Genomic DNA, 288,358 nt, shown 5'->3' with positions numbered 1-288,358 from the left:
CTCGTTAGCAAAGTAACTGATACACTGGCAAATTAATTCACTCCTTGAGGCACAGGAGTCTCTGGCCGGAAAACCCTGTGTTGGCAGTTCCGTCACCTGGTGCTTTGCAGAGGCTGAGCTGGGACAGTGCTGCTGGGGTGAGGCTTCTGAACACACAGGGCACCAGTTCTTGCCTTTTTGCAGCCAGTGCTGTGCACTATGGCACTAGAGGCTGGGGTACAGGATCCGAGGGAGTCGTACGGAACAGTGCCAGCAGCGTGTGTCGGGTGGATCCCTCCCCACCCACGACACCTAATAAGCCTTGAGCTGTTTCCCAACAGCCCACTAATTTTTGTTACAGGAGAGGATGGGAGTAACATAAAGGAATCAATTGCAGGGGAAGGAGTTCCTCAGGATCATACCAGGAGCTGCCTGGGCCACAGATTCGGCCTTGTCTGTATTTCCAGTCCAGATATGCCTGCCCCTCCCTCCCTCTCTCCCTGCTCCCCCCACTTCTTTATGCCCTTTTGCATCTTTCCCCAGATTTGCATCGTTCCTTGTGTCCAAAAATGCCGACCGGGCAGCTGTACTTGCAGCCAGATCCCTTTCACATAATTCTTCCTCCAGAGCAGGGCAAACCTCAAGTCTCACTCCCCACCTCTGCCTGACCAGGCTTTTTAGTGAAGCTTTTAGTCCTAAGTGCTCTTTGACTCCCTTTGTAGCATTGATATTTGGATACAGAGATTGATGGCCTTCTGAATTATTAATGCTAGGGAAGGATCCATTCCCAGAACCAGACTGTAGGAAACAAAAACAAAAAAACCAAAACAAAAACAAAAAAACAAAACAAAAAACCCACCCAGCTTTTCACAAAGAAACTGGTTCTGGGACTGGATTCCCCTCACTGCTAGACCATTATGTACACCTTACAGTGATCTGAGATTGATTCAGAATCCCATATTTTCCAGTGTCTCGGCTGGCATTCCTCCCCACAATCTCTGGTCTCAACTGAGCACAGTTTATGCAGTCAGATTAATTCATAAAAAGGCAGCCGAGTGTGCTTTGGCTTGGGAGAAGGAAGTGGTGCATTTGGGCATCATTTCTTCCTAGCTATTTTATTCAAGCCCAGCTGTTCAAAGGGCAGCACAGTGGCGAAGGACTTGAAGTCCAACCCCCAAGAGGCTCTGCTTCCCTGCCCTCACACTCCATAGTTCCTCAATATTTTGGTTGCTTTAGAGATCCATCTGAAGGTTTGTATTATTTAAATCTTGCAGCAAAACATAAAGGCCTGGGCCTGCCCTCCCCTACAGAACGGCAGAGAATGCTAAGGGAAACAAGGAGGTGGACCTAGTGGTGTGCCTGAGTTGAATACAGAAACGCGGTTTCTTCTAGATGCTGTGAGCAGAATGGCAGTCATGTTTACACTACCCAACTTTGTTTTAAACCCACAACAAGCCTGCATCAGGCTATATGGATTCAAATCCAACTCCCATTCTCTTCCTTGGTGAGAATTGTTGCCTGTTGGCCCCCCAGTTTGCCAAATGCTAAGTAGTTCTTCCTGAGAATAGGAATTTCCCATCTGTTTGATGAATGACCTGAATAATTCAGAAGCCCTTCTTTGATGGGTTAAGTACTGCTAGTTAACCTCCTGCCAGGAGACACTTTCGCTGTTGGTCCTTTTGCTAATCCTGTTACTTGTGCCAGTAAGTGAATTCCTGAAGGATATTCATTTTGGGTCAAATGCATTTGAAAATTAAATATGAGCAGGCTGGTCCTATGACCCCTGGCAAGATGGCCACCATTTCAGTACAGCATACACCAGCACAGAGTAGACAGGATCCTATGCACAGGCAGTAGCACAATGTCAGTACAATTACAAAGTCACAACAACATGCAAGACCGTAATGCCCACAAATTCTTCCTCTGGTGTTGCATCCAGATAAGCGCCCCCCCACCCCCAGCACACCACAGCCTATCATGGCACTGTCAAGGTAATGGTGCCACAGTGTCACCAGCCGCTGCTCCGGATTACAGTGTTGCCCAGGTAATCATTCAGTATCCCTACCAGTCACATCACTGGTCAGAGTGGAATACATCATGGTGCAGTCAGAGGAGGCACTGCGGATCAAAATGCGTTTCTGGTCTGGCTCAATTTAGGGCAGCTTTCCTATGTTCAGATAGTATTGTCCAGGCTAACATGAAACTTACATACGCCTGAATCAGAGATGGGGACCATATTCCAGTGGAAGTAGCACCAGGGGACTACTAGGGGCAACAAAGGATCAAAATGAGAAGACATGACCACTGCATAAGGAAGCAGCCCTGACCTGAGGCTGTGCATGGATGCTTTACTCAGTAAGCTGGGACAAGAAAAGAAAAGCGTATCTCCCTACAACAATCTCCAGGATTCTCTGATAAAGAGCCTCATCATTCTTGATGGCTTTAATGGCTTTTCACAGCTGCACAAAGACCTTTCTCTTTTGTCAAGCTTTTAATTTGTAATGTTATTGGTTTTGCTGCTTCTCATTGGTCTATTGCATTCGTTGTTATCGGCTGTTGTTTTTTGCTGAGTTTGGTCTGTTTTTTTGTGGTTTATCTGCTGTTTGGACTCTTGTGTACACAGGTGGTTTTATCAGGTATCCAATTATAGTGTTAATTTGATGTTTTAATATATGTATTCCATTATTATTATTATTATTATTATTATTATTATTATTAGTCATCTTGTGCATTCTTTCAGTGGAAAGTCAAGATATAATTTTTTCTAATAAAATAAGGAATTAATGCTTTGTATTCTATTGAAGTCCCCCCCCGCCCCATATTACTCCTTTGGGACACTCCTTTCTGCCTTCTTTGGTTTAATGGTGTGGCGCTCTTTGGCCTTCCTGCAGCTCAAAGAGCAAAAGCAGCACAGGTTTCTTCTCAAGCCAGAGTAACCACATCTGGTGTGATTCTAGGGCCTACCTTCCTGGCCTTTAAACAGTAGGTGGGCTTGTATGGTAGCAAATACTGTAGACTGAAGGATGTGTTCTCAGTCAGTTTTCCTCACATTAACTCATTATTATTTATTATTTATTCAATTTCTATACCACCCTTCCAAAAATGGCTCAGGGTGGTTTACACAGAGAAATAATACATAAATAAGATGGATCCCTGTCCCCAAAGAGCTCACAATCTAAAAAGAAACACAAGATAGACACCAGCAACAGTCCCTGGAGGTACTGTGTTGGGGGGTGGATAGGGCCTGTTACTCTCCCCCTGCTAAATAAAGAGAATCACCACATTAAAAGGTGCCTCTTTGCCACGTTAGCAGGAGCTTGCCAAGTTAGTCTGAGGGAAGGAGAGGGCCTTCCCTAGATTAGTCCTGGTCCTGTGACAGGAAGACATTGAAGTCATGGAAAAGGCAAAGAAACAAGTTGAGGAACCAAAGACAGGTAACAGAGAACAAGCAGGTTCCTACTACACCAGCCAGATCTGGTGGCTGCCCAAGACTAGTTGCAACCATGTGGTTGGATTGGAGGCAAGAAAAAGGTTTCTGAGTGTTTTCTTCTAAACCTAGTTGGATTCCCAGCTTTTTTTTCTGGAAAGGCTCCTTTGCCTTTTATTTGTTTGTCGCATTTATATACTCCCCTGTATAAAATCTCGGTGTGATTTACAATCCAATCAAACAACAACCAAAACCTAAAAATCATATAAACAGATTAAAATTACCATAAATAAAATTTTAAAACTTTAAAACATCATAAACTAAACATGTGTTTTCAAAAGTTGTTTAAAAATAATCAGAGATGGGGAGATTCTGATTTCTGTCTGGCTACATGTCCCTGTCTCCTCTTCTCAGCCTATCTGGACTGGCCTCAGAGCAGGGACAGGGGGTGGGTTGAGCGTCACCCTTTGCCTCCTCTGTCTGAGGCTGCTTGTTCCTTGTGTCTGCCCCTCTCCGGGAGCCTCAGACACTCTCCACTAGCCTCATACTCATCCCTGGCCGGCTCCTTATATGCCTCCTCACAGACTGTGCATCACCCACCCCCAATTAAGGGCCAACGCCCCTCTTTATTACCTTAAATTGATTACCCCTTACAGTTGTTGCCCAAGCCTCTCCCCCTTCTCCTTCCTCAGACCCCCTCCCTTCGGGAGGCATGCTACTGATGTTATCCTTCCATGCCTCCCCTTCGGTCTTATGAGGGCTCTGTTCCTCCTCCACTGGAGCTGAGTCTTTCCTTCGTCTCTCCCGGCTGCTACCTGTCCCTGTCGCCTTGGGTCCTCTCACCACTCCATCCTCGGAGGTGAGGACAGCCGGCCTCGCCGTACAATTTCATTTTGGAGTGTGTTCCAGAGCCTCAGGGCAACCCTAGAGAAGGTCCAGGTTTGAGTTGCCACCAGGCTTGAGTTGCCACCAAGCAAGCCGGTAGCAATTGCCTGATTATCTTAATAGGCGGCGGGGTTCATGAAGAAGAAGGCACTCTCTTAAATTCCCTGGGCCATTAAATACCCAAGCTATTCAGGGCTTTATAGGTAATAACCAGCACTTTGTGTTTTGCCCGGAAACTAATTGGCAGCCAGTGTAGTTCTTTTAAAATAGGAGTAATGTGGTCTCTATAGGTGGCCCTGGAGACCAACCTGACTGCCGCATTCTGCAACAGTTGCAGTTTTTGAATGATGTACAAAGGAAGCCCAACATAGAGTGCATTGCTGTAGTCAAGTCTGGATGTTACCAGCAAATGCACCACTTTGTTTAAGCTTTTTTGTCTCAAGAAATGGACATAGCTGGCCAAATCTGATAAAAAGCACTTCTCACCACTGCCTCAAACTGATATATCAGGTAGAACTTTGGGTCCAGAACTACTCCCAAGCAATGTACCTGATCTTTCATGGGGAGTCTAACTCTATCCAGAACAGGCTGATCTAAACCACTTTCTAAGTTCCCACCTCCCACAACAAGTACCCCAGTCTTGTTTGGATTCAATTTACATTTGTTTTCTCTCATCCAGTCCATTACTGATTCCAAACAAGCATTTAGAGAAGTTAAGTTGACGAAGTTGATATGGAGAAATAGATCTGGGTGTCATCAGCATATTGATAGCAGCCTGCACCAGATCTCCTGATGATCCCTCCCAGTGATTTCATGTTGATATTACAAAGCACTGGAGATAGAATGGAGCCCTGTAGAACCCTGTAGCTCTTGCTTTGAAGAGCAAAAATCTGCAAGTGACACCATCTGGATTCTACCTCAGAGGTAGGACTGGAACCACTGCAAAGCAGTGCCTCCCACCCCCCAGCCCCCTCAGGTAGTCCAGAAGGATAAAATGGTTGATGGCATGGAAAGCCGCTGAGAGATCCAAGAGGACCAACATGGTCTCACTCCCCCAGTCAATTCCTAGTTGGAGATCATCCAGCAGGCCAACCAAGGCAGTCTTCACCTTATAGCCTGCCCAAAAGCCAGTTTGAAATGGGTCCAGATAATCTGCTTCTTCCAAGTCTGACTGGAGTTGAGAGCCACCACCCACTCAATCACCTTGCGTGAGTATGGAAGATTGGAGACAGGCTTGTAATTGCCTAGCACTGAGGGATCCAATGCAGTTTCCCCCCCAAAACTGATCTAACAATTGCCTCCTTGAGAAAAGGAGGCATCCTTCCCCCTCTCAGAGAGGCATTGGTGATACTAACAAGACCCTCTCCAATAAATTTCCTGCTAGATTGTGTAAGCCATGTAGGGCAGGGGTCAAGAGAATAGGTGGTAAGGCAAACTTCTCCAAGCAGCTTGTCCATGCACTCGGGAGTCACAAACTGGAACTGATACAACCTATCCATAGAAGAGGAGTTGCTGGACACCTTCCTAATAGACTCTGCAATAATTGTGGAATCCAGTTCAGCTCGAATCCAAGAGATTTTATCAGCAAAAACTCGTTAAAGGTGTCAGAGCAAGTCACTGATGGCTCTAAATTCTGATTCAAGGGAGGAGGGGAAACGAACTTGTCCCCTCACAACCCTGGACAACTCTGCTGGACACGAGCTTGCAGATGTGTGCAGAAAGGAACTGCTTCTTTGCTGCATGCATTGCCTGAGCACAGATCTTCAAATGTGCTCTGTGCTGTAATCTATCAGGTTCGAGTCGAGTCTTTTCCCACCTACCTTCTAACTGCCTGCCTTGCCGCTTCAACCCCAGTAGTTCTTCTGTATACCAAGGGGCTAATTTAGAAGTGAGTTGGGAGAGACACTTAGGAACAATCGTATATACCACCCTAATAATGAAGAATAGTTCATTATTCCAAATCTGAACCAGTGCATTAACAGGATCGCTGGTGGAACCACCAATAAAAGCCTCCAAGGCTTCTTGGAATCCTATTGGATCCAATAACCTCCTAATAGGTCCTTCATGCCTGCAGAGCTGGGTTGTGGTTAAGTCCAACCTTAACCAGGTTTTGGTCCATCCATGACAATGGGGAAATCACAGGCATCCCCACCCATGGAACGCCACCCTGATCAGAGCAGAAGACTAAATCGAGAGTGTGACCAGCAATGTGTGTCAGTCCTGAGACCACTTGGGACAGGCCCATAGTTGTCATGGCCGCTACAAACTCCTGAGCTGCTCCTGACAAAGTGGTCCCAGAGTGAACATTGAAGTTCTCAGCCACCATCAACCTGGGTGACTCCAGTGCCAACTCTGCAACCAAGTCCATCAGCTCAGTTAGGGAGTCTGATGGGCAGTGGGGTGAATGGTACACCAACAGACGTCTCAATCTGTCCCTGATCTCCAGACTTAGGTACACGCATTCAATATAGGCTAATTTCTGACAGGGATCCTGGTAAGGGAGATGGTATTATTATGGACCACAGCCACTCCACCTCTCCACCCACATCCTCTCACTTGCTCCACAACAGAGTACCCTGGCAGGAGAAGCTGGAATCAGACTGTACCATTAGCTTCCCCCAACCGGGTCTCTGTGATACATACCAGGTCGGCTCCATCATCCACGATCAAGTCATGGATGATTTATGTTTTATTGAACCAATGTGGCATGACAAAGAAGCAAAGTGAGGTTCTGTAGTTGGTTGGTACTGCTCTCCGAGGTCAAAGAGCAGGCAGGATTTCTGGAAGATATAACAGCTATTACATTTCTGATCTCCCATTCCCTGTAACAGTCTGCTGCCCTGCCAATGCCACATATCCTTCTGTTCTCCACCACCACTGGAATAGCCACCTCAGGGGCACCGAACACCACTCCCATCTTTTAAGGACAAATTACATTAAAAAGGCAACCCTTTCCCTCATCGCTACATCTGCTGAAATGAGAAAAGGGGGGAAGCAACCTTAAGAACCTGTGCTATGCCTCTCTGGAAGAGGACACAGGGAGATCTTTGATGGGAATAAGGCTGCCCCTATTTATAATAGGGTTCCTTGTTTTTAATGCAGCTTAACCAACACAAACAAGTGAAGGAACCTTTTCCATCTCTGTAGCCCCGTGGTGGGACAGCAGAAACTCTTGAATTCTTGCCAGCTGCAGGAATTCAAACCTATAGTCAAACAAATCAGTCTCAGTATGGAAGGCTCTGCACAGTTAATGACACAGATAAGAGTTCTGGAACTGGCTTGTTGGACATAGGGTACGATTCATGCTTTGGCTGCAGTGCTGGCTCAATACCGTTCACCACTTCAGGCAAACAGCAACAAGCCACACTGCCCCTGTTGCTGGTCCAACCCCTGCGTGGGAACCAGTGCCGACGACACCTCCAGTCCCCTCTCTGGCCACGCCTCTCCTTCACATTTCCAGGTGCCACCCTCCATCTTCATCACCAGCTTTAGTGGCCGGGGCATGCCCTGCAGGAGGCAGCATGATGTGGCTGCCTGGCCTCTCCGTTGCTGCTGTGCTGCTAAGCCAGCAACAGAAGCTTTCTCCTGCTGCCTCTCCTTCCCTCCAGCACCCAACTAAAATTGACAAAATTTGCTGCTGGAGGGAAGGGGAGACAGTGGGGGAGAGACAGAGATCTGCTGCTGCTGCTGCTGCTTGTGCTGCTGCTGGATTAGCAGCACGGTGATGATGGAGAGGCGAGGCAGCCATCATTTCTGAAAGCACACTCCACACTGCCTTCCATGGGGTGTGCTGTGCAAACGTCAGTGCAGGCAGAACACGCCAGCCACTCAGACTGGTGCCGAAGAAGTAGGTGACACCTGGGCATGTGAGACAGGAGGTGGGGCCAGCAAGGGAGTGGGCGACATCAACACTGGCTCTCACCTGGGGGGGGGACTATTGGCAGGGGCAGGGTGGCTCATAGTTTGCCTGAACAGCTGTCAGATGCATGCTCAGGAGCAGGGGAGAAGGAGGTGAAGTGGAGGGAGGCATTGGAGGTGTATTCTGCCTCCTCCAAATGTGCGGTCTGAGGCAATTGCCTCATTTTGCCTCATGTGGGGAGCTGCCCTATTTGAGTATGGAATGTCTTGGGTTCAATTCCCAGACAAACCTATGCTCTGGAGAAAGAGCTGGTCACACCTTTGGAGAGGGACTGTAGCTCAGTGGTAGTGCAGTGGTTGATACTGGTCCCAGTGTAAGCCCTGGTATTGCCAGGCTGGGCTGGAGAAGACCACAGCCTGGAACCCCGGAGAGTCACTGCGAGTCAGTGTGAACAGTACTGGACCAGAGGTCTGACTCAGGAAAAAAGCTGCTGTATATGTTTATGTTCACAGATCATTTTGCCTCGCAAACACAGCCTCTTCCCGAATATGGGACTAGGCTTCTGGTCCAAGAACGAGGTCCTGGAGCAGGAAGGGACTGCTATTGAAAATGCCAAAGAAAAGGTCGCAGTGAGAATGGCTTGGCTGGAGGGAGTTTATGAAGAGGTGCCTAGTTGTTACTTCAGCTGAAGTGCAAACGGAGTCTGGAATGCAAGTTCCCCCTCCCCACTTGGAGACGTGGAGTGCTCAACTGATTGAACGTGAGATTGCCCTTCCCTTTGAAATGTTCCTTTCATTCTGCCCCTCATTACAGAGAATTCCATGGGATAAAGGACACCCAGTCCTGGTAACTATGGCAACAGCAAGAGGATATGCTGACAAGAAAGGGAGACTTGTCACCCTCGGGAAACAGGCGCAGCGGCCTCGGTCAGGGGAGTCATGCCGTAGTCGTGCGGTGTGAGCAGGTACTGACCCAGTCAGGTGGAGTCTCCAAGCCACAGCCCCCCTGTGTCGCAAAGGTGTTAAAGGCCACCCATTGATTGCTACCTGCTGCAAGTCTATTGGGCTCTTCTGTGTGGTGTGGTAAAGGGACATGGTGTCTGACTCATCCAGAAAGGGGGTCTTAGGGAGCCCTGGAGAGGTGCAGGGTCTGGGTATGCCAAGTCTGGGCAAGAAGGCACCTTTGTGCACTAGGGGTGTAGCAAGGATGAAGTGGGCCCTGGGAGTGACAGGAAGTGAAGATGGGCTCTTGGCCATCCCCTGCCTCCTCCTCCTCTTCTCGACGCCCCCACCATATCTTTGCTGCAAAAGAGCTATATGGACATGGTAAAAAACAAAACCTTCTCAGTATGCCCTTTCTCTTGCTCCTATGCAAATAATATCACACACATGCTCTAAACTCCAGTCAGGAGCCAGCAGGTTACATAAGAACCTAAGAAGAGCCCTGCTGGATCAGGCCCAAGGCCCATCTAGTCCAGCATCCTATTTCACACAGTGGCCCACCAGATGCCTCTGGAAGCCTACAGGCAGGAGTTGAGGGCATGCCCTCTCTCCTGCTGTTACTCCCCCGCTACTGGTACCCAGAGGCATCCTGTCTTTGAGCCTGGAGGTGGCCTATAGCCACCTTACCAATGACTCAGGGAGGTGAGAGGGGAGAATGAAGAGCAGGCCACTTCCCAGCTAGTGGGCCCCCCTCCCTCATGGGCCCAGTACATTTGTCCTTTCTTGTTCAATTATAGTGACACCCCTGCTGTGCAGGGCTCTCTCCTGTGCTGCAGTTTGGCCTCCCTCCTGCTCCCTTTCGAGTAGGGTTGCCTCACTTTGATTGGCCTCACTGCCATGCCTTTAACAGCATTTTCCCACACAGAGACTGAGCAGGGGAACTGAGATACAGTGAGAGTGGGAAAGCTTCACATGTTGAATTCCTGCATTTCAGAGAGCTTTAAAGGCACAGGAGTGGGACTAGTTTTAAAAAACGGTAGCAACTCTAATATTGACTCAACTTGACTTTAGTTTCGGGCAACTGGATGCAAAGGAGGACAAGCACCATTAACCACTTTGTAAATTAATTTTTTAAAAGCAGTAACTGAATATGATGTTAGGAATGAAGAGTTGGGTAAAAAAAAAAAGGGAGGTTTGGCTTGTACTGCTTTCCTCATCACTACACGAGAAGCTGCACTTACCAGAATTCCTTCTTTTAAATAGCTCTCAAAAGTACAGGAGCCAGGAGTCCTGTCCTTCTTCATATGTGATCAGCCTGCCTCAGGCAGGAGTTGCCCTCTCACTTTCCCCAACCCCCACTCCCACCCCTTTGGCATTAGTGAAGTGCTAGGGATTTCCCACCATCAGCCATTCTCCTGTTGGCCCTTTTGCAGTGCTGCCCTTTGATCCCAGTAGTGGGGGATTTTCTGCTCTCCGCCCTGATTGTCTGGGTCCATCTGAGAGCTTTGCTTACTTATGCAGTCGCTAGAGGTGTGGCTCTGGCCTTTCCCCAATGCTGTCCATGGTGCCTCTTTTCTGGCTGTCTTGAGAAGGCTTCCGTCTTCACCCCCAGACACAGTGGCCAATAGTCAGGAATTGTAGGAGTTGTAGTCCAACATCTGCTGGAGGGCCAAAGTTGGGCAGCCCTTTTTTAGGCCTGTTGTACTGGTGCATGCAGGATCCTCCCCACTGAATAGTACAGATTGGCTTGTTCTCTGTGAATTTGTTACAAGGACCTTTAGGCTCTGGCTAATGGGAAGTGGAGTACTAGGAAATGCGAGGGAACAGGGAATGCACAGATGCGATTAATGCCCAGCAGAGAGGCCAGCATTGATTTTGCATCTCTTTTCCCCCTCATAGAGTGGATTTTTAAAAAGTGTATATGAAGTCATGGTTATAGGACTGGGAGTATGAATCCTGAGGCTGTTCAAATCTGCGCTGGTGGGACTGGACTAGCTTTGCGACTCGAAGGACCATTTCAGCTGTGACTATTCCACTGCATGTAGATTATACAGGAAAACACACAAGACACAGATATATGATTTTGTCTGAAGTGCTGTGAAAGTGTTTTCTTCTGCTATAAGGACACAGGCTGGAAAGACAGTGCATGCCAGCTTCCTAGCTTTCCATCAGGGGAAAAAACCCCACTTGTGCCATACTTCAAATATGATACATTCTGGAGAAGTAGCTACATGGTCTGTGGAAGCAAAATCTGCAGACTCCTGTGACACCTCAAAGGCTAACCATGTGATTGTGGCACAATCGTTGGTGGCCTAGAGCCCACTTTGTCAGATAGGAGTTTTTCCATGTGGAAATTTTCCCCATTATTCCCCACCCCCACCCACTCTGTGAAGCAGCTCTCACTAGCCTTCAATTTCAACTTCTCATAGGATTCTGCTGCAGGACAGAAGCTGCCTTGCTGACAGGCAATGTCTCCAGTGGATGTAATTAAAGCTGGCTCAGTCTAGGGAAGGCGCCATGGGCCAGCTGCCTGCAATGAAGGGTGCGAAGTAATGCTGTGACTTATGGAGACAAAGCATATCCCCCAGACACAGGCATCTATCTCACGGAAGTCCAGTGCCTGCAATGCCCATGGCTTGCTGCCATCTGGCCATAAGCCCTTGGAGGTCTGCAGTGGAACGGAGTTGGGGTAGGCAGCCCTCTAAGATGGTCCTGGAATCTCCAGGTGACTATTGAAAACAATCCTGCAATGGCAAGACACTATAGAAAAGATTGGGAGGGGTGGGACCTATCTAGGAACAGCTTCCTTCAGAGCTGGCAAGGCAGGGCAGAGTTTGGGAGGGAGGGAGGGATAACACAAGGATCAGCCATGCCTTTGCCCCAGGCAGCCAGTCTCCTGCCCTAAGAGTGCACTGAGGTGTGGCATAGAAAGGCTGGGGAGTCCTGGAATCTTTTTTGTTGCACAAAATACTAGATCAAAGACATTGCACCACCACCGCTGGGATGGGGCAATAGTTCAGAGGCAGAGCATCTGCCTTGGTGTCCCCAGGTAGGGCTGGGGGAAACATCTGCCTGAAACTTGGAATGCCACTGCCAGTCAGTAGAGACAACACTGGGATAGATGAATCAAGGGTCTGATTCAGGAAAAGGCAGATTCTGATGTTTCTAATTAGCACATGCAGAAGAGCTCTGTGGTACCCCAAACGTTTTCTCTAGCACAAAGCCCTTAGGGACTACAGACAGCAACCAATGTGTAGGCTGAGTTCACTTATGAACACAGCTCCCTTCCAAAGTCTGGCAAAATGTGATTGCTTCATCATAATCTTGTGTTTGGGTTGTGGGGAGGTTGCACCCCCCACCTGCCACTCCCAGCAAACTGCAATAATGTCACTGGGAAGATGTTATATTTATGAGTTAGTGTGTCTTTCGTACTTGCAGGTGTTGTGAGGCATGTACTTTTGTAAATGCTATGGGCACTGATTGCACAGTGCCTGTGATGTTGTTCACAACAAATTTGAGGGCTAAGACATCCCTGCTGTATTACATCAGAGTAGGAATACGCCTATAGCCCTTTAAATGAAGGCAAAAAAGGTGTACATGAGCAAGACTACCTCTTGAAGCAGTGCTGTATTATTCAGTGAACCTTTTCCTTTTTAACCTTTTTAATGTAATTCATCGAAGGCTGTGCGTTTCCCACTCTTCAGTGCTGCAGTGCATATCTAATTTAAACAAAAGTGGAGAACACTTTGGAGGACACTTATGAGGATTTCCAGATCTCCCTCCACCATTAAATTGGAATTGGATATTATGCTACTGGATTGCAGCTCACACGAGTTAAGGGACAATTCCCAGATTTTCTCTTAACCTGGAAAAGCCCTAATGCTGCAACTTCCAAGGAACTTGCAAGTAAACATGCAAAAGCCTGGGTCATGAGTGAGTGAGCTTGGATTGCAGTATGCAAGATGATTAGGAGATTCTTACCCCCAAACCATTGTTTTGGATAAGGGTACTTGAAGAGATAGAGCAAGTAGAGGTGACAAGGAACTGACATTTTGAAAAGCATAACATCATTCTGAAAGTCTTGAGATCTGACAGGCTACATGTGCATTTCTGGTTTTGAAGTTCCATTAGACCTTTGTATACACAACCACTCCCCTTGAAAGATAAGGGTTGCCAAATGAACAGGGTAGTGTGTGTGTGTGTGTGTGTGTGTGTGTGTGTGTGTGTGTGTGTGTAGCTTTGTGCCTTGAACTCCAGTTTGATTTTCAAAAACCGGCAAATAAAGCTTTTAATCGCATGAAGATAAATACTGCAGCTTGCAGGTCAAGCTGCTGTTACAGGCACAGGAGCAGAGGCCAGCAATATAAGTGGCAACTCTACTGAAGGTGTCTTAGTGCCAGGCAAGTGATTTATTTATTTATTTATTTATTTACACCCACCACCACCACCCCACCTTTCTACCATCACATAACTCAAGGTGGCTTACATGGGGCTCCCCAGACAATGACCAGCCCTCTCCTATTTAGCTTCTGCCCTGGCAGAGATGTATCACTCCCCAGACATGGCTGCAATTGCTATCCACCCCAACCCCCCACCCCAGCACTGCTGCTAGCTGGGCTGTGGGAAGGATTGTTCTTCTTCCTGCCTGTTCCTTTCCCTTGCCCTGCCTCTGAGCAGACTCTTCAGAGAGGTGAGTTGCCGCACAGGGGCTGTGGTGTCAGCCTACATTACACTGGCTATTAGTACTTCCTGACCCAGCAGGCTGGCACGCAGAGAGACCAATGAGGGAAAGTGGCAGATTTATAGATAGATTTCGCTCTACGAGAAATATCAGGGCAGTAAAATCTGTGCATGAGCTCCCAGGGTAGCTCTGGAAGGAGCCTGCAGCACCAGCCGCTCAATTGCAGCTTTTCCTGCAGTCAGAGGGAAGACAGTAATTGTAGCAGTGAATTGTTCTATCTCCAGCCAGCCAAGACTAACTCCGGCAAGGCAAAGCAGGCGGAGGGGCAGCATCCAGCAGGAGCGCTCACTACAGTGGGGTGTCTGTTTGGCAGGGGGTCTGTCGCGAATGAAGGCTTCAGTCCTAAACTTGCGGAGTAAGGAGTAAATCCCTTTGAACTTGGCAAGACTTACTCTCGAGTAAACGTGGTTCGCTTGCACTGCTAGATGAATTGCTTTGCAGGGAGGAAGCAGCAGCCTTCTGGTTACGCCAACCATGCCACCGTTTCTCTGGAGTCAGCCTTTATCGGCGTGGCCCTGTGTCTCCTTCCTGGAGACCCACTGGAGCTGCACAGCTGAGAATCTGGGCCCTTGCAAAGAATGAGACATTTCCCTCCGTTAAAGAGCTATGCAGGGGAACAAGATCATTTTGGTACAATAGGGGATCAGGCAGGGCATAGCAAAGTTGGGGGGGGGGCTGGGACAAAAAGGGGTCCCTGTCTCCCACTTCTGTCCCATGAAGGGGAGAGCAAACAGCAAGCTGCCCCCCAGCCAGCAGGCCTCCCTCCCTCAGGGGCCCAGGGGCATTTGTTCCCCACCCCTTATAGCAAGACTGCTCAACTTTGGCCCTCCTGCCGATGTTGACCGACAACTCCCAGAATCCCTGGCTATTGGCCACTGTGGCTGGGGATTATGGGAGTTATAGTCCAAAAACAGCTGGGGGCCCTAGGTTGAGCAGGCCTGCCTTATAGCTATGCCCCTGTGGGAATGCATAGCCTCCCCCCGCCTCCCCCCCTTTTCCTTTCCTTTTTTTTTTTTTTTTGCTGACCCCATGGCTAGCTGCCACCTTTTTATCAGGCTCTGCCCTTCTGCCCTGAACTGCAGTCTGAGACAAAGAGATATAGGAGGTGAAGCTTTTCTTACTATATGGATATGCATGGTGAGAAAAGTTTCATCAGCTACATTTTAGGTTGTTGGGCTGCTGGTAAAAGCAAAGGAACGGGGCCAATGAGAAAACTGGCAATCCAAGTCTCAGTGGATTGCCAAGACAGACAAGAAGCACTTTACAAATACATCATTGCCTGCTGTGGCCCAAGAAGGTGGTGTCTGCTAGACCCAGAGGCTACTACAGCCTCATGGTGAAATGCCCACTAAAATACCTTTTACCCAAGTAAAGATGGAGCCATAGGCCTTGCACCTCCACAACTCACCATAAGAACAATGCTAGCAGCACCCCACTGGCTATGGACACAGTGATAAATCCTGAGAGCTGATCATGAATCATACAGTCATGTTCTAAGATCCCAATATAAATGGCTATAAATTCAGTTCCTTAGTTAGCTGATACTGGGAGACCCAAGAATTCATCCCTATGTACTCATTCTCTAGGACAGGACTGCACATCTTTGGCCCTCCAGCAGTTATTGGACTACAGCTCCCATCATCCCCAGCCACCATGGCCAATAGGGATGATGGAAGTTGTAGTCCATCAGCAGCTGGAAGGCTGAAGTTGTGCAGCCCTGCTCTAGGACATGGATAAGGAATGATAGACCTTGCTTTCACTTCTTTCGTAATTCATTAGCGGAATACAAAAAATATTCAGGAAAATGAATTGAGAGTGGGTGGGTTAGCCAATGTGGGACTCTGTGGGCAAGAGATCTTCAGTACCCCCACAAAGGGACAAGATACCCATCCTGCTCTCACCAAGAAGATTCTGCTCTCTGGCGGTGTTCCCTGTAAGAGGGAATCCCAGATGTTGTTGACTACCATTCCCAGAATTCCTAGCTGCAGTGGGCTTTGGCTGAGACTGCTGAGAGTTGTAGTCAAGAACATCCGGGATTTTCTGTTAGTGGGAACCCTGCTCTCTGGGTTCTTTAATACACATTCCTCTATGGTTTCCCATATGCAGTACTGGGAGAACAGCAGAGAGGATGTTTGGATTAGGGAGCATTGCTGGGACACAGCTTTGCAAGTTCTTCCAATTTTCATGGGCTCTGGGAAGTGCCTGACCTTCCTGGGAGTTGATGCCAGCCATGGTGGATGATCCTGCATACTGAGGTGGGAAATGGATGGATATTCTATAAAAGCAGTGTTAGCAGCAGGGAAAGGTAATATTTGGTTGGCATGCAAGGTCCCTGAGCTCAGACAGGAGTAACAGTGATAGCACATTCAAAATAATGTGGTTCCCTCAGACCCTCAGGGATCAGAAATAATATCCTGTTACAAACCAAGTTGCCAACATATTTCTTCTGAGCCATCAACACATGCACGACAAGCAGAAATTTAGCAGGTGGCTACTCTCCAGCAGCAGATGTGGAAGTAGACATATCTCACCTGCTAAATTCCTATCTGTTAAACAGCTGTAAAAGACCCAGCAAGAAACCCTGACTGGGGGAAAAGGTTGGGCAACCCTAAAGGTGTGTTCTTAAACAGAGTGGTGCCTATAGACAACAGAGTTGTGCTCCAGCCAGGAAGACCTACTGGCGTTCTCTGCTGTGTTAGATTGCCTCATACTTCTGTGTGGCCTCACTGGACTGTCATACTCTGGATTTGGAGGATGGAAGCAGGGAGGGCTTCGTTTTCCATCGCAGGCCTTAATGTCAATGACTAATAGCCTCTCCAGCACAGCCTCTGTCAGCACAAGACACTCTTGGGCAGCTGCTAAGGGCCCAGTACTTTGGTGGGGACCCCCCTGCTAACACCTGCCCTCCTGGCTCCCTGGGGAGGACTGGGCCCATTCAGCAGCCACCAGCTGAGTGGGCCCTGAGTGGACACTAGCAGACATGGGAAGGAGAGCTAGTCTTGTGGTAGCAAGCACGACATGTTCCTTTAGCTAAGCAGGATCCACCCAGGTTGCATTTGAATGGGAGACTTGATGTGAGAGCCCTGTAAGGGATGGAGCTGTTCTGGGAAGAGCATATAGGTTCCAAGTTCCCTCCCTGGCATCTTCAAGCTAGGACTGAGAGAGATTCCTACCTGCAACCTTGGAGAAGTTACTTTAGAGTATTGTAAACAATACTGAGTGAGATGGACCAATGGTCTGACTCAGTATATGGCAGCTTCCTATGTTCCTATGGATTCCTTCCCTTCAGGTGGGCTAGCAGCAGCAGCAACAACAACAGAGGGATGGGGTGGCCACCCCTCAGCTGGAGAAGAGCATCTGCACACTTGCATGCAGAAGGCTCCAAGTTCCCTCCCTGGTATCTCCAACATAGGGCTGAGAGAGACTCCTGCCTGCAGCCTTGGAGATGCCAGTGCCAGTCTGTTTAGACAATACTGAGCTAAGTGGACCAATGGTCTGACTCGGTATTAGGGATGGTCATGGAACCAGTTGGCCCGGTTCGGTTCGAGTCTGGACCAGACTAGAACCCAACTGGGCCAGTTCAGTCTGGCACCCCCTCAAACCCCTTGTCATGGTCCGGGGTGGGGTGGGGTGGGGTTGCAGACCATTTTAGTTTTAAAAAACACTTTATTCCCCCTAGGGGAGTACCTGGAGGTGGCAGCAGGGGGTTCTGCGGAGGTTCCCCCTCCCCCACTGGCCTTCCTCATGCCCCCCTCGGCCAGTTTGGCCGCTCTTTCGCTGGTTTTCAGCCTTCACCCAGCAGCAATTATGGAGGTCGTGCGCCTGCACACTTGGCCTCTCACAGAGGCCAAGTACGCAGGCGCGCGGTCTCCATAATGGCCACAGAGGGTGGTTTGGTTCGACCCCGAACTGTCGAACAGAACCAGTTCAACATCGAACCAGTTTGATGCCGAACCTGTTTGCACACACCCTACTTAGTATATGGCAGCTTCCCGTGTCCCTAACATGTTAGCTGGCCATTGCTGCCCACTGTGTCTTTTGTCTCCACATTACTGAGTTCACCACAGTGAGGGAAGAGTGGCCCACTCAGCTAGGAGGGGTCCCACTAAAGGTCTCTTTGCTGAGGCCCCTGCAGACCCTTCAGACCCCTGCTCTCCAGCATGCAATCGACTCTGGAGTTGGGGCGCTCCTACCTGTGTCCAGTCCAGCACCAAAGCTGAGGAGTATGGTTGCATGATGCAACTCAATCCTTACTTGAAAATAAGGATTCCCACTGAGTTCAGCTGGATTTAAAGGTAAAGTGTGCTGTCAAGTCAGTGTCGGCTCCTGGCGCCCACAGAGCCCTGTGGTTGTCTTTGGTAGAATACAGGAGGGGTTTACCGTTGCCTCCTCCCACGCAGTATGAGATGATGCCTTTCAGCATCTTCCTATATCGCTGCTGCCCGACATAGGTACCAGCGGGGATTCAGACCGGCAACCTCATGCTTGATAGGCAAGTCATTTCCCGTCCCCTCAAGTAAATATACATAGGATTGCACTACAGCAACCCTTTGGGCTGATTCATCTATGACACTAATGATACAATTATCAGTCCATCTGAGCAATTTGAGCAAAGCCTATTGTAATGGATCCTTCCATTCTATAATCTGGGGGTGAAGAAGAGGTCATGACGCAAAGGTGCTTTTGCCGCATCTCTGTATTTACCATTGGATTTTTTATTTTTTATTTGCTGGCAGCTGTCCTCTGTATTGTGAAAACAGAGCCACAGAGTGCTATGGGGAGTTGTGTGTGTGTGTGTGTGTGTGTGTGTGTGTGTGTACAGGGTGAAGGGAGTGCATGTCTGTGTCAAGCAATGAATGTAAACCACTTTGACAGCGAGGTTAGTAATGATGCCTTTCTCATCCCTCATTCAGTTACCATGGAATGTTATCACAGACATCAATTTGTGGAAACCTGCGTCAGTTTCCTGAGCTGGTTGTGGAAGCGGTGCACGTGCCAAGCCCCCTGGTGTGTGTGTGTGTGTGTGTGTGAGAGAGAGAGAGTGTGTGTGTGTGATATTTTCCACCTCCTGGCAGCCTCTGCTTTGACTGCCCTGCAAGGGTGACCCTGGCAAGGTAAGCCTCCCATGCATGCAAGCCTCCAGCAGTGAGATAGGTGGGTAGGAGTGTGTGTGGCAGCTAATTCCCGCCTGCATGGCTGTGTTTATCCTCTCATCCTGCCCCCTGAGGGGAGAAGAGCAGGCAATAATTAGCACAAATTAGAGATGAATGAAAGCAGGTGGTGGTGGGGAGGCAGCCCATAGCCGCTATAGGAAGGCCTGGGGAGCAGCAGCAGCAGCAGCAGCAATTCATATGACCAGCTGAAGGGATGGGCAGGACTTATCTAGGGTTGCTTGCCTCCCTGGCTTCCCCAGCCAGGATTTTTGTTTAGCGATGGGAATCTCTTGATTTGCATATATTTAAATAAATCAGCTTTCAGAATTACTCTGGTCCTTTTTTGTTCCAATGAGGCGACAAGCCTTGGTGTGTGCAGCTCTGACCTTTGGCATATAGTATTGTGCCGTCTTCCTGTCCCTTGCCCTGCCACAATGCTTGGTCCTCCTGTGGGCCTTGGAGATGAGCCAGCTGTAACCATCTTCCCAGACCCTGCAGTCTCAGGTGCCTGTGGTGTGAGCAGAGCTCCTGCCTGTGCGTGTTTTAGCAAGTGCACTCACGTGCCTTTGGAAGGAAGAGCAGGGCTGCTGTGTCGGGGGCACCATTCCATTTTCAGTTCAAACAAGTGTGACCAAATATTCAAGAGTTACTGAAGGATATGGGCAAGACAGATCCCAGCACCGTGGGGATGTAGGGAGCGATCTATGCAGTGCTTGAATGACAGAGAGGAAGGGAAGGAGGGACCTGCAATGAAATCCATAAGCCTCACTCAGTTGTAGCATCGGACGCCTCTATATAGCAGCAGCTGGGAGGGGGGATTAAAAAGGGGGAGGGGAGGGGACCCTCTGACCACCTTGTAACTGGAACACCATCAAGCTACAGGCAAGACGAGTGTGGCCACCTTTTCCTGGACAAGACTTGTCTTAAACCTTTAACCGATTCTGCCTCCCAATTCACACACTGGACACGAACCTTATCATGGTATGTCCTGTTCCCATCAACCCTCCCCCTCCCTCCCCTGCTGTAGCAAAGAGGCCTCTAGCTGTGCTGCACACCTGAGGAGGGACAGGGGAGATGACAGGACCGGGGAGGGAGCAGGAGGGAAGAGCCAGGACTTTCTCTTCTGCTGCTGCATCAGAAGTGTTGAAGGTGTGTGTGTCCAGGCTGTGAGGTGGCAGCCCTGGGACCCCCAACCCAGAAGTGAGGAACTCGTTGTAGTTGCTCTGTTGCAAGGGAAAGGCACTCTGCACATGCTCAAATGCATACACTCCTTTTTAGTATTGCTTCATATGTTCCAGGGCTACATTCCTGCATTTGGAAAATGGGTTCTGGGGTGTGTGTGTGTGTGTGTGTGTGTGTGTGTGTGTGTAGCAAGACTAATGTTATGCATGCACATTAGCATGAGCCCATTTGCAGGCAGGCTGCAGTCCCAGCACAACTGCCTGTTTGGGCTGCTACACTTCGGACACATGGAGAAGCCCGTGTGCAGGGCTGCACAGTGCCTTGTGCTGCTGGGTTTAACTCTGTGTCACCGCGGTGCTGCATCTTCCTCTGTTGCCTGGTTACCTAATTCCCCAGCTCTGCAGAGCTGCTTGAGCTGAGATGCTGCTGCCGATAGGAGTGTCTCGTGTGACTCCCCTGTAATGTCTAATTGGAATGGAGATGGATGGTTTGCATTAGCGCAGAGACGCCTTGGACCAGGCAGCACTGAAATGGAGCTGCCTCTTGGCTGGGATTAGGCAGCTACGCAGCCAAAAAGACGAAGTGAGGGCAGACCCTGGGTCATGGAGAGAATTGGGGGTGGGGAGCGGGAAGAGGGCTTAGTGGGGGAAATGGTGGGATTTCTCCTTCAAGCCACTCTAGTCCAATCGCAAGCTACCTTTGCCCCACCTGTGTGTCTGGGTCATGGCTTTGGCTCTGTGACAAAAGGTTACTTGCCAAACAGCAAGAACCACTGGTGACTTGATGAGCGGCCCCACACCATCAGCATGCTGAGAAAGAAGGGATCAAGGGGCGATTGCCTGTCTGCAAAGTGATGGGGGGGGGGGAGGAGATTGCGGGGAAAGCTTTAGCACAGACCAGGATCTTCCGGGATTTGTTTCCTATTACCTACTTTGGGACACGACTCCCTTGTGCCCTCATTCGTGTTACAGTAAAGCAGGTGCAACAGTTCTTCAGGCTGCTCTCTCTATTTATGGGCAAGGGGTGTCTGGTGTGTGAGCTCATGGGTGTCAGCTGCTCATATTATACTGCTCCGGAAGCCAAATTCAGAGGAAGCTGCCTTATTCTAAGTCAGGCCATTGGTCCATCTAGCGCAGAATTACACAGACTGGCAGAGGCTCTACAAGGTTTCGGGAGGCATCTTTTGCAGCCCTAACTGGGGGTGCCAGGGATTGAACCTGGGACCTTCTGCCTGCAAAGCAGATGCTCTGCCACTGGGCTACAACCGTATCTGTATTGCCCTCTGTGCTCTCTTGCTCACTCACTCTCATATTCTACTGCTTTGGTGAGAATTCCCCCTCCCTCCCCCTCACTCAGTCCCCCTCTTTTCCTCCCCCCTCGGTCTCCCTCCCCCTCTCTCCCTCCCTCTCTCAATCTCTCCCCCTCTCTCCCCAGTGCAGCACAGTGATTTATCTTGTAGGTGCAAAGACCCAGGTTCAGATCACCACTTGGCTACTGAGCTGCTCAATGGGTGCTCTTGGGCAAGTCACCCCTTTCCTGTCTAATTTCGGGGTCGTTGTGAAGCTGCAGTCCTATGTGTGCTTACTCCCATGTACGTCCCAGTGAACCTGGTGTCCCTCAGAAGCCGATGGGGGCTTCCTTAATAAGATTACTAATGGTGAACTACCTTGCTTGGAAGACAGCTTATCTACCATTACTGATCTCCCCCTGCAGTACTGGCGGTGTACCATAGAGCACTCTCGGTTGATGTAGGGCAGCTGTGGAGCTGAGCAGGCCGGGCCAAGTGGCTTTCATCAGCTGAGCGTGTGCTTAGAATCTGCCCCAGAATCCTCTGCCGCAGTGCTCCATTGCAGATGGGCAGGAATTCCTTGGTAGACAAGTTGATGTGGAAAAGGTTCCCCGAAGATAGAAAGTTTGGAAACTGCTGGCATGCAGACAAGTGAAAGCAATTTTAAATCTCCGCTTGAAATGAATCAGTATATGCATATGAGCAATGGGCCTCCCATTCCTCCTCTGGGAAGAGACAAGCCTCCTGCAAGCTGTGTCAAAATCCAGAGGGTGCTGTAGTACTCTACCCCTTCAGCTCTGGCCTAGACCTTTGCAGACTCTGAAGCAAGGGCACCACCTTCTGGTCCACCTGTACAACAGCAGCTTGAGATTTTTGGGTGGTGGTTTGTGCAGCCATGGCTACTTTGGAACATATAGGAACATAGGAAGCTGCCATATACTGAGTCAGACCATTGGTCTATCTAGCTCAGTATTGTTTTCACAGACTGGCAGCAGATTCTCCAAGGTTGCAGGTAGGAAATCTCTCTCAACCCGATCTTGGAGAAGCCAGGGAGGGAACTTAAAACGTTCTGCTCTTTCCAGAGCAACTCCATCCCCTGAGGGGAATATCTTACGGTGTCACACATCAAGTCTCCCATTCATATGCAACCAGGGCAGACCCTGCTTAGCTAAGGAGGACAAGTCATGCTTGCTACCACAAGACCAGCTGTCCTTTCCGAAGGTTGCAGGCAGGAATCTCTCCCAGCCCTATCTTGGAGATGCCAGAGAGGGAACTTGGAACCTTCTGTTCTTCCCAGAGCGGCTCCATCCCGAGGGGAATATCTCACAGTGCTCACATTTCTAGTCTCCCATTCATATGCAACCAGGGCAGACCCTGCTTAGCTAAGCGGACAAGTCATGCTTGCTTCCACAAGACCAGCTATGAAGAGCTACCTTGTACCAAGTCAGACCATTGATGCATCTACACCAGTATTGTTTACTCTGTCAGCCACTCTCCAGGGTTTCAGACAGAGGCCTTGCCCAGCCCTACCTAGATGCCAGGGATCGAATATGGCATCTTCTGCCTGTGAAGCAGATGCTCTTCCACTGTGCTACAGCCTCACCTCCTAGCTATTTAAGTCATTGTGTTGGTTACTACCTCCAATATCACCACCATGGCAGTGGGCAAGAATGAACCTACAAGAAATTCCATGACCTACAAGAAATTCCATGACTTCAAGAATTAAAGCAGGAAAAATGGCTGAGCATGGCTACTGTCGCCTCCGCGTTTGACTGGCAGAGGCAACTGCAAGCACATGCTTAATTCAGGGGTCCCAATTCAGCTCCAGTTGCACAACTACTATGCAACTATTTCACAAGCCTCATCCAATCAGTTCAGTGAAGCCCTAGATCAGTGGTTCCCAACCGGGGTCCTTCCAGATGTTGCTGAACTACAACTCCAGCACCCCAATAAATTGTAGCTGGGGATGATGGTGTTGTTGTTCAGCAACACCTGGAGGAATCCTGGTTGGGAACCACTGCCCTAGATTAACATCACGGAATGAATACAGATGTGCATTCTGATACACATCTCCAGCCATGTTGGCTGTGCACAGACAATTGACTAGTAGGGTCCCTAGATTTTTGCTCTGATTAACTCCAGGTTCTGCAACCAGAAAATCTAAAGTCTGGGATCAGAATACTTCATACAAATTAACACACAGGCAATCTGCAAAATCTGGAGTTTGATAGCACCTGAAAATGTATGATGATCTTTTGAATGAGTTCCGTGGACATTTCCCAAGATGATGGTGTGGAAAGCAGGAGATCAATGCAGCTCTGACTGCTGCTGTGTACATGTACGAGCAAGAATGATGTGGGCTAACAAGCCTTAGGAAAGAATAGGAAGACATGCAGAATAGACAGACTTCCTTCCTTCCTGGCAGCACCATACATCTTTTTTCTTTCTTTTCTAGTTTAACGGGTCTTGACCAGATACTGGTACCTTCAAGCTTTTCTCCCTACTCATGAAGACTAGAAACTTAGCTTTTGTTTTGAAGTGAAGCTGAAATCCTCACAGTTCTAGTATTGCCACCAATCTGTGCTTGGCATATAGAATCTGTACTACACAATCATGCTGTTCCACAGTCCGCTCCATATAAGTCCACACATTACATTTTTAGGTGTACACTTATGTAGACCAGCTTTGGTATACGCCTAACAATGTAAATTGTGGATGCAACAAGCACGTGCCCTCAAAGTACATTTATCAGGGATTTGTGATTGGTTGCTGCTCCTCGTAGAATGAATGCTTGGTGGCAAACCTGGATTTGGCGCTGCCTAATGTGTGAGAGGGCCTGAAATGTTGCAAAGGATAAAGGGGTGGCTGGCTCTTTCCAGGAGCAACTTTTGCTCCTTCTCTTATCAGCGCAGCACATAGTATATCAAGCTGTTCGGCATGGCTGTTGGTTATGTGGGAGAGAAAACAGCCCAGGACTCTTTATCCTGCGCATGGTCATCTTTCTCATCAGGTAGCTGCTGCCCTTGCTGTCCAGGCAGGACCCTTCTGGGAGCAACTCTCTGATTGGCCCCTAACCACTCAGCCAGCATGTAACTGCACTTGCCTGCGCCAGGCTCAGCCCTTCTAATGAGCAATGTTTAGCTTCTGCTTCTCCCAGGGAAAACACTAATTATGCATCTATAAATAAAATATGGGCTGCTGCGGCTGCTGTAGCCACATGTGGGGTGCATGCCAGGCAACTCTACAGAGGCAAATGATTGCGCTGCTCCACCCAGCCCACGTGCAGTTCCATGGGGCTGGAAGCGGCCCTCCAGGGATGGAGCCAATTGCCAAGCAATTTAGGAGCGAGCATAACGGCTCCAGAACCGTTGGGGAGATGCCGCTGAGTCAGGAATAACACTAAACTGAGCCGATTGCCCAGGCTGCTAAGATGGGTTGAGATGCGCAGGGCAGGAGGCGAGAGGACCCTTCTGCCTCCCAATCCACTTGGCTCTGCAATCTGGCCCCTTCTGTTGCCCCACCAGAACTGTGGGCATGATCTTTCAACTAGATCACTTTTAGTCACTTTTTTGTGGCATGAATTCAACAGTACTCAGCCAGGAGTTGCTCAATAGGGCCTGCACCGGGGGGGGGGCTACCCCAAAATCAAGAGGGGAATTGAATTCTCTGAGGAATGGCCCTCGCTGTCATGTAGGGAGGGGAGAGGCTGAAGCTGTGCTCTTCCTAACTGTATCTACAGTGCCTCAGCCACTCTTTAAGGTGCATTCTGTTGCCCAGCTTTCCCCCATAATGCTGGCCATGCGTGGATCTTTCCCTTTTGTGGAGGGACTTGTGTTAAGGGTTGCCAGCTTTTGTACTGGCCCAACTCTGGGGCCTGACAGCAGCCTGACACACAGAGAGATCTGGCAGATCAAAGCTTTTTTTCTGGCATGGAGATACAAGCAGTGAGATGGTGAAAGCTTCGTTTCTGCATCTCATAAGGGACGTAGCTATGCTTCAGTGAAAGGGTTCAAAGAACAGGGGCCCCCAGCTCCTGAGGGCCCTCCAGCTCCACCCCTCCCTATTTTCTTCATTCTCTCCCTCACTCTGGGGGGAGGCCACCAGAGAGAGGGATGAACCCAGGCCCCCTCTCCCCTAGCTATGCCCCTGCATCTCATGTTGCTATTAAAGGCCCATGAGCATGACCAGTGGGGAAAGGTGACAACCTTAGGGTGTGCCCTTAAGTCCCAGCCCTTCAATGCAGCTCATTCTTTCCAACACCCCCCCCCCCCTTGCTGTGCTCCAGCCTTCAGTAGCTACAACGCAACTGGGAGCTGTCATGGAGTTTTATGTGTCCAAATGGATAACAAATGTAGCCAAGGACAGAAAGGTGACTTAAAGGTTAAGGGGGACGTTTTCCTCCCCATGCTCCATGTTAGTTGTATCTATGCATCTTGCTGCCTGCCTGCCTGCCTGCCTAGCTAGCCGTCCTGCTTCTTCTGTTCTTCTCGGCCAGATACCAGCAGCCCCTTGACCTTGCACCCCTGGGCCCATCTGGCACTGCTGGGGGTGCTGTGGCTGGCTGTTTATCATGTGCCTGTTCCCCATCACAAGTGCTGGTAATTAGATCATAATTGTAATATTTGCATATTCATAACAGCTGAAATTAATCACATTTGCATAATAGTAATGAAAGGGGCTTCATTAATTACCAGCATTTCCTGGAGTCTGTGCATATAAATGGTTGTACTGAGCTCTCCATTATGGGTGCAGAATGACAGTGTTTGCTGTTCCGAAGGGCGAGTTGCTGGCTGCTGCATTGCCTAGGCTCTGAGTTGCCCCTTAGCATATCACACTATGAGGATAGCAATGGCATGTTTAAAGGGAAAACATAGCCTTATCCCCATGTTGCACAGATACTATAATGAGTATGTAGATATATGCAAAATGTAATGAGGCCAATGCCTAATTTTAGACTTGCTTAAAACAAACACAGATTACCTAGTGATGACCCTAAATGTGAGAAGGTTCAGAGTACTGTGGATGTCTGTGTCTATACAGTCCCCAGACAAGAGAACTAAAACTGCCTGTTTGGCTGTCTGTGTCTCTTTGGGCCTTTCTAGACACAATAATTAGTGGTGGGTGAATCTTCAGCTCAGAATTGCACAATGTAGAATGTTCTCTCCCCTTCCCCCCACAAATCCAATTCTGACTCTGTTTCAGATCCTGTTGAGCCTCCAGTGATAATGTTGGGTGGGGCCCCATGCCAGTAGCACTGGAAAAGCTACCATTCCCAATGGTCCTTGCATCTGACATGTAGTCATCACGGCATGATAATAGGCATCGGTGGTGGTGGCGGTGATGGTGAGAGATGACCCTCCATCTTTTGCTCCTGCCAGAGCCACAAGCAAAGTAGGGGACTGGAATGGCAATTAGACAGAGGAGTAAGTGGGTAAGTAGGTGAACAGGAATGATAGAGGGAGGCAGAACTAAAGAATGTTTGGATTGTAACATTGGCTTGAGTTGGAGGTAAGCAATATGAACCGGCCACCTAATGGTGCAGTGGGGAAGTAACTTGCCTAAGGAGCAAGAGGTTACTGGTTCAAATCCCTGCTGGTGTGTTTCCCAGACTATGGGAAACACCTATATCGGGCAGCAGCGATATAGGAAGGTGCTGAAAGGCATCATCTCCTACTGCACGAGAGATGGCAATGGTAAACCCCTCCTGCATTCTACCAATGAAGACCACATGGCTCTGTGGTCGCCAGGAGTCAACACTGACTTGACGGCACAACTTTACGCTAGTATGAACCTGCTCTTTGGCCTCAGAGCTGTGCTCAGTTAAAGACTGGCAGCATGATTACAACGGCTTTGCCAGAGGGATCTCATAGCTGTCACGCAACAGACAAAGTTGCCCTGGAACTGCCCCATTCTGAGAGCATTGCCATTTCCCAGTCGTGAAATTGTGAGCTGCTGAACAACAGCACTTCTTGCCCTAGTAAGTGTGAAGAGGGGTGTTGTACTAGTGTCATGAGCTTTTATTGATGTGTGACATTTCTGCAGAAGCCCCTCCCTGCCTGTCTACATAATTTTGTATCTCTTACCATTTCAAAAACTCCCCTTTTCTACATAGGTAAGAATGATTTTTCTTTCCTTTGTGTACTCCTTCCATCCAGTGCTCATGCATGTGTCTTTGGGGTAGAGTTGCCATGCCCCCCGAAATTCTGGGTTTCACCCAGATCTTAAGCATCTCACCCAGATTGCTTACCCCACCCAGATTTGACTGAATTTCAGCTTTCAAGCTAAGCTCTAGCCCTTGTAGAAGTGGAGTTATGGAGCAAAACATGCATTCACTATTCTGCGCAAAAATTATTTTCAAGCCAGTTTACATAATATGCAAATTAGGCACCCAGCTTTGGAAAGCCAGAATATGACAACCCTAGGGGGGAAATGTACAAGTGAAAGGCTAGCTCTTTCCCCGTCTGTAAGGACAAGGATATTGCATGAGTGAAATGCTAGCTAATAAAGGTAATATACTCAGAGGAAATGACTTTTGATCTGGAAAGGCCTTTTCTTGGCATGGGGTATATACCCTTTCTGATGTGGAAAGCAGCAGGAAACACCTTCTCAGGTAAAGCACAATGACTATAGGAGCTTGCATCTCAAGGTCGCACGATAAGAACTCTGGAACAGCATCCTCTGCATCTCAGACCTGAGTGAGCCCCTCTTGCTTTTTATCTAAACATCAGAAAAGCTAACTTCAAGATTTCCTAAGCTGCAAATAGCTCATTTTCACTGGCTGTGCCTTAGTTTCTTCTCCAGCAAAGTATACCTTCTGAGTCCAGGACCTTTGGAAAGCTCCCAGGAATATTAGAGAGTTCTTTGCTCTGAGAAACCAAGGTGCTGGAGAGTAATTAGGTTGCCTCAAATTCAGCACCCCAGGAGGCCAACAGCACTTACAAGCCCAATTATAGGACCTTTCTACCCAATTGTGTTTTTTTTTCATGCAATAAATGAGAAATTGTAACTCGTTTATAGCTGTGCAGGATAAATGCTGTTGCTTTCAGTAGCACTTTCTGCTATAGGGACAGTGCATTTTCTGAACATTTCAAATTGCAATATTTTAGTACCTAGGAAAATGTAATACATCTCCCAGATACAGCTATTATCATTGTTATTGCAATTGCCGTGTGCCAATCATATGCCTCCGGGCCTTGAGGTGTTGTGCACATTTTTTAAAAGGTTGCACACACTGGAATCCCAGTATAACCAAAAGTCAGAGAAGCAATGCTGAGTTATACGGTGGGCTGGCAGAATAGGGTGCACGGAGGTGCCTGGAGATGCAGTCTCCCATACCAGGAAAATGAGCAAGGGGTGGTAGTATCAGGCCTAGTTCTTGTCCTGTGGAAACTAGGCTTTGTCCTGCTCCTCCTTCATATTGCACCCTGGAAATCCACAGGCCCAGCTTCCTGTTCCACCCACACCCCTTCTTATTCATATCATTGGTATTTGGTAAACCAGATTTCAAGGCCTGGTGGAATGATTTCTAGAGAACCCAAAATGGCTGCCTTCCCTAACTGACCTGAACATGACATAGGCTAGCTAGCATGCTTCCTGCTGCCAAAATGGCTTCCAATGGCTTCCCCCCATAGAAGTAATGATCAAGGAACATGGGTGGTGAATGACACTGTGATTTGTAGATGGAGCTATCCATACAAGGTCATTGCATCAGCTTTGCATCAAACCCACCTCTCACTCAAGATAGGGACATATGGGAACATAGGAAGCTGCCATATACTGGGTCAGACCATTGGTCTATCTAGCTCAGTATTATCTACACAGACTGGCAGCAGCTTCTCCAAGGTTGCAGGCAGGACTCTCTCTCAGCTAGAGTTGCTATGCTCCCTGAAATTCCGGGTTTCACCCAGATGTTAAGTATCTCACCCAGATTGCTTAGCCCACCCAGATTTGCCCGAATTTCAGCTTTCATTCTTTTCTTTTTTTAAAGCTAAGCTCTAGCCCTTGTAGAAGCAGAGTTATGGAGCAAAACGTGCAGTGACTATTCTGCTCAAAAATTATTTTCAAGCCAATTTATATAATATGCAAATTAGGCACCCGGATTTGGAAAGCCAGACTATGGCATCCCTACTCTCAGCCCTATCCTGGAGATGCCAGGGAGGGAACTTGAAACCTAGATGTTCTTCCCAGAGTGGCTCCATCCATCTTACATTGTTCACACATGTAGTCTCCCATTCATATGCAACCAGGGCAGACCCTGCTTCGCTAAGATGACAAGTCATGCTTGCTACCACAAGACCACCTCTCCTCCTAGATGCTAATCCTAGCCATGGGAGCATATGAGACCCTAGGGAAGCTAATTCTCTTTTCATTTACTGGACACGCATACACACACACACACACACACACACACACACACACACACGGTATTTAATTACATGTATATCCCACCCTTTGAGCCATTATAGAATGCAAGATGGCATACATGGGGTTCCCAGACAGTCTCCGATCCAGGAATCTATACAGATTCAGACCTGTATAGCTTCAGCAAAGTTGCTGCAAAGTTGCCATGCTCTGGAACGAAAAAGCTTTGCTAGAACAAAATGCTGCGGATAGCAACAGATTCTTGCCAGTCAGATGGCCCAGTTCAGTGCTGTGGGGCAGTCACTTCTTCCTGGTACCTAGGCCTAGACAGACAAGACAATAAGAAAAAGGATTTGCTACCAACTCCCCGAAGTATAAGGGAAGCTATCTGAGTGGCAATCCCATGACACATGTAGAGTGGGCTCCAGAAAGAAGCAGAACAATTTCCCCAGCTCAGTCTTTCTTTTCCAAAGATTAAAGAGGCCTTTGAAAAAGAAAAATTCTCCAGCGATCAGGGGAGGCAGGGATTGGTGCTGAACAGGATGCAAGAAAGCCATGGAGAGCGGAGGAGCTCCGTTCCCTCTTCCCTTTAGTGCTGGTGTGAATGGCTGGTTGCCTCCATACTGGGAACTAGCTGGGTCTCCCAAGGCAAAGCTAAAAACAGTGCTGCCCAGAAAGCATGTGGCAGCAGCCTGGGTGCTGCAGGCTGCTGGTGCAAACAGATGGTCTCCTACAGCCGGCATCCATGTTCCCACTGAGTCTTCCCTAGGGGAGCCAGAGTGACTGTCTTGCTCTCCCCGCAGTGCTTGCATTGCCGGTAGGGCCCTCGCTCCCAGAACAGAAGGACAATGAGAGAAACATTTCAACAAGGCAGACTGCTCTGGAATGGTGCTGCCTGGGCCGGGGTGGGGGTGGAGATTAGTGGGACGTGTCCTTAAAGTACAGGACATTAGGAAAGTAACCGCACACAATGCCAGGCATCACCCACCGCAAACCCGGGCAAAGGGGTCCTGCTCAACCAGAGCTGGGGCATGGTGTGTTAGGCAAGGGAGGGTGGACTCAGGACTCCGGTGAGCCTCCTTTGTCTCTTGGAAGGGTGGGCTCTGAAGAGTTTAGCAGACAGATGGAAGCAAGGATTTGGGTGCAGCAGCAGCAGCAGCAGCAGCAGCAGATACTCTGTGTACCTCTCATTGTAGGCTCTACAACAGCCAACTGGTGCCACTGGGGCTCTCCAATCCTCAGTTGTCCATATCAATAGCGAGCCTCTGGTTCCTGGTTCCTTCTTATCCCCTGGGGTCATTACTAACTCCTTCTTATCCCTGCTCTGAGTAAATCAGCGAGAGAGGCAGATTATGGCAGCTAAAGACTCTAAATGAGATGCTAATTGCTCTGGTAGTGACAGCAAAGTCCTGATGCTACAGATAAGGTAGTAGTGCCTCTGCTTCTGGAATTCCCATGACAGAGCTGGCAGTTTTCTGAGGCAGCAGAGCCAGAAAGAGGAGAGAGCAGGGCTGGTGGGCTTTACCTGGCCATGGGCGTCTGGTGGGGGGGGGGCAAAGGGGGAATGTCCCTCCTGGATTAATGGCCAGATTAGTATGGAGCAGCAGGTTTTATTTTATTTATACTTGCTCCCCACCCCCCAGTTGCAGGTGCCCATGTACCTAGCACTGGGAGAAAGCAAAGAGAGAGGAAGAGAGCAGTGGAGTGGGGAGGGCTTAGATATCAAAAGCAGCTGCCGCAGAGGATCAGGCTTTGGGATTAGGAAGTCTCAGTTTGCCACCCATAACCAAATCTGAGAGTATCCTAATAAGGCAGCCCTAGGGAGTAGGAGTCACCTTAAGTGGTGCAACAGGGAAATGCTTGATGAACAAGCAGAAGGTTGCCGGTTTGAATCCCCGCTGCTACTATATAGAGCAGCAGTGATATAGGAAGATGCTGAAAGGCATCATCTCATACTGCGCAGGAGGAGGCAATGGTAAACCCCTCCTGTATTCTACCAAAAGAAAACCACAGGGCTCTGTGGGCACCAGGAGTTGGAATCAACTTGACAGCACACTTTACTAGGGAGTCAGAGGAATAATTCCCTTGCAGAAGTGACACTCCTCATTCCCTCAGCAGCAGAAAACCCAAATGCCTTTAGTAGTCAGCAGCAGAGGTTGAGAAGGGATGAATAATCCAATATGTCTCCCTCCCGCCTAGTGATTTCAATAACTACCACTCCTTTCTGCTTCATTGCTCATTGTTAACAACCTCCATGTCCATGGACTGATCAAGTTATTCCTAGAAGTTCTTAATTACGCTTGTTTCTTGCAGGGGCTGATATCACAGAGAGGCTGTTGTCAGCCTTTGAGGCTCCTAGCCTGGCCTGAACAGGAACTCGGTTTAGGGTTCTCATTTTGCCAAAAACGACCGTTTCCCCAGCTTTTTTTAGATGAATCAGACCTGCTGGCAAACCTATGAGCAGTGGAGGTGCTCTGGGGTAGCAGCAGCTGGGGAAGCATTTGTAAGATCTCCTGGTCCCCAAAGTGAACTGTCCTTTGGGGCAGAGGACACACAGGTGCTGCCCCCACATGCACTCTGACTCCTGCTATCTTCTACCTCACTGTGAGCCAGGACTGCCCTCTCCTGTTCAGTTGTGGGAATGCAGGCTTTCTTCCCACAGCCCAAATAATGAGGGAAATGTAGAGGGAAAGGACCGTGGGAAACAGACCTAAGTTGCCCTGGCCATCTCAGGACTCTGCAGCTGATGGAATGTATGGTGTCAGTCCATATGAACAAGTTCTGAACCACTGTGGACCCAACCATTGACTCAGCTGGGTTGGCACAGGACACACAAATACTACATGTGCCTCTAGACCTGGTTGCATGGACTGGGATGCAGGCACTTACTTGACTACAGCTCCATATTCTTCAGTCTCCCTTTCTGCACCATTGGTTCTGATGGATCCAGATAAGAATTGGTGAAATTTGTTGTCTCCAAACACAATACTTAGCATTTTGTGTAGTGTGTTGAGGAGTGTTCAGTATGCTATGCACACATTCTGTCGATAACCCTTACAGCATTACTGCAACCTTGCAAGTAGGTTGGTATTGTTATTTTCAGATTGTAGATCGAGAGATAGTAGCTTGCCAAAGGCTACTTGGTGAGCTCATGGCGGAGGTGAGATTTTGAACAGGTCAGCTGGTCCTGTCAATGCTCAGCTATGCTGGACAGTGGTATAATCAGCAATAACTTGTCCTTTTAATTTCATTGGGACATTAATGAGTAATTTCCCTCCTCTGTTGTGTCTGTGTAACATATCTGCAATCCTATGCATCCCCAGCAGCAAAGTAGAAAGCAGAGCAATTGCAGCAGAAGCCAGGGTTGCATAGCAACACTGACAGCCACTCCCGCAGAGTGAGCCCCTAGCAACTCCATGGCCACTTCTCAATTATGATGGCACTTGCTGATGATGCCCCCCTTCCATCCCATTAGCCATGCATGGAAGGCATCACTCAATACGTGGCGAAGGCTGGAATGCCATGAGGACATCATGGAACTCATCTCATACCTTTTCCTACACCCACTGCATAAGCAGGATGCTAGGAAGAGCCCACTGTGCCTTCCCCCATGGACCACTGGCTGGGAGAACAGCAACAGACATGTGGTGGAGTCACAAGCTCCAGGACTCCCCTTGGATAGAGCCTTGAATCTCTTGGCAGCCCAAGCACAGCCAGCAGTAACCTGCAAACATTTTGTCATGGACAGTCAAGGCCAGGCAGGGAAGGAGGGAGTGCCATTCCAGCCACAACAGCTAGGCCATGCCATAGGCCAGTAGTGAAGAGGCCCAGGTCTAGAACCCACTGGAGAAAGACCCCACAGGAGAAAGACCAGAGTCCTATCTCGGTACCAAGGATCTCACAGAGATAAAAGTGAAGATCAAGGCACACAGCAAAGCGATTCCTTGGGTCTGTGAGCAGGAAAAGCATTTTGTAAAGGAGATCGGAAAGGAGCCACTACTAGAGTGCTGTGCTCTTATTCCAACAGCACACTCACAGAAGGGAATGCTGCAAGCTACCTGGTAGCTCAGTGAGAAAGAGCAACGCAAAATGAAACAGGAGATGTGTGTTTGAGTCACACTCCTGAAATATGTGAAAATGGCCTCTGCAAGGAGAAGCCCACCTTTGGGTACTACGCTGGCAATAATTATTTTAGATGCAGGGGACAGGGTGGGGAGGAGGCAACAGCAGAACTAAAACCCAGAAATCCTGCTGCACAAAGCCAGACTGTCAGCGCACAGCCATAGATAGAAGAGAGGATGGAAAGAGGGTTAAGGCAGGGGTTCTCAAATGTGGGTCCCCAGATGTTATTGGTCTACAACGCATACCTGATGGGAATTGCAGTCCCACAACAGCTGGGGACCCAAGTCTGAGAACCCCTGGGCAAGGGGAGATGCGATATGCTCCAGCTATCCCATTTACTTAAGAGCAATCCCTGTCTTTACTACCTGTCCCTGTTAAGTCACTATCCTTATTTTGGCCTTTCAAAACAGTTTTACTTTTGTTTTGTTAAAATGTCACAGCTATATGTTAACAAAGCAAAAACTAGAGTTGTAGTTCTTCAGCATTCTAGAACATCTCTGGAAGTTAAATTTTGGAGTGGAGTGAGTGGGTGGGTGATGCATCTTCTTTCTAGTATGCAAACATATAAATTTATGTGCACAAATATTAAAGCATAATGCGCTCAAGCAGCACGAAGCCTGCCATTTCCTGTGCCGATAAGGTTCACTGAGAACAGATTGTAGGACAATTATGTTTTTCTAAGTATCTTTAACCAACCACAGCTCCCCTCCATTTTGAATTAAAAACCATTCAAGTCAAGCTCCTGCAGAGTACATGCATAGAGCAGCTGGTGTAGAGGATTCAGTAATGTGTACGGTACAAGGGGTGGAGCTCAGGCAGTGATTCTTGGCATAATCTTATAAACATGTCCCTATTTTTCATCTGTGCCATATTAGAAGGCATGAGGTGGAGGCAGTGCCAGCCCTGACATTAGGCAGGGTGAGGCAGGCTGCCTCAGTGGGCATGTTCTGGCATATTTTTAGAATATCACTAAAGGGTAACAAATGGTCAATAATTTAGTTTAAGAGCCCCTGGTGGCGCAGTGGTAAAACTGCCGCCCTATAACCAGAAGGTTACAAGTTCAATCCTGACCAGGGGCTCAAGGTTGACTCAGCCTTCCATCCTTCTGAGGTCGGTAAAATGAGTACCCAGAATGTTGGGGGCAATATGCTAAAATCATTGTAAACCGCTTAGAGAGCTCCGGCTATAGAGCGGTATATAAATGTAAGTGCTATTGCTATTGCTATTGCTATTGCTATATTTGTACCACCATCAAGGGAGCTGTTTGCAAAAGTTTGGAAGAGGGGAGATGACACTCACTGAGGCACTTCGTGTGGGGAGAGCGGGCTTAGCCTGCTTTCCCCGCACACGAGCAGTTGCTCATTGCTGGGCGGCTGGATCAGCCACCCAGACAAGCAGCTGCTCCGGTCAGTTGCTCCCCTGCCCGGCTGCAGCTCCATCGGGAGCTCCAGGGATTGGGGGAAGGGGAGTGCCGCCATGCGCTGCCCAGCCCCCCCCGAACCCCAGGAAAGGCACCGTGTGAGTGCACGGTGCCTTCCTGGGGTCCCCCCTCCCCTCCCCCACCCCAAGTGTGCCAGCCATTGACACATGAGCAGAAGAACAAGGTGAACAGAGCTCAAGAGGAGAGGTTGTCAGGTGGGCTAGCCACCGTGGAACGACCAGGCTCGCTTGTGAGCCCGCTGGTTCCGACGTTCACTGAAACCCGGGCTGGTTTCCCCTAGCCTGGTTTTCAGTGATCGTCAGAATAGCTTCACTGCCTATTGTACTGACAGGGCCTTAGGGTTAATGGTATCAGTGCTGGATTTTATCTGCAATTTTGCTCATACCATCCCATATTTTTGACATGCTTGAAAAGCACCATCCCCCATTATGTTCCTTTGTCAGCCTTGCAACCTGCAGCTCATGGTTTATTGTTTTAAAAATTATTTAGTTTAATTGTATGTGGGATCAATTAATTTGCCCACCGGGGGGGGGGGGGGGGGCTTTCAACCCTTCCCTGAAACTACACCTCATAGCAGCTGCCACCCCCACACACTATACCATAAGGAGATATGGTTTTTGGACTGGGATGATTGCAGCTCACCATCAGCCTCAGATAATGGTGAGGGATGAGGATAATTGCTCAAAAGCTGGTTGCAAAGAGTCTGTGACTGGATATGTGATGCTAGAATAGGAACTAGAATATGTACCTGGAACCATTTATAGCATGTTGGCAAGCAGGGATATACATTCAGAAACATCGTGTAAGCACAGGAAAGCCGGGAGATAATTCAGTGCTCTCCCTTGGGATTCCTACTGCTTGCAAGAGCTCCCATGGAGCAAGCCATGTGTCTCTTGATTGTAAACTAGGAGGTTCCTATTAATTTGTTGCTGTGTTCATCCCCTGGAGACGCCAGCAATTGACTTCATGAAACTGCCACTTCCTGTGATCAATCTCTACTGTTCTTGACCGACTGCCTGCCTTTTTGCCTGGCATGTGATGCTTTCTGCAGCTTTAGCAAGCCTGGCTGAAAAGCTGCTGAGCGAAGACGCTGAACTCATGTTACTCCCTAAATAGATGGATGAGATAGAGCTTTACATGCTCCTTTCCAATTTCATACGCTTGCTTGCAATTGTTGCCTAATCTCAGTTTAATTTGCCAAAGGCTCAGGTTGCATTAACTCAGTGCATCACGAACCTGTAGGGCTTGCTGACACATGGGCCTTGTAAAGGCCAAAATGCTGTAAAAGGTTTGGGCAGGGTAAGGATAGCAGTGAATATTCACCATTGTAACAACTCAGTGTCCAAAAATTGTTAGTAAACACAAAACACTGTAAAAATCTCTGAATCCTAGCCCTTGTGCCTCTTTAGTTATAGATGAGCCTCTGTGTTGGGTGTTTTGTATTGTATGTATTTGTATGCAGACTTCTTACTCTATCTAAATTTGATGGGATGTTCTCTAATCCTTAGGGTATTAATACTAGGGATGTGCACAGAACCATTTGGTGCTTCATTCTAGGAGTGCCAAACCAGTTCTGTGAACCAGCGTTTGAGCCAGTTTGGAGGGCGTGGGGTTTCTTTAAGGGGCAGGGGAGGTGCTGCCTACCTGCCAGCCCTTACCCTGAGCCATTTTTGGAAGGGCGTTATAGAAATCAAATCAATCACTCACTTTCTCCCCACCGGTGCTTTTATGAAAAACAGGCACACAGGACTGCAGCGTCCCTCCCTGCGCCCCAGTCAGTGTCTCCATGGAAGCATCCGTTGCTTCCGTGGCGACACTGACCGGGGCGCAGGGAAGGATGCTGCAGTTCCGCCCTCCCACTTTTTATGAGAGTGCCCGTGGGGGGAAGGCGGTGGAGCGGGGGCTGGCAGGTAGGCAGCACCTCCTCTGCCCCTTAAAGAAACACCCCTGCCCTCCCAGGAGTGCATGGAACCAGTTCCATGCACATCCCCAGATAACACTATAACGGAGTGGAAACTGATCTTTTGATGTTCTGTTTCTGAATAAGTGTAAGAGTTAAGGGCCAAAATTAAACATTCCGTACATCTGTGTGTAATGTTACTCAAACAGCCTCTTTTAAATAGGAAAACGCCTTCTGGAGGAGCAACTGATTTTCCAGTCTTTTTTGCCCCTCTAGAAGTGGCTTGTTTAAAAGGGCCACTGGGATGATGTTGTATGTGTGTGTGTAATGTCTAGTTTGGCTGTGAGGACACTTTTCCTCACTGAAATTATAACTAGGAATTCTTGCTTCTTATCTCTGCACCACTTCCACAAGGGAAGAGAAAAACATTGAAGAGAAACACATATGAATCAATTGTTTCCACTTTTGAAAAACAGTTCTAGTGCTCATAGTTGTGAAGAAGGTCTGAAAGTACATACGCTGGCTTAGATACCATGCAGCCCTGCACTCTTCCATTAGTGAGGTGCATGTGCTGGCTCCTTGAGTGTGGAAAGCCCATTGATGCTTCTTGCAAAAGAACAGCGCCTACATCCCTCTTCAGAACCACACTGTAGGATGCTTCTCCCATAATTTGCAGTGGTGGGAGCATCTTACAGCAATAATGCCTTTCTTAAGAGCCACAGAGACTCTGTGCATTTGCAAGCAGCATTGGTGAGCTCTCCACATTCATGGAGTCAGCGTGCGTGCCTTGCAGATGGGTGGGTCTCCGCAGTATCTAAGTCACTGACATTATTTATGCTGGTTTGGCACCTGCAAGTGACTCCTTTCTGGTCAGAGCTCTTCCTCTTACCAATGTGGTGTTGTTGCTTAACCCATTCGTTGATCCAGTCCAGCTTTTGAATGGGGCTTTAGTTACTGCCTGCATTAGAGGCAGGGCTAACTAACAGCCGGCAGCAAGAGCACTAAAAAGCAATCTCCACTTCACTTGCCTCTCCGTAAATAATATCTATTTCATTAAACTATTAATATTCCTGATTCCACTCCACTGCCTTGTCCTTGCACACCACGACTCTTTCTCTTTGATTCTACAACCAACGACTAGTAAGTCTGAGGAGCTGCACTGACTTGAGTTTTAATGGCTAAAACACCATTGGCCATGGTAGTACGGTATATGTTTCTGCTGCTTTAAGAATAACTCCCAGAAGACCTCTGAGACTTGTTAAATCACATGGCTGCAACTTGAGAGGGAGCTTAGTGCAAGCCGATCCTGGCTGAGGCCTGTTGTTTAATGTTGTCTAGGGATGTGCACGAACCAGTTCAGCGGTCCTTTTGCAGACCACCGAACCGGTTCAAAGGTCTGGCGGTTCAGCCAGTTCGGCGGGAGTGGGTGGGTAACCTTTAAGGATCAGGGTGGGTGCTTCCCTCCCACTGCCGCATTTCCCCCCCTGGCACTGTCTTTAAAATCACTGGTGTGGGTCAACAGCATACTTCCTTGCTGCCCCAGTCAGCGTCAAACCAGAAGTGCCTGTTGCGTGTTGGGCACTTCCGGTTTGACGCTGACCGGGACAGCAAGGAGGTTTGCTGTCACCCCATGCCTGCGATTTTAAAGACAGTGCCAGCAGAGGAAACGTGGGGGGGGGGGAGTACCCTCCCTGATCCTTAAAGTTAACCCTCCCAGGCCAAATTGGCCATCTGCCGGTTTGTGCACACCCCTAATGTTTTCTAGCTTGTGTTGCATCTCAGTTAGTAAATACAGTTGTTAAGTAATCTTCTCGTCTCCACTACTGTTTCCTGGCCTAAAGGAATGATACAGATAATTTAGTATAATCTTATTCTATTCACGTGTACCTGTTTAACTTTCTATTTATATGAATAAAGTAATTACAAAATAATAACAATCAGTACAGCAGAAAGTGTTGGTTACACACCAGTCTGTCACTTACTAAAAGCAGGAGGGCATATTAAATCCTCCCAGCCCAAGTTATACTATCATGGCAAACAAACCTCCATGGTCTCATCCATCTGATGACTATATCCATCTGCTCCCAAAGTCCTTTGGCAACCATGTGGAAACATCAGAACCAACAGGAGAGAGGGCTATAGTGTTGTCAGGTGACATGAAACCTGGATACCTGCTCCAGGTATCCAGGGCTTGTTGCAACCTTTTGCCATAGCCCTGGGCAGCCAATCAGCTGGTGACTTCTACTCTCCACATGTGAGAAGATAATCCAGAATTACTTGAGTTCTCAAAAAAGACCAAGCTGAAGGAGAAAATGAGGCCTGGAGGAAAGCGGTGATGAGGGGAACAATCTATATGATGACTAATTATTGTGAATTATTGTTTCTTTTTTAACAAGACAGTGGTTTCATGGGAAGCCAGAGGTCTTTGGGGCCCCTTTAAAGATACCTAATGAGCTCTCTCTGCCCTGGTGTGTACACTAGCTCCCTGACTTCTGATGAGTTCATTACATCCACAGAGAATGCGCCCTTTCTCTTGTCCTAGAGGAACATGAACCAAAATGAATGGAACCTCTTGGGTACTCCTGGCAGCTTCTTAGAGCAAGAACAGAGATGCCTGAATCCTGTCTTCCAAATGTCTGATTTTGCTTCTCTCCAGGTTGCCTGGGGCAAGATTCCCTTCTACAATCTGGAAACAGACCATACGATAATATAGGTAAAGGTAGTGTGTGCCATCAAGTTGATTTTGACTCCTGGCACCCACAGAGCCCGGTACTTGTCTTTGGTAGAATACAGGATGGGTTTACCATTGCCTCCTCCTGCGCAGTATGAGATGATGCCTTTCAGTATCTTCCTATATTGCTACTGCCCGATATAGCACCAAGCAGGCATTCGAACCAGCAACCTTCTGCTTGTTAGTCAAGCATTTCCCCACTGTGCCACTTAAGGTGACTACCATAATATAGTCCTTGATTTATTGGCAAAAAAGCAGCCTGTTCTTATGTACAGCCAGAGACCAAACTGCGTGGGAATGAAGTGGGAGGTAATTAGTTATGTGCATGTGCACTTTAATATTTGCAAGGTCACCAAGGCCCTGCTATTCAAAGGCGATGCTAAAAATCATATAATTTTTTTTAACCCACACACCCTTTTTACTCACTTATGCAGATGAGTTTCTCCACTGTTATGGCTTGTGGTGCAGCGTGTCTGGAGAATTTCTTTGCAACCAGCTGAGCTAATGAGCACCCTTCACAACATTCATATATTGCTTTAGAGCTGTTAAGAAACTCTTAGAGAGTTCAACTTTAATTTAATGAATGAATTCTTCAAGTCAGGAGATGCTCGATAATATTGCCAGCTTTGCCTACTCAGAGCTTCTCCTGTTTATGCACACACATGATGATGCTGGCTCATCTTGAATTGAAGAGAATTGCAAATATTGGCAGTATTAGCCAAACAATCTTTCTTATGGAGCACTGCCTGAAAAGTCCTCTTCCCACACATGCTGAAACGGTATCATGCTCTTCCAATCACAGTTTGAAAAGATGGAAGGTTTGCAAGAGGGAGTCAAAAGACCATCTGCCCCAGATGGTTTGCAAGAGGAAGTCAAAAGACCATCTTATGGCTTTCCCACCCTGTTTTCTACAGCCAATAAGAATCAGTAACGCTTTCAGTTGGAGTGAAAGCCCCAGGTGAAATCTGTGTAACCCAGAGGCGCTCTCTGCTCATTCTCTTTTCATTGGAACATTAGGGTCAACAGCCTTTTCTGAATAAAAGGCAAATTTGCATATATTTAAAAAGGTGCTCTCAAGTACTTCTCATTTTACACATTAAGCTACTTAAAAAAAAAAAAAGGCAGCCTGCAATGCTAATAAAATAAAAGTTCACCGAAGCAGCCAAATGTGAAACATTGCTGTCAGGAGACCTACATCATAAACTACAGATGATAGTCATTTTTAAATTACAAATGTGGTTTAGAAGTTTATCTTTCCAGAGTCACTTAGAGAAAAAAAGAAAACTTGAAAGCAGAGCTGAAAGCATTATTCCATTAATTGGTGTGATTAATTAAATGCATTAACCACAGTTTAAACATGTGGATTTTCAAAATCAAATATTAATTGGAACTATCCCCTTTGAAAGAGTTCCATTGCTGGCAGCATTGTTTTAAACCATCTCTGCATACTTCCTGATTCAAGAAATGTGTCTAAGGTGATTTTCCATAAAGCAAAATATTTGTCTGTGATGTTTATTGAGAACAACTGTTCTGTACATTAAATACCCTCAAAATGTAATTTATATTGATATATGTTTATTTATAATGGAATTATAATAAGTTGATCAAATGGGGCCACTAGCATAGGATACAGGCAAACACCTGAGTTAGGCTCTTTGCTGATGTTATGCTATAGATTATGACAGATATGGATTTGAAAATGTCCAGGAACATAAAGAATAGAGAAATCATGTAGCATTGACAGCACTGGAGGCAAAGGACATCCTCTGAGAGGATGTGGGGGAAAGTGGGAGAATGTGGGGAGAATGGCCCATTCACAGACAGGCAAGGCATTTGCCATCTGCTCACATATACAGGGTTGGCATCAGAGGCTGGCATCATCAGGCAGCTGCTGGATCAGGGCCCTCAAAAGAGCCCACTGTCAATAGACCGCCTCTGTCTATGAGGCTGAAGTGGCTTTTTGATCTGTCTGTACTGTCTGTAGCAGTGACCCTGCTTCATCGCATCCCTTGGTCCAGGAGTCCTGGGATGAATGGGCTGTGGGCAAGCGGCCTAAGCAGCATCCACAGCCAGGAGACTCCAGATGACGCACCTCCTCACTTGAGCTGATGAGCCTCTGTCTGACTCACCTTCAGCTACAAATGTGGATTTCCTGCCATTGGCTGACATTCTGCACAAGGGAATGCAGGCAGCGGGAGCACCGCCTGTGTCCCCGAGCACATGTAAGCACCACCAGTGGGGGCTGCCGTGCAGGACAGCAGCACTCCATCCTAAGGGCTCTGTGAAGGCAGCTGCCTGAGGCCACATCCACTGGAAATAATGGGCATTGTGTGGCACAAGTGCAATGACGGAGCACTTACGGTGAAGTGCTGCTGCCCTGCAGTGCAGCCCCCACTGGTGGTGTTACACCTGCGCAAGGGCACAGGTGGTGCTCCAGCTGTCTGCATTTCTTTGTGCAGGATGCCAGCCATTATTCCCAGAATCTTTCAGCCTTATCCTGTGCAGGATTAGACGTGCCTAAACCCTTTGATTTCAATCCACTTCACTCTACATCTGTTGGTTGGATTAGTCTAATGCTCATGGACATGGTTTTCCTGAGTCCCATCATTTTCTAGGCATGTTAAATTTCAGCACTTATATTGCCAAGAAAAGCTTTACTGCAGAAGGTAGACCACAATGTTAGCAAGGGAGGAATGCCAGATGAGTTGTCAGGCCTAGGTACCAGATGGTAATGGATCAGAGCCCCCAATTGGCTGTTTTAAGCCATACTATGCTAGAGCACAAGACATAATTTAAATGGGGGGCGGGGCGGGGGATGGACAGCAAAGCAACCAGTGGAGGAACAGAGTGGGAAGCACGGTGACTGCATCATGGGTCGGTACCTGGGGCATTAGGGTCACAGGCTCTACAGGTGAGGACCTAACCATGTATGGCTCCTTCATCAGAAACTATTCCTCCTGTTATCAGCCAAGTTCTTGATGCATTGGAGAGGCTACATTTTGAAATCACCACTCAGACTTGGGCTGCAATCCTAAACATAATTACTTGAAGCTGGAAGTAAATTGAAATTAATGAGACTTGCTTCCAAATAAACATGGTTAGGAAATGCTGTATGTGTGTTTTCCAGGCCCAGTGCTCATCTGTGTCTGCCAAGGATTGATGTAAGTCCTACAAATCAGGAAGAAAGAGTTCATGGCTTGCAATATTACTGGATGGATTGGAGATCTGCCTTTGACATTTCTGTCTGGCATTAGCTGGCACAGACTCTTGCACTGTTGTTCATGTTGTTCAGTAATCAGGTACCCCATTCCATTCCACGGTGCCAGCTGGCAACATAACGAAGCTTGAGGACAAGCGTGGAAGTCTGAGGACGGGTAGAAATCAGCTCCTTACAAAAAGGCACAGGGTGGTGGAACTCCCAGTGTTTCCAACTCACTCACGAGATTGCTCGCCAAATAACCCATTCACAGACAGGCAAGGCATTTGCTCACATACACAGGGTTGGCATCAGAGGCTGGCCTCATCAGGCAGCTGTCGAGGGATCAGGGCCCTCAAAAGAGCCCACTGTCGATAGACCAGCTCTGTGCCCATAGCCTTGGTGTGGTGATAGCACAGCCACTCTTGACCAAGAAACCTGTACCATTGTCACCTTCTCTCTCCCATCCTACCAAGGTAACCCAACCCCCATCATGAACCTTGGGGGTCTATCCAAATAGAAGGGAGTCCACTGAGAGCAGTGTGCCAAAGACCTCTTGAAACCTGGTGTCGGCTCTCTGCACATATATGCAACCACATGCACAGAGACAAAGGATGGGGCACCAGCAGAGATACAGGACTGGAGTGATAAATGCTTAGGAAGCAACTTTAAACGGAATAGTTTGATTACTCTGAGGCTAGAACACAAAGCCATGCTGTGCGCTTGAACAGTACAGGCCTTTTCCTCTCACTGTATTTATTTTATACTGTATCTATTCAATAGACACAGTATTTTCTCATTATAAGTTTGGTTTACTGTCATGCTGTCCGTACCTAATTCAGACTGGGTTTTCATCATTTTCAGATGATTGGTAAAAAGCTATTTGTTTTGTCAAGCCTTTAGCTTTTGAGTTCTATTGGACCTACCTAGTTGCTCTGTGTGTGTGTGTGTGTGTGTATGTTTGTGTGTTTTTAGTTTTTAGACTTGTTTTATGGCTACTGAATGGTACCATTAAAAAAAAAAATTGGCAAGAGATGATACCAGACCTCTTATAAAAAGTGGTTTGCTCATTTGGCTTGTTAACATAGTAGAAACTCTTTTTGAAGTTAACATAGAAAGAATATATGTATATTCGGCCCTCAGATGGTGCATACGGTACAGTCCAACAGAGAATTTGAACAATCCTAAATAGACTCTTCTCTAGCAGATTTTTACTTATCCTGCCCAATTCCAACACAATTCAGAGACCGTGGGCAAGCTATCACCATACTGTACATCTAGGCAATTGTAAATGGATATATAAGCAGGCGTGGTTATACTCAGCACTCAAATCAATTAATCGAGTATATGTTGTGTTAGATTGCTTGGAGGGGAGATTTCTTTATCTACCACAGCTATAGCAGAAGTGCACAGGTAAGGGGAGAACTGCTAATTAATATTTATTTATTTATTTATTTATTTTATTAGAAACATTTAATATACTGCCCGCTCTGAAGACTCCGGGCGGTGCACAAAAACATGCCAAACAAGGCAACATTAAAATTTACATTCTAAATTAAAAACTAAAGTAACTAACAAAACACACAGAGAGACACACACACATAAATAAGTAAACTACAGGGCAAAAGCCTGGTGAAAAAGAAAAGTCTTCAATAGAGATTTGAAGATCAGTGAGGAAGGGGCTAAACGAATCTGAAGGGGAAGAGAGTTCCAAAGAAGTGGGGCAGCAACTGAAAATGCCCTTTCACAGGTCCTAGAACCACCTCTAGGAAATCAGGAACTGACAAAAGGGCCATCTGAAATGATCTAACCGGACGGGATGTGACTGGATGGGAGAAGCGGGTCTGTAGGTAGACAGGCACCAAGCCCCGCAAGGCTTTGAAGGTCAAAACCAGGACCTTAAATTGAACTCAGAAGTGAATAGGCAACCAGTGCAATGACTGCAGGAGAGGTGTTACCCCGTCATATTTTCTGGCACCCACAAGTAGGTGAGCCGCTGCATTCTGGATCAGTTGTAGTTTTCCGATTGTCCTCGAAGGTAATCCTAGATAGAGAGCGTTACAATAATCTAAGCGGGAGATAACAAGGGCATGGTTCACTGTTCTTAATGCCTGCCGATCAAGGTAAGGGCGTAATTGGCAAATCAGATGAAGCCGGGCAAAAGCACTTCTGGCCACAGCCTCCACCTGCTGTTCAAGCAGGAGGCACAAGTCCAAAAGGACCCCCAAATCATGAACAAGCTCCTTTGGGGGCAGCGACACCCCATCTAAAACTAGGTTCACATCCAGCTGTTGGCCAGTACGAGGGCTGAATAAAAGTAGTTCAGTCTTAGTGGGATTCAGTCTGAGTTTGTTTTGGTTCATCCAGACCTTAACAGCTTCTAGGCATCGAGTAAGCACAGAAACAGCATCCCCAGAATGGTCTGGTATGGCAATATACAGCTGAGTATCATCAGCGTATTGATGAAATCTCACCCCCAAACTGGGAAATGACCTGACTCAGCAGCTTCATATAGATATTAAAAAGGACAGGGGCAAGCAGTGAACCCTGGGGAACTCCATAAAGGAATGGCCATGGGTCAGGGCACCTGTCCTCAATGCATACTGACTGGACATGCCCGCTAAGGTAAGAATGGAACCACTGTAAGACAGTGCCCCCGATACCCATCCCACACAGGTGGTCGAGAAGGATAGCATGATCAATAGTGTCAAAAGTTGCTGAGAGATCTAAAAGGACCAAGAGAGGGACGCTACCCTCGCCAAGGTCCCGAAGAAGGTCATCTACCAGAGCGACCAGTGCTGTCTCTGTGCTCTGCCGAAGTCTGAAACCCGACTGACAAGAATTAAGAAAGCTAATTCTTCCAAAACCCTCTCAAGCGGGGCACATACAACCCTCTCTAACACCTTCGCTAAAAAAGGGAGGTTGGAGATCGATCTCTACTTGTCAAGGACCTCAGGGGCCAGGGAGGGTTTCTGGAGATAATATTATCTGGAGACATAGAGTTAAAGTTCTAAATAAAGTAGTTTATTTAGGAAATCTATCAGGGAGATAGACAAGCCTACATGCTTAGCTAGCCACCTAATGGTGCAGCAGGGAAATGACTTGACTAGAAAGCCAGAGGTTGCCAGTTTGAATCCCTGCTGGTATGTTTCCCAGACTATGGGAAACACTCAGGTGATTCACCTCTCTCAGGTGAATTCAGATTCACCTGATTCAGGTGAATCAGATTCACCTCTCTCAGATTCACCTCTCTCAGGTGAAATAGTTTCCCAGACTATGGGAAACACCTATATCGGGCAGCAGTGATTTAGGAAGATGCTGAAAGGCATAATCTCATACTGTGTGGAAGGAGGCAATGGTAAACCCCTCCTGTATTCTACTAAGACAGACACAGGGCTCTGTGGTTGCCAGGAGTCAATACCGATTCAACAGCATACATTACATTACGTTCTTAGCTGCTAGCTGCACACAGGTGTTGGAGATGTAGTGCCAGTGCATTGACCTTTTGCACCAACTATCCTAATGACCACTAGGGGCATTGGGAGTAGAGGTAGTTAGGGATGTGCACGAAACCGGTTCCCTGCCCTCCCGGGAGAAGGGGGTTGCTTTAAGGCACGGGGAGGGTTCCTTACCTCCCCCACCAGTGCTGCTTTCAAAATCGCTGGCGCGGGGTGGCTGTAAACTCTTGCTGCCCCAGTCCGCTTTATTACCGGAACTGGCCAGCATGCATGTGCATATAAAGCCACCCCACACCAGTGATTTTGAAAGCAGCACCAGCAGGGGGGACGCAACGGGGGAGGTAAGGACACCCACTCCACGCCTTAAAGCAACTCCCTCCCCACCTCTGAACTGGCTCGAACATTGGTCTTTCAAACTGGTTTGGTGGTCTGTGAATAGACCCCTGTGCAGACCCCTAGAGGTAGTTAGTGGGGGTCTTCTTACCTTCCCTGCTTGCCTCAGCTCTGCGACCCCTGCTTTGACTCCTCATGTATTTCCTGTGGTGAGTCAGACCTCTTCCTTTCCTCCTAGAGAGAAGATGGAAACATCTCTCTCTCTCCCTACCTATTCATTATGTAGCTGATAGATAGGTTTAGGCCTTAGAATCTCAATGTACTTCACCAATAAATCAATTTAGTTCGGACTTTAGAGTGAATTCCATGCATGTTCCTTAAATAGCTGCAACAACTAAACTCCACACTCTGTAACTGGAGTGGTAGTTTCCTTGGCACTTTGCTAAATAATCACAAACCCCCAACAACAGGAAGTGGGGAAGGCGAGAAGATGGAAGTCTCTCTCAGGTGAAATAATGAAACCTGAGACTATAAGTCTAACAAAGGGGAGTCAGAGTAGAGAAAACAAAAGGAGGAATGCCCTTAATGGCTATCTCTACCCCTAATGACCCTAGTGATCAATAGGGTTGCTGGTGCTAAGAGTCAATGCCATCAGGAGCTGCATCTGCAACACATTGTAGCCTTTTCTATAGGATCTGCTTGCTCACTGGAGTTGCCAGGTGCAGACCCAGAGAGGGCTTTAAAAACTACATACAAGCAAAATGTCGGGAGGCAGGCAGTGAGAGCAGAGACAGAGAGGTGCTCCACACCTCCCAGTCTAGCTGAGCTTGGTCACAGCCTCATGCACATTCCCCATCTAGGCTTCCTGATGACACAACGGGATGCACGCTGACCACTGCCAAGGACCCTGGCCCTCACTGGCCATGTCAGGAGGAAGTGGACTGTGAGGAGAGGAAGGGGGATTTGTGGTTCTTGCGAGATTACCCCGGGAATCTAATTTGAGATCCCAGCTCTCGTGAGAGTTGTGAGGAGTGTGCCAGGCTATACAAGAGACAGAAGGCCAGTGATGAGGGGCCAGCAGCAGACAAGGGCTGGTGGGAAGAGCCAGAGCCCAGTGAGTCTGCCTGAGATTGCCAGGGATGAGGGAGAAAGGGGGAAGGTGAAGGAATCTCGCTTCTCCCTTAGAAGAACTCTGAGGCCATGGGGACAAGTGGGCTACAAATGGGGCTGCTGGATGCATCCTGAGGAGGAGGAGGAGGAGGAGTCGACAGGAGGTTTTCACTATTCACTGTGGATTCTCCAGTCACTGCAGTACTTTAATTCAGCACTTCTGCAGTGCAGTATTTGAATCTTGCTGGTCTACTCTTTAAGGGGAAGAGGAGATGACTGCATTTCTAGCTCCTCATCTCATGAAGCAAGTCTAAACTTTTAAGGAGTTTCGCATTGTTTGGGAATGAAAGGGAAGTCAGAATCCTGGGCACCAGCTTTACAAATTGGTTGTGGCATCGACATACTCATGTCTTGCTAATTACACCCTTGGTGCTCTTCTCCAGTACTCCCCATTTACCACCATTCATGGTCCGTCTTGAAATCCAGCTCCACTTTCTGTAATTTGCAACTGTCCATCACTGACCAAGATTTTTATTATTGCTGAGGAGTGGAGTCATGCTTGCTCTCATTGATTAATCAATAGCCTTAATTGAGTTGCAGCTCTTTAATGGATAGCCCACTGGTACTTGTTTTTTAATCCCCTTGCATGCATTGACCCAAGTCACTCACCTGCAGAAAACTGCTTATGCAGTGGAATAGGCCGCTGGGATCATGAAGGTCAGCTACTGACCGGAGCCAAAGTTTACAGGCAAAAAGCAAGCTTTGGACACAGTTTCTGGAAGATGACACTCATGTGTGTGTTAGGGGAGGAAGAAATACTTTGTGTAGGAGTGGGAGGTGGGAGGGATCATATGGAGCCATCCTAGCCATTACTTTCATTAATTAACATTACTTTTTACCCTGTGCCCCCCATGTATTGGTGCCCTAGGCCTACGTCTGCCTAGGAGATGGGCTGGCTCTGCTCATGGACAGGAATTTAGTTCATCACTGAAATGTATTGTAACCGCTGATAATACTGCTTTAAGGTCTAAGCTTATTGGGTAACTAGCTTAGGGAACCTTAATGGTTGGGTGCAGGGTGGCAGCTGCTGATGCTTCACACAATATTCGTTTCTTAGGTCACCACTGCTGCTCCTCAGTGCACTGGCCAACATCCAGAGTTTGAGTGGTGTATCAAAAACACTTTTGCTCGTGGATGGAGATTTTCAGCACCCCTCCTCTCTTTTTATCTTTCCTCTGCAGCCACGTGTGTCTCCAAAATATGTTCCTGAGGGTTGGGAAACTTTCAGGGACATACTTTTGGGAGGCATAAGCCATTGCACAGGAAGGGAGGATAACAAAAAATGGCCCTCCCCTGCATACATGAGCAGAAGCACAACCCTTAATCTGGTTGTCAGACCCTGTGTCATGCATGTCAGTTGATTTAGGAATAAATCAGTCTTTATCTGAAGTGACAAACACATATTTGCATTAGTATATAAACTTATTCAACACAAATGGAATTAGAGCTGTATCTCACGTTACACTTTCCAATATAAGTATCAAAACTCATGTCAAGAAGGGCAAGAACACACATACATGCACAGAATGCATGTATTTCCATTCTGGCATTTGATTGACTTTCTAATGTGCTTTTCAAAAGGGAAGTAGACATTTTGAGAGTACAATTTATTTTTCCTGATACAGATAGTAAATACTACTAATACAGGAAAATGTATAATGAGAGTTGGGCCATAACTACCTTTCATTCTGTCCAATGAAAAGTCCTATACAAATTAAAAGCTTGCATATTTGCAGAGCAACATACTTTTTAAAAGTATCAATTTATCCATTTTATGTCTGCATAGACATTTCATTTATAATAAAATATGCAGTGTCTAAGTGAAAAGAGCAAATGCTTTCTCCATTAATGAGCTCTCATTATGGACTAGCTCCCTAGGAAACTAATTAATACATCTCTTTGGATACATCTGGCCAACACCTGGCCCAAAATACCTTTTGTGGAAATGCAGATCTTTACAATCTGGTTCATGTTTTCAACTCCCCTTAACAGGACAGTCACCTTTGCAATGATAAAATACAGATTGCAAAGAGAAAGAGGGTCTGCTTCATTGTACCAGATATCACATATATCCCTGTGCTTGGCCATTTGTAGCAGTCGGCAAGATGGGAGCATTTTCTGAGGCTCAAGGGCCTGTAACGGACCCACTAAACCAGGGGTTCCCAAACTGGGAGCCTCCAGTTGTTGCTGATGGGAGTTGCAGTTCAGCAGCATCTGGAGGCTCCCAGTTTGGGAACCATTGCACTAAGCTAAGCAGTGATTGATCACTGAGTGCACTGTGTGATTGCCAGGAAGTTTAGGACTGATCAAAGGAAGTACTTTCCCCACACAGCACATAATTAATCTATGGCATTCTCTGCCACGGGGCGTGGTGATGGCCACCACCAACTTGGAAGGCTTTAAAAGGAGCTTGGACAAATTCATGGAGGTCAGGTCTATCAATGGCTACTAGTCTTGATGGCTATAGGCTAACTTCAGATTCAGAGAAAGGATGCCTCTAGATACCAGTTACAGGGGAGCAACAGCAGGGGAGGGGGCATGGCTTCATCTCCTGCTTGTGAGCTTCCCAGAGGCTTCAGTTGGGCCACTGAGGAGAAACAGGTTGTTGGACCTGATAGGCCTTGGGCATGACCCAGCAAGGCTCTTGTTGTGTTCTGACATGTTCATGGCAGAGGTAGTTCTTAGCCTTCCTAGGGCAAAATGGCGGGACGGGGGAGGAACAGACAAACTCCAAAAGGTATAGATAATATGCAATGTATTACATTCCCCCCACCCCCATTTGGGCCTAAACAGAACAAATAGCTGAAACAGATTTTATACAATCTGCACCCCTTCATCTCCTTTTGCTGTTTTGGGTGTCAGCTCATCCTTTTTTCCTTCCAACCTTCCTAAGTACCTGGAAAATCAATGCCAAATTATATCAAATTATATATGATGGTGGTCTCTCTCTCTCTCTCCCTCCCTCCCTCCTTCTCTCTCTCTCTCCTTTTAATTTTGGAATTGTTACAATACAAAAGACTACAGTTATCTGAATCAAGACTGTGGTGCAGGGAATGGGGAGGTGGGATATTAACTGTTTCCCCTGAGGCATTCCCCCACAAATTGCCCTCCCTCAGAAGCTGCTATTTTATTTGCCCCATTAGTAAAACATAAGAAAACAGCCATGTGGTGGAGCTAAGGAGGGAGATAACAGGATAGGAAATGGGGAGCTTTCCCCCTGTGATTATGCTGTTTTGTTCCTCTCCTGGTTTTCTTTTGTTTTTATGGCTGTGGAGTGTTGTTTGTTGCTTTTAGTGGTAGTGTTTGTTAATATCAGGTTGTATTGTGTTTTGTTTGTATGTTGGCTGCCTTGGAGAGGAATACTAGGTTACAAGTCTTTTCAGTCAGCCATTCAATCAAGGAGGCAGGCCAGAGAAGACAGTGGGCTGAGAAGCAGGAACCTGAGTGGAGAGAGACCAAGGAGGCAAAACACTGAAAGGACAGTTAGAAATACTGGGCAGATGGAGAAATTTTGCACTGGTCTTTGGGCAAGAGGGGCCCTCCGCATTGCTGGTGGGAAGGCTGGGTAAACAGGTGAGTCAGAAGTGGACCAGGAGGTCACTAACGGCATGGAAGAATGAGGGCTTGAATGTTGATTTGAAATCAAGAGCCTCATTTTGGTCCATGAGCAGCGCCAGAGTCACACCCCTAGGCAGTGGCTTAGGCCCCCAATTCTTGGGGGGGGGCACAGGCTGAACACAGGTGGTGCCCACCCAGCATGAAGAGCACCCTCTGCATGGTGGCTGAAGCAGACTGGTGGTGAGGAAGGAGATGATGCCTTTTAAAATCTGTAAGGTCTGGCCAAGGCACACACACAGTGGCCAAGTGAGGAGCGGGGCATGCCGTGGGCATGGACTCTGCTCAGAGTTGGGCAGCAGCGCAGGGTTGCAGCAGTAGTCTTCCAGTATAATCTCCCTCCTCACCGCCCCCTGCTGGAAACCAAATGTGAATTTGCACACACACCCTCCAGTTCAGCTAAAATTGTATTCTGTATATTAGAGAATATAATTTTAGCGATGTGACAGGAAGGACCAAAGTCATACTTCGCCTAGAGTGCCAAAAACCCTAAGGTCACTGGCACTTTCCTTGACATGAGTCTCTACTACACATCTCCCCAGAAAACACACACACACACACACACACACACACACACACACACACACACCTTATTTCATAAGCTAGATTCATGAACTGCAGAGCTGATAGTAGAGCCTGGCTTTTCAGCAGAGGCAGACCTATGAATTGTATTTGCACACCTCTTCAGACATAGGTGTGGCTTATGAGAGCACAGTTGCTTCTTTAAAAGCAATGCGAAAAGCAGTTGTTGACCCGAGAGGAAGTTGCTGTGAACACCCTGTGGAGTGGAGACACAGACCAGGAGGATTCCAGGGCTACTTTGTGGTCAGAGCTGGTCCCTGACAAAGTGGTCCTGGAAGTCTCTTGGCATCTGCTCTGTGAGATTTCCTCTGAACCAAGGAATCTCTGGCTCCTGCTGCTTTGAAGGCGATCTTTCTTCGTGATGGGGCCAGGGGGCAGGACTAATTGGAGTGCTGGCATTTACAGGCTGCTGCCTATTACTGCAGATAAAGCCTGGTGCCATGGATTAGCCGGCTGCCCTGGAGACCCAGTTGAGAGAGTTGCACTGTCCCCCACCTCCCTGCTTGGCTGTCATGGTGTAGCTGTAATGAGCTGGAGAAGAGTGAGCTGGGCTGCTTCCGTGCTCCTCACACTCCTCATCTCAGCTGGGCACGTCTGAGCAACAGCATCTCCAAGCACACAGTGGTATAATTAGTGCCAGGGGCAGCCAAGGTGGTCTAGCCCTACTAACGAGCTGCACCTCGGGCCCTTTCATTCTTTCTGGAGCCTGAGATCTGGGCACACATGGCAGGCTGGCTTGAATGGAAGTAGGGCTAGTTGCATGTTTGAAATTGTACTGACTGGCATGGTGAGGTGGGGGGACTAGAGCAGATGCTCCATACAGAAAGAAACATAGACTAGGACCGGAAAGGAGCTGAAGGCTATCTTTTCTAACATCCTACATTGAGACAGTCTTTTCCAAATGTTCATAACAGATGATACTATTATTGGCTGACATTCTACTCAGCAAGCTGCAGATCCAAGCAAGAAGTGAGTTTGCTGCTTTAGTGGCACTTTAATCTCTACTGGCACTGTTACCAAAAGCAGGGAGGCTTCATGCCTACTAAGGAGCATATTATTGCACTTCCACCAGTATTCCCATCCTTTCCAATGGGCATTCCGGTGGAAGTGGAATAATGCACTCCTTAGTAGGCAAGGTTCCATGTCTACTAAGGAGTGCATCATTGCACGTGGTAGCAGCACCTGTGGGGTTTAAAGCGCTGCGGAAACAATAAGTTTCACCAGGGCCGGATGGCATCCATCCAAGAGCCCTCAAAGAACTCAAATGTGAAAATGCCAACCTCCTTGCTAAAATATATAACTTATCCCTGCAATCGGGCTCTGTACCAGAGGACTGGAGAGTAGGAAATGTAACACCGGGATCCAGAGGCAATCTGGGAAATTACAGGCCGGTTAGCTTACTGTCCAGGCAAATTGATGGAAAGCATCCTCAAGGATAAAATTGTAAAACACATAGAAGAACAGGCCCTGCTGGGAGTGAACCAGTATGGCTTCCGCAAAGGGAACTCTTGCCTCACCAAACTTTTGGAGTTCTTTGAGAGTGTCAACAACAGGGGCGTAACAAGGCTGGAGTGGGCCCAGAGACAAAATTTTAAAACGGGCCCCTCGGTGATACACACACACAAACTTCACATGTGACTTGCCTCTGGGGGGCCCCTCGAGGCGTGGGGCCCCCCAGGCAGCCGCCTCCCCTTGCCTAATAGTAGTTATGCCCCTGGTCAACAACTGTGTGGATCAAGGTGATCCAGTTGACATACTATACCTGGACTTCCAAAAAGCTTTCGACAAAGTTCCTCATCAAATATTCCTGAGAAAACATAGCAGTCATGGGATAAGGGGACAAGTACATGTGTGGACTGGTAACTGGTTGAAGGATAGGAAAAAGAGGGTAGATATAAATGGAGAGTTTTCAAAATGGAGGGAAGTAAGAAGTGGGGTCCCCCAGGGATCTATACTAGGACTGGTGCTTTTAAATTTATTCATAAATGATCGAGAAGTAGGGGTAAGCAGTGAGGTGGCCAAATTTGCAGATGATACCAAACTCTTTCAGGTAGTGAAATCCAAAATGGATTGTGAGGAGCTCCAAAAGGATTTCTCCAAATTGGGTGAGTGGGCAACAAAATAGCAAATGCGGTTCAATGTTGGCAAGTGTAAATTGATGCACATTGGGACGAAAAATCCCAACTTCAAGTATACATTGATGGGATCTGAGCTGTCGGTGACAGACCAGGAGAGGGATCTTGGGGTCATGGTGGACAGCTTGTTGAAAGTGTTGACTCAATGTGCGGCAGCTGTGAAAAAGGCCAATTTCATGCAAGGGATCATTAGGGAAGGGGATTGAAAATAAAACTGCTAATATTATAATGCCCATATACAAAATGATGGTGTGGCCACACCTGGAGTACTGCATACAATTCTGGTCACCACACCTAAAAAAGGACATTGTAGAACTGGAAAGGGGCAGAAGAGGGAAACCAAGATGATCAAGGCCCTAGAGCACCTTTCTTATGAGGCAAGGCTACAACACCTGGGGCTATTTAGTTTAGAAAAAAGATGACAGTGGGGAGACATGATAAATGTCTATAAGAGGTCTATAAAATCATGCATGTGTGGAGAAAGTGGATAGAGAGAAATTCTTCTCCCTCTCCCATAACACTAGAATCAGGGGTTATTCCATGAAACTGCTTGCCAGGAAATTTAGGACCAACAAATGGAGGTACTTTTTTACCCAATGCATAATCAACTTGTGGAATTCTCTGCCACAGGATGTAGTGACAGCCAACAACCTGGATGGCTTTAAGAGGGGTTTGGATAACTTCATGGAGGAGAGGTCTATCAATGGCTACTAGTCTGAGGGCTATAAGCCACCTCCAGCCTCAAAGGCAGGATGCCTCTAAGTACCAGTTGCAGGGGAATAACAGCAGGAGGGAGGGCACGCCCTCAACTCCTGCCTGTAGGCTTCCAGGGGCATCTGGTGGGCCACTGTGTGAAACAGCTGGACTAGGTGGGCCTTGGGCCTGATCCAGCAAGGCTGTTCTTTTGTACTTATATTCTCTCTTGGTGCTTGGACTTGGATCTCTTGGATCAGTGACTTGCTGAATAGAATGTCAGCCTTTATTTATTTATAATATTTTCACCAAAAAAGTTCTCAGAGCAACTTACATGGCAAAAGAAAATGGTTCCTTGTCCCAAAAGAGCTCACAGTTTATACAGAAACACACCCGTAACAGCAACTGGGAAGATGCTATGCTTGGATGAATAGGGCCAGTTGCTATCCTCCTGCTAAGTAACAGAGTCACTGCTTTCAAAGGTGCCTCTTTATCCACTTAGCAGGGATATGCCCGTATAATGAAATCAGGCAGTCTGTGAAGGCTACGCAAGCTGAATTGGTTGTGGCATCAAAAGCTTCAACATGGAGGCAGGTGCCAATACTTTTCCATCTACCAACCTGGGAACAAACAACCAGGAAGTGACTTCATACTAGTGACTTACAGAAGGAACAAATTTTCATCTTCTCTGCTATGAAAGAGCTCTCTCTACTCCGGTTATATTTAGATTTTGTTTTTCATAGCCTTTGCCTTGTTTTGTTTCCTCTCTGGATTTCTGTATCTTTTCACAGTGTGCTGCCTCCGAATTGCTTGTCCTTCACCCAACAGCTCCCATTTGGCCTTTACCTCCCTTTAACTGCATTGTTTCATTTTGTACCACTGCATTTCATCTAGCATTCTCTCTTGCTGTTGCATTCCTCCTTGGAGTATATTTCAAGGGATACTTTCCTTTTACAACTTCTGAGATACTTCATTGGCAGTAAACTGACAAGCTTACAAGCTCTTTCTCAATATGAGAGGACAATAATTCTGCACAATAGCACAACCTCATGTGATGCTGAAAGCAACATACTAGTCGTACCAAATCAATCCAAACAATATATTCTAATCTCAGTAAGCTTTTATGTTTGTAACATAATTATACTGCAGTTATCCCATCACTGCAGGGGTTCTCATACAGTGTTATAATAAGCCTCCCTAAGTCAAGAAGGAAATTGTCTTAACCTCTCTGAGGGTAACACAAACAATGAACAGTTGATTATTTGTTTGTTGCTGCTTACTCAGCTTGGACCAAGAGGAAACAATGTCCGAAGAAAAGGAGGGCAGGTCCATGGAGTAGTTTAAGATCCCTATTTCCCCAACGGCACTGGAGAAACAGAAAGTGCATAGAAAACAGGATTGCCATATGGCAGCAGTTGGTACCTTAATTAGCCGATGGGGCTGCCTAGGGCCAATCACTGGGTTGACCGGTCATACCCTGTTACCTAAGCAAATGCTAGTCTGCATACAATATGTGCTACTGTTTTTGTGGAAATGGTGTCCACCTTTGTTACTCACACAAGGCCCTCTCCTTCTCTTTCATGATTGGTTGATATGCCAAACACCTCCATTTTGGCATAAGGTTAATGTTGAAGGGAGGAATTGAGTAAGAAGCAAGAGTGGCTGTTGGCAGCCATCCATGTGCCTCTCCCCACCTGTAAGGTAAAGTGTGCCATTGAGTCTTAGTCGACTCCTGGTGCCCACAGAGCCCTATGGTTGTCTTTGGTAGAATACAGGAGGGGTTTACCATTGCCATCTCCCATGCAGTATGAGATGATGCCTTTCAGCATCTTGCCTATATCACTGCTGCCTGATATAGATGTTTCCCAGACTATGGGAAACATACCAGCGGGGATTCAAACCAGCAACCTCTGGCTTGCTAGTCAAGTCATTTCCACCTGTAGTCTGCCATTTTTTGCTGGACAACTGAGAAATTAATTGATAATTGATATTTTCTGTGTTTCCTCTCCCTTTCCCTAGCAATAGACTGGCAAGCTGGGGGTGCAGACAGAAGGAAAGTTTGAGGAGCAGTTACTCACTCATATTTTTATGGGAGAGAGGAATGGCACTTTTGGGAGGGAGTAGAAACACATGGTTTGGGGATTTAAGATATGGGTTGTTAGGTTTGGCACAGGGGAGTTTAGTAAAATGAAGAGGGGGGTGCTTATGGAGGCATCTCCAGCACAGCATCCCTCCAGGGCTGTTGCTGGTGTCTATCTTATGTGTCTTTCTTTAGGAGTGTGAACCCTTTGGGGACAGGAAGACATTTTATTTATTTATATCTGCCTTAGGAAATTTTGTTGAAAAGCTGTATATAAATATTTGTTGTATTCGTAGCTGCATCCCTCCTGGCAAGAGCGGGGCTTTTAAGCCCAGCTGTTTCTGAGATGACTGTATTGGCAGAAGGCAAGCAAGAAGATTGCCAAGAGAGAAGGAAAGAAAAGTAAGGGTAGATAAATTGGTCTGTGAGTTATCTGGCAGTCATCCATGAGCTGAACTGAACTTGGAGGTTGCCAGTTGCCAACTACAGCTGTATAGACTCTGTATAGCAACAAAAAAAGAGGAGAGGCAACACGTGTGTGTGTGTGTGTGTGTGTGTGTGTGTGTGTGTGTGTGTGTGTGTGTTGTGTGAGCTACAGTATCTGCTGCTAATTCTGAACTGTTGGAGAATGTCTGCCAGTAAACCTGAGTTATCTCAGTAATCTCCTCTGAGAGATGTGTGTTAAAGACCAAATAAACAGCATCCTCCTCTGTTCTCCTCCTTTTTGTTTTTGATTTTGTTTTTGTGACAGACCTATTAACTATGTTGACATACTACAATCCAGTATGAAGCCACAACCCAGGTCCTTCTCTGTTTCAGGTTGTGAAAAATCAGTGTTGTACATAGGAGTTTCAGGAATGTGATCCTTTGTGTGACCTGATGTATGAAATGAATGTGCAAAACTGTGAAATGGTGCCTCTGGAAAGGAAAATCACTTTATTACATGTCTCACACCATCAGGTTCACTCAGTGAACCCCCCAAACCATAAGGTAAAGGGAACATTAATAAACAATTTAAATGTTATGAGGAAAGCTAGTGTAGTCAAGCACAGAGCTAGTGTTAGAGAAGCTGGCAATAAATTAGAGAGAGGCTGTTTAAACTCCAGTTCCAAAGGGCAACTCTGGATGACGTGAACTGAGATAAGTGTTGCTCAGCTGGGTCCAGCAGGGTTCAAAACACATTAATGATTTCAAATATCTTTTAAGGTGGGAAGGAGGGAAGAAGAAGAGACAATTCAGAAATGAAACACATACGTTTTGATTAGGAGTTCCATGTAGGGTTTCCAGTCTTCCAAGATTGACCTGGACTCTCCAGGAATGGAGACCAATCTTCAATTACTATTGAAAGCCATCCCAGAGATTTAATGGTTTGAAACTGCAAAAAAGAAGAAGTGTGTGTGTGTGTGTTTGTGTGTGTGTGTAGGAATAGCTTTAGGCAGCGTTGAAAGCCCGTTCCATGGTCAGAATCAGAGTCTGTTCTGAGTAGTAGGTGCTGAGGGTAAACAACAGGAGAGTTATTGCTTTTGGGCTCTGTGGGGCTTCAAGTTGGTGACTGCTGGAAACAAGATGATGGACTAGAGGGACTTGCAGCATGATCTAGCCGGGTTCTTGTGAGTTAAAACTGAATTGTCATCAGTCATGGAGAAAACTGAGAGATCTGGTTTATGTAAATGGATCCAAATGATGGGCACCTTATGTTTCAGACCAGGGTGGCCAAACTGAGGTTCTCCAGCTGTTGTTGGACTACAACTCCCCTCCCCACAGTTGCAACAAATTGCAGATGTGGGTGATGGGAGCTCTAGTCCAACAGCTGGAAAGCCTCAGGCTGGACACTCCTGTTACAGACCCACTGTAGCAGCACCATTGTGGAAAGAAGCTTTCACCACTCTGAGGCTGTGTCCAGATGGCAGATTCCTGCACTGCTAGTTGCCTCAATAACAGTCAGGCAACTAGCAGTACATGATCAATAAGCATTAAATCAGAAGCAGGGAACGCTATACTGGAAACGAGAGATATGCAAATGTGTGTGGGAGGTTTAGGCACAGTCCTGAGACAATTCCATGTTTCGATTCCCACCCCATGCTGGTGTCACTAGTCCTCTAGTCTGCCATTTGGACTAGTGAGGACTGGCACAATCTCTGTTTGACGTATGGCTATCAGGTGTGCTGAGTCCACACACATGACTGTGGAAGATCCCTTGATCTAGAAGCACCTGAATCCCTAATATGAACTCTTCTCCTCCCCTCAAGGTTCCTACTGCTCTGAATTATATTGCTCACATATGGCATGTAGCAATCACAAAGCAGCCACAAATTACCCCGATGCACACCCCATTTGAACCAGGACAGCAATGCTGCTGTCTGCTCTGGAGGAAGAAAAGGCGGGCAACACAAAGCCCCAGGCAAAGCCGAAGAGCCAGTGCCCCAAAAGTCATTCCTGTCAGTTCTGGGTAATGAAAACAAGGTCTCTGGGATGCAGAAATTCACCAGGGATTTCAGTGGATGGTTGGTGTTTGATGTATGAGGCGAGTTAAATTGGTATCAATAAATACTAACCCTGGAATGACGTTCTTTAATTATCAGCGCAGATTATACATCACTTCAAAGCAAACAAACAGCATGCATCGGGCCACAGAGGAGCCGTGTGCAAAATGCAAAGCAGAGGCTGGGCACAGAAGTGCCGCAGAGCAGCTAAGAATTGCAAAGTGCATGGTTGGGAGGGTGTGTAATCTTGCAGGGAAGTGAGCAAAAGGCCTTAGGCACAGTCTCCAGATACAAGCCTCTGAGGTGCCCTTGACTACAAGGAATTATTTGGGAGAAGACAGGGGAGTGTGTCAGGGCAATGTGGAGGGGGGGGGACAGTAGTCTCTGCGAGTGAGCTGTCACCTTCCATTGTGGTGCCCTGGCTTGGCTTGCTTGAATGAGCCATGTGCAACACCTGTCTTGCAGTGTGCCTGCTTCTTGTTTCCCATGCAGTCTAATCTGGATGACACAGGCTGATTTGGTCTTGCCTTTGAGCAGGGTGTTGAACTGGGTAGATTTTATCCTTCCAGAATCACAACCTGAACCTTCCAGTGTTGTGACTCAATGCTTTTCATCTGTACTGGGACCGGTGTTTTTAAATTTATTCATAAATGATCTAGAAGCAGGGGTAAGCAGCGATGCGGCCAAATTTGCGGATGATACCAAACTCTTCCGGGTAGTGAAATCCCAAACGGATTGTGAACAGCTCCAAAAGGATCTCTCCAAACTGGGGGAGTGGGTGACAAAATGGCAAATGCGGTTCAATGTTAGCAAGTGTAAAGGGATGCATATTGGGACGAAAAACCCCAACTTCAAGTATATGCTGATGGGATCCGAGCTGTCGGTGATGGACCAGAAGAGGAATCTTGGGGTTGTGGTGGACAGCTCATTGAAAGTGTCGACTCAATGTGCGGCAGCTGTGAAAAAGGCTAATTCCATGCTAGGGATCATTAGAAAGGGGATTGAAAATAAAACGGCTAACATTATAATGCCCTTATACAAAACTATGGTGCGACCACACTTGGAGTATTGTGTACAATTCTGGTCACCACATCTTAAAAAGGACATTGTTGAACTGGAGAAGGTACAGAAGAGGGCAACCAAGATGATCAGGGGCCTAGAGCACCTTTCTTACGAGGCAAGACTACAACACCTGGGGCTTTTTAGTTTAGAAAAAAGACGACTGCGGGGAGACATGATAGAGGTCTATAAGGTCATGCATGGTGTGGAGAAAGTGGAGAGAGAGAGATTCTTTTCCCTCTCACACAACACTAGAACCAGGGGTCACTCCATGAAATTGATTGCCAGGAGGTCTAGGACCAACAAACGGAAGTACTTTTTCACACGTGTGATCCACTTGTGGAACTCTCTGCCACAGGATGTGGTGACAGCCAACAACCTGGATGGCTTTAAGAGGGGTTTGGATGACTTCATGGAGGAGAGGTCTATCAATGGCTACTAGTCGGAGGGCTGTGGGCCACCTCCAGCCTCAAAGGCAGGATGCCTCTGGGTACCAGTTGCAGGGTTGTAACAGCAGGAGAGAGGGCATGCCCTCAACTCCTGCCTGTGGCTTCCAGCGGCAGCTGGTGGGCCACTGTTCGAAACAGGATGCTGGACTAGATGGGCCTTGGGCCTGATCCAGCAGGGCTGTTCTTATGTTCTTATGAAAGGGCCAGCTTGTGGCTAGCCTCCTGACCCAGTCATGGATGTGAACCTTTTGGCTGAGAGCAACCTGCTTCTACCCAAAGCAAGCCCTTGAAGGCATTATCAAAAGTCCTTATACTCCTTCTATTATAGATATTTTCATACCTGAAATAAAAAGCCAAAGTGATACTCTGGATAGGAGTTCATTTTCTAAAATGACACAGAGAGACAGAGCAAGTGCAGGGAAATTGAATCCCCACTGGAATCTGTTGTTGGCAATGACTGCTTGATTTATTTATTTATAATAAAATCTGTATATCACCTTTCTTCTTAAAAGTGCTCAAGGCAGCATACAACAATAAGATTTGTTTGCTTTCATAGTAAAGTTCCATAGATTGTTTCCACAGTTTTGCTGCTTTTCTCCACAGCAAAGCTGGCCCTGCTTATCCACAGCAAAGCTGGCTTTGGACAATTCATGTTTTCTAATTGAACAACAACAACAACAACAACAACAACAACAACAACAACACAACCCCCCAGAGTCATATCTAGGGGAGAGAGGGCCTGTGTTCGCCCCTCTCCCCAGCGGCCCCTCAGAGTGAGGGAGATAATCAAGAAAATAGGGAGGGGTGGAGTTGGGGGCCCCAGGTTCTTTGAACCCATCTGCTCAATTATAGCTACACCCCTGCAAACCCCTCCTACATTTATTTATTAAGTACATTTATATTCTGTCTTTCTTCCCTCATGGAACTCAAGGTGGCTGACAGAGGGTCTCTTGGTAGTCTCCCAGCAGACACTGACCAGACCTAGACTTGCTTAGTCTATTCCGCTTTATTCCGCAAAGTGGCTGCCTCAGGAAACCAAAGGCAACTCAGAATTGCCTAGAATGGAGTCAGCTGACCAATGAAGTACAAGGTCTCTCCCTCAGCCCTGTGACAGAAAGGGCTGCTTCTCAAGACCCAGCCAGGATGGAGCAGATGGAACACCCTTGTAGGGGGTGGGGGGGAAGGTAGATGCTGAACAGACAGTGCTGGGAGAGAAACGGGGAGAAACGCTAGGCCCATTCACATGTTATGTTCATCACTTGTACAGTGTACACAGGTACAGTCAACATTCACATGTTATGTTGAATGCAGGTTCAGAAGTACACTTCCTATCTGTACCACAGTCCTTCACACAAGCACATGTAAGAGTGTACAGACATCTGTACACTCATACAGCATAATGTCTGAATCCGGGTACTGTAGGCAAATAGTGTTGAGGAAACAGGAGCGTAATTGGGCCGGGCAAGGGTACAATGGCGTGTTGGACCTTGGGGCCAGGGGTAAAAGAGGCTGAAAGTTTGCAGGAAGCGCCCAGGTGCTTTTAACAGAAGAGAGGGACTGTTTCCACTTGGTCTGGACTGGAGAAGCACGTTTTTGGTTGGGGATTGACAGCTGACGGCTCATGCGGAGGCTTCTCCTCATTCAAACATTCTGCGCTTGCGACACGCGCGCGCCCTAAGAAATACCAGGCTGCGCTGCGGCGGGATAGCGGAAAGGGAACGAGCGGGTGGGTCCCAACGTCCCGTCCGAGCACAGGAAGAAGAACGCGGCCCGCTAGCCCTCGGATGCACACACGTGTACACCACACCTTTCCTCAGCCGCTCCGTGTTCCAAGCCCCCTGCACCGGTCGAGCACCCCCCGGAGCTCTTCTGGAGGAGGAGCGGAGGCAGCGGCAGGCGCCCAGGCAGGCAGGCAGGCAGGCAGGCTCCTCCCCAGCTGGCCGCGAGCGGAGAAGGCACCGCCTCGGCCTCCGCTCCTCCTCTCGCAAGCTGAGCTGGGCCGCAGGCGCTGCCCTCCTCTTGTCGTCGGCGTGTAGGGTCTTGGCCTCCTGTCATGGCCCCGTTGCGCTTCGCCGCCAACCTGGCCTGGCTCTTCCAGGAGCAGGCGACGCTGCCGCTGCGCATGGAGGCGGCGGCGCGGGCCGGCTTCCGAGCGGTGGAGCTGGGCTTCCCCTACGATTGCGACGCGGCAGAGCTGCGGGCGGCGGCAGAACGAGCCGGGCTGGAAGTGGTCCTGCTCAATACCCCGCCAGGTACCCCACCGAATTGCTCAAAGACGCTGCCCCCTTCCTCAATTCAGAGCGAGCCCCCTCACGGCCCCTGGAGCCCCCAGGCACCAAGTGAAGCGCCCTGGTAGGGGCTGCGACCTTTTCCAGGGAAAGCGGTTATGGGTTGGTGCTTTAAAAGGAGACTGGACGCGTTGGTTATCGGTAGTTACTAGTGGTGATGGCGATAGCCGACCTCCGAATTCAGAGGCAGTACGTTTCACAGACGAGTTATTGAGCAGCGGCAGTAGAGCCGGGGGCGGGCGGCGCCGAAAGGACGATTTGCCATTGCTTACATGTTCATCCCACTTCAGGGTTTCCCCCAGAGGCATCTGGCGGGCCATTGTGTGAAGTAAGAGGTGGGACATTTTGGTATGATCTACAGGAAGAACCCTGCTTATGCTTGTATGCCAAGCAGAAATCAACAGGTGGCACTTTCCTGTCTCTGCATCTCTTTGCAAAGAAAAAGCTTTACCTGTTTTCTTTTTCTGCCTGGCATACAGCTGTAAAAGCCACATAGGCTCTTTCCATTTAATACATAATGACAATGTTAGCAAATTCCTCCTGCTCCCAACTCATGCATTCACTGCCATCCTCCTATGTTAAATATCCTTCCATATTGTCTACCCTCCACCTTGAAAGCCTTCACCAGCACAGTCAGCTCATTCCTACAGCTGTGGAGCATAGTCATTCTCTGTTAATGCTGTTTTAACAGTCAACTTCCCAAGTTAATGACCACCAGCACATCCTCTGCTTTAACATGAGATGTCCCCATTTCCCCCAAACCTTGCTGTAACCTTTATGCCAGGGGTTCTCAAACTGGGGACTGGAAACTCTCCATGGGAGTCACACACAACTTTGAAGGGGTTCAGGGGCCTTACCCAACGTCCTTGAAGCATTTAGATGGTCAAGGGTAACAGAAGGTGGTGAAGGAGACAGGAGCTAACCATTCGGCTCCTCCACCACACACAAAGCTGAATACAGACACAGCATTGATGCTTCTTTGGTTGATGCTGGAAGAGAGTTTTCTTCTCAGGAGACAAGCTCTAGTGAGTATTTCTCCAAAAGGAACTCTCTTCTTGCCCATCTGTTAGGAAGTGTAGAGGGAAGATTTGTTTATCTACTCAAGCTACAGTAGAAGTGCACAGGTGAGCACTGCTAATTAACATTGTCTGGAGACATGGAGTCAAAGTTCTAAATAAAGTAGTTTATTTAGGAAACCTATCAGAGAGATAGATAAGCCTGCATGTCCAACTGGTTGCTACATACTGCAAGATGGGAAGGGAGAAGACAGAAGTCTGTCTGTCTGTCTGTCTCTCCCCCTGCCCCAGGTGAGAGAATAAAACCTGAGACTATCAGTCTAACAAAGGGGAATCAGGGTAGAGAAAGCATCGTCAGAGGTGGAATGCCCTTACTGGCTGTCTCTACTGCTAATGCCCTAGTGGTCAATAAGGTTGCTGATGCTAAGAGTTGATGCCATCAGGAGCTGCACCTCCAGCACCATCAACCAAAGAGACACTGCTTGCTGTGTGCTTGCTCTTAGCTTTATGAGTGGCAGAGGAACCAGGTGGTCATCTCTTCTTGTCTCACTGTCCCCACGCCTTGGAGAAGGAGCAACTCTTTAGGACTGCTTTAAGTTCCCAATGAGGTCTCTTCCTTGAATTCTGGATTAATGTACAAGCTGAGTACAAAGTGGAAAGTTAGAAAGCTATGAAAAATACTGATTCCCTTCACAACATCCTACTTGTGTTAATCAGAGTTTTCAGCAGTTGCTGCTCTAAAGAGCAAATACTGATCAAAAAATAAACTTAAGAGCCTGAAATTAGATTGGCCGCCATCTCAAACATAGAACCCAGGGTTGAAACATTAAGCAAGCTTGCCTTTCTCATTGAAAAGGCAGATAAAACATTTTTATCTATCTCTGCTGAATCAAATCAGTATCTTTAATCAGGGAAGGCCAGAACATAACTTTTTATTTATTTATTTTAGGGGGTTACAGTCTCAAAAGGCTTGAGAACCCCTGCCTGACAAACCTTTCCTTCACATTCAAAACCATGACAGATGCCATGAACTAAAAGGCAGGCTGATGTTATGTGCCCAGCTACTATATTCCACCTGAAACAGGATCGAATTGGGACCCTCTGCCTGCCAAGGATTCAGAAAATCCATTCCATGCCTCCTTCCTTCTTCCTGACCTAAAAACACAGGACTCTAAAGTATTCGTTGCAATTAGGACAGCAGGCACCATATATGGCACACACTCCTTTCCTGCCTGAACAGAGCATCAGGTCATTCTCTGATCCCAAGCAGCTTGCTATGCCCAGCCCCAATCCCACCCCGCTTCTACCCTGATCCACCTTGTGCTTGTAGGATTCACCTTATGGCTGGGCAGCCCCCCACCCCTTTGCTCACACATTACATGAGAATGCTTTTTTGTTTTTTCTTAGGAAACCAAAGCAAAGGTGACATGGGCTTGGCTGCCGTGCCAGGCCGTCAGGTTGAATTCCGTGAGGCTCTGGCTTTGGCTGTGAAGTATGCCAAGACCCTGAAGTGTCCAAGGTAATACTACAATGATTTAAGATGAATGTTGAACCAATAATGGGCTAGCTCGTGTATACAATATCAACCCTACCCAGTAGTACTCATAAGGAGTAAGTAGTTAGTTCCATGCAGGAATTCCTAAAGCAGGAGTGTCCTATGGCTGCTTCTTTATTGAGAGATCATGAACACATTTTCTTCTCCCACTGCATATTGCAGTGAAGGGGGAATGGTACATTTTTGCCTTGATTCTCGCAGATCCATGCAATAGCACAGCCTATTGACTCTGAAGGAATTAAAGGGTAAGTGGAGGTATCTGCCCATTATTTGCCTTATCTGGCAGTAACTGTGATAACTCTATTAAGAAAGAGGGAGTGTGCAGGAGCATCAATGGTGTTAGCTTTTTCTTGCAGTGAACTAGGGGGACTCTGGAGCTTCCATAGTCTGGGATCCTCATAACTAAAGATAGGGAAATATGAATAGCTTTCTTCACATCTGCCAAGGAATCAGGCATAGAATTTAAAGTTTAGACCCATTTCAGAGTCTCATATACTGCGCAAACTTCTGTGCATGTTGTAACACATACACACACGCAAAAAGTGCACAAATGCAGTTAGTACAGTCATAATTTCCAATGCATACTATCACACACAATGTTTGTGTGCATGTGACAGTGCACTTGCACCTGTGTGCACAATGTGTTACAACTTGCATGGAGGTTTGTGTAGCACATGATTCACTGAAAAGATATTTTCCTTAAGGGAAGAATTTGCACTGTCATTTTATCATGGGCACTAGTGAATACAGGTTCTCAAGTACATCCAATTTACCACAGCTGCTGTAAGCCCTCCATTAGTCAGGATTGTTCCAAGGGTGGCTTCTTCCCATTTGAATTCTGCAGTATACTGCCCGTGGGAGGGCAGCTTTTAGAGCATAAATAGGTAGGAGGAGAATAGTTACAGAAAGACCAAGGGTGGGTGGTGAAAGGGAGGGTGAACTTGGAGCAGATCATTTCCTGTTCTTGTAGGATATTTGTTTTGAGCAAGGTTGGAGGCTTGGTGATAGAAAGCAGCAATTTGGTCCAGAGAGGGAGAGCAGCATAGAGCAGGAAGACATAAGTAAGAGAAGGAAACAAAGAAGTTCAGTAGGAGATGAGCTTGCAGTGAACAGAAAAAGCAAAAAGGGTTTACAAAGGAAGAGAGACTTCTCCCACTATAAAAGTGATAAGAGTGTTGGAGGTAGTAGTAGAGATTTAAATGCCCTCTGTCGCATCATGCAGTTCACGCCCATGTTCTCCTCCAGCCCAGGTCCTGAGGATAGCACTTTTGGAAAATGCAGTAGGTCAACTAGCTACTTTCTCAGCCTTCTTGATGAAGTCATTCTGTGTTAAAAGCTTACTTATGCATTCTGCAACCAAAGATAGTATCATAAAACAGAGTTACCATTGTAAAGGCTTTATTCTCCAAAGGCAACACAGCAGCATCTTTATACATGAAGCAGACTGTTAGTCACTATAAGCCAGATCCATTCCAAGTGAGCATGAGTAGCAGCTACTGGTACTGGTGAAGCAAGTGCTGAATAGGAAATGTAGCCAACAAAGTGGATTGAAATGACTGACCACCTCAAGTGATTGAACTGAATTAGACACCCCAGTCTAAGTGTACAGGGCACAAGAGTTGCTGCTGCAGAGGCAGCCCAAAGGTACAACCACCCCTTGCCAACTGTGAGGGTTCCGTTCCAGCAAAACCCATGGCTGGCAAATTCACGGTTGGCAAGGCATGAAAGTTTATGGGAAACAGAGGGTTAGGGGAACCGCAACTGCAAACACACCCAAAAGGTGTTTTTAAAAAAAAAATCAGGGGAAAAATAACCCCCAAATCCCTTAATATTGCCAAGAGGAATGAGCAGGTTGAACCTCTGGAAATTTTTTGATCCCCCCAAAACACTCAAATGCACTTGAAATCGGCAAGGGTCACCAAGAGGAATGAGCAGATTGAACCTCTGAACCCCACAAAATCACTACCCCCCAACACTAAAATACCTCGCCAACCACAGATGCTCAGGTCACGGTTGGCAAGACGGGTCACAGTATTTCAGCTGCATATACTTAAAACTGCGGTTAGCAAGGGATGACCGTATGCAGCCCCTGAGACAAGGCACCAAATGCTGCCTTGCCTCAGCCCCTGGTGTGGGCAGCCCCCTTTCAATACAGACCCTTGCAAGCTTTGGAAGTGGCATAGGGGACAGGGAAGACTCCCAGCAGCCTCCTCTTCCCTCATCATGTTCCTTGCAAGAAATGGCTTTAGATCAGTCCCAAAGAGCTGCTCTGATATGGCGGTGGGGGCATCTTGCTGCCCAGTCCTCTGCCACCTGAGGCAACCACCTCACCCCACCCCATGAAAGGACTGCCTCAGTGCTGCAGCATCCACTGTTTAGCAGAAATAACACAGCTCTAGTTTCAAAGATGATGGAGACAAAACCTGGGTGGCCATAGTGGTCTTCTAGCTGCAGAAGATCCTCTGGCTGTATAAAGATGGGGCCGTGTTTAGGATTAACAAGAAGTCTCATCCATAATACAAATTTTTCACCTCCTCCCTAGGCATGTCTAGAATCTCTAAAGAACAAAGTTCTTTAGCTGTCTGGAATCACATATACAAGTCCCTTATATCATATCTGGAAAAATGAATACCCACCCAGTTCTGTCATTACATTCAACAACATTGGTCAGAATCCTCATCTCATTAGCAAAGCACACACTGAAGGCTTTCTATTTAGCTGTTTAGCATAGTCTTGCCCAAGAGCACATGACGGGGATAACCCATCGAGATGCCTTGATTGCAGCAAACGAGAACACCCTTTCTTGGCAGTGTGTGTGTCTCAATGTGGTGATTTGCACAGTTCTGATTACAGAATTCTGCTTGCTTTTGTCATGGCTGCTTCATATTGAAGGTAGTTGCTTGTCTGAGTTGAAAGCCTTTTGGACACAGATTGTTCATTGCTAGAAGTCAGTGGCTTAGATAACCAACACAGCCCCCTGCTCTTCTATCAGGGGGCATGCACACTGGCTCCATGAATGTGGAGAGCCTCAACACTTCTTGCAAACATGCAGAGCCTCCATGGCTCTTAAGAATCACATCATTGCTGTAGAACTCTTTCCCCATTGGGAATAATGCAGGAAGTGTCCTACAGTGCAGATATGATTCTTAAGAGCCCCAGTGGCTCTATGCATTTCTTTTCTTTTTTACATTTTATATCCCGCTTTTCCTCCAAGGAGCCCAGAGCGGTGTGCTACATACTTAAGTTTCTCCTCACAACAACCCTGTGAAGTAGGTTAGGCTGAGAGATGCGTGACTGGCCCAGAGTCACCCAGCAAGTATCATGGCTGAATGGGGATTTGAACTCCGGTCTCCCCGGTCCTAGTCCAGCACTCTAACCACTACACCACGTTGGCTTTGCAAGGAGAGTTGACACCTCACAGGACCAGTGTGCACACTCCACTGATGGAAGAGCAGGGGGGCTGCACAGTATCTAAGCCAGTGCATCCTCTTAGAGCAGGTTTAAATTGAACATGAGACTTCAGTGCCGACACTAGTTGCATCACTAGCAAGCTGTCTTGATTTGAGGGCACACACCCCTGCTTCTGGCCACCTTAGTCCATGCCAGAGTCAGCTGCTGGTTTATCCTCCCTGATCTAGCTCTGTACTTGTAGGATCCACCTTATGGCTGGGCGAATTCCTGTGGGTGCTGAGCGGGAGGCAGTGGCAGCTGAGATGGAAGCCACCTTCATTGAGAACCTCAGATATGCTGCCAACATCCTGGCTCAGGTAGGGGCTGGGTGGATACCAATTAAATAGCAGAGTGTGCTGCTTTAAGAGAAGGGATAAGTCATTCCCTGATTCTATGTGGTAGCAACAACTCTTCCTGAGCCCTCGTTCCATCGAACAGACGCCCTAAATAGCTCAGGGGTGGCAAGACCTGCTCAGAGAAGCTTGAATCTAGGTATTAGTCAACCCCAGAGAAGCCCCAAACCAAGCTAATGGTGAACCCCAGGATGAGGCACAGAGAGAAGGAATGCTAATCAGGATTTGGGAAGAGGGGAAAGGATTAGGCACTCAGATGTATGGGTGCCTAATCCCTGGAATTCCCTAGGGAACTGCAGTTCTTCTGTTCAGGCAGGGCTGAGGCTTAAGAGGGACGGCATCAAACATGAAAACGTTTGGCCACTTGGCTTACAGAGGGCAAATTCTCTTTGTCTGGTATCGCAGGAAAACCTGATGGGACACTTGGAGCCTATTAATAGTCGGATTACTGATTCCCGCTATTTCTTGACCACTCCCCAGCAAGGTGAGTGACTTTTCCCTTTGCTGGGAGGGATTGTTCTTCTAGAGGTTGCTCCAGTGCAGAATAGGCATTGGGAAGCTGCAGCGTATAGGCAATGTAGATAAGAGTGCTCTGCTTCCAAAACCACAACCAAATACTGGTGATACTATGTTTCTTCAGCTGCTGCCATCTTGAAGAAAGTGGGAAGCCCTAACCTGAAGCTGCAGCTGGTAAGTCTCTCATTTGATGCATTTCTCTACATGGATTCTAGTCTCTTTCTTTGGATGCAAACTGGGGCCATTGGGCCCAGCATAGCTCCCTCACTGGCTGGCACAGCATGTTGCATCATATAGAGACCAGAGGGGATCTGAATTGCTGAGGTCTTACACTGCAAGAGGTGAAGGAGTAGAATCTCTGCCCTGGTGCTAACCTTGGTTTATAGACCTACTATCTTGTGAATTCCATTTTTTGCTCCACAGGACATTTTCCACTGCCAGATTATGGATGGAAACCTGACTGAAAACCTAAAGATGTATTTCCCAATCATTGGTAAGGGGGAGTTGTTTTATAGTATTTAAACTCACAACCTGCCTCCATGGTTAACATACGAAGCTGCCTTTTCAGAGCATTGCTCCATCTAGCCACTCTGTATAGACAATACACACACAGTGCACACTAGTCTGTATTGTCTGTGTAGACAATAGACTTGACTACTGCAATGCGCTCTGTGTGGGGCTGCCTTTGTATGTAGTCTGGAAACTGCAGTTAGTACAGAATGCGGCGGTCAGATTGGTCTCTGGGTCATCTCGGAGAGACTATATCACTCCTATCTTAAAACAGCTACACTGGCTGCTGGTACGTTTCTGGGCAGAGTACCAGGTTTTGGTTATAACCTATAAAGCCCTAAACAGCTTGGGCCCTGGGTATTTAAGAGAACGTCTTCTTCGCTATGAACCAAACCGCCCATTGAGATCATCTTGAGAGGTTCGTCTGCAGTTGCCACCAGCTTGCTTGGTGGTTACTCAGGGACAGGCCTTCTCCATTGCTGCTCCGAGGCTTTGGAAAACACTTCCTGCTGAAATAAGAGCCTCCCCATCTCTTACAACTTTTAAAAGGGTAGTCAAGACGCATTTGTTTACCCAGGCTTTTAATTAGATACTGTTTTAATTGTGTTTTAATTTTAAATTTAATTTTTAAATTTTAATTGTTGAAATGTTTTAATCTTTTATTGGCTGTTTTTATTGTTTTGTAAACCGCCCAGAGAACTTGCGTTTTGGACAGTATAGAAATGTATTAAATACATGAATAAACAAATACTGAGCAGTGGCTTCTCCAAGGTTGCAGGCAGGAGTCTCTCTCAGCCATATCTTGGAGATGCCAGAGAGGGAACTTGGAACCTTCTGCATACAAGCATACAAATGCTCTTCCCTGAGCAGCCCCATCCCCTAAGGGGAATATCTTAAGGTGCTCACACGTCTCCCATTCAAATGCAAACCAGGGTGGACCCTGCTTAGCAAAGGGGGCAGTTCATGCTTGCTACCACAAGACCAGAATTGTTTGTTCAAGTCTCAGGTCCTTTTCAAAACTAGGATCTCTTGAGCTTTGACAGCATGGAGGCATCTAAACAAGAGGGCAGCCAGCTGGCCCAGCTTCTAGGTATGTGCAGGGAACCAGTTGGTCTGGATTCAAACTGACCCAGCCTGGTCCGGTTCTGGGTTCAGTTGTGCCAGGTCCAGCTCTGCTTGACCTTTGAACCTAGGCCCATGGATTCAGCTTCGGTATACTTGTAAAGGGGAATCCTTGAGGATTCCCCTCTCCCAAGTAAAGGGGCACCCCTAACCTAAACTTAAAGGTGCCGCGGGTGGTGGGAAGTGACAACTGGCCAGGAGCCGCTTCCTCTCACTCCCCCCCCATGCCTTTAAGTTTAAGTTAGGGGTCCCCCTTTACTTGGAGAGGGGAATCCTCAAGGATTCCCTTTTACAAGTACACCCGAGCTGTCTGCGAGCTGGTTCTTCGAACTGGGAGCTCGACATTGAGCTTGGCTCAAAACGAGCTGGCTCACACATCCTTACTAGTTGCAGCATAGGAACTGCTTTAGTCTTGAAGTGGTGTTGGCAAAAAAATGAGGCTGGCTGCCTGGGGTAGGAGCCTCTGTACCATTCCTTATTCATTTGTGCTGGATATGGTCTTCCTCTGCAGGACATGTTCAGATTGCTCAGGTACCAGCACGGCATGAACCTGACAGCCCTGGAGAATTGAGCTTCCCCTACCTTTTCCAGCTGCTAGAGACAATGGGCTACAGTGGCTATATAGGATGCGAGTATGCACCAGAAGGTGAGTCTTCCCCAGCCTTCAGTGAAGTTAAATGTGAGTAGGCCTTACTATGGGGCACTCAACTGTTCCAAGTGGAGAGCTCTCAGAAGCCCTGTAGTTCACTCTTCTCTGCTGGTGCCACTAATTCTAGAAAGCAGCAACCCACCTTCTGCATACCTGGCTATGGGCTTCACAGACGTTCAGGACAAGGCAGCTCCGAGGCATGTAAGGGCCCAGGATGGCTGTACGGATTGCATTCTTGTTTGAGGAGTACATTTATGGTTTCTCTTGCAGGAGGCACATTGAAGGGTCTGTGCTGGCTGCACTCATACTGGAAGAGTCATGATGTACTACATAGTGGAAGCTGAACAGATAAGCTCAGCAGCTGAAAAACTGGAAGAATGAACATCAGAAGCAGATTGTGCAACAGAGTCCTTCACCACATGCCAACAGAGAGAAAGCTGGAAAGGATACCCTTTTGGTTGGTTCTGTCACCTAAAATGTCCCATTGTGGGTGCACACTCACAGCAAGATACTTTCCTAATAAAATGAAATGGTTACTGTGTACTTCCCTCAAATCCCAGAGTTGTGAAGGCTCCATCCCCATCTCACTGCATGTTCCTCAACAGATGGTATTCCTGCCCACAGTTCTCCCTCCGAGACACGTGCCCGACTGTGCTCTTCTTGGAGTGCAATTGGTCTGCACCTCTGTCTGCCCTTGTTCCAATTCCAAGGGCTGACCCACCAAGAAGAATGAAAAATTAGGTTCTCTCACTGGGACAATGCTACAACAGTGATGTTGGCAAGCCTTCTATCGAGGGAGGGAAGGAGGCACGAGAGCATGCAGTTTAGTGCAAAGGAGACCATGAAAGCCATGCCTGCAAACCTAGCTCCATGGCTCCACCTAGTGCCCCAGTTGAAATCTACATAGTTTATCCAAGCCCAAACCAAAAGGAATCAGCACCTACAAGCCTGGGGTAGAATTTGGCAGTGCTCCCGTCTCTCTTGCAGATATGCTTATTTGGCAAGTAGGTGGGAACCTACTCTGCTTCTCCCCAGGGACAAATGCAACAGCTTGTAGGGGAAGCTGTGACAAAGTATTTTACTGTTGTAATTAATGACCTGTTTTATTTTACTGTACATTCACTTCATATAAAACATTCCCATAATTGTGCTGTACCCTCCCACAGCTAAAACCCACCCAGTGAGTCACTCTAAAAGGCAGGGCCAAGTCAGCAACACCAAGAGTGAGTCTTCCAGCCTGGCTCCAACAAGCCCAAGGGAAGGCTGTCCCCACCCTGATGTCTCACTGGGTAGTTCCTTTGGGAAGGTGCAAACTGTCCTTTTACCCTGAAGGGACATGCTGGGCTCCGTCTCCATGGCAGCCCTGCTCTCTTATAGTGATTCCATTCAGCCCCGTCAGAATCCTTCACAATGCTCTGTCCTCTTGTCTGGCCAGCTGTAACTTCACATCAAGCCTCTGCAACACCTTCCACCATCAGTGGCATTTCCTCCTTTGTTCCCGTTTCAGCACAGGAAGGCCTTGTATAACATGCCCCCAATGGGAGGCATTGTCCCAGCAGGAGGATCCAGCTAATACTAGAGCAGCCCTGTCCAAAGGTTGAAGCAAGCTGTATTTATGACAGATTCCAGATGGTGGTATGTGGACACGAGTTGTGGCAAGGGGCTCTCGCTGTTCTGGGGTTGCACTGGGAATGGCTCACGAAAAACTACGGTCAGGCTCTGTAAAGATAGATAGCCAGGTTATTAGCAGGTGCTGCCAGCAAGGGAACCTAGTGTCAGGACTCTGCCCAAATACTGAGCAGCATCTGAAGCCTCCCTTTAAGATGGATTTCCAGCGACATTCTGCACACACACACACAAAAAAGGAGAGAACTACAATGTAGGGCAGCAGCAGCAGCTCAAATCCAGATCAGGAAGCTAGGTACCTGTTGCTCATACCCAGCAGCAGTAGGTGCTAGAATGGAGTCATCCTGAAGCCCCTTTTTAAAAATACACCTCCCCCCGCTCCTGAACTGCTGGCTTAAAAGAGGGAAAGGCTCTCACCGTTTTTCCTGAATGGGAATCAAGAAATACAAGCACAAAACAATCTGTGAATTTCTGGTTCAGCACAACCTGCAGAGACAAGGAAAGAGTACTGCATCAGGAAGGAGGCCCCACACTCATGATATGCAAAAGGAAACAGAACAACATCATTCTGTTCACTAGAAAGCTGCTCCCCCATAAGTCTGACTGCTCTTTAGAAGATGGTAAATTATATAGCCAGAACATGAGCCACACTGAATCCAGTTTTCCCTGTCAGCCATTAACTAAAACTAAAAAAAACTAAAGCAGAGACCAGTTTCCATCTTGTTGCTATCTCAAAATATACTAATTTTATTTATCTAGCAAGTGATCTGTGTGTATTCTGGGGGGTTACTCATTTCTTGGCTCAGGCCTGGAACAATGAGTGCTATTGTTTAGGCTTCTGGTGACCTATTTGAAGAATCCTCGTGTCAGTTATTTCTCTATGAAACCCATCCTTCTTGATCTAAAGTCCCCAGATATTCCAATCAAAACACTACTACTACTCTGAATACTTCTATTCCGCTGAAACAGCTTTAGGATGATCGCCAGTAGATGCATGTTCCATGTAGCAAACTAGTATAAATGTTCTTAAAATCTGAAAGCATGGTAGTCTCACAATCATGCTCTTATCCCTGGAGTATGTGGCTCAGAGACTGGTCATCTCAGAAACTGAACTTCAGACCCGAGGCTATTGAAAGGGATAGATACGTGCCCCAAAGTATGTACTTCACTTTGTAATAGGACAAATATTGAAAAGAAGTTTCATTTTCTTTAGAAACCAGTCAGGTAGATGTCACTGTCTCTTAGCTTGTTGCTTTGGATTTGAACAAAAGGGATTGTACAGCTCACAGTTCTTAAGAGTAACAGGCCAGGTTGGTTAGGATTTATTTCCTGAGAGAAGCCAAGATGGGCTGGCACTGACTGGTGAAGATACCAGGCCTGAGCCAATTCAACAATCTTAAGGATCATTCTTAACTAACAGAAAGCTGCTTAGAAGAGACATCCTGGAAGATCCTTACCAGGTACTGGGTGCCAGCATCTGCATTCTGGAAATGGCGGCAGCTCTGTGGGAAACGACTCAGTAATACTTTGATAAGACTCTGGTACCAGGATACAGTCATGGTCAGGAAGCAGCTCTGCCAAAGAGAGAAAAGGTAGAGGTAGCCTAAGAAAATGGAGGCCACTGCAGCCTGGTGTATGAAGACGACTGTCCTACATGCTGATAAAAGTGCTAGGTGCCCCTTACAGCCATACAGAGGTACTTCAAGAGTGTTTTCTGTTCCTGGCAAGCTACAGGTTGCCACAAACCTGCTGCATGCCACAACTGTGTGTAGGTGTCACACACACACACACACACACACACACACACACACACGTCACAAGTGTGCAGCTAAGCCACTCACCAGTTGGGGATCAATGTCAGCAATGGATTTCCTGTGCACAGCATCCAGCAGCTCCTCCAGTTCACCCAGCGAGAGCTTGCCCAGCTTGAGCTTGTCAGAGGCAAGTGGCTCAAGCAGGAAGAGCCGCTTCCAGAGGTTGTCACGGCGACAATGACACTTGGCGAGCTGCACCATGTTGCTGAGCTGCTTCTGGGCAGCAGCCACCTCCGAGGTGAGCAGTGGGAACATTGGGGAGGTATAGAAGAGCCCTGGCCCCACCTTGACCTGGGGACCCCCTGCATAGAACTCGCCACTGTCTTCCACCTCCTCCCAGGGCTCTGGTGCCTCCTTCCGCTGCCAACCGCCTTCGGCCGTCTCCCAAGCTGCACGGCCTGCGACTGGCTCCAGTGCCTCCCGCTGCAGGCGGGGCAGCTTCTTGAAACGCCGCATGTCAGCAGTCAGTCGTGGGAACAGCTCCCGTTGGCTTGTCATGATCACATAGAAGTGCAACCTGGTGATAGGGGAAGAAAAGGTTTCCCTTGCAGCTCATGACTCTCAGTCACCAACAGTGCCAGGACAGCATCTAGGAGAGAACCCCTTCCCCCATCACACACAACCAGCCTATACCAACCATCATATAGCCTTCATTGCAGGCTCGCTCAAATATTTGTCAGCCAGCAGCCCAGCCCATTTCACCACAACCCAACTGCCCCCGATCGCAGCAGAGAGTCGCAGTCTTGTTTACTCTCATCCACACAGTCAATCCACAGTCTCATCCACACAGTCAATCTCATACTCCTCTCACCAATAGGACACATGTTCTGCCTGCCTTTGGTCTCACCGTAGCACATGTCGCTCTGCCTCACTCTGCTCCTCAAAGGGCGCTGCACTGTGGCACACAAGCAGGGACACATCAAAGTCATCATGGTGACGCAGCCCCTCCGAATCCTTGTAGGAACCTGAGCTGTAAGCAAAAAGTGGTGTGAGGGGCTCTCTGTGGGGTAGGTGGTGTTAAGGGAAGGTGGTAGCTACAGTCCTTTTGGCCACAGCGTGGACTGCAGCCAGGTGGGCACAAATGGGAGCAGGTAGTTCAACTGAACTAAAATAAGAAAAAAGAGCAAGGGCACCATTCTTTCCTCGAAGCAAACAAGCCCAACGACAATATTATATATTTTGCGTGACTCACCATTGCTGTAGAAATTGTCAGGTGCTTCAGACACACTGCAGTGCAACAGTCACTTACGATAGCTTTCGTTTTACACACCATTGCCACATTATATAGTTTGATTTTCATCCAAAGAAATCAGAAGAGGAAAATCAGTAGGCAGGAAGAGCTCAATAGCTTGGAGCGGCAGGAATGCGATACAGATCAGAAAGCCCCCAGCTGAGTCTGATGCAGGAGCCCTTTTGTGCCTTTCCCTGCTGAGGAGTGTGCATTCAAGAACTGACATCCCCACCCCACAATACCATCCACGTACTATTAACTGTGCTCATTTTCTCCTGTAATCATTTCTGAATTTTTGTGAACACTGCTGACAATCTGTAACAGCATAGTAAAGGGGAAAGCAACTGCTTGTCAATTTCTTATGCCAGAAATGATATGCATCCACTGATGTTTTCTGTAAGAGGGTCCTGCATCTGAACATGTCCATTTTGCTTCACTGCTGAATGTTCAAACCTCCCTCTGATGAATTTCTGTGTCCTGTTTTCAAGAAACGGAACTCAAGGATTAAAACTTCACGGTGATACAAATCTCAGCTTGGCTGGTAAGGAGGGTGGTGTTCAGTCCTGCTGGAGAGTATACCTGCGACTGCCCCATAGCAAGGATTGAGCAGCAAAGGACCACAGTCAGAAAGACTTGGGAACTGGGGTGTGTCAGGTGCTTCTCTCCCACCTACATGAAAACTAAAAGCTAACTGCTTAGAAAAGACTGCTTAGTGCTTTGAATCAAGGGTCTCATATGCAAGCAGGCAAAAGCTGTGTGTGTGTGTGTGTGTGTGTGTACGCACCCCCCCCCCACACACACACCCTAGAGAGAATCCTACAAGCAATGAGATTAAAGTCTCCCCAAGAAACTGACAAACTGGATTTCTTTTGAAGAGGAGAAAGCACAGTGTGGGAATGGAATGCTAGTAGAAGCAATTAAGGAAGATGGCACTGAAGAGACAAGAGTAGGCAGAATCTGAGCAGGGAAAATGAGCAATGTAGAAAATCAAGTTGCTCAAATAGGATTCTCAAAAGGAGCCAAGCTGTTCTGTGTTAGTAAACACCCCGCCCCTGCCCCCACCCCCCTTGATTCAAGTGTTTTATCCATCTCTTCTCCATTAGCAAAGTATTATGAATCAACATATGAGAAAACTAACAGGAGAAATTTCGCCAGGGACTGAGATTAAAAATGAATTCAGTTCTGTTTACAGAAACCATTGAGAGAAAGAGAGAGAGAGAAGGAGAAGTGTTTTGCATTAGAGAAACTGAGCCTGGAAAGTTAAGGATGTAAAACTTTGTCAATTTGCGGTAAGCCAAAGTATATTTTTTGTAAAATTGGACTTAGTGAGTTAACCCCAGGAAAAATACAGAGTAAAGACCCTGGAAGCTTTAATTGTAAGTCTGTGGACAAGACTTGTATTGTTTTTTTATACTGCCCTTAGCAGTTGTAGGCGCTTTAGAAAGAACCACAATAAAAATGAAGGGCTGTAAGAAGCATTGTTCCTAATTATCTGTTGAGGGGCTACAAGACAGGAGAAATGCTGATCAAAAGGATACATTGGATTTCTGAGGGCTCACAGACAAGTGTGGCTAGCCGGTACTGAAACCTTGGTTTGTCACAGCAATCAAGAAGTCACTCACCTGTTCCAGATGGAGACCAGAGCATATTCATTTTGCTCGGAGCTAGGAGTCCCCTTCTTGCCCTCAGTGCCAGTGCCTGGCTTGGCCATGCGTAGTGGCTTCATATGGTAGCTGCTGGCATGGTCAGTTATGTAGTTGTACAGCTGGTGGGCTGTGATGGTATTGGTAGGTAAGGCCAATGCGCCTGTGGGAGAAGAGGGAGGATATCAAACTGGTTCTCAAAAGGGTCTGAGACAAGGGCTTGTCATGGCCATGTGGCATCCATATGGGAATTTGCTTTATTTGATCTAGATTAAACTCATTTTATAACACTGATAAGCTTATGCTGCACCCATTGTGTGCAAGGGAGAGAGATCGAGAAAGAGATCGAGATCTGGCTTGCTACAGCCAAAGAAGTGGTAATTTGATTGGAAATTTTCAGATAATCAGTTTTCCCTGATTAACATCCCTTTCAACACTGTTTCTGCCCAGCAGATCATCCACTAAGATAAATGTGGATTCCATTTCTCAATCTCCTCTTTCCTAAATTCTAGCTCTTATAATATACACAGAGAATTCCGATTGTATGCTATGTGGCCACTACCTGAAATGCATCAGGCCTGGCTTTAGGTCAGGTAATTATTTTAATATCATTCTACTCAAGGCCCCCCACACTCCTCCCCCTCCCTAGGGCTGCTCGTATATAAAGGAGAGCAATCTCTGCCAGCAGCTAGGTAAGCTCTTTTCCAGCCTTTTCTTGTTCTCTTCCTGTGTTTTTGCTTTCTGAATGCCACACAGCTGCAGAGTTGTGGTGTCTTAGCAGCCTATTTGCTCCCTAATCTGACAAGGTAACTAAAAATACACCTGAAATGAATTACTGCTTTTGCAGCATGAATATATAATGCTTTGTTTCTTTAATCACTATTCTAGCTTTAATTGTTGATTACTTAAGCTAGCATATTGTTTGGTGTTTATTTTCCTTTCTGCCTAATGTTATGCTTTGTTTTCCCTTAACCAAACATTTCCTTGTTTGAATGCCACTGACTTTATGATAGTTCAGAGCTCTGACCTTCAACCCACACTGTCTCCTTTCACTTGGAAATAAGCTTTTGGTAATTTTATCAGGAACAGATGATGAGTCTTTTATCAGGAACAGATGAGACGGTTAGAAAGCCCCTATGTTGTTTAGAAAGTAGTGCAGAGACCTTTGACAGTTTTGGTACATTCCTGTATTTGGGTAAGCAAGTACCTTTGTCCATAATGGAATGTGTGTAAAGTACTGGCAGCTATCCTGTAGTTTGAAATCAGAGTGGAACCCAATTCCTCATCGTCAGCTTTAGAATGTAAACTCCTTGGGGGCAGGGACATGTCTGGCTTTTTTTTTTTTTTTTTGCTTATGAAACCTTACACTGCCATGTACACTGATGGTGCTGTGTAGAATGGTTGTAATAAAAAATCTTAATAGGATCCTTGTGACTCTCTGGTTCAATAGTCAACTACTGGGACTGCAGGATAGGCCCAGATGGATCTGCAGAGCTGTAGCATCTGAAGGTTTCCCCAAATGTCCCCAGGAGACCTCACCTTGGAAAATGTGATTGCGTCCAAACTTGGGAATGTCAGGATGCTGAGCAATGAAGTCTTCCAGGAAACTGGTGAGGTGATAGCCTTGTCTCAGTGCCATGTGGGACCCAAGCAAATACTGGTGCACAATGCGCAGATGGAAATCATAGCTGAATGAGTGGACGTGCATGAGGTCACGCACCTTGTCACACTCCTCAGTGAAGAGCATAGAAAGCTAGGGAGAAGCAAGAGGGGGAAGGGAGGGAGAGGGAGTCAATAGCCACATATTATTGCACAACGTTGGGTGAAGGGAATCAGGAGGGCACAGCGAAAAGGCAGGTAGTGATGGAAGTAGCCTAGTTGGATGTTCGCTTCTGTACCAATATTATTCCAGTTGAGGCAATTGTGTCATTCCTATGCAAGGTGCCATGGTGCTTCTACAGCAGGAAGAGGCTCAGCCAGCAATCCCTGTGCAGGGAACTCTAGTGTTGAAGAACTAGCCTTGTGCCCTCTTGCCAGCGGCTGGCTTCAACCTGAGTACTATGCCTCAACCTACACAGCTCTTGTCTAGCTAGGTCTTCTCCTGGCTACTAAATTGCCTGTTATGCCAACCTCAGTCATGGGCAAAATGGGACAGGAAAGCAGCAAGCCCAATTTTTGTGGCTGGAACACGAGAAATAAATAATTTGAACAAGGAGCCAGCGTGGTGTAGTGGTTAGAGTGCTGGACTAGGACTGGGGAGACCTGAGTTCAAATCCCCATTCAGCCATGAAACCACCTGGGTGACTCTGGGCCAGTCACTTCTCTCTCAGCCTAACCTACTTCACAGGTTAGGTTGTGAAAAGAGAAACTCAAGTTGTGAAAGAGAAACTCAAGTATGTAGTACACCGCTCTGGGCTCCTTGGAGGAAGAGCAGGATAGAAATGTAAATAAATAAATAAATATAAATTAAAAAAAAATCTAATAAGTACACAGAGGAAACATTCCAGGAGGAACTGTTTGTAGTAGGGCTGACTCTTGCAGTTGCTGTTGCAAGAGAATTAGGCACAAAACCAATACAGTAAAATGTGGGTCCTCCTTTGAACCCACTATTTTTGAAAGAATACGATAGCTGTGAGAATTGGGATAAAGATCATATCCATATATCATGATGCAATGTATTTAACACTTCGGTTTTCCAAACTGAAATGATCCCTCTCTATTAAATGCAAGTCACAAAATTACTTTCCACTCAAAATTCTGTGGTGCCAGGTATCATGATTTTGATAAGTTACTCAAAATACAAGGAAGAAACTTTGTAATCAGTCACACTGGATCTAGTGGAGGGTACTTACATAATCAAGAACACATTTCTTTTACTTATGATGTTTATGTTTCCAGCAATATATTGTACATGGAGTAGGGGGATTATACAGGAGTATTGAGTGAAGAGAAAATGCATGTTAGGAGCTGCTGGCTTGGTTTAACTGCCAATGAAAACATTTTAATGATGGTAAATGCAAGTGGGGACAAATGGAAAGAATCAAACTTGAAAGAATCTACTTTTGCAAGGTGATTAAAGTAAGTAATACGACAGAGAAAGGTAATTGGTCTGTAAATGAATTCAATAAATTAATATGATTGATTACCACAATTATAAAAAGGGCACATGCCTTTTCCCACAGTGGTGATGGGATTGCCATTTGCAGTAATTTTTATGTACGTTTCCATGAGAACTTTCATATTGCTTAAGAACGCCACCTTTCTTTCTTTTCTTTTTTTAAAGGAAGCAAGCTTTTAGCTCTTTAGCTGAGAGGGATGAACTTGCAAAGAGTAAAAGGCAGCATCTCCTAAATGCTAAAAAAATAACTGGGTGTTGGAGGCTTCCACTGAGTGACTAACAATATCATCATTTTTCACATACTTCAGAAATTCCAGATTTCTCCTGGTGAGCCCCAATCCCAACTCTTCCACCAACCATCTGCTAATATCCCAGGAGCCCCATTCCTTCTCCTCTACTGCACCACTTTGCAATTGACAGAATACTGTAGTCTGGAAATTGTCTCTATGTGGTTCCTTCTGCTGATGCTCCATGGTGTGCATCATGAATGATGAACAGGTTGATAAGACCAATTGACCCAACATTTGCATATTATCAGTCTCCCATGAAGTTCTAATGTTTAGCTTTTTGAGTTGCAAGATTTTGGTTTTTGACTTGCAGTTGACTAACGGCTGATTTCAATATGATAGCCCAGACATGAAGGTAACCAAAAAGCACTTTCTCATGCTGGTGTTCCATGCAGTGAGCACAACATTTAAAGGGCCCTTAATCTTTATGCCAACTTCTACACATATCTGCATGCTGATCTTGTATGGTGTAGGTGGTGCCTGCACTTATATACATGTGCTGCACATGCCAAGATCTTTTTAAACATTCTGGGATGCAGCTGCTTCTAACATTGGAGCAGGAGGTTTATAGAAGTAGGGATGAGCCCGGACCGGTCCAGAGGCCATTCTAAAGGCCTCCGGACCGGTCCGGACCTGGGCGGTTCGGTTTGGGTGTGGGGGGGTTGCTTTAAGAGCGGGGGAAGGTTTACTTACCCCTCCCGCCGCTTTCCCGCTCTGGCGCCCATAATTTTAGTAGTAATTGGGGCAGCAGGATACCTCCCTGCCGCCCCTTCCCCGCTTTCGCTATGAAAAGCTCCCAGGAGTCCTCTGCGCGCACGTGCATGTCAGAGATGCAGAGGACTCCTGGGAGCTTTTCATAGCAAAAGCAGGGAAGGGGCGGCAGGGAGGTATCCTGCTGCCCCAATTACTACTAAAATTACGGGCGCCAGAGTGGGAAAGCGGCAGGAGGGGTAAGTAAACCTTCCCCCGCTCTTAAAGCAACCCCCCACCCCAGTGCTGGACTGCAGTTTGGCGGTTCTGTGCACACCCCTACATAGAAGTAGAATGTGCTCAGATTACACCACTGCCGTCTCCAGAACCCTTCCAGTGATAATGAAATTCAGGATCCTTTAATGTTTTGCACCAGAACAAGGGAAAGACCAGTTAATTTCTAGATGGGAAGGAAGGAACGGCACTCAGAAGGATCCACTTTCTGTGTCGCAGTACCCAGTGACTGGCTCTGACAGTGCAGTAAGAGACCCAGCAGAACCAGTTGACATAACCAAAACAGAACAAACCCGAATGGAAGGAGAGGGTCTCCTCTTATACTTAGTCCTTATCTTCACCTAGTGAAACAATAGAAGCCATCTGTAGCCGAGTACTCCCTGGAAGGCCCCGCAGCAGGACACAGACATGAATGTTTGCTGAGCAGAAGCTGCAGCACATTGCTGGATCCAAGATGCATCAGAGATGCTCTCCATGTTTAAAGGCAAAGCTGAGAACTATGTCAGCTGCAAAACCACAGTTGCAAGGATTGCAGGTCCTGCTTCACAAGGAGAATACAGGTTGGCTCTTCTATTCCTCACACATGTGCAAGAGCAGAAGTAGTTTCAAGCAAGAAAAAATAAAATAAAAATCCAAGCATGTCCAGTACTTAAGGGAGGTGACCATACTTTCTACTTTCCAGAGGTTCCAGGGACAATATCCAGAGCCCAAAAAACAGCAAAGCACCCAAAAGTGTGGGAAGAGCATGGTCATTTACTTCTGCCAATGCTGGGCCCCCAGTGAGTGCCACAATAGAACATCATCCTAATTTTTTTAAAAAAAGGTTTTGTAAGTTGTGGACGATGCAAGTCATTTAATGGTACTAGAGAAAGACATGCTGTTCTGGTAGCTCCAGGTCTTAACACTCACATCCATTTCAGACGATGAATACAACTGAAGGAAGCCCGGGCAGGTGCGCAGCTGGGGGAGTTAGTCATGTGACTTGCGTCTGGGAGGTCCCCCAAGGCAGTAGGCCCCCAGACAACTGTCTCCCCTTGCCCTATTATAGTTATGCCCCTGCCTATATTCATCCAATCCAAGACCCTGGGGCAAGCCATAGCATGACAAATTAATATTACCTGTGAGTTGACAGTTTGGCCCATGGGAATCCGTGAGCACTCCAATGCATATTGCTTAACACAGAAATAGCAGCCCTAAGGAGAAGAGAAGCGAATGAGGTATTGGCTCCCTCCCTGCTGCCCCAGTCACAACTTAACATCTGTGGTGTTACCTGCTGCTTAGAACAGCTAGTTCAATGATGGCATGTTTGCCTCAAGCCAGGCTGGGCTATCTCAGCCTATATTCTCCACCCACCCACCCCCATGAAATGTGTGCCACCTCACCCATGGTTGGCTATACCATATCCTTCCCCTGCTCCTCTACCTTCATATGCTCCTCTGAGGCCTTTTGGTCTATAAACATTCGCATTGGCCACCTGAACACACTGTGCGTCTGGCCTGCTCAACCTAACATGGAGGAAGGGCACAGCACAAGACAGTTTCCACTCACCTGAAAAGCCAGTTCCATTAGCACAATGCCCCCAGGCAGAGCTCTCTGCAAATGGTACGTGGTAACAAGAGGGCTGGTGCTCTGGGGGAAAAAAGCGTACATGCTGATTTGGTGCCGAAGAACTCTCTAGTGCAGGGGTTACCAGCTAGATGTTGGACTACAACTCCTATCATCTCCAGTCACAAAGGCCTTTGGCTCCAATCTTTCTTCAATCACCAATCCTCCCTCCAAAGAACAGGCCATATGGGCTGAAGTAGCAACACCAGCAGGTCCTCCCCGCCCAACGCCAGATTGCTCACCTTTGGGCTCCCATCAGCCTTTGGTCTGGTGTACGAGAAGGAGCCCCGCCCTTCGCTGCTCATTGCTGCCAGAGCTCTGATCCGGCTGCCACTGCTGCAAACCAGAGGTACCATAGGAAGGGGGAAGGTCAAGGACATCCTAACGCTGCTTCTTGATGCAAATAATGATAAACACTCTAGCACTCTATGAATGAACATGTCCCACCATGTCTCCTTCTACTTCCTCAAGTTCTCATGCATCTTCCACTAATCTTTCCCCAAACCACCTTCTGCAGTAGATTCTCCCTCATGCACTCTACTGCCTCCCAGAGCAGTAATTTTCTCTTGCCCCCAAATCTAGACTGCCCCAAGTCCCACTAACCTGCGGGTGGGTGAGGCTGGGCGCACCTGCACCAGGATGAAGCCCATGCTCTGCAGGTACTGGATATACTGCTGTAGGAAAGTGTGGCACAGCTCTAGCAGCCAACCATCATCCTTGGTCCGACATGGCAGCCCCTCTGCTGAGTCACAGCTGTGGCTGCGGTCTCTGCTGGATGCTGTAGAGTCATTCGAGCGGTGCCGCTTCTGTATGGCAGATGAGTAACAAGACAGTGATCCCGTTTTCTCATACAGCCCATGGGAGAGAACCTTAGAGTGACGTCTGGGTCCTGGACCAAACCCCAGGGAAGAGCTTTAACTACACATAAACAGATATATGCATAGAACTGGTGTAGCCAGTGCTAGCTGGGTAGGAGATGCCTTCAGTAGGACTCCCTACCCAGAGGAAGACCCTGTACAGGGGCAGGGTGGGCGCCCCCCACCCCTATTCTGCATTAACTATTCTGGCTGCATTCCCCTTAACCACCACCACACCACACCACACCACACACACAATCTATTGCTTTTCTCTGTTTCTCTCAGTGAGTCCATTGCTTGTTGTGCTTACTGACACATCCATGGGTTTCTGAGGGCTTCCTCTGGTTCTTTTCTCCCCCCCACAAATACTTGCGCGGCGCCCAACTGCCTTAATCATCATAATTAGTCCCTGCCCAAACGGAATACTCAGCACCCCAGATACAAACTATTTTGGTACTCTGTCAACTGGCAGCCCTCCTACTGACCAGTCCCAACCAATTAATAGAAAGGGCCCAAGTCTTCTAAGTAAAGAAAGGCCCCTTTTTGTTCCCCCTTCCAAGGGCAGGAAAAAAGCAGGGGTGAGAAGAGAGGAACAACGGAACTATTGGACTCGTATCTTCCCCCCTTCGCTTCTTCACCTTCCCCTCCGGCTTGCCCTGTTGGTCAGCCTGGATCTGCTGTCGGAAGGTGGGATCGAAGAGCAGCGGTGTGGCACAGTAGTGGACCAAGCGAGAAGACTGCTTCAGGGTTTCCAGATCTGCAAGCTGCACACAGACATACAGGGGGTAACCACCATGAACCTCCAAGCCACCCCCCCATTACTTATGGCTACACTGCCTGATGGAAGAAACTGGAGATTAGAACGGGGTTTGCTACAGGCACAGTGGCACACCTAGGTAATTTTGGCACCCAGACCTCTCCCACCATGAGACGCCCCCCCCAACCCGACTTTTGGGGGCCGCCTGCCACCATCCCGCCATGTCGAACCTCCGATTTTCTTTTCAGAATTTCAGCCACCATGTGCACGGCCGAGGGGTGAGCCAAGCAGGCCTCCCCCTGCTGTGGATGGAGCGACCAATGGGCCTTTCCGTCCAGCCCTGCGGCTCTTGAGAACTGCGAGGCGCCCTACTGCACCTGCGCAGTTGAAATAGTTAAACACAGTTCTCAAGAGCCGCTTGTCTGGATGGACAGGCCCAGCAGTCGCTCCATCCACCATTGCGGGGGGGGTCACCCCCCAGCTGCCACCCCTCAGCCATGCACATGGCAGCTGAAATTATGGGGTGTGGGAGGAGATTCAGCGCAGTGGTGGGGCAGCAGCACAGGGTGGCGGCAGGAGGGGCCCCTGGCCATTTGGAGCCCCCCACCCCAGACCTTGGAGGCCATGGACTGGGGCACTAAGTTCTGGGGGTAAGACGCCTCTTACACTGATCATGAGCTTAGCTCCAAAGGTATTTGCTCTTGGACACAGACAACATATACATAAGACAACCTATCTATGGAGCTCTGAGAATCTGTGGCATTCAGAAATCATGCTTACCATTTTTAAAAGTTTCTAGTAACACAAAGTCAACATATTGGCCTTCACTCCTCTCCCTATTAGCTAATTCAGCTCTAAATGCTTATGAGTTCATTTCAGTTGTGCCTGTCATTTTAAGTATAACTAATTCAGCCTGCTGCTATGTCAGAGTGAGAAGTGCATGTCCGCACCCATGTCACTTTTCATTCCCCCCCCCCATTGTGCATTTGTAGTACACAAACATACAATAATTCAAAACAGAAATGAGGGGAAAATATGACGCCTGAAGCAGCAGGCTAATGCATCTCCTCATAAGAGTTTGCTCACAGGTGGACACTCTAGACTGCCATTTAAGTAGTGTTATCTGTCCAGACATGGCAAGAAACATTGCATGGGAACTAGCATCTCTTTAATGAAGTACTCACTTTCCCCACTACAAAATCAAAAACAGTGTCTTAATCAGGAACACTCCCTAGACCAGGTCAAGTTTGTAGCAGCTGCTTCCAGGATGTCTTGGGATGTATCTCAGGAAAAACAGCTGGTGTGCAGACATGCCTTAAATCTATTGTTTGCACTGTCCAGGTAGTCAGATGCTCAAAAGGCACCACAATTTATGCTGTAAACTGCCTTGAAATGTCAGATGAGGTGAAGTATTAGTTTATGAATTAAACAAACCAGGGGCACCCTGAAAGCACAATACTTTGGGGCCAAACAACATAAAGGTCCTTTCAAAGATTATTTAAGATTTGCAGCACACACTATAGTTTCATCCCTCTGTGCCTGTGGGCTTCCCAGGCTATATTAATCCCTCTTGCTCATAGTAACCATTAGACCAGGGCTACACAACTGTTGTTGGATTGCAACTCCCACCTTCCCTACTAGGCACTGTGGCTGGGAATGATAGGAGCTATAGTCCAACACCCACTGGAGGGCCAACGTTGTGCAGCCCTGCCTTAGATACAAAGTGACGTCTCTTACCTATACTGCCTAGATTGAACGATCTTGTGAACATATGATTCGAAATAGCCATCGGAGCACCCTACACTACGCCCATTTTTATGAACAGCTGCTTACACAAGACAGGCAACCATTTGGCAAAATGAGACATTGGCCATTGTGGCTGGAGATGATGGGAGCTGTAGTCCAACAACACCTGGGCTTCCCACAGGTTGGAAACCATGATATCCTACCTGACCATTACTGAACACAGCAACAGAAAAGACAAGTTATACCCAGTATATCACTGTAGCAGTGAGAAATGGGACTGGTATTATGCGAACCAACCTCCCAGATACATTCTTGCATGTATCTGGGAGGTTGGTTCACATAACATTGCATGTTGTCAATTCCATGACAGCAGTGGCACTTTTTGGTGCTGTAACAGCCACAGAAATCCAGGAAGAGGTTTGCCAAATACACAACTCCATCCAATGCCTGTTCCTAGGAAAGTTTGGGGATTGTGGGAAGGCCTTTCATACAGCTTAACTAGCCCTCAGCTTAGTAGGCAAGATGTCATATTGAAAACAAAACATTTACACATCCAAAGTGAGCTTTATCAATAGGAGAGAAAGCAGTAGGGAGAGAAGTGGCTTCCATCTGGGCATGCCCCAAGATCTCATTTACCTTCTGTGCCCTGTAGTCTTTGTCTTAAGCAGGAGACCTTCCCCATCCTTTCCTTCTCCCTTGTCTCCAAGGCCCTCTGCTTATGAAAGCAGCGCCAATTCCCTTGTGCCTAAGCAGTGCCCACATCCCAAGCCCCTCCCTGAACTCACACTGATAGGCATGTTGGATTGTGCAGACCGCTGTTGCCATGTCACAAAGAGGTTCTCAATCTTCATCTGTTTCTCCAGCTCTGTGGAACAGGAGCAGCAGCTGAGAAGAGCAGGACCAGAGCCTCAAGGCCTTCTTCAACCAGAGCCTCCTTTTCTGACGACTTTCCCTGCTGAAAACTCAATCTCCCTCAGTGGAGCCCTTTCACATTTGCACCTACACTACAGAGTGGATGTCTTCAGGAAACCAACAGTGGCTTCCACTCACACTGCATCACAGTTTCGGTGTCTGCCTCTGTAGACAATTGCCACTGTCACTGTAAATGGCGCCAGTGAGGGAACCTAGGAAGCTGCCTTATACAGAGTCAGACTCTTGATCCATCCAGCTCAGTATTGTCTACACTGACTGGCAGCAGCTCTCCAATGTTACAGGCAGCCCTACCTCTCAGCCCTACTTGGAGATGCCAGGGAGGGAACCTGGGACCTTCTACGTGCAAGCAGATGCTCTTCTACAGAACTATGGCTCCATCCCTTTAGGGGAATATCTTATAGTGCTCACATGCAGTCACCCATCCAAATGCAAACTAAGGTGGATCCTGTTTAGCAAAGCAAACAATTCATGCTCACTACCACATGCTCTCCCCTAGGGACTACTGTCTCAATTCTATGCAATGCCTTCCCACCCCGCTGCACTTTACACTTTTGCAGCGAATGTTACTGCCTTGCTCAGGGCACCCTTTTGATAGTAATAACCCAAATTCACTGGTGCAGTTACGAGAGACACACTCTTGACTCCTACCCTTTCACTTACCTTTCCTCTCTGTGCTCTTGATCTCCAGGAACTGAGCTCCATGCTGGGCCACACGGTCAAGCAGACCCAGCTCTGGGCTGTGAAAGGCAGGCCGATTGGCCGAGATGTCACGGAGGACCTCATCAAAGGGCACCATGTCATGAGGGAAGTGCAGCGGTGGCAAGATGCGCGAAGAACTGCCGAGCCGACTTTGCTCCTTACTCGGGGGAACACTGGCGCTCCGAATCAGAGCATCTACCTCCATGGTGGAGTTCAGGAAGGGGTTTTGCTCCTACACACAGAGAGATGCAAGGAGATCCAGTTGGGGGGAGGGGCAAAGGGTCACATGGCAGATCAACACAAGAATGCACAGAGCGAGGGGTACCTGTTTGCTGTCCTCATGCCATGGTGTGTCCATATAGCAGTAGTGGTGGAAGAGTCCAAGCTTCTGGCTGAGCAGACAGTGCACAACATGGGCACGGGCATTCTGCCACTGTAGCAGGCGAGTAAGACCGCTGCTCAGGGCACTGCCCAGGTCCACAGACCAATTGTAGATGTAAAGCACCAGCTGAAAGGGAGAGGGAGAAGTGAATCCTGGAGACTTTGGCTGCTCACCCAGACTGGGAGGGCTCCCAAGTTGAGCTGAGGAATTTTGTAGGGGCCAGGGACTAACCCGGCCTGACACGTACCTTTTTGTCAATGATCTCCATGAAAAGGAATCTTTGCCGGGGAGCCACGTCACAGCCCTTCTCTGAAGAGCTAAGTTCAGCCGCCTCAAAACGCTGGAATCCTTTGAGGGCTACAGAGACAAAGAGAATGCCACGAAGCAGAATTCAGCTACTGAGATTCCTGCCTGGTCCCAGAGGCAGGTAAGATGCTGCCACCTGTTGGCTCCCCACCCTGCCGCTCACCTTGCTCTGTGCTGCAGTGCCACTGGTGAAAGCTGCGCCCCAGCAGGGTGAAGTGCCGAACAGCAGCAGGTCGGGCACTGGTGCCTGGAGTCAGGGAATATGGCACGAAGGACACTCCTTGGGAAGAGCTGCCATGAAAAGGAGCAAGAGCCACATGATGCAAGTAAAGTAAGAGCCACTCCGCTGATCCAGACCCTTTCCCTGCGTGTATGATTCCCATCCTGCTATGAAAGTCTTCTAAGAGGCCTCCCCACAAGAAACCTCTCAAGTCAGTGATCAAGGCTGCCTGGCCCCCAACACCCACCTGACTTTTTCAAACACCTTGACAGTGGTGTCATTTGCCAATGTGGTGACGAGGTTCACCACCTCCAGCATGATGGAAGAGAGCAGGAAGCGGGAGACACTCTCCACAGCACACTGCTGCACAGAGGGACAGCCTGCACAGGAAAAGAAATGTCACGTGAGTGGAGGGGTATTCAAGCAGAAGCCCAGCAAATGACACTCCCAAAGGCAAGGCCAGGGTGGGAGCTCTGGGTGCTCTATGGCACCCTCGGCAAACTCCAGCCATTTATTGCGACTCTAAAGGCTGCTTGCTGTATTGAGTTGAGATAGTCAGAACACAAGACACCACATAAAGCAAGATCAGGGGCAAGAAGAAAAGCTGGGGACAAAACCCTGCAGCCAGCCCAGTTGTAGTCATTTCCTTCCTCCCACACCCTACAGTGAGGGAAATAAGTATTTGATCCCCTGCTGATTTTGTCCGTTTGCCCTCTGACACAGAAATGACCAGGCTATAATTGGAATGGTAGGTTTCTTGTAGCTGTGAGAGACAGAATAACAACAAACAAACCCTCAAAACCCCAGTGCCCAAAAGTCAGCGATGGATTTGCATTGTAGTGAGGAAAATAAGTATTCGATCCCCTATCAACCAGCAAGATTTCAGGCTCCCAGGTGTCTTTTCACTATATGCAGGTAATGAGCTGAGATGAGGAACACCCTCTGTAAGGGAGTGCTCCTAATCCCAGCTTGTTACAGTACCTGTATAAAAGACACCTGTCCATAGAAGCAAGCAATCACTCCGCTTCCAAACTCACCACCATGCCCAAGACCAAAGAGCTGTCGAAGGATGTCAGGGACAAGGTTGTAGACCTGCACAAGGCTGGACTGGGCTACAAGACTATCGCCAAGCAGCTTGGTGAGAAGGTGACTACAGTTGGCACGATAACTCGCAAATGGAAGAAACACAAAATAACTGTCAATCTCCCTCGTTCTGGGGCTCCATGCAAGATCTCACCTCGTGGAGTTGCAATTATCATGAGAACGGTGACAAAGCAGCCCAGAACTACATGGGGGGAACTTGTCAATGATCTCAGGGCAGCTGGAACCATAGTCACCAAGAAAACAATTGGTAACACACTACACCGTGAAGGACTGAAATCTTGCAGTGCCCGCAAGGTCCCCCTGCTCAAGTACAGGCCTGTCTGCCGTTTGCCAATGCACATCTGAATGATCCAGAGGAGAACTGGGCGAAAGTGTTGTGGTCAGATGAGACCAAAATCGAGCTCTTTGGCATCAACTCAACTCGCCGTGTGTGGAGGAGGAGGAATGGTGCCTATGAGCCCAAGAACACCATCCCCACCGTCAAACATGGAGGTGGACACATTATGCTTTGGGGGTATTTTTCTGCTAAGGGGACAGGACACCTTCACCGCATCGAAGGGACGATGGACGGGACCATGTACCGTCAGATCTTGGGTGAGCACCTCCTTCCCTCAGCCAGGGCATTGAGAATGGGTCGTGGATGGGTATTCCAGCATGACAATGACCCAAAACACACAGCCAAGGCAACAAAGGAGTGGCTCAAGAAGAAGCACATGAAGGTCCTGGAGTGGCCCAGCCAGTCTCCAGACCTTAATCCCATAGAAAATCAACAAGGGTTTTGCCACCAAGTACTAAGACATCTTTTGTGAAGGGATCGAATACTTATTTCCCTCACTACAATGCAAATCCATTGCTGACTTTTGGGCACTGGGCTTTTGAGGGTTGGTTTGTTGTTATTCTGTCTCTTTTGAAAGACCAAGGGCTGTGGTGGGGGAAAAGAGGTGTGGCCTGGGTCTGATAGTCTGTCCCAGGGAAATGGGCCAAGGAGGAAGCAAAAAACACTCAGACACAAATGCCCCAGACCTTATACATGTGGGGCTCTAACATGACCCCCTTATTTGCAAACATTTCTTTCTGTTGGTTGTTTAAGACAACATGTTCTGCAGAATCATTCCATGCTGGGCTACACTGGGACAGTAAAGAAGCAAGATTCAGGTTTAAGTACCTACCCAAACGGTTCATGAATGCCATCCAGCTCTGGCAGGTCTGACTGAAAATTGGGTGCAGGATTCCCACATCCCCCTCCTCTAGCTGGCAGACCCGACGTCTGTGAAGAGGACAATTACTCAGGGTTAAATCCACAGGGATAAACAACAACGAGGGAGCCAAGGAAGGAAATCAGACCAAAGGGCTTTTTTGCCCCCCTCAATGCCCCTGGAATCTATGAAGGGGTACAATACCCAGAGGCCACTAAGAGACAGCCTGTCCAAGTTACTGTCAGCAGGACAACTTGGTCCTTTTAAGTAAGCAGGGCAGCCCCACATCTTCATTGAGTGGCTCCAGAAGCTGTTCTCTTCAGCCCACGAAGAAAAGGCTGGATAATTCCCCACCTCCCCACCTCTCCTTCCAGGGAAGCCTGAGAGGGCACAAAGAGTACCAAGATGCTTGCCTCTGTGCCTGCCCTTGATCAGAAACTGTAGCAATGCGCTCCTGGCTTGAGGGCTGCTTGACACTCTCAGTCTTGTGGCGGCGGCGAGTGCGACTTTCTTCAGGCCGCTCCAGCACAATGTCATCTGTGGTCTTGGGGCTTCCTTGCTCTACTGTCTCTGGTTTACTCTGAGAATCAAGATAAGACACTGAAAAGAGAAGCTTGGGCTACCATGCTTATCCCACGTTCCCCTGGCAGAAATGGTTTCAGGCTCTAGTGTCCAACAGATTTCAGCATCTCACACACATTTTTTAGGCTTCCCACAAATAATTAGATTAGGCCCTGGGTAGTTAAGAGATTGTCTTCTTTTCAGTTGCTGCAATCAAGGCCATCTCGATGGGTTATCCCCCTCCCGTGCTCCAAGACAGGACTATGCTAATTAGCTGAAAGACAGAAGTCTCTAGAGCCTGAGGGGGATGACCCCGCCCAGTTCTTACAGTCTTGTGTTGCTCCAGGCAGACTTTCTCTTCTCTCCGATCTTCCCTTGCTGTTCTTATAGCTGAATTTGTTTATCTTTTACTCCGCTTTCCCCCCCTCAGTCCTCTCCTCTTCCCCTCTCCTACTCCTCTAATGTATGGAGCGCGCAGGAACACTGTATGGAGCACTGTATGGAGTGCGCAGGAACACCTATAATGTCTCTGTTCCTGCGAGGAGAACGAGGAGTGTGTTCCCAAGGGACACGAAAGCGCCTGGATCCCAGTTGCATCCTTGCCGGCAGGCCCTGGGTATTTAAGAGAATGTCTTCTTCTTCACCATGAGCCCCAACACCTGTTAAGATCTGGAGAGGCTTGTCTGTGGTTGCTGCCAACTTGGGAACAGACCTTCTCCGTTGCTGCCCCTGGACTTTGGAATGCACTCCCTGCTGAAATAAGAGCCTCCCCATCTCTGGGAACTTTTAAAAATGCACTGAAGACACATTTATTCACCCAGACTTTTAATTAGATTTATGGTTTTAATTTTTAATGTTGGTTTTAAATTATTTTAGTGTTAGTGATTTTAATGTTTACGTGATTTTAATTGTTTTAATGTTTTAAATGATTTTAATTGTAAACCATCCAGAGATGTAAGTTTTAGGCAGTATAAAAATACATTAAATAAAGCATTTTTCACATGTTCAAATGACCATATACAATTTCACAGTAATTCTACCTTGCAAGATAGATGTATTATAATATATCAATTATATAATATATCCAGGTCATCTCAAAGAGACATATTACTCCTATACTAAAAGAAGTACACTGGCTGCCAATAGGTTTCTGGGCAAAATACAAAGTGCTGATTATAACCTACAAAGCCCTGAACAGCTTAGGCCCAGGGTATTTAAGATAACGTCTTCTTCACCATGAGCCCTACTGCTCATTGAGATCATCCAGAGAGGCACATCTGCAGTTGCCACCAGCTTGTCTGCTGGTGGCCACACAGAGACGTTTCTTCTCTGTTACTGCCCCGAGACTCTGGAATGCACTCCCTGCTGAAATAAGAGCCTTCCCATCTCTGACAACTTTTAAAAAGACTTCTCTCTTTGCTTTTTAATTTGACTGTGGATTTAAATTGTTTTAAGGTTTTTATTTTCTGTGTTTTAACTTTTTCTATATTGTTGTAAACAGGCCAAAGATGCAAGTTTGGGGCGGTGCACAAATTTGATAGATAAAGAAATAATTGAGTGGGTCAGACAGATTGGCTTATCCAAGTTTGGCTTAACCAGATTAGCTTATCCATTCGTTTAAACAAGACAGATTGGCTTTTCTAAAGCTCCTTACCTTCTAAAGTTCACAGACCATTTCTTGACTCACAGATCACATTCTTAGCTGCTATGCTAGGTCTGCACAACTTGTGACACCGCTGGGTGAGAAACAGCCCTCCTGCTATGGCTGGTAACCTATCCAGCTTTGTTGCCTACCTGGACCTTCGGAAATGGGGGGTTGTCAAGCACCTGGTAACTCACAAGACCCATGGCGGATTGACTGTGTTTGGTTTGATAGGGTGCAAGTTGTTCAGGCCTGTACCAGTTCTTCAGTCTATAGTTCCTGGTTTCGCCTCCCACACCCCACCCGCATGTCAAAGCTCCACCTTTCCCCAAAGTTATTACCAGCTTGTACCAGCGTCGTCCCATTCTGTTGGTGGATGTGACTGGCTCACCAGCACCTGCGTTGGGCACACTGAAATGCAGGGAGGATGGGTACACTTTGCCTCCAGCAGGCCGTGTTAGCCCCTTCGTCTCAGACATCGTCCGGCGCAAGCTTCCTGAAAGCACAGTGGCCATCAGAACAAAACAGAGCAGTTAGGAAGCATGCTGCCCCAGCCAAAATCGGTTCCCAGAATTCCCTTTCCCATTTTCCAACCCATGGAAAGAAACTGGCATGGACAAGGGGTCTTTCAAGGGAAAAAAATGTCTGCTGTCACTTTGGTTGTCTTACTTTCATGAGCTTGGTAGGAATGTGGCTCCTCATGCCTTTTGGATGCTGCTTTATCCTCTGTAGGCTCTCGCTGTTATATGTGGCACCCAGCAAACTGGGGCTTTGCAAAAAGAAACCCTACTTTTTATACAAAATATCCCCCTGTAGGTTAGCAGGCAGGTGTGCAATACTTCTGTAGATTCCATGGTTGTAAATAACTGGAAGAAGGCCCAAAGTAGGTTCTTACCAACACTTCCTAGCTCCTCTGGCTCAATGGGAGACTCCAAACACAGCGGATTGGGCAGCACACGGAACTCCATGAGAGCATCACACAAGGCATGGCGCAGAGCACTGCACAACCTTTCTGACAGCTGCAGCAGGCTGATGTTGCCTTTCTCCCAAATGTCCAGGCGCACTAGAGGACATAGGCCTATGGAGCAGAAGCCAGCATCAAGAGAGTGCACCTTGGAAAAGGCATGGGCAATACCGGCCATGTGCCAACTTCCAAGTTAACACTGGCAGGTTCCCACCTGGGCTCTCAATAAGTGTAATAAGAGCCTCATCTCTGCTCATAGTAGGCAGATGCTCCACCTTCTCACCTGGCTGTGATGCACCAGGTTCTGCTTGGTGCTTGCTGACAGCAGTCAAGCTCTCAAAATCTTCCTCCTGAAGGAATGATAGGTGGGAAGTGGGTGGCCTCACCCAGCGAGTCATTGGAATGGGATTTCCGCTGTCATCCATAAAGGACAAGGCAATACATGCAACACCTGCAGGGGAAGGAAATGGGATCCTTGAGTTTCAAAGGCCTCTGTTCTCCACGAGTGCCAAGCTCCTAGGAGATCACATCTTGTGGGAATTTTTTTGCCACAACACAGCCTTCCTTGGGGTGAAACATGGAAGGTTGGCAGGGGGGAGGGAAGTCAATGCAGAAACAAGATCACAGGCAATGAGAAGTGGGGGGAAACAGCTAAGTAGTCAGCACAATTGGGTATTCATACATACAAGCATGGGGAGAGAAAAGACAGGTCCCTGCTGTGAGTGGGGCTGCACAAATACTTCTGGAGGACAATCTCAAATTGACAAGCTCCTTTCCATCCCATTGTCAATATGACTACTCAAATGGAAGGAGCACATGAGCATCAGTTGCTCAAAGCCGATAGACAGTTTCTGATTCCTAGGTAGCCCAGCTCATGCCCACACCCACAGTCCCAGGAGAAGATGTTTAGGTTCCCACCCCCCTATAGATTGCTCCACCGGAACAACAGGAGCAGGCTGTAAAATACAACCAAGTTCATTACCTTTGCCACCAGTGCCTTGGCCTCCAGGTTTGTTGTATAGATAGAGATCCAGGTCAGGGCCACCACTGCTCTGATGGAAGTAATGCTGAAAAGCAGGACAAGAAGCATTATCAGGGCATTACTGGGAGATGTCGTCTCATCAGAATGGAGCAAACACAACTCTTCTTAATGGAATCTTTCCCAGCATAGAATATTGCCAGACCTCAGCTTTTTTTCAGTCCAATAAATGTTCATGTAACAGGTTAAAGCATTTAACTTTAACCATAAAAATAGTCAGTGCATTATTGGCTTTCAGTGGCTAGTAGGGAAGGGAGTGCTTGCTGCAGGGCAAGACCCAGGTATTTGGGGATGCAGAATGGAGCACTGGTTGCTTACCATGAAGGCGTCTTCCTGCTGTTGGATATGTGAGGGCGTCATGTGAGTTATATCTCCCTGTTGCTCCAGAGTTTAGAAAGCTTAAATAGTCCTAGGGAGGATAACCCCACCCAGTCCTGAGTAGCCAAGTAGAGAAAAACAGACAGGACAGGACATACTAACGTTGTGGATAACTTTAGGGCACAGCAATGTTAAAAAAAAAAAAAAAGGTAGTTCCTACAGTAGATCTGGACAGCTCAAGTGGGTGGGCCAAGACGTCCAGCAGCAGGAAGCAGCCTGCACAGTAAGTAACCAATGCTTTATTCCCTGCTGCTGAAAGAGAACATCTCGTGGGACATGCTACAGCTGATGGCCTTGAGTGGAAGCATCTGGGACTACTGGTGAAGGAGCACCTGTTGTAGTAGTTGCCTACCGAATGCAGCTTTGGCAGAGTGGTGAATGTCCATCTTGTAATATCTGATGAAGGTAGACAGTGAAGACCAAGTCACTGCTTTACATATCTCTGACAGGGGAGCGTTTGTAGAGAAGGCTGCCATTGCTGCTGCTACTCTGGTTAAATGAGCTGAGTATGTATAGGCGTTGGTATTTTTAGCGTGTCGTATGCCAGGGATATTCAGGCTTTGATCTACTTGGCAATAGTGGCCCATGGGACCTCCTGTCCCACTGAAGTAGAAAGAAATGACATGAACAAGACATCTGATGACTGGCAGGGCTTGGTACGTTGGATGTAGGCATTGGATGTCAAGCTTGTACCACACCTGTTCTGATGGGAGAGAGTTTAGGACGGAAAGAAGGTAGGACAATGTCCTGTGATCTGTGGAAAAAACCGATGACTCCTCAGGGGCTAAGAAAGGATCAGGGATCAGCCTAACTGAGTCTGGGGAGAATATACATAAGTGTTTGTCAACAGATATTTATTTATTTATTTATTTAAGTTGTATATAGGAACACTAATTTGTAGGAAAGAAGACAGAGTGGAAATCGATTTGAGAGGCTCAAATGGGGGATCCTGTAGTACTCCGAGGACACTGTGGAGGTTCCATGTTGGGAAGCAGTGTACCGTAGGCAGAGGAAGGAGTGTAGCATCTCTGAGGAAATGTTTGAGGTGTGACTGTATGATGTGCTGTTGCCGAGTATTAAAGGCCAACAGACCTGAGTGTTGTTGATTTAGCGTGTTTGCTTTCAGGCCATTGCCTAAACCCTCCTGTAAGAAGGCAAGAAAGTCCTTGAGGTCACATGTGTGTCTATGCTTGAGTTGCTAAGAGCATCAACATAAAAATGCTCTCCAGGTGAACTGATAGATCCTATTTGTGGAAGCTTTCCTGGATGCTAATATGGTATTCAAGACTTTGTCTGAGTATCCATGCTGTTCCAGGGGGTTCCTTTCAGTTTCTAGGCAGCTAATCTTAATCAGGCCAGATTGTGGTGAACAACGGGCCCTTGATGTAGAAGGTCCACTGAGACTGGTAGGAACCATAGCTGCGCTATGGCGACATGAAGTCTCTCTGGAAACCAGTGTCTCCTTGGCCAGTATGGAGCCACTAGAATGCCCTCCTGATATAATTTGACCTAGCGAAGGAGTCTGCTGATCAGAGGCACAGGAGGAAATGCATACAGCAGCTCCTATGGTTTTGACAGAGTGTCCACCACTTCTGCACCCTCGCACAGGAAGCGGTTGCAGAATTTTGGACGTTTGGTGTTGTCAGGTGCTGCAAAGAGGTCGATCTGTGGGTGTCCAAAGTGTGCTGAAAGTAGATTGAACACCTGATGGTTGAAGCTCATTTCTGCTGGGTGAATGTCTGTTGGGCTGAGCCAATCTGCTTTGGTTCAGAATTCCACTCTCATGATATGCCTACAGGGATGCAGGATGTGCTTCCACCCAGTGAAAGAGAAGTGTTGCTTCATGGTGCAGAGACCAGGACCTGGTTCCTCCTTGGTGACTGATGTGGGCTTTCACCATTAGGTTGTCAGTGTGCAGCAAGAGATGTTTTCCATTCAAAAGGTGTGGGAAGGCAAGCAATCCCAGACGGATGGCCCACAGCTCTAAATAACTGATGCTGCAATCCTGTTCTTGACCATTTCCCCTGGGCTGAACGAGGAAGGTAATGGGCCCCCCCATCCCTGGAGACTGGCATCAGTTGTGATTACAACTCTGGACAGCTCTATACGTGGTTTCCCTTATGACAAGTGGTCCAGAGCTGTCCAACAGATCATCGACTGACTGAGATAGGGAGGCATTAAGACTCTCAGTTGGCTATGACATTCTGGTAAGGTAGTGAAAACCACTGGAGTGGGTGGGAGGTGAAACCTAGCCCAACCTACAGCATCCATGGTGGCCACTATAAGGCCCAATAGATGGCTTAGAGTGAGAAGTGGTACCCTCTTGCCTGTATGGATCAAAGAGATTGTTGCCCTGATCTTTTGAATGGTGTCCCTGAGGCAGGATTAACTTGGCCAGGGTGGTATCTATGATTACTCCCAGGTGGTGTAACCTCAGAGAGGGAGAGAGGTGGCTCTTTGCCTGGTTAACCAGGAACCCATGATTGAACAGTACTTGAAGTGAAAACCTGGAGGTCTTATTTGGCTGAGGGCAGATCTGGTGCTCTGAGGAGCAGGTCGTCTAAATATAGAAATATCCTAACCCATTGAAGTCTGAGATGGGCTATGAGTGGTGCTATGACTTTCGTGAAGACCCTGGGTGCTGAGGAAAGCCCAAACAATAAGGCCTTGTACTGGCAATGCCTGTCCACATATCTGAAGTGGAGGAATGCCCATCTGTCTAGATGTATTAAGATGTGTAGGTAGGCCTCTGTTAGGTCTGTAGAAGTGAGATGATCTAGGTGGTGAAGGGATTCCACAATTGATTGCACAAGTCTCCATCTTGAATTTTGTGTGTCAAACAAATTTGTTGAGGAACTTGAGATCTAAGACTGCACTGAAGGAACTGTCATTTGGGGGGACAGTGAACCGAACAGAGTAAACCTCCCTGCTTTGTTGGAGAGGGACAGGTTCTACTGCCCCTATGTGATCCAAACAGTGGATGGCCCGCGTGAGGCCCGAGTGCTTGGAATGTAAGCATCAGCACAGCATTGGCAAAAAACTGTTTGGGGATAGAGAAGTGTACTGTAGTGATCAGCCTCCACTCCCTCTAAAGAGTTAACAGGTAGTGAACCCTTGTCTCAACTGACAAGCTGGTGAACTCCAGGGCAGCCAATCAGTCCATCCGGTGGGTGGGACCTAGAGAGCAGTTGCTGGGAATTCTGGGAACAAGGGCAGTCTTTGTTGGAGAGAAGGGTATGCAGAAAGGCTTTAGTGAAGGGCATGGAGTTTGCTCCCTCATGGCAAAGGCCAGCATGAAGATTTCTCTCACCAAGTAACTCTGCAAATTTTTGAAAGACAGGATTGCAGGAAGCTTGATTCTCATCCAGAGTTCTGGTGAATTTTTAGGGAAAAGGGAATTCAGCAGAGGGAACATTTTATTTAGTCAGACTGAGCATTAAGAATTTGTATTTCTTTGTGTATTTGTGCTGTGCATATTCCTTGTACTGTTCTATTATTGTTTACCTGCAATGTAATTAAAATAAGAAACACTAACCTGCGCTCAACCCAACTAGGGCATTGCAAAAGACTCTAAAAACATCTAAGCGTACCTAAATGCAACCTAAACTGAAGCCTAAGACAACCTATTTTTGTAACCTACTAAGTATTTTTGAGTAGCTAGGGAAAAAAAGAAAGTTAGAAGGCTCAGACGGAAGCAGTCTGTAGTAATTGAATAAAACTGTTTTGTTCTTTTAACAAGCTTCTCGGAGTTGGTTTTTAAGGTGGAGGGTGGGAAGGGAGGGCGAAAAGGGGATTTCTCTGGTGCAAAAGTGTCCTCAAATGCTCAGCAGCTATCAGTTTTCTCACCACCTGTAGGCTTGCACGTGGAAGGTTTTTATATGTATCCAATAACAAAATAAAGAGAGTTTCCCCTGGCATTCCACTCCAAGCCCTGGAAGGTTCAAGCTCGGTTGATAAGAGGGGTGGTGGTGGCAGCAAAACAAAATATAGATTTGTTTTAGGAGAAGCCCAGCCAGGCAGCTCACCAGGGATGATTCAGCATCCCCCACCCCACCCCGCTCATGTGAGCTGCTCTGAGACAAAGGCTTTAATCCGCTACATGTACTCTATTCTGAAACCGTGTTGAATAGTTTGGAGGATCCAGTTGTCATTTGTGGAGAGCTCCCAGGCATGATAGAATTACGTTAAGCAACCCTCCCACCTGTAGAGGGTGAGAGTCAGCATTGCTGTCTAATTGTTTTACATTGTCCAGTGAAGGACTGGTGTTCTCCAGGCGACTTGGTGTTGGGATGCACCAAACCTGTTCCAATAGGGATGCTGAAGTCTGCTGTCTCTGTCCCTGGGTCTGAAGGGAGCCATGAAGGACTGAAAGGGCCATTTATTCTGCCTACAAAGGTCCTTGTGTGTGTGGAAGGTAGGGATTTTATCTTATCCTTTTTTTTGATGAACAGCTCATGTAAATGACTCATCACCAAATAGCTTGGAATCAAGGTATGGGACAGATGCTAAATTAGAGAGAGAAGTGGCACCTGCCAATGCTTCAGTCATAGGGTCTGCCTGGCCACCACTGTAGAGGTGGCGGACTGGGCAGCGAAGCAAACAGTTCATAGTCTCATTGGCTGTGCAAGCTTGCACCTTTTGGATCTTCATCAATGTTTATTTCAGGCGTATGGGGTATTCTAGTTTTTTTGGGTTTTTAAAAAAATTAAATCATCCACCCATAACAGTGAAGTCCGGGAGAAAAATAGATGCTGCTGTGGATGAGTTAATGCCTAGGAAGGAGGCTTCATGAGCCCTCAAGAAGGAGAACCTCTATTTTTTTATCAGAAGGGACCTTGTGGGAGGTGTCACCATCTTTAGTAAGCACCACACCCAACAATAATGCCACAAGCGGACCATCAGTGGGCGGCACTTTCAGAAACTCAAGGTTTTCCTCATGGAAACTGCAGAACTTATTGGCCACTGTACTAGGCTTTCTGATGAGAGAGGGGAGGCCCATTCCTGCTTCATAGTGTCACCAAAAAATTCTGGGAAAGGAAATTTTCTCTCCTTGGTCTTCATTTTAGGAAATATAAGGGCTCCTTTATCATTGGACTGTTTCTCCTGGGGGGGGAGTCCAATTGTAAACCCAAGGTGTGCATTGCCTTACTCAGTAGAGGGACAAAGTCATCTGGGATAAATAATCTCTGAGACGAGGAAAAAGATTCAGTAATTGGTCATCAGACCATTCACCTCCCCTTGTGTCACTTTCAGGATATTGGTTCCCAGGGACAATGGAGTCCCCCGGGATGGGTTGCTCAATAAGAGGAACCGCCCCGGCAGGGTCCAGCACTTGTGGCCCAGAATCAGGTTCTTGTGGCCTTGGTCTGGAAGGTACATGAAAATCTGGAGATTCACAGGCTGAGAGCTCTGAAGAATGTGGGGAACTATGCTTATGGCTTGAGGGGTTTTGCTTATGCTTGGTGCTCTTTCTCGATTTTTTCCCCTGAGACTGGCTTTCAGATTAAGAGGAGGAAGATGATGAACCCCTCCTATGCTATTTATGTTTATCCTCCTTGGATGGCTTGGACTGTTGGAGGGATTTAGTCTGTAAGTCTTGGAACCAGGCCTGCCACGCTGAGGGCACCACATCAGGAAATTCTGGGGATTCCCCCAGTTAAATCCATAGGGACTAGGTCAAAGGGCGTGGGCACCGCCCCATCCTGATTTGAGTCACTACTATCCCCCAAGTATCAGAGCTCCACCATCATGGTTTCCCACTCTGCCTCTGCGCCCGTTATTTATTACTGAATTGCAGCCTTTGCAGCCTGGAATAGGTGACCGGGCCTGCTCATTCTCCCTCCTCCATGCTGCTGAGGCCCTTGTTTCCCTGGTGGAGTTGGATGCTTCGTCACAGGTTCTGTGGTACCCGCAGCTCCGATCTGGGGCTCTGGTCAGAGCCAAGGGCTTCTGGGCCTGCCCAATAGGCCTGGGGAGGGGGTGCAGCTGGTGGTAATGGTGTTGCTGTAGCTGAGGCCACTGCACTTGAGGCTCTTCACCACCTGAGCAGTTGGGGAGCGGATTCTGCTTCCTACCTCCCGGGACACGATGGAGTTCACAGCCTTGTGGTGGGAGATCTGATGGTCCTTGCCCAATTGCCTGACGTAGTGGTGGCTGAGGCAGCAAGCACAGGCGAGGGCCTCATGGCGCTCGGTGTGCTCCTGGGGTGCTTCTGTGAAGGGAAGACTGAATCTCTTTGTTTGCCTTTAGGGAGAAATATGTCCCTAATCCTAGGACCACTCTGCATCATGAATTGTTACACCAAAGGAAGGTAAAGAGGAGAAGGAGGAAAAGGTAAAAGGAAAATAGTAATTAAAAAAGAAGAAAAAGAAGAAGAAAGAAGGGAGGCAGAGGATTAATAGAGGATAAAGAAGTGAAAAAATAAGCAGCATAGTACGAAAAAGAGCAAAATAGAGGCGGCTTTTGGAGAGAGGAGAAAAGGCTGTCTCTGGAGCCAATGCAGGACTAGCAGAACTGGGTGGCGTTATCCTCCCCAGGACTATTTAAGCTTTCTAAACTAATTAGCATAGTCCTGCCTCTGGAGCAACGGGGAGGTATTATCCACAAGATGTCTTCTTTCAGCAGCATGGAAGAAGAGACGACCCCTTCACCCAAGCATGTATCCCATTCTGGTCTAGAAGCCATATCACTTATCACCCTGAAAGAGTTTCATCTTCTTGTTGACTCTCTCATGATCTGCATTGCCTTCCTCCTTACACTCAGAAAACAAAGCTACTGCCAACTTTAACTTTTCCAACAGATGGCTGTTTAGCATCCTCTGAAGACCTGATTATCAGAACAAGTTTTCCACTGATTCAATTGATGGGCCAGAGTAAATTAGCTGGGATTTGACATCTGTTGGATTTAAGTAGGATTTCCCTTTTTTTTGCCTTTGAGATAAAGAAGGATACAGACAGATATCCTCCTGAAGATACTTGATTTAGCAGGTAGTGAGTGAATATTTTATGTTTTTAACACAGTATCTGCAAAAAAGAAACATCAAAGAGGGAAGCTACTGGTTCTATCAATTTCTCCCATCATTTAAAATGTTTGACATGTGGCATGAGTTTGGATCAGCCAGTCAAAACACTGTTTGCAATATACTTGTTACTGTTTGCACCAAGGCTGTGGGAGCCATTTCTTCAGTGCACCACATGGTGGAATTCCAGAGCACTACTGCAAAAAGTGTCAACTGGCCAATTATACGCAAGAAGTTCTCCAATAAGGGAAAGGCAAAGAAAACAGGCAGGCATGATTAAAAGACGAAAAAGCTGCCAGGTCACATCTGTCCCATTCAGTTTGAGGTGGTGGCAAATCTTGGTTGGTTGCCACTTCTTGGCTCAGTATCAGAGTCTTAGAAGCCCAACAGCACTGCAGAGACAATCTGATGGGGTCTGGATAACTTCATGGAGGAGAGGTCTATCATCGGCTACTAGTTGGAGGGCTATAGGCCACCTCCAGCCTCAAGGAAGAATGCCTTTGAGTACCAGTTACAGGAGAGTAACAGCAGGAGGGAGGGCATGCCCTCAACTCCTGCCTGTAGGCTTCCAGCGGCATCTGGTGGGCCACTGTGTGAAACAGGATACTGGACTAGATGGGCCTTGGGCCTGATCCAGCAGGGCTATTCTTATGTTCTTACGATGGCACTTATTTTTCTGTGTCCAAGGTTGAGTATTTTTGTATCAATTCCATACAGAATACCAGTTTGGGGACCAGACCTATTAAAATGTTGCTATTGTATAATCCATTTAGAACAGTGCGAGAGCAAGGGCAAGGGAGGGCTCAAAGACAGACATGGACAAACACATACAATATCTAAACATTATCAAAAGTTTTGTCCAAGTTTATTGTCTCAGTGCATCTCTCTCTCTCAAAATGCTGACGTGCTCACAAGTTAAATGAGTTATACATTAGCAAAGTTGTGAGAACCAGTTTCCAAACTGGTATTACATATGGAATTTGTATCTAAATATCTAACAATATTCTTCTACAAAGGAATGTGCATTCAAAGTTGTGGGGGAAAGTTTTTCTTGAAGTGAACATTTCAAGTTTGGCAGGGCATGTCACAAGACTTCATGGAAGTGCCTTACTACTGTACTACAAAGCCCTTCCTTAGGTAACATACAATTGTTTTATTGCAGCTATTTTCCTTCGTCAAATGCCCTAAGGCAAGACAGTTATGCTAAGAAAGCATGTTTCACCCTCTGCATCAGGGTCTACTGGCCTTAATAATCTATAACAAAATTGGAATGCCCACTAGCCAATGTGAAAACACCTGCCCCTAAACTTCAGGAACCTTTAATCTTCAAAGTTCTTCACAGATGAATTCAAGTTGGCTTGTATCTTTCAGTTTTCATGTATTCATTCTCACAGTTCCAGTTATTTGATGGGGAACCTTCGTGGTAGCACCCAGGACAGATAGCAATTTGGAGTTATGACCCATTTATGCCTCATTTCCTAGACAATAGTCACTGGGCTTCACTGATGTTTATCACAAGCCAGCTGCACTTCCTGTCCTTTGCACATATTCCCTCAGTCCTCTCAGAGGGACAAGCATTAACGTCGCTATGACACCCACATGCTCACCTTGAAGTGGTTTTCAACATTGCTGTCTGTGTATTTGGGCGTGTGCAGAAAGATCAGCAGGTTCTGGCGCAGATAGAAGGCTACAGCTGGGAGCCAGGGTAAGCAGGACACAGGGAGAGTAAACTGCAGCACTTCAGTGGGAGAGCTGCCCGGGGGCTGTATGAACTGCAGAAAGAAGAGCCTGTCAGTGGTCAGTCGCACAAGTACATATGGAGGCCTGGAGATTTCAGCCAGGGACTTGACTGAGAAAAGACAATAGACCAGACTGGCTGTGGGAGCAGCTCAAGGCTCCCCCCAGGCTAATTTGGAACACAGCTGACATTACCTCCACATCAGCTGGGGTGAGCTTGCAGTTACGCACAAGCATGACTGTGATGATGTCCAGGGTGGCCTCATCCAGGCGCCTGCGCAAAACCTTCACCAGTTCATCTGTGATCTCAGGTCCTAGAAGGGTGGAAGAAGTTTTACAATAATGAGTCTTCCCCAGCTCAGCATCCTGTGTTATCCAGGACAGTCCCTCCTTCATTCTTTCCCTTCCTCACATGCAACCACATGTTCCATTGTTCAACAGACTGCACAGGGAGACAACTGATTCCTGTGGTTTCCCCACCATCCAGCCGCTCCCTCTGTCACAGATTTCATTTGCCATATCTTTGCAACTGCTACATTAACTATGGTTCCAGATAAATAATCCATGTGTGCAATAGTGAACAGTGTCACAAATGCACTGCCAGAATGTTTCAGATGCCTGCAAGGTATGTGTACAGCAAGGAAAAAATGAATACAGCAACTGAAGCAATGAAGCATGAAGTGGGAGGGGGGACAGGAACTATCTTTATTAAGTTACACTTAAGACAGAACATTAAAAAAATGGCAGGAGGGCTTATGATGGACTGAAGAAAAGTAATGGAATAAAAGGTTTTGTTGCTGTTGTTGCAGAAAGGACCACAGTGGACAGTGTTTCAATTAGGGATGTGCACGGAACTCATTTGCTCAGAATGGGATGCAGAATGTGTGGAACAGTCTCTGAACACTTGAAGCGTTCTGAGCCAGAGCCATTTTGGAATCCAAAACAGTGAACTGTATGTGGCAGCCATTTGCATGGTGGTGTTGACCACACAAATGGCTGCCACACATGCGCAGAGGCCAGAAAAGCACCATTTTGGATTCCAAAATGGCGATCAGAGCAGTCCTAACATTCTGACTTGGGATGGAGTCATTCTGTTCCAAGCTTGGAACAGGCCATTCGAAAGTTTTCTGTTCTGAGCTTGAAACACTCAAAACAGCTTGTTTTAAGTTGGAACATTCAGAGTGTGGAACATTCTGCATATCCCTAGTTTCAATGCAACTTCAAGTGAAGAAAGTGCATTGTTTTCCCCTCCAAAAGGTAAGGAGGGGAGATCAGAAATTATAGCCAACACCTTTTAACCTAGAAAGTTCAGGTGGGTGACCAGATAGGTTTCTTGTAATAACTAAGAATATTGTGCACATTCCACAGGGGACATGTGGAAAAGTCAGAGGGTTTAGCAGAGAAACTCCTTCAAGAAAATGCTTTGAGTGAGGATGACCAGAGCCCTAAGCTAGTGGCAATGAATTTTACATGATGTCTGAAGGCATTTGAGAAAAGACCTAACCTAGACCTGTGTGTAGAAGGGATAAGATCTCCTTGATGATCTCCAAGATTCCTTGATCTTGTTAGTCAAGAAAACAATCTACTTCACTTTAATTTGAATAACCTTTGGGAAGCCTTCCCAGTGAATTTGTAGATTTATTTAGCATATTTTATGCCGCCTGATATGTACACCTCTAGGCAATGTGACTGATCAAAGCCCTCTAGGTTAGAAAAGAACCCAGGTTTCCCTTACTATATTCAAAGGATGCACCAGTCAGTCTCCAAGCAGCAAGGTGGAATCAGTCTTGATCTGGATATAGCAGGGGATTTTGAGACAGAAAGATGCAAGAAACAAGGAGCATCTGTAGCAGATTAAAGCCTTTGTCTCAGAGCAAGCTCACATGAGGGAAAGAAATGCTGAATCATCCCTGTTGAGCTGCCTGGCTAGGCTTCTCCTAAAACTATTTTGTATTCCTGGTAGGTTCAAAATGCTGCCACCACCACCCCTCTTATCGACAGAGCTTGAATCTCCCTGGGCTTGGAGTGGAATGCCAGGGAAAACTATCTTTATTTGGCTATTGGATAAGTACAAAAACCTTCCACGTGCAAGCCTACATGTGGTGAGAAAACTAATAGTTGCTGAACATTTGAGGATGTGTTTGCAGAAAAGAACTAAAAAACCAGTTTTATTCAATTACTACAGACTGCTTCCGCCTGAAGCTTTCTCTGTTTTAAATACAGTTAATACTTAGTAGGATTATAAAAAGAGGTTGTCTTAATGCACGCTTAAATATTTATAGTCTTTTGCAACGCTCTAGGTAGGGTGGACTTAGGCTAGTGTTCCTTATTTTAATTACGTTATGGGTAAATAATAATAGAACAATATCAGGAATATGCAAAAGCACACATAGCAATAGCAATAGCACTTACATTTACCAAAGAAATATAACTTCTAACACAAAGTCTGACTAAACAAACATTTCCCTAGACTAAACGTTCTGAAGCCTTAAGCCCTGGCTCCTTGCCTTGAACTCACCAAACGCCTGATGAGAATTCAAGCTTCCTGCCCTCCTGCCTTTCAAGGATCTGCAGAATTATTCTCCTGCAGCCAACTTCCATGGCCATATGTCCTTCTCAGCAACCCCAGCCTAGCTTCTTCTAACAAAGAAGTCCCTTCTTCCTGGCAACAGCTCTCTAGGTCCCACCCACCCGGTGTGCTAATGGGCTGAGCCCTGGAGTTCACCAGCCTGTCAGTCAAGACAGGGCTCACTTCTAGTTAACTCTGTAGAGGGAGGGCAGCCTGGTCACCACAGCATCTATGTAGACTCAGATCCCAGATCACCAGAACTCAAAAAAACTGCATTCTTTTAGATCAACAAGCAGGTACCAGAATCACTTTTTTCTGCCCTATGCTTAGGCTAGCTACAGTTTCTAACTGTAAAAACTTGGAAAAGATCTGAGAATTTTGTTATTGATTAGAGAGGCAAAAAGATACACTATGAAAGCTGAGCCTTTAGGTCAGATAAAGGGGAAAAAGAGGGTTTGGATTTCACTCTTTTCAATAAAATCCTGGCAGCTCAGCCAAGTTTACTTTAGCATTATGAAGGGAATTCATAGGAACCACTAATAGAGACTGCAGGAGATATACTGCAGAGGTATGCAAAGCAAAAGAAATGAGATTTCTTCTGAAGTAGTAACCTGGATTTTGTCCCTTCCTTGTTGTTTATATGTACTTAGTGCCACTGAATTTTCTGCTTGGAACAGCATAAATTCTGCAGCATGAAGTAGGCAGAACCAGAACAATCAGAGGCGTAACTAGGGAAAATGGCGCCCAGGGCAAGCACTGAAATTGCCCCCCCCCCGCCCATACATCTGACACGCACCTTTCTGAAAACTTTTATTTTACCATAATATTACCTCTAAAATTACAAAATTTACCAAAATTACCAAAAATTACCTGTGGGGTGCACTCCCAGCAAAAATTCATAGTTTGGACTCGTTGTTGGCCTTCAAGAGAGCTCTAAAAACCTATTTGTTCAGTCTGACCTTCCTAGATTTTTAAATTCTTCTTAAATGTTTTAAACTTGTAAATCTGTTTTTATATTGTTTAAACTGATGGTTTTAAGTGATTGTTTGTTTGTTGGCCCAGAAAAAGATAATACAAAAAGGGAAATCAGTAAACTTGGTAGAGTCATTTTCCCCCTTGCAGCCATGTTTGTTAACAATTCAGAACTCTATTAAAACATTTACTAATTGTACTAATTACGTTCCTTTCTAACTGCCTCACTTTAATACAACTGTTCTCCACAGCACGGATGAATAACTGTAAAAAGAGATGAAACTATTGCACTGAGTATTAAACCTGGCTATCCTGAAGTTGACAAGATTGCCTTGATTGTGCCCTTCACAATACCCAAAACTAGGCTGAGAGGAAAACAAAGTGTTCAAGAATGTATTTTTGATCCAAAGCAGTTTATTAAGGGAACCTTAAAGGCCTTTCAACCTCAAAAGCACTTTTCAAACTTTTTTTTGTTTTTTTTAAAGAAAGTTCATCTTTAAAGAACTCAACACCTGCCAAAAGACGCTGGTAACTAGCTGGCTGTGAACAATTAAGCCTGAGCCAGTTTCCGGACACCGGGTTCAGGCACCCTTTTTACAAAGCTCCAGCAGCAGCGGCAGGGCTGCCCCCGTCCTTCAGTTGACAGTGCCAGGGAACTCCCTGCCTACAGAGGGGCGGGAAAACAAACGTCTGCTAAGGGCAGCAGGAGCGTTCTGGGGTGGGGCGGATAAGCTGTTCTTTAGCTGGAGGCTAAGCAGGGAGCGGCACACTTGGAGGAAGGTCTACTGGATCTCTCGTCTCACTCCACAACGAGAAGTGGGGAAACAAAACACACAGCAGAACGGCACTCTTTAATTTCACTGTGCCCCTTGGGGTGGTGCGGGTGTGTGTGTGTGTAGAGAACCACCGTGGCATGGATGTGTGAATGTTTAGAAACACCGCACAATAAGGGTGTGTGCGCACGCACCCTAGACAGGCGTTAAGCGCTATGTTTTCCCTCCATTTCGTGGAGCCACAAAGTAGGCGCTGCTCCCGTACCGGCGGAAAAGAGGGCTTGTTAGAGGTCGAAGTTTGGTTGGATTTTTTCCGCGTTCCACATCATCCCCGGCCCCCCCGCCCGAGATGGGGGGGGTGCGCTTCAAGAGTAAGAAATACACTGGAGAGCGCGCTACGGATGCCATTTCCCTCTTCCAGCGGCAGGGAGAGGAGGAACCGGCGGCAGCGGCGGAGGGGGGGGAGGGAGGAGTTGGGTGCAGTTATTCCACCCCCCTCCCCATCCTTCACCTCCTCCTCTCCTCCCCCAACTTCTTTCCGTCTGTCTGTTTCTGCTCCGTTCTCTCTTTTCTTTTCTCCTCTTACCGGCTACAGGCTGCTCCGTCACTGCTTTCGTTCGCGCCTAGGCTCTCGCCGCGGTTTTATTCTCTCCCCCACGTAACACACCACGTCAAACTACACCTCCGCCGCGTCACTCACACAACACATACACACTCCCTCTCAGGCTCTCCCAGCCCCGGCGACAGGCAAGTAGCAGCGGCCGACTGAGAGGAGCCAGCCAGGGAGCAAGCGCTGCCGAGCATGCCTCGGCTCTCCTCCTCCCCCCTCACGCTGGGCCCTCCTCCCTTCCTTCCACGCACGGAAACAGCCAAACGCCTGCCACGGAAATGCCCGAAGGGGGCTGAGCGGCGGCGAAATGGGACGACGGGGCGAAGGAAAAGTGAGCGCTTCTCTCTCTCTCTCTCCCCCCCCGCCCCCTCCTCCGGCAGGGATAGAGCCCGAAAAAGCACTTCGGCGCCTCGTCGGAGCAGCAGGAAAATAGCCGAGTTCGGTTCGGCTGGCGGAACGGCCTCATATTTATTTATCTATATTTATTGATCTCATACGGTGGAACTATAGTGACCGAGTTGGTTAAAAACAAAAAGCAGATAAATAAATAAATCCTCCTGTTTCCCTCACAGATATAAATAAACATAAGTCCCCGCCCCCAACCCGGGGTAACGGAAACAGCTGATGTCGAGATGGACCCAGTGGCGAAAACTGCCGAAGATGAAAGAAACAGGAAAAACACGCTGTCCGATCTCTCCCGCCTCTCTGATGGAAATAGCCGAAGTTGGTTTTGTAACGCGCCAGAAAAAAGCCAAAACAAAACAAAGAGAGGAGGACGGCACGGCTGCTCTGAGGCTCAGAGGGGTGACAACGCGCAGGCTTAGAGCCGTGGCGGGCGGCGCTGGAGCCGAGCGGGGGGCGGCTCCGGGACTGCTCAGGGAGGAGTGGCTTGACTGCCACCACTGTGCGCTCTCAGCGCTGCGCCTGCATGATGCAAACAAAAAAAAAAATTTGGAAAAGGAAGGGGATTGGCAGGGGCACTTTTTGGCGCCCCCCTACGTGACCCCCAAAGTGGCGCCGGGGGCACGTGCCCCCCCTGCCCCCCCTATAGTTACGCCCATGAGAACAATCACTGTGAACTCTAATCAAATTAATGCTAAGACCGGATTCTGAGATCATCTGCATTGAGCTACTCATCTCCTGCAGAGGATTCCTTAGACCAAGGGATTTGTAATCAACTTTGAATATGAGAAATCTCTGGAAGGTTCTCCAGAGATTATTCTGTGTAAGCCTCTTTATAATTAAGTCATATCCAGTATCACAGGTACACAAAGACGCCAGAGGTACAAATGCCTCCTGATGAGGAAGAATGTTTCATTGCAGACACCTGGAAAGAAATCTGGCGTGGCCCATAGCACAATGCAGGCCATTATGTGAAATACGATCCACTCAGGTGTATTTTGTGATGGATGTAATGAGAGCCTATTAATAATGGAGGGAAGCAGCAAATCAAATATAGGCCAATTAACCGTCACAGCAGAAAAGCTGAGGTAAAATATCCAGAAATGAATTAAGTCAATAAGGCCAATAGAGAGACACTAAAGTCCTCTTTCTCCACTAACTATTAAATCTAAGCACAAACTAAAAAACAAACACACACAAAACACCCATCCCAAACACTTAGTTTCTGAGGAGCAGGAAGAACTGGGTGTGGAATCCTTATCACCAAAAATCAAAGGCTGCAGTAACTATGGGAAGGGCCATGTCAGAGTGAGTAGAATCCGCCTCAGGATACACTCCAAGTCTCCTTCTTTCCCTTTGTGATGCTACACTTTATGAGGGTGTGACACCTACCTGCTTGTGCTACTCCATGAACCACCAGCTGGATGTGTCTGTCCACTTGGCTCACAGGGCGGGCTGAATCCACACTGCGGCAAGAAGCCGTCTCCAAGGAGGAGCGAGAGCCCTATCAAGGAGAATGAGAGAAGCTTGAGAGGATGCAATGAATTCTAGCATTCCTGGAAAGAGAGCAGAGCCCACAGTAGGTGTAGTGTTCTCTCCTGCTTAGGACCAAGGGTGGAGGGGCTTCCTTATGTACTGAAACAGAAACTCACACTCAGATCTTCAATGCATATGGGCTCCTGGCTGCGTGAAAGTGCCAGTGAACGGCACACAAGGCCCTGGATGATTTCGCCTTCACCACCCTTCCCACTGGAGGTGGTTTCAGAGAGCCTAGGGCACAGTGAGAAAAAGGAAAAGATAAGCCCAGAGGGACAAGACAGTGGCAGCAGCACAGGAAATTGGCCATGGCTCAAATGGGCTCCTCTAATTAGGTATGAGAGGTTGAGAGGCAGCAACATGTATGACCTTCAAGAACTTGAGAAAAGCCCTGCTGGATCACACCAAAGGCCCATCTAATCCAGCATCTTGCTTCATGCAGGTGCCTCTGGAAAGCCCTTAAGTGGGGCAAAGATCGATGTTCCCTAGCACCTGGTGTTCAGAGGCATGCCTCCTCTAATCCTGATGGAAGTATACAGCTATCGAGGCCATTGATAGCCCTGTCCTCCATGAATCTGTCTAATCCTCTCAAAGGGGGCTGCCTGAGGGCATTGTGAGCCTTACCGCAAGTAGAAAACAGACTTGGTTGAGCGCTCCTGGTAAACAAACATATTTTTTCTGTTAACAACCGAGAAGGCATTGAGCACAGAGCGCAGGGCTTGGATAGCTGCAGGAGAAAGGGAGAGAGGATAGTTTACAGCTGCAAGACCTGACCTCAATATACCACCCATTGCTATCTCCAACACAAACCCAGCATTGCCTCCCCACTGCATTTGTATCCCAGATGTTAATTTGGCTTATATCCATAATATTCCTATTATCACTATCAAACTACAAGACTATTTTTTCAAAGTATTTGTGTTAAGTTTTTTAAAAACAAAAATATTGGATCCCAATGCATTTCATCAGAGAATAGTTGAAGGAAAACAACAAACTATTAGGGAACTGTTTCAAACACTGAATTCTTTTAAATGCTAGACAGCCAACAGTAGGGCTGTTGCTGAGAGTTTGCATTCTTAAAAGGCAGCATTTTTAAGAACACCATTTCAGCCAACATGGAGATGAAAGCTGACCTCTCACCATTCTTATAGTGAATAACTAGCTTGCTCAGATTTTTATGCTAAAGATTTATTTTGCTGTCAAGCAAGTCTCTTCTTGAAAAAATGCAATCATATTTTATTACGTGGGTTTACTTTTGCATCTCATCACCACATTTGTATCACCCTTCTTCCAAGGTGTAGCGGATTGAAGCCTTTGTCTCAGAGCAAGCTCACATGAGGAAAATAAATGCTGAATCATCCCTACAGAGCTGCCTGGCTAGACTTCTCCTAAAACTATTCTGTATTCCTGGTAGGTTCAAAAGTCTGCCACCAAGCACCCTAAAACTTGCTGATGACCGGACCCATAGATTGGGTGCTATAATTCCAAGGTCCCTCTGTAACTAGGTATTGGGCAAATACAAAAAGCTTCCACATGTACAGGTGAAACTCGGAAAATTAGAATATCGTGCAAAAGTCCATTAATTTCAGTAATGCAAATTAAAAGGTGAAACTGATATATGAGACAGACGCATTACATGCAAAGCGAGATAAGTCAAGCCTTAATTTGTTATAATTGTGATGATCATGGCGTACAGCTCATGAAAACCCCAAATCCACAATCCCAGAAAATCAGAATATTACATGGAACCAAGAAGACAAGGATTGTAGAATAGAACAATATCGGAACTCTGAAAAGTATACAGTGTACTGTGCTTGATTGGCCAGCAAACTCGCCTGACCTGACCCCATAGAGAATCTATGGGGCATTGCCAAGAGAAGGATGAGAGACATGAGACCAAACAATGCAGAAGAGCTGAAGGCCGCTAATGAAGCATCCTGGTCTTCCATAACACCTCATCAGTGCCACAGGTTGATAGCATCCATGCCATGCCGCATTGAGGCAGTAATTGCTGCAAAAGGGGCCCAAACCAAGTACTGAATACATATGCATGCTTATACTTTTCAGAGGTCCGATATTGTTCTATTCTACAATCCTTGTCTTCTTGGTTCCATTTAATATTCTAATTTTCTGGGATTGTGGATTTGGGGTTTTCATGAGCTGTACGCCATGATCATCACAATTATAACAAATTAAGGCTTGACTTACCTCGTTTTGCATGTAATGCGTCTGTCTCATATATCAGTTTCACCTTTTAATTTGCATTACTGAAATTAATGGACTTTTGCACGATATTCTAATTTTCTGAGTTTCACCTGTAAGCTTACATGGAATGAGAAAACTGTTCGCTGCAAAGCATCTAAGGACATGTTTGCACCAGATAACTCCTAACTTTGGCCCCCCTTTTTCCTGAGTTAAATACCAACTCGAGAGGCTTGTGAAAAGAAAAGGCTTAATTTTTTTTTTAAATTCAAGTACTGCAGACTGCTTCAGTTCGAGGCTTTCTAGCTTTCTTAGGTACAGTTAAGAATACTTAAAAGATTACAAAAACAGGTTGTCAGACACATTTAAATGTTTATAGAGTCTTTTGCAACGCCCTAGGTCAGATGGGTGTAGGCTAGTGTTTCTTATTTCAATTACATTGCCAATAACTATAATAAAACAGTATCAGGAATATGCAAAACACACCCACAAAGGAATATAAGTTCTCAAACAACTTCTGACTGAAACCTTTCCCTAGACTAAACTCCCCGAAGCCATAAGCCCTGGTTCGTTCCCTTGAACACACCAACTCCAGCTGAGTATCAAGCTTCCTGCCCTCCATCTCTCAAGGAGCTGCAGAGTCATTTGGTGAGAGAAATCTCCATGCTGGCTTTGACCATGGGGGACCAAAACTCCATTGCCCCTCACTAAGCATTTCTGCAGGCACTTCTCCAACAAACAACTCTTCTCCTTACTCCCAGAATTCCCCACAACCGCTCTCTAGGTCCCACCTACATGGTGTACTGATTGGCTGCTCTGGAGTTCTCCAGCATGTCAGTCAAGACAAGGGTTCACTCTCTGTTACCTCTTTAGCAGGAGGGGTGGCTGATTACTACACAAGGGTTTTTCAGGAGTGCTGTCTAGTCTACATGTTAACTTAGTCCATCACTTCTAGCCTTGACATCTTTCACTAAGCTAGCCTTCATGCAACTCTAACAATGAATTCATATCACCAGTGGACTGCAACCAACTCATCCCTATAGTAGGGCAGAGCCTGCAGCCCGGGAATGCAGGGCTACATACCATATTTGCCCCACCCCCCTGCATAAGCCTTCCCTATTAGAAAGTTCTGCCTGCAATCAGGTACTTACCACGTGCAACACCCATGTTGGGCCCCATCTTGAGCCGGGAGTGAACATGGATGGTAGTGCTCCAAACTGCCTCACAGGCAAAGTGTCCAGGCATGAACTGCATGGTAGCTGCAAGATAGTCACGGGGCTGGTAGCTTTCCTCTCCAGGGTAATCTACACAGGTGAGAAGGCCAGCCAACAGATCAGCTCTCTACCAAGTTGTCCAACAGCCAGCCAGTCCACCCACCCAATACAGAGATCAACTGTCTTTTCCCCCTCCCTCATATGCATTTGTGCCTTGAGGTGAAAGAGCAATACAAATCTCTTAAGTAGCTGACAAGACTACCTACTGGTCTTGTACTAAAAAGCATGGTAGTACACTACCACCAAATGGGGCAGTGAGAAGATAAGTGGAGGGATTTTCCAGCCAATTCCATACAAGGTACTGTCAGAATACAAGAATAATTTCCTTCTGAGGTCTGTAGTGTGAGTAGATCTCTAACATCACTAAGGAAGGATCAGATCAACTGCATCCTGCCAGTACCAAGGGTCTCAGAGTGGCAGGAAGGCATAGATTCTGGAGTTGCAAGGCTCAACACACTGGCAAGGAACAGTATATTTTGTACGTGAATATTGCTTGAAGTGCCTACCATCAGGCCCAGCACGTTGTCGGTAGGTGTATGGCGTCTCACTTTTCCAGATGTCCTCCTCACTCTCAGCAACGAGCAGAGAATTGCAAATATGACTATCATGCAGATCTTGTAGCAGCAGGCGCTGCAGACAGAGGAAAGGGACAGCAAAGTTGAGCCATAACATGCCCTTGCTCCTGGTGGATCTAGCTATAGTTTCTCCTGTTTGGTAGCAGCTGCTGCAAATTGGCTGACGAGCCAGCAATTTGTACCTGCCTCATATTCAAAAGGCAGTGTTTGCCTGTATGGCTGCTATCATATCAGGATTTGCAGAGTCAGGTGCATTAACCCACACCTTGGAATGTGGATTCCTTATTCCCATCTTGCTTATTTAAAAAATGAGAATTTCCAGTCCTCGTGATAAAGATGAAAGGATAATAATGGACACACTGATTTTATGTGCTCTGAGATTAGAAGAGAGCTGCAGTGTTCAGTGCCTATACTTTTCTTAAACATTATATTTATAAAAGAATTATCGTGCTTTCACTGTGCTTGCAACATCTTTGGAAGGAGCTCTTGACAAGACAAGACTCAGATCAGAAGAGGCAGCAAGCTTGATTTCTTTCTAGGGACAGCAGCAGCAAAAACAAAAAACACCAACAACAAAAAACCAACAAGGAAACAAGGGGGAAAGGACAAGGTGAACGTAGTGCTGGAGAGACAGTCTCCCATCCCCTAAGGGGATGGAGTGGCTCCATCCCCTTAGGGGAATATCTTACAGTGCTCACACATCAAGTCTCCCATTCATATGTAACCAGGGCAGACCCTGCTTAGTTAAGGGGACAAGTAATGCTTGCTACCACAAGACCAGCTCTCCTCTAGGCATAGAGCGAGTGGACAGAGAGAAATTTTTCTCCCTCTTTCACAACACTAGAATCCAGGGTCATCCTATGAAACTGAAGGTCAGGAAATTTAGGACCGACAAAAGGAATTACATAAGAACATAAGAACAGCCCTGCTGGATCAGGCCCAAGGCCCATCTAGTCCAGCATCCTGTTTCACACACTGGCCCATCAGATGCCACTGGAAGGCTACAGCAGGAGTACAGCATGCCCTCTCTCCTGCTGTTAGGACCCTGCAACTGGTAATCAGAGGCATCCTGCCTTGAGGCTGGAGGTGGCCTATAGCCCTTCGACTAGTAGCCGTTGATAGACCTCTCCTCCATGAAGTTATCCAAACGCCTCTTAAAGCCATCCAGGTTGTTGGCTGTCACCACATCTTGTGGCAGAGAATTCCACAAGTTAGTTAGTTAGTTAGTTTATTGTTAAATTTATATACCGCCTTTCATTAAAACAATCCCAAGGCGGTTTAAAGCAAAATTTAAAAACAAGATTGTAAAAAAGACACAATTAAAATATTAAGCTAAAAATATATAACAAATTTGATTAAAAATGTAAAACACAAGCATAAAAGCAATACATAGTATAAAGATCAGCAGCAGAGACAATCAAATAAAAGCCTGGGTAAAAAGCCATGATTTAACATGCTTTCTGAAAGCTGTGATGGAGACCAAGGAGTGAATAGCCACCGGGAGAGCATTCCAGAGTCTGGGGGCAGCAACAGAGAAGGCCCTGTCCCGCGTGCACGACAACCGAGCCTGCCTCATTGTTGGCACCTGGAGGCAGTCTCATATCCGGGGCGGAAGCCAGATGGAAAAGGGTCACACAATTATGCATTGTGTGAAAAAATACTTCAGTTTGCTGGTCCTAGATTTCCTGGTGATCAATTTCATGGGATGACCCCTGGTTCTAGTGTTATGTGAGAGGGAGAAGAATTTCTCTCTCTCCACTTTCTCCACTCCATGCATGATTTTATAGACCTCTATCATGTCTCCCTGCAGTCATCTTTTTTCTAAACTAAATAGCCCCAGGTGTTGTAGCCTTGCCTCGTAAGAAAGGTGCTCTAGACCCCTGATCATCTTGGTTGTCCTCTTCTGCACCTTTTCCAGTTCTACAATGTCCTTTTTTAGATGTGGTGACCAGAACTGTACACAGTACTCCAGGTGTGGCTGCACACCATCGCTTTTTATAAGGGCATTATAATATTACCTTTCCACACAGTGCATAATTAATCTATGGAATTCTCTTTCACAAAATGTGGTGACAGCCACCAGCCTGGATGGCTTTAAAAGGGGTTTAGACAAATTCATGAAGGACAGGCCTATCGATGGCTACTAGTGTGGTGTCTATGGGCCACCTCCAGTCTTGGAGGCATGATGCCTCTGAATAACAGTTGCAGGGGAGCAACAGCAAGAGAGAAGGCATGCCCTCGACTCTTTCCTCTGGGCTTCCCAGAGGCATCTGGTGGGCCACTGGTGAAACAGGATGCTGGACTAGATAGGCCTTCGGCCTGATCCAGCTGGGCTGTTCTTATCTTATCTTCCCGGTCATAGAACCCTGTTGTCTAATGAGTATTCCTATTGGGGAACTATTAGGGAAATATTCTTGCCATTGAAGGAACAGATCAGTTACCTGATTAACAATGCGGCAGATCTCACCCACTTTCTTCACCACAGTACGGTGAAGATGCAATGACTCCCCTTCCTCATTCAATGTTGCTTTCACGGCACTCAGGCTGCTGTGTGGAAAGGAAAGAGAGAAGTCTCTGTGAAGGTTCCTATACCTGCTACTACCATTTATCTTCAACAGTCCTCTCCTATAATAGCTATTGCCCTTGATAGCAGGGAATGTTTTAGGCATGGGCAGTTTCTCCAATAGAGAAAGTCCAAATATTTTTAAAACAGATTTTTTCAAAAAGAAAAACGAATCAAACAAAAGTTGATCCTTTCAAAGCAACACACAGTTCAAAGCACAACCATCTTTTATATATTTAATTCTCTTAAAAGTACCCGTCACGAATCCCATGTTTGGCAGCTCTCGTGAGAGTTCACGAGCAGCTGCCAGATAGGATAGTGACAGGGGCGGTGGAGAAAATAGTGATGCCGGCCAGCAGGAGCAGAAGGTGGCGGCGGGCCAGATCGGCCGCCGGGAGAGGAGGAGGAGGCGGTGACAGGCCAGCCCAGCCACCGGGGGTGGGGGGGAGGAGGGAGCGGCAGGCAGCTCAACCACCGGCGGGGGAGGAGGAGGCGGCAGGCCAGCCAGTGCTGGAAGTTGGAGCCTGCCAGAAAGTGCTGGGAGCGGGCAGAGAAGGGGAAAGGACAAAAAGTGGGCAAGCCGGCCCGCCAGCCAGAAAGTGGGGTAGAAGTGGGAGCGGGGGCCAAGAAACAGGCTGGCCGGCTGGCCAGAAAGCCAGGGAGGCTGACAAGTGGGGAGAAAAAGGCAGTGGCAGTGGCAGTGGGTGGGCCTGCCAGAGGCACAGATACTCTGTGCTTAGCCCAGCTAGTATACAGTTTATTATTTCACAGTCAGAGTCCCTTTCTGTCAGCCTCTTCCTTGGCAGTTAACTTCCAATGACTCTGCTTCCTAGGTTCTGAAAACCATGCAACTCTCCTGTCAATCCCAGTACGTAGCAACAGTTGCCATGATTTAACTCACTAACCCTTAGACTAATCAACATATAAATTATTCGTAACTAGTCAGTTCTTCATTCTCATAAGGGCTCTTGGGAGTCAGAGGGACCTGAGACATTTCCATTTCTGAGAGCAACGGAGTATACTGACAATGTACAATATCTTTTGCTGTTGTATGACTAATGGGTTGAATGCAATAACAGATGCTTCAAATGGGGGAAGCAGAGCACTGATGGGTGTTAGAAACAGGGGTGTAGCAAGGTTGAAGTGGGCCCTGAGACGAGTAATAAAGAATGGACCTCTGCCCCTCACTGTCTCTCTCTCCCTCCCTCCCCGGTGTCTTTGATGCAGAACTGCATGGGCACAGTGAACAACAAAACATCTCAGCGTGCCCTCTATCTTACGCCTGTGCAAGTATCATCACACTCTCCACACTCTGATCACGAGCCAGCAATCTGGCACTGAGTCCGGAGAAAATAGCATTTCTGAGCCAATGGGATCCCTCACTCATGTGTCTCGAATGAATGTTTGTTCATCCCACCCCCCACCCCATTTCAATTATGGCTACATCCATGGTTGGAAACCTTTTGGTATCAGGGGGATAGGACTGTGGTTGGCAGGACTTAAGACCCCGTTGAGAGATAAAACCTCTTCTCCCTTTTCCAGCATGGGCACAAAACTTGTGTCAGTAAGGGGTGGGCGTTCTATGAGGCAAAGTGAGACAGTTGCCTCAGACAACTTATTATTGGGACAGTGGCAAGGCAGCAAGGTGGCCTCCTGTGCCCCCTCTAAGCAAAGGGGAAGGAGGATGCACACAAGGGGGGGAACATGTGGGGTCCTGCCTTGGGCACACAGGGGTCTTGAGTCACCATTGGTCACAGCCCAGTTGGCCCCATGTTGGAATGAGCAAGTGAGAGTATAAGAGAAGCTGAGAGAACTTAGAAGCCTTTTGGCTAATGTGAAGGCAAGTAAAGAGAGACTGCAGAGAGCCCTAGATAGAGGCCACAGTTACCCTTTGGGGAATCAGAACCCCTGCTAGAGGGCTAAGGGAAAGGGAGCATTACCGTGTGTGGGAAGAGACTTCAACCCGGTCCTGGTAGATCTTTATGATGAGCCAGAAATCAGGCATGAGGGGGCACTTAGATTCCAGGTCACTCATCACTGCCTCCTCACATTCAGAGTCACTGCTTCCACCATCGTACCCTGTAAAATGAAATGCCTCCCCATTTTATAAGTGGCTCATCAATTCCAACCTTGACTGAGGACCAAGTGTGTAAATGAGACCTTTGAAGAGCCTAGTGGTTCCCTCACAGTCTCCTGTTCACACAGCCAGCGTTGAGGCCTTAGAAGAATTCTGTGTACCTTAAGCTGCTGTCCCACAACCCCTCACCATAAGGACTGACCTCTCTTCCCTACCATACAAAGATGACCCAGCTCACCCACTTACCCAGAAGGAGATCAGAATCCATACTACCTTGGCTTGACACCAGGCTTTGCACCCGACTTGGATGCTGCTTCCCAAAGCCTGCAAGGAAAGAAGGTCAGAATGTCTTGAGACACTGCTCCCAGGACTGCCCCCCTCCCAAATTCTCTCCATATACTAAGCCAAAAGATCCAACCCAGGCTCCTCAACTGAGAATTTACAGCCCACACACCAAGAAACAGGCCTTTAGGGAAACAGGCCTTTGGGGGCGGAGTGTCAGCACAGTACCAAACTGTGGCTTTGTTTTTTCTACCCTGGCTGCTACATGAATTGTTTGATGTAAGAAACTAAACAAGATTGACTGCACAAAGAAATGCAAGAGCAACACACACAGTAGCCTTTTTAGAGCTTACAATCTCATGAGCCCCTCAGTACTAAAGTGGTTTTGATTACAGAAAAATCAATATTGAAGCAGAGCTACAAAGAAAGGCACTTTAACAGACACCCCTAGGAGAGGAAGTGTGAGGGAGAGCCTTTGCAGTTAAGCTAGGCCTAGGGAGAAAATGTTGATTTAAAAACACACAGACCTCATAAATCTGAAAAGGGAATGTTTGAACAAAAAAAAGCCAAATAAGCAATTTAAATTACTAGGGATGCAAGTAAAGCCACAGCAAATGGTGTACATAATCCCCTGCTAACTGTGTAAAGAGGTGCCTTTCAAACCAGTGGTTCTATTATTTAGCAGAAGGAGAACAACTGTCCTTATTCAACCCCAGCACAACATATCTCCAGTGACCATTTGCTGGTGTCTTCTGGGTATTTCTTTTTAGATTGTGAGCCTCTTTATGACAGGGAAAAGTCTTTTCATTTTATTTGCTAAATAAACTGCTTTTGAGAACTTGCTGTTATTGAAAAGCAGTATATTAACAACAAGCACCAAATGCCTTCTCCAGAATAATGAAGTGGATGAAACCAAAACAGTTTGATCAGGAAGACATCTGCAGATTAGAGGGGAGTACAGGAACTGCTCATTGTTTTCAGTGTAATCCCTTCCACTTTGGAACCCTATTTCACAAAAGGAGAATCTGAACAGCCCTTAACATAAATGGCTGAATGACTGGCACATACCCAAAAATTGGAACAAGCCTGCACAGAGTGTCAGACACAAACAGCTTAATAAACCAGAAGGGAGGCCATTCAGCCCCCTCCTCAACAACACTTCAGCCTTTGGCCTGACTGCTAGTGTTTGTTTTACACACTCCTTGCCTATTTTAAATGTTTATTTTTTCATTTGTTTGGACTTAAATTGTTGATGGGCATTGCCTTGGGTGTTTTACTTTAAAAATGGGAAAGAGAGTGAGTGAAAGAGGACGAGGATAAACTAATGAACAAAAAGGAACAAACATTCAATTAGGCTGCATTGTCACAATCACAGTGATCCTGGTTAAAGAGTTAACTAGGATTGCAAAGCCCCATGGAGCTTGGTTATGAGAACACAGATTTCCCCAGCAACCCTAGTCAAACCACATTTAACCAGGATAGATAAGCCGTTTAACCACAGCAGTTTACCAGGATTGCTGGGAAATCTACACTTTCACAGGCAGCTCCACAAGGCTACCATGATTGCGGTGATTGTGTGAACACAGCCTTAATAAAATTATTTCAAATAACCCCAATATTGATTCAAAATCAGCAAAGCTTTGAGTACGAAAGGCATTAGTATATACAAGACTGAAATGAAGAACCAAAAGTTCAATATATGGTCTTAGAAGGAGAAAAAAGTGGGCAGGTATCTGTTTAATGTTTCAGAAGACCTTCATTATGAACCACATTCAACAACCTTCAACAACCCATAATACACTTCAGATGTTGGTATATATTTCAACAAGTAAAACCGCTTTCCAGTGCTGGCAATTGGGAGCACACATAGCCAAACCCGGGCAGAACAGTTTTTGACTGTGTGAATGACCTCCTTGCATGAGGACTGCAATTTGACAGGGTCATGGGCAGTGCTCCCTGTAACACAGAATCCCAGATGTTGTTGACTACAACTCCCAGAATCCCAAACTTAAGGCTACTGCAGTTGGAGATTCTAGGAGTTGTAGTCAACAACATCTGGGATTCTGTGTTACAGGGAACATTGGTCATGGGCAAAAGATAGGCTTGCCTGTACACAAAATATAAGGACCAATGCTTGGCCACAGATACAAGAGGACACTTTTCTACAGAGGCCTTCTCAAGTGATTCTACTAGTAATGCCTCAGAAAAAACAGAATTGCAAGGTGATCATCATGTGACTGAGGGTCAGTCCCAAGCAGCCCCACAGGGCTAAATTCCTGTTCCCTTGTGTGCCATCTCTCATCATCTGGTCCCTACTCCAACATTCAGTTGTAGGCAGCTCCTCACCTTCTCTGCCTGGGGTCACTGAGTCTGCCAGACTTGCCACAGACGGTGTTGCAGAGGGTGATTTCTCACTGCTCCATTTCTCAGAGGAGCCAAGCAAGGGCTGTGGCTGGGTCAGAGTAGCTTCTTCATCCAGGGAACCATGCTCCAAAGTACTGGCCTGCTCCAGCCTTGGAAGTTCTTCTGACACCTGCAAAGAGGTGATGGAGTTCACTTCCAAACCAAAAAGCAATCCAAGATGTCCCCATCATGGTCATCATCCCTGCAGCCCCATGCCAGATTAGCACCACCAGCTCCTCACCTGAGACAAACGCCCCCTGTCACATACCTCACCATGCACTTGGCTACTTATCCCCAAAAATTCTCCTGTCTCCAATCCAGACTTGTTCTCTCTTGCTGGCCATGCCCAGAGACCATGAGCCTCCTCAGGAGGAGTGGAACAGGGCAAGGAGCCTTCTGTCTTGCTGCTGCTTTCACACCTGCCTCCTGTTATGGTGCTCTCAAGAGTCACTGCAGGGCTGGGTCCGCCCACTGGGGCATGCAGACGACTGACAGAAACATAGTAGAAATCATTCCCCTCAGCATTGAGCACATAGCCCGGCAGGGCCATTCTCTGGAACTCCTGCAACAAGAGAATAGGATGAAGTCCCAAAGGCAAAGAACAAGTAACAGGTGCAGAGGGACATATTCTGTAAGCACAATGCAAGACCAGGTGGCTAGCAAGACTGGCACCTCTTGGGGGGTGGGCAGCTAACTGCAAAGGTTGTCATTCAAGGTTAAGGACTGGGCACAATATAAATCATATGGAAAAAGCAAAAGGGGTGGCAAGTTGGAGCGTTACCTCACGAAACCTTTCCAGAGAATTCTCAGGCCCAAACACAAACTGCAGAGGGACAGCTTCGCAATGGCAGCTTGGGCGGCCTTGGGAACTGTAAACATGGGTTGCCACTCGACTCAAGGTGTCAACGGTGATTGGCTGTGAGTGGCGCAATGCCGACACAATCTCATCATCCAAGAGCCAGCGGATCTGAGATAGGAAAAACAAAGATCTGAGACAAAGTCAAGAGTGCAAGAACACAGACCCCTGTTGTGGGCCTGCTTCCAACAGTTACATCCCTGCCCCGTGGCCACTCTCCAGGACTCAGGGTGCTCTATGGATGAGGAAAGGACACAGGCAAGAGGGAAATTTCCCAAGAGTTAGAGCAGTCCCATTCCAAGGAACAGGTGAACTCACTTCTGTCATAGTAGCTTCAACAGCTTGTCTGTGCATTCCAGGAAGATTGGAGAGTGCTGGATGCCTTGAAAAGGGGGCAAGAACACAACAGTCAAACACACTGTTTCCCCTCGCCCCCATTTGTGCAATCTAGGGTAAAAGGGAGAAAAAGTGTTAATACCCATCATCCACAGTTGAGGGTAGCCTGTCCAAGGTGTGCATGAGCTCCTCATCAGAGCGGAATGAGGAGGGCCTCCCTGGGGAACGAATGAAAGAGACGCTACTCTCAGAGGTGTACCTGCAGGATGGAAAGGGAAGAATTACTAAGCTCTCATTATGTCTAGTCACACTAATCTGCATGATGACTGCTTGTTGCAGCCTCAGGCAGCATCAAGGCTCCTCTACCCACAATCCACTGCTAACCCTGAAGTCCCACCTATTGTGATGCAAGTCGTTCGCCATTTCGATTTCCAGGGGAAGGGTCAGAACAAAGATGTCAAGGGTCACACAGAGGTCACAGAGATCGATGGTTTGCAGTGCCTTACAGCTCTCAAGGCAGCCCAGCACCTCTCCTAGAGAAAGCAACAGCCATTACTCAGGTGAAAGAACCCTAGTTGTGGCCTCTTGTCAAATGCCTGGGATGGCTTGGCCTCAGCCATATGACTCCCAGCCCTTCCCCATGAGGCTCCAGCCAATTCCGCACTCCCAGTGGTCCAGACAGTCTAGTCATTCCACCCTGATGACACCAAGGCCCAGGCTTATTTTTATTCACCCAGACAGGTGGGCAGCGACTGGACAGGCATGGAACTGTGCTGGTTGCGCAGCTTCACGGAACAGGTCAGGTGCACAAAGAGGGGCGGCATGTCCTGCTCGAGCAGCTCTTGCTCTGCCAGAGAGTCTCCCAGCACACTGAAGGAGTCCTCATCCTGGTTAACAGTGTTGGAGTCTGACAAGGAGTCTGCTTCCAGAAATTCATGGTCCAGCTGCTCCCGATACTCCACCTCCAGTTCTGTGTCACTCTCTGTGCCAATGACACAGGCAGATGTATTCCCTGTGCAAGAAGAGTTCAACCAATCAGTAATGATGAAGTGCAGGGAAAAAGCTATGCTTGAAGAATTGGGGGAGTTTGACTCAAACTCAGTTGTTGTTCACTTTGGTCTCTCAAAACAGTTTAGCCTGAAGGGGTTAACTACAGTAGTATAGTCCGACAAGAATGGCTTTCGATGTGACAATAACCACTGGCAGCTAGATGCATATACATGAGCAATGCACACCAGTAGATGGCAGAGTTTCTGTAATGTTTGAACCCACTCTGAAACATCTTGCACATTCTGTACAGTGACAGAACATAAGAACAGCCCTGCTGGATCAGGCCCAAGGCCCATCTAGTCCAGCATCCTGTTTCACACAGTGGCCCACCAAATGCTGCTGGAAGCCTACAGGCAGGAGTTGAGTGCATGTCTTCTCTGCTGCTGTTACTCCGAGGCATCTTGCCTTTGAGGCTGGAGGTGGCCTATAGCCCTCTGACTAGTAGCTGTTGATAGTCCTCTCCTCCATGAAGCTATCCAAACTCCTCTTAAAGCCATCTAGACTGTTGGCTGTCACCACATCTTGTGGCAGAGAATTCCACAAGTTGATTATGTGTTGTGTGGATAAAGTTAACACACACACTGTTGGGAGTTGTGCCAGCTTCATACAGGACTATTTTTTTCAGATACAAATCAAGGGGCTTAAGAACCAATTTTAAAGATGTATTTTCCATTGAACATGATCAGCTGTTTTAGTAATTCAGAAATGTCAAATTGTAACTGGGTAATAAATATAGTTAACAAAAGAACATACCGAGACATAAGACTGGATAATTACTTGAGCAAACACTAATTGTCTGGTTGGCTAATACATTATTTGTGTATACTGGACTTTAACAAAAGAGGTAATGGATATTAACTTTGAATTTGGGATAATCTTTGAGAGTTTTCTCATACAGAAGGCAAGTTGGCGGTTGTACTTATGAAATACTACTCAGTACAATTGACCATGAGTGAATGCCCTAGGTGGCAAAGTCCCTCTGGCTACTATTAACTCAGCTGCTCTGATTTCATGGAAGGTCTTGCAAGTCTTGGGCCACACAGCTGACCAATTCAGTACAACGGGGACCTGAATTTAAAGGTCCAAATGCAACTTTCAGGTATGTTGGACTAGATTTACACCACATGTTTTTCAGTGACTACTTGCAAATGCGGATCACTTGAGCAGTCCGGAACTGTTCAGTAGAGGTGGGCAGACAATGCTAGGAAAGTGTAACCCTATGGCTATCCTGTTTGGCTGCATCTCTGTGCAAAAGAGAGAAAAAATAGCCATAGCTGGGAGAACTCTGAGTCAAGTATCAGAGGCTCTTTCTAGCAGCTCTACCGCCTCAGCTCCACCAGTACACTACTCAGCCAGGATCTTTCATATTTCTTGCAACTGCTGTTAGTCTGCAAACTTCAAGAAGAATAGGGACTCAGCAGCAATCATCCCAAAGGACTCTGGCATAGCCATACACTTTCTCCAATACACTCAAGAATGACGGTGATGATGAGGATGATATAGATCATCATCCCATGTCACCAAAAATTACACACGCTGCTGCATTTCCCCCCAACAGTGTTTATAGCAGTCCACAGCATAGCAAGGTGAAGTTCACTTGCCTTCATCAGCTGCCATATCAGTTTCTGAGCTCTCCATGTCTTCACTGCCTTTCCTATCTGCATGGTCCCGAGATGTATCCTCCTGAATAGGGATAACAAACCATTTGAGCATTACATACAGAGTCTGACTACAGGATTTTTCCGTATTTAACTCTAAACAGCTCTTGGCCCTCCCAAGGCATGGAGGCAACCTCCCGCAGCATGTCCTCCTACCTCTTTTTTGGCAGAAGGTGGACAGTAGAAGAAATAATGAGGGTTGGATGGCACTGGTTTAAAATGCAAGCTGCCAATCTCCAAAAACTTTTCCTAGAAGGTGAAATAGGAAATGGTGAAGTGATCACACCTTAATGTGACAAGCTATTCTGACCCAACCCAGGGGAAGCAGCTTTCCTTTACCTGGATAATTTTGTGCAAGTCAGGGTGTACTTGGCAGGGCTGGCTGCTCTCAAGGAGTGAGAGGGGGAACTCTGGACAGCAGGCGTGGCTGGGCTCCTGGGAAGGGCAGGCAGAAACATGGGACTCTGACTCACTAAAATCCTCCGTCTCAGTACTGCACAGAGTGGGTTGAAGAGAGAGTCAGATCAGTCACAAGCATTCTCACACATCAGTTCCTGCTAACTTGGCAAAAAGGCATATTTTTCAAGGGATGGCTCTCTCATATTTAGCTGGGATGGAAGGGTGGGGAGAGAGATAACTGATCCTATTCAGCCCAGCATATAGCCCTCTTCCAATGGCTGTTGCCAGTGATTCCCTTGTATTTCTTTTTAGCATTATGAGCCCCTTTTACAGGGAACCATCTTCTCATTCATTTGACTATCTAAATCATTTTGACAACTTTTTGTTGTTGAAAAGTTGTATATTATACATACATAAATACACACACACTTATTTTCAAAACACAACTCTTCATTCCCTTAATTCAGAAGCAGCCTATATGTTCTACCTCTCCTTCATATATACCAAAAGTCTCATTGGGTCAAGAACAAAACGACAGACACAGATGAAACAGATATTCATAGCATCACATGTGGAAACATTTCACTAGACATGCATCTTCTGGAACTGGGTCCATGAACAGAATCCAACAGAAATCTAGGCGCTTGCTCATAGAGGCATTCCTCAGATATGTATGGCAAGTTTCAATAATGAATAGATAATACAATACTGTGGAATCCGTTTACTGAAGTCCAAGTATAAATGCAAAGTAATGCCAGTCCAGAGGCTAACCTCCTGGGTTCACTAGCCTGGGCCATTTCTTCCCTCCTGTCAATATATATATAAATATGGAGCCTAGGAAGCTGCCTTATGCTGAATCAACACCCTTTAGAGAGGCAAATAATAATTTTAAAGGATATCTAACCTTCTGTCTTGTTTTTAAAAACCCTCTAATTTATTTGATGGAAGTTTGGTCAACTGATTTTTTGGGGGGGGGGTCTATGTTATGTAGAGATGAAGAGAAGGATTGACGGATACACCTCTTAAACACAGATTAATATGCATTTATTGATTCATGCAAACAGACAGCATGAGGAAGAACTGTTGAAGAGGGTAAAGTGAATAGCTCAGGAAGACGGTTTGTTCATGATCCACAATTATTCTGTTTTTTAATTAGCTTAGTAGTGTGAAACAGTTCAATACAAGATTTAATTATTATAATTTAATGTATTAATTGCTATGCTTCATCTATTTGTACAGCTTATTATGTTGATTTACCTGGTCGTAATATAGAAGTTGGAAATGAATGGGGGAGGGTGGGTGGGAAAAAGACCCCTAAACCATCAAGTCTCTCCTGGTAATAGTCCAGTTATTCTGAGTTAACACATATACCCTTGGGTCTTCCTGCTGTTTAAGTCTGTTCCCTCTTCCCCTCCCTCCAACCAACACAGCAGTACCTAGTTCTCATCCTGTTCATAGCAGCTTTCAAGACATTTGAACACCTTGATATCCTCTCTTCAGCCTTTCTTTCTAAGCCAAGAGAAAGATGTCACATCTCTTCCCACAGCTCCCACCTTTCCTTACAGGTCTTCTTCAACACTCAGCCCATTCAATTTCTCATGCCTCCACCCAGTGCCCTGGTCTGTTTGCAATGGAATCTAGAACAGGTGGTAGTGGAGACCGTCAAGAAGAGGGGCAAGGCTTACTTGTTGTGTCATGAGTATGACACTGGCTCACATTTTGCACAGCAAAATGCAGGTGGTTCAGCAATGCCCACTCTGCTGCGTGTGTCCAACACATCATTCTTGCTGTTGCAGAACAAGGCTGTTCTGCTTCTGCTTTGACTTAAAACTGCACAGTTGCAGTTCCGTGATACTACCTCCATTATTTCCAGTGAAGGTAGTGTCACACAACTAATTGTGTAATTTTAAGTTGCAGCGGAACACCCCTGTTCTGCAACAGCAAGAGTGGTGTGTTAGACACATGGAGCAGCGTGGATGCTGATGAATCACTTGCTTTTCACTGTGCTTGTGCAGAATGTGAGCTAATGTCATTTGTAGCAGTGCAAATTCTTTTTAAAAGATGACCTTTAGAGCTTCCTCTGCGGATCAGTGTACCACCATGATAACGTCATGATGCCATTTGTAACCTCAGGTTACCTATGACTGACAGACACAGTGGTTGGGTGCCCTGGGCTGGAAGCAACATTACAATTGTGGTTATATATATTTCTCTGGCAGCCATTAAGGCTAAAGGGCCAGGACAACACAGTACACAGACACACATCGCCACAGCTGCCAACTACTTCCCCCAAGGCAACTTGTATTCCTCAGGCAGGGACATGTGGCAAATTACAAGCCAAGCTTGATGCTACCCAGGAGTGGATCTTGTAACAGCGCTGCACAGGCTGCCCTCTTTTCAGTTTGTGACTCAAATCAGCCTTCAGGCCTTTCTTGGCTGTTCCATAAACTTAGGCATGAATATAGATTTGTTTGAATTAGCTTCCCTTTGTGTAGAGCATTCTAAAAAAGGTTTAGAACCACCAGTGCTTCAAGCAGCAGAATTTGGCTTTCACACAAAATGTTACTTCTTTCCTTAGGCCAACAAGATTAGTTCTCATGGTGGCAAAATGTAGAATATCTGGTTTTTCTGCTCAAGTGTCAGAAACTAGACGGAAGAGCTTCAAGCAGTCTCCATTTGTTCTCACAACCCAATAATTTTGTCCAAATGCATTCAGCTACAACACCTCATACATTCAATACTTCCACAACCTAATCCATTAGAAAATCCTCTGAAATTTATATTTATTTATTTATCACATTTCTAGACCGCCCCATCCAAAGGTTCTGGGCGGTGCAAAAGTTTAAAAAACAAAACAAAACACTATTTAAAACACAGTGCTTAAAACAATATAAGAACAATTTTAAAACAATTCAGAACCATTTAAAACCACTTAAAATACAAATACAATTTAAGAACCTTGGAAACCCAGGCCAAACAAGTACGTTTTTAGGGCTCTCTTAAAGGCCAACAACAAGCCTAAATTATGGATATCTGCCAGGAGTGCATTCCACAGGCTAGGAGCAGCTACAGAGAAGGCCCAGCTCCGAGTTGCCACCAGATGTACGGGTGGTAACTGGAGACGAACCTCTCCAGATGACCTCAACATGTGCTGGGGATCATACAGAAGGCGGCACTCTCTAAGGTAGCCCGGACCCAAGCCATTCAGGACTTTAAAGGTAATAACTAGCACATTGTATTTTGCCCAGAAACATATTGGCAGCCAGTGCAACTGTTTTAAAACAGGCATAATATGGTCTCTCTGGGTTACCCCAGAGACCAGTCTGGAAGCCACATTCTGAACTAACTGAAGTTTCCGAACTACGTACAAAGACAGCCCCACATAGAGCGCAGTGCAATAGTCAAGCCTGGAGGTTAACGGCTTGATGCACCACTGTTTTGAGATCGTTCTCTTCAAGGAATGGATGCAGCTGACGAATCAGACGAAGTTGGTGGAAAGTGCTCCTGGCCATAGCCTCCACCTGGGATTCCGATGCCGGGGTGGTGGCGGCTCTTTAAGGGCGGGGGGGATTGTACTTGCCCCTCCCGCCGCTTTCCCCCCTCCGGCGCTCCATTCCTTAGTGCAAATTTTGGGGCGACAGCATTCCTCTCTGCCGTCCCTGCCCCCTTGCTGATGGTAAAAGCGGAAGTAACTTCTGTGCATGCACCCACCGCTGATGCACGCGCACGCCGTGTGATGTGTGCGGTGTGCGTCAGCAGCAGCCACATGCGCGGAAGTTACTTCCGCTTTTACCATCAACAAGAGGGCAGGGGAGGCAGGGAGGAACGCTGCCACCCTGAAATTTGCACTAAGGAATGGAGCGCCGGAGGGGGAAATGCGGCGGGAGGAGTAAGTACAGTCCCTCCGCCCTTAAAGAGCCACCCCCCTGGCGTCGAACCACCAGGCTGGGCCACTTGTGAACTGGTTTGCAGGCCTCTAACATGGCCTGCAGACCGGTCCATGCACATCCCTACTGATGACCTCACCCAGCAGTTTCATGAAGATGTTAAAAAGCATTGGTGGCAGAATGGAGCCCTGAGAGACTCCATATAATAGCTCCCAGTTTGAAGAGCAACCATCACTAAGCTCCACCATCTGGAATTGGCTGAGAGATAGGAGTTGAACCACTGCAAGGCAGCGCCTCCTATCCCCAACTCCCCCAGGAAATCCAGAAGGATACCATGGTCAGTGGTATCAAATGCCCTGCTAACTTGGCAAAGAGGCACCTTTTAATGTGGTGATTCTCTTTATTTAGCAGGGGGAGAGTAACTGCCCCATCCACCCCCAGCACAGTGCCTCCAGTGACTGTTGCTGGTGTGAATCTCATGTTTCTTTTTAGATTGTGAGCCCTTTGGGGACAGGGATCCATCTTATTTATTTGTTATTTCTCTGTGTAAATCACCCTGAGCCATTTTTGGAAGGGCGGTATAGAAATAACAACAACAACAACAACCACCTAATCAGCTGTTGTAAAAAGGTTGCACAGACTGACTATAAACAAAGGCATGAAAAGGTAGCAGGGATGATACACTGGAACATCTGCAAAAAATACAAGCTACCTGTAGCCAAAAATTGGTGGGACCATAAAATCGAAAAAGTGGTAGAAAATGAAGATGCAAAAATATTATGGGACTTCTGACTGCAAACAGACAAACATCTGCCACACAATACACCAGATATAACTGTAGTCGAGAAGAAAGAAAAACAAGTTAAAATAATCAACGTAGCAATACCGGGGATAGCAGAATAGAAGAAAAAGAAATAGAAAAAATAATACAAAGATCTACAAACTGAAATTGAAAGGCTATGGCAGAAAAAGACCAAAATAATCCCAATGGTAATTGGCGCCCTAGGTGCAATTCCAAAACAACTTGAAGAGCACCTCAGCACCATAGGGGCCACAGAAATCACCATCAGCCAATTACAAAAAGCAGCTTTACTGGGAACAGCCTATATTCTGCAACAATATCTATAATAACAGCAACAACATTGAAAATAAAATTCAGCCATCCCAGGTCCTTGGGAACGACTCAATGTCTGGATAAAACAAACCAGTCAATAACACCTGTCTGACTGTGTAAATAAATAAATAATAATAATGCCATCGAGAGATCCAAAAGAACCAACAGAGTCACACTCCCTCTGTTGATTCCCTGGTAAAGGTCATGCATCAGGTAAAGGTCATCCATCAGGCCAACCAAGGCAGACTCAACCCCACTGCTCTAAAGCCAGTCTGAAATGGGTCTAGATAACCAGTTTCCTCCCAAACTGCCTGTGGCTGGTTAGCCACCACTCTCTCAATCACCTTGCCCAACCATGGGAGATTGGAGACAGGACTATAGCTATCTATCACTGAAGGATCTAAGGAAGGCTTCTTAAGAAGTCGTCTAACCATTGCTTCCTTCAAACAAGGAGGTATCCCACCCTCCCTCAGCGATGAGTTAATGATATTAACTAGGTCATCTCCAACAATTTCCCTGCTAGATAGATGCAGCCAAGTCGGGCAAGGATCCAGAGAACAAGTGGTAGGCCACCCCACCCCAAGCAGCTTGTTCACATCCTCAGGCATCACAGATCAGATTACTGATCCCCGCAACTCCTCTGTATACCAAGGCGCCACTTTTAAAGCAGGTTGGAAGGGACACTTAGGAGCGATCATGTCTACTGTCCTGGTGAGTTCCCTATTCCAGGTTCCCACCAGGGCATCAACAGAATCACCGGCAGAACCAACATTAAAACCCTCCAAGGCTTTTTGGAATCCTACTGGGTCCAGCAGCCGTCTCAAGTGGACTGTCTTAATAGGCCCTCCACCCCTGCATGGCTGGGTTGTGGCTGTGATACCAACTTTAACCAGGTAATGGTCCATCCATGACAATGGGGAATCCACAGAATCCCCCACCCATGGAACACGCCCCCCCCCACATCTGAACAAAAGACGAAATCATGTGTGTGGCCAGCAACATGAGTTGGTTCAGAAACTAGTTGGGATAGGCCTATAGTTGTCATGGTCACTATGAACTCCTGAGTCACACCAGTCAAGTCAGCCTCACAATGGATACTGAAGTCCCCCAGCACTAAAAGACTGGGTGACTCCAACACCAACTCTGCAACCAGCTCCGTCAGCCCAGTTAGGGAGTCAGATGGGCAGCGGGGTAGATGGTACACCGACAGAACCCCTGATCTCTCCCTAGTTCCCAGTCTCAGAAATACACACTCAATATAAGTCAACTGTCTCACAGGGGCCCTGGCAAGGGAGATGATATTCCTATGGACCACAGTCACTCCACCCACCCACTTCCCCCAGCCTGCTCCACAACCAAGTAACCTGGAGGCTTTACACACAGGGCTTTTACTGCAAACTTCCTCCAGAATGGAGTGGGCTAGTCCACATATTAGCTGTATTTACTCCGAAGTAGCTGCAGGCTATCAGGGACCAGTACATATAGGACTCTGTCTCCCTCCCCACCCCCCCACCCCGAATCAAGGCTGCGCATTCTGGCTTATCCTGAAATATGCCAGGCTTTAAAAAATCCTCTAGTTTCAGTGGCTTTGGGGAGGAAATCTGATGTTTCTGTTATGCCCCACCACCTCTCCTTGATGTGTAGAGTGGCCATGCCAGTAATTCAGAGTTTTTCAAAACTCAATGAAGGGGAGTTTACATAGGCTTTAGATATGCAGAATGGATGTAACCTGAGTCTTTTTGCCTGTGCTGATTCCATTAGCCTGCAATTTTCTTCATGACAGAGAGAAAGCTCTGATTTATGCTTTAAACTCCCCTGCCTCTTAAATTGTCTGGGGTGTGGGTGGGTGGGAGGGAAACATGAGGTAATGAAGGCAGTCACACAAAGGCAAGGGTTAAGCATTCTGCTGTTTGATGGAGCTTTTTGCAATTTGTCATGCCAATATTCTGCTCCTCCGTAGCTCAAACTAACAACAAAAAAGCTCTCTCACTTTCCTTCTCTCTGATGCGATTTGTGATTGGTTGGAGGAAAAACCTGGGAGTAAGCCAGTGGGAACACACAGGAAAAAGATTTGCCAGGGATTGCGAAGAGGAGCTGACCCTATGTGAACTGTCCATTTAATCCCCTGAATTAAACAGCTTGTAAATCTGCTGCAAAGCAAATTCGCTCCTTAGATACCATATGGCATGAAGGCATATGTGAATAACTCCCTGGTGGAAGAAGCTGGGCCTAAACTGGATCACTAGCCTTCCCCATCCAGGTCTCAGTTATACAAGCTAGGTTGGCTCCCTCATCTATGATCAAATCATGGATGATTTCGGTCTTATTTTGAACCAATCTGGTATTGCAGAGGAGCAAGGCTAGATTCTGTGGGTAGTTTATTATACCAAAAATTCTTTACATTTGCAACTTGAATAGTTATTCCCAGTAGAAGAATTGATGTTCAGACAATCTAGATTTTTCTGTACTGTGTTCTGATACTCTGGTAACCTTTGGTCTTGATAGTTTGAAAACACAGAAAACACAGCTATGTGTACTCTACACAAAAACATCCAAAACCAAGTACTAAGATAATTACATGCTTACAAATTGAATAGTGTGTGCATATTTTTGCTTACTTTGCATAATTTAGTCTACTCCTGCAAGCTATGCAGAGTTTTTAAATGCTGCACTTGACTGCTCGAAATTCTCTCCAGCCCACTCTGCCTGGTGAGATTTTGCCCCGTACTGTTTACATTTCTTTTTCTCAGAATTGTTTTCCACAGGCAAAGCAGCTTTTTAATTACAAAGGGTGTCGATGAGGGAGATAAATTCTCAAGATATTGAAACATGCACAAGAGATGCATGTTCATTGCTTGAGTAGGGCATTCGCAAAAAATTGTGCACAACTCAATTGTGGCTATTGTAAATCATCTAAATATTGTGTCAGTCCAAGTCAAAATCATTGCTATGAAATCTGGTGGGTAGCAACCCTTCAAGTCATCTCCACAATTTCTCCAAGAAATGCTACCTAAGCGCCTTTAGCTTGCAGAAGTGAGGTGTTGTTCCTAGGACTTATGTGTGCAAAATATATACTCTGACATCAAGCTAAATTCTCTTCTAGGTTTACATTCATCTGTCTTTGCTTTTCATCAGTTTTGAAAACAGAACTTAAAAAGTCAAGATCATCATCTAACAGTTTTGCAGGCCCTCCTGAAACGACTGTCACTCTTGTACATTTGGCCTGCATATGCACTCCCCCTTCCTTATTCAAAGCCTTAAGCAACACTTTGAGCAACCCCCAAAACAGAGCCCTACAGCATCTCCCCAAAACTATACAGGGAGACCCTGCTTGGTGTAAAGAGCTGGACACCAGAAATCCTCTAATGTGTGAGGGATGGGCAGGAAAAAAGTGAACCAGGGCAAAGTCTCACATTAGGCAACAACCATTGCATCCAAAAAGAACATAGGCAATCCCTGTAAACTGCACCATACTTCCAAGTACCCAGACAGTGCCAGGGAACCCTAGAGCTACTATTCATTCTGAACCCGCTAAGAAACAGCCATCCCACCTGGAGACAGAGACTAGCACACCCCGCACTTTGGAGGCATGCATTACTTCCCCTTCCAATCTGGTGGGCAGGTGTTGGTGGCGCTCACAGAAGGAGCGCACATGGTTGCACAGCGTAAGTAGGAAGCTAGTGATGTCTATCTCCTGCAGAAGCTCCTCGCAGTAATCCATGGCTATGAGCAGGTCAGAGCAGCTGATGCTGTGACCCTGTTGCAGGCTTCGGAACAGCCCTGCAAAGAATGAGAGAGTTTTGACATCAGGACGACATGCAGCTGCATCTCATAAAGTCAACATGTTAAACAACAGGAAGAACAAACTGGAAAAAGAAAGAACCCCAAGTTGTGCTGATTAAGTCTCTGCCCAAAGCTGCACAAAGCCCCTGGTCATTCTGTAAGTATGATGGATACAGATTTATCACAGCCACACAGGCAGTGACCAGCCTCTCTCCTGGTTTTTGAGCAGGAAGTCAAAGCCAGGGTAGCGACGCAAGAGCTAGGTACAACATCTGCCTTCCCCTCCCTGCACAGTGCTTCTGTTTCTTACCTTTCACGTAGCACTGGTGGGAATGTTCTTGCAGCAAGGTGCAGTAGCTCACCAGTTCCTTGTGCTTGGGGTCTAACCACGGAGCACTGGTGGGGCGCTCCACAGACTGGCTTCTGAAAGACAGGGACATCCATGATAATTGGAAGAGTACTTCCCAAAGTCCTCCCTCATCCTACCTCCCACCCACTAATTCCTTTCTCATTCAGTCTACAACCACAGTTCTTTCTCCTGTATTTAAGTTTATATCCCAGTCTTCCTCCAAAGAGCCCAAAGGTTCATAGTGTACATGGTTATGTTAATCCTCACAACCACCCTGGGAGGTCGGTTAGGCTGAGAGACAAGTAATGGCCCAAAATCATGCAGTGAGTTTCATGGCTGAATGGGGATTTGAACTTGGGTCTCAGGTCCTATTCCAACACTCTAATCACCACATCGCTCTTGATCCTATTCTTACCCTCATCTTATTAAGGACCTGGCGGCAACATTATCATTCAGCCTACCTGTACGTAGACTTATACATGCCACTGTCAAACTGCTAGGCACTTTAAAGTGACTGCATCAACCCCAGTACTTGAACACTGTTTCACAGCCCAAAATTTGCCCTCCACATATAGCGGTGCAGTTAGCTTTCTGTGCACTGCCCTTGGTGCTCACCTGAAAAAGATATCCCGCAGAGGTTTATCTGGTCTGGGACTGATCATCTGCTCCCGCAGCAGCTCCAAGGAGCAGCTGTAGACATAGACAGGGCAGCGGGCTCGGCAGCTCTCACCTAGATCAGGCTGAGATGTCTGGCGGCTGAAGGAGATACGCCCTTCTTTCCTTGGTGCAGCATCTGGATCTCCTTGGTCCCGAACAAATTCTGTAGGAAAGATACAGGCACTATTTTTGAAGTAAGATAGTCGGGACCAGCAGAGAGGAGATCAAGCATCTTCAAGACTCACTTTCTGCAGCTGCTACTAAGCAGCAGAGCACTTGTTAGTTTGCTTGTCCTCTTATCCAACAATGTTGTATACGGGGAGAATAGGGGAGTTTCCGTTTCTGCGGTGGGGTGGGAGGACCCCCTCAGAAAGTAGGACAGGCAAAATTTTTCTACCTCAGGAAGGCCGAACTTCTCCCACCCCCCACTTAAAAATAGGTACCTATGTCACCTCCTCTTACAGGGAAGTGCTTGTGCTAAGGTCTGCCAGAAGCCGCAGCCTCCTCCATAATCCTACAATTCTGGGATTGTTTATCAGTGTTGAAGGAGTCACTCTGCCCAAAAGGTCGCACATTGTAAAGTCTGGGTCCTTTATCTTATGGGCAGCAAGGCATGGAGGACAGGGAGAGAACTGGATTCTCTCAGTCACATAATGTAACTTGTTCAGGTCTGTCAAACAAATAAATTAATCTCTTAAAATGTTATTTGATTACTCTGATTATTTGAGAATTCAGTTCTCTTATCCCACATCAACTCTTACAATATGCTTAAGTGGTTGAAAATGGCTGGAGATAAACTTTAAGTCGGCAGTAACAACTTCCTTTCACCTCCAGCTACTTGCCCTCACCTAAAAAGCAAAAATAAGCGTGTGGGTGGGTTCCATTTGAGAGAAAGCACTCCTACTAATTGCAGCAGCCTCCTCCTCAATCTCTGAGTACATTTAAAATCTGTTTATTTCACAACAAATGACATCTGGGAAAGAAAGAAAAAGAATCACCAATTATCAGGAGGTCAGAAAACTGCAGATCAGCAGAAGGGCCTCTTCTGTGGTTGGCATCTTTCCCATCACATATAGGTGGCTAGTTAGGTAAGTAGCTGCTTTATACTTAGACCATTGGTCCATTTACCTCAGCATGATCTGCACCGACTGGCAGCAGTTCTGCAGGATTTCAGAAAGGGGTCTTTCCCAGCCTTGCCTAGGACTGAACCTGGGGCCTTCTGTAAGCAAAGCATGTGCTCTGCCAACTGAACTATGGTCCTTCCCTATCAGGCAGCTCTCCAAGTCCATCTGCAGCTCTTTCTGACTCCTTCCTCCCAAGCAGGGGTTCTTAACCTGGGATGGGCCAGGTAGAAAATCTTTGCTGCACTGAGTTTAATTTACTTCCTGATAACCCAGAATAAGAAGTTCTTGAAAGTAACTATCCTGAGTATTGACTTACTTTCTCTAATCTTTACTGAAGCCTTATGAAAATATAAGTGGGGTGGAGATTCAAGGGTAATACTTGAAGATCTGGGAGTGGGGAGTCCTCCCAAAGACGCAAAGAGATTAAGCATCACTCTTCTGGATGGAAGGAACTGGAACTTGCTTTGTATTATCAACTGCCAGGGGTCAGAGGACTTTGCCATCCATACTCCAACATATCCTCATAAGTTAAGTTAAACTTTGTGTGAATTTAAACAAACACCAATCTTGTCCGCTTCAAAATTAGCTCCATGTTATTCGGAAGAGCTATGAGAGCTGAAGCAGCAAGGTAGACAACTAGAGAACAAATGGAAGACTCTTTATTTTGAATTTGATAAGACACAGTATAGAGTCCATCTTAAGGCATATACTATGGCAACATGTGCAGCAAGAAAGTGATTCTATTCTGCGTGTATTGTGTCTGCAAGTTCTTCTCCAGCAGAGCTTTTCCGAATTGCTAGGGGTTTAACTCAAGCCCCTTCTGTTTCAAGTTTGCTTCCGGAAACAATGTCTCACCGTGACACGTTCAATGAGTAATTTGCAGATAAAATCTCTCATATTCCGGCTGATCTGGACTCCAATATTTTTGCAGGTCCAGTTAGCAGCGTGTCTGGCAATCCCTCTTGCAAAATTAGATTGGATCAGTTTTCGTTTGTGACTCCTGAGGATGTGGACAAGCTGCTTGGAGCGGTACAGCCTACCATCTGTTCTTTGGATCTTTGCCTAACATGGCTGATTTCATCTTGCAGGAAGGTTGTTGGAAATTGCATGTTGATATCATTAATACCTCACTGAGGGAGAGCAGGATGCCATCTTGTCTAAAGGAGACAGTGGTCAGACCCCTTCTTAAGAAGCCCACTTTGGATCCCCTCATGATGTATAATTATTGGCCAGTCACCAACCTTCCACTGTTGGGTAAGATGACAAAGGATGGTGGCTGGCCCGCTCCAAGCAGTCTTGGAGGAAACTGATTATCTAGACCCATTTCAAACTGGCTTTAGAGCAGGCTATGGGGTTGAGGCGGCCTTGGTCGGCCTGATAGGTGACCTTCGCCAGGGAATTGACAGAGGGAATGTGACTCTGCTAGGTCTTTTGGATCTCTCAGCAGCTTTCAGTACCATCAACCATGGTATCCTTCTGGATTGCCCAAGGGATTTGGGGATGGGAGACAGTGTTTACAGTGGTTCTACTCCTGTATCTCAGGCCGATTCCAGATGGGGGAGCTTGGGTGACAGTTGCTCTTCAAAATTGGAGTTACTATATGGAGTTCCTCAGGGAAATGTGTTAAACCCTCAAAGACCTGTCTACAGGCAGTAATGGGCTGGATGAGGGATAATAAACTCAAGCTGAATCAAAGCAAGATGGAGGTGCTCATTGTTGGGGGTCGTAATCTACAAGACAGGATAGAATGTTCTGTTCTGGATGAGGTTACTCTCCCCCAGAAAGAACAGGTTCAAAGCTTGGGAGTGCTCTTGGTCCCAGGTCTCTCCCTGGTGCCTCAGGTAGAGGCTGTGGCCAGGAGCACTTTTCACCAGCTGTGACCAATTCCACAACTCTGCCCGTTTCTTGAGGAGAATGAATTGAAAACAGTGGTGCACCAGGTAACATCCAGGTTGGACTATGGCAATGCACTCTACGTAGGGCTCCCTTTGTATGTAGTTTGGAAACTTCAGTTATTTCAAAATGCAGCAGCCAGATTGGTCTCTGGGGTATCCCGGAGAGAACACATTATGCTTGTTTTCAAACAGTTGCACTGGCTGCCGATATGTTTCCGAGCAAAGTACAAAGTGCTGATTATAACCTTTAAAGCCCTGAATGGCTTAGGTCCAGGTTACTTGACGGAATGCCTTTCTCTACAAGATCCCTACCACTCATTGAGATCAGGAGGGGTCCATCTTCAGGTGCCACTAGTTCATCTGGTGGTGACCTAATAGGACCTTCTCTGTTGCCACCCCTAGATTGTGAAACGTGCTCCTCGTGGATATAAGAGGATTGTCTTCCTTGGAGGCCTTCAGGAGAGCCTTAAAGACCCATCTTTTTAGCCTGGCTTTTAATGATATCTAGTTTTAATGTTATCTAGTTTTAATTGTAATTTTAATCTGCTTTTAATTGATGTATTTTTTATTTTAATGTAAACCGCCCTGAGCCACCTTTGGAAGGGCGATATATAAATAAAAATATAAGGGCGATATATAAATAAAATGTAAGAGGTATAGTACCTCTAGCCAACCTATCCTCTTATTCTGAAATGAACTTACTGCATTGATCTAATTCCTTCATTTGTAGCAGATTTAGGTTTTCATTCTTATATATGTAAAAGCATTGCTGCAAATTCCTCTTCTACCTGATTGTTTGCCATGTTTGCTTACAACTCTCTGTAATGAACAAATGTGTACATATGTCCATAAAGATGAGATTGACAGGGATGCTTCTCTCTAGTTAAATATAGGAGTTTGGCCCTCTTGAAAGTGCAAAAATGGACCTCAAAGCTAGTTGAGTCTACACTCTATTCTAAAACATATGCTCCCGAATGCATATAGCACAGCTTCCAAATAATCCTGACGATCACAACTACCAGACTAGGCCTTCCCCAGTTGTTTTAATCTTCAAACCTTGTAAATGTCCCCCTGCTTTTGTTTTCTGCCTGATCACAAAGAAGTCATTGCATATGGCAGTCTACAACCAGAGCAATAACACTTACTCGCCCCACCCACTGGATCCCCTTGAACAGGAGTTTGGCTGTGCTGCAAAAACAAAGATGAGTTTGTTTTATTTGTAAGTCACTTCTAAGTTTTAATGAAGAATCAGATACACAACCATTATAAAAATAAGCCAAAGTAATGCTGATACCATTGGCTGGTGTGACACTAACGATAGGAAGCAACCCAGCAGTCTTCAGCGCCTGCTCTTCTTGGGAAGGTGTTGGATCAACCTCTTTGGAAGGTTTATCTGGCCCATAAACCATCAGTCTCTGTATGTCTGTGGGGAGGAAAGTAGAGTTTGGGGCTGTCATAACCACAGCAGGTCCAATGTGTATCAATGATCCCTTCTTTTCCCTAGCAGTGGTACATTGCACAGAGAATAAGAGTCTTGGAGTTGTAGGAAAAATCACCCAGCTAGGCAGCTGCAGAAGTTGCAGTACAAGGATGGCATGATCTGATATGGATATAGTTAACAAATCCACGGTCAGCATACCCCGCTCCATTCACGGAATACACAGCATCAAGCATAGGCAGAGCTACATGTATGCTACCGTTTTCCTACGTACCACACAAGGATGGAATTCTGGCATTAGGTGAAGAGTTCAGCATCTTGTACCTTTTTTTTTTTTTTTTTACAATAAATCTTCTAAGGAGGCTGGGATCAAATATTTCCTAAGTATGTAGGCAACGCCTGATGAAATCTCCAAATGAGTTGTCCAAAAAAAGGCAAATGAAGCAACTCTACATTACTTAAATCAGTGTCAGGATTCACCTTTCCTTGACACAGGCCAATTTCTTCAACATACAACCCCATGCATAATGAGTAGTGGCAAGCTTCTGTCCAACCTCTGTCTGACTTTAAGGGCTAGACTTCTTTGCTTTAATGAGTGCTCAAGACCCTTGTTGGTGCAGGGAGCCTCTTACCTGGGAATGTAGCTGGTAGAAAGGTGAGGAAAAGATGCTGTGGGTTGACCAGTTTGGCATAGCATCGCCACTGGGGAAAGAGGGCCTCCGACACATCTGCTGATGAGATCCCATCACTTGACCCTTCCATATTGTTTGGAGTCTAAGATACAGTAAAGCCAATATGATATGGCATGGCTTTCTGATACAATGACTGTGCTCCCCACCAACATAGCAAGGAAAACATGTGGGCACACATTTTAAATAGAAAATGTAGACAACCTACATTGGACCTTGAAGACTACAGTTTTTGAACAGTTCGGTCAAAATGCAGGTGTTTGGATGCTAACTGGGACCAGAGAATGGGAACATCTTGCTAGTGGTTAAAAACTTCAATGTAGTTTCCAGTATATTTCCAAGCACAATTCAAGGTGCTGGTGTTAACCTTTGAAGCCCGACAAAGCTTAGGACCAGAGAACCTGAAGGAACACTGCCTCCCACATCAACCTATTTCATTTGTTGCACCCTATTTGTGGAATTCCCTCCCCAGAGAAAATTGCCTGGCAACTGCGCTGCTATCCTTTCAACATCGGTGAAGACCTTTCTGTTCTCCCAGGCCTTTTAATTTGCTGCTGTTCTAACACTGCTGTGATGGCTTTATGGTTTTATTTGTAAGCTGCCTTGAGAAGCTTGTTGAAGGGCAGTATATAAATATGCTAAATAAATATCACTCGCTCACACAGCACCTTGTACTAAAGAATGTCATCTAACAGAAACAGAACTGTTGCGCTGAGAAGGACCAGATGCTCCCTTTCAACAAGCAGAAGGATGCATTTTCACGACTCTTCAACTAATCCTAAAAACTAACAGCCAGGCTTCTGCATACCATACTAGGTGCAGGCCAAGCTACTGCAGCAGATTGTCTAGCCTACTCACCAATGTTCACGTGCCATAAGTCATTTTCTCATCAGAAACCGAATCACATCAATAAAACCAAAAGTAAACATGAAATAGGAAGAGGACAGCAGACTTGCAATTTCTTAAATACAGGACTGACATGGAAACTACTAAGTCTACAGGGCTCTGGCATCCTGGGCAGTTTGGAACTGAGCTCAGAAGGTGGATGTACCTGGTGGTTACTTGCAGATGTAGCCATATCCTTGTTGCCAAGAGAGTGGTACGTGCTAGTTGAATCTCGTTGTTCAGGGGGCAAGGAGGATTTTGCAGGCTCTGCAGAAAGGAGAGCAAGGAAGTCAGAAGCCAGCAGAGCAAGGGAGTAAGGCGGAGACAAGGTGTGCAAATCCCTCTTACCTCTAATCACTGGGAGCATAAATGGGGGTGGGTGGCCATCTCGGTCCCGCTGCAGCACCTGCTCCATGAAGGTTATATGCTCCGTGCCCGACAGAGTGATCTCCCTGTCGCTGAGGTCATGCTGGAGACAGCCATGAAAGAGGCCGAGAAGCATTTCATTGGGCAAGAAAGAAGAGTCCTTTGTGACCCCATCTTCCTCTGCTACGAGACAAAGACCACCAGTATGAGCAAATCCTTTCCCTGGCACTCCAGTTCAGCACACCCACCCACCATGCAGGCAAGTCTGACAGCCCCTAAGAGCCAAGGAAGACAACAGCCTCCCAGCCCAGCAAAAAGCAACGGAAATGGCTCTGTGGGGAGCTTCAGTAGTTCAAAAATCATCTCCCTTTCTTCATCATCCTTCTTCCCCCTCCCAATCTCAGTAGCAGCCATGACAGGAAGTTAAGTTAGTTTCTAAAAGACAGGTATCAGGACTCATGTGCTCTCTAGTCCAAATCTTAAGCCCAGGTGGTTGGGACAGGGGTTGTGGTTATTCAGATGCAAGGGACATACATTTTGCAAGTGCTCAGAGATGCTCTTCTTTATTTTTGCCTTACCCATTCCAGGGTTGAACAGCAGCATTGAAAATTGGTTTGGAGCCCAAAATCAGATGTGCTGGATGTCCCTTCTCCCCTTTCAACCCTTCCTCAAGGGGAAATGTGCAAAAAGTGTTAAAGTTAAGGAAACTTGCCTCCTGTCTGCATCAGAAAGAACATTTCAATCTGTTGACATTTTGGCAGCAGCTTCATGAGGTCAAACTGGAAAGGGATCTCATGGACACGGGAACCGCTTTCAGCATCACAACCTACAATAATAACCAGGGCTGTAATTGTGACCGTGCCCATAGGCACAACCCCACCTATAATTGCCCAGAAAGCCCATACTAGTAGCATCACCTTCAGCAGCAGTGGCCTTGGGGTCGGATGCTGGGAAGACCCAGTCCTTGTTCTGGCACAGCTGGCTGATGTACTCAAAGGCAAGCATGGTGTGGATGCACATCAGATCGCGGGGATAGAGCTGGAATAAGGATCCAAAGTAAGATACAAGATTAGCAACCTGTGTTACTAGACTTGCTTGCTACACCATTTTTGTGTGTTTCAGTGCACCCCTCAAATAAGAAGACAGCCATTTTCTTTCTTAGCCTGCTTGGAAGAGAAGATTTAGCTGGCTGCAATGATAGAGCATTCTAAGATGGCATTTCCCCATGGTCCCCCAGGTAACTACAAGACTGTAATCAACTAAAGGAGATGCCCCTCTGATTGCAGCTGAGCATAAACAGATTGAGATTCAGGGCAGTCCAAATCAGAGGAATAAAAGATAAAAGACAAAGAAATGCTAGCTTCCTTCCTTCACTATGGGCCTCTGCTGATGAGAAGATTCAAGGAGAAACTCTTCACTCCCCAGTTTTTGTTAACAAGATTGGATGAGCAACATCAGAGAGCAATGTGTCCCCCTTCTATTTCTGTTCAGATTGGAGCACTGGTCACTTACTGTGAAGGCTTCTTCTTGTGGCTGTATTTGAGGACATCTGAGGGAGTGGGTTATCCCCACTGAGTGAGTGGCTTAAGGCAGGACTATGCAAATTAGACAAAACCTTTAAGAGCCTGGTGGGGGTGGAAAAAGCCCACCTAATTCTTTTAGGCCAAATATAAGCGAAACGGTAGTTACTTTGAAAAGATGTAACCATAATATAAGTAAAAACTCAACAGGTGAAGTAACACATCTCTAAGTAGAGGGGGGGGAAACACAATCTCAAACTTTGCCTCCCAATGCTTTCCCTTGAGTAGGTGTGAGCACTCCATGGGCGGGTCCAGGTGTCCTCAAATACAGCCAGAAGAAGGAGCCTTCACTGTAAGTAACCAAATGCTCCATTCTTTGCAGCTGAGTTCAAGGACATCTGAGTGGGAATATACCACAGCACAGCCCTTAGAACCACTGACTGGGAGGGAACTCTTACATCTACTCAGAGAGGAAGGACTTGCTGGAAGAGCCGCCTGCCAAAACCTGCCTGAGCTGAGACAAAAGAATCCAACTTATAGTGTCTTGTGAATGTAGATGGTGCCTCCCACATGGCAGCTCAACATATCTCTTGAATGGGGCCATTCATAGAGAATGCTGACAAAGTAGCAGCTGCTCTTGTGAGATGCACCAAGATCCTGTTAGGCACTCTGAGGTGTTGAGACTCACAGCACAGGCCAATGATATGCACGCCTTGAACCACTGGGCTATGGTTGATGAGACCGGTTGGCTCTCTGAACTTGGATGAAGAGATGGATAAGGATTCTGTGACCCTAAACTGCTCAGTACATTGCAGGCAAATCTTCAGGCACCTACACATGTCCTTTCTGAGGTGTACCAGTTTTGGGTAGAACGAAGGCAACAAGATGTTCTGCGATTGATGAAAAACTGAGGACACCTTTGGACGCATGAAGGGATCAGGGATGAGTTGGACTAAGTCCTTAGAAAAGACGCATAAATTCTTGTGTGCATACAGAGCCAGGGGCATAGCCACCACTGGGCGATTGGGTTCAAAGAACCCGGGCCGCCACCCCTCAGAAGCCACGCCTCACGGCCCCGACATCACCACCACCCCTGTGTCCGACGTCAGAAGAAGGGCAGGGCTGGTTTAGCTCCTGAGCGGGGCTGTGCAACCCCATTCAGGAGTTAAATGACCATTGCTGTGTTTGCAGTGTGGCCAGGAGCAGCTCTTCCCTGCCTTAAAGGCAGGGAAGAGCCGCTCCTGGCCACACTGCAAATGCAGCACTGGCCTGAATCTAACTCCTGATTGGGGTCACGCAGCCCCGTTCGGGAGCCAGACCACACCCCCCATGGCTAACCCGCGCGTCTGACATCAGATGTAGGGGGCAGGGTGAGTAGAGACACAGTGGCGGCTGGACACGGGCCATTGCTGGTCTTGCCCCACTACTGTACAGAACCCTGAGCTCCAACCCTCTTCATACCGCTATTAGAAAAGCTGTTTTGAAAGACAAAAGTCTCAAATAGATGGATCTTAGAGGCCCAAAAGGCAAAGATTGGAATGCTCTCAGTACAGTGTGAAGGTTCCACTATGGAAACTGGTGAACTCCAGGAGCAGTCAGCAATGATGTGCCCCTGATAAAATGCTTCAGATGTGGGTGAGCTTGCAGAGAACCTCTGAAAACTCCAGAGATGAGATCTACTAATGAAGCCACCCATCGCTTTAATGTATTTGCCCTCAAGCCTCTTTCTAGGCCCTCCCATAAAAACTGAAGCAGATGTTTCATTGTAGCATCACCCTTCGGAACAGAATTCCTCGCTAACCAACGTAGGAAAGCCCTCCAAGTACACTGGTAGATTATGTTGGTTGACTCATGCCTAGACGCCAAAAGCGTATTTAAAGACCATATGTCTTTAAAATGCGCTGCTCAGTCTCCAGGCGGCTAGCTTTAACCAGCCTGGATCCTGGTGGCACACTGGACGTTGTTGTAATAGATCACCTGTTACGGGAAGTGGAAGGTGACCTACTGTTGACAGGTTCTGAAGCTCTGCAAACCATGTCCTTTGAGGTCAAAATGGGGCCACCACTATGACTTCTGCCCTAAGAACTCAAATCCTTCAAAGAAGACGGCTGAGAAGAAGAGTTGGTGGGAATGCATAAGACGACTTTCGGCCACAGAGCCACCAACACATCTGCTGTTTCTACTGGTCTGCAGTAAAACCTTGTGTAAAAGTGACATAGTTTTGCATTGTGTGGTGTTGCAAAATGATCTATCTACGGCTCACCAAAGTGGGATGTAATCAGATGAAAGTCTGACTGTTTGAGTTCCCACTCCCCTGGTAGAAGGTCTTTGTGGCTCAGCCAATCTGCTACTGAATTCAGGTCACCCTGGACATGGTGCACCATTATGGAAAGGATATGCGTCTCTGCCCATTGCAGTAGAAGAGTCACCTCCGCATGTAGGGGCCTTGAGCGTGTCCCACCCTGCCCGTTTACATGGTCTTTTGTGGTAGTATTATCTGGCTTTACATGCCAAAGTTGCACCGTAGACTTGAAGGCCAATAGGACTAGCCTGATTGCCTGCAGCTCCATCCAATTGAAGCTGTGGGCACATTCGGCGGGCACATTCGACCTCTGCAGAGGTCAGCCCATGTGCCCTGGGCTGATCTCTGCAGGAAGTGAGCTCCCCATCCCCAATTGCTGGCATCGGCTGTGACTGTCATCCATGGAGGATCCAGGAATTCCTTGCCTTTCAAGAGGTTCTCCTGGGACAACCACCAGTGTAGAGGATGTAGTACGGTCTGAAAGACCTCCATGAATAGCCCCTATGTCCAGCAGGTGTCTGATTGCTTCCTGAAGGCCTGTGTGTTTGGTAGATGAGCGCAAAGTTGGAGTGGGAAGAATCCTGTTTGGAAGGTTGCATTTCAATTCTATTCTGTATCCAGTGGCCACAGAGTCCAGCACCACAGCCATCTGTTGTTGAACGTTCCCAGGTATGCAGAAAAGATGAGAGGCGACTGCCCAACATCCTGTGGGGTGAGTCAAGCCTGCTATTTTGCCCTTCTGACTGGGCCGTGGTTGTGGAGTTGCCACTATTGAACTGTCAGTTGGTTCTTGCTCTATTCCACTGCTGACACTGGGACCTAAAGTCCTGGTCATGGCCACAAAATGGTGGCCTGGAAGACTGAAAGGGCTGAAATGATTGAAAAGACTTTATTCGTTGTGTACATTCCTGTTTACGTAAAGTGGATGGCATGACTCTCCTTTTGACTCAATCAGCACGTCTTTAAGAGCCGCCTCGCCAAAATATTTACTGCCATCAAAAGGCACCGCCATGAGGCTGGTTTTAGATTAAGACCCACCTGCCAATACCTCAACCGGCATTGCTGTTTGCGAAGTGAAATGCACGGAGTCTAGCTTAGCATCAGATATAAACACCTGTGCTTTCTGAATCTTGACCAGCTGTCTACGCAATTTTCCCGGGGCAGCAGGTGGGTCTTGGATGAGATCATTCAGCCAAATAAGCAAGGCTCTCAACAGCAGTGAGGAAGCTGCAGAGGCTCTGATAGATAAAGAAGCTGCGTCATGTGATTTACGCATGGCTGCCTATAAACGCTTATCCATTGCATATTTCCGTGCCAGTTCCCCATCATGGGGTAACAGTGCTCCAGACAACGCCACATCCAGTGTGTCGGTAGGAGACGTTTTAAACATGTCAGTGGGCTCCTGCTGAAAAGAATAATATTTATTTGCAAAGGCTAAGAACCTTCGGTTGGAAGCTGGAATTTTCCATTCCTCTTTAATAGCCTCAACAAAATGGTCTGGTAAGGGCAGGGCCAAGCAATCAGACCGTGTGCTCTTAGTTACTGGAGTGACTGTGTCAGGTGTGGGTGCAGATTGACCCAGGGTTGAAATAGCCTTGTTCATGATGGTGCCAAAATCAACCTGCTGAAAGAGTCTTGGCGGTGGGGAGGGGAATCTAGATTGTCTGGTTCTTCCGCCCCAGACCACTTACCCTCCTCCAGATCTGGTACCCCTCCAGTTGGAATTGCCAGTGTACTGTTATTATCAGGAACAATTTCAATCTCTGTGTCCACATGAACAACCAGAATAACAGACCCTGGGTTATGTGGGGGCCTGACATGATTTTTGGGAGTAGGTGGCCATGGGTTGGGTGAATCAGGACCTGACAACTCAGAAGTTTGTACACTGTCTGGGCCTTGGTTCGTTCCCTGTGTCCGCTTATGACTTGTCCTTCCTGGCCTTTCCCCCATGTGTGGATTTCCTTTTGGATTTTTTTCAGGGAAGTGCTCCTAGACTGGGAGGTAGATGAGCCAGACTCAGATGAAGAAACTCGCTCCCTTCTGCCCTGCCCCCTTTTCTTATTCTTTTTCTTTTCAGGCTTCTCAAAGGAGTCTGCTAGGGTATTTAGGAACCAAGCTTGACAAGCTGGGGGCACCTCTTTTGGAAATGTGTGAATCTGGCCATCCAAAGCCCCCCCCCCACCCCGTTCTCACCAATTGCCGTTTTTCCTTTGAGGAAAGTGCGGTTCTGTTTGCTGTCCCCTGGCAGGTTGTTGAGATATCCTACAAGTGAGGTGCATCTGCTCCCTCATTTCCTGCCAAAATCAGATCCCTAGGCCTTGTTGAAGCTGCAGCATTAGTAACGGCCTTGTAGTGATCAGCCATCCCTCCCCTGAAGTCAACCAAAAGTGAACCCTGTCCTGACTGACAGGCTGGTGAACTCTAGGGTTCAGCCAATCAGCACACCAGGTGGGTGGAACCTAGAGAGCCATTGGGAGGAAGGAGAGTTTCTTTGTTAAAAGAAGCTGGCTGGGGGTGCAGAGAGGAACACATGTGGTCAGGGAGAACAGCTGCTGGTGGAGGACTGCAGTTACTGGAAGACAGAACTGCAAGGGCCTGAATTCTCATCTAGGATTTTGTGCATTCAAGACAAAGAAAGCCAGGGTTTTGGCTTTGGGAAGTTTAGTCCAGGGAAAGTTTTTTAGGTTTTGTTTTAGGTTTTAGACTTTGCGTTAGACTTTGTTTCTTTGTTGTGTACTTTGTATATCCCTGAAACTGTTCTATGATTCTTTACCTGTAACATAACTAAACTAAGAAACACTAGCCTTCGCCCATCCAGCAAGGGCGTTGCAAAAGACTCTGTAAGCTTTTAAAGGTGCTTTTGTATTTTCCTACATACCTGTTCCTTGCAACTGAGTAACCACAACTTTTAAAGCCTGCCACCCAAACATCATTCAGGGTGCTTTTTAAAGTATTCTTTTAACCTGCTGAGTATTTTTATCTGTAACTAAAAGCTGAGAGTGCCTCAAATGGGAGCAGTCTGTAGAATTTGAATAAAACTGTTTTTCTTTTTGTTCTTTTATTTTACAGGCCTCTCTCTGAGTGGGGTTTTTAACTCAAGAGAAGTGGGGGCTGGAAGGGGGTCTTATGCGGGTGCAAGCACATCCTCAGACGTTCAGCAAGTATCAGTTTTCTCACCACGTGTAGGCTTGCACGTGGAAGATTTGTGTACTTTTCCAATAGCAAAAGAAAGAGTTTTCCCTGGGATCCACCCCAAGTCCAGCGAGGTTCAGACTCTATAATAAAGAGGGGTGGTGGCAGCAGCCATTTTTGAATCTACCAAAAATAAAGAAGAGTTTTAAGAGAAGCCTAGTCATGCAGCTCAGCAGGGATGATTCAGCAATTCTTTCCCTCATCAGCTTGCTCTGAGACAAAGGCTTTAATCAGCTACAGGCCGTTACACGGATCCCCCTACTTATGAATAAGATCCCGCTGGTGCTAGGGATGGCCAGTGATGCTTACAAAGCCAATTATCCCTCGCAGGAATCGGGGCATGAAGACTCCCGCCGCAGCTTGTTCTGGGCGGCTGGGAGCGAAGCCGAGGCTTGGCCCAGACCACCCATGCCTGCTCCTTGCGATGCCGACTTACTCTGGGTCTTGCCACCAGCAGGTGAGAGACCCGGTGTGGTGTTTCCCTGCTCCGCGCAGCCAGAGCTAGCAGCTCTGAGCTGCTTTGGAAGACCCTCTTGATTCTTCCCTTTAGGCATTAAGATATGTCTCAATTGCCTGCTCTGCTCCATGGTGAACAGAGCAAGATTGAAAATTTTTAGAAGGGAGGCTGGGAAGACCTGAGAGTATGAGGGTGAAAGAAGCGGAGATAAATGGGGGAAGGGAAATGATGACGATCTTTTCTTTTTTTTAAAGCAATGTGGATAGGAGAATTGAGGTAACAAGATATAAGGCTATAAACCAGAAAAGCAATTTCAGATAAGGAGTTCTGCAATGAGCCAGCACAGGACTAAAAGAACTGGGCGGGCTTATCCCACCCGGGCTCTTAAAGGCTTTGTCTAATTTGAATAGTCCTGCCTTGAGACATGTGGAAAGGATAACCCACTCACTCAGATGTCCTGTTCAGCTACAGAGAACGCTGCCTTCAGCAATCACCTATGAAGCAGCACTTTTGTTTATGAAGCACAAAGGAGAAACACCCAGGACATAAACTAAATGAAACTCGACAGGCCTTATATGGAGCAAGCCTTCCAAAATACTATAGCGTTTCAGATTATACAGAAACTCTTCAATTATGCCCTCGGGCTACTTTTCAGCAACAAGTAACTCCCAAAAGGACAGCAATCTCTTGCACCCCATCCTGCACCCCTTCATGCATGCTACTCTCATGCACCCTATAGCTCACCACGTGCTTGTGAAGGACCCAGCTAGATGTGAAAAATAGCTCCATTTTTTTCTCGTTCACCCTCAAATTTTTGTCCCCCTTCCTAGTACTATGTATGACATGGTGAATGTGCTTTAGGAGCCACCCAATACGTCTCCAGCAAGTCTACCAAACCCTTTACAGGAAGACCATCATTAGCAAGTTTCCTAGGCACTAATTTCTGGCTTAACCACCCTCTTTTCACTTTCTGTACCCCATTACCCCTCAATAAATAAACTGTTTTCAAAGCATGTGTCTATGATATTTTGTCTTTCCCAACACGTCCACGCCACAATCAACTTTCCCATGTATTTTAAGATTAATATAGCTGTGGGCTGCTCTGCACTCATTTGAAACTAATTTCACCCACTTTGAGCAATGCATAGTCAGGAAGAGTGGTAGTTATCACACTTCCGCACAGACCTGTCAAGACCTGGCCAAAATGGCTTCACTGTTTCAGAAAGGCCATTCAAGGCACAGAACTAACAGGACAGCCAGACAAGTGTTGACTCCCTTGGAAGTCAATCCATGTTCAGATAACTCCCCGATTAGAATTCTAGTCAATCCCCCACTTCCCCCATCCATGACCTAGCTGTAAGCAGATATGGCAAGTGGGATTTACAGCAACCATAACCTTTGCAGAGCAGGCTATCATGGCAAAGTGTCCCCATCCAAGAGGACTGCCTCCTTTGCCAGTTGGTCCCCTTACAAAGGGACCAAAAGCCAGCATCGTGGAGACATCATCTCCCCAATGGAGACAGGCCTTCTCTGTTGCTGCCCCTGGGCTTTGGAATGTGCTCCGTGTTGAAATAAGAGCCTCCCCATCTCTGGCAACTTTTAAGAAGGCACTGAAGACATATTTGTTGACTCAGGCTTTTAATTAGATTTATGGTTTCAATACTTTTAATGCTGGGTTTTAATTGATTTTAATGTTTTGATGATTTTAGTTTTGTTTAATTTGTATTGTTTTTACTGTACAACGCTCAGACACACAGGTTTTGGGCGGTACATAAATAAATCATCTTCCAACCATTGTTCTTTCAAGACCCTGGGCCCAGGTGTTGCCTTTCCCCTATCCCTACCCCAACCACAGACACATACCGCTTTGGGGATTTTCTGGAAAGTAAGGCCATGCAGGTACCGCCAGCTTTCCGATGCTCCATCCACAAAGCCGCTCTGTGGTTCCACCCAGCACTCTGTAACAAGGTTCAGCTCCATATCCACCTCAATGGCTTCTACCTCGGTATCATTGTCATCATCTGTAGAGAAACTTGAGGACAAATGGTAATGTAAGCACAGCCAGATGGTGCCTAGGTGTTCCCATGTGACCACAGATTATATATTGCCCCTTCTTGATTCTCACTGGGTTCTGGACAAGCATTGTTGTGGGTTTTCAGGAACTGGAGAGGCCTTAGAAGAGCATGCATGTAGCTCAGAAAGACTTGGGAAGTGCCAACACATAGGCAAAAAAAGGTAGGAACTCACTCATGCTCGTTCTGCAGAGAGTGAGGCTGGCCAGAACCGCTAGAAAGGATATAAATACAATCCAAACCAGAAACCTCACTGCTATTGTACATTGTAGTAGGCCAGAAATCAAGGCTGGTTTCATTTTCTCAACCGGCTGGCTCCTGGGAACCCAAGTTCTCACAATAGCTTCAACAGCACCTAGGGGTCCTCATTCCTACATGCAGCAGCAGCACCTGCTGCAGGGTCCCATGGGTTGGGGATTCCTTCCTCTCACCTGTCTTTAGTGGAAGTGGAATGTGGTGGAAACAGCACATATTGGACAATACAGGTATGGCTCTCACTGCTGCTCTCTCTTGAGGAACCACTCTGTGGAAGAAAAACCCATATGAGCCAGACCTGCTACTCTGCAACATCTCTCCTAAGACACTGCTCAGGGCTCTGATGGTAGCACTGAAGCAGCTTAAGGCAGTATTAATTGCAGCCACTTTGCATAAACCAGATGGAGGAGCTCTGTAGCTCTCCGGCTCAATGTATGTTTTTCATGGAGGAAAGGCCAGAGAGAACAGAACTGTGAGTTTTGCTTCCCAGGCATTCACTAAAGAAATAGGCCTTTTCTTCTATTGCATGCCCTGCTCACAGACAGACCACATTCAGAGAGGATGTTGGAGAAGCACCAGCTGCCTTTGAAATCACCTGAGTGCACACTAGTAGAGGGTATGTAGAAAAGGGGCACAAGGAATCTGTTTTCCTATGCCAGGGCCACTGAGTTAAATGAGGAACACTGGGTCTAGCATGTATCTTTATGCCTTCACCTATACCACCACCTAAAAGGATCTGCATCTTTGGTTGGGAGGATGGTACTGCTGCATTATCAAAGGAGAACAGGGTTGTCAGACAGAAGGCAATAGCAAACAGGGCTTACCTGCATGGGCAGCTCCAGCACCATGCTGATAATCCCATCACCACTAGATGCAAAATGGAAGCCCTCAGACAAACGAACCCTATACATCCCAGAAGAGAACAGTAGTAGGTTAGTGGGGTCTCATGTCACTCTCCTGCTGCCATGCCTCACATATTGGTATATTCCATTCCCTCCAGGTAATTCCCGCTTCCCACACTGAAAACTCAACCTCACTTTCATATATCCATCCATCCTATGTTAGCTAGAGCAAATGGCACAGGACTGTCTTCTAACCAGACCACTACTTTTGAAAGCCTCAATTTGCCCCTTGGGCCAGGGTGTGCACTTACTCTGTAAGAGTAGACAGCAGTTGTGCTACAGCTGTGATGGGCACTGCAGGTACCAGCCCTGATTGCACACACCAGATCCAGCGCTGGTGGTAGAAATAGCGAGACAAGGAGGCCAGGGTGGAGGAAGCCGTGCGGTTGGCCACCATGGTAAGAGGTCCTGACACAGGGGGATTTTCCAGTGGGAGCAAGCATGGAACACGGTAGTCAGAGGGCAGCTTCTCATATCTAGGGAAGGGAAAGAGGAGGAGGAGAAGTAACGGTCAATGGAGGGGGCAGCAGGAAAACTCCACATGTTAGATGCTCACAGCTGGCCTCAATAAAACACATTTTTGAAGGAGAGTCACCTAGTGAGTCACCTCTTTGTCTTTTGGGCTTGAATTCCAGCATACAAGCCAAGACCATCCTTGTGTGGAGGAAAGACTGAGTATGAACTGCCAAACAAACCACAAACAAAATCCTACCTTAGGCAATCCAATATTCTGTGTCCAAGATAAATTAAATATCTACATTTAACTTGGGTAGGTTTTTGGGGGGGGGGTGGTTTGCATGCTGCAGAATTAGCTTTGCTTTTTAAACCCTGCAAATAATTTAGGGTGCCCCCTCCCCCCAGTAAAAATCCGGGATGGCCAAATATAAGTGACTAGAGTGGTAGAGTGGGACAGAGCACAGGGCAAACATACTAAGATTGGGGAACCAAAAGAACAAGGAGCAGTACCCATGGCAGAGGGACAGAGAGCTGTGTGGGGAACAGGAAACAATCCTATGAGCCTTGCTCAACCCCCATTTGACTTTTCAGTCGACCTGCCCCGAAACCATCTCCTCAAGATTTGCTTTCAAGCAGACACTCTAGACTGCTCAACTTAGGCCCTCCAATTGTTTTTGGACTACAGGTCCCATAATCCCCAGCCACAATGGCTAATAGCCAGGGATTATGGGAGTTGCAGGCCAACATCTGCTGGAGAGCCACATTTGAGCAGCTCTGCCAACCCATTCAAGAACAAATGAAACAAATATTCTGCATGCACACACACTCACTCACATCCCATCCTCACTACCTGATGAGGAGCTTCTCCAGAGGCTTGTGCAGCACTATAAGGCAAGGCCTGTCTGAGAGGGTTGGCTGGGCCCCAGGCACTGGAGGGGATTTTGATGGAGAGCTGCTGCCAAGGATCTTCCTCTTCACTTTGGGGGTTGCCTCTTTGCTTTGCACTCTGTGGGGAAAGCGCAACTGCAGGATACGATCTCGTAATTCCTCCACTATCTATTGAAAGAGAAATAGATGGGTACATGCAAGAGTTTACTTGACAGCCCCTTTCTTGCAAAGAGCAACTCAAGGGTGGTCCAAGCCATTTCACTGACCAAGGCAAAGGACAATATGACCCCCCACACCTGAATCTGTGGGTGGGTACTCACCATTCTCAGGCCATGCTCCTGAGGCAGTGGCAGTAGCACAAGCCACCAAGCCAGGCAGTAGGGCCAGAGGTGTCCCTAACACGTTAGGGCAGGGACGAAGAAGAGGCACACCCCAGTGGGAGAGGAGGGGGAAATGAAATGCATACCCCAGCAGGATGAGGAAGAGTGGTGGCAATGGGAGGCAAGAGGCACTTGGAGGAGGGCAGTGCTTGCTGCCTGCTGCATCCCTCCTTGTGTGCATATCTGAGGCTACCACTTCACCCTGTCTCATGGAAGGGCTGCCCCTAGAGCAGCTATTGAGCAGCTTGAAGCCCTACTGAAGGACCTTCTGTTCACTCTGTGTAGAGGACAGAATGCAGGCTTACTCCATCCTAGAATCCCTCAGGCTCACTATCCTGCTCTTGCCAGCAACAATACCAGATGCCTCCAGAAAAAGAGATAATCTAACCCATAACAAAGTTCTCTCCAGAGCTCTGTTTGCCTAAAACTGTCCTAAAGGAGACATCCTAGCTCCTTCCAACATCTCTGCTAAGACTTGGATCAGCAATAGGATCAGCAATTATGCCTAATTCTCATCCAGAATATCAACCTGAGACGGGTTTGCTTTTCAGAAGCCTATGAGTTACTATGTTTGGATGATAGTAGCTTCCAGCTACCTTTGTTGACCAATTTCACTGTTATTTAGATATGAAAGCACGACTTCACTCAGCTCTAAGTCCAAGGACAACTTCAGATGCAATATTTGCTCCTTGGCAATGCAGAAGCTCAACACCAACATTACTTCAAGTGAAAAGATACTTTATTGAGCCAGTGTTTGATGAGTAAATGAGGTTCTCACAACCCACCTTTTGTGGGTAGAAGAGTGTTAACCTGGGTACAGAGGCTCATCTGGAGCCATGGAAACCTCTTCTGCCCAGAACCTGCCTAACTGGGTAGCCTAGCTGTTGCATCCAGGCTTAAACTGAGGAAGAACAGAAATGGAGCATTGGTTCACTTACCGTGAAGGCTTCTTCTGGTTGCTGATGCCAGGGACATCTCTATGGGTTATCCCTCTCAAGAGCTCCAAGCCAGGACAGAGTCTGATTTGATAAGAAGACATGCCCACCCGAGCCTGAGGGGGATAACCACGCCCCAGTTCTTTCAGGCCGAGAAAGCAGAAGCATACATGCACCAAATACATAATACACATCTAGTAACAGGAGAGAAAAAACCACTGAGCAGATATGGCTGCCAGACTAGTGTTGAACCGATTTCATCGGTAGCAGGCCAGAGCGCCAGATATAGCCGGGTGGGTCGAGATGTCCCTGGCATCAGCAACCAGAAGAAGCCTTCAGGGTAAGTGAACCAATGCTCTGTTCTCGGTTGCTAGGGTGCCAGAGACATCTCTATGGGACATACCATAGCTGGCCAACTAGGGCGGGAACGCTCTGGCCTATTGACGTGGAAGGACCTGCTGCAAGTCCCTCCCACCAAAGGAGGACCAGGCTGAGGCATACTCATTGATTTTATAGTGCCTCGTAAGGGTGGATGGAGAGGCCCAAGTAGCCGTTCTGCCTATCTTGTCAACAGATCCATTCATGGAGAAAGGTGCCAAAGTTGCTGCCGCCTTTGCTGAGTGTGCGAGGATGCGAGCGGGAGACCTAAGATGCTGAGACTCGTAGGCTATAGCAATACAGGCCTTTATCCACCTTGCGATCGTTGTAGACGAAACAGCCATTCCCACAGACCATGGATAGAAGGAAGTGAACATAGCATCTGACACTCTAAAGGAAGCTGACCACTTGATCTAAGACTTACAACATCTAGCCTGTGTCACTGTCTTTCTTTAGGATGAGATGAAGTGACTTCCAGGAAGATGCAGAAGGACTTGTTGACCTACTAGGCCCTCAGTTCAGAAAACCGCTTGGTGGTTGTGACCGCCACATGGAAAACCAACTTGAACGATAAAACTCTAATCAGGATGCTTTGAGCTGGTTCAAATGGAGGAGACTGAAGAGCACAGAGGACAGTAAGTAATTCCCACGTGGGAAGCCTATGTGCAGTTGGCGCAGACAGCAGAGGTGTGACTCTCAGGAAACGTTGTAGATGAGTGTGCGACTAGGTGATTTATGTATACCCACCAGATATTAGGGTGACCAAGGATGCAACTTGTCTGTTAAGGGTCTTAGGTCATAATCCCTTCTCTAGACCCTCCTGCAGGAACAGGAGGGGGTGTTGTAAGGACACAGTGTCCCAGGGAATGGAGTGACAGGCCATCCAACACAAAAGGGTTCCCCAGGGGTACTGGTAGATCCTTTGGGTAAAAACTCAGCGGGATACTATGGGCGGCGGCTGTTAAGCCAGCACGGGTAGTCTCCAAATGGCAAGTTGTAACCAAGCAGGGATTGGATGGTGAACTGGGCCTTGGAGGAGAAGTACGTGGTCCGAGGGCAACTCCCAGGGAGGTTCTGCTGACAGATGAAACATTTCCAGAAGCCAGTTTCCTGGGCCAAAACGGGGTGATGAGCAGAACAATTGGCCCGCAACCGGTGTACCCTGCACCATACTCAGATCAGGAGAGGAGTCGGGGGAAACACGTATAAAAGACCCTTCGGCCATGGGCTCGGCATAGTATCCATGGAGGTTGCCCCTAGGCTGGGTAATCTGGACATGAAAGTGGGTAGCTTTACGTTGTTGGAAGCTGCAAATAGGTCCATCACTGGAACCATGCATTCCGAGATCTGGTCAAGGACCCTTGGATGTAAAGACCACTCTCTTGGGCAGATGTCCAAGCAGCTGCGCCAGTCTGCTACCACGTTCAACTCTCCTTGACATGATGAGCCACTATCGATCTGAGGTGGTCTCCAGCACATGATAGGAGAAGCAGGCTTCAAGATGCGGAGAGTGAGACCGAGTCCCTCCCTCTTGTTCACATAAGCCTTGGCTGTCATGTTGTCAGTCTTGGCTAACATGAGCAGAACACAGAGGCGATTTGGAAGGCTAACAGGGCCAGCTGGATGGCACAAAGCTCCCGCCAGCTAACACTGCGTACCCTTCCTGGGGGGACCACAGACCTTGAGTAGACAGGATGCGATAGTAAGCGCCCCCAGCCCCTGTTGCTTGCATCAGTCGATAGTATGATCCTGGGTAGATGCAGGGACTGCCTGCCCCGCATAAGATTGCCGGCCACCAGCCACCTGCGAAGCAAGGCACGGAGATGATTTAGTAAGGCAAGTAGCAGCCTCAGAATACTACCCGCCCCCCCCCAAAGAAAAACACTCCTGTGTGTAAGGAATCGGTCTCCTGGGAAGGGAGTGACTCATGAAGCCCACCCCATAAGAAGATAGGGTGTAGGGGGTGGGAGTCGGAAGAGGCAAGATGATCCGTGCCTGTGGTTTGCAGGCCTTACTAACATTCAAACTAGAAGTATAAGAGCAGCGAAGAGAGTATGAATGTGTTCCCCAATGGTGGGACGTTCGAGGTCAAATAAAGGTCCATTAGAGGATCCTATGTCCCATGAGAGAGCATGTGACCTCCGGCCAGTCGCCTGTGTTCAGAATGATATGTAAGCAAGCACATCCCTGAAGTAAGTAGCCTCGCTGGAGAGGGCGTACCGAGTGATAAGAGGAACACCCCAGTACTCTAAATGAAAAAGACATTTAGTCTTATCAAGGTCTCAGTTGGAAAGAGGAGACCTGTTCCCTTCTGGACCTTGGAATCTGAGGCCAGGGAGTCTCCAATTTGCATTCTACTAGACTGGAGACATAGATATTAATGTCCCTGATGTAACCAGTTCTACCAGTCATAGGGGCCTGCAATGCAACAAAGCTGTTAGTGTGTTCCAAACAAGGTGTGACATACACACATTTTATAGTAGCAGCGGTGATATGGACCTGATTTAATTCTTTCCCTCCATTCACCCTTTGCTCCCTAGAGATTCCTATGGAAGGAAAGGGGTAGTTGTCAAATATGACCCTTAGGGGGCCTTGCATGATTGCATCCGCACAAAATGGGCTCTTAGGCAATGCTGCATGGAGAGGCCCTGCAGCCCTGCCCTCACAGGCTGGCTAGGCCGTGCTGCCTGAGGGAACAATTTTGGAATCACAGTGAAGAGCCCCCTCTCTATAACTGTGCTCCTCCAGGTCAGATTCGTGCTCAGAGGCAGAAATAGACCCAAGGTCCTTCTTTCTGGAAGGCATGGGCCTGGGATTAGATGGTAAAGGATCCCCAGAGTCCTGGTCAGAAGGATCCGAAGAATGCAAGGTTCTAGATTCAATCATCAGCTTTTTAAAATCCTTTCTGTCTTTTAAGCTGTTTTTGTTTAGATTTCGCCTCTTTTTGGGTGGGTGGGGGGGCTAGCAAACTCAGGAGGCAGAGAGAGTGACTGAAGGGGAGGCCTTTGTACTCCTTTCCTTAGATTTTTTACTTCCTCATGAAGTCTGACCTGGTGATTAGACTCAATAATGGCATTCCTGAACCATGCCTGCCTGCCTGCCACTCTGGAGGGACTGACTGATTTTGCAGCAGCTCCCTCAGCACCAACATTCTTGACCTTCGCAAGGCTTCTTTTTGCCCCCAAGAAGACCCCTTTACCTTCCCTGGGAATGGCTGGGTCTCGCTCTGAGTGGAGTCTGTCTCATCGCCATGCTGCTGGATTCCCGCCAAGACTGAGCCGTTCTTTTTGGAGCTGCGCCATTTTGTGTTTTGAGGTGATGCTTTTATCACATCTCTATATCACTGCTGCCCGATATAGGAGTTTCCCATTTTTTGGGAAACACACCAGCAGGGATTCAAACCAACAGCCTCCTGCTCTCTAGGCAGGTTGATACCCTGCTGTGCCATTAGGTGGCCTCAGAAGCGGAGACTGCCATCTTGGCTGGGCCTGGGGTTTCCTGTCCTCCCAAGGCCCTGGTTTTCCCTGAAGATGGTGGATCGGGTAAGGGGGCTTTGAACTTGCCAGCATTGCAGAGAAAGTGCTCCCTGCCTGTGATGGTGAACAGCAGTGGGACTCCTCTGACGGCTTGATGACACGGTGGGCTGCCGTGCTCCGAGCCTTGTGGCCCTAAAGCAGGAGACTGGACGAGGACCAGGTAGCGTACTGTGCGGGCAGCTCTATGGCAGCCGTCACAGATGCTGTAGAAGCAGCTGGCGTGGGCGGCTTTTTATCAGTTGTTGCCAGCGCTGCTTCCGATGCTGTCCCAGGCAGGGAGGCTGTGAAAGACCTTATGTGGCCTGGGAAGAGTGTTGCTGAACTGCTCCCTGCTCTGGAGACTAATATGTTCTAAACTGCCTCCGTAGTCCATGCCCTGGGGCAGGGGGAGGGAGACGGAGGAGTGGAAAGGATAAAGATATGATTTTTTTAAAAAAAATTAAAATATGGATCCAAAGGAGGGAGCCACTGATTTTTTGGGAGGAGAATGAGGAGAAGGCCTACACTTTAGTTCCCACTCGCACTCATGCCGGATTGGCGGCCTTCTCAGAAGAGTTTTTTAAGGTGAAGGGGGGGGCATTTTGGAGGACTCACTGTGCTGCCTCGAAGGCCTATCCACCTGATTTCTTCTGACATTGGTGGAAGATTTGCCTCGATAATTGCCTCTCACCCTCCGAAGGTTCCAAGGAGGCTGCAGGTGAGGCGCTGGCAGAACGGCAGGCCGCTGAAGACCACGTCTCACGGCCCGAGGGCAAGAGACGCATGGTGGACCTGGCAGCGTACGGCAAGAGAGGCTGAAAAGTGGCCGTCGCCGACGCTGGGATGGCAGACGCTTTGGGCGGCTGATCGGAGGCCGATAGCACTGCTGGGGGCTCTGCAGCAGGGAAAATGGGCAGCCCTTCGGTGGCCATTGTTGCTGCTCTCTGGCTGTGGGAGGTGGGCCCCGAAAAAAGGCTGAGATCGACCTGGCCCAACGTTCCTTTGCCACAGTCCCCTCAGGACTAATACAAGTATTCTGCCCCGATCTCTGTGCTCCATGCAACAAAGGAGGATAGGGAGGGGGAGAGAGAGAGAGGAGAGGCAAAAAAGCAAAAATGTTTTTTTAAAAAAAAAAAAATAAAAATTTATATATATATATATATATATATATATATATATATATATATATATATATATAAAATATATATATATATATATATATATAGAGAGAGAGAGAGAGAGAGAGAGAGAGAGAGAGAGAGAGATTGAGAGAGATCCCTGTCCAGAAAGGAGAGAGGAGATCCTAAGGGAAGGAAGTAATGGAGAAAGGAGAATGAGAAAAATCAGAAAAGGTGCAAGAGCCGAGGAAAAACACTGCCTGGAGCTGCCGAGGACAGAAAGAACTGGGGCGGGGTTATCCCTCTCAGGCTCAGGTGGGCGTGTCTTCTTTTCTTATCAAATCAGATTCTGTCTTGGAGCTCTAGGGCATTTTAAAAACATTTTTGTTACCACTCAAAAACCTGATAGAAATCTATTTTATAATATGTTTTTAGGTAAATAAGAAGAGGGTCCCACTCCCTTTTAAATGCTTCAAATTTATTTCTTAATAATGCTGTTAGCTTTGCCATTTCTGCCAACTCTAACACTTTAAGCATCCAATCCTCTTTACTCGGGCAATGGATGTCTTTCCATTTGTATGCAAATGTCAGTCTTGCTGCTGCTGTCAGATACATGAAGAGGATCCAGTATTTCCTAGGCAATGAACTGTTATCAATACCTAATAGTATTGTTTCTGGGCACAGTGTTCATGTGGGTACACAAGCGGCAGAGCCCAACAGAGGCTCCAATCATGTGCAAGTAGGTCCCTGCCTCCTCTCCAGCCCACCCCCATTTGATTGTCATGAAAGGGCTCGATGTATTTTTCCGCAATTTTGCTAGATTCTCATTATATCTCAAGAAATGAAACCGAGTACTTACTCCGTTCCTGGTCTTAGCAAGTGTCCCAATTGGGAATCCCAGCCGAAGAACCATGCAGGGGGCTTTGGAAATGATTCTCACCACATAAAATGAAAAAGGAGACTGATCCTCGGAGCTGTAGAACAAGGAACAACAAATAAACAGGTGGAATGGCTTTACAGTGGACTGGAGGCAGGTACTGAAATAATCTCTGCTATGGAGCTAGAACTCTGCAAAATCACCAGCAACAAACCAAACCGGGGAGGTGGGGGGGGGGGAGGAAAGACAACCATAAATAAGGGAGTTGGGTTCATTTTGTATTCAGATAATGGTAACCCAATGGCACTCCCACACGCTTGGGAAACCTCGATATAGATGAACAGGCATCGTCCTGGTTTTGGAGTACTGACTTTTGGGTTTGGCTTCACCAAGTCCACAAAACACAACCTCTTTTTGTCTAATTTTCAGATTGCATCAATATTTCTAGTTAACATTGTGATGAAATGAAGGTTCTTGGTGTGTGTTTGTATTTATGTTTGTGATAGGTTTTAAGTTAATTTTGAGGTTTAGTATGGAAAGTCATAGAGGCAGCAAAAGCACTGTGGTGATTGGGCAATGGGGATTCTGTATGCAGATGAGGAGAGAGTTAAATGACAGTTAAGGTCAGTTAGACTGTAACTGTTACAGGATGGAAAGATGCGCTTTTTCGTAGCTCTGTGTAAAGGAGAGAATTGTATACACTTCCCAACAAGAATAAGCCCTTAATAGCAATTTATCCAGAGTGGTATCACTCTGTCAGTTCCCACATAGGGACAGATGGATTGTGATGTCAAGGTGGCACAGTAGCATCCTACGATACTTGAGAGTTCAGGGCGAGAGTCAAAGTTTACCTCAAGTGGTGGCAGCAACTATAAGCGTCTCAAAACCTCAAGGTGAGAGATCACAAACATAACTACTGCAGGATTTGTTTTAACAATTCTGTGCACTAAGGGTTGTTGAGAGCCTGAAAAGATTATTTCCTTTGGAGCTGGTTACTCAGTTGGACTGGACTGATCTGTTGCTGCAGAAAGGAAACACTGACTTGACCTTACCTGGAGTCTCTCCCCGCCCCACCACAGTGGACTGAGCACAGCCCTAGCTGCTCCACACTCTGCATCAAGTCCCTCACCTGCGCATGAGCTTGACATAGGAATAGCCTTCCACCAGCACAAAGCTACTCCAATCACGCAGCAAAGAAGTCAGTGCCGAGTGAGAGATGCGGCACTGGATAGTGCTGTAGCGTCCATTGTTGCCTGGGGTGTGCAAATGCTTTGGGACTGGCCTGTGAAACATATTTAAAAGTTACTAACAAGGCTCGGGGAAGCGTCCCCTGAGCTGTTCCCACCACCACTAGTGTTTTGCCACTACTTGGCAAAGTTCAGAAATCCATAGGAAGCTGATTTACACCAACTTAGCTACCCATCTCAGCATCACCACCACTGACTGGCAGCAAATCTCAGCCAAGAGTCCTTCCCAGCCCTATCTGGAGATTCTAAAGACTGAAACGGAGACCTTCTGCAAACAAAGCATGTGCTCCACCCCTGAGCTATGGCCTCATCACTAAATTCACATGCAGGTCCTCTCCCTCATCAATTTGGGATACTAGCAATAGAAATAATCAGACTACAGGCTCTGAGGCATAACCAGCACTAGTTGGGTACCAATCTATGGTGTAAATCTTGTCATTTCTGTACATGCTTCTACATCCCAGGAAAGTCCAGCCTGCACGTACATGTCATGCTCCAAGAGAATAACAATGCGGTGCATGTGCAGCCATCTCTGCCAGAAGTTGGCATCCATTGACAGGATGGGCTTCCAATAAGCAGCAAACTGTGAGTGACTGGAGTCTGAGCTGCTGTGCTGCAGTGACAGTACCTGAAAAAGAACGGGGAAAGATGTTTGTGTCTGGCTACCGGCAGAGAGTTGCCATGTTCTTTCCCACAAGGCAAGCCACACTAGGCAGTTAAGCACAAGGCTGGCTGAATTATGCAGCCTAAAATGAGCTCAGAATCATCTTTATCAGAAGTTACAGCAAAGGGTAAACTCACTAACTGACCACTTGGCCTGGGTCCCATCATTCAATCAGAGAAAGCCTTGCAAGGGCATATCCAGCACATGATGGAAGTGTCTTGATTTAGTCAAAGCCCCAAGCATCCGCCCCAGTCTTCTATTTGTTCCTACTCTAATCATGGGAAGAGCTGCACATGAGAGATCATGAGAAACCTTGAAGTTGTATATGCAGCAGTCAAAATGACCACCATGAGTTAAACTTGTGATGCATGTGCGGAAGATCAAGAGAACAAGTGTAAGATGAACCAACAGATTAGTTGGTTAAGTTGGAAATATTACAAGTACACAGAGCAATCAACGCTAAGATAAAGCTGCAAGATAAAGCCTGAGAGGGTCATTTTAAAATGTGCTGCTTTCAGCATGCTGCTGCATCAGGATAATGGTTCAAGATCCTGAACCTTTTACAGAACCCTTAATGAACAGTCTTAAAGTACATACTTTTGTACACTGTGCATCTAGGTAACTCAGTGGGGAGCATCTAAACAAGATGATCCTAGGATAGGCATGATAAGGCAGAGCCAAACATATGTAGTATCCTACCAAAGCATACCTGAAAACACTAGTCGGGAGCATATGACTCATCTATGCACTATGACTTCCCCCTCTCCCCCATCAGCAGGATTAAATGCCTGAATCTCCCATCCTTTTATAAGAGCAGAGATCAGCAGAAGGCAGTATGACTCTTAATTCTAAGATAGGGAAGGGAATTCTCCAGGTATGCATCAGCTAAAATAGGTATACTTCTGTCTCTACTTTCAAGCAAGGGTCAGAGAAAGAGAATGAAAGGAGTGTATGGAGAAGAATGTACCGGTGTGGTGGATCCTGGAGGAATGTAGAACAGTGGCACTCCATTTCTGGTGCTTTCAGGGATGGTGAAATGTTCTGGGACACTGTCAAATGACTGCAGATGAACCAGCATCTGGTCAGTTTGGTTAATGCTGGGAAGATAAAATCACTCTTAACCTCAGAATCACAAGATTTCTGGTTACATTAGCACTACATAAGATCTGTCCTAGAGTTAGTATCTACTATCTGTGCTCTGTCTACAAGCAGAGCCCTTCCCCACTGCCCCATTTACCCAATAATGAACTTTTCTCCTGTGCCCAATCTCTGCCCAGTACTGGAGATGGGAGCACTAAATCTTTAAGAGCAACAGTGGCAGCAATGCTCCCTAAGTCAGGAACACATTCTTCACTCCAAAAGGCTATTTGGACAACACTTTCAAATAAGCAAAGGGCAGAGATGTGTGCTGCTCAAATCTTCAGAAATTACTTGCAAGGGTCTCATCTCACTAGCAGGCCAGCAAACCTGTTACCAGGACAAACTCACCTTTGTAGGGTGTTCCAGAAGCGCCGTATCACAGTTGTGCGGTACAGGCTGGTGATGGGCTTCCGCATGGTGCAGCTAATGTCATGCAAGATGTCATAGCTGCCCTCCATGGTCACTTCCACCCATGTGCTACGTTTGGAAGGGTCCAGGGGCCACGGCGCTACTGCCAGGTATTCAATCCTCATATTGTGTTTCCAGAGCAGGACCAGCTTTACTTCTAGTTGCGTGCCACCTACATACATGCAGCAGGGCTGTGATGAATGGGTTCACTATTATGGCCACCTCCATCACCCACCCTCATACCAAGAACTTAATTGCACTATGCCTGGAGACTATATACATGCCATCTCCTAACCCCACCATAATCTGCTTATCTATGCCACTCAGCACCCCTGCTTTCCACAGTAAGTACCTCACCCCTCTTCTTCCATCCCTCTCAGTCAGGACAAAGTCACTTTTATGTTCTAGATCTAGAGAGCCCCCACTTGCATCATATACATTTTAAACATCAACAGCAGCATAGATCTTCCACGAATGTTCCACAATATTTCAAACAGCAGGCCCATGAATGCATCCCAACTACGCAAAGAATGTAACATGAAATATAGGCATACACCCAATTCCCACCACCAAAAAAAAGGTGAGGGAGAGGATGGAGAGAACTTGCAACACTGTGTGCGTGGACCACATTTATGTTGTATGCACAATTCAGGGATGGGGGGTGGTAGCACATGCACACAGGTGCACTTCATCTGGTATACAGGTGGATCTTGTCACATGCAGTCCTGACACTCATGGTTTTGCATTTCTACACTCAGGCAATAGAGACCCAACCTCAGTAAATGCGGGTACAAAAGTGGTTAAAATCTGTGTATCCACAGTTCCTAGGGTGGCCGGAAATGACCTCCAAGCCACCAGCCACCATTTTGTTGGAAGGAGCCATTTTGTAGCTTGTTTGTGTAAAAAAACAAAACACCCATGATCTTTTTTGCAGTAAATTGACAAAAGGGGGGGGGGGCGCATTGGAAGCATCGTTGGATGGCTGGAGACCCACAGAACATGGTACAGCACTTTATGTCTATTGTTTCTGTATTTTTAACCCATTTTTAATCTCCAGGAACCTAACTCCCAATTCCCTTAGCCTCAAGGTCTTGTTATCTGCAGTTGTAGCAAGGAATGGAAATCCTGTTCTGGCTTCAAGACAGTGAACTGGCCCTCATACCAGGAAGTGCCAATATTTATGTTGACTTCTATGATGTGCAATGTTAGGTGCCCTAAAAATACTTGTGCTGAGAAGTGGAATAGAAATGGCATAAATAAGTAAAAGTGCTATATGGACACAACCCATATATAACAAGTAGCTGATGCACCTGTGGTTAAATTCTAAGAAAGATAGTCCAGTCCAGATGATAAAGATCTCCCCCTCTAAGGGAGAGGCCATCATTCAGTGGTAGCAGGGGTGGTTCTCATATGAGGTCATGTGATGCAACAGCCTCAGGCAGTGACTGTACCATGGCATAGTTAGTGTATGGACACCCCACCCCCTACTGCAGGAATCACCCTGTTACTTGCAGGTGGCTGACCTGCAGCTGCAAGCAGGGGTGCATTTGGAACATAGGAAACTGCCATATACTGAGTCAGACCATTGGTCTATCTAGCTCAGTATTGTCTTCACAGACTGGCAGCGGCTTCTCCAAGGTTGCAGGCAGGAATCTCTCTCAGCCCTATCTTGGAGAAGCCAAGGAGGGAACTTGAAACCTTCTGCTCTTCCCAGAGCGGCTTCATCCCCTGAGGGGAATATCTTGCAGTGCTCACACATCAAGTCTCCCATTCAGATGCAACCAGGGCAGACCCTGCTTAGCTATGGGGACAAGTCATGCTTGCTACCACAAGACCAGCTCTCCTCTCCTTGGAAAGAGAGGCGGAAAAGGAATGGCGTTGCCGCATTCCTCTCAAGCTGTTAAAGGCAACAAGTTGGCCCTGAGTGGTAGAGCATGTGCTTTGAAAGCAAAATGTCCTAGGTTCAATCTTTGACATCTCCAAGGTAGGGCTGAGAAAACCCTTGTTTGAAGATCTCCCTAGAGAACTGATGCCAGTCGTGTAAACAATGTTGAGTTAGATGGATCAGTGGCCCAACCGTATATGGCAGCTTTCCATGTTCATACAGATTTCTGCACAGTGTGAAGCCAGCTCACTCTATGGCTAATTGGTTATTTATCCATCCTACTTGCAGCTTGAATTGTAATTGAAAAAGGAAAACCAATTATAACTTATTGGTTAATCACTGTGAAGGCTGCTTCTTGCTGCTGGATTTCAGGATATCTCATGCGGGTTATCCTTCCCAAGTGCTCCAGAGGCAAGACTATGCAAATTATTTCAAATATTGAAGAGCCTGTGAAGGATAGACGAACCCAGTTTTGAATGTCTAAATCCAATATAAACAGAAAAGTCTTAATAGAGAGCCAGTCTGGAATAAATTCAGAAATAAATAGCAAAAAAATAAGGTATTCCTTTCAGTAGGCTGGGGATGCCACAAGGGTGGGTCAAGATGTCCTAAAATCCAGCAGCAAGAAGCAGCCTTCACAGTAAGTAACCAATGCTCCTTTCTCTGCTACTGGATGGGACATCTCATGTGCAACCTGCCACAGCCTAGAAAATCCAGGTGGTGGTGCCACCATCTGCTGAAGAGGAAGGACCTGCTATAACACTCTTCTGCCAAAGGATACAAGAGAGGATCAGTCAAGGACCAGCTTGTAATGCTTCATAAACATTGATGACAAGGACCATGTTGCTGCCTTACAGATCTCAGAAATAGGTGCATTTGTGGAAAACTGCTGCCAAGGCTCCTGCCACTCTGGTTGAATGGGCAGTAAAATTGGATGGTGGCCTAATACGATGTGTTTCATATGCTAGGGCAATACAGGCTTTGATTCACCTGGCTATGGTGGAGATGGACATTTTTTTTACCTATGGAAGTCGGCAAATGAGGTAAAAAAAAGTATGTCCCTGGAGTTGAAAAAATAAGTGCATTTCAGGTAGGCTTTCAGGCATCTACATACATCCAGCTTGTGCCTAGCCTGTTCTAAGGGGTGAACTGGCCTGGGGCAAAAGGAAAGCAATGTAATGTCCTGTGACTGATGGAAGATGGATGGTACCTTAGAAACAAAAGATAGATCTGGGTTGAGGTGAATTGAGTCTGGAGAGCATACACACAGGTGTTTGCTGACAGAAAAGGCCTGCAACTCCAACACTCTTCTGGCAGAAAGAGGGTGCTTGGTTAATTATGTGGAAAAACCTGTGAGAGAAAACTATCCTGAGAGAGAGAGAGAGAGAGATATGTCAAATAGAGGCAATTTTAGTACTCTTAGGACCGTATGGAGATTCCAGATTGGAAATCAAGGTACAGTTGGGAGAGAAAGGAGAGTACCTCCTCTGGGGAACTTCTTGAGGTGAGGATGGTCCAATAAGCTTTGCCTGTTGTGTATTGATAAGACACTTGCCAGTGATGCTGCTTGCCTCTTTGGGGTACTGGCTTTTAAACCCTTATCCAACCCCTCCTGGAGGAAGGCCAACAGTTCTCTGTTACCACACATTTGCTTTTGCAACTGATGTCTAGAGCACCATCTCAAGAAGGTCCTCCATGTGTATTGGTATATGTGATGAGTGGACTGCTTCCTTGCTAGGATGGTGCTTACAGGAATAACCATGAAGACTCAGGCAGTTCCACTCAGACTCCAGGTGGCTAACTGTAACCAAGCTGGATTGGGATGGATAATGGGACCTTGTTGAAGAAGGTCTGGAGTAACTATTAGAACCAATGGTTCTGCTATTGTCACGTGCAGAATCTCCAGAAACGACACCCTTCTTGGCCAATACGGCACTACGAGGATTATTTCCACCTTGTTTAGACATACTTTGTGCAGGAGATGGCTGATCACTAGAACTGGAGAAAATTCATATAGCAGAACTGGTGGTCAAGGTGTTGATAGAGCCACTGACTGCTTCTGCTCCTTTGCAAGAGAATCGGGAGAAGAATCTGACCAATTTGGATGTTGTTTGGAGCACCAAAAAGATCCACCTGAGGCTGACCTAAGTGTTTTGTGATCATCTGGAATGTCCGTTGATTGAGACTCCACTCTGCTGGGTTGACCACCTTTTGGCTGAACTAATCCGTTTTGGTGTTGAGGGTTCCTGTCGAGGGTTCCCTTGACATGAGCCCACAGGGATGTCAGGTTCATTTCTGCCCACTGAAGGATTGCCTCCTGGTGTAAAGAGCATGATCAGGTTCCCCCTGTCCATGTGCATCTGTGCAGTGATATTGTTGGTCCGAATAAGAACATTCCTGTGACTCACTATCCATTGGAAAGCCAATAAAGCCTTTAGATGGCCCTCAACTCTAGCCAGTTGATGCAATGTTGGTGTTTGTGTTCGGACCATTTCCCGTGTGCTGAGTGGTGAAGGCAGCGTGCTCCCCATCTGAGGGGACTCGCAACGGCGGTTACAATTATTCTGGGTGGGTCTAAAAATTGTTTCCCCTTAGAGCAGGGGTCCCCAACCCCCGGGCCACGGACCGGTAGTGGCCCTCAGTGTGTTTTTTAGTGGGCCGTGGAGAAAGACCTGGATGGGCTCGTGCCCGCTGCTTTTAAAAGAGGGTGCTTGGTTAATTATGTGGAAAAACCTGTGGAATTGATGGTTCTCTGTCAGCAGGAAATGACTTGGGATGGAGTCAATGATTAGAAAAGAAAGATTGCTCCCCTTTCCGCCCCCGCAGACGAATGCAGCAGATTTCTCCCTATCCATTCTCATGTGTTACTAAGATCCTTCGGTCGACTTGCAACAGGATACGTGAGGGTTGATTGTTCAGGTCTGGTGTAATGATAGCACGAGAGTTGATTGCTCAGGTACGGGTGTCGCGAGTCGACACACAACAGCCTCGCCTGTGCGTGTGAAACTGAAACTGCTCCAAGATCGACTACTATCTGTACTGCTCGCTGTTCTGCTCCTCGCGGCACGTAAGTGTATCAACCCAACAGTTGCAATACACACGTGCTCATCAAGAATTGACATTCCGAGCTGGTAGCTTGTTAATCGCGCAAAAAAAGGAGAGCTTGCTCTTCTTTGGCTTTAGCACTGTTCTGTTGGGAATGTTTTAGAAGGAGGCTGGCTTTGGTTAACTGAAATGGGCTTTGAACGAGGTCAGTTTTCCTGTATCAGTTTTGCTCTGCTTAATTTTATAGATCTCTGACTATAAAAATGAGTAAAAAACAAAAGTCTCTGAAAAGCTTCTTTGAAAAGGGAGAAAGACCCAATGATGAGACACCAGAGTACTCTAAGACTGCCAACAAAAAGAAAGCTGCATTTAAAAGAAAATACCAAGAGTCTGACTTAAATTACGGGTTCATTGCAACAGGTGATTCACATTCTCCAAGCCCGCTTTGTATAATATGTGGTGAACAGCTATCCAACGAAGCCATGAAACCTTCAAAACTGCTTCGCCACATGGAGACCAAGCACCCTGCATTAAAAGACAAGCCTTTGGAGTTTTTCAAAAGAAAGAAACGTGAACACGAAGAACAGAAGCAATTATTGAAGGCCACCGCTTCAACAAATGTGTCTGCACTGAGAGCATCATTCTTAGTGGCTAACCGCATTGCTAAAGCTAAGAAGCCCTCTATTGGTGAAGAGTTGATCCTGCCTGCTGCTAAGGACATTTGCCTTGAACCTTTAGGAGAGGCTGCAGTTCAAAAAGTGGCACGTGTTCCTCTTTTGGCTAGCATCATAACTAGACGAATTGATGAAATAGCAGAGGATATTGAGGCACAATTGTTAGAGAGGATTAATGAGTCACCATGGTACGCAATCCATGTTGACGAGTCTACTGATGTTGACAACAAGGCAACAATGCTTGTTTATGTGCGATATATTTTTCAGGAGGATGTGCATGAGGATATGTTATGTGCACTTTTGTTGCCAACCAACACCACAGCTGCAGAACTATTCAAGTCTTTGATTACCTATCAGGAAAACAATTGGTCATTTTGTGTCGGTATATGCACGGATGGAGCGGCTGCCATGAATGGACGGATTTCTGGTTTCACTACTCGGGTCAAGGAGGTCACTTCTGAATGTGAGTCTACGCATTGTGTCCTCCATAGAGAAATGCTGGCTAGCCGGAAAATGTCACCTGAACTTAAGAATGTTTTGCAGGATGCGATTAAAATTATCAACCACATTAAAGTACATTCCCTTAACTCACGTCTGTTTGAGCAGCTCTGTGAGGAGATGGACGCAGAGTACACACGTCTTCTCTTATACACAGAAGTGAGATGGCTTTCCAAATGTAGATCACTGGCCAGAGTTTTTGAGTTATGGTTGCCGCTCCAGAGATTTCTTTTAGAAAAACAGTCACCACTGGCAGCACATTTCAGTGACACAGAATGGGTCTTAAAACTTGCTTACTTGTGTGACATATTCAACCTGCTTAATGAACTCACTCTGTCACTTCAGGGGAATGACAACTGTGTTCAAGTTGGCTGATAAAGTGGCTGCATTCAAAGCCAAACTGGAATTATGGGGGCAACAAGTGAACACTGGGATTTTTGACATGTTTCAAACATTAGCAGAGCTTTTGAAAGAAACTGAGCCAGAGCCTTCTTTCTCCCAGCTGTTGCATGATCACCTATCTCAGCTTTCAAAAGCGTTTGAGCATTACTTCCCAACCACAAAAGACCCCTGAACTGGGAAGGAATGGATCCGTGACCCATTTGTGAATAAGCCACGTGAATCAACTTTGTCCGTGCTAGAAGATGATCAACTGCTTGAGATAGCAAATGATGGTCGCCTTAAAAGTATGTTTGAAACAACTTCCAATCTCCATACATTTTGGATTAAAGTCAAGGCGGAATATCCTGAGATTGCCACAAAAGCTCTGAAAAGCCTGCTTTCATTTCCAACATCCTATCTCTGTGAAGCAGGGTTTTCTGCAGTGACAGCAACCAAAACAAGTTTACGGAGTAGTGTCACTGTCTCCAATCACCCCCAGATGGGATTGTCTTGTTGCAGGAAAACAAGCTCAAGGCTCCCACTGATTCTGCATTATGGTGAGTTGTATAATTTCATTATATATTACAATATAGTAACAATAGAAATAAAGTGCACAGAAACCACCAACACCAAACCCGCACCCCCCCTCCCCCGGTCCTTGGAAAAATTCTCTTCCATGAAACCGGTCCCTGTTGCCAAAAAGGTTGGGGACCGCTGCCTTAGAGTACCGCCTTGGGGAAGTCCATCAAGTGAGAGAGCAGTGAACCTGATGAGGAATCTGCACTTTCAACTGGTATTTTTGTGCTATTGCCTTTTGGTGAGGGAGAAGAAACCACTGCAGGGACCGCAGATGGAGCCAGGCCCAATGAACTGCATCCAGTGATGCCACCATCAGGCCCAGGAGGTGAGCTAGTGTTAAGAGAAGAACCTGATTGCTTTGGGCAATGGTCTGTATGATGTTGTTAATTTTATGGATACACTCTTGAGGGAAAATGAGCCTGTCTACCACCGTATCAATTATGACTCCCAGATCATGAATCCTCAGGGTGGGAATAAGTTGACTTTTGGCCTTGTTTACAAAGAACCATAGTCTGCTAATGATCCTACTGTTCTGTCTATGTCCCTGTAAGCAGATGGCAGATCTGGTGCTCTAATTTGGAGATCATCGAAACAGACAAAGATCCTGGCCCCCTGTAACCAGAGATTCTTCCAGGGGTGTCATGTTCTTTGTGAATAATAGCCTTGATGTTGATGAATGTCTGAACGGACTTTGATAGGGTGAATGGAGGCATGCAGATCTATTGAGGCTAGTCAGTCTAGATGGAGTGATTCCACTACTGAGCACAGAGTCTCTACTTTGAACTTCCTGCATGATACAAACTTGTTTAGATACTTTGGATCCAAAACAGGTCTGAAGGAGCAGTCATTTGGGGGTATAGCGAAGAGAAGAGAATAGATCCCTTCTATTTGTTGCTGGGGAACCCTCTCTATCACTCCTATCTCTAGCAGATGTTCAATTACCTGAAGCAATCCTGAATGTTTGGTATGTGAGAATGAGCAGGGTGTTAGGAGTTGGCCTGGAGGATGGGGGCATAGATTCTATTCTGTACCTGTAACAAATTGACTGGAGAACCCACTTGTCAGAGTTTGAGCTTTCCTAAGCATGAAAACGCTTGGACAACCAGCCCCCAACATGAGGGGGAAGCAAGTCAGGACTGTTGCTTGAGCATGCTGTTCTAGCTGGTGAAAGTTGGATTCCCAACTTACATACTGCATGCTGTCAATCCCAGAAAGGTCTTTGTGGTCTAGTGTCCTTGTCCTGGGACCTAAAGGAGGACCTGAAAGGACTGAAGAGGTATTTTATAGTGTCTCCTATCCTCCTTACAGGAAGTAGACAGGGCCGCTTTCTTATCCTTTGTCTCAATGAGAACCTCTTTGAGCACTTCATCCCCAAACAGTTTTGCATTGACATGGGGGAAAACCAGGATGAATCTTGATGTAACGTCTACGTGCTAGGGTTTAGCCACAGACTCCACCTTGCCACCACAGAAGACACTATGGAGCAGGCAGAGAAGCAGACTGAGTCTAAGGTGGAGTCAGCCATAAAGATTTGTGCCCTATGATTTTTTTAACAGAATCTGTTTAAATCATGTTTGGTCAGTAGGTGGGTTTTGTAAGAGTTCATCCACTCATAGGAGGGAAGTTCTAGCTATTATAGATGCCATAGCAGAGGAGTGTAGAGCTAAGGACGAAGACTCAGGTGTCTTGAACTCTGAATGAGTTATCCCTATCCTTGGGGAGCACTGCACCTGACAGAAGTACCACCACAAGAGCATCGGCAGGGGGCACATTGTGCAATCCCGTGTCTTCAGGAGGTATACAATAAAATTTGCTAGCAACCAGACTGGGCTTTCTGTTTGATGCTGGAGCTAACCTGCTTTACTGTATTGATGAATAGGTCTGGAAAAGGAATATTATTGTCCTTGGGTTTTAGTTTTGGAAATACGAATGCCTCTTTAGGAGGCGGCTGTTCCTCTTGGGAGGGGAGTAACTGTAACCCTAATAACCCTGTAACCCCTGCTAACTTGGCAAAGAGGCACCTTTTAATGTGGTGATTCTCTTTATTTTGTAGGGGGAGAATAATTGGCCCTATTCACCTCCAGCACAGTACTTTCAGTGACTGTTGCTGGTGTCTATCTCATGTTTCTTTTAGATTGTGGGCCCTTTGGGAACAGGGATCCATCTTATCTATTTACAGAGGCGTAACTAGGGAAAACGGCACCCAGGGCAAGCACTGAAATGGCGCCCCCCCCACCGCGCCCCCTCCCACTCCCCCAACATACTACATTATACTTAGGTTTTTCCTCACAAGCGCCCGCCGCCGCCGCCAAGCCAGGCTACTGACTGGCCGCCAGGCGCCAGCAAAGCAATGGGGGTGGGGCGCAGGTGGCACGGAAGGGACCGCTCGTGGGGAAGGGGGCACCGACGCGCTCCCTTGACTGCTGCAGCGCTGCTGCACTGAGCAGGAAACATTTGTATTAACAAAAAAAAAATTTAAAAAAAATTGGTCATGGCGGCGCCCCCCACGTGACCAGAAAAGATGGCGCCCGGGGCACGTGCCCCCCCTGCCCCCCCTATAGTTACGCCTCTGTCTATTTATTATTTCTCTGTGTAAACTGCCCCGAGCCATTTTTGGAAGGGCGGTATAGAAATTGAATGAATGAATGAATGAATGAATGAATGAATAAGAAATAGCCTTCTTCAGAAGAGGAATGAAGTCCTCTGACATAACTAACCATTGAGACCTATAGAAGAAATCATTGTTTTGGTCATCTGACCATTCCTCATGCTTCTTAGAAACATACCCTAAATCTGAGTCTCTCAAGGGGGAATGTGGAGAAGGGTGCATATCTATAGGGTGTTCTGGGAGGTGAGGTTCTGGGACTTTATCTACAGATTCTGCCATATCAGGAACCTCTATCACCTCTGGATCATTGGGGTGGGGGTCTGGAGAGTCATAGTCAGCGCCCAGAAGAATGCTGCCAAGACTCATCTTTTTCAGAATTCCTGGCCCCAGCTGAATTATGAGATTTTGAGGCATATTTAGAACGTTTCTTCTCACTTTTAGATCTTTTGGAAACTGGGCTGGAGGAGGGTGAAGAGAATGATGATTCCCTCCTTCTTTTGCATTTCCCCCCTTTTGCAAACGTGCTGTGCTACAGAGACTGAGAAATAATGGTTCGGAACTACATCTGCAAGGCAGGTGGGATTTCATTGTTTAAATCTTGAGGAGCAGGATCTGGCATTGAGTGGCGGATCTACTTCTGTGGGAACAGGACCGAGCAGCTCAGGTCTCACCAGTGTTGCAGGATTCTCTGTCCAAGAGCTCTCTGCCTCTAAAGGGGCAGACTGAGTATAAGAGCTTGTTTGCATGCAGTTTCGCGCAGCTCTGGCCCGTGCAAGGTGCACATGAGTTCCCTTCTCGATTTGCACGTTGCAGGCCTTGCAGCTCTGGGCGGTGCAGGCACCATGCTCTTCTCAATTTTTTACTTGCTGTAGCAGCCACTCTCTGGCAGCTGCTCCCAGTCCTGGTGTCCTGCCAGCCTACAGGCTGCTCTTGGGCTTGCCCTGTCAGCCCCTATCAGAGACCAGACCCAGTATGGGTGGTTGAAACAGGGCCCACCAGGAAGAAAGGTCCTGAGTGGTGACGTGAATTTGGGGCCTCCAGTGAGGTGTGGTGCTCTGAAACCTCAGTGAAAATTGGCCCTCTTGGTTGAGGAGGGTGAGAATTGGCCCCGGAGTAAGACAATTGGGCCCTGCGACCATGAAGCGGGAAGCCTGAAGATCCTTCTTCTGGATCAGAGATATCGGGAAGGGCAGTAGCAATGAGGACCTCATGGTACTCGGTGCACTGTTGGGCCATTTTAGCGGGAAGGAAGTGGGCTTCTTGCCTGTAGGGACCAGAATTCCCTAGTTTTTGGTCCCAGGCACTGCATCTTCTTGAAAACACCATTAAAGGAAAAGTACTGGTAATAACGAAGGATAAGAATCAGAATAAAAAAAATTTTAGGCTGAAGAATAATCAAGATGGAAAAGGAAAACTAGTATGTAATAAAGAGAGGCTAAAATCAAAAAGTGTAAGTGAGAAAAATACAGGCATTAGAATAGAAAAAGGAGAAGGCTGTCTCTGGAGCTGGACTGCAGGACTAAAGTAACTGGGTTGGGAGAGCCTTCCCAGGCATTTAAAGCTTTTATCCAATTTGCATAACCTTGCCTCTGGAGCATGTGGGAAGGATAACCCACATGAAGTGTCCTCATCCAGCAACAGATAATGTTTTATACTGTTCCATTCAATGCAAAATGATTTATTAAAATGTTAATATCTGACTTTCTTTAGAAACATTTGTATCTTACTTTTTGACCCAATCATAGACTACCAGGATGGATGACAACATATTATTAAAACAATCCACTGTAATAAAAGAGAAATTAAGAACAAGTAGATCCAGAAGTCAATAGAACATGCTTCCCAAAATCTGAACAGATTTTTACATTGGTACCTAAATAGTATTAGCATATATGCCAGATGAATATGCCTGTGGAAGGCATTCCAAAATCTGAGTACCTTACCCATACTCACCACCCACGTTACCTCTGAAGAAGTGGGTAGGGATGTACACGAATACCGATTTGCAGCACATCCCTGGCATCTTTAAAATGGAGGAAAGTAGGTGCATACCTGGTCCTCTGCTACTCACCGCCACTTCCCCTATCAGTGGAGCTCCCCCCAGCAATCACTGAGTGCCAGAGGCACTCTCCCCCAGCTGCCCTCAGGCAACACCAGCATGCAACCATGCCAAGAGCCAGCATCGTGCGAGGGCAGCTGGGGGATGTTACTCTGGCCTATTTTTGGATTATGCTGGATTATCTAAACTCGTACTGAAAAAGTTGATATACTGGAATCTGAACTAAATAAAGACGAATAAATGGAAAATCTAGCATCTTGTGATGCATTAGAAATACTTTGGCAGAGAGCCAAACTCAGCCTAAGCACCTTGAAAGGGGCCTCTGCCAGCACTCTGACTGCACCAATGAAAAACAGTGACATCTGCTGTGCATGGAGGCAAATTTGAGCTTTAAGCCTTACGGACAGCAAGGCAGGTCATAGTCTACTTGTTCTGCCCATGTTACAGAAGAGCAAAAAAGGGCAAGGACCAGGCTCTAGTGATACTTCTACTACCCAGAAAGGCAAGAACCATTTACCAGACTGAGTTTCAAGAAGAATAAATCTTTTTTGGGCGGGCGGGCGGGCGGGCAGGCAGTGGGGGGGGGGATTTGTATCCCACTATTCTTTCAAGGAACTGACTGTAGCATTTTAGCCTCAAAACAATCCTGTGAGTCAGGTTAGATAAAGAGACCATGAGCTGATTTAGATGAGCAAAATATGGTTTGTTGAGTCATGAACACAGCTTGAAGTCTCCCAAACTTGTATGCTACCTCCTCAGTTCACATGCCATCAACATTGGCCACTACGGCCGGGGATGATGGGAGATGCAGTAAAACAACATCTGGGGACCCAAGGTTGGAAAATCCTGGTTGAAACTATGTCTCATGCAAAGCCAGGAACTGTGGTATAGCTCTGGTTCACAAATCAAGATGTGAAGCAGCAATTAAACACCAGTTTTACGTTCTGGTTTTTGAACCAGAGCTATACCACATTTCCAGGCTTCACATGAGCCAGGAAGCCATAATTTAAACAAACCAGGATGTTGACATCAGAGTTCTAAACCACAGCTCAGGAGGTAGGAGGAGGGCATTTACTTGAGGGGACTCTGACATGTACCTGATCTAAACAGACCATGATTTGTTCATCATATGAATCAGTTCAGTGATTTAGCCAGGACAACATGGTAGCATTTGCAGATGAATTAGATTATTAGGGGCCTATTAGAATGGTCCACCTGAAGAGGTTATGGGATCCAGTAAGATTCCAAAAAGCCTTGGAGGGAGTCAATGTTGGCTTTGCCGGTGATCCTGTTGATGCCCTGGTTGGGAATTGGAACAACTTGCTCACCAGGGCAGTAGACACGATTGCTTCAAAGCGTCCCCTCCGACCTGCTTCAAAAGTGGCCCCTTGGTATACAGAAGATCTACGGGGGCTGAAGCGGCAAGGTAGGCGACTGGAGCACAAGTGGAGAAAGACTCAACTCGAATCTGACAGATTGTGACATACAGCACATCTAAAGATCTATGCTCAGGCAATACGTGTGGCAAAGAGGCGGTTCTTTTCTGCCCATATTGACTCTGCGAGTTCATGTCCAGCAGAGTTGTTCAAGGTTGTGAGGGAACTAGTATCTGCTCCCTCTGCCTTGAACCAGAATTTGGAGTCATCAATTACCCACTGCGATGTGTTTAAAGAGTTTTTTGCAGATAATTCTCTCGGATTCGGGCCGACTTAGATGGAGACTCCACAATTAATTTGATGTCTGAACTGGAGGTGCCCAACAACTCCTCTTATGTGATTCCACTGGATTGGTTTCAGTTTGTGACTCCTGAGGTTGTGGACAAGCTGCTTGGGGCGGTGAGGCCTACCACTTGTTCTCTTGACCCTTGTCCAACATTGCTTGTTCTATCTAGCAGGGAGGCTGTTGAAGACAGCCTGGTTGAAATCATAAATGTTTATCTGAGGGAGGGGAGGATGCCTGCATTAGATCCCTCAGAGTTGAGCAATTATAGATTTGTTTCCAATCTCCTATGGTTGGGCAAGGTAATTGAGAGGGTGGTGGCCTCTCAGCTCCAGTGAGTCTGGGAGGAAACTGATTATCTAGACCTATTTCAAACTGGATCATTAGACCTCTTCTAAAGAAGCCAGCATTAGATCCCTCAGAGTTGAGCAATTATAGACTTATTTCCAATCTCCTATGGTTGGGCAAGGTAATTGAGAGGGTGGTGGCCTCTCAGCTCCAGTGAGTCTGGGAGGAAACTGATTATCTAGACCTATTTCAAACTGGATCATTAGACCTCTTCTAAAGAAGCCTGCATTAGATCCCTCAGAGTTGAGCAATTATAGACTTGTTTCCAATCTCCTATGGTTGGGCAAGGTAATTGAGAGAGTGGTGGCCTCTCAGCTCCAGTCAGTCTGGGAGGAAACTGATTATCTAGACCCATTTCAAACTGGTTTTCGGGCAGGCTTTGGGGTGGAGACTGCCTTGGTCGGCCTGATGGATGATCTCCAATTGGGAATGGACAGAGGAAGTGTGACTCTGTTGGTCCTTTTGGATCTCTCGGTAGCGTTCGATACTATCGACCATAGTATCCTTCTGGAACGTCTGAGGGGGTTGGGGGTGGGAGGCACTGTTTTATAGTGGTTCCGCTCCTACTTCTCGGATAGATTCCAGATGGTGTCGATTGGTGACCTACCTGTTCTAGATGGGGGTCACACTTCCCCAAAAGGAACAGGTTCGCGGTCTGGGAGTATTTCTGGATCCATGCTTCTCCCTGGTTTCTCAGGTTGAAGCGGTGGCCAGGGGTGCTTTTTATTAGCTTTGGAGGATACATCAGCTGTGTCCGTTTCTTGAGATCAATGACCTCAAAACAGTGGTACATCTATTGGTAACCTCCAGACTGGACTTCTGTAATGTGCTCTATGTTGGGCTGCCTTTGTATGTAGTCCGGAAACTTCAGTTGGTTCAGAATGTGGTAGCCAGGTTGGTCTCCGGGTCATCTCGGAGAGACCACATTACTCCCTTGCTGATGGAGCTACACTGGCTGCCAATTGGTTTCTGGGAAGAATACAAAGTGCCAGTTATAACTTATAAAGACCTAAACGGCTTAGGCCCTGGGTATTTAAGAGAACTCCTTCTTCGTTATGTGCCCCACTGCTCATTGAGGTCACTTGAGGAGGTCCGTCTCCAGTTACTGCCAGCTCGTCTGGTGGCCACACGGAGACGGGCCTTCTCGACTGCTGCCCCGAGATTGTAGAATGCACTCCCTGCTGAGATGAGATCCTCTCCATCTCTGACTATTTTTTAAAAACATCTGAAGACCCATCCCTGCACCCAAGTTTTTTCAGGTTTTTAAATTTTTAGGTTTTAATTTTATACTGTTCTTAAATTGATAATTTTTTTTAACCTTTTATATTTGTTTTAATTGTTTTTATGTCATTGTTAACCACCCAGAGACAAACGTTTGGGCGGTATACAAGTCAAATAAATAAATAAATAAATAAATAAATAAATACCATTATATCACTTTGGTTCTTAGAACCTGAAGAGCCACTAACAGCAAGTACATTATGGGCATGGGTTGCTTTCTGGTTGCTCAGAGTAGCTGCAGTCAGATGTACACTGGCGTAACTTCACACAGCAGAAGAATACTAAGAAGTCACCTTTTGTGACGTTGACCTCACGTATACTATAACCCTCTCGCAGTCTCACAGAGACTATACTGATAAGGTCAGCATGCACCTCCTTCTCCGTATGCTTCTTCCGTCGCATAGCCAGGGCAGGGTTGCTGCTTGCAGAAACAAGGTGTTCGTTGAACAGTCTGTGCTGAGAAACTGCAACAACAGTAGACAATCATTGAAGAGCCACCCCCATACTATCACCCACTCCTGCCCCAATAAGAGGCTCTAAGGCACTTTGGGAAATCCATCTGAAGCCCACACCAAGAGCAAATTACAGGTTTGGGATATATGCAACCCTAGAACTGGAGGCTCATCCATGTTGTGAGGGGAGAACAATTTCCCCGACTCTGATAGAGAGTTTTCAGATTACACAAGCCTGAGACAGGGTTCAGAATCCATTCCTGGCCTCCAGAATTTATTAAAGGAGCACATTTAACCATGTTTAGTTAGTGCCATGCCTCTGTCCAAAACAATTTCAGAAGGTACACATCCCTGGGTCCTCTATGAGCAACTGCAATTCTGTTAAGTTCCATTAATATTGCAGTGACCACATGGTTTCTCACTCTCATTTTGAAAGTAATGCTATTAGAATCAGACCAGTGGGTGGGTTATGAAGATTTGAATTTTTACCCTTGTGCAAGCAGGCACAAATGCAAGTACTGAGGAAACTCCCAAAAGTATTTTCCTTCAGGATTTTCTTGTATGCACGGCATGCAGAACACCATTGTGAAAACAGAAGCAAATATGCTCAGAATGTGCTCTCTCACTCTGAACCAAACCATCATCTGCCAGAATGCTCACCCAGGGCAAAAAGCAGGCTCCTGAGAGAACGCAAGAGTGATGGCCGAGCGGGATGCCATAACCTCCCTGAATGCAAAAAAACCCACGCTACAAGCTTCTTAACTGTCTCTATAATTCAAAGTGTCATTTTTGCCAGTTCAGCTAAAAAATAAATAAATTAATAATAATAATAATAATAATAATAATAATAAATAGCAAACAGTAACTGATGACTCCCAGTCCTATGTATCATCCTATCACCTCATGCAAAACCCATCATGCTTGCTACCCTGAAAAGGTGCACTACAATATACTAACATCTCTCACACTAGCTGAAAACTATTTTCACTTTGGCACTAGCAAAAAAGACAGGTGGATAAAATAGGGAAACATTCCTTGCAGGGTAAGCTCACCACAGTAATACTCAGGGTTCAGGGACTCCCCACTGCGCAGAAAGGAGTACAGCAGAAAAGCCTTGTGGTAGACATTCAGGTCCAAACTTGAAGGCTCCACTGCAGGACATGTAGAAAGGTAGGTGCCAAATGTTGCCATTGCAATGAACTTCATGAGCTCCACATTGGGAACATGGCCAAAACTACAGTCATAGGAGTAGACTCCTCCCACCTGTAGGAGGGGGGAAAAAGTTGTACACAAGCACTGACTTTCTAGGCACAGCCTCTACCCCTTATGTTGCAATGAGCTCCATTTCAACCCAGGCCTTAGGGATCTACATCAAGACTCCAGGTGTACAATGAAACATGTTTCCACAAAGAGGCATGCTGTTATTCTGCTCAGTGCTCCAAAGTGATGGAGATGAGAGAAGGTTCCTGGTTTAAAACCTTCTGCAAACATGCAATTATCCCATTGCCCAGTTTACAAGACAATGCTGTGAATACTTAAGCAGGCTTCAATTCACATACTTCCCAAAACTAAGATGCAATAAACTCCCTTTTCAAAAAGCAAAGAATAACCATTCAAACCAACCACACAGACATCATGTCAACACTTGTGCTAACTTTGTTCTCAACCTGCTGTGCTTTTAGCTGAGCAACAATAATCCCATGGCTTAATCTAGCAACTAGGGAAGCCTTCCATCAGCAGCTTGAAGAGTAGCTTGCTTCCACTGTGGGTGCACTAGCCGCTGGGTGATTATTTTTATTTATTGTTAAATTTATATACCACCTTTCATTCAAACAATCCCAAGGCGGATATAGGTGATTATAGTTTCACTCTCATGCTAATGACCTGAGGTCTACCAATGCTCTAATACACAACAAAGATGATATTTGTTAGCCACCCTTTAAATTTTTTCTGGGCTCTTTAAGCAGAGGCTTAAAGTATTTTATTTTGCAGGACCTTGAACACAAAGCAAGATAAACATTTAGAAGTGGTTAGGGCATGCTAGATTCAAATGTATAACTTTCTGCAACAGCATTCAATGCATTTCCTTTAAAAATACTGGAGAACACAGTAGTCCCGCTTATTGTGGAGAAACATATCAGCTGATCACAATCAGTGCCACCCAGGATTTTTTGCTGATAGATGAACTGTAATTTTCCTCCCCACGATCTCTTATTCTATACTGAATGTGAGGTGTACTAAATGACCAAGAGTGGACCAGGATACTATTTTCTTATACACATTTTTCATGTCAGTAACTTCGCTATCACACTATTATACTCCACACTGATAAATCTGAATGAAGCTCTATCCTCCATTTTCTCGGCACCATCACCAATGTAGATTGAAATAGGAGCATTGGTTTCACTTACCGTGAAGGCTTCTTCTGGTTGCTGAAACCAGGGACATCTCATTGAGTTATCCCTCTCAGGAGTTCCAAGGCAGGACAGAATTTGATTGGATAAAAAACAAGTCCTGCCTACCCGAGCCCGAGGGGGATAACTCCTCCCCAGTTCTTTCGGGCCGAGAGGCGAACTAGGCTTGCACCCTATAGAGAAAAATGAGCAGGAAAAGGAAAGCAGGAAGGAAGAACAGGAAGAAAATCCCAGGCCTGGGCCCTATGAACCCCGGTCCTTGATAGAGAGTAGGTCAGAGCGCCCTAGCTGGGTGGGCCGAGATGTCCCTGGCTTCAGCAACCAGAAGAAGCCTTCACGGTAAGTGAAACCAACGCTCCTTTCTCGGTTGCTGCAAGCCAGGGACATCTCATTGGGACATACCACAGCTGACCAACTTGGGCGGGGGCGGTCTGACCTATTATTGAGGAAGGACCTGTTGCAGCACCCGTCTTCCAAAGGACGCCCAGGTGGATGCATATGCGTCGATTTTGTAGTGCTTGGTGAATGTTGATGAGGAGGCCCATATGGCCGCCTTACAGATTTCCTCAACAGAGGCGTTAGTAGAGAAGGTCGCTGATGCCGATGCTGCCCTCGTGAAATGAGCTACAATTGTGGCTGGTGGTCTGAGGCATTGGGATTCGTACGCCATCGAGATGCAGGCTTTGATCCATCTTGCAATAGTAGCTGACGAGACTGCTGACCTCATGGAGCATGGATGAAAGGAAACAAACATTGTGTCTGAGGTTCTGAATGAGGCAGAGCGCTTGATGTAAACTTTGAGACAACGGTGCACATCCAGCTTGTGCCACCTTTTTTCGGTAGGGTGGGTAGGCCAAGGACAAAAGGATGGGAGGAACACGTCCTGGGAGAGTTGGAATGCAGATGCCACCTTTGGTTGCAGAACAGGGTCCGGAATCAAGCACACCGCGTCCTCAAAGAAGATGCAGAAGGATTTATTTACAGACAGAGTCCGAAGTTCAGTGATTCTCCTGGCTGAGGTAATAGCCACCAGGAAGGCCAACTTAAACGTGAGAATCCGAATAGCAATGGTTCAAACTGGTTCAAAGGGTTGTGATTGGAGTGCTCGAAGGACTATGTGTAAGTCCCAGGAGAAGAACCTATGCACTGTAGGTGGAGGCAGGAGAGAAGCGCCTCGTAGGAACCGACGAAGGTCAGTGTGAGCCTGAGAAATCTGGCAGTCCATGTCCGACAGCAGAGGAAGCAGGGACGCTGCCTGTCGTTTTAGGGTGTTAGGACGGAGGCCATTTTCCAGGCCATCCTGAAGGAATTGAAGGTGTTGGATGGATGCCAAGCCTCGTGGGATGGAGTGTCAAGAGCTCCAACGCAGGAACATCCTTCATGTGTACTGGTATACTCTCTCAGTTGAGGGTCGCCGAGAGGCCAGCATAGTGTTCAGGACCGCGCCAGAGAAGCCTTTTTGCCTGAGGAGGCGCCGCTCAGTCCCCAAGTGACAAGGTGCAACCAGGCTGGATCGGGATGTAGGATGGGTCCCCGTGACAGCAGGTCGTGAGTTGGAGGGAGTTCCCATGGAGATGCGGTCGCTAGATGAAGTAGTTCCAGAAACCAAGGGTGCCTGAGCCAGAATGGGGCTACGAGGATGACTTCTGCCCGGAGGAGTAGAATTCTGAGGAGCACCCTTGCTAGTAGTGGAGTTGGTGGAAACACGTACAACAGCCCCTCCGGCCAGGGTGGTGACATGGTGTCCGTCACCATTGAGCCTGGACAGGGGAATCTTGACATCTTGAAAGTCTGCCAGTTTTCTGTTGGCCGGAGGTCTAGGACTGGCATGCCCAACCGTTCCGTGATTTGTTTGAAGATTTTGGGATGTAGACTCCACTCTCCTGGTGAGATGTCCATGCGACTGAGCCAGTCCGCCACTACGTTGAGTTCTCCCTTCACATGATGAGCGATTATGGACTCTGGGTGGTGCTCCGGCCAGGATAGGAGAAGTGTTGCTTCCTGGTGCATGGACCGAGACCGGGTCCCTCCCTGCTTGTTGAGGTAAGCCTTGGCTGCTATGTTGTCCGTCTTTACCAGGACATGGCTTGCTTGGATGGATGACTGAAAAGCTAAGAGAGCTAGCCTGATGGCTCAGAGTTCCCTCCAGTTGATGCTGTGATCCCTTTCCTGGGGGGACCAGAGACTCTGAGTAGACAGGTTTTGGAGGTGAGCTCCCCATCCTCTGTCGTTTACATCTGTGGAGATGATGACCCTAGGAGGATCCAAGAAGGGTTTGCCATGCAAGAGGTTGTTGGGTACCAACCACCATTGGAGAGAGGACCAGATTGGGGTTGGAATGGCTAGCATGATCTTGGATTTCTTGGCAACTGCTTTCTGGTGTGGAAGGAGGAACCATTGTAGGTCCTCCTTGATGGAAGTGAGCCCAAGGTACCAACATCTATCACTGCCACCATGAGACCCAGGAGTTTCGCTAGATTACCGAGTGGGGCATTTGGAGCTGATAGGACTCGTCTGACCTCGGACTGGAGAGATAGCCGACGGTCTGGAGGAAGAGAGAGCGTGGCCGCTGTTGTGTCTATGATGACTCCTAGATGGCGAATTTGGTGAGAAGGAGTCAGATGGCTTTTTTCGACATTCATTGTGAACCCGTGGAGATCCAGGACTGAAAGAGCGGCCTCGAGATCCCTTTGGGCTTCTTGAATGGAGCGAGATGCAGAAGCAAGTCATTGAGGTAAGCAAAGGCCCGGACCCCTTGCATGCATACATGTGCCATGAGTGGTGCCAGGACTTCCATGAATACCCAGGGGGCAGATGACAGGCCAAATGGCAAGGCTGCATACTGGAAGTGTTGACCCGCGTATTTGAAGCGAAGGAACTTCCTGCTGTCCAGGTGGATTGGAACGTGGAGGTATGCTTCCTTTAGGTTGATTGACGCCAGGAGGTCGTGGCGATGTAGTGCTTCCGCGATTGATCTGAGAGTTTCCATGCAGAAGCGATCCCAGCGAACTAATTTGTTTAGTTGTTCTAAGTCTAGGACCGCTCTTGGGGAGCCGTCCTTCTTTGACACGGTAAACAGATTAGAATAGACCCCTCTGCCCTCCTCCATTGAGGGAACTGGTTCGACCGCCTTGATATCCATGAGATGATGAATGGCCTCGAGCATTCTGGAGTGCTTTTCGAAGGACCAAGGCCTTGGTGTCAGAAGGAACCTGTAGGATGGAGGAGAGATGAATTCTATTTTGTATCCGTGTCTGATATGTCTAGGACCCATTTTTCTGAAGTCGAGGCCTCCCAGGCATGGAGAAACGCGGACAAATGCCCCCCATGCCAGGTAGGCCTTGTGTCGTTGTTGTTGTTTGGGCTTAGAGGATGGGGTATTCTTGAATGTCCCTGCGCCTCTGAAGGACTGGTGTGTTCTATTCCAGAAACCTCTCTGTGACTTGTTGTCTGTGTCCCTGAAGGGGCGAAAACCTCGAAAGGACTGACTAGGTTGACAATATTGGAATAGCCTACGAAATGAGGGCTTGTCGGTCCTTTTGGGGACGGAGGATGGCATGGTCTTCTTTCTGTCTTTGGACTCTATGAGCACGTCCTGTAAGGCAGATTCCCCGAAGAGTTTAGTGGAGTCATAGGGCACAGAGGTAAGGCTGATCCTAGAGGAAGGATCCACTTGCCAGTTTTTGAGCCATAAATGCTGCCTGCCGACCACTGTGGCCACAGAGACTCTAGCAGAGAAACGGATGGCGTCCAGGGTTGCATCTGCCATAAAGGCCTGACCCTTCTGAATTTTTACTAGCTGCTGGCGCATGCATACTGGATCAGATGGGGGATTACTGAGTAAATCATCTACCCATAATAGGGAGGCCCTGGCTGCCATAGAGGCCGTCGAGGTGGCTCGGGTCACCAGGGCTGAGTTGTCATGGACTCTTTTAAATGAAAGTTCAGCTTTTCTGACCCCCAGATCCTTGAGGGATGTTTCACCATCCTTTGGCACCAGCGAACCTGACACCAGTTGGACAATGGGGGCATCAGTACTGGGTGCCTTAAGCATATCCGATGCCTTCTGCTAGAAAGAGTAAAATTTGTTAGCAATTGCCATGGGCCTATGATTTTGAGCCAATAGGAGCCATTCCTTTTTCACCACATCAGAAAAAAATTCAGGCATAGGCAATAATAAATCTTTTGCTTTTGCTCTAGGAAAGAACAAATCACCCTTGGTTGTCTCCTGCTCCTGTGTAGGCTTTGTCTGGAGACCAATTGTTTTTATCATTTTTGTCATAAGAGTGAGGTCGTCCTTCACCACAAACAGGCGTTGGGATACTGGAGATGGTTCCTCCCCATCCCCATCTGACCATTCTCCCTCCTCCTTATCTGGGGCAGTGTCTAAGTCAGGGTCAGGATGCTGGGGTTCCAGCGGGGGTTCCCCTTCATGGTCAGAAGCCTCAGAAGAGTGGGAGTTTGGACCAGCGGGAATTGTGATGACTGGGACTATATGTTTTTTCTTGGCCTTGGCTTTTAGGAGCAGGGCTAACAGAAGCGCTGGGAGAGGATTCAAGACTAGAAGACCTGTGCCTGGATTTACACTTAGTTTTCTTTGATTTAGGTTTTTTCGGTGGTCTGACCTGGAACGCTGGGTGTTCCGGCGGCTCCGGAGCGGCTGAAATGGTTGCCAGGGTGGCAGGAGAGCGATCCAGCTTCCAACTGGAGGATACCGCTGCCGCCGGTGGAGCTTGTGGCTCGATGGGCGGGCCCTGGAAAGGCTGAGAGCAGCTGGGCCCGAAGCTTTGTTGAGTGGTTCCCCAAGGAACCAAGACTGTCTTTCTGCCCCCTAACGACTGCTCCATAAACAGCAGAGCAAATAGAGATGGGGAGGGGGGAGGAACGAGGAAAAGACAGACAAAAAAACTTCTTCTCTTTTTAGGAGAAGAATGAAAAAGAGAGTTAACCTTGGAAGGAAAAAATGGAGGAAACAGAGCAAGGGAGAGCAAAAAACGCTAAGATGCAAGAAAGAAGAGAAGGAGCTGCCGAGGACAGAAAGAATTGGGGAGGAGTTATCCCCCTCGGGCTCGGATAGGCAGGACTTGTTTTTTATCCAATCAAATTCTGTCCTGCCTTGGAGCTCCTGAGAGGGATAACCCAACAAGATGTCCCTGGCTTACAGTAACCTAGAATCCCATTTCACCTGTACACAATATTTGAAAAACTGGATGAATTCAAAGCAAGCAAGCAGCAGCTCTTTTGCCAAAAGTTACAAAGCTAAAGCAAATGCCTCAAGAACATTGACGCCTGAAGCAAATTACTTAGCTTGGCTCTAAGGGTTGGGTCAGTTGTGGTTACAACACATGCAGAATTTAAAAAACCATGCATGCTAAGTAACAGTGTCTGCCACCAATACCCTCACACAGCACCTGAACAAATGAACAGGCAACAGTCCCACTGCGTAGTTGGTTAAGCAGAGTCTCGCAGACAGCTACATCTGGGACACTAGTAACGCCATCCGTGATCACAATAATCCCTGCAAGACAAAAACAGAGAACAGCAACAATTAACAGGAGGCAGGTGAGAGAGGATTCCACCACAGAATACAAGAACTAAGTTCTGAGTTCGAAGGTGTGAAGGTATGATGGATGGGGCTGGGGAACGAATACTTACTTAATTTAACCTCCCTGAGCCATTTTTAGAAGGGCAGTATATAAATCAAATAATCATAAATAAATAAATAATGATTAAATGTGCAATGGCTCTTTCCTCAAAGATTAACAAGTACTGTACTAGAGGCAAACCTCATTACCTGTAGATCTAGCATCTGCAGTTGTGTGTATCCATGGTCAGGGAACTGACACCCGACCTTGGCATATACAGGGATAGGGGAGAGGCCAAATCCACGTATCTGCAGGTCAGGGAATGATTGGAAATGACCTCTGAGGTCATTTCTGGCTGCCATTTTGAGCACGGGAGCCATTTTGTGGCTCGTTCAGTTTCTAAAAACCCTTTCTCCTAAAAACCCTTTGCCGAATAATAGCAAAATGTGGACTTCTGGGGGGCATTGCTGGACTGCTGGAGGCCCACTGACACAGTAGGGCACCTGAGTTTTTTGCAAGATTTTTGGGTCTCCAGGAACCTAACCCCCATGATCCCATAGCCTTTAATGACTCTGTATTCATGGTTTTGCTGTCCATGGTGATTGCAGAGAATGGAACTCCTATGAATACCGAGGTCTACCTGTACTCATGTTCCATAGCAAAGGGCTGGCCTCTGTACTCCACTGTAGCCCTTACATTCTAGACCAGGGATTCTCAACGCTGGGTTCCCAGATGCTATTGGACTTCAACTCCCATAATCCCGAGCCTCAGTGGCCTTTGGTTGGGGATTACGGGAGTTGAAATCCAATAACATCTGGGGACTCAATGTTGAGAATCCCTGCTCTAGACCAGGCCTGCTCAATTTTGCCCCCTAGCTGTTTTCGACTACAACTCCTATAAACCCCAGCGGCCAAAAGCCAGGGATTATGGGATTTGTAGGCCAACATCTGAAAGGGGGCCACAGCTGAGCAGCCCTGCTCTAGACTAACCAAATGCAATAGGTCAAAGGGAGTCAGGCATGCTTTCCTTTAAAAGTGTATGACAAATTTTTAGGTTTTGAGTTCAGCCCACCCAGGAGTGAACAATCTGCAAAATGCAAATATTTTCCTTTTCCAGAGTGCATTGCACTTAGTTCCTTAAAATCCTGCCCTAAGTTTTATCTCCTTTTAGAGTTCACATCTAATCTGACATTACAGCCTCTCTTTCTGCAGAATTGCCTCTTTAAGATGTTTGGTCAGAACACTTCAGCTGTCTCTATATGGCTTCTTCCATCACACATGTAGGACAGATGCAAAAAGAATCTGCCTTCTCCAAGCATATTGAAACTTGTGCCTCGGAGCAGAACCAGACTCAGAGTCCCCCTGCCCAAACCCCACTCCTGCTCTAGCTCCCTTAGCCTACCCACATGTGACAGATGGCCTTTGGATTGGCCACAAAAGCAGCAACTCATGATTTTCCTGACAATCCCGACTCAAGGAATCCTCATGACCTAACCTGCACTGGAGTTAGAGGGCAGGAGTTGCAGTGCCAGAATTCCCTGTCGAATCATGCTGACAAGCCCAACATCAGCAGTGACCATGGAGACTCCCAACTTCCTCCCCAAGTGCTCCTGGGGGTCACACAGACGCTCCTGGTTAAGAAACGACAAGTCCACCTGCAACAAGAAGCCAAAATCCTTTCAGTCACACTCCATCCTCTAGCCAGTGTTCCCTGTAACAGGAATTTCCAGATGTTGCTGACTATAGCTCACAAAATTCCCAGTCAAAGGCCATTGCAGCTGGGGATTCTGGGAGGAGAACTGGTCTTGTAGCAAGCATAAGTTGTCCTCTTTGCTAAGCAGGGTCCACCCTGATTTGAACTGAATGGGAGACTGCATGTGGGCACTGTAAGATATTCCCCTTAGGAGATGGGGCCATTCTGGGAAGGGCATCTGCATGCTTGCATGCAGAAGATTCCAAGTTCCCTCCCTGGCATCTCCACATAGGGCTTGGAGGGGCTCCTACTTGTAACTTTGCCAGTCTGTGTAGCCAATACTGAGCTAGATGGGGCCATGGTCTGACTTGGTATAAGGCAGCTTCCCATGTTCCTATGAGTTATAGGCAACAACACCTGGGTATCTTTGTTACAGCAAACACTGGCCCTAGCTTCCCCACCCCAGATAAATCCTCAGCAGAGCCTGCTTTCCTTTATTGAAGCTTAGCACAGGGACTTAACAGTTGCCTCTTGCACATCTGCAAGGCTCCAAGGTGCTGGCCACCAAGCTTCTAGGAACATAGGAAGCTGTTGCATATCAAGTCAGACCACTGGTCCATCTAACTCAGCATTGTCAAACACTGACTCACAGCAGCTCTCCAAGGTTTCAGGCAGAAGTCTTTCCCACCTCTACTTAGAGAAACCAGGAATTGTACCAGGAACATTGGTACTCACCATAAAGGTTTCTTCTTGCTGGTGTTAGGGAAGTCAATCATCATGGGTTATCCCTCCCACTTGCTCCAGAAGGTAGGAATATGCAAATGAAGAAACCCTTAGTAAACCCTCAAACGGCAATTCCTTCCAGTCCATTGAAAAGCCTGAGCCCAAAAATTACCATGACAGCACACCAACATAAAAACAGGTTAAGAAAAACCATAACCATAAAGTCGACATACGTACATGCAGAGAAATACTATAAGCAGGAAACAATGGAAATGAAGTAGAAAGGCACACACCCCAAGTCCAATCCAGGCGGTAAGTCCGGGCCCAACCCTGGTGGTCATGAGTGACCCCCGCCCCCAACACCAGTAAGAAGAAACCTTCGTGGTGAGTACCAATGTTCCTTTCTCCGCTGGTGTGGAAGGTCATTCATCATGGATAATACCACAGTTCACCCCCACGGGAGGGAACCAGCTAAGACCAGAACCTACCACCTCAACAGAACCTGGTGTGATACCTGCCTACCTAATGCCACCCTAGAAGAAGCATGCATATTCAACTTATGACGATGTGAAAAGGTAGGTGGGAAATTCCACATAGCTGCTTTACAGATTTCCTTCAGAGAAGCCATCGAGAAGGCAGCTGATGTAGAAGCGGATCTAGTGGAGTGAGCCGTGACCCCCGAGATAGAGACAGGTTTTGCAGATCATACGCCAGAGTAATGCATGATTTGACCCAGATCAAATCAGAGACCTATGGTGGCCAAGGACATGGGCTGGCCAAGTGCATGACCTGATAAGAAATAAAGAGCAAGTCCGAACGTCAAAAAGGCTCTGTTCTAGAAATGTATGCCCGCATGGCTCTGTGAACATCCAGCTTATGCCATTCCCTCTCCTCCTTGTGCTGGATGAGGACAGTAGATAGATAAGTGACCAGTGGAACACCGAAATCACCTTGGAGTAAATGATGAGTCAGGAATAAGTCAGACTGAGTCTTTTAAAAATATGCACAGCCCCACCCTCACCAACAGGGCCCTCAGTTCAGAATCCCTTCATACAAGTAATCACTACTAGGAACACCAACTTCCACAAAAGAATCTAGATCGGTGACTCACATAGAAGTTCAAAGGAAGTTTGGTACAGAACATGGAGTATGGTGTGCAGGTCCCACGATGGAAACCTATGACAGCCTGGAGGTGATAAATGAATCCCCCCCACCCCCAAACTTCTGCAATAACGGATGAAGAGGCACCGAAGCAACCCCTTCCAGAAACAGCATAGGTGTAAGACAGGCAGGCTAGCACTTCAGGGTAGCTGCTCTTAAACCCAAAGACAGGCCCTCCTGTAAAAAATCCAATAAGTCCCTCAAGGAGCAGTCAGTCACCATTAGCCCCTGCCTTGAGGCCCAACGCAGGAAGCTCCTCCAAGTGGTCTAATAGATTCTATTTGAAGGATTTCTGGATGCCAGAATGGTGGTTACCATCTCCTTTGACAAACCCCAAGATGTCAACAAGTCCTTTTCAGCCTCCAAGCGGTCAGCCTTAGCCAACCTGTGTTTGGATGGAGAACAGGACCTTGAAACAATAGGTCTGCCCTGTCTTGAAGATGAAGTGTTTCTTGGACCCTCAGGTTCACAATCTGGGAGAACCATGATGTCCTCAGCCAGAATGGCACAATCAGTAGCATGGAGGCCTGAGTGTTATGAAGGCATCTGAGACAACATGCTAGGAGAGGAACTGGTGGAAAAGCATATAGTAGTGATTGAGGCCACTGTATTGACAGTGCGTCCACTGCCTCTGCCCCAAGCTGGAAAGTGACACAAAAACCAGGGTAGTAGTGTATTCTCTGGAAAGGCAAACAGATCGATCAAAGGGTCCCCCAGGTAGTGAGTCATCCACTGAAACACCTGCAGGTAAAGACTTCATTCTCAAGGGTCTATGTCCCTGTGGCTCAGCTAGTCCACATGAACTTTGGAGACTACATGGACGTGATGTGCCAGGATGGAGTTCAGGTTCTTCTCTACCCAGAGCATTACTGCAGAAGGTGATGCAGGGATTTCAATATTGTGGCCCTATGGCGGTTGATACACATCTTTGTGCTCATCCAGATGGACAACTCACCCACATTAGTACCCACCAGTACATGAGAATTCCAAAGGGCTAGTTGGATGGCCCAGAGCTCCAGCCAACTGATAACTGTGCTTCGCCTCCATCGGAAACCACCTGCCCTGTTTGTGGCGATGGAAGCAATGCCCTCCACCTCTGCCCAACAGGCTCGTGTCAGTGGTCACAAGGATCCTGCAAGGCTCGGAGAATGGCTTGCCCATGGAGAAGTTTTCTGGGAGTGTCCAGTAATGTAGAGATTGAAATAGGTGTCTTGGCGGGGGTGTGTGTGTGCAATCGAACCTTGCATGCTGTTTGGGCTTGGTAGGGAAGTAATGCCCATTGCCAAGGACACAGGTGGATCCTGGTCTATGTAACAGAGTCCATCATAGACGCCATCAGTCCCAGCAGGCATGCCAAATGGAGAAGGTCCCCCGACCTGCTCAGTAGAAACTCCTTGGTAAGGGCTGTTATCATTTACAACCTGTCCAGGGGAAGAAGAAACCTCGGCTTGGAAGTGTCTATAATCACTCCAATGTGTTGCAAGACTTACGAGGGTCCAAGGTGGCTCTTCTCTACATTTATTAGGAATTTGTGCACCAGTAGGCAAGATAACAGCAGGTGATATGCCCACAGGCTCTCCCTCTATGCTTTGATCAGCAGATTGTTGAGATAACAATAAATGATTACCCCCTGTAGAGGGAGATGTCAACTATGGGTGCCAGAACCTTTGTGAAGACCCTGGGGTCTGATGATAGGCCCAAGGGCAGAGCCATGCATTGGTAATGACATCCCTGAAATCCCCTGGTTATCCGATGTATGGGGATTTGTAGATAGGCCCCTTAAGTCTATGGAAATCAGGAAGTCTCCTTCCTGCAGGGCTTTGGCGATGGACCTCATGTGGAAGCATCATCTTACCACAAACTTGTTTATGTACTTTAAGTCAAACACTGCTCACTGTTTTTTCCTTTTTTGGTACTGTGAACAATATGGAGTAAAAACGCCTCCCTCTCTGGGAAGTGGGTGGAGCGACGGCCTCTATAGCACCTATGTACAGAAGGTATTGTATGGCTTGAAGCAGGCCCTCGTCTTTTATAGGGCTTCTGGATTTCGACATTGGCAGAAACTTTTCTCTAGGCTTTTCCCATAGATCCATGGATGGTTTTGTAACCATCCTTTAATATAGAGAGCACTCATTGGTCTGTGGTGGAAGCCTCCTAAGCGTGCCAATATGCCGATATGTAAATTAAGATTTTTTCATTTACGTATTTTCTGCCTTCTGAAGCAAGTGGGTAGTGGTGTGCACAGAACTGGCACCTGCTGGTTTGGAGGCGGGGTTGTGATCTCTTTAAGGATGCAGAGGGTGCTCTTACCCCTCCCGCGACATTTCCCCTACTGGTGCTGCCTTTTGAAGTGGTCTAGTGGGGTGGCAGCATACTTCCTTGCCACCCTGGTGCCTCCTCAGACTGCAAGTTGCCACTGTGTGCGCATGTTGCAACATGCACATGCGCAGCAGCACCTTCTTGTTACTTACAGTCCAAGGAGGCACCAGGGCGGCAGGGAGCTACACTGCCGCCCCACTGTACCATTTTAAAAGGCAGCGCCGGCGAGGAAAATGTGGCGGGAGGTATAAGAGCACCATCCCCCATCCCCAGCTTCAAACCGGCCAAACCGCCACTCTTTTGAACCAGTTCGGAGGCTCATAAAGGGTCTCTGAACTGGTTCCATGCACATCCTTACAAGGGGAAGGGATAATCCACAATGAGTGACTTCCCACACCAGCAAATAACGGGACCTTCTGCATGCAAAGCAGATGTTCTACCACTGAGCTACAACCCCACCCACCCTCCATCTAAAACGAATGCAAGAGGGGATTCAGGAGCACATTTGCTTAGCACTGTCGTAGAGCTCAAAACCATGTTTTGGCATTGGCCCACAAATACAGGGAAATTTGGCCTCTTCCAAAGTTTGCCTGAGGGTTGCTGTGTTCAGAAGTAATTGTGAAATCCTGAGTGATATCATTTTCATGTATGATCAAAGCTGCAGACAAATGCTTTCCTATCGGGAATTGTTGAGGGATATACTGACAGTTTCAATCTTTATTGACACAGTCACAGACCAGTGAACGCCACCTTACAGGTCGAATGGGAAAAGAAAAAAAAATTAGACGTGGTACAAAACACAACAGTATCTAGTGATACTATATAAAGTAAATTTAACCCTCTATGAGCAACCTGTACATAAGCCTAAGGAAACTACTATCTGATGTTGAATTTGACTCAGACAAGATTTGGCAACATTTAGGGAAATATCATCCTTCTGGTCTGAGAGCAAAAATTTTACATAAAATAAATCTGTATGGCCTGGGAAACTGATTTTAAAAAGAAATATATATTACTGACCCAATAAAACTTGCAATATGATATGTGGTTTTGATGATATATGGTTTTGATGATGCCTGTAACAAAAGGGCAATGTTGTTGAGCATATGAGATTTCTCTAAACTTCTTTTCCAAAACTGCTGAGAGTAGTGCATTAAAAATGAGCTAAAGTAAGCACCCTGCAATATTTAGGAACTGTAATTTGTGTTAAGTATCTAGCAAGATTAGAACTAGTAGGTTGGCTTCCAAGGAAATCTCCCTTGGGAATCAAAGATTGTTCAATTTGCCCATCCACATCTAAGACACGCACAGAGTTTCAGCTTTAACTTTTGCAGGCCCTTAGCAGCACAAGCCCAGCAGGGAAAGACAATCAGCAAAAGAGCAAAATCCATGGCCTGTACTTGTGCAGCAGACAAACAGCCTCCCAGCATTTTCATCTGGGAAATCTCAGAGTCATCGACTTTTGCTGACTGGCCGTGTCAGCACATGACTGAACTGTTTCAGGCACAGCCCCTGCCTGAGGCCAACTACCCCAAAGATGCCACCCCTGGTTTCGGTGCTGTTGACTCGATTCCTAGAAGAGCATTTTGTTCATTCTAAAGTCAAAATAGGAAAATGCCTCAGCAGCCACAGAAAGAGCCAACAGCATAGAACAACTTTCTGGAATACAAAGGGGTGGGACAGAAAATGCTGGCTAACATGCTATGTAAAAAAACAACACCCACTTAGCTGAATGCAGTCAGGACTTGCCTTGCTGCTTACCTCAGTTCCTCCCTGGCCAATGAGACTTGCTCCCCCAATGAAACTTGAACCCTTGCCCTGGTGAGGCTGTACATTTGTTCTATATGCCTTCCGTGATGTCTGGCCTTGTGGTAGCAAGGATGAATTGTCCCCTTTGCTAAGCAAGGTCTGCCCTGGTTTGCATTTGAATGGGAGACATGTGAGAGCACCGTAAGATATTCCCCCTCAGGGGATGGGGTCACCCTGGAAAGAGCATCTGCATGCAGAAGGTTCCAAGTTCGCTCCCTAGTATCTCCAGATAGGTCTGAGAGAGACTCCCGCCTGCAGTCTTGGAGGAGCTGCTGAGAGTCTGTATAGACAAAACTGAGCTAGAAGGAAGAAAGGAAGAAAGGTACCACCAAGTTCAGGAGGGCGCCAGCATGGTTAACAAGTAGGGTCAGGGATGCCATAGAAGGGAAGAAGACTTCTTTCAGAAAATGCAAGGCCTGCCCAAATGAAGATAACAGAAAGGAACATAAACTCTGACAAAGGAAATGCAAGGAGACAATAAGGGATACAAAAAGAGTTTGAGGAGCATATAGCTAGAAGTGTCAAGGGGAATAACAAAAACTTCCTTAAATATATCAGAAGTAGAAAACCTGCCAGGGAGGCGATTGGCCCCTTAGATGAGGGTATGAAGTGGATTATTAAGGAGAATAAGGAGATTGCAGAGAAGCTGAATGAGTTCTTTGCATCTATCTTCATGGCGGAGGATACTGACCATATACCCACTCCGGAATTGAGTTTTTCAGGTTTAGCGGCTAAAGAACAGAGCCAATTTAAGATGACATGGGAAGATGTTCTAAACTGTCTTGAAAAACTAAAGATTAACAGATCACCAGGGCCAGATGGCATCCACCCAAGAGTTCTGAAGGAACTCAAATGTGAAACTGTTGATCTCCTAGCAAAAATATGTACAGTAATTTGTCCCTAGAGGCTCTGTAGGGACTGGAAAGTAGCCAATGTAACTCTGACTTTCAAAAAGGGGTCCAGGGGGGATCTGGGTAATTACAGGCTGGTCAGCTTAACTTCAGTGCTGGGTAAATTTATGGAAAGCATACTTAAGGACAAAATTATTAAACATATAGAAGAAAAGGCCTTGCTGAAGGAGAACCAGCATGGCTTATGCAAGGGCAAATCTTGCCTCACTAACTTTCTGCGGTGATTTGAGAGTGTCAATAGGCATGTGGATAAATGTGATCCTGTTGACATAGTATACTGGGACTTTGTCAAAAAGCTTTTTACAAAGTTCCCCACCAAAGGCTCTTGCGTAAATCAGTCATGGAATAAGGGGACAGGTTGATGTGTGGATTGATAACTGGTTGTAGGATAGGAATAAATTGACAGTTTTCACAATGAAAGAAGTAGGAAGTGGAGTTCCCCAGGGACTGGTACCGGCACCAGTGCTCTTTAACTTGTTTATAAATGATCTAGAAGTTGGGGTAAGTAGTGAAGTGGCCAAATTTGCAGATGACACCAAACTATTTAGGGTAGTGAAATCCAAAACAGATTGTGAGGAGCTGCAAAAACATCTCTCCAAACCAGGGGAGTAGGAAACAAAATGACAATGTGGTTCAATGTAAGCAAGTGTACAATGATGCATATTGGGGCAAAAAAACCCAACTTCACATATACGCTGATGGGATCTCAGCTGTCAGTGATTGACCAGGAGATAGACCCTGGGGACATGGTGGACAGCTCATTCAAAGTGTTGACAGTGCACAACAGCTGTGTAAAAGGCTAATTCCATGTTAGGAGTTGTTAGGAAAGGGATAAAATTTTTAATACAGCCATCTCTCACCAACCTCTAGGGTTCCATTCTGGCAAAACCTTGCCATTGGCAAATTTGTGGTTGTCAAGGCATTAAAGTCTATAGGAAACAGGGGGTATGGGGAACTATGATTAGAAAAAGACCTAAAAATAAAAAAAAGGGGGGGGTGTGTGTCTAAATCCTGTAATATCTTCAAGAGTCACCAAGAGGAACGAGCAGACCGAACCTCTGGAAGTGTTTTGAAACCCACCTACCCCAAATTGGCAAGGGACAGCAAGGTCAGCAACAGGAGTAACCAGCTCAAACCTCTGAACCCCCCCCCCCAAAAAAAAAACCACACCTCACCAGCCGGGGATACTCGGGTCACGGTTGGCAAGACCTGTCACAATTTCCTATTCACATGTACTCAAAACCGTGGTTGGCAAAGGGATCATTAGGAAGGGGATTGAAAATAAAAATGTTAATATTATAATGCCCTTATACAAATCTATGGTGCAGCCACATCTGGAGTACTGCATACAGCTTTGGTCACTGTATCTTAAGAAGGATATTGTACAACTAGAAAAGGTGCAGAAGAGGGCAACCAATATGATCAAGGGCCTGGAGCACATGAGACTAGGCTACAGCATCTGGGGATCTTTATCTTGGAAAAGAGGCAACTAAGGTGAGACATGATCATGGTGTATAAAGTTATGCATGGAGTGGAGAGGGTGGATGGAGATAAACTTTTCTTACACACTAGAACCAGGGGTCACCCTGTGAAACTGAAGGTTGGGAAATTTAGGACTGACAAGAGGAAGTACTTTTTCACACAGCGCATACTTAATCTATGGAATTATTTGCCATGGGATATGGTGGTGATGGCCACCAGCTTGGATAGCTTTAAAAGGGGTTTAGACAAATTCATGGAGGACATGTCTATCAATGGCTACTAGTCTGGTGGCTGTGGGCCAACTCCACCCTCAGAGACACAATGCCTCAATAGCAGCTGCAGGGGAACAAAAACAGGAGAGAGGGCATGCACATACCTCTTGCCTGTGGGCTCCCCAGAGGTATCTGGTGGGCCACTATGTGAAACAGGATGCTGGACTAGATGGGCTTTGTGCCTGATCCAGCAAGGCTGTTCTTATGTTCTAGATGGACCAGTGGTCTGACTTGGTATAAGGTAGCTTCCTATGCTCCTAGACGTTTTAGCCACTCCAACCACTTGAGGTAAATTTCAGCTCTCATCCTGAGGCCACAAGTATCTTAGAGTGCACCTGTGTCACCTTGACACCACAGTCTATCTGCCCTCACATGGGAACAGATGGAGAATGATGCCACTATGGATAAACTACTAAGGACTTATTCTTGTTTGAAAAAATATACACAACAATTGTTTCCTTGCACAGAGCTACCAAAATGCACATCTTTACATTCAGTAACCGTTACACTCCCCCATGACTTAAACTGACCTTAAATGTCAGACCCTACCCCCCATCCAATCTACATAGGGAATCTCCACTGCCCAATCACAGTGCTTTTGCTACATGTTACCTTAAATACAAACCCTCCAACATATCTATGAACCATACCACAAACAATCAATAACCCCATTTTGTCACACTTCCCACCAAGAGTGGTAGTTTTCTTCCCTTTGTGTTCTACACTCTAACAGGTGGCAGGGTGTGTGTGAAATAGATAGATAGATAGATAGATAGATAGATAGATAGATAGAGGAGGGGTCTAAGAGTTTTTGAACCTCTGGGTGCTGGGGTCCCTGGCAGCTTTGTTTCTGCTCCCTTGCTGCCTGTTCCCCATTAGCTCATGCAACAGAAGATGCTATGGCATCCTTGTTCCAGGCAGTGTGTATGATTTATTTATTTGATTTCTATATCGTCCTTCCAAAAATGGCTCAGGGCGGTTTACATTAATGTATAGTGTGGTGTAGTGACACTATGGAAATGAGTGGACTCCCTCCTTCACGTGGGGGTGTCATGAACATACTGCCCAGTGATTAGTGTATACCTGCAGTGTTGCCAGAGTCGTTGGGGAAGCAGCTAATGGGGATGTGCCATTCTTGATGTTTTTTTACTGCTTTTATTTTCTTTTGTTCTGAGAGTGCATAGGATTCAGACTACATTACACTGTGAAAGCAGTAACTGGAACCATAGGATTGGTCTATTTGAATATCTATATATGTAGTTTTCTTACGGCCGACTGAGTACAGAACTGCGTAGGGATGTGAGGGGATGTGTATGGATGTTTGGCAAGCCCCGCCCCTGCTGCTTGGCTGGGCTCCAGTTGACCAGCGCAGGCACGTGACTGGCTGGGCGCCAGTTGGCCCAGCCGCTGTGAGGCGGCAGCGGCAGCAGGCCTAGCCCGGCCACAGCCGCAGCCTGGGCTGGGAGAAGGTGGGACGGACTGGGCCGGGCGACGCTGGCGGGGGTGAGTGGGGAACGGGTGGCAGTGAGCGAAGCCCCAAGCCTGTTGCAGCCTGGGGCAGGAGGGAAACAGGCAGCAGTGCACAGCCCTGGCGCCTGTTGGAGGTCAAGGCAGAAGGGAGGAACGGAAGGGGCGGAGGGCAAGAGAGCATGGGGCTGGTGGGGGGCAAGCAAGACCGTGGCAGGAGGGAGGGGAAGGGGGGAACAGCTGGCCCCAAAGAGCGCAAAGATGCTTTCTGTGGGGTCAGCTAGTACAAAGTATTTTACTCATCTCATCACTATGTTCCTTATTTATTACTATTATTAAGAATATTACAGGTGAAACTCGGAAAATTAGAATATCGTGCAAAAGTCCATTAATTTCAGTAATGCAAATTAAAAGGTGAAACTGATATATGAGACAGACGCATTACATGCAAAGCGAGATAAGTCAAGCCTTAATTTGTTATAATTGTGATGATCATGGCGTACAGCTCATGAAAACCCCAAATCCACAATCCCAGAAAATTAGAATATTACATGGAACCAAGAAGACAAGGATTGAAGAATAGAACAATATCGGAACTCTGAAAAGTATACAGTGTACTGTGCTTGATTGGCCAGCAAACTCGCCTGACCTGACCCCATAGAGAATCTATGGGGCATTGCCAAGAGAAGGATGAGAGACATGAGACCAAACAATGCAGAATTGCTGAAGGCCGCTAATGAAGCATCCTGGTCTTCCATAATACCTCATCAGTGCCACAGGCTGATAGCATCCATGCCATGCCGCACTGAGGCAGTAATTTCTGCAAAAGGGGCCCAAACCAAGTACTGAATACATATGCATGCTTATACTTTTCAGAGGTTCGATATTGTTCTATTCTTCAATCCTTGTCTTCTTGGTTCCATGTAATATTCTAATTTTCTGAGATTGTGGATTTGGGGTTTTCATGAGCTGTACGCCATGATCATCACAATTATAACAAATTAAGGCTTGACTTATCTCGCTTTGCATGTAATGCGTCTGTCTCATATATCAGTTTCACCTTTTAATTTGCATTACTGAAATTAATAGACTTTTGCACGATATTCTAATTTTCCGAGTTTCACCTGTATATATAACACTTTTCAAGAAAAGTCAAACAATTTATATAGCAAATGAGATAATCAGATTATGAAGCCAAAGGGGCACAGTCTAAAAAGAAACACAAGGCAACAGCCACTGAATGGACACTGTTGCTGGATTGAATATGAACACAAACATTTATATACCCCTTTTCAACAAAAGTTCCCAAAAGGTAAATAAAAGGGCTCCTTGTCCCCAAAGGGCTTACTGATTTTTTTATTTTTTATTATTATTTTTTTTTAAAGGCCAGGCACCAGCAACAGCCACCGAAGGGATGCCGTGCTTTGGGTGGATAGGGCCAGTTCTCCCTCTGCAAAATAAAGAGAATCACCACTTTAAAAGGGTGCCTCTTTGCTCAGTTAGCAGGGTACAGCTGCTCTCCTGCTGCTGAATACAAGAGTCAAGGTGCCATTTTGCCCAGTTTGCGAGCAACTGCCATGTAAGGTAACTAGTATTATCCCTATATCACAGGCTGAAAAATTGTGGCTTCTATAGTACTACCTAGTGAGTTCATGGAAGATGCAAGATTTAAGCCAGGATATCTCAACTTAGACAATATGCTACACTAGCAAGAGAGTTGGCTCTTTCCCCCCTTTCAGTGTCCTAAATGACCAAAACAGGTTCATACAGACTAATAAAGAATTTGAGCTACATGTATTTGAACTTATTTGTAAGGTAGTACAAGAATACTGCACAGAGGCCATGTTTTTCAGAAGGACCTCTTTTTTATGGAAGATATTGCAATCCACCTCTTTCATCATCCATATATTGTTCTTTTGCAGGGCAGTTCCTAGCATGCGATGAATGGGGAGAGGCAGGCCCACAGGCCAAGTGGCAAGAAAAAAGGAAATTCCTCTCACTCGTTTAAACAATAGGGTGGGTGGAGTTGTCTTCTCACCTGAGTTTTGGGTTCATACTGCTGCTGAAGCATCTCAGCCACTTTGTTTTCAAAGGTGCATAGCTGAGTATAAACTTGCTTCAAGAAGGTCTCGGTTTTCGTCTCGTCCAACAGACAACCCTGGAACAGCACCTGGACCAGAGACAGTGAAAGTCTTTATTTATTCCACTACACGTATTTTGCTGCAAACTGGGGTTGGTGGTACACCAACAAGATTTCAGATAACCTGGAAAGTCAGCTGCAAAGAAGCGTGCAAAGTTCTATAGAATATTGTAGATTGTTTTTTGAGCCAGAAAATTGTATTCTTAGTGGGATAAAGTTTAGTGTGTTCTCTCCAAATAAAGTCTTTGAGGCATCAACCATAACTTAAGGAGAGATAACTAACTTATTTACCCTGAAGAAATAATTTCTGACTCAAAAGGCATCAGAAAAAACCATTTGCAATATCATAGATATTATGCTAGTAAATCACAAAGTTTTAGGGGACAGATACTAATCACAATGAATCTCACATATTTCTTCCCCTTCTTAAAATGGGTAAGGAAGTCAACTTGGGTACTTGAACTTAGAAATGTATAATTGTCTCAAAAATGAATATCAACTTTCATTCTGATCGCTCAGTTGCCGGGTGAACTCATGCATTACAATCAAACATCTCACCCAGATTGCTTAGCCCACCCGAAGATTTCAGCTTTCTTTCTTTTCTTTTTTTAAGCTAAGCTCTAGCCCTTGTAGAAGTGGAGTTACGGAGCAAAATGTGCAGTCACTATTCTGCTCAACCACTGGACTTGGATTAAGAGAGGAAGAGCCTAGGAGGCTAGCTGGGACGGTTTCACTTTAAAAAAAGTACAGTAACCCCCCCCCCCGGAATGTTGCCTTGTTTGTTATCAGCAGGGGATCTCTTTCCAGCAGTTGAGAGGATAGCTTGCTTTTGATGTGAATCACTACCTGCTACCAGGCTGTATTTTGTAATGTTTAAGGACTTCCTTGGCTTTATGTTCAATGCATGCCTACAAAGAAATAAGCACCATTGGTTTCAATCAAATCTTCTCTCAAATAAGCATTCACAGAATTGCAGCCTTAATTAAAAAGCTGTGCTTTTTGTTTGTTTTGTTCTATTGCTGCTGTTAATATGTCAAGGAAAATGGTCAGGCAACGATTTCTACCCCAACTATTGTTGGTAGATATCCAGAGTAAATACAAATCAACTGGAAAGTGCAGCTGCTAAATTGCATATGCAAAATTTTCAAGCCAATTTACATGATATGCAAAGTAAGCACCCAGATGTGGAAAGCCAGGATATGGCAACCCTAAATCAGGAGTGCTCTTCTCCCCAGACTTCCAGGCCGAAATCTGGGGCTTTCACACACCCCTGGAGCCTCCAAATTCTCTTTTGAACTGTCCCAACTCCTGGGTGGTGCTCCAGGGCAGACCACGGATGTGGCAAGCAATGGGTTAATAGGAGCTGTGAAAACTTCTAGAGAGGTCTGGGGAGGGAAGGGGATGTGTACACAGCCCGACTCCGCCCCAGAAGGAGCCTTTTCTTTCCTACCATGCAGCAGCATCAACTGTGCCTGGAAATAAATACAAAGTACATTTGGGGTGTAGTAGCAGGAAGGAAGGGAACAGAGCGTTCATAGAGGCAGGAAGCTTCCAGTGAAGCCAAGAAAACCCGTTTGGAAACAGTTTTTAAAAATAGTACATAAATTTCACACAAACTAGCAGACCCGACGCAGAGCGTCTGCACCATTAGTTCTCCCTGACTCTTCCCCCGGGAGGAATGCTGCCTTGCCCCCACCGTGGCCAGGGCCACCGCCGTCTCTGCACTGAGGCCAGTGCCGCCACCTCACCGCCTGCCCAAACTCCTTGCCGCTCCGGAATTCTCACGTGCTCTCTGCCAAAAGGCTGGGACTCTCGCAAGTGTTCCGCCAGGCATCCCCCCACATCTGTCTGGCTTATAGAATTAATTAGATAGACAGACAGACAGGCCAAGAAATTCATTTCATGTGTTGCAATGCAGGAGCACCCTGACAAAGATTCTGGAGAGGTTGGAGAAAAAGCTCTCTTCCTGCAAAAAAACACATAATGATAGTTCTTGGCGTCAGCTCCAAAATACATCGCCTTGATGACTGATTTATAAGCTTTCATTGACAGACTACCGTATCAGATGCATGAAACAATATGACACGTACGTGTGCACACACACACACACACACACACACACACACACGGTAGAATGTATTATGGATAAAGAAACTGGGCCTCTAAGACCCATCTGCAGATATGTAACAACCTTTTGAGGGGCTGGTTTCTCTTTAAGGGAGAAGTCCCACTATGTGTGTGTCTGTGTTTGTTTTTTCTGGCAGGGCTAGCTTTGGGGGCTCTGTGGCATTTATTTTTTGTTTCTCTCTTGCCTGGAGAGGGACAGAAGGAGGAGCCAGCTAGATAAGTCAGCTAGTATAGAGTCACACCTGGTGGGAGGGGCCACATTCCTATTCCTATTCAGTTTGAAGCCTACTTTCTATTTGAGAGGCAATGGCCAGGGAGCTTGGCAAACAAGGTCATTGGAGTTTAGTGTAGAGTTTAGCAAGGAAGCCTGAAATGAGCTCCCTTGTTCACAAGGAGCCCAGTGGGGAAAGAAAGTGAGTACTAATTTTATTTTATTTTAATTTATTTATTTTTACATTTTTATACCGCCTTTCGTTAAAAGAAAACCCCAAGGCGGTTTACAAAAATTAAAAACATACAGTAAAAAACAGTAGAAACATCAAGCTAAAAACAGGCATAAAAACAAGACAAGAAAGTTTAAACTGTTAGATAGCCGACAACTACAGCTAAGACCTAACTTTCAAATAAACACTCTCTAAATACAAGAAACAAAGTCAGTTATGAAGATAAAAAGCCAGCAGGGGTGTTTCCCAGAGTATTGCACAGAATGTTGCATGTATAACTATTTGCTCCATGGGCAGAAGTCATGCGTGTGCGCTCGGTTCAAGGAGCTCCAGGATCTCGGGGGAAAAGTTCGTTCCCTCAAGACCAAGGTGGCGGACCAGGAAAACGTCAGTCAGAGAGGTACGTGGAAAAGATCTTTGGGGACATGGTAGAGGCATCCACTCCCAGGCTGATAGCAACTTTGCTGTCAGGAAGAATTAACGTCTTGGGGAAGGAGGACATCAGTCTAAGGAAGAGGGAAATGCTCCTTTAGAAGGGACCCCTTCCACGGATGATGAGCCCATATCCTCTCGCACAGGAAATATTCCTCCAGGGGGTCGGGGCCTCCTAATAGTGGGTGATTCAATTATTAGGGTAGGAAAGAGATGGGTCTGTAACCCCACGTGTAGACAACACGGTGACTTGCCTGCCTTGTGTGAAGATTGCAGATGCCATGCGATGTCTAGATAGCCTATTAGGCAGTGCTGGGGAGGAGCCAGCTGTTGTGGTGCACCTCAGCACCAACGATGTTGGTAAATGTAGTTGGGAGGTCCTGGAAGCCAGATTTAGGCTGATAGGTAGCATAATGAAGTCCAGAACATACAAAGTAGAAATCTCAAATGCTACCTATCACACGCAGGTTCAGTGAAACAGGCAGAGCTGTAGGATCTCAATGCGTGGATGAGACAGTGGTGCTGGGAGGAGAGATTTAGATTTGTTAGGCACTGGGATACATTTTGGGGCAAGCAAAGCCTGTACAAGAGGAATGGGTTCCACTTGAATCAAGATGGAACCAGACTGCTGGTGCTTAAAATCAAAGAAGTTGAAGAACAGCTTTTAAAATGATGCCAGAAGGATAAACAACAAGTGAGTATCCGGTTTGGCAAATGCCATTCTTTAAGGTATGAGGGTATAAAAGATTCAGATAAAAAAGGGGAGAGAGTAGAACCAGATAAAGAGCAGACAGAAGGCTGTGCTAGCTGGTATAAGAGATCCAATGGCCAAAAGAAAGATAGAACACACTAGGTAAGAGATACAGCATATAGGTGCTTATACGCCAGTACCAGAAGCCTCCAAGATGGGCGAGCTTGTGTGCTTGGTTGCTAATGAAAACATAGATACAGTGGGCATAACAGAAACATGGTGGAACAGTGAGAACCAGTGGGACACTGTTATCCAGATATAAACTTTATAGAAAGGACAGGCAGGAGCGCCTTGGAGGTGGAGTAGCACTGTATCTTAAAGAAGGGATAGTACCTAACAAGGAAGAAAACCTAGGTGGAGTCCTCCACAGAAACTCTGTGGGTGACAATACAAGGCCTGAAAGAAAATGTGCTACTGGGGATATGCTATCGCCCTCTGGATCAAAACTCTGACAGTGACTGGGAGTTGCAGCAGGAAATCAGGGAGGCGTCAAGGAGAGGTAGTGCTGTAATAATGGAAGACTTCAACTTCCCACACATAGACTGGGTAATTTTACAGTCAGGTCATGACAGAGACACCAAATGTCTAGATACGCTGAATGACTGTGCCCTAGAGCAATTGGTCATGGAACCAACAAGAGAGAAGGTGGCCTTGGACTTAATCCTGAGTGGCACCCAGTACCTGGTGCGAGATGTCACTGTCATGATGGAACCTTTGGGGAACAGTGACCATAGTGTGATCAAATTCAGCATACATGAGGGGAGAGAATCACCAAGGAAGTCTAACACAGACACTTTGAATTTCAGAAGAGGAAACTTCTCTAAAATGAGGAGTTTGGTGAAAATGAAACTGAAAGGGAAAATCAGGAGAGTCAGTCACTTCACTCCAGAATGCATGGAGTTTATTGTGGTTTGATAACCACAATACTAGAACCCTAGTTAGAGTTTATACCATTAAGGAGGAAAGGTACCACCAATGCAAGCATGGTTAACAAGTAAAGTCAAGGAAGCTATAAAGGGGAAGATGACTTCCTTCAGAAATTGGAAAGCCTGCCCAAATGAAAATGACAGAAAGGAACACAAACTCTGGCAAAAGAAATGCAAGGTGACAATAAGGGAGATAAAAAAAGTTCAAGGAACATTTAGCTAAAAGCATCAAGGGAAATAACAAAAACTTATTTAAATACATCAAAAGCAGGAAACCTGCCAGGGAAGGGGTTAGACTGTTAGATGATGAAGGAGTGAAAGCATTTTTTAAGGAGGATATGGAGACTGCAGAGGACCTAAACCAGTTATTTGCATCTGTCTTCACGGCACAGGATACTGAGCATATACCTATCCCTTAACTGGGCTTCTGTCCCTGGACAGAGGCTAAATAACGGAGTCAGATAGAAGTTACAAGATGACATTCTAAGCTGCCTGGAAAAATTAAAAATTAACCGATTGCCAGGGCCAGATGGCATCTGTCCAAGACTCCTTAAAACTCAAATGTAAAATTGCTGACCTCCTTGTAAAAATCCACAACTTATCCTTACAATCAGGCTCTGTACTGGAGGACTGGAAAGTAGCCAATGTAATACCGATTTTCAAAAAGGGATCCAGGAAATTACAGGCCCGTTCGCTTAATATCTCTTGTGGGCAAACTGATGGAAACATTCTCAAAGATAAAATTGTAAAGAACAAAGAAGAACAGACCCTGCTGAGGGACAACCAGCATGGCTTCTGCACAGGTATATCTTGCCTCACAAACCTTTTGGAGTTCTTTGAGAGTGTCAACAGGTATGTGGATATAGGTAATCTGGCTGACATAGTATATTTGGACTTCCAGAAAGCTTTTGACAAAGTTCCTCACCAAAGACTCTTGAGTAAACAGGAACATTGGTCACTCACTGTGAAGGCTTCTTCTGGCTGCCAGTGTTGAGGACCTCTCACATGAGTTATCCTTGCCCGCACGCTTCAGAGGCAGGACAATCAATTAAGCAAAGCCTTTAAAGGCGGGGAAGGATGACCCCTCCCAGTTTTGTTTAGTTTAGCTGAGCTGCTAAGGAAGGTATAAGAAAAAGAGTATAGTTAATCAGGCCCCTCAGGAAGAAAATACAGAGAGTGCAGAACCAGTAGCCGTAGACAATCTGGGTAGGTCGAGAGGTCCTCAACACTGGCAGTTAGAAGAAGCCTTCACGGTGAGTGACCAATGCTCCTTTCTCGGCTGCTGGGTGAGGACCTCTCACGTGGGACATGCCACAGCTGAAGACCCAGGGTGGGAGCGTCGTCGGCTACTGGGACGGAAGAACCTGCTGAAGTACTCTCCAGCCAAATGCAGCTTGGGCTGATTTGAAGAGGTCTAGTTTATAGTGTCGTGTGAATGTGGACGGGCACGACCAGGTAGCCGCTCTGCATACTTCATCCAGTGGTGCATTGGTTGAAAAGGCTGCAGACATGGCGGCAGAGCGTGTAGAGTAAGCGGTGAGACTGAGAAGAGGAGGAATGTGTTGCACCTCGTAGGCCAACGCAATACATGCCTTGATCCACCAATCCAGAGTTGATTAGGAAACCGGGTGGCCCATGGAGGCCGAGAGAAAGGACACAAATAGGGATTCAGAGGACCTGAACGAAGCAGTCCTGGAAATGTAGGTCTTTAGGCATCAGTGTGCATCGAGTTTGTGCCATTGTTTTTCCTTCCGGCTAGAAGGGTTAGGGCAGAAAGACGGGAGCAGAACATTCTGGGATCTATGGAAGATCGAAGGGACCTTAGGTAGGATGGGTCGGGAATTAGACAGAGTCCTGAGAGAAAACGGATAGCTGCGGATTGGCAGAGAGGGCTTTGAGTTCCGAGATCCAACGTGCTGAGGTGATTGCCACTAGGAAGATGAGTTTGTACGACAGGATCCGGAGCGGAATGGATTTTATTGGTTCGAAAGGTGGAGCGTGGAGGACTCTCAGCACTTTGTGGAACTCCCAGGATAGCAACCTGTGGACCACAGGTGGGGAGGAAAGAGTGGTGCCCCTCAGGAAGCGACGGAGGTGCGTCTGAGACTGAGAGTCATGCTGAATGGAGGGAGAGAGAAGGGGAAGGAGTGCAGCCACATGTCTTTTAATAGTATTAGCCTTGAGGCCTTTGTCTAGGCTGTCCTGAAGGAAATGGAGTAGTTCTGGCATCCGACACTGGTCGAGAGGAGTGCCAATCTTGTTGCACCAGTGGAGGAATACCCTCCAAGTAGATTGGTAAATGCGGTTGGTAGAGGCCCGGCGAGAGGCCAGTATCATAGACAGGACTTTTTGCGTGTAGCCTCTCTTGCTCAGTCGGAGCCGCTCAGCCTCCAGGCAGCAAGCCGGAACCACGTGGGGCCTTGGTGGAAGATTGGGCCTTGGCTGAGGAGGTCTGGGGCGGGAGGCAGGAACCAGGGACCTTCCACGGTGAGATGGAGTAACTCTGGGAACCAGGGTCGCCTCAGCTAGAAGGGAGCCACTAGGATTACTTGTGCGTGGAGAAGGTGGACACACCGGAGAAATCTGCGGATTATTGGAGGAAAGGCATAGAGGAGCTCCCTGGGCCAGGGAGATGAAAGCGAGTTCACTACCTCCGCTGCGGAGCACGGGAACCGGGAGAAGAATCTCGGGAGCTGGGAGTTCGCTGGGGATGCAAAGAGGTCCACTGAGGGATGGCCTAGGTGGCGAGAGCGCTGAAGGAAGATCTCAGGTTTGGGTCTCCATTCCGCCGGGTGAAGCTCTTGTCTGCTGAGCCAGTCGGCCTGGGTATTCAGAGAGCCGCTGACGTGATGGGCCAGGATCAACGTAAGGTGTGCTTCCACCCAAGTTAGGAGAAGGACTGCCTCTGTGTGAAGAGATTTGGACCTGGTGCCCCCCTGGTGGTTCATATGGGCCTTGGCGGTTGTGTTGTCTGTTCGAATCAAGACATCTTGATGTTGAATCTGGTGCTTGAAGGCTAGGAGCGCCAGGTGAATGGCCCGGAGCTCGAGCCAATTGATACTGTGATTGGCTTCAGATGGGGACCAGGAGCCCTGGGCCAAGAGATTGAGGTACTGGGCCCCCCAGCCTGAGACGCTGGCATCGGTCGTGATGATGGAGTGGGGAGGATCCAGGAAGGGCTGCCCCTTGGTCAGGTTGGAGTCCAGAAACCACCAGTTCAGAGAGAGACATACTGGTGGAGGGAGTTCCACTCTCTTGCGACTCCTCAGGGAGATGGCGGCCTGATGTGGAAGCAGGAACCATTGGAGGGAGCAGAGGTGAAGGTGAGCCCAGGGAACAGCTTCCAGGGAGACCATCAGACCTAGGAGTTGTCCCAGGGAGAGCAGTTGAGTCGACTTGGAATGAAGGGTTTGGCGAATCAGCGATTGGATCTTGGTGATCCTGTCCTGGGGAAGGAAGAGGCAATCTGAGAGGGTGTCTATGGCCACCCCGAGATGCTGTAGTCTGTTGAAGGGAGTCAGATTGCTTTTGGAGGTGTAACCCTAACCCTAACCCGGGTTAGGGTCCAGGTCTGCTTGATCCAGGTCTGCTTGGGCTGACTGAGGGGAGGGTGACTGGATAAAAATGTCATCCAAGTACCCAAAGATCCTTATCTTCTGGAGGCGCATGTGTACTAGTAGAGGAGTGAGGATCTTTGTAAATATTCAGGGGGCAGAGGAGAGACCAAATGGAAGGGCGGTGTATTGGTAGTGGGAGCCGTTGTAAGAGAAACGAAGAAAACGGCGATGATCTGGATGAATTGGGACGTGCAGGTATGCCTCTGTCAGGTCGACTGAGGCTAGAAAGTCCCTGTGGCGTAAGGCCTCTGAGATAGAACAGACCGTCTCCATGCGGAATCTGCGACATTTGACAAATTTGTTCAAAAATTTTAGATTGAGGACAGCGCGCAGTGAGCCGTCCCGCTTGGGGATGGTGAATAAGATGGAATAAATGCCATGTCCCTGGTGTTCCTTTGGAACCCGTTCTATGGCTGAGATGTGAAGGAGGTGGAGTACTGCCTGCAGCAGAGCTGAATGTTTGCGGTGAGACCGGGACCGAGGGGCTGGAAGGAAGCGACTTCTAGGACTTGAAATGAATTCGATCTTGCAGCCATTTTGGATGGAGTCCAGTACCCAACAATCGGAGATGGAGGAGTCCCACGCATGGAAATAATGGGCTAGGCGGCCCCCCACGCGATGGGGCAGTGAGTCAGGAGGCCTGCCGTGGCTTAGGCGGTTGCCCAAACTGCTTGTTGGTTGAACTGTGAGGGTTGAAACATTGTCGATTCCACTGAGGGTGGGATGTATGGAAATCGTGGTCTCTGGGCTTGAAATTCTGGCGAAAGGAACGAAAAGGCTGGAAGTTTTTGCGGTTCTGGCGTTTATCGTCTCTGCGAAAGGAAGAGGGGAGAACCTTCTTTTTCTCCTTTGTGTCGATGAGGACCTCTTGGAGGACCTCATCGTCAAATAGTTTGGAAGCCGTAGAGGGCACAGCGATCAGGTTTGTGCAGGAGGTCTGGTCCACTTGCCAGTGTTTGAGCCATAGGGTACGTCATGCAACGATGTTAGTCGCTGTGGCCCTTGCCCCGAAGCGCACCGAGTCCAGGGTAGCATCAGCAATAAAGGCCTGGGCCTTCTGGATTTTTAATGCAATCAGGCGTTGGCGTGCTGGTTCGAGGGGCGGAATTTGAAGCAGTTCGTCAGACCACAGGAGGACTGCCCTGGAAAGAATGGAGGCAGCAACAGAGGCCTTGATGGAGATCGATATGGCATCAGTGTTCTTGTGCAGCTGCGCTTCCAATTTTCTTTCTGTGGGGTCCTTAAGGGAGGACTCCCCATCTCTTGCCAGAATGGCCCCAGAGGTAAGGGCGGCCACCAGGCCATCGACCAGGGTGGTCTGAAAAAGGGCTGTTGCTGAAGGAATGAAAGCATACTGCTTAGAGACGATAGCCACCATTTTCTTGGAGGAAGCAGGGGCTTGCCATTCCTGTTTCACAACCTGAAAAAGTCTCAGGAAGAGGAAAAAGAGGTTGGTTAGATGCAGCAGTAGGAAGCACCAAAGATTCTCTAGGAGGAGGAGGAGGAGCTTCCTTAGGAAGGTCTGAATGAAGGCCCAGGGTGTGCAGGGCTTTCAGGAGGAGCTGAGAAAACTCTTTGGGCGGCAGGAGCCTGCGGGAGGATTAGGATGAATCCGATTGCTGGCCGTCAGACCACTCGCCCTCTTCGCTGGGGGCAGGGTCCTGAATAGGGATTCTGGAACCCGAGGCGGGTGGTAGTTGAGATGAAGGCCCGGCCCAAGGGGCCTGTAGTGGTAAAGTGGGAGCGAGTTCCACCGGCACTTCCGAGGGGGGAAGATGAGAATCTGGGGAATCATAGTCAGAGATATCAGAAGAGCATGGATTAGAATGGCAGTGGCCACGTTTAGATGTTCTTTTGGATTTTTTGGCCTTGCTACGTTTGGATACCCTCTTTTTCCCTTTAGACCTGTGGGACCTCTTAGGATTGCCAGGGGTCTCTGATGAGAAAGAGGAAGAATCCCCAGAAGGGGGAGGCATCTCTTTGCGTTTGTGCTTTTTATGCTTTGCCTGTTGGGGCTTGAGGCTCTCCAATGATGCATGCATTGCCTCCACAAACCAGGCTTGCCAGGCCACAGGCATGTCTTGGGGAAGGTCTAGGCTCACTGGGGCAGGAGTGGAGGGGAGCCTAGCAGGATTGGATGGGCCCAGGAGAGGGGAGCCATGAGGCGCAGGACTCACCAGTCTGGCTGGATGGTGGCTGTTGGCCTCCTCATGAGTAGGTGTAGCCACTAATTGGTTGACGGTCACTGCTGAGGCCTGCCGCGTGGGAGGGATCAGCAGGAGAGAGTCAGACTGGCCTGTTGCTACATGGCCAGCTGGCCGCGTCGTGGAGGGGCTGCATGCCAAGGAGCCCAGGACGTTGGCGATAGAGGAGGCAGGCAGCAGCATTTCCCTCTCCAGTGGACATAGGAACATAGGAAACTTCCATATACTGAGTCAGACCATTGGTCTATCTAGCTCAGTATTGTCTTCACAGACTGGCAGCGGCTTCTCCAAGGTTGCAGTCAGGAATCTCTCTCAGCCCTATCTTGGAGAAGCCAGGGAGGGAACTTGAAACCTTCTGCTCTTCCCAGAGCGGCTTCATCCCGAGGGGAATATCTTGCAGTGCTCTCACATCAAGTCTCCCATTCAGATGCAACCAGGGCAGATCGTGCTTAGCTATGGGGACAGGTCATGCTTGCTACCACAAGACCAGCTCTCCTTTCCTCTCGGACCCGCGGGGGGGGGGGGGGGGCGCTCAGCTGGGTGGCGGATGGCCTTGGCATCTGAGGGGGAAGCCTCCTCCAGCTCCACAATCTTGGCTTCCTGGAGAGCTGGGTCGAGGGAGAGCGGGCGAAAGCGCTTCTGCGTCCTGGTAAGGGACGTTAGCTGAGCTTCTGCAGCTCTCTTCTGAGTTCCGTGGCCGTCCCGCCCCAAAAGAGAGTCTGGTGCCAGCCGCAGGGGCTGCGGCAGATCCAAAGACCCGGCATGGACTTAAGGGACCTGGATGATCCGTTTAGGCTGTGTTTGCTGAGTTTTCTTTGCCTTGTGCATGTGAATGTGCAAAATGCCCTGATCGCTCTGCTCTGTATGAAAGGGGAGGAGGAGAGGGAGGGAGGAGACCGAAGAGTAGAAATTTGAATGAATAAATCCTTAAAAAAAAAAAAAAAAGATTAGACAACAAATAAAGGCAGAATGGACAAACTGGGAATGGAGAGACTGAGAAATGAAATAAAGGAGAAAAAAGCTCGAGTGAAGAGAGGTAAGGAAGAAGCAGCTAGCTAGGAATAACCTTCTCTGGAGCGAGGCAGGACAAACAAAACTTGGAGGGGTCATCCTTCCCCGCCTTTTAAAGGCTTTGCTTAATTGACTGTCCTCCTCTGGAGCGTGCGGGCAAGGATAACTAACGTGAGAGGTCCTCACCCGACAGCCGAGAATTAGCAATCATGGGATAAGGGGACAAGTTCATGTGTGGATTGCTAACTGGTTGAAGGACAAGAAACAGAGGGCAGGAATAAGTGGACAGTTCTCTACATGAAGGGAAGTAAGAAGTGGGGTACCCCAGGGATCTGTACTGGGACCAGTGCTTTTTAATTTATTCATAAATGATATGGAAGTTGGAGTAAGCAGTGAAGTGGTCAGAGTTGCAATGACACCAAACTATTTAGGGTAGTTAAATCCAAAACCAATCGTGAGGAGCTCCAAAAGGATCTCTCCAAACTGGGGAAGTGGGCAACAAAAATGGCAGATGTGTGGCAGCTGTGAAAACAGCAATTCTATGCTAAGGATCATTAGGAAGGTGACTGAATATAAAACTGCTATTATAATGCCCTTATACAAAACTAGGGTGCAGCCATATTTGGAGTACTGCGTACAGTTCTGGTCACCATACCTTAAGGAGGACATTGTAGAACTGGAAAAGATGCAGAAGAGGGCAGCCAAGATGATCAGGGCCTAGAGCACCTTCCTTATGAGGCAAGGCTACAACACCTGGGGCTTTTTACTTTAGAAAAAAAAATGACGGAGGGGAGACATGAAATTGGTCTATAAAACAATGCATGGTGTGGAGAAAGTGGATCGAGAAATTTTTCTCCCCCTCACATCACCCTAAAACCAGGGCTCATCCCATGGAACTAGAGGATGGGAAATTTAGGACCATTCAAAGAAATACTTTTTCACCCAATACATAATCAGCTTGTGGAATTCTCTGCCATAAGATGTGGTGACAACCAACAACCTGGATGGCTTTTAGAGAGGTTTGGATATATTCATGGAGGACAGGTGTATCATTGGCTACTAGTCCGATGGCTAAAGGCCACCTCCAGCCTCAGAGGCAGGATGGCTCTGAATACCAGCTGCAGGGGCGTAACAGCAGGAGAGATGGCATGCCCTCAGCTCTTTCCTGTGGGCTTCCCAGTGGCACCTGGTTGGCCACTGTGTGAAACGGCATGCTGGACTGGATGGACAATGGGCCTGATCTAGGAGGGCTGTTCTTATGTTATGTACATATATAATACACTTAAGCTGCTCAATTTGCATAATGTATACAGGTTTCAGAAATGGTTCATGGACACAATGGTGACATTTTAAAACATATACATTTATGTATTAAGAAAATGTATATAGAGGTTTTCAGAACCAGTTCTTAAAGTAGTTTACAAAGCAAAAGGAATGAGAAGGCAGTTCCAAAGTAGCTTGCAATCTAAAAAGAAATAAGGAAGACACCAGGAATAGCCATTGGGAGAGACATACAGTAGATGCACTCTGTGCAGCACTGCCTAGCAACAGGAAATTACACAAATGGGAAGCCAAAATGAAATGTTGTGGTGTACCCCCAGTCTACCCACTCAGGAGTGCTCCTGTTTACAGCTCCAGGCAATCTGGAACAGAAGTTTTGTAGTATAGTTTGAAGCTTGTGGTACAGTGGGAATCCATATAATTCTCTAAGGCATACCCATGGCTAATCCCATGTGTGGCAGCTCTCGCGGGAGTTTGCGAACAGCTTCTGGGAGTTGCGAGAGCTGGTGAGGAGGGAGAGAGACCGAGGAAGAGGAGGAGGCGCCATTGTGAGCCACCAAGGGCAGCCAAGCAAGTGGCAAAAAGGAGGACAAGAGCTGGCAGAGGGGACGGAGGCAGTGAGGAGGTCAAAGTGGCTGAGCAGTCAACAAAAATAGGCTGCCAGGCTCCTCGTGAGGACGAGAGCTGGTGGTGAGGAGGATGGTCGAGGAGGCACCACTGCAAGCGGCTGAGCAGGTAGTGAGAACGGGGCCGCCGGCCTTCTCGCAAGGAAGATGAGAGCTGCCAGCAGAGAGGGAGACTAGCTGAAGGGATGTGAGGAGAACTGGCTGAGCCCTCAAATGGAGGAGGAAGGGAGAACTAGGGTTGCAGATGCTCTGCACTTGGGTCAGCTAGTACCTTTTAATTTTTCACCCTCTTGAAAGGTTCCCCTGTTGTGCTCTATATTGCAACGGAGTTCAGGTTTTCAGGGATTGCTACCAGTCTGAAACCAGAGCATTTTATTGCTAAACAGTGGGGAGGGGAGGCTTCTTGAGAATGGAAATTTTATCCCTCCTTAAACACCACTGTACGGTGCAGGAAGGGAAGCATTTAAACTAATTGCATGCACTCCCCTGCCACAATCCTAGTCTTTTGGTCTTTTTAAAGATTTCCCTTTTAATTTACAAACCATTTCTACCAACCTAGGGAGTTCTCCAAGTATATAGAAACCACTGCCTTTTGGGGGGTGATCCCTTTTCAGTTCCAGCGATACTACTACTACCACAATAATATTTATATACCGCTTGTCAACCAAAGTTCTCAAAGCAGTTTCCATAGAAAAATAAATACATCAAGAAGGTGGTCCCGTCCCCAAAGGGCTCACAATCTAAAAAGCAACATTAGGCAGATACCAGCAACAGCCACTGGAGGGATGCTGTGCTGGGGTTGGATAGGGCCAGTTGCTTTCCCCTCGCTAAATATAAAGAGAATCACCATTTTGAAAGATGCCTCTTTACTTAGTTAGCAGGAATAGGCGCTTGACCATCTAAATGAAGTACTACACAGAATAATTACAACATATCTGAAGCTCTCTATTTGAGGTTATTGCCAACAGCTAGAACACGCCCCCCCACACCACCCCCGCAAGTGCTAGAGAAACAGAAGGCATAAGATCTACCTGGTGTGTCTGTAGGCCAATGATGGAAGAATAAGCTTGGATAGTGATGAAGATCTCTGGTTGGTAGATAATGTCTGAGCCTGGGATTTGAAAAGGTTTTAACAATCCCACTAAGCACCGGGAGAGGGCATAGAATACTTCATCAAAAATGATCTCCCCTGTAGAGTCATCCTGAAGGAGGGAAAATTGAAAGAGAATTAAACCTTTTGTCCAACTTGTCTCAGTGAAATGTCTTCAGCTACTTGGAAGTAAGCTATACATTGTATTTTGAAGACACAATGTATCATACTCTCAGTCCAAGAAATCAGGGAGTACCCAGCACCAAAGTCCATGTATGAATGCCATCAAGACAGGAAAAAGCCCCTAGAAGGCTCTTCTGTGGAACTCTTAGCCCTTTTGAACTGACCTAGAAGAGGAAGCTTTCTAATAAAGGAGAAGACAGGGTGAAAGAAACACCCAGGTTGGAAAATTAATATACTTACCACAATCCCTGTAGAAGGACTCAAATCCAGTTCAATTACAAATCGGTACTGGCGTGCAAGGAAAGTGACTTGTGTGGAAGGCACTAGGAGGTAGGGCCTGGGCTGCACAGGTTCATCAGGTTGCCAGCTGTTTGGCAGTATACTGAGAACATCCAACTCATTGTCTGATTTCACCTTCAAAAGACAACACACAACTGAAGAGAGGCAGGACTAAAAGCAAAACAAAGGCTAAATGAAAACCAAGAGGCATTCTGCAGATGCATTTTTCTCCCTGGAGTCATATCAGACCAAACCTTTAATGTTTCCCCCACTGTGAGGGTTCCTCATTCAGAGTCTGCATTCAGCTTACTCACCAGTTCTGACTCAGGCACCGCCCAGATAACTTGATGCAAGCGGCTGAGAAACCAGGCCAGGCGCACGTTGCGTGAAATCCGATAGTCCTTCTTCATTAAAAGAAAGGCCTGCCCGGCCTCCTCTACCTACAAGCAAAGAAAGGGAATGATCATTTTGAAGGACTGACAAAAAGAGAAGGACACTAATTTTCTATTTTGTTAAGGAGAACTCTTTAGCATTTATTGGGCTTAAAATATGAAATACAAAATCTCCATACAATAGTATTGATTGCCACAAGATGGCAAAATAGTCAAAGGATGGGAATAACAATAGCTCTTAGCCAAAACTGCCAAGAAATTGTCTTTTACTCAAGCTGTTTTTTGACCTTATACTGCCAGACAGACTGACCAGAACTGTATCTTTCACAATTGCCTTATGATGCTGTATGGACTTAAAGAACAAGAAATACAGATTAAGGAATATGGCATCTTTGATTGGATCTGGTGCTGTGCAATCTAGAGCATGATTGTGTTTGCTTATTAATTCTACTGAAGTGAAAGAACTGGCATTCAGAAGGCTAGATAAACAGGCAGAGAATGGGATTTGACAAAGGAAATGGTCTAAGAACATAAGAACAGCCCTGCTAGATCAGGCCCAAGGCCCATCTAGTCCAGCATCCTGTTTTGCACAGTGGCCCACCAGATGCCGCTGGAAGCCACAGACAGGAGTTGAGGGCGTGCCCTCTCTCTTGCCATTTCTTCCCTACAACTGGTACTCAGGGGCACCCTGCCCTTGGTGCTGGAGATGGCCCACAGCCCTCCGACTAGTAGCCATTGATAGACCGCTCCTCCATGAAGTCATCCAAACCCCTCTTAAAGCCATCCAGGTTGTTGGCTGTCACCACATCCTGTGGCAGAGAGCTCCCCAAGTGGATCACGTGTTGTGTGTGAAAAAGTACTTCCGTTTATTGGTCCTAGACCTCCCGGCAATCAATTTCATGGAGTGACCCCTGGTTCTAGTGTTGTGTGAGAGGGAAAAGAATCTCTCTCTCCACTTTCTCCACGCCATGCATGATTTTATAGACCTCTATCATGTCTCCCCGCAGTCATCTTTTTTCTAAACTAAAAAGCCCCAGGTGTTGTAGTCTTGCCTCATAAGAAAGGTGCTCTAGGCCCCTGATCATCTTGGTTGCCCTCTTCTGTACCTTCTCCAGTTCAACAATGTCCTTTTTAAGATGTGGTGACCAGAATTGTAAGCAGTACTCCAAGTGTGGTCGCACCAAAGTTTTGTATAAGGGCATTATAATGTTAGGTGTTTTATTTTCAATCTCCTTTCTAATAATCCCTAGCATGGAATTTGCCTTTTTCACAGCTGCCGCACATTGAGTTGACACTTTCAACGAGCTGTCCACCACAACCCCAAGATCCCCCTCCTGGTCCGTCACCGACAGCTCGGATCCCATCAGCATATAATTGAAGTTGGGGTTTTTCGTCCCAATGTGCATCACTTTACGCTTGCCAACACTGAACCACATTTGCCATTTTGTCGCCCACTCCCCCAGTTTGGAGAGATCCTTTTGGAGCTGCTCACAATCCGTTTGGGATTTCACTACCCGGAAGAGTTTGGTATCATCTGCAAATTTGGCCACATCGCTGCTTACCCCTGCTTCTAGATCATTTATGAATAAATTAAAAAGCACCAGTCCCAGTACAGATCCCTGGGGGACCCCACTTCTTTCTTCCCTCCATTGTGAAAACTCTCCATTTATACCTACCCTCTGTTTCCTGTCTTTCAACCAGTTAGCAATCCACACATGTACTTGTCCCTTTATCCCATGACTGCTAAGTTTCCTCAGGAGTCTTTGATGAGGAACTTTGTCAAAAGCTTTTTGGAAGTCCAGGTAGACTATGTCAACTGGATCACCTTGATCCACACACTCATTGACACTCTCAAAGAACTCCAAAAGATTGGTAAGGCAAGATTTACCTTTGTGGAAGCCATGCTGGCTCACTCCCAGCAGGGCCTGTTCTTCTAGGTGCTTTACAATTTTATCCTTGAGGATGCCATCTGGCCCTGGTAATTTGTTAGCTTTCAGTTTTTCCAGACAGTTTAGAACATCATCCCTTGTCACTTCTAATGTTACAGAGAGTGACAGATTACTAAAAACGAATTTAGACATCCTCGATAAATTTGCCTATCAGCCATGAAGGCTATATAGAACTTTGGGGGCAAGAGGCAGTTTGCTACTAAATATCAGTTGCTCATTAACAACAATAAAGGAAGGTTATTGCTTTCATCTCCTCTTTTTGTCCTTCCCAGAGGCATTGGGTGCCACTGTGGGAAGCAAGATGCTGGACTAGATGGACCTTTGGGCTCTTATGCTGTAGTTCATATTTTGTGTTTAACAGGGTTTTTTTTTTATTATTTTATCTCTAGAGAGAATAAATACTTGGGATACAAGTATGCTAACCACTTAGGTTTTTGTAAATGCTGAAGTCTGAACAAATTTGTTGAAAAGTAGTATATAAATATTTGTATTGGTATTGTTATATCTAATGATGCAATGAATTATTTATTTAAATAATAATAAAGAAGTCCCAGTGAATTCAACTTGATTTATTTTTGTTGGCATGAATGGAATGGCAGGCTGATAATTCACCAAAATGCATGCATATTCTAAAAGAAAGTCATCCGAGACCTAATTTGTATTTCTTATATTGTTACCTGTTTTTATCATGAGTGTCAGGTATACTGATATTTAGCTGGATGGACAGTTAATCTGACTCAGCAAGGCTGGTCTTATATTGTAGTGATAAGTCTCTGAGCATTAAAATAAGATTGACTTTGTCAAAAAGCTTTTGACAGAGTTCCCCACCAAAGACAATTGAATAAGCTTAGCAGTCATGGGATAAAGGGACAGGTTCATGTGTGAATTGGTAACTGGCTGAAGGCCATGAAACAGATGGTAGGGATAAATGGACAGTTTTCACAATGGAGGGAAGAAAGAAAGGGGTCCCCCAGGAATTTAAAAAAAAAGCACTAAGACCAGTGCCTTTTGATTTATTCATAAATTATCTAGAAGTTGGAGTAACTAGCAATGTGTCCAGATTTGAAGATGACACCAAACTATTCAGGGTAGTGAAATCCAGAACAGATTGTACTTATACAGATCTATGGTGTGGCCACATTTGGAGCACTACATTCAGTTCTGATCACCATGGGAAAGATGCAGAAGAAGGCAACCAAAACCATCATGGGCCTGGAGCATTTTCTTTATGAGGCAAGGCTACAGCATCTAGGGCTTTTAGTTTGGAAAAGAGGTGACAAGATATAGGAATATAAAATTATGCATGTGGTAGAGAGAGTGGATAGAGAAAATTTTCTCCCTCCCTCAACACTAGAACCAGGGGTCAACCCATGAAACAAAAGGCCAGGAAATGTAGGAGCGAGAAAAATGAATTATTTTTTCATACAGCCACAAGATGTGGTGATGGCCACTAGCTTGGATGGCTTTAAAAGGCACTTAGACTCATCCTCCTTGAATTTTCTATCAATTGCTACTAGTCTGGTGTCTATAAGCTAGGGATGCATGCACCCGAATGTTATTCGGTGCCAGCAGGGGTAGTACTTTAAGGGCGGGGGAGGGTGTACTCATCCCTCCCACCGCATTTCCCCTGCCCGCGCACTGTTATTTTTAAGCCCCTCTGGGCAGCAGCATTCCTCCCTGCCACCCCGTTTCCCTCATCAGCTGGAAGTGCCCAGAAGTAGTGACCACGCATTTGCCCGTTGCGTGCACGCGCCTGTCTGCCATGCACGGGCACACTCGCGGTCGCTACTTCCGGCCGATGAGGGAAATGGGATGGCAGGGAGGAATGCTAACGCCCAGAGGGGCTTAAAAATAATGGAGCACCGGCGGGGGAAATGCGGTGGGAGGAGTGAGTACACCCTCCCCCGCCTTAAAAGTACCACCCCCACCGGCACAGAAACGGCTCCCTTTAAAATGGCCTCCAAAACATTTCGGCCTCAAGCCTACTATAAGTCACCTTCAGCCTCAGAGGCAAGATGCCTCTAAATACCAGCTGCAGGGGAAGCAACAGCAAGATAGAGAGCATGTCCTCAGCTCTGGCCTGTGGGCTTCAGAGGCATCTGGGTGCCACTGTGTGAAACAGGATGCTGGGCTAGATAGGCCCTGGGCCTGATCCAGCCAGGCTGTTCTTATGTACTTACTAACAGAGTACACTGCCACATGCATCTACTACCCCAACGAAGGGAGCAGCAGGCCTATGGGTGTGTGGGCAGTGCCAGTGACAATGACTAGGGACATACAGGCCTCGGGATACTAACACCCATGTGACACCGATACTCATAAACAAGCATTTCTCTTTTTTACATGGGAGCATATACTTCCTCAGTTAGACCTTCTCTAGCAACAGATCTCCTCAACCTAAGCATTTTGCCTGCCTCAACCTAAGCATTTGCTGCAGTCACTTTCCACTGCAGGCACCTGCCTGTGGTGGAAATGCTCTCTCCTTGTAGCACCCTGTGGGTACAGCTGTGCAAGTAGATTGGCAAAGGATGGACTAGGCGGCTTTTTAGACAACTCCAGCTCTAGGACTCTTCCCCCTTCCACGCTCCCTGTCCCTCTCTGCATGTCACGTTCAATAGCTAGGCTGGCAGTGGGATCGCCCAATCTTACAGGAATTCCCCCTGCAGCTGGACTCTCCCAACCTGCAGGCACACCCGGCCGCTACAAGCAGGCTATTTCTCTCGCATACAAACTCGCACACTACACGCACCCCAAGCAGGGGGCTTGCTCCCGCTCCACGCTCCTCTCACGGGAGACCCCGCATCCTTGGCTGCTAAGCCTGAGAGCTCGCAACCTGCCACCCTTATGCAAACCTCCCAAGGCAGCCCGCAAAAAGAGCAGGTAGTACCTCCGAGTCGGATGTCTCAGAGGCCGCCATGGCAGGCAATATCCAGCTCGGTCAACTTCAGCCTCACATGACGCGCTGACCCGGAAGAGGAAGCTAGGTAGGCGAAGTCCCGCCCCACCGCGGAGGCGTTTTGGTGGTTGGCTCCGGTTACCGCGACCATGCAGGTGAAGTGAACGAGTGGCGCTTTGGGGGCTTGAGTTGGGGCTGACTGGTCATGGGTGGGGGGCGGCTCCGGCTGAAGTGTCCCGGACAGAGATGGGTTCAGGTCGAGGTTGCCGTTGCCTTCACTCAAGCACCCCGCCGGCTCCCAGCCCCTTCCTCCCGGCTTCCCTAGGGCAGATCTCATGTGCCCCCCGCCCCGCCGGTAAAGCATTAGCCTGGCCAAGAAACCGCTCTGGGCAGAGGCCAAACAGTACTTCCAAACTGCAGTTGGGGAGAGGCCATAACTCACTAGCAGAGCGCATATTTTGCGCGTGTAAGATTTTGAGTCCAATCCCCGCATCTTTCCGCTTAAAGGATTTCAGTATTTAGAGTCTTGCTGGAGAGCTACGACTAGCCACCAGATCAGACAGTACTGGGCTAGATGGACTAATGGTCTGATTTGTATAAGGCAGCATGTTCCTATATCCAGGGTGGTACAAATAAATTTACTGAGTTAGGTAGACAAAGGAAGGCAACGGACGTGGAGTTCGCTGCGCCTGCTAATCTCTTAAATATGGGTCTGAGATCAGGACATGTTGCACATCGAGGGGCGTAGCAAGGTTGGAGCGGGCCCAGAGACAAGATTTTAAAGTGGGTGGGGGGCTCACTGAAGCTCAGCTCATGAAGTAAAGAAATCTTAAATGAGGCTGAATAGTGGTAACAAAAAGCATAGTAAAATTTTTATATATATATAATCTCTGTGCCACAATAGAACATCATCTTAAAATATTTTTTAAAGGTTTTGTAAGTTGTGAACGGTGCAAGTCATTTAATGGTACTAGAGAAAGACATGCTGCTCTGGTAGCTCCAGGTCTTAACACTCACATCAATCTCAGAGAATGAATACAATTGAAGGAAGCCCGAGTTGGTGCGCGGCTGGGGGAGTCAGTCATGTGACTTGCCTCTGGGGGTCCCCCAAGGCAGTGGGGCCCCAGACAACTGTCTCCCCTTGCCCTATTATAGTTACGCCCCTGTGCACATCCATTGGGCCCCAGGATTCTGCCTTTTATCAAGATTGGGTTTTTTTGTTTTCTAGAAGCCACAGCAGTAGAGGAATGTTTATTTAATTTGTTGACTGGGGTGTGTGTGGTGTTGGGTTTTTTGTCCAGTCCTTTCCCTAAGCCTTGCTGCAGTTTATTATCCAAAGCCTTAACAAAATTAAATATTTCAAATGTTTAATGTGTTCACAAATAATAGAGAAGAGAAATATTTTTCCCTCCCCATCCAAAGTTAATTTTCTGTTGCCTTCTAACAAACTATTTGGAATAAATTTGTCATTGTGACTAAGGAGTTTCTCCAGACTATTAATTGAATTAATCTCTATTAACTAATAGAATTACATATAGAATTTATGTAGAATGTGTGGCAAGAAGATGTGCAAACCTAACAGCAACAGTGGGACTTGCAGAGCTGCTGGTGTGAACTCAGTAGCAGTGCTGCTGTTGTAGACTACAATAGCAGTATTACCATATTTATTCCCATTATCACAAATGGGAAAACCTGTGGTAATGCTGCCAGCACAACTTCTAGTTCTCTACAGCAGCGCCACAAGACTCATTGTCACCATTAGGACTTCTCATCATGTCAGCCGCTAATACAGGGTTTGACAAACCCATAGCACTTAGTCTAGAATATTCAGGGCTAGAGTTATTTAATAAAAAATTTATTGGTCTTAGGCAGCTCTGTTTGTGTTCTGGTACTTTAAGGGGAAGCCCAATTATCTTCTCCCATTACAGAGTCTGGTAATTTTGTCAAATGTCCATTGTCTGGCTCTCAAATTTTTGGGGCTTGCTCCTAGATTCAAAGAAAATTTGTTAAGGCCTATATGATAGAATTACAACAATTTTTGTTTACTAATAGAATTACATAATTTCACTAAATGTACCCTTTGGATTCTGTCCTTGAGTCATGTGGAGAACACAAAGAATTACATACAGTTGGTAGCAAACTTGTTTTCTCTAACTGAAGACAGAAGTTTTTATTTCCTTTTATATATTCCCTGTAGTTTCCAAATATAGATTCTAATATTGAATTGCATAGTTGTAGATGTTGGTGTGATATTAAAACTTAATAAGCTGGAGGGGTGACACCAGGAGCTTTAGCCATCAACATACTTCTCTATGAAGCTCTGACTTATTACTAGCAACTAGAATAGAACTAATTGTTCAATGTCCTTTATACCCACCAGAATGTCTCTGTGTTTGTATTTCTGATATTGTGTCTTTTTAGAAGCCATTAACCTGATTATCTTTAGTCGAGAGGAGGAAAATATTCTAGTGTGAACTGAGCATTAAGTATATAATTGTGACTGTTTGGATCTGCAGATAGCTGAAAGCAGTGTTTTGCAATGGGGGCTGTCCTTTACAGCCTTTAGAGTTAATAATGAAACATGGTTATTTCACTGCAGATCTTTAGTTGTTAGCTAAGCTCTTTCTACACATTGTCCTGGGATGTCCTCATTAAATCCTGTGGCTTTCAGTACCACATATACGCTGATGACACCAAGCTCTTTCTCTCTGTCTCATAACTCTTTTCCTCCATCCAATTGTACATCTTTGCCTTCCTGTTTGATTTTTCTACTTGGATTCTTTATTGTTGTCTTAAATTCAGTATATCCAAGACTAAACTTTTCACTTTTCCTCCCAAGTCCTTTTATCTTAACACTCCATTGACAATGTCACCATCCATTCTGTTTCCTAGGTACAAAACTTTGGCTTTATCTTTGACTCTGCGGTCATTTCTCTTTTTCTGTCAATTGTCTCAACTTCCTCCCTCTTCCTCTGTAGTCTCCCCTGTGTTGAACTTGAGATTGTAAATGTAAGCTTCTCTGGGCAAAGAACCGTCTCTTATAACTGCAAAGCACCATGCACCATTTAGAGTGAAGTAGTTTCTTCCAAATTCCCTGAAGCATATATTTCCTTCCTGTGGTAATACTATATAGTGTTAAAGGACTGAGTTGCCGTGGTATGTCCGAAGTACTTGAAAGTAATAAGCAAGAGAGACTGGGAGACTGAACAGATGTAAAGGTTGAGACTGCATGATGTTGCTACAGGGAGAGTTGTCAGGGAGATAACTTCATAGAGGAACTGATGTACCCAACCATTTTTGTTCTTTTCAGAGGGAGGAGAAGCAGCTTGAACTATCCCTGGAGTCTCTCATCAGTCAGGTGGCTGACCTGAAGAATTCCTTGGTCAGTTTCATTTACAAGCTAGAGAATGAATATGACCGTCTTACCTGGTAAGAGGCTAGAAGGGAGATTATGCTTGGTTGCAGCCTGCTGTTGCATCATTCCAAATAGCTTGGGTCATGCTCCAAATCACAGTTGAGTCTGTTCATTGCACAGGATCACACAAGATCTCTGTAGGCTACCCTAGTTATGTTAAACATATTACTTTAGCCAAAAGCTGTGATGAAACAGATATTTAAAGTTTAAAATTTAAGAACAAGCCAATGCAAACGGTAACCATCATAACATAGGTGGCAGTTAAAAGGTCAATCAGTATACATATCAAGTACAGTATACATACCAAGTACATAGTGCAGCCCACCTTATTTCCATCTTTCCCTCTGAATCACCCTTACAATTTAGTGCAGTCTCTTCTAGGGCTTTCCCCCCTTGATCTTTTGTGCTTCCACAACAATTAAGGATTCTTTATATGTAATATATGAATTGTGATCCTTTAGAGGAAGTATATAATATCAGCTGGAGTATACAGATTAATTAATGGGGGATACAAAATTATCCCAAAATTAATGGAGGATAGAATATTTTCCTGGGCTCAGCATTTCATTTACCTAAAATGTCTTGCTTGCAGTACTGTAATTCCCATGGGGATAGCTCTGAGGAGAGCTACAGTTCCCAGCTGCCCTTTCATGGTTTCCTGGACAGCTTCGCGCAGCTTGCTGAACTCCTGATCAGCCCCGGTTACTTTCCCCATCCAGCTTCTTGGCCAGCACCAGGTGCTTTCCCAGTCTTCTCACACAGCTTCCTGGTTGGCCCCATGGTTCTGATAAAGAGAGGCCACTGGGTACTGGAAGTGTGCAGGGAGGGTCATGTCGGGATTGGATGCCTCCTTGCAGTACCAGAGCGGGGTCCTACAGGTTAAACAGTGTTGAATCCTCTGATGATAGCTAGTCCTTCTGAATCCTCTGATGATAGCTAGCGTGACCTTCAAATTTTGGTATAGAACTTCCCCTTGAGATATCTACTGTGCAGTGTGTCCAAATGATGGCTGTATATAAATTCTAGCTACTTAAGGCCCTTTAGCCTGTTTATAATAGCTTTAGAAGAATGATCTATTAAAAAGGAGAGCCTCTAAATCAATACCTAGGGGCCAAAAAAACCCTCACTTTCAAATGCAATCCCTACCCTTGTGTTAAAATCCCCACACATAAGGATATAAGCTCTAGGAAAACACAGCTTATTAAATCGTCCAAGTCCTTCCATATCTTTACCAACCTTTGATTCTCAGGGGGGAAATAGACATTAATACAGAGGAGGTACTCTTTGCTATCAGTATCTATCAAATTTGTATACCACCCCAAACTTCTGTCTCTAGGCAGTTTACAGTTTAAACTGTAGTGAGAGAAGATAACTATTCTGGATCCTGAAGACCATTTGGGGTCTCCTTCTAGTTATTGACACAAAGATGGCTAGGCCTCCCCTAGCACACCCTTCTTTATGGTTCTTTGCTGAGCAGGAAAGACATTTAAATCCAAGGAAAGGATTAACAGCCAAAGAAATCATCTTCCTGTATCCAGGTTTCTTGTATGCAAATTATTCTAACTCTATATCAATTTCCAATAAGCTCCTTATCTACTAATTTATTTTCCACCCAGCCAAATTCCATGATATTATATTCACCCTATCTTAACCAGATCCTAATCAGTTTATTTTATATGCACCCGAATTACCTGCACCAATTTTCTTCCACTCAGAACTATAAGAACTCTCATTCCCTACTGTTGCATGAGGACATCTACGCTGCTCCAGAGGGCAGGGCTATGCAAATCAGATAGAATAAGTAGCTTGTGGAGGATGGCCCTCCTAGTTCTTCTAGTCCTGTGCTTGCTCCAGCATCTTTTTCTCTCTAAAAGCCTTATCTATATTTCCCCCCATCTCCCAAAAACCCCTCTCTTCATCAACCTGTCCCTCCTCGCCTCTGTTACTGGAGCCAGCAATTGAGCTATGCAGAGAGGTCTTTGTATTAGGAACATCATTATTCCTAATGGAAGACAGGAGATTTTTAACTTCCCTCTACCTCAACCCCCTAGCAGCATGCCGAGCATCTTTAGTTCCTTGCCATTGCTTGCTCTAGACGCAGGCATTTTGGACCTGGGGGAAGGGACGTCGGGCCTCCCACCATTTGGTCGCGAGCTACACTGATGCCATGAAGACCAAGTGCACAGTAGGACCCCATTTCCCACTTCTAGGGGGCCCCCAGGAGAGGATAGCTCTTCACGTTCGGTACCGCTGCCACCTTCCAACCCCAACCCCATTTCTGGGCCAGTCTGCACCTCCTCGGCAGTGGTGCCACAAGCAGCTATACTCAAGCCTTCTAGACCAGCCCTAGACCTTGCACAGCACCAGCCAGCCCCTTGTGGGCCCTCTATGCCGACTCCAGCCCACTTGGCATCTGCAGCCCTAGCTAGCCCCACCCACGATCACTGCAAGTGTCTCTCTGAGCACACAGTCCGACTGACAAGGGCCGCTGGAGCCAGGCAGGCTGGTTGTTCTGCCTCATGAAGTAGGCCCTGACAGCTGATCCCAGAAAGTGTGCCAAACAGCAACAGCCATGCAGCAGGGTGTGGGGGACGTGCCCCAAAGTCCCATAGAGGACTCTGAGGTTTCAGAGACTGATTCACCAGCAGAACCAGTGAGACCAGGGCCAAGTCCCGACCCAAAACTATAGATTTGTCAGGGGTGCCCCGCCCCCATGCCCATGAATCTCCATAGTGCCATATCTCCTGCCTGGCAATCATGGCTTTCAGAGATGTTAGCCGAATCCCTGCAACAAAGCAGGTGTTCAAAAGGGAGAAAGTGGAAGAGAAAAAGAAGAGATCCTTTTCTTCAGGTAGCCCACCTCCTAAAAAGTCAAAAAAGAAGTTGAAGGACAGCAAAAGGTCAAACAACATCTCTAAAAATAGGAAATATCCACAACATGCTTCGGAACTATCAGAGTATGACTCCTCTGGCCCCCATAATCCTCACGGGTCTCTCCCATAAGACCCAGACCTTTTTTACCCTGTCCAGGAACCCAGGAAAGAGGGGGAATGGTAAGATCACCAATTCATGGACTCTATGTCACACAGATTGTTTATTCCAGACGACTTTGCTCCCCTATTAAATAAGACAAATCAGACACTCAGATTACTTCTGGCACCTCCACAAGAGGAAAAGGCCAGGACCAAAGGGGCTCTTCCCAAGAAAGCCTGGAATTCCTTCAAGTTCCACCCATGGTTGGACCAGTAGTGGGATCCCTGAGAGCACTGTCCTTATCCTTGTGCAGCACAGCTCCTCATAGAAGTATCAGGAGCTGTGCTGCCTAAGGATGGGGACAGTGCTCTCAGGGATCCCTCTGATAAAAAGATGGAGGCTTCTCTCAAGAGGATCCATGAGGCTTCCTCTCTCGCCATCTGCTTTTCTACAGTGGCCTCTATTATTGCAAGAGCGTTTCTGCTATGAGTGGACAACCTTATCTGGAATCCACCCGAGGATCCCGGACAGGCCTGTCACCTTGCCTCAAGATGAGCACTTTTAGTCTGTTCTACATCATAAGAACATAAGAACAGCCCTGCTGGATCAGGCCCAAGGCCCATCTAGTCCAGCATCCTGTTTCTCACAGTGGCCCACCAGATGCCGCTGGAAGCCACAGACAGGAGTTGAGGGCATGCCCTCTCTTCTGCCATTACTCCCCTGCAACTGGTACTCAGAGGCATCCTGCCTTTGAGGCTGGAGGTGGCCCACAGCCCTCCGACTAGTAGCCATTGATAGACCTCTTGATAGACATCATGGGAGGGCCCTTCACCGGGGTCATCCCCTTGGTCTGTTAATGCTGCGAGCAGACCTCCGGGGTTCTCAGTCACAGTGACTTGGTGCATTGGCTGCTGGAACCCTGGAATGTGCCTCCCAAACAGCAGTTCTCCCACTACGAGAAGCTTCACCTCCCTCCCTCTGTCCTCTGGCAACCCCAGCAATAACTTTACCACCAGCCAGGTATGGGAATATCGGTGCAAGCCAGCCACCGAGGCCTGGTGGATGGGCACTACCTGTTTTAGCACCAATCATTCCTAGATTATCAAGACTCCACTCCATGAATCAATTAACACAGTTATAATCTGCCCTTGCCATTTACCGGCTATGGGAAATGCAGGTGAGCCATCGGCAAGCCCTGACATGTTGCCCACCATCGCATAGGGGCAATCTTTCTTTAGATGTCTCGATTGCCCATCGGAAAAACAGGGGCCTCTAGTCACACCAGGGAAGGGGAGGTTACCCACCCATTCCCAACCCAGCAGGTCCCTCACAGGTCTCCATTCCTGTAGCTGTCGGGTTCCAACAACCACCAGTGCAAGGAGTGAAAAACTGGGGTTCGGCTGGCCTCCGTCTGGCCCTGGGTCAAGGGGCACACCCTACCCAGCACCCAAGGCTGGCAGGCCTCCTGGGGACCCGGACGAGTTATGTCCTTATCCCCATCCAGTCATTTAGGTCTTCGGTGTTTCCATTCTTCCCTTGTCTACTCCAGCTTTTTCACAGGCCAGGTGGGTATTATATTGTTGATATCCTCAGATTCAAACCTCAGGCTGAGAGTCAAACACAGAGAACATTTTGGCTCTCACCCTTTAGTAAGCCACTGGCCTCTATATATCTATATGAAGGAAGGAGACAGAAAGCTCTCAGAAACTGGTCTTCCCCAAATACTCCAGCCTCTGTTCCTAGTTATGTATATTTGGATAGTGAAGAGAAACTTCAGAGTCTAACATTCAATTTTGTATTGAGTTAACAGACTAAGGCTGTAGTCCTGTTCACACTTTTGCAATAGTAGACTATAATCCTGGTCAATTGCAAAATTGGGATCCAGTTACTGTTTCAGAAATCGAAGCACTAGTTAAAAACTGCAAGAAGGGAAAGGCCCCAGGACTTGATTGTATTATAACTGAATTTGTTAGTGATAGCCTTGATTGGTGGACTCCCCTCCTTGCTTCTCTTTTTACTTACATAGATGCTTCGGCTATAATCCCGGAGGACTGGGGTGTTTCAATAATAGTACCACTTTACAAGAAAGGATTAAAGGAGGATCCAAATAATTACCGGCCAATTAGTCTTCTTAGCGTTGTCAGCAAGTTATATGCCAGGTATCATTTGACAAAACTCCAGGATTGATTGGATGATCAGTGTATCCTAATGGCTGAGCAAGCAGGGTTTCGAGAAGGCTTCTCTACAACTCATCAAGTATTTACATTGCAATTTTTGGCTGAAAAATATTCCTTTAGACCTAAATTGTCCCTGTTTACTGCTTTTATAGACTTCAAGGCAGCGTTCGATTCCATATCTAGGGACAAACTCTGGCTGAAGTTAAAGGAATCATCTATGGACCACCGTTTACTTTTACTAATTTACAATTTCTATCGTAATACCCATCTCAGAGTACAATGCTCTAGAAAAGGGCACCTCTCATCTGAGATTCCTACCTATAAAGGAGTTCAGCAAGGATGCATCCTTGCCCCAGTCTTGTTTAATTTTTTACATAAACTCAATAGTTTCGCATTTTAATGATTTGGATTTGCACCCCCTGCCCCAAACTTGTTGGCAGACATGTTTCATTATTGCTCTATGCGGATGATATTGCCCTTTTATCTCAATCTAGTATAGGTCTCAGTCGTGCTTTGACCTCCTTAGGTAAGTATACTGAGAAGGAGGCTTTAGAGATCAGTTATTCTAAGACCAAGATAATGGTGTTTTCAAAGCACCCGAAAATCTTTAAATGGACAATAAACGGGCATAGTATTGAACAGGTTAAGGTTTTTAAGTATTTGGGGGTAGTATTCCACCAAACTGGAACACGTAAATCCCATCTTGATTATATTTCCCAAGGTGCTCAGCAGATGGCAAATGTGATTAAGTCCTTCTATTACTCTAGGGGTGCCTTTTTCGTACCAGTGGCTATAAAATTGTTGAAGGCCAAGATATATCCCCAAATTCTTTATGGGGCGCAGATCAGTCCTCTGGAAAATTTCTCTCAGTTTGAAACAGTACAAACTAAATTCCTGAGGGCTATTTTTCAGGTACCCAGGGGTACTGCAAATGCCGTCCTTCGTAGGGAAGCAGGGGTCACCACTCTGAAAGCAAAAGTATGGTTTTGCATAATTAAATTTTGGTTAAGCCTGGTCTTCTTTCCGGCTGGTCTTGCCCCTTTAGTGTTATCAGACAGTTTTGTTTCCAAATGGAAATCAGCTTTGAAATTAAAATTGCATCACTTGGGCAAGTCTCAAGAAGATCTTATTGGGTGAGGATTAGAGCAGGCACTTTGCTTTGTGAAGCAATGGCTCTGAGATAAAGATTTGCAGGAGGAGTCCGCACAGTTACCCAAGGGAATTCACTTAGGTTCTCAAACCTTTAGCTATAAACCAGCTGAATATTTAGACCAGATCTTGGTACCAAAATTTAGGAGATTTCTGACCCTCGCACGATTGAACATTCTCCCCTCAGCAGTACTTGATGGTAAATTCAAACGACTTCCTTACTATCAGCGCAGTTGTCCCTGTGGCTCAGGGGATATACAGTCTATCACCCATGTTATTCTTTATTGCCAGTTTTATAAGAACGCTCGCACCAGATTTATTGCTCCTATTTTAGCCATTTATCCTGATCACACATACCAATTTTATTTGGAAATTATGCTGGCCAATTTTAAACCTGTAATTTCAGATAATGTGGCAAAGGTGATTTTGTAAACTTTTGAAATTCTTGAATTTTCTTATTAATGCTATTAATTGTTATTGTGTGTTAATCTGATGTGTTACCGCAATAAACATACTACTACTACTACTAATAATAATAATAATAATAATAATAATAGATTTGTAACAGATAAATTAATGGAGATTAAACAAAATGATAGTAATGATAAAATTGTAAGAAAAAAAGAATCTATATCTATCTATATATCTTTCTCTTAGATGTACCTGTTGCTAATCCCATGCGTGGCAGCTCTCATGAGAGTTTGCGAGCGTGCTGCCGGCAGGGGAAGAGTAAAGCAGCAGCAGCGCCAGGCAGGCGGGGAGAAAACAATGATGGTGGCGGCGGGCAGGCAAAGAAAATGGCAGCGGCAGGGGGAGAACTAGAGGTGCAGATGCTCTGCTCCTGGCCCAGCTAGTTATGTATAATTATGTATTGTGAAACTTGAATAAGTAGAGCTCCAAACTTTAATTACTTGATTAGGGTCAAACCGCCTTAGGAGCAGGAAGAAGCATGGCAGCAAGGGGGAGGAGGAGTGAAAGAATCAGCCAGCGCTGCGCAGCCAGTGAGCAATTCTGAAGGATTTGGCTTCAGCACGTGGCAGGGCTGGCAGGGGAAGATGGGATGTGGCGGCTGTTGCCAGATTTGGCTTATTTTAAGCCAAATTTTGGGTTACGGCCCATTTGACCCATGAGTATACCCCTTAGGTTCTGGCAATGGCTGGGAGTTTGACACCCTGGTCCTAGAGTCAGAATGTTGTGAAATCTTCCATCTTGTGGGAAGTGGGATCTCTTCAGCCTGTTCCCCCTACACACACACACACACCCCTCAAATATATCCTGCATAGCAAATCTGCATATGTTAACTCCGTTTGCTGTGAAATCTGCTAAAAGTAGAGGTGATTATGGTATGCCACTATGGTGATCTGCCAGAGACAGAGATTATTGATATTCTAATTTGTGATGGTCATTGCCTTCTAGCTAAAAAGGTGAAGATTTTAATTGCCCTGAGCCATTGACAAAGATGCTGTCTACCTGTGCTTCATGCCCTTCCTTCTCATTGTTTTCTTTTCGCTATCTCTACCTTAGGCCCTCAGTGCTAGACAGCTTTGCACTGCTCTCAGGTCAGCTGAACACCCTGAATAAAGTGCTGAAGCATGAGAAAACTCCATTGCTGCGCAATCAGGTTATTATTCCCTTAGTGCTGTCCCCAGACCGTGATGAAGACATAATGGTAAGGTTCTGACAACTTACATCTTTTCTCAACCATATAAATCCTTTTTGGCTCCAGGATGAGTGACAAAGTGGAGTGAGAAGTTGGGCATGGCAAAATGAATAGTAGCAAAATAAGTACTGATATAAATAGTAATATATCTGTTTTGGCATAAATCAAAATGATTTATTAGTTTTACTGATAACTGTCATTAGGATGACATTTAGATGTGAATAGGGAATCATTAGAAGTTGAATGTGAATAGTGTATAAACCAGAAGAGTGCAGAGTATTCTCTTCAAAGTGGAAAAGCGATGTTCTCCCTGAGATTCTCTTTGCCCCTCTTTTCTCTGTCATCAGAGGACTGTTCTAATAACAGCAGAATGGTGGTAGCGTCTTGAGATGGTAAAATGGATGTGACACTTCAGGCTGCAAGTGAAGGAATTGCATTTTTATTGTTTTTCTGGATATGAACTCTCTGTAAGTAGAAAAACTAGCAAAACAGTGGATAAATTGAGCTGAACACTCTCACTGATCTAGTGTTTTGCTTGTAAAGAGTTCCCTCCCCGCAAGAATTTTTGCTTTTATTAGTAATAGAAATAGAACTGGTTACATCTCTGAGATTGACATAATCATGCATGAATAAGAGCAATTACTCATCCACAGCAGAGAAAGCAGGAGAAAGGAAAAAAGACTTGTACAGAGTAATAATATTTAAGTATACTTGAATGAATTAAGTTAATCTATTTTAAAAAAATAGAGGGTACATCTAAAAACTAAATCCAATCATCAGAGAAAAAGTGAACCTTGAGCCTCACACAGAACTCTCACCTTGGCCTCAGTTGAGCAATTTAAAACATAAAAATTCAATGGAGAAGAAAATGTAAGCGTTAAAACACAGGTTCTACCAAAAGAAAAAGGTATACATATGCTATATACGAAGCCACATATCCACCAATATTTTGTAATCAAAATTCCCATCTCGTCCCATACAGGTATGCAAAACGTCACAGTAAAGTAAGTGACAGTAATCAGTTAAACCTTCAGCAGTCCTTCTCTTCGTTTAACAAAAAAAAACCCGGAGACATAAATGGAGAGATATTCTTTCATGAAGAGATAGACTAACTTCAGCCAAAACTGGTCTCTATAACCTCCCACAGGGAGAATAGGCTATCAAGCTATGTCACCCAGATCTCTCCCCATACATATATGTAATCCTTCTCGATTTCTTTCTGATTGTTTGCATCACAACAAGCAGTTCATTCAACAATTACCATTATACAATTTCCATAACAACTGGTGAAAGCCCATAGGAGGAAATGAAAATTTAAAAAGATGCTGAGGAGAGAGAGAAAAAATAGGGATGATAAAGGTATATATATTTTTAAAAGTTAAAATTTGATTTCAGTTAGAAGCTAAGGCTATCTAGTTAATTGTTCAAACCAAGACTTAAGAGTACCAAAAAGTCAGATACTGAGCATTCCAAATAAAATATCTCAGTATGCAGTCTTTCTCGGCTGCCGGGTGAGGACCTCTCACGTGGGTTATCCTTGCCCGCACGATCCAGAGTCAGGACAATCAATTAAGCAAAGCCTTTAAAAAGCGGGGAAGGATGACCCCTCCCAGTTCTGTTTGTCCTGCCTCGCTCCAGAGAAGGTCGTTCCTAGCTAGCTGCTTCTCCCTTATCTCTTTCACTTGAGCGTTTTTCTTCCTTATCTCTCTCCTCAGTCTCTCCATTACCAGCTTCTCCATTCTGCTTTATTTCTTAACTAATCTACTTTTAAAAAAAGGGGGGGGGGTTACTCTTTCAGACTTCTACTCTTTGGTCTCTTCCCTCCCTCTCCTCCTCCCCTTTGTTATGGAGCAGAGCAATCAGGGCATTTTGCATATTCGCATGCACAAGGAAAAGAAAACTCAGCAAACACAGCCTAAATGGATCATCCAGGCAGGTCCCTCAAGCCCATGCCAGGTCTTTGGATCCGTCGCAGCCCCCACAGCTGACGCTGGACTCTCTCTTGGACGGCCACGGAACTCAAAGGAGCGCTGCAGAAGCTCAGCTAACGTCTCTCACCAGGACGCAGAAGCGCTTTTGCCCACTCTCCCCGACCCAGCTCTCCAGGCAGCTGAGATAGTGGAGCTAGAGGAGGCTTCCCCCTCAGATGCCGAGGCTGTCCGCTACCCAGCTGAGCCCCCCCACCGCCCCCCCACCGCGGGGCCTCTGGAGAGGAAAACGCTGCTGCCTGAGTCCGCTACCCAGCTGAACCCCCTGCCGGCCCCCCCGTGGGGCCACTGGAGAGGGAAACTGAGCCCCCGCCGGCCCCCCTGCGGGGTCGCTAGAGAGGGAAACGCTGCTGCCCGCCTCCTCTATTGCCAACGTCCTGGGCTTCTCAGCAGGCAGCCCCTCCACGATGCGCCCAGCCAACCAAGTAGCAACGGAGCTACACCTACTCACGAGGAGGCCAGCAGCCACCATCCAGCCAGACCGGTGAGTCCTGAACCTCATGGCTCCTCTCTCCTGGGCCCATCCAATCCTGCTAGGCTCCCCTCCACTCCTTCTGCCCCAGTGAGCCTAGACCTTCCCAAGACATGCCCGTGGCCTGGCAAGCCTGGTTTGTGGAGGCAATGCATGCATCATTGGAGAGTCTCAAGCCCCAACAGGCAAAGCATAAAAAGCACAAATGCAAAGAGACACCGTCCCCTTCTTCTGGGGATTCCTCCTCTTCCTCATCAGAGACCCCTGGCAATCCTAAGTGGTCCCACAGGTCTAAGGGGGAAAAGAGGGCATCCAAACGTAGCAAGGCCAAAAAATCCAAAAGAACTTCTAAACGTGGCCACCGCCATTTTAATCCACACTCTTCTGATATCTCTGATTATGACTCCCCGGTCCCTCGCCTTCCCCCCTCGGAAGTGCCAGTGGAACTACCTCCCACTTTACCACTACAGGCTCCCTTGGCCGGGCCTTCATTTCAACTCCCACTCCCCCCGGGTTCAGGAATCCCTATTCAGGATCCTACCCCCAGCAAAGAGGGCGAGTGGTCTGACGGCCAGCAGCCAGATTCATCCCAATCCTCCCGCAGGCTCCTGCCCCCTGAGGAATTTTCTCAGCTCCTCCTGAAAGCCCTGTACACTCTGGGCCTTCATTCAGACCTACCTAAGGAAGCTCCTCCTCCTTCTAGAGAATCTTTGGTGCTTCCTACTGCTGCGTCTAACCAACCTCTTTTTCTTCTCCCTGAGACTTTTTCAGAGGTAGTGAAACAGGAATGGCAAGCCCCTGCTTCCTCCAAGAAAACGGCGGCTATTGTCTCCAAGCAGTATGCTTTCATTCCTGCAGCAACAGCTCTTTTTCAGGGGCCCCCAGTCGATGGCCAGGTGGCCGCCCTTACCTCTGGGGCCATTCTGGCAAGAGATGGGGAGTCCTCCCTTAAGGACCCCAGAGAAAGAAAATTGGAAGCGCAGCTGCACAAGAACACTGATGCCATATCGATCTCCATCAAGGCCTCTGTTGCTGCCTCCATTCTTTCCAGGGCAGCTCTCCTGTGGTCGGACGAATTGCTTCAAATTCCACCCCTCGAACCAGCACGCCAATGCCTTCATTGCATTAAAAATCCAGAAGGCCCACGCCTTTATTGCTGACGCTACCCTGGACTTGGTGCGCTTCAGGGCAAGGGCCACAGTGACTAACATCGTTGCACGACGTACCCTATGGCTCAAACACTGGCAAGTGGACCAGACCTCCTGCACAAACCTGATCGCTGTGCCCTTTACGGCTTCCAAACTATTTGACGATGAGGCCCTGCAAGAGGTCCTCATTGACACAAAGGAGAAAAAGAAGGTTCTCCCCTCTTCTTTTTGCAGAGACAATAAACGCCAGAACCGCAAAAACTTCCAGCCTTTTCGTTCCTTTCGCCAGAATTTGAAGCCCAGAGACTGTGATTTCCGTACATCCCACCCTTGGTGGAATCGGCAACGCTTCAACCCTCGCAGTTCAACCAACAAGCACTTCGGGCAACCCCCCAAGCCACGGCAGGCCTCCTGACTCTCCGCCCCCTCGCGTGGGGGGCCGCCTAGCCCATTATTTCCACGCGTGGGACTCCTCCATTTCCGATCGTTGGGTGCTGGACTCCATCCAAAACGGGTGCAAGATCGACTTCACTTCACATCCCAGAAGTCGTTTCCTTCCAACCCCTCGGTCCCGGTGTCATCGCAGACACTCAGCTCTGCTGCAGGCGATACTCCACCTCCTTCACATCTCAGCCATAGAACGGGTTCCAAAGGAACACCAGGGACATGGCATTTATTCCATCTTATTCACCGTCCCCAAGCGGGACGGCTCACCGTCCCCAAGCGGGACTGTCCTCGATCTAAAAATTTTGAACAAATTTGTCAAACGTCGCAGGTTCCGCATGGAGACGGTCCGTTCCATCTCAGAGGCCTTACACCACGGGGACTTTTTAGCCTCAGTCGACCTGACAGAGGCATACCTGCATGTCCCAATTCATCCAGATCATTGCCGTTTTCTTCGTTTCTCCTACAACGGCTCCCACTACCAAAACACCTCCAAAAGCAATCTGACTCCCTCCAACAGACTACAGCATCTCGGGGTGCTCATAGACACCCTCTCAGATTGCCTCTTCCTTCCCCAGGACAGGATTGCCAAGATCCAAGCGCTGATTCGTCAAACCCTTCGTTCCAGGTTGACCCAGCTGCTCTCCCTGGCACAACTCCTAGGTCTGATGGTCTCCTCCCTGGAAGCTGTTCCCTGGGCTCGCCTTCACTTCCGCTCCCTTCAGTGGTTGCTGCTCCCACACCAGGCCGCCATCGCCCAGAGGAGTCGCAAGAGAGTGGAACTCCCCCCACCAGTATGTCTCTCTCTGAACTGATGGCTTCTGGACTCCAACCTGACCAAGGGGCGGCCCTTCCTGGATCCCCCCGCTCCATCATCACAGCCGATGCCAGCCTCTTGGGCTGGGGGGCTCAGTACTTCAGTCTCTCGGCCAAGGGCTCCCGGTCCCCATCCGAAGCCAGTCACAATATCAATTGGCTCGAGCTCCGGGCCATTCACCTCGCGCTCCTAGCCTTCAGGCGCCAGATTCAACATCAAGATGTCTTGATTCGAACAGACAACACAACCGCCAAGGCCCATGTGAACCGCCAGGGGGGCACCAGATCCAAATCTCTTCACACAGAGGCGGTCCTTCTCCTAACTTGGGCGGAAGCACACCTTATGTCGATCCTGGCCCATCACGTCAGTGGCTCTCTGAATACTCAAGCCGACTGGCTCAGCAGACAAGAGCTTCACCCAGCAGAGTGGAGACTCAAACCCGAGATCTTCCTTCAGCTCTCTCGCCGCCTAGGCCATCCTTCAGTGGACCTCTTTGCATCCCCAGCGAACTCCCAGCTCCTGAGATTCTTCTCCTGGTTCCCGTGCTCCGCAGCGGAGGCAGTGGACTCCCTTTCGTCTCCCTGGACCAGGGAGCTCCTCTATGCCTTTCCTCCAATACCTCTTCTCAGCAGATTTCTCCGTCGTGTCCACCTCCTCCACGCACAAGTAATCCTAGTGGCTCCCTTCTGGCCAAGGCGCCCCTGGTTCCCAGAGTTAGTCCATCTCGCCGTGGTAGGTCCCTGGTTCCTGCCTCCCGCCCCAGACCTCCTCAGCCAAGGCCCAATCTTCCACCAAGACCCCACGTGGTTCCGGCTTGCTGCCTGGAGGCTGAGCGGCTCCGACTGAGCAAGAGAGGCTACACGCAAAAAGTCCTGTCTATGATACTGGCCTCTCGCCGGGCCTCTACCAACCGCATTTACCAATCTACTTGGAGGGTATTCCTCCGCTGGTGCAACAAGATTGGCACTCCTCTCGACCAGTGTCGGATGCCAGAACTACTCCATTTCCTTCAGGACAGCCTAGACAAAGGCCTCAAGGCTAATACTATTAAAAGACATGTGGCTGCACTCCTTCCCCTTCTCTCTCCTTCCGTTCAGCATGACTCTCAGTCTCAGATGCACCTCCATCGATTCCTGAGGGGCGCCACTCTTTCCTCCCCACCTGTGGTCCACAGGTTGCTATCCTGGGAGCTCCACAAAGTGCTGCGAGTCCTCCACGCTTCACTTTTTGAACCGACAAAATCCATCCCGCTCCGGATCCTGTCGTACAAACTCATCTTCCTAGTGGCAATCACCTCAGCACGTTGGATCTCGGAACTCAAAGCCCTCTCTGCCAATCCACAGCTATGCGTTTTCTCTCAGGACTCAGTTCGTCTGATTCCCGACCCGTCCTTCCTACCTAAGGTCCCTTCGATCTTCCATAGATCCCAGGATGTTCTGCTTCCCTCTTTCTGCCCTAACCCTTCTAACCGGAAGGAAAAACAATGGCACAAACTCGATGTACGTCAAGGCCTAAAGACCTACATTTCCAGGACTGCTTCATTCAGGTCCTCTGAATCCCTATTTGCGTCCTTTCTCCCGGCCTCCATGGGCCGCCCGGTTTCCTCATCAACTCTGGATTGGTGGATCAAGGCATGTATTGCGTTGGCCTACGAGGTGCAACACATTCCTCTGCCTCTCAGACTCACTGCTCACTCTACACGCTCTGTCGCCACGTCTGCAGCCTTTTCAACCAATGCACCACTGGATGAAGTATGCAGAGCGGCTACTTGGTCGTGCCCATCCACATTCACACGACACTATAAACTAGACCTCTTCAAATCAGCCCAAGCTGCATTTGGCAGAAGGGTACTTCAGCAGGTTCTTCCTCCCCAGTAGCCAACGACGCTCCCACCCCGGGTCTTCAGCTGTGGCATGTCCCACATGAGAGGTCCTCACCCGGCAGCCGAGAAAGGAGCATTGGTCACTCACCGTGAAGGCTTCTTCTGACTGCCGGTGTTGAGGACCTCTCGACCCACCCAGGTCATCTACGGCTACTGGTTCTGCACTCTGTATTTTCTTCCTGGGGGCCTGATTAACTATACTTTTTTCTTATACCTTTCTTAGCAGCTCAGCTAAACTAAACAAAACTGGGAGGGGTCATCCTTCCCCGCCTTTTAAGGCTTCGCTTAATTGATTGTCCTGCCTCTGGAGCATGCGGGCAAGGATAACTCACGTGAGAGGTCCTCAACACCGGCAGCCAGAAGAAGCCTTCACGGTGAGTGACCAATGCTCCTTTTTAAAGCTATTATTATCATATATTGAAATAGTGCCAATAATCTTATGCCTTAAATTTAAAATTCCCTCATTCTTAATATATCTCATCTCCTCTATGAAAAGGAAAAGAGAAACATAAAGAAACAAAGGACAAAAATCTGTGGCAATTCTTTAAGTTATTAAAACTATCGGGTTTATCATACAACATCCCAATTCCTAATTAGGTTGTTATCAGTTTTAAACTGTTATATAGAGTCCCCTAATTGAAAGGCTGATTAATGAGGTATAATATTTAATTATACTCAAAGTTAAAACCTATATATTAAACCCTAAATTAGTTACATTAATTATAGTTTCTTCCGGAAAGATATATAGCAGTTCCTTAAATCATTGGACCATTCGGGTATATCTTTTAAAAATCTCAGTTCGTGAGTAGGTTATTTCAATGCTAAACCCCTATATAGAGTTCCCTAATGTCAAGGTCTGGCCCAAGGCCAGCGAGGTACACGGCTCGGCTGCTTGCTGTGGGTGAATGACAATTGTTGAAACTCAGCAATGAGTGGGAGTCAGAGGCTCCAATTTATGGAGCCAGTCGAAAGCTCCCAGGTGTCAGGATTTACGGCTTGTCAGCCTTCGATAACAGGCGCTTGCTCCTCCGCACCGCCTCCAGTTGTGGCCTGCGTTTGAAACACCTGCGTTGCTGTGGCGTCGGTGGAGCTCCAATGCCTAAATCATCCCCTGACTGGTCGCTGACATTTTCTGCTGGTTCAGGCTGTTGAGTCTGTTCTGAACCGTCAGCTAATTCCATTGCAGTCGGGCTCTGCCCTTCAGACATTCCAGACTCGGCTGAAATGCCGACAGCTTCCCTTTCTTCCTCGCTGTCAGAGCTAGGGGACATGACACCTAAATCTTAATGGTTAAAAGAAAGAAAAAAAAGGAACAATTTACACAGGGGATAAATTAATAAGATATATTATTTAATTATACTCTGTTAAAACCTGTATGTGAAACCCTAAATAAATCAAATGTCTCAAGAAAAAGAACCACAAGGGTGGGGGGGGAGGAGACTTCAAAAGGAAAGGAAAGGAGGAACGGAGAGAGAGAGAAGAAAAAGAAAAACAAGCTCAGGAGGAAAGAAAAGTAAGAGAGGGAAGATAATTCCATTATTTTAAAAATACTGATAGATACACCACTAAAAATATCGGGCTTTTCATTTATCCCAGCACAAAAAAAGAAAGAAAAATTGGTAAACATCTCAGCTGACTCACATAACATAGGGTTAATATCAAATCTTAAAGCCAGTGTCCAAGGACGCTCTCATTAAGGGGGAGACTGAACAGTGCCAGAAATTTTACATGCCTGGGAAGAAAGGGTTATCAAGTTTCCATACAGTAAAATTCCTTCAGTTAGAATCCTTCCATGCAAATCTCGCCATAGCTACCTATCCAAGGACTAGGTAATTCTAATAAAACACAACAAAGGACATATAGCTAAAGCAAATAAACTTTTAAATAAGATTTAAATACTTAAAAGATCCCTTTTTGTAAAATCTTCCTAAATTATCTTAAAGTGAAACACCACTTGACAGTCCACCCCCTATGCTAATTTCCCCTCCCTGTATTTGGCAAAAAGTACCACGATTGCAACACCAGAATAAAAAATCATCATCACTCCATCTCAGCTGAGTAACAAGTTCAGAAATTCTTCAAAGTAAAGTCAAGATCCCGATACAAAATGCTAATTGACATGAACTGTGATTGAATGGCAGTTCCATCTATGGTACTGAACTACAAAAGACCGAGAAGTCCTGATTCCACTAAGAGAGATAGAACATAGGAAAACAGTCCTCCTCTTCTTGTGCCAAACAGCCAGTTCTCACCAGTCATTTTCATTTCATTTCCCCAGTCAGAGTTTCAAATGGCTAGTAATAGGAAGATAATTGTCCAGCCATAAAACACTTTGTTAACCGTTCAAACAGAAGGAACTATAAATCCAAGGAAGATCTTTCGAAGTCCTGGCAGGCAAATCCTCCCTAATGCAGATAAACTGAGTCTTTCCAATTGGGACTTTGTAAGTAAAACTTAAGTTCGTTAAATGTGTAAATATGTGGCATTGCAAAGCAATTTTTAAAAGACCCATTAAAAAGCTGCTTTTCTCTCCAAGCCAATCTTCTTCGCCATTCCTCTTCTCTATTGCAGATGTTGTAACAAAATTCACAATTATCTCCGACAGATTAAGTGTAGGTTAAAGATCAAAATAAAATAAGTAATTGCTGTAGCCTCCAACATTTTAAAAGGATTCTTCAAAGCAAAACTAAAATCTGATAGCATTTGAATGCTGAGCTCTCTGGTCAAGTCCATAGAAAGATTCAAAAATAGAAAATAGCAGAAAATAAGCAAAAGTTGACAGTTAAAAAAAACCCGTAAATCTGACAAACTCACAGCCGTGCTGGGAAGTTCAAGGTGAGGTGGGGGAGGTTCACGAAGAGAGAAAGAAAAGAAAGAAAAAAACCATACTAATCTCCAACAAATGCTGCGAGTAGTTTAAAGCTTAAGATTAAAATAAGAAATAAGTAATTGCTGGGATGTCAGACATTTAAAAAAAAAAAAACTCTTCAGGGCAAAACTGAAAGCTGTTAGCATTGGAATGCTGAGATCTCCAGCAAAGTAAAGATAGCAACAAAATAAGCAAGAGCTTTCAATGAAGAAGAAGAAGAAAACCGTAGATCTGCCAAACTCACTGCCGTGGACATCTCAGAGATTTATTAGGAAAGATAAGATAAGAGGAATAGAGCAGGTCGTCTGTAATTAGGCGATGAGAAGCCTCTCTTCATTCGGTCCAATGATCACGGAAAGGTCTCTCCAGATGTTCATCCAGGGTTTTCCAGACTTTTTAGGGTCTGAAGACCCCCTAGACTCCCACCTCTAGGAGGAGGACCAAGCCCTGCACACATACCGACCTCCATCTGACCGACGGAAGGTGATAAGACCAAATGATTGATGAAAGCCCTGACAGCTGGTTTAGTCAGGAGTTTTCGTTCCAGATGCCATTTTGCTTCCCTTGTAAAGAGTTTTTAATGTGGGGAAGCATTCAAGAACAGCATGTGTGCACACACCCCTCTAGCCTGAATTGGCATAGTCCATTCCATCACCTCTGCTGCTTCTGTAGACTAGACCAGATATTGAGGTGAAGGGCATAGTACAAGAAGTGTAAGTTCTCCAGTCCCTGCTCTATTGAAAACAGAAGTGGGGAGTTGCACATCTCTCCTCTATTGATCTCTTTCCTTTGCTGGCTCCAGTCACAGCTCCATAACCTGGCACCCTGCTGCCCCAGCTCTCTTGAGTCAAGGGCTGTTTATATACTGTACACCAAATGTGAGACTGCCAAACCTTTGCAGTCCAGAAGGTGGGACATCCAAGGCTGTTGTATTCCAGAATCTTGCTATTGACATTTCTAGGACATATCTTAAAACAGTGTTGTCCAGGCACTTCTCCACAAACTAACATTTTGGCGCTCTTGGCCCTCTTAGTTCAGATTGACGTAAAGTCCAAAGTGTGAAGTTGCTCATAGGAGCTTTGTTGTGTAGTCTTGTTATGCTCACAAAGAATTTTGCAGAGGTGGACGTTATGGCATTATGGAGCTAAATCACCAGTAGGATCTGAGTCAATGTGACAAACCCTAGCTCTCAGATTTAGCTTAAGAGTTTCTCAAGAGCGAAACTTTTGACTCCCTGACCGCACTCTGAATAAATACATTTCCCACCTCTTGTTATTTAGTTGATTCAATTATCCAGGTACACCCTTAATCCCTTTGTCATGAAGGAGAACCAGTCCAGTCCAAAAACTGCTACTACAACAAAATATTTACATATTTGTTAGTGGTGAGGCCATGAGCAGGACCTGGGATACTGAACAGAGGGCCCTGGCAGTTCATACGGGTGATTGCAGTCTGACAGCTACCCAGGCCCCAAGCTGTGTAGGGCTTTAAAGGTCAAGACCAGCAGCTCTAATCTAGCCTAGAAGCAGACTGGTAACCAGTGAAGCTGCCACAGGACGGGTGTAACACTCATGAAGTGACCTGCACCCACAAACATCCTTGCAGCAGCATCCTGGAAGCTGAAGCCTCTGAACCATCTTCAAGGGCAGCCCCATGTAGAGCGCATTGCAGTATCCCAATTTGGATGTTACCAAAGCATGAGTGACTGAAGTCACGTCTGACTTCCCCAAGCAGAGTCACAGCTGGCATAACAGCCATAGCTGGTAGAAGGCACCCCTGCACACTGTTGCCACCTGTGCCTCCAGGTACAGCATTGGGTTCAGAAGCACCCCCAAGCTGCGAACTTTGTCTTTCAGGAGGAACGTGACCCTGTCCAAAACCAAATTTATTTCACCACTCAGATAATTAGTTTTACTAACACAGAGCACTTTCGTCTCATCTGGATTAAGTTTCAGTTTGTTTTCCCCCATCCAGCACAGCACAGCCTCCAAACACTAGTTAAGAACATCCACTGCCTCCCTGGCATTTTCTGATTTAAATGATAGAAGAGCTGAGTCATCAGTCTGCATATTGATGACACTGCAGTCCATACCCACTCCCACTAGCTTCATATAGATGTTAAACAGCATGGGAGACAAAATGGATCCCTGTGGCACCACATAGGCCAGAGGCCAAGTGGTGGAGCAGGTACTCCACAGCACTACCTTCTGAGTCCAACCCTCCAGGTAGGACTGGAGCCACCATATAACAGTGCCCCCAAATCCCAGCCCAGAGAGGCAGTCCAGAAGGATACAGTACTTTGGTTGATGGTATTGAAAGCTGTTGATTCTCTTCCAGGAGAATCAACAGAATCACACTACCTCTGTCTATCTCCAGGTGTAGGTCAACCGCCAGGGCGACCAAGGCAGTTTCTATCCCATATCCAGGCTGGAAGCCAGATCAGAAAGGACCAAAATAATCCATTTCATCCAGGACCTCCTGGAGCTGAGACGCCACCACATAGTCCAACATCTTGCCCAAAAATGGGAGTTTAGAGACTGGCCAAAAGTTGTTTAGATCATCTGGGTCCAATGAAAGTTTTTTTTAAGGAGGGGCCTAATAACTGCTTCCTTTAGACCCAGAAACTGTCCATGCCTGGAAAAGTGGGGAGTTGTTTTTCTTTACTCTCTAGTTCCTATAAACATCTGAGCGCTAACCTAAAACATAGACACCACTTTTTGTCTATCTGGAGTCCTTAATAGAGACAATGTAGGGATTAAAGCTCTCTCAGCTGAGGATCTGCCTAGTTGCTGAACTAAGGTAAAATGCAGTAGTGGCTATTGTGCCTGATGATCATGCTATTGTATGATAATTTCTTTCTAATCTTTAAAATACATTTTTTGTCTAGAGCTGGGTTCTGTAGATTCTGATTGGGCTGTGCCACAAAGTCTCAAGTCTGACAGTTTTAGGGTTTGTTGGAGGTGGGTCTGAGTCTGATTAGTGATTCTGAAGGTAGTCTTCAGCTAGTGGAAGTCTACCTAGAAGGTGTGCTCCTAAAGTGAGATCAAAGCACCCCCCTACTAAGGGTGGATTTCAGGGAAGCGTATTAGCCGTGTAGTCCATCTGAGCCTCCCTGGCCCATACCAGGCCTACAGCATTGGCCATCTCTTTTAAGGAATTGCCACAAAGTAGGACTTTGAATTCTGATGGTCTGGATATTCCAGAGGCAGACAGAAGGACGAGTGCCTGTGTTCAGCCATGAGGTAGTACCTGACCATCTGCGAACCAAGCCAGATCCTGAGGTGGAGGAACAAGAGAAGCAACTGAGCACAGATGCAGCTCGTATTGGCACCGATGTGGCACAGGTAACGATGTCTTTAAGCAAGTCTGAACTCTTCCATTTTGATTGTTCATTTCTTGTGCTAAACTTATATGTATGGACATTCTTTTTTATTTTTTGCATCACTTTCCACCACCCTATCCTTACTTTTCATCCTCAGCATGGGAGATGCAAAGCAATTCTGGCAGCCTGCAAAGCAATTTTATCTGGCCTCTAACAGCCCCACCCAGTTTAATCAAGACACTGTGAAAGGGTTGTCCTCGGTTTTTTGTTTTTCTTTTTTAATTTCAAAAGCTGTGTGAAAGAAGTAGACATTCCATATTTCTGTGTTGCATTTATCTTTGGAGTTTGTATGTTATGCTTAGGGTTGTGCACAAACCAAGGCTTGTGCACAGGTTCGGTGCCACGGGGAGAGAAGCAAGGAGCGGGATCTTAAAAAACAAACAAAAACAGAAGCACAGTTCCTTATCTGCTCTCCGCTGCCACATGCAGCTTCTTGGGACAAGTGGTGCTTGTCCCAAGAACCCATTCACGGTGCAAGCATGTACATGGCGTGAGGGCATGCGTAGGCGCCATGTGCATGCTGGCATTGCGTTCTTCGGACATGCGCCGCCACAACAGGAAGCTGCATGTAGCAGAGAGAGCAAGTAAGGATCTGGTCTCCTTTAAAAAAAAAAAAAAGATCCCACTCCCTTCCCTGAAGCACCAAACCCTAGCTATGTTCTACTTGAAGAAGCAACAAGACACCATGTCATTTAAATGTTCTTATGATACCTCATACAGATTCTAGAACAACACAGACCACTCCCAGTGTGCCGTCTAGGAAAATCTTTTGAGAAGCAATCAGCTCTAATGAATTTACAGTGATATATTGTAAGGAGAAAAGACATGAACATAACAGCAGTCCTGCTGGATCAGGCCCAAGGCATATCTAGTCCAGCATCCTGTTTCCCACAGTGGCTACTAGGTGCCTCTGTGAAGCCCACAGGCCAGAGCTGAGGGCATGCCCTCTCTCGCTGTTGCTTCCCTGCAACTGATATTTAGAGGAATCTTGCCTCTGAGGCTGGAGGTAGCCTATAGCCACCAGGCTAGCAGCCCTTAATAGACCTGTTCTCCATGAATCTGTCACCATCCAAGCTAGTGGCCATCACCACATCCCGTGGCAGATAATTCCATAGGTTAATTATGTGCTGTGCGAAAAAGTACTTCCTTTTGTCGATCCTACATTTCCTGGCCTTCTGTTTCATGGGATGGCCCCTGGTTCTACTGTTGTGAGAGAGGGAGAAAAACGTCTGTGTCCACTCCCTTTACTCCATGTATAATTTTATACATACATGTCTCCACGTAATCACCTCTTTTCCAAACTAAAAAGCTCCAGAGGCTGTAGCCTTCCCTCATAAGGAAGGTGCTCCAGGCCCCTGATCATTTTGGTTGCCCTCTTCTGCACCTTTTCCAATTCTACAATGTTATTTTCTGTACATAATTCTCCAGATGTGGTCACACCATAGATTTGTATAAAGGCATTATAATATTAGCATTTTTATTTTCAACTCCTTCCTAATCATCCCTAGCATGGAATTTGCCTTTTTCACAACTGCCACACACTGAGTCTACATTTTCAACTAGCTGTCCACCATAACCCCAAAATCTCCCTCCTGGTCAGTCACCAGGGTCACCAGGACCCCATCATGTATATGTGAAGTTGGGGTTTTTTGCCCCAATATGCATCACATCAGACTTGCTTATATTGAACGACATTTGCCATTTTGTTGCCCACTCACCCAGATTGGAGAGATCCTTTTGGAGCTCCTCACAATCTATTTGGATTTCACTAACCTAAATAGTTTGATGCAAATTTGGCAACTTCGCTGCTTACCCCAACTTCTGCCTCATTTATGGAATGGTCATTGAAAAGAGGCGTTCTTTTTACTTAATATTTATCAGGTGTCCATCTAGGCATTACCTAGATCAGGGATTCTCAATGTTGGGTCCCCAGATGTTATGGGACTTCAACTCCCATAATCCTCAGCCCCAGTGGACTATGGTTGGGGATTTGGGAGACACTGTTTCCTCATGCATTTTCTGATGTCCACTCAGTTAATTTTAGATCCTGCTAAGATTGAATCAGGAAGGCCCCACTCTGAATGTATGTGCACACACACTGCCTTAATACTGCCACTCAGAACAAAACTCATTCCGCACACAGATGAAAAAAATTAGAGAGAACACTGATGGGAGTTGGAAACCACTAACATTTGGGCACCCAACGTTGGGAATCCCTGACCTAGATGGTGTGAAAAATTGACAGATGTTTTCCTGTCTTTGCTCTGTAGAAGATGATGAGGAAAAAAGTACCACAAAGTCTCTGTAATTCACTGTGCAACTCTTTTGGTTGCAGAAACAGATCCAAAGCCTGAACAAAATGTGTATGAATCTTCTGGAGAAAATCAGCAAAGAAGATCGAGAATCTGAGAGTGGAGGTAGGGCACTGGGAGCATTGGATAGGGTGCTCAATCCAGAACCATTAGTCCTACAGGCAGAGAGCCAGTACCCAAATAACAGGAGTATGGCTGGGGGTAAAGGACTGAATTCTCAGATAATATGGTAGCTTGTTACATGTTTTGTTGCGCAATTCCATACTGATCCATAATAACTATAGTTATCAATATAAACTAGCTGGCCCGGGCACAGAGCATCTGCACCTCTAGTTCTTCCCTCTCCTTATCCCCCTCCACCTCATTCTCAACCCTCTCGCATCCCCCTTGGCTCTCCCCACCCCTCATTCTTGACCCTCCCCCCTTCCCTCTCCCTCAGCTCTTCCCCCAGTCTCTTCCCATTTCAGCCACTGCTTTCCTGCCTCCCCTGCAGTGGGGGGAGGCAGGACTTTTTGAATGGAAATTTTTGAATGGAATACTTTGAATAAGCAAGGCCAAGTCTATTTGAACTGTTCCTCACAAGTAATTGGATTAAATTCCTTTCACTGGCAACTCTCGAGCCCTAACAAGCTGATGTTGTCTGTGAATCTTCTTCCATCCTGCAGGTTTGCGGCAGAACAAGCAGACATTCAACCCTGCTGATACCAATGCACTGGTTGCGGCTGTGGCCTTTGGGAAGGGTCTTTCAAACAGGCGTCCACCAGGTGTGGCAGGGCCTGTTCAGTCTACTCAGCCAGGTGCCAACACCATCATAGCAGGTGCTTCTGCCATGCAGCAAGTACAGATTCCTGGAGCACCAAGTCAATCACAGCCCATGCTTGGAGGAGTACAGATGCCACAAGCAGGCCAGTCAGGTATATGCAGGCTCTCAAACAGACTGGGGAGTCCTTGGAGTACAGAAGAAGAGGAAGTGGAATACAGGGTGTATGTTGGGAGCAAGAGGAACTTATATGTATGGAAAATTAAATGTAAACTTCTAAGTTTTGAGGAGGTACAGCCATTTGAGGACCTTAGACAAGCTATGCTGTGGCTCACATTATTATTTTCCAGAAGGCTGTAAACTTTGTGTTACAATAAGGTTGTTGAGCCTTTTTGCATGAGGAGCCATATTGCATTTTTTTACTTACTTGGGCTGTAAGCAAATATCAGAATAACAAGGCTAGAAAACAGCTACCTTTTCTAGACATATCAGACACAATGAGGTCATTCACACAACTGGATACTGTGCCCTGCCCAGATTTGGGAGCTGGGTAGCTTTTCCTCCTACTTTGCTTCTTCACAGTTACTTCTCCCTCCTCCATATCTAGTTGTTTGCAATCACACAACTGAAAATTGGAACCTGGGTAGGACACAGTTTTCGGTTGTGTGAATGGCGTCAATATGTTTCTATTGTGCTACATAACCAAAAAACAAAAATCATCTGTCCAAGCACCTTTGAAGACCCAACATGCAGTATCAATATTCCTCTTCTTGCTGATAACCATTGGAGCCACCCTCTTTGATTGATTTCTATACCATGCTTCAAAAAATGGCTCAGGGCGGTTTGTCATTCACCCATGTGTGCTCACAGAGAGGGCTCTCCTCTGTTTTCCACCCACCCTGTGCAAGCTGAGAATGGCAGAGCCGTCAGTACAAAGTCTTGTGGAGCTGGGGTGCTGCTGCTGACCAGAGATGAAACATAGCCGCTGTCCCACAGCCTGCAAGCAGTAAAGAAATGTACGAGGATTTCTCTCTTCACCCACATAGCAACTCACTCACTGCTGCTGAGCTAGTCTACTCCAGACTGTCATGGTATATCATTTTCCCCACCCCACTTCTCCCTCTCGTTATTGAAGTCTCACTTGATAGCTCAGCAAAGCACAGAAACCTCTGTCCTTGTGTACACATGTGCAAGACGGGTGGAGCAAGCAGGTAGAGAAGGAAGAGGGTGTCAGCCAACAGACTGGCTTCTTGCCAGGAGGATTGGTGGATATGCACAGAGACAGGACAGCAAGTGCACAGGGTGCCTCCTCTGCTTTGTTTTCTTCCCTGACTCTGCTCAGCACCAGCACTGTGTTTCAGGGCCAAACAGAATCTGTGGCACGAGCTGAAACAAAAGGATTAAAACCCTGAGTTAGAACATTAAGACAGCAAATTATATGTGTGTTCGTCAAAACAAATATGTTATACTTACACCTGGTGAAGGCAGGGATAAGACTGGAGGTGGAGGGAATTAAACAGTGAAGAAGTTGCCCCATCTGTCCCATCAAGTGTGTGCAAGAAAGATCATGGCTTTATTTCTGGGAATGGATTAGAATGCATCTTCACCAGAACTGAGTGTATCTTCTGAGATGTAGACCTTTCTTATTTATTTGTTTGGTTTCTTATTTATTTGTTTTGATTTCTTATCACATAGCTAAGCCCAGCTCCTTTTCTGTCTCCAGGTAAAATACCCAGTGGCATAAAAACCAATATAAAATCTGCTTCCATGCATCCCTACCAACGGTGAGATGAGTGGGTGGTATTCTGTCCTGTTCCTACGTCTGGACTTCATTTCCTCATCCTCTCAGCAGTGAGATTCTTGACTGAAGTTCTCTATCCTATGATATTTCAATGAGTTCATTTATTTATATGACTGTGTTTATCACTCAGGACATGGGAATCCATAATATATTCTTCATACAGAGTTTTGGAAGAATATATCTGAAGCCTGACCAGGCCTGGATGAGGAATAGATCTTTACTCCCCCCCACCCCCTTGCATATATAGAAAGTTTGATTGCCTTCAGAAGAATTCACTTCTTTTGGACTTTGTACTGGATGATGGAGGAGGAGTCTTACAACACATACCCAAAAGAGTTTTGTGTTTAATAAAGATCAGATGCTGTGTCATGCATTATCTTTGTGTATGTGTTCCTTGGCTGAGTAACATGTATCTGACTTGGTTGTCCCTTGTGCAGATTGCTTGAATCCAGTGTTTCAGGGACTGGCAACTAAATCTTCTGGCTTGATCCCAGTAGTCCATAATGTTGATTCTCCATCACTAATAAGATAAATCTAAATAGTAAATTGTTTCACAGGCAGGACTCGAGTCATTAATGGAAAATTCATTGTAATGTAGGGGGCCACTTTGTTGATGCAAAAGAGGGAGCCTTGCTTTTAACTCAAAGGAAAGTTCCCAACCACACAATCCAGTGGCTTGCTTCCATCCAATTTTTATTGAAGTACAGATTATGATCTCATCCTATGGATACCACTTACATTTTGCTCCCTCTTTAATCAAGTTATTTAGATGGATAGCTCTCCTTGGGAGACTTCTTCATGGTATTATTTATCTGATAGAAACCTGAGCCATAATATGCATAGCTGTGTAGATTGCCTTGGTCGCTCATACTGAACTTGGGCTTTTTAGCTGCAAAATGTAGAGCTCTTATGAATAAATTGCATAGTTACAGTGCCAGTTCTCATCCCCTTGCTTTTATTCTAGTTTACCCTATGTGAGTGAGTGGTTGCAAGGCCAGATAGATGTGAATTTGGAGGGAGTAGTGCGTTCTGATATCCTGCTATGATCTGTGCTTTAGATAGCACCATATTTTTATATGTGCTGTGAAAGAACAACAAGCAGTGACACTTGGAACTTCCCACCTGTCCAAACAAAGCAACCTAATTTAGCATCAGAGATGTGGGTTTTCTGGATTGGGAAATGTTCTGGAGCGCTTTATAGAAAAATTTCCATATAATTTGGATGCATTTTTTCTCATATGCATACATTTTGCATAATATTTTCTCTCCAAAAAATTTATTGTGCAAATTTTCCTGGTGCCCTAAGTAGATTGTGATCTGATTTGGCATTTTATTTGGCTTATATATTTAGTGCTTTAAAACAAAAACAAAAAAAACACCCCTCCATAGTAATTTCTCACTCTGTATTGTAATGGTTTTTCAAGTAGTTCCACTTAAATATTTGGGGGCGGTGTCAATAAAGACACTTGATATGGTTTAAATGTTATACTGAAACAAATTCAATGTTTGATGTGGAAATAAACTTTGGGCGGTTAACATAAAAGCAATTAAAACACATATAAAAGTTAAAACAATGCAACAATTTAAAAACAGCCATAAAATTAAAAACAGACAATTTTTAAAAGCTGGGAAAGCTTGGGTGAAAAGATGGGTTTTCAGGTGTTTTTAAAAAAATTGCCAGAGATGGAGAGGCTCGTATCTCAGCAGGGAGCGCATTCCACAATCTTGGGGCAGCAGCTGAGAAGGCCCGTCTCTGTGTAGCCACCAAACGAGTTGGCGGCAACTGGATACGGACATCCTCAAGTGACCTCAGTGGACGGTGGGGCACATAGTGAAGACGACGTTCTCTTAAATACCCAGGGCCTAAGCCATTTAGCACTTTGTAAGTTATAACTAGCACTTTGTATTTCGCCCGGAAACCTATTAGCAGCCAGTGTAGCTCCATCAACAAAGGAGTAACGTGGTCTCTCCGAGATGACCCAGAGACCAACCTGGCTGTCGCATTCTGAACCAACTGAAGTTTCTGGACTACGCACAAAGGCAGACCCACGTAGAGCACATTACAGAAGTCCAGTCTAGAGAGGTTACCAACAAATGTACCACTGTTTTGAGGTCATTGATCTTGAGAAACGGGTGCAACTGGTATATCAACCAAAGCTGATAGAAAGCACCCCTGGCCACCACCTCAGCCTGAGAAACCAGGGAGAGGTGTGAATCCAGAAATACTCCCAGATTGCGAACCTGTTCCTTTTGGGGAAGTGTGACCCCATCTAGAACAGGTAGATCAAGATCGCCTCTAGAGTTCTGACCCTGCACAATAAGTACCTCCGTCTTATCTGGATTCAGCTTCAGTTTATTCTTCCTCATCCAGCCCATTACTGCTTCCAGGCAGGCATTTAGGGAGGATATGCCAACTCCTGAAGAGGTTGGCATGGAGAAGTAGATCTGGGTGTCATCAGCGTACTGGTAACACCCAGCTCCAAATCCCCTGATGATCTCTCCCAGCGGTTTCATGTAGATGTTAAAAAGCATTGGAGAAAGTACGGAGCCTTGAGGGACACCATACTTAAGCTCAGATTTTGAAGAGCAACAGTCTCCAATCGACACCATCTGGAATCTGTCCGAGAGGTAGGAGCGGAACCACTGTAAAACAGTGCCTCCCACCCCCAACACTCATTCCAAAAGGATACCATGGTCGATAGTATCGAAAGCCGCTGAGAGATCCAAATGGACCAACAGGGTCACACTTCCTCTGTCCATTCCCAATTGAAGATCATCCATCAGGCCGACCAAGGCAGTCTCCACCCCAAAGCCTGCCCGAAAACCAGTTTGAAGTGGGTCTAGATAATGTTTCTTCCAAGACCGCCTGGAGCTGAGAGGTCACCACCCTCTCAATTACATTGCCCAACCATGGGAGATTGGAAACAGGTCTATAATTGCTCAACTCTGAGGGATCTAATGCAGGCTTCTTTAGAAGAGATCTAATGATTGCCTCCTTAAGTCAAGGAGGCATCCTGCCCTGCCTCAGAGAAGCATTTATGATTTCCACCAGGCCACCTACAACAGCTTCCCTGCTAGATAGAACAAGCCATGTTGGACAAGGGTCAAGTGGTAGGCCTCACCGCCCCAAGCAGCTTGTCCACATCCTCAGGAGTCACAAACTGAAACTGATCCAGTTGAATCACATAAGATGGATAGTTAGACACCACCAGTTCAGACATCAAATTAATTGTGGAGTCTCCATTTAAGTCGGCCCGAATCCAAGAGATTTTATCTGCAAAAAATTCTTTAAACACATCACAGCGGGTAACTGATTATTCCAAATTCTGGTTCAAGGGAGGAGGGGCAGATATTAGTCCCCTCACAACCCTGAACAACTCAGCTGGATGTGAACTCGCAGAGGCAATACATACAGACAGAAAAGAACCGCTTCTTTGCCACACATATTGCCTGAGCATAGATCTTTAGATGTGCTCCATGTCGTGATCTGTCAGATTCGAGTCGAGTCTTTCTCCACTTGTGCTCCAGTCGCCTACCTTACCGCTTCAGCCCCCGTAGGTCTTCCGTATACCAAGGGGCCACTTTTGAAGTGGGTCGGAGGGGATGCTTAGGGGCAATAGTGTCTACTGCCCTGGTGAGTAAGTTCCAATTCTCAACCAGGGCATCAACAGGATCACCAGCAGAGCGAACATTGAATCCCTCCAAGGCTTCTTGGAATCCTGCCGGATCCAATAACCTCTTTGGGCGGACCATTCTAATAGGCCCCTCACCCCTGCGGAGGTGGGAGGTAGTTGTAAGTCCAACCTTAACCAGATGGCGATCCGTTCATGACAATGGAGATATCACAGGATTCTCGGCTGCTGTGTGAGGACAACTCCCTGTGGGTTATAATCCCATGCTCACTCCAGGGCAGGATGTATGCAAATTAGAAAGCTATAAAAGGAGCCGGATGGTAACTCCACCCAGTTCTTTTCGTCCTGCTACTGCTAACGCTCCAGGAAAGGATACTCAGCCTTGCTTCGTTCCTCCTCAGATAAGCTTTTTACCTTGCTCTTTCCTCCGCTTAAGCCTCTTTCCTCCTTGTTTGGCTCCTCGACTGCCCCCCCTCCTCTCCCCCTCTTCAAAAAAAAAGGGGGGGGCTTTTTTCTTTTGCAAAGGCTCCCTTCTGAGTCTCACTCTCTCCGCCTCACCCCGCTCCTTCCCTCCGCTCTCCGCTTGCTGCCCAGACCTTTCTCTCTCTCTCTCCCCTTCTGCCATGGAGCAGCCGTGCCTTCAGGGCCTCCGACCACGCGCAGAGAGGCAAAAGGCGCAAACGGCAAAGGCAAACTGCCCTGCTGCGAGCGCAGCCGCCGCTAGTCCCGCTACAGCCGCACCCAGGACCACTGCGTCCCCCCCCCCGGGTGAGGGCACCTCGGCAGCACCGCCCCCCTCTGTGGCGGCGGGCACCTCAAAGAGAGATCAGCATGCTGCTGTCGCCACATGTGCGGGCGCGCAGAGCGAAGGGTGCCATTTTGACTCGTCCCTCGACGAGGCCGACCACGCAAGGGCCCAGCGGCAGCGCAGGAGAGCCCAAGTACTGGAGCTGCTCACAGCGGTCAGATCCTCAGAGGCCACCGGTTCCTCAGGAGAGGAGGAGGGCATCGCACAGACCGAGGAGAGTGAAAGAGGCGGAAGGGCTGCAAGGGGCAGCAGAAGGGGCGTAGGGATCCCAGACCTGCTGCAACACGTTCTGCTCTAGTCCACTCTTCGGAAGACTCGTGTCCAGAGTCTCCTACCCACCTAGGAAGGGTCCCTGCTCCCCCTCATTCCCCCTCGGGCCAAGCTGGGGTAGCCTTTGCAGGGGGAGTATCCCCTGATCTGGCGGACTTGGGGGATGATTCCAGGGAAGAGGGGGAGTGGTCTGATGGACAGATGGGGATGGAGGAATCCACCCCTCAGTTTAAGCGCCTTTTTCCATCTGATGATTTTTCCATGTTGTTTGTTAAGGCCATGCGCACCCTGGGTCTCACTATTGAGGGTTTGCAATCTGGGGCTATTCCCTCCAAGGAATCTCTGGTATTACCTACACATTCTTCACCAGAGCTCCTGTTTCCCTTGCCAAATACCTTCTCGGAGGTTCTCCAGCAGGAGTGGCAAGCACCAGCGGTCCAAAAGAAGGTCTCTTCCTTAGCTAACAAGCACTACGCGTTCATCCCTTCAGCAGCTGCACAACTCCAAACGCCTCCGGTAGATGCTCACGTCTCAGCCCTGACCTCTCGTGCGGTCCTCCCATGAGATGGAGAGTCGACGCTGAAGGACCCTGCCAAAAAGAGAATCGAAGTACAGTTAAAGAGAAATAACAATTGTATCTCTCTTTCTCTCAGAGCCTCCATAGCAGCCTCTATCATTTCTCGGGCAGCACTGCTCTAGACCGATGAGTTGCTTCAAGCTCCTCCCCCAGATCCAACCAGGTCCCGCCAGATTGCCCTAAAGCTCCAGAAGGCACAAGCCTACATTGCTGACACCACCCTGGATGCGGTACGTTTCGGGGCCCAGGCTACAGCTACTAATGTTATTGCTAGGAGAACCCTTTGGCTCCGCCACTGGCAGATTGATGCATCATCAAAAGCCAACTTAGCGGCAGTCCTCTTCTCGGCCACTAAGCTCTTTGGGGATGAAGCCCTTAAGGACATCCTCATTGAATCCAAGGATAGAAAGATGACCCTTCCCAGCACAGCCAGGAGGGACGACCGGCGCCCTTTTCGTAGGGGTCAGCCTCAACAGCACCAACTTCGTTCCTTTCGCCCCTCCTTTCGCCCCCGTGAGCGAGACGACAGATTTAGACGCCCCAATTGGCCAAAGGGAAACTTCCCCGCCAAGTCCAATTCGAGAGCCCAGCCAGGCCAGCAGTTTAAGCCACGTCAAGCACAGTGACTCTTTAAGGATAGGAGGTCGCCTCTCCCACTTTTACCATGCCTGGGAGGCGTCCACCACAGACAAATGGGTCCTGAAAACAGTTTTAGAGGGATATTTAATAGAGTTGTCAGGCCGCCCACTAGACAGGTTTCTTCCCACTCCAACATCTCGATCCATCAAAAGACACAGAATCCTTCAACGGGCCATAGACCACCTATTAGCCATCGCAGCCATAGAACCGGCCCCCCTTCAAGAGCGCCATCAAGGGCATTATTCAATCTTATTCACCGTGCCCAAGCGGGATGGCACCTACAGGGCAGTCCTCGATCTAAAATGCTTAAACCGGTGGGTACGCAAGCGCAGGTTCCGTATGGAGACTCTCCGCTCCATCGCGGAGGGCCTGCAACACGGGGACCTGATGGCATCAGTGGATCTGACAGAGGCCTATCTGCACGTTCCTATTCACCCTCTATCCCATCATCTCCTCAGATTCTGTTACAGGGGAGCACATTATCAGTATCGAGCCCTTCCATTCGGCCTTTCCTCGGCCCCAAGGGCATTCACAAAGGTGCTGGCCCCTCTAGTAGCCTACATCCGCCTGCAAAAGGTCTGCCTCTCAGCGTATTTGGACGATTTGATCGTACTGTCGTGAGACCAAGCAGAACGGGATGTCCAGATCACCCTAGAGGCCCTAACGTCCCACGGTTTCCAGGTCAACCACGCCAAGAGCCACCTGTCTCCCACGTTCAGACTCCAGCACTTAGGAGTAGTCCTGGACACCCAAAGGGACCGATTGTTTCTTCCAGAGGAACGCAGACTCAAGATTTGGTCCATGACATCGAAGACCCTGGCGACCAGCAGGCCTTGCGTCCTTCATCTGGCTCAGTTATTGGGTCTACTGGTTTCCTCCATCGACTCTGTCCCCTGGGCAAGGTTCCATCTTCGTTGCCTCCAGTGGTTCCTCCTCCCCTTCCAGGGGGACATTGCCTCCAAGTTGTCCAGGAGGATTCAGTTGTCTCCAGAAGTGCGCCCTTCACTCCGCTGGTGGCTCTGCAAGAAAAACCTAGAGGCTGGCAAGCCCTTTCTGGATCCCCCTCAGATTCTCATCACCACGGACGCGAGCCTTCGGGGATGGGGAGCTCACTGCCTTTCTCAGTCGGCTCAGGGCAAGTGGTCCCCCGAGGAGTCAGGCCACAGCATGAATTGGATGGAGCTTCGTGCGATTCGCTTGGCCCTTCAAGCTTTCCTACCTGTGCTGAGGGGCAAGGATGTCCTGGTCCAGACCGACAACGTGACGGCAAAGGCAAACGTCAACCGGCAAGGAGGCACCAGGTCTCGCTCCCTTCATCAGGAGGCAATTCTGCTTCTTCAGTGGGCCGAATCTCACCTGTTCTCCCTATCAGCAGTCCACCTGAAGGGAGAACTGAACGTAGAAGCGGACTGGCTGAGCCGGCAAGACATCCACCCAGCTGAATGGGCCCTGAGCCACAGAGCCTTCTTATTCCTGGCCAAAGGACTGGGAGCCCCTCGACTTGTTTGCCACTTCCAGCAACACCCAGCTTCCACGGTTCTTCAGTCGGTTCCAGTGCCTGCAGGCGGAACAGACAGACGCCATGACGGCTCCCTGGCCACGGACCCTCCTCTACGCCTTCCCACCAGTTCTGCTTCTGGCCAGACTCCTCAGGCGCATTCGGCTCCTGGGGGCCAGGATGATTCTAGTGGCCGCTCATTGGCCCCACAGGCCTTGGTTCCCAGAGATCCTGAACCTCGCAACCGGGCCTCCAGTTCTTCTTCCCGTCTCCGCAGACCTGCTCTTGCAGGGCCCAGTACTCCATCCAGATCCCACCTGGTTCCAGCTTGCCACCTGGCACTTGAACGGGAGCTGCTACGGGGCTTCGGTTACTCCCAGAGCGTTCTAGACACCCTGATGGCCTCCAGACGCTCCTCCACTCACCGCATATACCAGTGCACTTGGAGAGTTTTCCTCAGATGGTGCAGAAACAGGCACCTGACTCCGAGGGCATGTTCCCTACCTGAGCTGCTACAATTCCTACAGGACGGCCTCGACAGGGGCCTTAAGGCCAATACCGTCAAGCAGCATGCTTCGGCCTTGGCTCCTCTTCTGCTACCATTCAAGGGCAAGCCTCTCTTGTCCCACGCCCACCTAAAGCGTTTCCTTCGTGGAGCATTGCTAATATCACCTCCTGTAGTACATAGGTTCCCCACGTGGGACCTCCACAAGGTCTTGCGAGTCCTTCACAAGCCTCCATTTGAACTCTTTGACCAGCTGGCACAGGCCCCCGTCTGCTCTTTATCTGGTTCTGCTCTGTCTCCTTCTGTTTTATCAGAATCCTTTGCACCCTCACACTTTGAAGGATGGCTTTTGCCAAATGGGATACTGCCCAGCTCCCATTGGCTGTTCCCCAGGCATCATTTTAAAAGCTGCTCTGCAACCTTATTTTAAGCGCCAGCAATCTGGTTCCATCTTGGTTCAAGTGCACCCCATCCCTTTTGTACAGGCCTTGCTTGCCCCAAAATGCATCCCAGTGCCTAACAAATCTAAACCCCTCCTCCCGGCATCAACGTCTCATCCACACATTGAAACCCCTCAGCTCTGCCTGTCTCACTGTACCTGCGTGTGGAACGAGTAGCATTTCTGAGAATGCTACCTTGGGGGTCCTGGACTTCAATACTACCTATCAGCCTAAATTTGGCTTCCAGGACCTCCCAACTACATTTTCCCACTCCACGTTGGTGCTGATGTGCACCATGACAGCTGTCTCCTCCCCAGCACTGCCTAAGAGCCTATCTAGACGCTGCATGATGTCCGCAACCTTCGCACCAGGCAGTCAAGCCACCATGCGGTCACACGCGGGACACAAACCCATCTCTCTATACCTCTAATGATCTAATTGCCCACTACAAGGAGGCCCCCACCCCCCCGGAGGAGTATCCCCTGTGCGAGAGGATATGGACTCATCATCCACGGAAGGGGTCCCTTCTAAAGGAGCATTTCCCGCTTCCTCAGACCAATGTTCTCCTTGCCCAAGGGTCCAATTAAAGGTGCTGGTTTTGACTTTTAAAGCCCTAAACGTTTGGGGAGAGCATCTCAACCTATCAAGGCTTTGCTGCTTCAGGAGTTGCCTTCTAGTTGCAAACAGGCTAGCCATTGGCTACCCAGCATTTGTTGTATCATGTGCTCTGCCCCCTACCTCTCTAGTTTCAAATGTTCTGCAGTGTAATCTGACTGTGAGCCAAGTTTAAAAATCAAAGGGAAAAAAGAGACTGCATGTGAGTAAAACAGAAGTGGGAATGGAGAAACATACACAGACAGAGAACAAAGGTACACAGAAAAAAGAGAGAACATACTTGCAAAGAAGCAACAGGGAAGAGACAAAGGGGAAAGACAAAGGGCGGGGGGTAGAAAGAGAAACAGAATGTTTTAAAACCTTTTCATTGTCCAATGCTCCTGTAAAATTAGTTTTTGTTTCCTCCTCCACCGTAGCATTTGTTTTAAAAATTTGTTAAAAATTTCTTATGGGCGGGGGGAGATTGATACAGTTTCTGTCTTCTCTAAGGCTGGACTTTGCTGTTTTTGCACATTTGTGCAAACCAACCCAATGCAAAATATGGTATGCAATGCAAAATATGGTATGTGCAGGTCTGTGGGAAGTATCATTTTTTCTTTTACAAAAAACCAAAAAGGTTTGCAGCTTACCCTGAACATGTTATGGTGTAAAAAATAATGCATTCAGGTAATTTAAGTGCCAGGACTCTCAGTGCAAAATATGGTATGTGCCATGAGCAGTATCTTCTTCATATTTTTTTTTTCAAATTTTTATTAACTTTTAACAATAACAGTCATAATAAACACAATTACAAATTACAAATTGACTTCCCGCGCACCTCTTTTCGTGATAACAACTATAAATTTTACCCTTATTATAATATTAATAAAAAACACAAATTTAAACCTTCCACCACCATTAATCTACCCAACCTGCATTTCAGATTTCAAATCCAGCTGCAAGATCCATAGTAGGAATTCTTTAAATACAACAAAAATAATCCAATCTTCTTTAAATCCAGCTGTAAGATCCATAGTAGGAATTCTTTAAATACAACAAAAATAATTCCAATCTTCTTTAAAACATTCTAAGTTTTAGTCTCTTATCAGTGTTATAAATTTTGCCATCTCCACATATTCCAAAATTTTTATCAACCAATCTTCTTTTAAAGGCAATTCACTACTTTTCCATTTCTATACATATATACATCAATGCCATTTTTTGTTATCAAATATCATCTATACATTATTTTATAATAATTTCCTTTTAGATCATAAGATACAGTGAATTTTAAATCAGTTTTCCATAATTTTTCCCAGGTTGCCATTTCTATATTGCACCCCACATCTTGAGCCCACTTTTTCATAAACGTTCTAACCACTTCCTCTCTTGTCTCATCCAAAAGTAACACTTTATACATTTAGAAACTAATTGTCAGAACTTAAAATCTAATCATCAAATCCAACTTAAAAATCTAAATAGTTATAAAATTCAGCTTTCTTTTCATTAGGGGCATAAGTTCCAATTATCACCATTTTAATTCCAAATATTTGAATTTCCAGTACTAATGACCTATCTGCCTCATCTTTGAAAATCAATTTAGATTCAAATTATTATTCGACATAAAATACTACCCCCCCTTTTTTTTTCTTGTCTAGGTAAACAAATCCTTGTCCAAAACTTCATATTTTTTTCTTTAAAAAAACAATCTTTTGTTCAGTCACATTTATTGCAATACTGCAAGAGAAAAGCAAAGCAGCTCTAACTTCTTGCCCTCTTTTCTGAATGGTGGGTCCTCTTTTCCACCCAGCCCTTGAGTTGCATTAAGAAGCAACAAAAATCCCAAGGTCTCCCCACCGCCCCCACTGCTAAAAAAAATAAATTACCTTGTATTTTACATCTTTATATTCTTGCAAATTCTGTTGCTTAAATATTTGGATCCTTTAGAGACAAAGGGGAGAGTGGGTAAAGAAACAGGTGAGATGGGAATATGTGAAGTTGAGTGAAGGTGCAGGTTGAAATGTTCCTGCAAATGCATATTCATGTAAATGCAAATGCATATTCACGTTTACATTATTACATTCTTGTGAGTTCAGTTGCTGTTTGTGTTCTCAAGAACCCACATGTTGAAAATACTGCATCTGTTGTGTGTGTGGGGGGGGAGGGATCATGCTTAACTTGCAGCGGGGTGGGGCTCCAAAGACCTTTAGGTCATGATGCTTAAGTTGCAGAGGGGTGGGGAGGGCTCCAAAGGCCTTTAGCAGGGGCGTAACTATAATAGGGCAAGGGGAGACAGTTGTCTGGTGGCCCATTGCCTTGGGGGGGCCCCAGAGGCAAGTCACATGAATGACTCCCCCAGCTGCGCACCCAGCTGGGCTTCCTTCAGTTGTATTCATCCTCTGAAATTGATGTGAGTGTTAATGTCACGCCCTCGATCTCCGACAGCGAGGAGGAAGGGGAAGCTGTCAACTTTCCAGGCGATGCAGGAGTGTCTGAGGGGCAGAGCCCGGCTGTCAGTATTCATGAAACAGCTGTGGATAATGACTCTGAGCAGGCACAACAACCTGAGGCAGCAGAAATCGTGAAAGACCAATCGGAAGAAGAGCTATGCAGCCAACCCCCGCCGACCCCCCAACAGCGGTGTGTCACGAGACGCAGCGATCAATTAGAGACTCTTAGGTAAAGCAAACACCTATTGCAGAGGGCTGATAAGCCTTAAATCCCTGACAGCTGGGAGCTCTCGTGGCTTGCACTATATATCACGTCGTCAGTCGGCTACTCCCTGCTGAAAAACAACATTTGTCACTATATGTCGACAGCGTGCAGCCAAGTCCGGTCGAGACCCTGACAGTTAAGACCTGGAGCTACCAGAACAGCATGTCTTTCTCTAGTACCATTATATGACTTGCATCGTCCACAATTTACAAAACCTTTAAAAAAATAATTTAGGATGATGTTCTATTGTGGCACATAGGTAAATTTTACTGTGCTTTTTGTTACCACTATTCAGCCTAATTTAAGATTTCTTTACTTCATGAGCTGAGCTTCAGTGAGGGGGGCCCCATTTTAAAATCTTGTCTTTGGGCCCACTCCAACCTTGCTATGCCCCTGGCCTTTAGGTCCAGGCTCCAAAATTATCTAGGTGCACCACTGGTCCTGCCTCATTAACCTTTTGTAGTTCTTTGAGAGTGTCAACAGGCATATGGATAAAGGTGATAGAGTTGACATAGTATACTTGGATTTGCAGAAAGCTTTTGACAAAGTTCTCCATCAAAGGCTCTTGAGTACTTTTAGCAGTTGTGGGATAAGGGGACAGGTTCATGTGTGGATCAGTAATTGGTTGAAGGGCAGGAAATAAATGGACAGTTTTCACAATGGAGGGAAGTAAGAAGTGGGGTCCCCCAGGGATCTGTACTGGGACCAGCACTCTTTAACTTGTTCATAAATGATCTAGAAGTTGGGGTAAGCAGCGAAGTGGTCAAATTTGTAAGTGTATTTAGGGTAGTGAAATCCACAACAGATTGTGAGGAGCTCCAAAAGGATCTCTCCAAACTGGGTGAGTGTGCAAAAAAAGAAAAGGAAAAAAAGGCAAATATGGTTCTATGTAAGCAAGTGTAACATGATGCATAATGGAGCAAAAAAAGCACCCAACTTCGTTTATACACTAAGAACATAAGAATAGCCCTGCTGGATTAGGCCCAAGGTCTAACTAGTCGAGCTTCCTGTTTCACACAGTGGCCGACCAGATGCCACTGGAAGTTATCCAAACCCCTCATAAAGCCATCCAGGTTGTTGGCTGTCACCACATCTTGTGGCAGAGAATTCCACAAGTTGATTATGCGTTGTGTGAAAAAGTACTTCCGTTTGTTGGTCCTAAATTTCCTGGCAATCAATTTCATGGGATGACTCCTGGTTCTAGTGTTATGTGAGACGGAGAAAAATTTATCTCCACACCATGCATGATTTTATAGACCTCTATCATGTCTACTCACAGTCATCTTTTTTTCTAAACTAAATAGCCCCAGGTGTTGTAGCCTTGCCTCTGAAGGAAGGTGCTCCAGACCCCTGATCATCTTGGTTGCCCTCTTCTGCACATAAGAACAGCCTTGCTGGATCAGGCCCAGGGCCCATCTAATCCAGCATCCTGTTTCGCACAGTGGCCCACCAGATGCCACTGAAAGCCACAGGCAGAAGTTGAGGGCATGCCCTCTCTCCTGCTGTTACTCCCCTGCAACTGGTACTCAGAAGCATCCTGCCTTTGAGGCTGGAAGTGGCCTTTAGTCCTCCAACTTGTGGCAGAGAATTCCACAAGTTGATTATGCGTTGTGTGAAAAAGTACTTCCATTTGTTGGTCCTAGATTTCCTGGCAATCACCTTTTCCAGTTCTACAATGTCCTTCTTTAGATATGGTGACCAGAATTGATTGGGTCTGAGCTGTCGGTGACTGACCAGGAGAGAGATCTTGGGGTCATGGTGGACAGCTTGGAATTACAGATGATGCACTTCTCACCAACACCATCAGTCATTGTTCAGATAGTTACATTTTAAAGAAGAAATCAACAGCTTGGTGAGGGCATTGCTGCTTATATTCGATTTGGAGACCTACATTCTCTCTCCAAACTCTGTAATTTAATGTATTTAATTATGACATTTATATCCTGCTTTTCTTCCATCATAGAACTCAACCCTGGGGATTTCCTACATGGCACATTCCAGGATTTCCTTATGTGTGAAGTTCATGATGAAGCACTCCAGCAGCATCTCCTGATTGACTCAAATTTGACATTTTGCAAGGTTGTAAGAAATGGCCTCAGCCAGTGAAACTACATCACTAGCTACATGTCACAAAGATTAGGGGTAAAGCTCACAGGTGTACCATTAATTAGACAAAGGGAGACAAATGTCTCCTGGCCCACAGCCTCTGAGTAGGGATGGGCCCGGACCGGTCCGGAGGCCATTGAAAAGGCCTCCATACCGGTCCGGACCTGGGTGGTTCAGATTGGGGGTGGGGGGTAGCTTTAAGAGCGGCGGGAGGGTTTACTTACCCCTCCCGCCGCTTTCTCACTGTGGCGCCGTAATGTAATGAGTAATTGGGGCGGCAGGATACCTCCCTGCCGCCCCTTCCCCACTGCTGGTCTGCAAAAACTCCCAGTAATCCTTTGCGCGCGCGCACGTCAGTGACGTGAAGCGCATGCACATCATGCATGCGCAAAGGATTACTGGGAGTTTTTGCAGACCAGCAGCAGGGAAGGGGCAGCAGGGAGGTATCCTTCCGCCCCAATTACTCTGAAGATTACGGCGCCACAGCGGGAAAGCGGCGGGAGGGGTAAGTAAACCCTCCCGCCGCTCTTAAAGCTACCCCCCACCCCAGTGCCGGACCGCAGTGTGGCGGTTCCGTGCACACCCCTACCTCTGAGTGCCCCCCAAGGCCAGTCCTTGCCCTCTCTCTTGCAAGAGAGAGCTAAAGCGAGGCAGCTGCCTGCCAGCCTAATCTCTCCCTGCTTTCCCGCCCATGCAGCGTGCCTGCAAGAGAGAGCAGAAACTGTTGGGAGCCTAAGGCAAGGGAAGGAGGGAGAGAAGCAAGCTTCTCCTCAATGAAGCTTCCTCCCCCTCCCCCGGTAGGCTGAGGCAGCTGAGAATGAATGGATCGCTGCTGAGCCCTGTTCTGCTCTTGGGGGAGGGGGGCGGTTCTGTCTGCCTTTTATCGCCCAGGCTGTACCTGGAGGTGGAAGGGGGTGGGAGACACTACACGGAAGACAATAAAAAGTTAGCCCCCACCCCCCGTTTTTGTTTTTTGCAAATTGTGGTGCTTGGACCGCAATTTGCAAACTGTGTCTCTTCAAAGGGAGAAGGGGAAGAGTTTCAGGTGTGTGTAGAGAACGGAGCATCCTCCTGGAGATCAGGTCTGTCTGTGCTTGTTTCATTTTTTGTACCAGTGTCTGCTCTCTGTGCTTGCTAAAACTCCTGAACTCTGCAAATGTCCTGAAAAACAAACGCAGTAGCAGGAGGGAAGCTGCGGGTGGCGGGGGGGGGATGCTTCCTTCCAAGCGCTCCACTCAGCTATGCTGAGGGAAAGGGTGCAAGCCAGGAGAAAGAGGTGCAAGGGACTTCTTGCCTGCTTTTATGAATGGTGGGTCTCTTTCCCACCCAGCCCCCAAGTTGCATTAAAAACAACAAAAAAAATTCCAAGGTTTCCACATCCCCCCTCAAAAAAGCCCATTGCTTTGGGTTTGGGTTTTTTTTGTTTTTAAATTAAACACATCTTTATATTCTTGCAAATGCAGTTTAAATATTGGGTCCTTTAAAAACAGAAGGGGGAGTGGGTAAAGAATTATGCAGGATGTTAAGTTGTGAGTTGAAATATTTCTGCTAACACATATTTGCATGAATATGCTTGTTTCATATTATAACATTCTTGTGAGTTCAGTTGCTGTTTGTGCCCTCAAGAACCCATGTGAGTGTGTGTGTTGTGAGTGTGTGTGTAGGGGGAAATGATGCTTGACTTCCCAGTAAGTGTTCATAGGATTGCAGTTTTATTATAAAAGTATATCAGCACAAAGTCAGGTGGTGTGGTTGTGTTTTGAAATAAGAGACAAGGCTTTCAAACTGAGTCACTTGGCGACAACCCTAGACTGGGAAAACTCTGAAACAACCACATGCAAGCACTGGTTTGGTTTGCAGGATTGTTTGGATGTTAAATTAATTGCATTGTTCTTTAAGACATGCTGTGTTACCATGGAAAACCTCTACTGTGAAAAGCCAATATACTAAAAACGCAGCATGTAATTTCTACAAGTCGCCTTTCCCATATTTTGCAAATTGCTTTGTTGGGTTTGAGAACAACCCCCCATCATTTGGTCCGTATATCTTGGAGTGGATTCAGATGACAGTTTGAGTTGTCTGTTAATCTGCTACACTATATTATATGTGCCCTTAATGTTCTTCTGCAGCAGAGACATGGGGCCAGGAGAAGGAGAGGAAGGCAGCGAGAGGCCCATTTTAAAATCTGACAACCACAGGGCTCTGTGGGCACCAGGAATTGACATTGACTCAATGTCACACTTTCCTTTACTGTTAATGGAACTGTTCTGAGGTGATTGGTGAACACCCCTAAATGAGTTTGGGCTTTGTATGGGGAATTAGTGAGCTGGGGTGGAGCAGTCCTACTTCAGAATAATTTTTGTGCAAAGTTCTGATCCCTGGGGAATCAGGCAGGGAGCCAGCGAGTGGTGACCTGTATCCAACCCCACTGGGTGCCCCCCTCCAAGAAATACGCCCGTGAGTGTGACGTCACATGCACAGGGGCGTGGCTCAGGCTCCAGAGGAGCCCAGAGTGAACTCCCCCCTCCCATGCCAGGCTGCCGAGAGCCCGGGCAAACTCTGCACCAGGTATTTCAGGCAGCGCCGGCTGCCCGATAGAACGTTTTTCCCTTCCTCTCCCTCTCCCTCTTTCCTCTTCCTCTGGAGGGAGAGGAAGGGGAAAACATCCTATCAGGCAGCCAACACTGCCTGAAATGACGAGCTGAGAGCTTGTTTGGGCCATGCCCCCTTTGCGTGTCACACATGAAGGGGGCGTAGCCTGGGCTGCCAAGACCCCAAATGAGCTCTCAGCTCATCATTTCAGGCAATGTCGGCTACCTGATATGACGTTTTCCCCTTCCTCTACCTCCAGAGAGAGAGAGGAAGGGGAAAATATTCTATCGGGCAGCCGACACTGCCTGAAATACCTGGCGCAGAGTTCGCTCGGACTCTTGGTGGCCTGGGTATGGGAGGAGGGAGTTCACTCTGGGCTCCTCTGGAGCCCAAGCCACAGGGCGTCTGCAGCCTTTTCCATTGGCGGCCCGGGTTCTTTGAACCTGCTCGCCCAATGGTGGCTCCACCCCTACTGGGAAATGAACTGACGGAGAGGTTGAGGTTCAAAATAAATTAAGGTTTTTATTTTGGGTTCAGGGAGACAGTGGAATAAGAGTGTTGATTAAAGCAATATTACTACTAAAAATATGTTACAAAAATTAACCAAATGCTTGTAAAAAGGCAATTTAGCTTGGTGTCTGAATTAAAAGACTTCCAGGCTGGCTAGAGAACAGAAGGCTTTAGAGCAGGGCTGCTCAATTTTGGCCCTCCTGCAGATGTTGGCCTACAACTTCCATAATCCCTGGCTATTGGCCACTGTGGCTAGGGAATATGGGAGTTGTAGTCCAAAACCAGCTGGGGGGCCAAAGTTGAACAGGCCTGCTTTAGAGAAACAGATTTTTGGATTTTAGAAAAGAGCAGGGATCGGGAAACCCCAGAGGGGCGCAGTAATTATCATACAACCTACCTCATCCTTCCGTTTAGAGGCAATTGGACCCTTGTGGCTCAGGCACAGCTGAAGGACTTGTTTTCTTAGGGATGGACTGAAAACCAGGAGGTCGTAACGGAGAACCAAAAGCAGCTCGGAGGTTAGGCAGCAAGGGTAAATCCAAAAAGTGTCTCTTTTCATGCAGCCAGCTTCTCGTAGAAGCAAGGTGAAGTGGGTAGATCGGGCCAGCAAGGAAGGAGGCTGGAATGTGTGAATGGCACAATGAGCAAGACACAGCCTGGTGTTATGGCGGATGTCAAGCCTATCACCCATACAGTGGGTGACTCCACAGTGTAGAGACCAAACAAAGCACAGTGGTTCAAGAAACCAGTGCCAGTTATAGCCCCAACTGGGCCCTGAGGCAAAATACTGGCCACTCCTTCTTCCTGAGGAGGGAAATTCCAGTGGATCTCAAAAGGATCTGTTGTTTTTGTTTGCTGTGCTTGAGTAAAATACAATGGCACTGAATGGTCAAGAAGAACCTGTATGTAAATGGTTGTACAAAGATGGTATCTGTTAGGTTGGAAGGACCCAGTAAACCAATCAGTAATTTACATGAGAGGACCTCTGAGTTCCTATTGCCCACTTAGCTCTTTTGTGATGGAGAAGAGAGTTGTGTTCACAGTGCCTTATCTGACTTCCTGCTGAGGTGATTAGTGTTAGCTTATTTGAGGCAACTGCAGAAGAGGGGAAGTAAAGGGTCAATCTTCAGACAGAGAGACCTTGAAAATTGAGTTAACACTCAAGCTAACTCAGGTCTGCCTAAAGGTAAAGTGTGCCGTCAAGTCAGTGTTGACTCCTGGCAACCACAGAGCCCTGTGGTTTTTATTTGCTAGAATACAGGAGGGGTTTACCATTGCCATCTCCCGCGCAGTAGGAGATGATGTCTTTCAGCACCTTCCTATATCGCTGCTGCCTGATATAGGTGTTTCCCATAGTCTGGGAAACATACCAGCAGGGATTCAAAGCGGCAACCTCAGGCTTGCTAGGCAAGTCATGTCCCTGCTGCGCCATTAGGTGGCTTGGGTCTACCCAGACATTCCCTAATATAGAGAAAGGCACAAAGCTAATCCCCTTTCAATCCTCTTGGCAGCTGTTGAATCTGGGGGCAATCGTCTCACAGCCTGCTAAGTGACCTGTCCCCAATATGCCAACAAACAGGGAGCCCACGATCCTGTGAGACTCCTGAGCATGTTAAGAGTGGGAGCTACCAGCCTGTAGTCCCAGACATAAGCAGACAGGCTTCTGGGAGCCTTCAGAATAGCAGTATTTTGTGAACATAGAGAATGTTGGTATGGACAGGGAATTCACAGCTGGTGCCAGGGGCGGAACTAGCAGTGTCCCACTATGTTCAATGAACACAGGCCCCCAGGGGTGCTGGGGCCCTCAGAGGGGCACTATTGTGGAATGTGTGCTCTCCTTACCGCCACCGTACTGCCCACTTCCTGCTTGATACCTGGCTCGTGGAGTGAGAAGCAGCTTCTGACCCCACAACCTGCTGATGTCGCCATCTCCTCCAGCTCCTGCCCATGCCATCAGTTCTTGCCACACCAATGGAAACACACACAGAGGAAACAGTGTGTCTTGCATGTAAAAAGGCTGCCAATAAAATGTGTGCCCGGCCACCATTTTCCAGCTGGCTTTTCACATGTGGGGCACACTGTTTGTTTCCTCTGCCACTGGTGTGACAAGAGCCAGCAGCATGGGCAGGAGCCAGTGGCAGGAGATTTTTCTTTTTCTTTTATTTCAATAAAATTACAGCAGTGCATATGACATAATCAAAGATAACAATTATATATGTGTATAACTGAAAAAGAAAAAGAAAATAAATTAAAAAGAATCCCTTAAGCATAACTTTAAGATAATAAAATACAACCTACTAGGAGGGTGGGGGAAAGAAAAAAGAAAAAAACCCAGCTTCTAAGGATCTCTCTCTCTCTTCCCTCCCACCCCCAAACATAAACAATTCATTAAAATTCAACCAAATTGCTGAAAATTCCTCTTCTTTACCTTTCAGTTGGAAAGAGATCACTTCAGATGCCAACAAGGAACACATATCAGCTATCCAAAGTTGCAATTCAAGAGTAAATTTGTCCTTCCAGTGCTGAATTATAGTCCTTTTGGTGATTCCCCTACTAAGTACAAAGATTCCACAATTCTTCATGTAATCCTATATTCCATATGCAGGGGATGTACCCCCTGCATATGGAATCTAATGATAGATTCCATATGCAGGGGACAGGGCCGGTGCTAGGGTTTTTTGCACCCTAGGCGAGATCACCTTCTGGCGCGCCCCCCCCCATCCCTACACCTGGAGAGTGGAAAGCCTTCCACAGTTCCCCAGATTGATGTAAGATATAATATGGTACTGCTATATATTTTGTGGTGGCAGCAATGTCTTCACCCCACAATATCTCAGAATGATCCAACATTATATGGCTGCCAAAAGAGGTGCCCTCTCTCATTCTCCATTTTAAGCAGTTAAAAGAAGAGTACACTGCTCTGTTGTGCTACAAAATTAGTCCCCTGTTCCAAAAATGAATGAGGAACAAAAACTAGATGCCACTCATCATTAAATGAATGGAAGCCACCAGTGTTCCCTCTAAGGCATGCACAAGCTCACTAGTTTTTTGAACTCCGCTCAGTTAACTTTAGATCCTGCTCAGGTTGAATCAAGAAGGCCCCATTCTGAATGCATGTGCATGCACACTGCCTTGATACTGTCACCCAGAACAAAACTCATTCCGTGCACAGATCAAAAACATTAGAGAGAACACTGGAAGCCACAATTAACCAAACCTAAGTTAAATGTCCAACAATGAAAAGGAAGATACTTTTGCACATGTCTATTACATGACTGAAATCTTGCCACAAATTATGGAAAGTGACTTCCAATGAAAGTTACTTTCTCCAGGTAAAAAAATTAACTGAATATGTTTGAGGCAGAAGATAAAGACAGTTTCTCCCAATATGAATACAGCCTTGTTGTTGGTTTTTTGTTCCATATTAGCAGCTGTCTGCTCCACAACATAAGGCGTCAATCTGACCAAAAAAAAAAAAAAAAAAAGAATAAATCCTCCTTTCTCTGCTATCACAACTCCAAATGCAGAGCCTCAAGCTCTTTCAGTTGTCAAAGTCAATGAGATCATGAGACTTTGCTTCCTTCCTGAGATCCCCAAAGCCTGAATGAAAATTTAAAAAATTTGTCTTCCTTTAACGCCCTAAACATACAAGAATACTACCCCCATGGAACAGACAGTATCTAAAACAGCACATTCACCATAATCTGTCGCAGGAAATCTTGTAATAATAGTAGAAAATAGAATGTAGATTTTGCTTAACAGAACAACAACAAAAAACTAACAGAGTATCCTAGAGTGACATCTTCTTTTACATGTCAAATTAGGGCATGGTTTGGCCTCAAGTCATTTCTGATGCAGCCAAACATTGTTGATGCTACTGAAGAATGTATCACATTTCATAAACAGCTATAAAGGATAATGCTTTAGCAACCTGGAAAAATTGTAAAGCCCCCTATCCATAACTTGATCCAATCAAGAATAAAATGTGACAGAACTGAATGAAATTCAAGGGAAGGCCACCAACATGAAGAGAGAAGGCAGGGCAAGAAACAATTACCTTGGTCTTATTTTTCATTAGAAAGAGGAAATTCCCTTTCAGATGACACCATCTCTCTCTTGGCTCTGCATGCAAAAGAAGCATGATATTAAAAATAATGTTCAGACCACTCTCTCTTAATACATTGCTTCTTAAAGACAACATATTTGCTATAATGTTTGAGCAAGGGGGGGGATTGTTAACGAAAAACCAGTTTCACCGGCAGCTGACATATAACACGCTGCTAAATGCCAGATAACTTCCCAGAAGGATCCTTTTATCCTGCAGCTGACAGAACTGGTGACTGCAGCACACACACAACGGTTTTCTCTTTGCTTCACTCCACTTTGCAAAGAAGAACAGAGAACTATATCCCGCCTTCAGCACAAGACAACCATAGCTTGAACAGATAGCAAGCATGCGGCAGGACTCGGGCGGGCGGGCAGCTGGGAGGGAGGGAGGGCGGGCTGGCGGGCGGCGGCAGTGGTAGCGGTAGTTTTTACCCAAATCTGCTCGCGGCGGGGGCCGGCGGGGCCGGCGTGCGAGGGGCCTGCTCAGAAAGTCTTTCCCCTTCTACATCTCCGAACAAGAGACACTCGCCTCGCTCCCTGCTTGCTTGGCCATCCTGTATCCAAAGAAGGAGGCGGCCTTTGCAGGTGGCTGCGTGTCTTCCCTGCCTACATGTGGTGGGGTGCGCCTTCGTCAGACAATCTTAAATAAACAGTGCTCCTTTGTCAATGCTGACTCCTGAGCGGGAGCTAGAATTTTGTGTTTCTGTCTTTCAATTCGCCAGAGGAAAACAGGAGGCTTTTTCTTTTCCGTCCTTCCAGGAGGATGCGGGTCGTCTGCTGCCTGCCAGCCTAGCCCGTCCGGCTCTCCTGCAAGGGGAGCAGCAACAACAACCACCACCACCACCCGTTCCTCCTCCTTCTCCGCCTTCCCGACCGAGGACAAGGGATTGCGGGTTGACTGAGGCGGCTTCCTAGTTAGCCTGTGACTGGCGGGAAGGACAACGGGAGGGGAAGAGAGAAGGAAGCGGTGGTTGGAGGCGGCGGAGGGGAGGAGCGGCTGCCTCACTCCGCGCCGCCAGGCGAAAGGAAGTGGGGCTGACGGGGAGGGAGAAGCGCTGGGACGGCACAGGCGTCGCCTCCGCTGCCATCACCGGCGGTGGGGATGTGTGGCGAGGGGGTGGGGGGGGCGGCAGGCCGGCCAGCGCGGCGCCCCCTCCATTTTGGCGCCCTAGGCAACTGCCTAGTTCGCCTTAATGGACGCGCCGGCACTGGCAGGGGATGTACCCCAAGAAAACTTGAACGTCCTTGACAGGCAATGATTGCTGCAGCGCAGTAACTGGACAGGACCAAACCATATGCATAAGTGTACCCCCATACAATTTACACCTCCAACATCTAGAAGTCTGCAACCAGCCCTTATTAAACATTCTCTGAGGTGTCCAATAAACACAAAATAAAGGTTTCTATATTAGCCTCATTTTGAAATCCACAGAGACATGTTTCAGTAGCTTCAAAGCTACCCACCATTGATTTAATAATATAGGGTATTCAGGATAATTGTTCCAAAGATCTCAGATATAATCAATATCAATCTTATCAATGACTTTAAGTTTCTGATAAAGTTTACAGGCTTAGGTGCATCCAATAAAGGTTCAGGTCGAATTATAGACCTTGAGATTCAGAAGCTGCAATTGCATCATGACCAAAAAGCCATGATAATGAATGCTTTAGCTGAATAAAATGCCAGCTAGCATTTAGAAATAAATCAAACTAAGCTCTTAAAGTTTCAAAAGATTTAGAAACAGCTTCAGAAGAGATCAATTGCTCTAATGTAATGCGTTGTGGGAGGCCCAGTTAGCCCAATAAAAATATTTACAAGCAATCTTCAAACAGGGATTCTTTCACAACGTAAGCGTTATGAAAGAAAGGAACAAAACCATATCTAGAACCCAAAATTCTCCATATAGGTTTTGCGGCTTTAAACACCAGTAATGACCTATATCCATGAACAAATAATGAACCCAGCATCTACAAGATTTTAGTGGGGGTCAAATAATAATTTTCAAGCTGTGCCTGAGGCTGTGACTGAGACTAATTGTTCCATCCAGAACTGAAAATAGAATAAATGCCCCAAAAATGTGGAAAATTAAACCAACCTTCTCAATGGGTAGTTGAAGTTTACAAACTGAAGATCTAGACGGGTGTCCTTGCCATAAGAACCCGTTAACTAATTTATAACAGTTAAAACATGGAGGTATGAGAATTTGAAGACCTCTTAAACTATATATGAGCCTTGGTCTTAAATTAATCTTAATCACATTTATTTTGCCCACTGATCTAAGTCATTTTTCATTTGAAACAAAAATTTGGAGAAGTTTAAGTTAAATCATTGAGAAAGCTTCCTAGAGATCACTATGCCTAAATACACAAGAGACTCTGGACACCAACTAAAACTCCAGACTCTACACTCATCAACAAAAAGCATCAAATCCAATTTAGCCTAATTCATGGAGTAACCCAATAAATTACCAAACTTTTGAACAACAACAACAAAAGATTAGGAATTTAGACCTCTGGTTTATCAATAAAGCATAACATGTCATCTGCATATACAATCAACTTGTACTCAATCCCATGTAGTATAGTACCCTTTATGTTATCAGAGTCTCTAATAGCACAAGCGAGGGGTTCTAACACTATAGTGAAAAAAAGAGGAGACAGAGAACATCTCTGATGTATGCCCCATTATAGTATAACTAGCTGGGCCGGGTGCAGAGCATCTGTGCCTCCAGCCGGCCCACCCACACTGCCTTCTTCCCCTGCTGGCCCACACAACACCTTTTTCTTTATACACACACACACACACACGCTCTCTGACTGGCTGCAGCTGGCTTATTTTCTCCCCCAATTCTGACTGGCTGGCAGACTTCTACTTCCTCCCACTGCGGCTTTCTGACCAGCTGGGCACTGGCTTCTTCTCCCTCCCACCCCCACCCCTGTTTCTGGCTGGCTGACCCACCCGCCATTTTCTAGCTGGCCAGACACCAGCTTCTTCTCTCCCCCCCCCCACTTTTAGGCACTCAGGTGGGTGGGTGGGTGGGATTCTTCTTCCTCCCCCCCCATTTCTGGCCGGCTGGCCCACCCACACTTTCTGGCCAGCTTCCCCCCACACACACTTTTGGGCAGGTGGGCTGGCCAGCTGGCTTCTTCTTCCTCCCACCCCACCTCCCAGTTTCTGGCTGGCTGGCCCGCCCACCACTTTCTGGCTGGCAGGTGGGCCAGCTTCTTCTCCCCCCACCAGTTTCTTGCCACTCCCCACTTTCTGGCCAGTTTTCTTCACTGGCTGCAGCCACCATTTTCCTCCCTCCCACCCATCCCATGGCTGTCCGGCAGCTCTCCAAACTCTCGCGCAAGCTGCCGCACATGGGATTAGCCACGGGTATGCCTAAGAGAATTGAATATATAGATTGAAGGGGACAATTCAATTATAGTATAACTGAAGGCCACTGGTGATGACTCATGAATAATATATAGCTGTGTGTGTGTGTGTGTGTGTGGAGAGAGAGAGAACGAGAGAGAGAACGAGTAAGCACATATATAGCATGGTAACCCAAGTAAAAAAACTTGGGGGACATCCAGATTTAATCAGAAACATGTTTCAAGATGGACCATATTAAATGCTTTCTCCCCACATCTAAAGAAATTATGGTCTTGCTTCTCTGAGGATAAGGCAAGTACAGCAATCAACAATCTAAACTTATCTTATCCTTGATGGCCAGATATAAACCCTGTCTGAACTGGATGAATAATAGTAGGGAGCACAGTCTGCACCCTACGTGCCAGCATAGCTATCAATATCCTAGCATCAACATTTAAAGAAATAGATCTATAACTAGTACATAAACCAGGATCTTTACCAAGCTTAAGGAGAACAGTTATATAAGCTTCATTGAAAGAAGGAGGGAAATGCTTACTAAGAAAAGAGTCATTATAGACCTCCAATAAAATTAGAGCCAGGAAACGGATTTATACTTCTTATAAAACTCCACAGAACATCTATCAGGCTCTGGGGCCTTTCCAGATTTCATGGATATAATTGTGGTCATTAATTCCTGTGTAGAAAAAGAGGTGCTCCTAGATGATTGATCTGATATTGTGTAAGGTGTGGAAGATGCACCTTTTGCAGGGAACAATCTATATCTGCATCAATTTTTGATGTACTATTATACAAAAACTTTTTTAAAACTGCTGATTTATACATTCAGGGTCTGTGTGGACATTGCCTTGAGTATCAAGGATACAGGATATAATATTACACTGTTTAATTTGCTTCAATCTAGAAGCCAAGAGTTTGCTAGGTACCCCCCTTTCCCAATATCTTTCCCTAATGATTGATTGATTGATTGATTGAGTGCCACCAAGTCAGTATCCTCTTAGTGGCCACATAGATTCTCTCCAGGATGATCTGCCTTCAACTTGGCCTTTAAGGTCTCTCAGTGGTACATTAATTGCTGCCATAATCGAGTCCATCCACCTTGCTGCTAGTCGTCCTCTTCTTCTCTTTCCTTCAACTTTCCCCAGCTTCTCAAGGGAACTGGGTTTTCACATAATGTGTCTAAAGTATGATAGTTTGAGCCTGGTCATTTGTGCCTCGAGTGAAAATTCTGGATTGATTTGTTCTATGATCCATTTGTTTGTTTTCCTGGCTGCCCATGGTATCCTCAAAAGTCTTCTCCAGCACTAAAATTCAAAAGTGTCAATACTTTTTCTGTCCTGCTTCTAAGTCCAGCTTTTGCTTCCAAAGATTGCCATGGGAAAAACCTTTGTCCGGACGATTCTAATCTTTGTAGATATAAACACATCATGGCATCTAAATATCATTTCCAAAGCTTTCATTGCACAATTCAACAAACATTCAGTAAGTATAGCTTATTGAGTTCATATTTAGCCATAAGTAGAGTTCTGTCTGACTCCGAAGAAGGGTAAAATGCATATAAGGTTAATAAGTCTTTAACTTGCTTCTCCAGAGATATATTCTGAGTCTCTTGTTGCCTTTTTAAATGTGAAGAATAAGCTATGATCCAGCCCCATAAACATGCTTTAGAAGTATCCCAAACCAGGAATAATGATGTAATAGACCCCCTGTTAAAACAAAATAATTCCCCCATCTCCTGTTTCATTTATCTAGTAAATTGCAAATCATTCAGCAAGGATGTATTCATATACCACCTAAATGAAGTACTAGAACTATCTTCCAAACCAACAACCAATTTAACAGGGGCATGATCCAGAGTTGCCAGAACCTAAGGGGTATACTTGTGGGTCAAATGGGCCGTAAGCCAGAATTTGGCTTTTTTAAAGCCAAATCTGGCCACCTAGGCATGATCTGAAATTGCTATGGCATCAATGTTCCATTCCTGAATTTGAGATACTGGAAAACGAGACATCAAAAAATAGCCCAGCCTAAAACAATTTTTATAGACAGGAGAAAGAAAAATGTATTCTCATTGGGAGGGATTAAGAAGACGCCATATATCTACTAAATTAAAATCTAACATATAGGTCTTAAATGTAGTATGGGTTCGAGAGTGTAACTTGTAACTTAGATGCAGGGTGTGTGTGTGTTATGGTCAAGAAGGGATTCAAATCCCCTCCAATAATCAAGTGATCAAATGTCAAAGTATGTAAATGTTCAAATTCAAATCCCCTCCGATAATCAGGTGATCAGATGTCAAAGTATGTAAATGTTCAAAGCAGCTGCGTATTAATTCTGGGAAATCTGTGACTGGACCCTACAAATTCATTAACAGCTGATATTGACCACCCATACTAACAATAAGTATAAGAAAGCGACCTTTACCGTCTGTTATTTCCTGTTCAACAATTAATTTAGAAGATCTGTGAATTAAAATAGCCACATCCCTCACCCTCTTAGAATTGCCTTACATAGACATTCACCACCCATGGCTTTTGCAAGAGCAATTTTTCAACTGGCAGAATATGGGTTTCTTGTTTAAAAACAAAACAAAACCCTCAATAGCAATTTCCCCCAATTTGGCCAACACCTAGTGGAGCTTCAAGGGCTGACTCAACCCCATCACATTCCAAGTAACCATGGAAACCTCCATACTCAATTAATAAAGTCTGGAATGCACTTCCTAATGAAATTAGAGTTTTCCCTTCTTTAAAATTTTTAAAGAAGTACCTGAAAACATACTGGATTAGCCAGGCTTTTAGTTTATAGTTTTAAAGTTTCAGGTTTTTTAGTTTTTGTTTGTATTTTCAAATGATTTTAATCATGTTAATGTTTTAATGGTTGTTTTTAGATTGTGAACTGCCCAGAGATTTCTGTATGGGGTGGTACAGAAATGCTTACTTTGTTTGTTTGTTTGTTTGTTTGTTTGTTTGTTTGTTTAATCAAGCTTTCAAATTTTTACACCACCCCAAACTTTGGTCTCTGGGTGGTCAACAATAGCATAAAACAAGTTAAAAACATATACAAAAACTTAAAACAATTTAACAATTTAAAAATAAACCAGAGATTAAAACCTAACAAATTTAAAAAGCTGAGAAAGCTTGGGTGAAGAGGTGGGTTTCCAAGTGCTTTTTAAAAATTGTCAGAGATGGGGATGATCGTATCTCAGTAGGGAGCGCATTCCACAGTCTCAGGGCAGCAACCAAGAAGGCCCATCCCCATGTGGCCACCAGCCAAGCTGGTGGCAACTGGAGACAGACCTCATTAAATAAATAAATAATAAAATAAATAAATTTGAGAGTTATTTCACATGAACTCCTTTCCTGTTCTGACACGCCTCAAAATATCTCCTTTAACCATAAATTTAAGAAATTTTACAATAAATGGGTGAGGCTTGTCAGTGGTGCATGAGGGAGAAGTTGAAATACAATAAGCTCTTTCGATTTCCAGCTTATACTCCTCTGGCAGGGAACATGTTTTGCAAAGGAACTCTTTAATAAAGTAAATAGAGTGAGTCTTTCCCAAATGTTCTGGGATCCCCAAAACACGCACATTCAAACTTAGAGATTCTAATTCTAAGGTGGACACACTGTCTTGGAGGCTCTTATTGGCCTTCTGTAATATGCTCAAAGCACAATCAACAAAGGAACCTTTATCTTCTTATTCAGAGATTTTGCCTTTCAACACCCCCAGTCTGGCAGTAATAGTATCAACATAGGCTTGAAGTGAAGTAATCAAAACTGTAATGTTCTTTAAGTCAGATTTTAAATCAGCAGACATAATCTTAAGGAATGTCATAAGATCTCCTTCTTCCTCTGGAAGCTTTCCTGGAGGAGACAATATGGGGATAGAAGGAAGTTGAACTTTCTTTCCTCCTCCCTTAAAAGCCATTATGAAATTAGCCAGTGGGACTTCCCCAACAGAAAAGGAAAAATGATCTCCTGTTTAATGAGCAAGTCTCCGCTACTATGAGATTAAACAGTTCAGGATAAGAAAATCAGGCAGGAGGCTCCAAAGTGCACTGCACTGCGTCTGATTACATAGCCGTCTTGACTGGAAGTGGCAGGAGTTGGAGCCATAAGCAGTAGCAGCAATGGCGGAAGAGGAGGAGGTAGTTGGTGCTGCTGGAAGATGGGGTAGTTCTGTAGTGGTAGCGGTGGCTGCCGCTGCTACCACAAAAAAAATAAAATGGATTTGTTTTCACCACGGCACCTAATGACACTGTGAAATAATCTGAGGGGGGCATATTCATTTATTGAACACAGGTCACCTCTGACCTCATTATGCCTCTGGCTAGAGCAGAAGAGCCCTCACCACCCCTCAAAATAACCTCCTGAATGCCTGAATATTGAAATAGTAATCACTCTTTAGACTTCTTCACACAACTGCTGGCAGGGTAAGAGAAGCACCCAGCCTGAGTAGGAAAGCTCCCAGTTTTTGGTTGTGGGCTTGCAAACATTATGTTAGGAAGAGGGGAGAATGATGGTGTGTGAGGGAGCAACTGGATAGGATGGCCTTTTCTCCTTCAGTAAAAAGCTGGAGGCGAAATCCGGGTAGGGCACACTTGTCCTACTCAGCTGCCACCATGATCACACTTCCCTCCTCCTACCAATGTTTGGAAGCAAATGACTGAAAATCAAGGGTATACCTAGCTCTCCTACTTAGACTGGGTGCTTCTCCTATCCTGTTATTAGTTGTGTGAACAAGCCTTTTGTGTTTAGAAGTTTGGTTCTAATTCAGGGCAATCAAGATACATCAGGTTCAGTTCCAGTTCAATTAGAAATGTACATATCAGGTGTCATAAAAATATGATAAATAAATAAATAAAAGGGGGGGGGGTACACAAAAACTTGGGACAAGTTTTTAGGTTCTGCTTCAGTTTGACTCTTAAAGTACTTCTCTAATGTTGAAAACTATGACATACCAAATGAAGTTGTAGTATCATGTCTGAGATTAAGCATCTGTAGATAGTGTTTTATTTGGAAATGATGAGAATCCCTGAGCACTGCCCCCTTGGGACAAATCAGAAAGAGGCTTTTGATTTCTACTGCTGGTAAGCAGCCCCTGACTTCAAAAGTCTACTGGTTTTAGGGCGGTTTAGAAGGACAGAGGGAGTATTGTCCTAACAATAATTTTTCTGGCCAGACAATACATTGGTTGTTTATTTGTTAAATCAAGTCCTGGCAGCTTCTGTCGTGAAAGCCCTGGCAGCTTTGCCCTCATTTTGTCAGCACACAGAAAGCTGCCTGTAGTAGGTGTAGGAATGTGCACAAAACTAGTTTTGCCAGTTCGGCTTGAATCCGAACGAGATTCTAGCAGACCTAGCCCAATCCGGTTTTGTGCCCACTTGAACTGGACCCAGCTCAAAATGGTTTGGAGCCCTACTGGTAAAGCGGAATTCAGTGAGGTTTCCCCTTTACTTGGATGGGGGGAGGGGCTTAAAGGGAAAGCAGGCAGGAGGGTGGTAAGCAACTACATACAAGTGGCAGTGGCCAACGGTGGGCGGGGGGGGGGGCGGTGGCTGAGATGGAGGAAGCTTCCCCCTACCTTTGCTGCCCTCCTCCAGAGTAGGTGTGGTTGGCAGTGGTGCAGTTTGGGCCTCTGTGCACGTGTGGAGGCTATTTTAATGACCACCGCGCATACATAGAGACCATTTGCATGACCATGCAAATGGCCTCTGCACATACACGGAGATCAGTAAAATGGCCTCCATGCAGATCATCCCAGTACAGATCCTTGGGGAACCCCACTTCTTACTTCCCTTATGCTTTAAACCTGTGCTGTCCAGCTGAACGATGTCTTCATCTAGAGCCCCCTCAGTATATGGTTGTGTCTGTAGGTTTGGCCCCTGAGTGATGACAGTAGTCCTAGTATTTAATACTCTCCTCTTGCTGGAAGAGGTCTAGGTTCTAAGATGGCCTGCTCTCCCTATTTGCCCCTCATATAATTATTGCTTACTAAGAACCAAAATCTGGAGAGGGGACCAGTGAAAAATGTATGTTGCTTTCCATGCAAAAGGTTCAGGGTTCAATCCTTGGCATCTCCAAGGGTGGGGCTGAGAAAGACCCCTGTCTGATACCCTGAAGAAATGCTTTCAAATCATTTATTTGCTCCCCCCACAAGCCAGAATAGCCTTTCCATGAGGCAAAGTGAAGTGGTTGGCTGTGGCTCAAGGAGGAGCAAAGAGGAGAGCAAGTACCGCCCCACCACCACCACTAGCTGCCCTCTTTGCTCCTCTTCACGCCTGAGCCAGAGCGAACCACTTCACCTTGCCGTATGGAAGGGCCGCCTTGCTCGGGGTGGGGGTGGGAGCAAATAAGTGATTAAGGAGGAGGTGGCAAAGGAGGAAGTGAAGGATCGATTTGCCCAAATCGGAATTGTTCCACTGAAGCCGAGGGACATCGACATAAGAAGCAAGTGACAAAATTGCCCTCTCAGTGGCAAAATTAGAATGAGGATAAGGTGAGGAAGGCACAGTGCTAAAACAAATCTAGTGGCAGATCTTGTGGGGCACGGAGTTTTCTCACTCTGTATCTGTTTTAAATACACCATATCCTCAGCCTATCCTCAATGAAAAACCAGCCCTCAAAGTAACTTTCAGGTCTAGTAGAGATTAATCCATTCCCATGAGAACAGACAATGCCCTCCACAGCCTGCACACTATTATTCTAATCCCTTGCCTAAGAGGCTCTGACCTCATTCATGCAGGCAATGTCCCGCTCTCAATTTGATTTTGTCTGAGTTCTATACAGCGAGCAAGGCCCCGCTCTTGTTCATCACAGACAACAGGAAATGACATCACTGTTGTTTTCTCCACAACAAGGCACAGACAGATACTAAAGAGGGCACATTAGTAGTACATCAGAAAGAGGAGTAATGGGCAGAAGGAAATTGGATCCCCGCATTTTGGAGGGGATACAATTCATGTGAGTTGTAGAAAGACTTTAAAGATATCACAGTTTAAGGTGCAGAATACCTGTACATCTCAAAAGGAGGGGAAACAGCTAGCAAAACAAACTAGCAGTGCAGTCTACAATTGCTGACTAAACTGGTGTAATTGTGGATTACTCAAATATTTTAAGCTCTGGATTCCAGATTAGTGTTTCCTTGTCATGAGGAAAAACATCTGGGAAAATAAGAGGTGTGTGGGATAAAGCTTTATTTATTTTTTGTCTGTTTATCTATCATATTTATAGACTGTCTGACATGTGCCTCCCTAGTCTGTGTACAAAAATTTAAAATATAGCAACCAGAAAAACAGAAGAAGAAGGTGAACAATTTTTACAGAATAAAAGCAATAAAAATATTTTAAACTGCTTTAATTAAATTAAATGCCTAAGAAAACAGGTGCATCTTAAAGGTCTTTTAAAAGGCAGACAGAGATGAAGAGGCTCTTATTGTGACAGGGAGTGCATTCCAAAGCACGGGGGCATCCATAGAGAAAGCCTAGCCTCAAGTCACCACCAAATGAGCTGGTGACAATCATGACTGGACCTTCCCAGATGATCTTAACAGACAGCAGGGCTCAGGACAGAGGATGTGCACTCTTAAAGATGGCTGGACCCAAGCCTTCGAGGGCTATATAAGTAATAACCAACACTTTGTCGTTTGCCTGGAAACATACTGGCAGCGGTGCAGTTCTTTTAAAATCAGTTGTCCCTCTTCAGGTTGTCCCAGAGACCAATCTGGATGCTACATTCTGAACCAATTGCAGTTTCCACTCTATGTACAAAGGAAGCCCTACATAGAGTGCATTATAGTGGCCAAGCTTGGAGGTTACCAGCACATGTACCATTCTTTTAAAGTCATTTCCCTCCAGAAATGGTTGTATCAGCTCAGTTGAAGCTAATAAAAAGCACTCCTGGTCACTACCTCATCTTGAGAAACCAGAAGGAGTTTTGAATCCAGGAACACTCCCAAGCTATGTACATTTTTTTTTGGGGGGGGAGTGTAACCCCATTCAAAACATACAGATCTAAACCACCTCTCAAGTCTCAACCCCCCACAATCAGAACCTCTTATTTGGATTCAGCTTCGGTCTGACCCTTGCAACTTTGCAAGGAAAGCATGGCAAGGAGGGAGGTTGCAGGCAGCCTCCTCTCCATGTCCCTTTAAAGCCTTTCAAAGTTCCCTTTCCCCTCCCACCAATTTTTCTTACCTAGAGCCCTATTCCCCCTTACCCGTTGTTGTTGTTGTTGGTGGTGATAGCAGTGGCCATTGCTGCCACCCTCATCCTGCTCCTCCCTCCATCCCACCCTACCTTTTGAAAAAGTGGAGGTTGGGGAGTTTGAGTGTCAAGAACACCCTCCCATTTCCCCACCCTTTGCCTATTCAAAAGATAGGATGGGATGCAATCAGGATGGACGGAGAAGGATGAGAGTGGCAACAGTGGCTACTGCGGCATGCACACATGGTTGGACATCCAGACAATGAAACTGACAATGGCAGCAACAGCTATCATGTTGAAAAATAGTGTTAATTGCCACCTGTTGATCTTTCTTTTGCAGCTATACATACTCACCAGGTGATCCAGACTGTTAACCACTGCTGCCTCTAAGGTGTGCGCACATGCACACGCTCACAAGTTTTTTTGATGTCCACTCAGTTAATTTTAGATCCCCCTCAGGTTGAATTAGGAAGGCCTCACTCTGAATGCATGTGCACACACAGTGCCTTGATACTGTCAAGGTCTGGCCCACGGCCAGGGAAGTTCATGGCTTGGCTGGACGCTGTCAACTGAATGACGTGCGTTGAATCTCAGCAATGAGTAGGAGTCTGGTGCTGTAATTTATGGAACAAGCCGAGAGCTCCCAGCTGGTAGGAATTTACGGCTTGTCAGCCCTCAGCGATAGGCGTTTGCTCCTCCTAACAGCTTCTAATTGCGTCCTGCGTTTAGAACACCTGCGTTGTGGTGTCAACGGTGTTTCAATGTCTAGTTCTCCCTCCGATTGGTCTCTCACACTTTCTGCTGACTCAGGCTGCTGTGCCTGT

At 46.7% G+C, this 288,358-nt stretch overlaps 4 protein-coding genes and 1 long non-coding RNA gene across 21 annotated transcripts; 3 read left to right on the top strand and 2 right to left on the bottom strand.

Moving 5' to 3' along the window:
• The first annotated feature begins 63,005 nt into the window (after positions 1–63,005).
• On the top strand, positions 63,006–73,265 carry HYI (hydroxypyruvate isomerase (putative)). Its single transcript, XM_053245449.1, has 8 exons — positions 63,006–63,515; positions 65,975–66,086; positions 69,775–69,889; positions 70,331–70,409; positions 70,566–70,615; positions 70,865–70,934; positions 72,585–72,719; positions 72,993–73,265. The coding sequence occupies exons 1-8, from the start codon at positions 63,317–63,319 to the stop codon at positions 73,064–73,066; spliced, it is 834 nt and encodes a 277-aa protein (XP_053101424.1). The 5' UTR covers positions 63,006–63,316; the 3' UTR covers positions 73,067–73,265.
• A 533-nt stretch (positions 73,266–73,798) lies between these two features.
• Positions 73,799–225,831, bottom strand: SZT2 (SZT2 subunit of KICSTOR complex). Of its 12 annotated transcripts, none has more exons than XM_053245426.1 (72): positions 225,702–225,831; positions 220,788–220,913; positions 220,435–220,608; positions 219,953–220,123; positions 205,402–205,533; positions 193,022–193,181; positions 191,354–191,460; positions 184,581–184,791; positions 183,370–183,540; positions 167,940–168,171; positions 167,419–167,548; positions 166,273–166,415; positions 165,670–165,822; positions 164,523–164,637; positions 157,300–157,505; positions 156,245–156,469; positions 155,916–155,994; positions 155,268–155,359; positions 154,628–154,796; positions 146,211–146,331; positions 146,006–146,119; positions 145,276–145,476; positions 145,094–145,194; positions 143,986–144,127; positions 143,210–143,338; positions 138,855–139,059; positions 138,201–138,313; positions 137,659–137,887; positions 129,047–129,200; positions 128,864–128,956; positions 128,651–128,732; positions 126,733–127,011; positions 126,397–126,532; positions 126,142–126,258; positions 125,982–126,045; positions 125,589–125,774; positions 125,076–125,369; positions 124,751–124,937; positions 122,369–122,446; positions 121,986–122,124; positions 119,924–120,029; positions 117,414–117,537; positions 116,785–116,937; positions 114,056–114,158; positions 113,548–113,665; positions 113,288–113,399; positions 106,765–106,883; positions 106,440–106,604; positions 97,380–97,464; positions 96,681–96,848; positions 96,329–96,511; positions 95,775–95,929; positions 93,644–93,810; positions 93,204–93,301; positions 91,178–91,310; positions 90,874–91,001; positions 90,652–90,761; positions 90,348–90,530; positions 89,984–90,254; positions 89,176–89,255; positions 86,490–86,651; positions 85,634–85,836; positions 85,273–85,366; positions 84,974–85,054; positions 84,544–84,618; positions 80,576–80,789; positions 79,016–79,199; positions 77,010–77,132; positions 76,190–76,679; positions 75,806–75,922; positions 74,766–74,834; positions 73,799–74,441 (listed from the first exon to the last, which is right to left on the bottom strand). In XM_053245426.1, exons 1-72 carry the CDS (start codon positions 225,729–225,731, stop codon positions 74,298–74,300), a joined length of 10,707 nt encoding a protein of 3,568 aa, XP_053101401.1. In that variant the 5' UTR covers positions 225,732–225,831; the 3' UTR covers positions 73,799–74,297. The 12 variants fall into 12 exon arrangements, with proteins under 12 accessions (XP_053101401.1, XP_053101405.1, XP_053101402.1 ...); XM_053245430.1 differs by having other exon boundaries at positions 86,526–86,651; XM_053245427.1 differs by having other exon boundaries at positions 119,924–120,026.
• On the top strand, positions 165,197–206,224 carry LOC128322993 (SCAN domain-containing protein 3-like). 3 transcript variants are annotated; one of them, XM_053245441.1, is made up of 3 exons: positions 165,197–165,433; positions 173,177–175,039; positions 205,286–206,224. In XM_053245441.1, the coding sequence occupies exon 2, from the start codon at positions 173,193–173,195 to the stop codon at positions 174,474–174,476; it is 1,284 nt and encodes a 427-aa protein (XP_053101416.1). In that variant the 5' UTR covers positions 165,197–165,433; positions 173,177–173,192; the 3' UTR covers positions 174,477–175,039; positions 205,286–206,224. The 3 variants fall into 3 exon arrangements, with proteins under 3 accessions (XP_053101416.1, XP_053101414.1, XP_053101415.1); XM_053245439.1 differs by having other exon boundaries at positions 165,197–166,845; XM_053245440.1 differs by having other exon boundaries at positions 165,197–167,325.
• On the top strand, positions 225,736–255,335 carry MED8 (mediator complex subunit 8). 4 transcript variants are annotated; one of them, XM_053245445.1, is made up of 8 exons: positions 225,888–226,065; positions 229,021–229,139; positions 234,125–234,257; positions 236,949–237,093; positions 249,908–250,048; positions 252,422–252,503; positions 253,064–253,312; positions 254,882–255,335. In XM_053245445.1, exons 2-8 carry the CDS (start codon positions 229,118–229,120, stop codon positions 254,944–254,946), a joined length of 837 nt encoding a protein of 278 aa, XP_053101420.1. In that variant the 5' UTR covers positions 225,888–226,065; positions 229,021–229,117; the 3' UTR covers positions 254,947–255,335. The 4 variants fall into 4 exon arrangements, with proteins under 4 accessions (XP_053101421.1, XP_053101423.1, XP_053101420.1 ...); XM_053245446.1 differs by lacking the exons at positions 225,888–226,065; positions 234,125–234,257 and adding an exon at positions 225,736–225,865; XM_053245448.1 differs by lacking the exons at positions 225,888–226,065; positions 234,125–234,257 and adding an exon at positions 225,840–225,865 and having other exon boundaries at positions 229,021–229,092; positions 249,859–250,048.
• On the bottom strand, positions 253,277–286,142 carry LOC128322997 (uncharacterized). The gene is made up of 4 exons (XR_008306131.1): positions 286,063–286,142; positions 275,903–275,967; positions 260,065–260,258; positions 253,277–254,544 (listed from the first exon to the last, which is right to left on the bottom strand). It is a non-coding gene; the product is annotated as an uncharacterized LOC128322997 (long non-coding RNA).
• Positions 286,143–288,358: the final 2,216 nt, after the last annotated feature.

This window comes from Hemicordylus capensis, chromosome 4 (genome assembly GCF_027244095.1).
Source record: "Hemicordylus capensis ecotype Gifberg chromosome 4, rHemCap1.1.pri, whole genome shotgun sequence".
NCBI classification, from domain to species: domain Eukaryota; kingdom Metazoa; phylum Chordata; class Lepidosauria; order Squamata; family Cordylidae; genus Hemicordylus; species Hemicordylus capensis.
This window is presented reverse-complemented; position numbering and strand designations above follow the sequence as displayed.

Bases quoted from the DNA above. Each gene is read 5' to 3' on its own strand.
- HYI (XM_053245449.1), top strand. From the start codon at position 63,317: ATGGCCCCGTTGCGCTTCGCCGCCAACCTGGCCTGGCTCTTCCAGGAG. The intron at 70,616-70,864 runs GTAAGTCTCTCA...TTTGCTCCACAG, and splicing joins CTAACCTGAAGCTGCAGCTG to GACATTTTCCACTGCCAGAT. The intron at 70,935-72,584 runs GTAAGGGGGAGT...CTTCCTCTGCAG, and splicing joins GATGTATTTCCCAATCATTG to GACATGTTCAGATTGCTCAG.
- LOC128322993 (XM_053245439.1), top strand. From the start codon at position 166,820: ATGTGCGGAAGATCAAGAGAACAAGT. The intron at 166,846-173,176 runs GTAAGATGAACC...TTAATTTTATAG, and splicing joins GGAAGATCAAGAGAACAAGT to ATCTCTGACTATAAAAATGA.
- SZT2 (XM_053245426.1), bottom strand. From the start codon at position 225,731: ATGGCGGCCTCTGAGACATCCGACTCGGAG. The intron at 157,506-164,522 runs GTAAGTACTCGG...CTCTTTCAATAG, and splicing joins TTGCTAAGACCAGGAACGGA to ATAGTGGAGGAATTACGAGA. The intron at 138,314-138,854 runs GTGAGCACCAAG...CCTGTCTTTCAG, and splicing joins CTGCGGGATATCTTTTTCAG to AAGCCAGTCTGTGGAGCGCC.
- MED8 (XM_053245445.1), top strand. From the start codon at position 229,118: ATGAATATGACCGTCTTACCTG. The intron at 237,094-249,907 runs GTAAGGTTCTGA...TGGATATTCCAG, and splicing joins ACCGTGATGAAGACATAATG to AGGCAGACAGAAGGACGAGT. The intron at 252,504-253,063 runs GTAGGGCACTGG...TCCATCCTGCAG, and splicing joins TCGAGAATCTGAGAGTGGAG to GTTTGCGGCAGAACAAGCAG.